Genomic DNA, 280,017 nt, shown 5'->3' with positions numbered 1-280,017 from the left:
TTAACCCCTTCCCGCCCGGCCTATAGCAGAATGACTGCCAGGCGGGGGTTTCATTGTGACATTGCGCAGCCCGGTGATCGAGGATGTGGTGTGTCGGGACGCTCCGCATCTCCAACCTCAGTAAAGAGCCAATGACGTAGGCTCTTTACCATGGGTCCAATCACAGCTGATCACAGTGTAAACAGCGCTGATAGTGTGTGAAGAGAGGAGCGCCGATAACTAGCTTTCCTCAGTGGGGGCATCTGCACTGATAATCAATGCAATGATTATCAGTGCAGCCACTTGCCTGCCAGTCTCCACCAGTGATGCCAATAAGTGCTGCCTTTCAGTGCCCATCAGTGAAGCTTGTCAGTGTCGCTTATCAGTGCCCATCCTTGCTCGATATCAATGCCCATAAATGCTGCCTATCAGTGCTGCATATTAGTGCTGCCTCATCAGTGCTGTCTTTTAGTGCCCATCTGTGAAGCTTGTCAGTGCCCATCATTGCCACCCATCAATGCCCAAAAATTCTGCCCATCATTGCCACCTATCAATGCCCAAAAATTCTGCCCATCAGTGCCCATCATTGCCACCTATCAATGCCCAAAAATGCTGCCCATCAGTGCTGCATATTAGTGCAGCATTATCAGCGCACATCAGTGAAGGAGAAAAATTACTTATCTACAAAATTTTATAACAGAAACTAAGAAAAATGTTTTTTTTTTTCAAAATTTTCAGTCTTTTTTCATTTATCAAAAAAAAAACAAAAAACAGTGGTGATTAAAGTGGAGTTCCACCCAGAAATTGAATTATGGAATTTCCGCGGATCAGATCCCCCCCTCCCTCTCTGGTGCCACATTTGACACCTTTCAGGGGGGAAAGGATACCTGTCAAATCCCAGTATCTGCTCTCACTTCTGTGGAAAGATTGCCACAATCTTGTGTGGTGAACAATGCAATGTCTGGACCTCTTCCCCCGTTGCCTTCTGGAAGACTCACAGAGGTCCCAGAAGACAGCAGGGACCATTCATAAAGCACAGCGCTACTCACGCATGGACAGTAGAAAACTGGCTGTGAAGCCACAAGGCTTCACTTCCTGTTTCCCTTAGTAAGGATGCTGGCGCCTGCACCCGAAGCCGAGGGGCGGGTCGGTTTTCGGTGCCAACATTGCGAGCTCCCTGGACAGGTAAGTGTCCTTATATTAAAAGTCTTTACATTTTTTTTTTACCCAGGCAGAACTCCACTTTAAATACCACCAAAAGAAAACTCTATCGGTCTCAAAAAATGTATAAAAAATTAGTTTGGGTATAGCATTGCATGACCGCGCAATTGTCATTCAAAGTGCGAAAGCGCTGAAAGCTGAAAATAGGCCTGGGCAGGAAGGGGTGAAAGTGCCCTGTAAGCAAGTGGTTAATCGGTTCCTGACCGGCGCACGCCGATGTACGTCAGCAGAATGGCACGGCTGGGCAAATGGGCGTACCTGTACGTCCATTTGAATTCCCCGCCATGCCATTGCGTGCGCGCCAGCCGGGAGCTTCATGAGTCGGGTCACGGGTCCCGCGGACTCGATTGCCACAGGGATACTCACGATCGCCTCACGGAGAGGAAGAACGGGGAGATGCTGATGTAAACAGGATCTCCCCGTTCTGCCTAGTGACAGTGTCACTGATCACAGCTCCCTGTCATCAGGAGCTGTGATCAGAGTAATGACACTGCTAGCCCATCCCCCTAAAGTTAGTAATCACTCCCCTAGGACATACTTAACCCCTACCCGCCTCTAGTGGTTAACCCCTTCACTGCCAGTGTCATTTACACAGTAATCAGTGCATTTTTAATCGCAGTGATCGCTGTATAAATGACAATGGTCCCAAAAATGGCCGACATGTCCGCCATAACGTCGCAGTCACAATAAAAATCGCTGATCGCCGCAATTACTAGTAAAAAATAAATTATTAACAAAAATGCCATAAAACTATCCCCTATTTAGTAAACGCTATGACTTTTGCGCAAACCAATCAATAAACGCTTATTGCAATTTTTTTTTACCAAAAATATGTAGAAGAATACGATCGGCCTAAACTGAGGAAAAAAAATGTTTTTTATATATTTTTGGGGGATATTTATTATAGTAAAATGTAAAAAATAATGTGTTTTTTTTTCAAAATTGTCGCTCTTATTTTGTTTATAGTGCAAAAAATAAAAATCGCAGAGGCAATCAAATACCACCAAAAGAAAGCTCTATTTGTGGGAAAAAAAGGACGTCAATTTTGTTTGGGAGCCACATCGCACGACCGCGCAATTGTCAGTTAAAGCGACGCAGTGCCGAATCGCAAAAAACGCTCTGGTCAGAAAGGGGGTAAAATCTTCCGGGGTTGAAGCGGTTAAGTAATTTTTTTTTTTTTTTTTATTATTATTATTAGTATATAGCTACATACTTTTGGAAATAGGTGTCCCTCATTCCCATTTTAAAAAGTTGAGAGGTATGAGGTTAAGGACAGTAAACTCCTTTCTGATAAACAAGCAGAAGTCTTTAATTATAGCAAACTGTGGACTTGGCATTTAACCACTCCAGTTTCAAAAGATTTTACCCCCTTCATGACCAGGCCATTTGCTATTGGGCACTTTGAAACACTGTACCCAAACTTTATATATTTTTTTTCACACAAATAGAGCTTTTCTTTTTCTTTCTTTTTCTCTCAATGGAGCCGAGTCACACAGCTCCGGGGCGGCTGAGGAGCGAATTGCACAGGAGTCCTGTGCTTCTTTTGGTCCATTTCAGGTCCGAATTCAGCCAAAAATTCAGAACAAAATTGGACCTGAAACAGCGAGCAGGGACGCACCGGACCCCTGCTGTGAGTTGCTCCGCACGGAGGTGTGAACCCAACCTGACAGAACTCAATGCAAGTCGTATTGCAGTCAAACCTAAAGTAGTGCAGGAACTCAAGTCGCTCCTATTAGAACTGTTCCATTGCCGCTAATGCCCCATTAGTGGCAACGGAGCCGTTCTAATAGGAGCGACCTTGAACTCTCAAGTCGCGGCAGTGTGAACCAGGGCTTAGTGTATATTGATTGGTTTGCATGAAAGTTATAGTGCCTACAAACTATGATATACAGTGCCTTGAAAAAGTATTCATACCCCTTGAATTTTATGTGATAGACCAACACAAAGTGGCACATAATTGTGAAGTGGAAGGAAAATTATAAATGGTTTTCAATTTTTTTTTACAAAAAAATATGTGAAAAAGTGTGGCGTGCATTTGTATTCAGCCCCCCTGAGTCAATACTTTGTAGAACCACCTTCCGCTGCAATTACAGCTGCAAGTGTTTTTGAGGATGTTTCTACCAGCTTTGCACATCTAGAGAGTGACATTTTTGCCCATTCTTCTTTGCAAAATAGCTCAAGCTCTGTCAGATTGGAGGGAGAGCATCTGTAAACAGCAATTGTCAAGTCTTGCCACAGATTTTCAATGGGATTTAGGTCTGGGCTTTGACTAGGCCATTCTAACACATGAATATGTTTTGATATAAACCATTCCATTGTAGCTCTGACAGTATGTTTAACCACTTCCGGACCAGCCGCCGCAGTTTTACTGAGGCAGGTTGGCTTGGCTGGGCAAATCGACGTTACATTACGTCGCTTTTCCTTTTGGCCACTAGGAGCACACGCCCAGAGCCGACGCGTGTGCTCGCGGGCACGATGACCTCCGGGCACCTGCAATCGCTCGTGACAGAGTGAGAACCAGGATCTGTGTGTGTAAACACACAAATCCCAGTTCTTTCAGGGGAGGAGAGAGAGATTGGTCTTCATACACCCCCTAGGGATCCTGGAAGGCAGCGCCGTCATATGACAGTGGCCCAGGATAACAGCTGCACCGTCCCGCCATCATATGACGGTGGGCGGGCAGCAAGTGGTTAAAGATTGCCCTGTATTTGGCTTCATCCATCTTCCCATCAACTCTGACCAGCTTCCCTGTCCCTGCTGAAGAAAAGCATTCCCACAACATGATGCTGCCACCACTATGTTTCATGGTGGGGATGGTGTGTTCAGGGTGATGTGCAGTGTTAGTTTTCTGCACACATAGTGTTTTGCTTTTTGGCCAAAAGTTAAATTTTGGTCTCATCTGACTAGAGCACCTTCTTCCACGTGTTTGCTGTGTCCCCCACATGGCTTCTCTCAAACTGCAAACGGGACTTGGCATAAAGGCCAGATTTTTGGCGTGTACGACTAATAGTTGTCCTGTGGACAGATTCTCCCACCTGAACTGTGGATCGCTGCGCCTCCTCCAGGGTTACCATGGGCCTCTTGGCTGCATTTCTGATTAATGCTCTCCTTTCCCAGCCTATCAGTTTATGTGGACGGCCATGTCTTGGTAGGTTTGCAGTTGTGCCATACTCTTTCCATTTTCGGATAATGGAGTGAACAGTGCTCCGTGAGATGTTAAAGCTTAAACTTCTTGACAACTTTATACCTGGTGTGTTCCTTGGCCTTTATGATGCTGTTTGTTTACTAAGGTTCTTTAACATACCTCTGAGGGCTTCACAGAACAGCTGTATTTATACTGAGATTAAATTACATACAGGTGGACTCTATTTACTAATAAGGTGACTTCTGAAGGCAATTGTTTCCACTAGATTTTAGTTAGGGGTACCAGTGTAAATGGGGCTGAATACAAATGCACGCCACACTTTTCAGATATTTGTAAAAAAATTTGAAAACCATTTATAATTTTTCTTCCACTTCACAATTATGTGCCACTTTGTGTTGGTCTATCACATAAAATCCCAATAAAAAACACATTTGCGTTTTTGGTTGCAACATGACAAAATGTGGAAAATTTCAAGGGCTATGAATACTTTTTAAAGACACTATTTAAAAAAAAAAAAAAAAAAAAAAAAAAAAAGATTGCAGTGTTGCTACTGTATTTATGCCAAACTAACTGTAAAAGTTAAAAAAAATCAACTACACATCCATAAAATGTGATGCCAGAATATGGGTCACTGTGAAAATTGTACTAATCCATGACACCACATACAGTCCAAAGGCATCTGTCAAACATGTAATTTAAAGTACTGGTCTTTTTCCTGTTGCCCTTAGGCTAAGTTCACATTTGCTGATTCTCTGAAAAGGGATCTGTAGTGGATCCCTTCTTCAGATTAGAGCGAAGCAGCTTCTGTCAGGCGTTGAGGAGGTGATCCTTCTGCTTCCTAAATGCCATTTTGTTTTTGTCGAATGGCAATTTTTAAAAGGACTAACGTGGGTTTAAGTTTGCCAGCATGTGAACAGCCACCTCCAGCTGTATGCTAGGCTTTGGGATGGAGCACCACCATTTGCTTACAAATATGTAGTCACTTTGTAGGTGTTTGCATTGTCCTGGTGCTCTAGGGCTTTCAAAAATGTGATAGGTAGTCAGGAAATTAGAGGCCTAATTTATGCTCCTTGAAAGCCCAAAGGTGAATTTTGGGCCCCTCCCTGTGGCTAAGCAGCTAAGCTGTGAACAATTCTCACACATGTGGTATCCCCATACTCAGGAGCAGTGGCGGCTGGTGTTTTTTTCTTTTGGGGGGCGGCAAACAGTCAGCCCCTGGTCAGTCGGCGGCGGCAACCCCCCCGGGGACAGTCGGGACATCAAAGCCCAGCACTTACCCCATCTAGGCAGCATGTCCAGCAGCTTTCTTCCTCCTCCTGTTTTGTGGCTCACAGAGGCTTCCGCCGTGCATCCCCCTCCTCCAATAGGATCGCCTGACCTTTCTCCCAATCGGAAAATGGGTAAAAATTCACCATGCCTTTTTTAAGTCCCTTGGGGTGTCTACTTTTCAAAAAAGGGGTCATTTGGGCCTCAAAGAAATGAAGGGTCTATAATTTTTATCATAGGTGTACGTTAAATAATAGAATATCAACCAAAAAGCCAGAAAAAAATACACACGATACAAATGTTATAAATTGAGTTGCAGTTCAGTTAGTAAAATAACTATTTGATTCCCAAGCAAAGTATTACTTAGTACTTGGTGGAAAAACCCTTGTTGGGAAGCACAGAGGTAAGACATTTCTTGTTGTTGGTTACCAGGTTTGCACACATCTCAGGAGGGATTTTAGTCCTCTCTTCTTTACAGATATTCTCTAAATTCTTAGGGTTTCTTGGCTGTTGCTTGGCAACTCAAAGTTTCAGCTCCCTCCATACATTTTCTATCAGATTAATGTCTAGAGACTGGCTAGGCCACTCCATTACCTTAATGTGCTTCTTCTTGAGCCACTCCTTAGTTGACTTAGCGGTATGTTGTGGGTCATTGTCATGCAGGAAGACGACCATCCACGACCTATCTTCAGTGCTCTGGCTGAAGTAAGAAGGTTCTCATCCAAAGATTTTACACTCCTGTGACCCAGAAAAGAAGTATGACCAAAAAAGCTTTGGCCATACTTTTCTTTTAACAAAGTATTTGATTTTCTATAAACACCATGTGCAGAGTTCTGTTTATCTTTCGGTTTTTATGTAGACAAAAATAGCCATCTATGGTGTCCTTTAACCACTTGCTGTCCGCCCGCCGTCATATGATGGCGGGACGGTGCAGCTGTTGTTCTGGGCCGCCGTCATATGACAGCGCAGCCTTCCAGGCAGCCCAGGGGGCGAGCGCGCCGCATCGCTCGGGTCCTGGTGCGCGTGCCCGGTGGCCGCAATGTCCGCCGGGCACCCGCGATTGCCCGGTAACCGAGCAGGACCGTGGATCTGTGTGTGTAAACACACAGATCCACGTCCTGTCAGATGGGAGGAGACCGATGGTGTGTTCCTTGTACATAGGAACACCGATCGGTCTCCTCCCCTTGTGAATCCCCTCCCCCCACAGTTAGAATCACTCCCTAGTAACACATTAACCCCTACAGCGCCCCCTTCTGGTTAACCCCTTCATTGCCAGTCACATTTATACAGTAATCAATGCATTTTTATAGCACGGATCGCTGTATAAATGTGAATGGTCCCAAAAATGTGTCAAAATTGTCCTATGTGTCTGCCGCAATATCGCAGTCACGCTAAAAATCGCAGATCGCCGCCATTACTAGTAAAAAAAAAAATAATAATAAAAATTTTATAAATCTATCCCCTTATTTTGTAGACGCTATAACTTTTGCGCAAACCAATAAATATACGCTTATTGCGATATTTTTTACCAAAAATATGTAGAAGAATACGTCATCAGCCTAAACTGAGGAAAAAATTTGTTTAAAAAAAAATTTGGATACTTATTATAGCAAAAAGTAAAAAATATTGTGTTTTTTTCAAACTTGTCACTCTTGTTTTGTTTATAGCACAAGAAATAAAAAAAGCAGGGGTGATCAAATACCACCAAAAGAAAGCTCTATTAGTGGGGAAAAAATGATAAAAATTTCATTTGGGTACAGTGTTGTATGACTGCGCAATTGTTATTCAAAGTGCGACAGCGCTGAAAGCTGAAAATTAGCTTGGGCCAGAAGGGGGTGAAAATGCCCTGTATGGAAGTAGTTAATTGTGTGGAGAATATAAACTGTGCAGAAAAGTATCTTCCCACAGGATCATACATTGAAAGTAATTTTTTTTTGTTGCCTGCTGTATTTCCAAATACACTACCAGACAAAAATATTTAGATTCTTCTACAACTAAAAACAATACAACCCCCCCCCTCCCTTTTTTTTGGTTATTAGTTGTATTACAGTGAAACATTTGACTATGTTGCCATGCTGGATGTAAATCCTGAGCACCTCCCCAGAGTAGTACACTGTCACTATGGCAACACTGGACTGCTCTGGTCACGAAAAGAAATTGAAAAAAAATGATACATTTTTGAAAGAAACTTTTTTTTTCACAATTCTCTTTTTTTTTTAACATATGGTCACCAGTGTCCCTGATCACCGCAACACCAGTCATATGACAACACTGTACTGCACTGGTGACAGTATGAGGAAGAAAAAAAAAATTGTGGAAAAAACAATTACAACTTCAAAAAACTCACAATGCCTCTTACTAAATACCTTGGACTGTCTACTTTCCAAAATAGGGTCATTAGGGAGTATTTGTACTGCCCTGGCATTGGGTCTCAAGAAATGAGATAGGCTGTCAGTACATCAGGATTGCTTTATATAGCATAGTTTGTAGACTAACTTTCCTATAGATTAAATACTGTATTTATCGGCGTATAACACGCACTTTTTTCCCCTTAAAATCAGGGGAAAATCGCGGGTGCGTGTTATACGCCGATCCCCTGCGATCCGGAGCTGTCAGATTTTCAAAATCGCCCACCGCGATTTGAAAATGGCGCCGCCGGCGCCGAAATACACAGTGCCGGTCCTCGGCTCTTCTCGCCCACTTTTGTCTTCACTCGAGCGCCGCCAGAACCTAGCCGAGTGTACTCGGCTAGGTTCGGATAGCTCCACTTGGGACTACGAGTGGAGCCGAAAGTAAATGAGCCGCCGAGAAGAGCCGAGGACCGGCTCTGTGTATTTCGGCGCCGGCGGCGCCATTTTCAAATCGCGGTCGGCGATTTTGAAAGACAGGATGGCAGGGATCACAGGATGCAAGGCTGCATTGGGGAAGGCTGCACTGACAAGGCTGCACTGGGGAAGGCAGCACTGACAAGGCTGCACTGGGGAAGGCTGCACTGACAAGGCTGCACTGACAAGGCTGCACTGACAAGGCTGCACTGACAAGGCTGCACTGACAAGGCTGCACTGAGAAGGCTGCAATGATGGGCATTTAAATGTAAGTTTTTTTTTCCTTCAACTTCCCTCCTAAAAGTTTTTTTTTCCTTAAAATTCTCTCCTAAATTGGTGTGCGTGTTATACGCCGGTGCGTGTTATACGCCGATAAATACGGTAATATACACTGATTTGGGTTATTTTTAACACAGAATTGTAGAAGAATACATTTTTGGCCTAAAGTTATGAAGAAAAGATATTTGCAAAATTTTTATAACAGAAACAAAGAAAAACACTTTAAAAAAAAAAAAATATTTTTTTTTTTATTTAGCAAGAAAGAATTAAATGTATTAAATTGTAAAAAATAAATTAAATTACCACCAAAAGGAAGTTCTACTTGTGTAAAAAAAATGTTATTTGGGTACAGTGTTGCATGACTGAGTAATTGCCATTCAAACTGTGACCGCGCTGAAAGCTAAAGATTGGCCTGGGTAGGAAGGGGATGAAAGTGTCAACAGTGTTCGTAAATTACTCTCAAGGCCTGAGCTCAAGTCACGAAAATCCTGGCCTTGCACAGCTGTAACCACTGCCCGTCTGCACTATATTTATAAATGTCCTAGAATGGGAAGGGTGATATCTCGGTCATCGCTGCAGCAATGATCAAGATAAAAATTTTTAGGGCTGGCGATTCCCTACAAGGTAAAAGTAATCATAGCAGCTAAGGAGCCGCTAAAATACTTTTACAGGTAAGAGAAGGGGGCCCCACCACATTTACTAGGCTCTCCAGTGTGATCGGGGCCTATCTGTGTCTGATTGCCTGTATTGGAGGCCAGAGAAGAGATTTGGGGTCTCTCAATAAAGAGGACCTGTCACAGCCCATGCTATTACAAGGGATGTTGTTCAATCCCTTGTAATAGCAATACATTTAAATTGATAGTAAACAATAACCTTGTAAAACAACCCATTCAGTTTAAAATAGAAATGAAAGTTAAAACATTTTGTATAGGATATAAAAATACATTATAAATACCTTTTTTCACTATAAGTGATCACATTCCCTCTGTTATCAGCTGCACAAGAGCTGGGGGGAGGAGAAGCAGCAGCACACCAAGCTTCACAGTGAAGGGCTGTGCAGGGGGGGATATCAGGACAAGTCTGATCATTGGAGGAGAGCACACTGAGTTCCCAGCATAGCTAGAGAGCTGACCACGGTGCGCTCTACTGCTTAGTGTGGTCAGTTTTTAATAGGAAAGCAGAGAGACTGGCAGGAACACCAGGGATGTCACAAAAAGGAAGCATACAAAGAGAACAATATACTTTATCATACAAGTACATTGTACCAGCAGGCGTATATCAGGAATACAAAGGTTTGGGGTAACAAATAAAAAAATTAACAGGAACAGCTTTAAGATTTTTGTACGTATGTGTGTGTGTGTGTATATAAATATATATATATATATATATATAAGAGAGTCAGGACTCTTGAGGTTAAAAGACTTAATATGAGGCCAAAATCATATTATTTTACATATGTTTCCATGAGCCAAGTTGAAGCCATTTTGTGCTGGTTCTTAGTTTCAACTTTCTAAGTTCATGGCTGATGAATAGACACTGTTACTAGAGGTTTTTTTCCTCTTAGAAGGACCCAGTGCACATTCTCCCAAGTTATAAATATTGAGAAGTCTAAAGGCCCGTACACACGATCAGACTTTTTGACAACAAACATGCAAATAAGCTGTTTTGGAGCAACATCCGACCGTGTGTACGCTCCATCGGACAAACTTTTTCTGTTTCCATCGGACTTTTGTTGGCTGTGCGAACGGACAACAAAACGGCAACAAAAGTCTGATGGAACAAAGTCCGATTGTGTGTACACAAAAGCATCGGACTTTTGTACAAACTACAGTACGCGGCCGCGAGAATGTTTCCAGCGCGAACCCATCGCGCTGGTTCTCGGCGACAGGGTACTGTACATCTCGCGCTGGCTGCAATAGGAAAAACACATTTTCCTACTGCGGCAATCGCAAGGGGGAATTCCCCTCTGGGGGCATGCCAGGCTCTTAGGTCTGGTATAGATTTTAAGGGGAACCCCTTACACCGAAAAAAACGGCGTAGGGGTCCCCCCAAAATCCATAGCAGACCCTTATCCAAGCACGCAGCCCGGCTCGTCAGGAAATGACCACGCCCCCTTATGACCTCACAGTCCCAGCATGCCCCGGGACTGTGATGTAATAGGGGGCGGAGTCACCGCCTATTTAAGTCATAGCAGAGCGCAAAGACAGCATTACAGCCGGAGAGAGCGTCATGTCAACATCTCTGGAAGAGAAGAGGGAAGAAGACGATCCAGATGTCCGGGCTCCTCTGCTAGCAAAAGAGCAGAAGATAGCAGAGGAGCCTGGCAGAAAGAAGAAGGCACCGGAGAAGAACAAGAGAGCGCGGAGACGACACTGGAGAGAGGGAGAAGACGCCAGAGAGACCCCCGAAGACGGAAGAAGACCCCAGAGCTGCCTAATAAATTAATTTTAAAACCTGTGGTGTGTTTTTTTTAATTGACACTTTTTTCCTAGGTGAATGGGTAGGGGTACGCTGTACCCCTACTCATTCACATAGGGTGGGGGGCCGGGATCTGGGGGCCCCCTTATTAAAGGAGGCTCCCAGATTCCGATAAGCCCCCCGCCCCCAGACCCCGACAACCAACAGCCAGGGTTGTCAGGAAGGGGCCCTTGTCCTCATCAACATGGGGACAAGGTGCTTTGGGGTGGGGGGGCCGCAGGGCATGGGCCTGGTACGGCCTGGTACGCTCGCTCGTCCCCACCCACTTTCCTGACCGGCCAGGCTGTGTGCTCGGACAGGGGTCTGGTATGGATTTGGGGGGACCCCCACTCCGTTTTTTTCGGCGTAGGGAGTTCCCCTTAAAATCCATACCAGACCTAAGGGCCTGGTATGCCCCTGGAGGGGAACCCATGCCGGTTTTTTATTTAAAATTTGGCGTGGAGTTCCCCCTCAAGATTCATACCAAACACAGTGCCTGGCATTGGCGGGGATCCAAGTCGGATCCCCGCACCAGTGTGAGCCCGGCTCGCAAGGTGTCAATCTCGCCAGTAAAAGTGGCGAGATTGACACAATATCAGATGACAATACAGAAGTTGACCAAAGGATGGTGGTAAAGAGCTGAAAACCCACATGATTTGGTGAAAGTTGGCTGGAAAAGTCCTGTCGTCTGCATGCAAGACAAACTTCTAACCAACGCCCTTTGTACAAAAATCCAAGGGAAAGTTTGTACAAAGTCCTATCGTGTGTATGGGGCTTTAGTCAAACAAAATAAGGGAACCATGAGCTTACAGACATATTTTTTTTTCTTCTCAGGACCGAGAAACGAAAATAGGGCTTATTCTAAAAGTTGTCTTATAGCCAAACCTTATTACTCATAACAAGTAATTGTATTAACGATAATTCTCATTATAGTATTATTACATTATATTGGAGTAATTAATTGAACAATGTCACATATTTTGGTTTGTGCAAATTATATATATATATATATATATATATATATATATATACATACATATACACATACACATATACATACATACACACACACACACACACACACACACACACACACACATACATACATACATACATATATATATATCTGCAGCATGACATAATTATATTCCAATTATAAGAGAAGTACACATCTTTGTATCAATGGTTGTATCTGTATCAATGGTTTTGTTATGATATATGTTTAAACATAAAAATCATTAGAGAATTATCTTTACAGTAAAAAAAAGTCTTGATTAAATTATCAATCTCTGTGCACAGTATAACATTTTGTCTGTGCATTTTCAAGTGTAAGCTTGAAATTCTATTAGCTTGAGAAGAAATCACACGTGTTGAATCAATACCTAGTTTGTTTTCATAGTCTGTAAAGCCACGGAAAGCTATTTACTAAGCCGTCAAAGTGTTGAGACATGGTATTTTTGTAACAAGAGCTTGTGGCAAAATTTCTCATCATTTGTATCGCCAATATATTTGAAGTTATAGTCTTTGTATCATCACCAATTATATTTGATATTATTTTGCACTGAATTTTTAGTTAATAAATATAGATATTTTAGCACACTGTTGTATTCCTTTGTCTTCAAACTAGCATAGATAAACAAATTTGAATTATTGGTTGATTTGTGGAAAAACGTGAAAATCTCCTCAACCATAGATTTTTGCATATTTCCATAAATATAATACTGTTAATATTTTCAGTACAAACATATAACTGTATATATATATATATATATATATATATATATATATATATATATATGTGTGTGTTACATCTGAGAAGATCCCCCACTAGCTGTCACAATCTAAAAAAAGACGCAGCCATGTTGGACACTGGCCGCGTCATTCATTCACAGTGTTCTGCGAATTGGAAAATTATAAGGTCGGACAGCCTTTGCTGCTGTCAGCTTGTAGTGCTCAATTAACTACCATGGCGCTGTTGAGCACTGTGGGTAATTCACTGAGCTTCCTGTCTCAAGTGTAACTGCTTGCTTGTATCAGAGGTAAGGGGAAACAGATACACAGACAGTCTGCAGGGCAATGGCATTACACCCAGTATCTGCTGGCCATTGGTAATGTCTACCTCTTTTAAGGCTCATCTTGCCCTTATGTTTATCTTTTTTAAATTTTTGTACTAATAAAAGTGGCACTGTTACCTTTTAACATATTTTATTTTTACGCTTTTACCCCATTTTTTTCTGCCTAAAAAGTCAAAGGGGTCATATCCTGCTGCACTTTCTGTGCACCAAACATGTATCTGCTGACCGTGGGTGCAATGCTTTACTGGTCCTCAACAGTGCTGGTGCATTCATAAGGGCGCACGGGTGCCGCCCCCTCTCTCCTGCCACCCCCCTCTAGCACCAATAGATTCATGCATTGCATGTATCTATCCATCTAAGACCGCCGCTGCCACCCCTTATTCATGCGCCCGGCCCCTTTCTGGGCACAGGGCGTCTGAATTACAGCGACAGGGGGTGGTTTTGAAGCACCTGATTAGAGCCATAGGCTCTAATAGGTGTCAAAAAAGGTGACCTGCGAGCGCCAGCATTCAGCTGTGTTAGAAAAGCGAATGAATATTCACTTTCCTAACACTAAACCGCCTCTCCGCCAATCAGGTGCTTGGATCTGTTACCCGTCACCTGATTGGCTGAAACGACAGGCTCTGTGATTGGATGCCAGGCGTCCAATCATAGCAGAGGACGGAAAGAGAGGACGGGAGAAGACATCGAGGAGCTGTACCACCAAGACAGGCAAGTGGAGATGGCGGGGAAGGGGGCACACTGGCAGCAGTTGATGGGGCACAGTGGCTGTATTTGATGGTACAGTGAGGCTGCAATTGATGTTTTTTTCAGAATTTTTCAGTTTGTTTGCTCCCCCCCAAAAATTTTGAGCACCTGCCGCCACTGGTCCCCAACAAAAAAAAAAAATGTATATATTTTATAATATATATATATATATATATATATATATATATATATATATATATATATATATATATATATATATATATATATATATATATATATATATATAAAAAATGCATATTTCTTTTTCTTTTACCTGCAAGAAAAATTTGCATTTATAATTTTGTTTTTGTAAAGGTGAACTTATCCTTTAAAGTGCCCCCGTTGCCAGCAGATTCACTTAGGTCCAGTTCATAAATTTGCTGTTTAAGTGCAGTACATATTCCATGGATTACTACTGAACTGTAACATATACAGTGGGGAAAATTATTTGGTTCCCTGTAGATTTTGTAAGTTTGCCCTCTAACAAAGAAATGAAGGGTCTGTGATTTTTATCATAGGTACAAATGTTATAAAGGGAGTTTCAGTTCGGTTGAGTAAAATAACTGTTTGTTTCCCAAGCAATACATGACTTCGTACTTGGCGGAGAAACCCTTGTTGGCAAGCACAGAGGTAAAACGTTTTTTGTAGTTGGTTACCAGGTTTTCACACATCGCAGGAGGGATTTTGGTCCACTCTTCATTACAGATCTTCTCTAAATCCTTAAGGTTTCTTGGCTGTCGCTTGGCAACTCAAAGTTTCAGCTACTACAAATACTTATTTTACTCACCAAACTGCAACTCAATTTATAACATTTGTATCATGTGTTTTTTCTGGATTTTGGCTTGATATTCTTGATCATTTAAAATACACCTATGATAAAGATTATACTGTAGATCCTTATTTTCTTTGTAAGTGGGCCAACTTTCAAAATCTGCAGTGGATCAAATAATTATTTTCACCACTGTATTTTGATGAATGCGCAACAAAACTGCAGCAAGCACACAACTAAATCACACTGGCATGAACAGGTTCTAAGAGGATACTCGCCTGCTTTTAGTATTGTTCCTTTACTGGCCACACCAGTAAAGTTTCGCTACCCTATCAACAGCAAGCCAAAATTTGCCGCATTTGAACCAGTGAGACAGAGCTGCTCTTATTATCCATCCAAAGTAGCTGCTAGTGATAAAATTGCCAATATATGACCCCTACATTTTTTTTTTTAGGTAGTATGCAAAATATGCTAGATCTGATGTAGAATACAGTAAAACCTTGGATTGCGAGCATAATTCGTTCTGGAAACATGCTTGTAATCCAAAGCACTTGTATATCAAAGCGAATTTCATCATAAGAAATAATGGAAACTCAGGTGATTCGTTCCACAACCATTTATTCATAAGTCCTTCAGTCTATAGTCCATATAAAAATATTGTAGCAATGTGATAGGTTGTGTAACCATAAAATGTCCATCCACAAATGGAAGCCTCCACAAGGCGATTAGAAGCAAAATCTAGCAGGAGCTACAGTGTATAAAAGAGAAGAGAGGCGCCTCCAAGTGTAGCAACATGATCACATTTAATGAAGGTACAACATTTAGCAACTCACATGGTTGATGATTAAAAGAGGCACAGCTAAGTATGGAGGCATCCGGGGTAAAGCTGTCCACACAGACCGTCCTCCGCACCACCGGTTCTCCCCGCTGTCAGTCTGCAATTGTGAACGGGGAGACTACGCTGCAGTAAAGCGATCTGAAAGCGAGGCTTAAAGCACTTGTGGAAGGGATGACGTTGATGGTGGTGCGGGGGATGGTCTATGTGGACAGCTTTACCCCGGATGCCTGCATACTTAGATGTGGTTCTTTTAAATCATCAAGCATGTGAGTTGCTAAATGTTGTACCTTCATTAAATGTAACCATATTGCTACACTTAGAGGCGCCTCTCTTCTCTTTTATACTCAGTTGTGACATGACACTGCTTGTATATCAAGACAGCACTTGGTTTATCAAGTCAAAATGTATTAAAAATTTTTGCTTGTCTTGCAAAATGCTCTCAAAACAAGTTACTCTCAATCCAAGGTTTTACTGTACAGTTTTTCTAGGCTAGTCAACCAAATTGGGTACAGAACAAACAGGAGCGACAAACCATTGTTTAAAGCAAAACTTCAGGTTTACTTGTATTTTAGTTTGTTTGGGCCAAGCTGGCACAAATGAACTATTCCTTTTACTAACTGTTGTGGCTGCTGTCAGCGTTGCATAAAATGTATGTAGCATCAGCTACATACAGTATACAGCACTGTGTTCCAGCAGCAGTACAGGGAACTACCATCTTCTGTTGGAACAAAATCACATCAAGCTGAGTGCTTCTCCGCCATTCACAAAAAGCCTTGTATTTTTATGAACAATTTTAAGGCTTCCTCTGGTTGGCCAAGGTGGAGAGGCGAAAGGATGACATGAGGCTTTCTGTGAATGGCCGAGAATCACATGCAGTGCTGACAACAGACTCAGATTAATTAGTAAAGGAAATAGTTTGGGCCAGATTGGCACAAAGAAACTATTTAAAAGTAAGAGTAAACCTGGAGATTCGCTTTAAGAGTCCAAAATATACATTTATTTCCCCATAGAAAAAAACAGGCGTTAATTTCCTTATAAAGTTAACATACTTTTCTGGATGTGTGGTGCTCCTGTTTCTTCTATATCCCTTGGTCTTAACTCTCTGGGCTGGACTGGGACTGAGGGGACCTAGCAAGGGAGTAGAATCTGGCCCGCCTATGCTCAGCGCTAGGTAGGTTAAAAAAAAACTATTAACCACTTCCGGACCAGCCGCCACAGTTGTACTGCAGCAGGCTGGCTCCCCTGGGCGAACCGACATGACTGTACGTTGGCCCTTCAAGACGCTGTAGGAGGCGTGCGCCCGCAGCGTGTGCCCAGAGCCGCTGACCACCGTCACCCGCGATCGCTCGTGACAGAGTGAGAACTGGGATCTGTGTGTGTAAACACACAAATCCGGTTCTCTCAGAGGAGAGGAGAGAGATTGTGTGTTCATACTAAGTATGAACACCAATCTCTCTCCTCCCCTAGTCAGTCCCATCCCCCCTACATTTAGAACACACCTAGTTAGTACAGTTAACCCCTTCCCTGCCAGTGACATTTATACAGTAATCGGTGCATTTTTATAGTACTGATCGCTGTATAATTGTCAATGGTCTCAAATGTGTCCAATTAGTCCGCCACAATATCCAAGTCCGTTAAAAATCGCAGATCACCGCCATTACAAGTAAAAAAATAATAATAATAAAAATGTCATAAATCTAACCCCTATTTTGTAGACGCTATAACTTTTGCGCAAACCAATCAATATATGCTTATTGCGATTTTTTACCAAAAACATGAAGAATACACATCAGCCTATACTGAAGAAAAAAATATTTTTTATTTTTAAAAATTGGGATATTTATTATAGCAAAAGTAAAAATTTTGTTTAGGTACAGCGTCGCACGACCGTGCAATTGTTAGTTAACCACTTCAGCCCCGGAAGAATTTACCCCCTTCCTGACCAAAGCACTTTTTGCGATTCGGCACTGCGTCGATTAAACTGACAATTGCGCAGTTCTGCAACATTGCACCCAAACAAAATTGACATCTTTTTTCCCACAAATAGAGCTTTCTTTTGGTGGTATTTGATTGCCTCTGCGGTTTTTATTTTTTGTGCTATAAACAAAAAAGAGCGACAATTTCGAAAAAAAACGCATTATTCTTTACTTTTTGCTATTAATATCCCCCAAAAAAATATATAAAAAAACTATTTTTTTCCTCGGTTTAGGCCGATATGTATTCTTCTACATATTTTTGGTAAAAAAAAAACAAAAAAAACCACACCACGCAATAAGCGTATATTGATTGGTTTGCACAAAAGTTATATCGTCTGCGATTTTTATCGTGACATTATGGCGATCACATCGGACAATTTTGACACATTTTTGGGACCATTGGCATTAATACAGCGATCTATGCTATAAAATTGCATTGATTACTGTAAAAATGTCACTGGCAGTGAAGGGGTTAACACTAGGGGGACGCTCGAGGGGTTAACCACGTTCCCTGGGAAGTGATTCTAACTGAAGGGGGAGGGGACTGACTGGAGGAAGTGACAGATCGTGGTTCCTAGCTAATAGGAACACACGATCTGGCATTCCTGTCAGAACAGAACAGGGAAGTGTGTGTTTACACACACTCGTCCCTGTTCTGTCTCTTCTGGTCATGATGGACGTAGCCGGTGGTCATCGCATCCGTCGGCCGCAAGCACCGGCACCGCCGCTGTGCAGCGGGAGCGCGCCTGTTATCCCGACCCCGTGATCCGACGTATAGCTGCGCAGGGGAGCCAACCTGCTGCAGTATAACTGCTTGGTTGGTAGGGAAGCGGTTAAACCAACTTAGTGCCATATCGCAAATAATGGCCTGGTCATTAAGCAGCCAAATCTTCCAGGGCTGCAGTGGTTAAGTAAATATCTCAAAATAAGGTGATTTGTCTTCAGTAGTTTTAGAACATTGATAAATATGTCAGACAAAAAGAAAAAAAAAAAGAAATCTATAGCTCAGTCTTTAGCCGTTCTGCTAAATCCTCTTGGTCAATGTGATCATCCTTTCCATACCACTGATGGTAAGATAAAAGAGCCACATTCTTGGCAGAGATGGCACTCATCTCCATGGCACTGGCTGCCCATTCAATGCCATTCAGGTAATAAATTGCACGGTGAAGTTTTATTGGTGGTATTTTCTCTGGTGGGTTGTATCTCGGATAAGCCAACCAAGTTTTCACTTTAACTGTATCGTAAGACTCAAACAGCTGATGCAACTGTTCATCAATTAGGACTTCTGGGGAGAAGATTTTCCAGACTCTGAGACCTGAATCTTTTGATGCATCAGATTCTGGTACTGGATTGACTGGTGACACGGCTGAAATACTGCGGATAAAAAGTTTGGGGTTTTCCGTTGTTAATATTTCTGATAGTGGAAACTGACATGGTTTGGCGTATCCAAAGAAGGAAGCATTGATCCGTCCATGAACAAATGTGGCCACTGTCTGTTGGTAAGGTTTGGAAAAAGTTTCGATTGGTGGGTCAAAGCCCACAAACTTGATGTTACCAAGATTCTTGTTGAGTGGTGTTGCGATGACTACAAGGTCATACAAGTCCAACCCAGGTCCTCTGTCCGTTATATAGCTTATTTCATACAGCGTCACTGTATTTCCTGCAATGACAAAAAAATAAAATAAATAATGATAGGATATTAATAAATTAAACGCAGTCATGCTTGTGATTCTGCTCACCTTAATTATAAGCCCTTTCATGGTTAATGGCACCAAAGATCAGAACATCAACATCACTGAAATGTTGCTCTCAATAGTGGCAAGGGAATCCCTCACAGCTTAATCTCACATGCGTCCATAAAGTCCACTCCAATACATATCAAAAGATCCTCAAAGCAAAAATATCACAGCTAGTGCTCTCTGTAAAAATCTTTATTACTCTTAAAAGACAAATGTACATACAAATAAAACATTTGTAAGCCGGCAAAATATTAGTGCTTCAAGATGGATGCGCTTAGTTAATGGTCAGGGTGGATCAGAACAAACAAGCCGCCGCTCAGAGGGTAAGGCCGTGTGTAACGATGTCACTCCATAACGCCACTCTGACACGCTGTATCCCTGGGAGGGGACTTCTTCAGGGGGTCCTCTGAAGAAGTCCCCTCCCAGGGACACAAAGCGCTAGAGCGGAGTTACGGAGTGTCATCACGCACAGCCGCACATGGCTTACCCTCTGAGCGGCGACTTGTTTGGTCTGTCCAATTCCGATCATTAACTAAGCTCATGCAGGTTTGAAGCACTATTTTGTTGGATTACAAGGATTTTATTTGTATGTACATTTGTGCTCATAAGTTTACATATTTATGATTTCTTGGCCATTTTTCAGAGAATATGAATGATGACACAAAAACATTTCTTTTACTCATGGTTAGTGTTTGGCTGAAGCCATTTATTATCAATCAACTGTGTTTACTCTTTTTAAATCATAATGACAAAAGAAACTAGCCAAATGACCCTGATCAAAAGTTGACATACCCTGGTGATTTTGGCCTGATAACATGCACACAAGTTGACACAAAGAGGTTTGAATGGCTTTTAATAGTAACCATCCTGACCTGTGATCTGTTTTCTTGTAATTAGTGTTTGTGTGTATAAAAGGTCAATGAGTTTCTTGACTCCTGACAGACCCTTGCATCTTTCATCCAGTGCTGAACTGACGTTTCTGGATTCTGAGTCATGGGGAAAGCAAAAGGATCTGCGGGAAAAGGTAGTGATACTGTACAAAACAGGGAAGGGATATAAAAAGATATCCAAGGAATTGAGAATCAGCAGTGTTCAAATTCTAATCAAGAGCTGGAAAATGAGGGGTACTGTTGAAACCAAACCACGGTCAGGTAGACCACCTAAGATTTCAGCCACAACTGCCAGGAAAATTGTTCGGGATGCAAAGAAAAACCCACAAATAACTTCAGGTGAAATACAGGACTCTCTGAAAACATGTGGTGTGGCTGTTTCAAGATGCACAATAAAGAAGCACTTGAAGAAAAATGGGTTGCACGGTCGAGTCACCAGAAGAAAGAAATTACTACGCAAATGCCACAAAGTATCCCATTTACAATGTGCCAAACAGCACAGAGACAAGCCTCAAACCTTCTGGCACAAAGTCATTTGGAGTCATGAGACCAAAACTGAGCTTTTTGGCCACAACCATAAACGCTACATTTGGAGAGGAGCCAACAAGGCCTATGAAGAAAGGTACACAATTCCTACTGTGAAACACAGAGGTGGATCGCTGATGTTTTGGGGATGTGTGAGCTACAAAGGCACAGGAAATTTGGTCAAAATGGATGGCAAGATGAATGCAGTATGTTAGCAAAAAATACTGGAGGAACATTTGCATTCATCAGCCAGGAAACTGCGCATGGGACATGACAATGATCCAAAACACAAGGCCAAGTTGACCTGTCATTGGCTAAAGCAGAATAAAGTGAAGGTTCTGGAGCGGCCATCTCAGTCTACTCACCTCAATATCATTTAGCCACTCTGGGGAGATCTCAAAACGTGCAGTTCATGCAAGACAGTCCAAGAATTTACAGAAACTGGAGGCTTTTTGCCAAGAGGAATGGGTAGCTTTACCATCTGAGAAGATAAAGTGCCTCATTCACAAATACCACAAAAGACCTCAAGCTGTCTGTCACGGAACGTCCCACACTCCGCTTGAGTGCTTCCGTCATATACCACTTCCTCCCAGTCTGTATACAGATATCAGATATTCCAACCTCTCTGAGCACAAAACAAGGCGACACTTGCTTGTTGCTAACATGAACTCACTTTATTCAGAACCAGAATACAGTCTTATATACAGGAGAAGATGAGGTTCCACCCTCCTGCTCATATTACTCCAACAATACAAACGTAACCTAATTAACATGAGCTAATTAACTAATCCTTTATACAGCCTAGGTGACTGAAACATGACCTTTTGCCCAGACTGAGTTAATTATCACAGGACATTTTCTCACAATAGCAGCAGCTCCAATAGGAGTCGTCCTGTCTCCTACATTGTATAGAGGGCAATGTGATCAGCTCATTCAATTAACATAAACACAGGTAGCTGGAGTTGATGACACCAGCATCTCCTCACAGTATGTGTCCCAACAGTATAATTCAGTCTTATCAGCAGGGGGCTGCTGGAGGAATCCCCCCTCCCTCTTCAGGGACACAAATCCCAAATGACCACAGCAAGGAGTCCTCAACAGAATCAAACAACATACAATATATACACAACTGAGTCCGATTAGTACAGTTCAGACTGGATTTCTAATTCACCTCACAAAGAGTATTGTTCCATTGAAAATCCAGGGCCCATAATCAAAAGGCAAGAGGCTTGCATTCAGTCCTCTCCAACAGCCTCTGTCCCGGCTAGGTCTGTCACAATGTCATTGATGTTAAAGTGGGCAATACACGGTATTAAGGACTGGGGTATGTAAACTTTTGATCAGGGTCATTTGGGCAGTTTCTGTTGTCATTATGATTTAAAAAGAGTAAACACAGTTGAATAAAAATAAATGGTTTCACCCAAATACTAACCACGAGTGAAAGAAACGTTTTTGTGTTATCATTCATATTCTCTGAAAAATGGCCAAGAAATCATAAATTTTGCCAGGGTATGTAAACTTATGTGCACAACTGTATGTATATTTGTGTGTATGACCCGACGCAACTTACCCTCTGATCAGAAACTTGTTTTTTCTGTCTCATCCCGATCATTAGGGAAGTCGACACTCATAATACTTAAAACAACTGAAATATGTAAGAGCGATATCAAGTAACCAACACTAAACTTGGCAATGCAGGGCAAAGTGACAGTGTCTCTGCAAAGGGAATTCCCAAACACCTACATACTTGCCTTGCCTACACTCTCCCACTGATTCTTCCTCCCCATGGCCAGCAAGAATACCTGACATTTCCAGGTATTGGGGAGTAGTGCCTGGTCCTAGCAGCCAATTGCTAGGCCCAAAAATGTCCACATTACTGAGTGACATCATCACTCCCTAAGTTCACCCGCATTGCCAATTTCAGCGCTGGCTGCATAGGAGAGAATGGCGAGGGAGTATATTGTAGGCAAGTATAAATAAGGAAGGCAGGGGATGCCCTTTGCAGAGACACTGTCCTTTTGCACTGCATGGGCAAGATGACAGCGTCTTTGGGTACAGTAAAAAAGAAAAAACTTAACTAAACTGATAAGTACTCTTAAAATTCAGTCTCGAACATAAATTAGCAGATTTGCTAATATTTACATTTTCCTGTATTTAGCCTAATGTGCACTGTCCAAGGAGGACTCTGTATTCTGGGGTTAGAGATGAGGTCACATGAAGTCTGATAGTTACTGCTACACAAAATGCCTGATCTCATACTGATAATATATGCACTTCACAAACCTAACACCAGGATAGGCTTACTTATTTTAGAAACAAAGTGCTTTATTATCCAATCCAGTCCAACGAGCTTTGGAAATTACAGTCAACAAAATGATTCTTATTTCTTGTTTTAAACATTTCCAGTTTTATTCTCTCTCAAAAGTACTATTATTACTGTATCACACAGTGGCGGCTGGCGGAATTTTTTTGGGAGCAGCAAACAACCACCCTCCCAGGCAGCCGGCGGCACTTAACCACTTATTGTTTAATACACTGACCTTTTTTTCCTATTCCAGCTTCTGCTGGCATCGCTCTCTCGGCTGCTAGAAAGGATTAGAAGCAGAATGCACTTGGTATCACGCCACCTGGGACAGGAGCTGGTGCTACAGAGGAAGCATTGGCTTATGCAGCTCCTGGTTTTGTGGCCAACTTACATCCTCTGCTGCCGGCGCCAGCTTGATACACTCTGATGCTCTGGGATGATGGCTTGGCAAGCCCAGATCGTGATCGACAGGTTGCGCTAAACTGGTTTGAGGTCGAGGGCCACATCACAAGGGGTCTGAGGGCCACAAGTGGCCCACGGGACAAAGGTTGAGCACCCCCCAGCTACAGAAACAGTTTTTTATTTTTTTGGATAAAAGTTTTACACGAAAAAATAAAAGCTGATCATTGTAAGCACCCCTGCCAGCGGTAAATGGTTTGTCCCTGTTAATACATTTGTAGAACAGTTTGTTATTTTGAAAAACAACAAACTTACTGGCCAAATCACCAGGTGAAAATAAGAGGAATAAAGCCTAACAAAAAGAAAACCACATCTAAGAAATGCTTAAGCATTTATATCAAAATGTTTGCTTTTGGGTTTAATATCACTTTAAGCTTGTTTTAGGCCATTCCCACACCTGATTTAAAGTATAAGTAAAAGGCAAAAAACTTTTTTTTTTTTTTTAGTTTTGGATGGAGTAGAGGGATTAAAACACCTGTCAGTTTGTATTTCTGTCTGTGCCCCTGTTAAGGAGAATCACCCTCTCTATTTGTCCTGTTTACCATTATCATTGAAAATAAAAGAAAATCTTCCAAATTTTGGGTTGTCCTGCTTTGGCTATGGGACAGGAAGTGAAGTTAAATCTCTCCAATGGGACACAGATGGCAAAAATAAACCTTACAGGCATTCTAACCCTCCCTTACTCTATCCAAAAGGAAAAAAAGTTATGCATATAGTTCTACTTTAAGCTTATAGAATTCATATTCACTTGTTAGTGGACCACAGACATTAGAAGGTTGTTGGACATGGGGACAGTTTTGTGTATTGTCACAGAGCATGCACAATTAGATCACCCGTGCATGTACAGTATGATGATTGCTATGCAGGTGAGTGGGAAAACAAATTTACCTCCAGCGCTCATCACCTCAGGGTTTCCCCTGGGAAATTGGCAACTACCTAAAAATCCAGCACAACTATTTGCTCTACCCTGAGATCAGTCAGCTAGAACGTGTCTATTAACATAGGTATTCTTTCCTTTCATGTGAGGAGGACAACATCAATCCTTTCTAGAGCTCCAGCACCATTTGTTGCAGAGGTTATATTACACAGGGTCTGGGCGCAACAACACAACAAAGCGGAGATCAGTCAAGGCGAATACAAGTGACTCTTGAAATGGAGTAGAGGTGTTCGTGTTTTCAAGAGACTTTGTCAATTTGCTCTGACGCGGTAAAGTTTGAGAACCTCTTTAATAATAAATTATTTCAACTGAATATTATTTGTGCTGGCTTATAATTATTGCAAGTGTATACTATATCACAAACTTAAATTTGGACATGTACTTGACACGTGTTATGTGCATGATCAAAGTAAATGAGAACCAGATTTTGCTCCCAAGCCAGTGATTAGGGTCACTGGGACAGAATTACACGTTTATAGCTTGTATGATCTCATGCCAGCTTTCTGTAACATGGATAATACTGAAGAATACAGCAGAAAAACAGATTTATCTGGAACCCGTGGATCTGAAGTCATGCCAGTCACACTCACCAGGCTTTGTAGAGCGAACTTTCTCCTGTACAGAAGTGACAGTGCCCTGAATTAGCTGGGCTTTTGCAGCATATAGGAGGCCATTACAAACCAGTTTATTCCCACCTGCCACTGCCCACAGTCCAGAGTCAGTTCCAGCAAGAGAAACAGCACCTGGGGGGGAGAAAAAAAAAAAAAGATGAACCATGAACAGTGACAGAAATTAACATTGGGCTAAACACAATCTAGTCTCATGGTTCAGACCTGTAGGCATCTTTACTAACAATGGATATGCACAGATATTGTCAGAAAGGTGGACATTTTAACCTGGAATTCAAAGATAACCAAAACAAAATAGTACCCCCTAGCCAATGATGTTGCCTCCTATAAAATTCTACCATTCTGTCTCCGATTCCAGACTTTATTATATTGACCTAGAATAAGCATGCAACAATCAATTAAACTGCTGGTGGTAAAAAAATTTTTTTTTTTTAAATCCCGCAAGGCAATGTCATAATGTGCTAGTGTGCATTGCATAGTAGCATATTATGAAAGACTTACCATAGAACAAGGCCTTTCAGTGCCACGATGACAGCGCTGAGATGGCTGACATCTTCCCCTGGTCTTCCTTCCAGGTTCGCATCCTCCGGCTACATGAATGGCTGGAGGCGCGATGAAGTCACTCCTGAGCATGTGCGCGGGAGCCACCATTTCCGGCACAGGGTCCGAAGGTCCAGCACTGTAAGCTGGACCTTCAGAGCGCATGCGCCGATGAGGTCATAGGCTGCATGCACTCTGAATAATCTCCTAAACTGTACAAGTTTAAGAGATATTCAGAGTAACTACAGGTAAGCTTTATTATAGGCTTGCCTGTAGGTACAAGTGGTGTAACAGAGTTTACTACCATTTTTATATCAGAATGAAAATGCATACTCATCATTCCAGGTCAAATTAGTTTATTCTGGGTGTAATCTTAGAAATGCAGGGAGCAGTACTTTATTAGCACTGTGCAACCAGCCAGTCTTTCACTTACTTCCAAGTAGTACAATAAGGCCTCGTTTACAATTGCTTCAAAATGTGACATTTGACACAATTTTTTAAAGCATTCTGAATGCCAAAGCACCTTGCACTACATGAAATGGTTACCTTACAGTCCTGTTCACACTGTTTGCTTCAAAAATTGTACCTCATGTCGCATTCTTTGTTAAACGGTCTCCAAAGCCTCCATATAAGTCTATGACCATGCTTGTTAACAGCACCTGAAGATTTTGAGGGGCTTTCATTCAGAGTTAGCTTTGCTTTGGGGATATTGCAGGTATGAGATATCCCAGGATGTAGTTGGAAACCAACAAGTGAACCAGAAAGACGTCAACAGTCACTTCTGGTTCATGTGTATATATTCTGTGAGTGTCTGGTGCAGGCGTCACATCTGACGTACAGTGTGGAGCAGCAAGAAGATGAGTGGGGTCTGGACTGGAGCAACTAGCAGATGGCACATGTGGTATGCAACAGGAGAATGTTATAGCGAAAGATGAGCAGGGAACAGAGAGAGAGGAGACTCAGCAGCAGAAGATCAGCAGAGCTGGGGGATAGGAGCAGGATAAACTAGCAGATGTTACATGCAGTGCGCAGCACTGGAGCAATATAGCAGAAGGTAGGTGAGGACTGGAGAGAGAGGAAGATCAAAACCAAAATGGAAAATAAGTACAGCGCTGCACTAAGCCAAAGGAAGGTAGAATAGCAGCTAACACACCTATAGACTCAAGGCAAAAAGTAACATCAGAAAAATAAAAGTGTAGCGCTATAATCCATACCCATGTGTATCACAATACATAAGTGCATATATAAGGTGAAATGCTGACAAAACATATATGACCATAAATATGGAAAATACTGTGTTAATCACAAGAGAAATTAAAAAATAATAAATGTACTTTGTTATCAAGTGTACCAGTGACTAGTACTGAGAAACCCGTGACGGTTCCATGAACCAAACACCTCGAACATAAAAAATAAAAACTCATAAAGCATATTTGCCGCATGTAGGCGTTCCTTGATCATCCGATCGAGGGCGAATACTGCTGTGCAAAATGTAAGCACATTGTTTCCCTGGAAGCCCAGGTTCTGAATCTGGGGAAGCAACTGTCAGCACTGAGAAGTCCCTCCATACTAAAGGAGAGCCAGGAACGTACACGGCAGGTGCCAGCAGGGGCCAGCACAGAGGCAGGTGGAGACAAAGAGGTGCTAGCACTAGCAAAGAGTAGATGGGTGACAGTCAGGAGGGGTAGAGGGAGAAGTGCCAGGGAGGCCGATCCAGGACTGGAGCATCCCAATAAGTACGCTACTTTGAGTGACATTGGGGAAACCAGTCAGGGACCAGCACTGCTGGAGCTGAGGGACTCTCCTAGCTGCCGGGGGAAGAACTCCTCCAGTGAGAGTGGGGGGGGCAGCAAAGGGAAAGGAAAGACAGATTCTGGTGGTAGGGGACTCAATTCTTAGAAGGACAGAGAGGGCAATCTGTAACCAAGACCTGAAGCGCCGAACAGTATGTTGTCTACCGGGCGCTTGGGTTCGGCACATCACGGATCTTGTGGACAGATTACTGGGAGGGGCTGGGGAAGACCCGGCTGTAATGGTGCACGTTGGCACCAATGACAAAGTCAGAGGCAGATGGAGTGTCCTAAAGAACGATTTTAGGGACTTAGGAGCTAAATTGAGGAAAAGGACATCCAAGGTAGTATTCTCAGGAATACTACCGGTACATCGAGCCACACCAGAAAGGAAGAGGGAGATTAGGGAAGTAAACAAGTGGCTGAAGAGCTGGTGTAGTAAGGAGGGGTTTGGGTTCCTGGAGGACTGGGACGACTTCTCAGTCGGTAACCGGTACTATAGAAGGGACGGACTGCACCTAAATGAGGAGGGTGCAGATCTGCTAGGAAGGAAGATGGCCAAAAAGTTAGAGGGGTTTTTAAACTAGGCGATGGGGGGGGAGGGTCCAGAGGCAGAGATAGCCAGCGCGGAAGATATTCCAGAGGGTAGTATTGGGGGCATTAGTGGTAGGTTAACCAAAGCACAAAAACACAAGGTGAGTATAGTAGCAAGTCCTAGTTGCAATCTTGAAACACCCAATACGAAGACAATATGCGACCGGTCTAAACTATGTGGCATGTTCACCAATGCCAGGAGCATGGCGGACAAGATGGGTGAACTAGAGATACTGTTGTACGAGGAGGATTTGGATTTTGTGGGAATTTCAGATACCTGGTTCAACAGCTCTCATGATTGGCTGGCAAACATTCAAGGGTATACCCTATACCGCAAGGATAGAGAGGGTAAAAAAGGGGGAGGGGTATGCCTATATATCAAGAATAATGTACAAGTGAATGTGAGAGATGACATCACTGAGGGAGCTAGAGAGGAGGTGGAATCCTTATGGGTAGAGCTCCAAAGGGATAAAGCTAAGGGGAAAATAATACTGGGAGTATGCTATAGGCCCCCTAACCTGAGGGAGGAAGTGGAGACGGATCTCCTATCACAAATTGGAGTAGCAGCAAGGATGGGAAGTGTTATCATAATGGGGGATTTTAATTATCCAGACATAGACTGAGCGGAGGGAACCGCGCATTCATTTAAGGCTCGCCAGTTCCTTAATGTCTTGCAGGACAATTTTATGGGTCAGATGGTAGATGCACCAACTAGAAATAAAACATTACTGGATCTACTGATTACCAACAATACAGACCTGATCACGGATGTGGAAATGCGGGGCAATTTAGGTAACAGCGATCACAGGTCAATTAGTTTCAGTATAAATCACACAAATAGGAAACATAAAGGGAATACAAAGACACTGAATTTCAAAAGAGCCAACTTCCCTAAACTACAAACCTTGCTAAAAGGCATAAACTGGGATAAAATATTAGGAACAAAGAATACGGAGGAGAGATGGGTTTGCTTTAAGAGCATATTAAATAAGGGCATTAGCCAATGTATCCCATTGGGTAATAAATTTAAAAGAGCGAACAAAAGTCCTGGATGGCTTATCTCCAATGTAAAAATGCATATAAAAGCAAAGGAGAAGGCCTTCAAAAAATACAAGGTTGAGGGATCATCCTCAGCATTCAGACTTTATAAAGAATGCAACAGGAAATGTAAAGGTACAATTAGGACAGCTAAGATAGAACATGAAAGACACATAGCGGAGGAGAGCAAAAAAAATCCCAAGAAATTCTTTAAGTATGTAAACAGTAAAAAAGGGAGGACAGACCATATTGGCCCCATAAAGAATGAGGAAGGACATCTGGTTACAAAGGATGGGGAGATGGCGAAGGTATTGAATTTATTCTTCTCCTCAGTCTTCACGAGTGAATTGGGGGGCTTCAGTAACCAAAACTGCAGTGTTTATCCTCATGACACAACACAGGAAGCACCTCCATGGTTAACAGAGGATGGAATTAAAATTAGACTTGAGAAACTTAACATTAATAAATCACCCGGACCAGATGGCTTGCATCCGAGGGTACTTAGGGAACTCAGTCAAGTGATTGCCAGACCGTTGTTCCTAATTTTTACAGATAGTCTACTGACTGGAATGGTACCAGCTGATTGGAGAAAAGCCAATGTAGCACCAATATTTAAAAAGGGCCCAAAATACATCCCTGGGAATTACAGACCAGTTAGCCTAACATCGATAGTATGTAAACTCTTGGAGGGGATGATAAGGGACTATATACAGGATTTTAGTAATACGAACGATATCATTAGCAGTAATCAGCATGGATTCATGAAGAATCGTTCTTGCCAAACCAATCTATTAACCTTCTATGAGGAGGTGAGTTGCCATCTAGATAAAGGAAGGCCTGTAGACGTGGTGTATCTGGATTTTGCAAAAGCATTTGACACAGTTCCCCATAAACGTTTACTGTACAAAATAAGGTCCGTTGGCATGGACCATAGGGTGAGTACATGGATTGAAAACTGGCTACAAGGGCGTGTTCAGAGGGTGGTGATAAATGGGGAGTACTCGGAATGGTCAGGGGTGGGTAGTGGGGTTCCCCAGGGTTCTGTGCTGGGACCAATCCTATTTAATTTGTTCATAAACGATCTGGAGGATGGGATAAACAGTTCAATCGCTGTTTTTGCAGACGATACTAAGCTAAGCAGGGCAATAACTTCTCCGCAGGACGTGGAAACCTTGCAAAAAGACCTGAACAAATTAATGGGGTGGGGGACTACATGGCAAATGAGGTTCAATGTAGAAAAATGTAAAATAATGCATTTGGGTGGCAAAAATATGAATGCAATCTATACACTGGGGGGAGAACCTCTGGGGGAATCTAGGATGGAAAAAGGACCTGGGGGTCCTAGTAGATGATAGGCTCAGCAATGGCAGGCAATGCCAAGCTGCTGCTAACAAAGCAAACAGAATATTGGCATGCATTAAAAGGGGGATCAACTCCAGAGATAAAACGATAATTCTCCCGCTCTACAAGACTCTGGTCCGGCCGCACCTAGAGTATGCGGTCCAGTTCTGGCACCAGTCCTCGGGAAGGATGTACTGGAAATGGAGCGAGTACAAAGAAGGGCAACAAAGCTAATAAAGGGTCTGGAGGATCTTAGTTATGAGGAAAGGTTGCGAGCACTGAACTTATTCTCTCTGGAGAACATACGCTTGAGAGGGGATATGATTTCAATTTACAAATACCGGACTGGTGACCCCACAATAGGGATAAAACTTTTTCGCAGAAGAGAGTTTACCAAGACTCGTGCCCACTCATTAAAATTAGAAGAAAAGAGGTTTAACCTTAAACTACGTAGAGGGTTCTTTACTGTAAGAGCGGCAAGGATGTGGAATTCCCTTCCACAGGCGGTGGTCTCAGCGGGAAGCATTGATAGCTTCAAGAAACTATTAGATAAGCACCTGAATGACCACAACATACAGGGATATACAATGCAATAGTGACACATAATCACACACATAGGTTGGACTTGATGGACTTGTGTCTTTTTTCAACCTCACCTACTATATGTAACTATAACAGTCCATATTGAATATGTGCAAAATTGTGAAAAAACGTCACCAAAGGTCTATGGGGGTAGTATATGATCGGTGATGGAAAAAATCTCCCAAGTTCACAAATGATTGGTTTCACCAAATCTGGCAAATGGGTAGACAGTAGGAGAACCACAAGTGTGCAAAGATTTTACATCAGTGCCGGGGCCATCACCAGGAATTGAAGAGGCTTACCGGATCTTAATGAACTGAAGTGGAATACGCCAAACAAGTCAGAAAGGCTTAAATGACCAACGATTCTGAGGAGTGCGTCTTGTCAGATGTCATCAGCATATGGTGGAGAGAGGAGTAACAGCACGGCTTCCTCACCCATGGACAATCCAGCATGAGCCTAACGTATAATTCAAATGCCATGCCAGGAGCAAGAAAAACTCACATAGCGTGATAACGTTTAAAACACCAATTTATTAAAATAATTAGAAAACAAACTCACATGTTGAAGATCGAAAATAGCTAAGATATCATATAGCGGCAATCGTGAGGGGTCCACCCGACATGTTTCAGCTAAGGAGCCGTCATCTGGGGTATGGACCACCCTCACCTCACCGCTCTATAAACAAAAGATGACCCCCACTGGGAGTGTTCTCATACCGGAAGTGAAAAAATGAAAGTCACTTCCGGTTCTAAGGGTCATAAGGTAACTGATTACTGTCTATTATAAACAGGAATTTCGAAGCAGGGATCATTGTACCACATGCCTCAAGAGTTAAAACTGTAAATTAAAAATTTTCAAAGAACTAAAAGTGTTCTAAACCTAATAAACTGCGCACCGGCTCGGTCCGTCTACCCAGAAACGTTCCGAGCACAAGCCAAGCCTCACTCTGGATAGCTAGGCAGCGCTTCCTGTATGGGCACAACAACGCCGTCGCGCTCCACCCATATAGTCCAGCATCATCTCCGGAGAGCGTCATGACGTCACTCCGCACTGCATGTGTGGCGTCAGTGCACACCAGACTGCTCCCCAAGCCTCACTATCATAATGGCAGCACTTCCCCTCCCATAAGGAGAATGAAGCGCCGCTGCGCTCCACAGGATAAAACCCAGCCTCAATCTGAGGCCGGCCACAACCTCCACAGTGTCAGCAGAGAAACTGGTACACTTGATAACAAAGTACATTTATTATTTTTTAATTTCTCTTGTGATTAACACAGTATTTTCCATATTTATGGTCATATATGTTTTGTCAGCATTTCACCTTATATATGCACTTATGTATTGTGATACACATGGGTATGGATTATAGCGCTACACTTTTATTTTTCTGAGAGAGGAAGATCAGCCAACAAGAGGATCAGTAGAGTTGGGGGTTACTACTGAGAGGGGAATAAGCAGAGCTGGGGGTACTACGGAGCAGGGGGATCTGCTGAACTGGGGTACTAATGAGCTGGGGATCTGCTGAGCGGGGGGCTATTGAATCGAGGTTCTACTGGGCCCCTTTAAAATCAACACACAGAGGGCATTTTGTTAGGACTTGTTCACACTTGACTAAATTTCTAACGCTTAACAAACGCTCCTATAAAGTTAGTATGGGCATTAGATTCGCTTGAATGAGCTTTAGTATGGTCCTTAGACTTGCGTTTTACGAGCGTTAATGACGAGTTAAAAATGCTCCCGTCCTATGGGCTGTTTTGAAGCGTTTGATGAGCATTAAGGCATGTTAAAACTGCTCCACAAATGCCTATTCCATTACCATTACTGTGAATAAACTAATCTTAACGCCCCGCAACTGCACCTGCCTGCCAGAGCGTTTGCGAAGAGTTACCACAGACTTAAATGGGACACGTTGAAAGGCTTCAAATGCCTCCTGACTTGAAACGAGGCTTCAATTTTGAAGTAATGCAACACTAACGCTTCATGTTTTGATAGTGTGAACAGCACAGTGTGCTGTCCATTGTATCATTTGCATAGTCATTTGAGGGGCATTTTTAAATACCTCTCAAAAGCCTGCTTTTAATGCCAGTGTGAACTTAGCCTTAAGCCTTCAAATAAACCATACTAAAGCGGTAGGCGCTTTAATGTGTTAAATTCGAAGCAAGTGTAAAGGAGCCCTAACATACACACAAACGGAAATTAATTTTGCTTAAAATGTTAACTATAAGAGTATTACAAAAACACAAATTTATTTAAGGAAATGGCACATGTTCCCGCTCTTGCAGCCCTTTTTTACAGCAGTACGGCCCACACGGCCACGTCATTCTTTCACAGAGTTCTGTGAATTAATCAACTACAAGTACTGACATCCATTGTGGATGTCGGCTTGTAATTCTTAACCTCCCTGGGGTTTTCCCTGAGTGTGGCTTGGGGTTAAATTTCAGTACCATTAGCGGTAACCCCGAGCCAGACAGGGCAGACAGCTTACAGTCTACAGGAGTGCTGCATTGCACAGATGCCACGTGCATCTGCTAATCGCTGGCACAATGCTTTCAAGGCTTCCAAAAAAAAAAAATATTTCTTTTTTAAAAAAAGTGAACTTATTCTTTACCAGAACAGACACCAGAGCTTGATTCGGCTGCTCAGCCTGCGCTTGTACTGAACACCCAAGTGCTTCCGTATGTGAGGGTAACCTGAAGGAAAAGAGTTTTTCTTTCTTATTGGGGCCAGCACCTCATTTACTCGCTTAGCACTTGCGCTTCTGCTGAGCATTAAGAGAGCCTGACACTCCCCTTTTCTGATAAGCCCCCATTCAGTGCTCGTCTCACCCCTCCCTGCTAGTCCCCGGGTGCGATGCTGGAGACAGGCAGGGAGGTGAATAGGAGATAAACAGCGCAATGTTAAAAATATTAAAAAGTTTAGGTCGCCAAAAATCCCCTTTCATTTTTAAAAGCCTCAGACATTCTTAAAAGCATCTCAGATTTAAATACGGTTTTGATTAAAATTATTTATTATTATTTTTATCAGGACAAGTAGATTGTCATAAGGAACAAGGAGATAAAGCGCTGTGTAAACTGTTGGCGCTATATAAATCCTGAATAATAATAATAATAATAATAATTGGGACCCTGATTTAGTCCCCTGGACAAGTATTTTTTCTTCTTTTTAATTCCCATACCCCTGCTAATCGATGATGTGCTGTGTCCCAGGGACACGGCTCACCACCAATCGCCGTGCTGCATGCTCCAGGCGTGCATGAGTGGTGTGACCGGTAGGGCGTCATATGACGGCCACCTGGAAGGAGGAGAGTCACGCCCGGCCTATAGCAGATTGATTAACTGGTTATAATAATTATAAGCTTTTAAAATGTATAATTATATACAGGGGTGTTGCTAGGTCTACAAAAGATCTGGGGCTAGAGCCCATAGCAGCGAAGTAAAGAAAGTCATACGCTTGGGCGGGCATACACGTGTGTGTGTGTGTGTGTGTAACATTATATATTATCTTTAAATCAGGGTACCCAAAGCTCCCCATCATTACATCAGGGTCCCCAGAAAGCTTCCCCTTACATCGGGGTCACCAGAGAGCTTGTCATGTTACCTGCCACAAGATACAGTTTGTTACATACAGAGAGACTAGTGTATATAGAAGACAGGCTAGTGTATACAGAGAGGCTGGGAATACAGAGAGGAGAGTGACTAGGTAAACAGAGAGGCTGGGAATACAGAAAAGGGAGAGGCTGGGTATACACACACACACACACACACACACACACACACACACACGGGAGAGGCTGGGCATACACACACACACACACACACACACACACACACACACACACACAGAGGGGAGAGGCTGGGCATACACACACACACACACACACACACACACACACACACACACACACACACACACACACACACACACACACACACACACACACACACACAGAGGGGAGAGGCTGGGCTTACACAGAGAGGGGAGAGGCTGGGCATACACAGAGAGGGGAGAGGCTGGGCATACACAGAGAGGGGAGAGGCTGGGCATACACAGAGAGGGGGAGGCTGGGCATACACAGAGAGGGGAGAGGCTGGGCATACACAGAGAGGGGAGAGGCTGGGCATACACGAGGCTGGGCATACACAGAGAGGGGAGAAGCTGGGCATACACAGAGAGGGGAGAAGCTGGGCATACACAGAGAGGGGAGAGGCTGGGCATACACAGAGAGGGGAGAGGCTGGGCATACACAGAGAATGGAAAGGCTGGGTATACAGAGAGGGGAGAGGCTGGGCATACAGAGAAGGGAGAGGCTGGGTATACAGAGAAGGGAGAGGCTGGGTATACAGAGAAGGGAGAGGCTGGGTATACAGAGAAGGGAGAGGCTGGGTATACAGAGAAGGGAGAGGCTGGTTATACAGAGAGGGGAGAGGCCGGGTATACAGAGAGGGGAGAGGCCGGGTATACAGAGAGGGGAGAGGCCGGGTATACAGAGTTTCCCCCCTCCCCATTGGTCTGCACTCACCTGCTCAGGAGCTCTGTGTGAGAAAGTTCCTCCCGACTCTATGATATGGGCAGAGCAAGGGAGGAGACTCACTCTCACATTGATCTCTCTTCCCTTCTGGCTATTAGTGAACCACAGTACTCAGAGAGAGTGCCACGGGTGTGCGGGAAGCGCTGTGTCAGACAGCCCGGGACAAGCTCACTGTAGGGCCGTCCCTGGACTCGGGACTATGGGCCCCAGATTTGGGGCTCCAGCCTCAATAGCCACCCCTTAGCGACGCCACTGATTATATATAAAATTGATCCAAAACCTTTCACCATATCAGTCAAGGGAAACATCTCTCTAGCATTGTACAGACAACAATCAGAAAAATCATTCAGCAGCATAGCAGATTCTCACCAACAAATCCATTGATCTTAACTCCTTGCCCGTAGTTGACTCTCATAGCTGGAACTACTATGTCATCAATAAACCTCTGCGTGAAGCCAGCTTTCTGCATCGCCTCATCTATGGTCATGTTCAGCTTTGATATGAAGTCATCCCCGCCCATAGCATGCAGTAAGGATTCTGTGGTGGAGAAAGAATAATCGAACGTCTGATAGCGGTAAATCCTGCCAACAAAAGCAAAATATAGTAAAGATGATGCTGTACCCAATCACATTGTACTTAAAGAGCTGAAGAAAAATAAGTTTGACAATTTTATCTTTAAGGGTAATAGGTCATGACAGAAACCTGTGGGACTGTCACTACTGACCCAGCCTTCTTAAAATGTCATGCTGGTTCTCTTGCTTCATTACAGCCACTTACCCAGAACAAAATATGCAGATGAGGACTTTTCACTTTTCTATGACTTCACTAACCTGCATACTTGTTCTGGGTCAATGACAAAGTACTGGATGAGAGCAGATGCTGACCGAGGATTTGCAAAGACTGCTGGGTGAACGGTGATGGCTTGGTGGTCACGTGATTCTGGGGCTCTCGGTCTGACAGCGGCTTGGCTGAATGGGCGGCGTGCAAGCCTCCCACCGTCCTCCCCAGACAGAGGAACAACTCCAGCAGCAGTGCATGATGGCAAAAAGCCAAGTACTGAACGATGAGATCCGGAAGATTAATTCCCCCAAAGTATCTCCCCCGAAGCACTGTGTGGCAAGGGAGGACCTCCCTGAATCAGGAACCAACTTGGCAGAGCAATGGTGGATGGGCGAGAGACATTCAATGAATATTCCGCTATACTCAAAATTTAGTTTCACTGCCAGTGAGAGAGACTGGCAGGAAGCCAAGGGCCAGGACCTGGAGGTTGGGGAGGGATTAACCATTGAAGGAGATTTCTAGAGGGGACGGCTCATGCTTCTTAGTCGGGACCTGTGTGGGGGAGAGCTCACACAGCCTATGAACTCACTGTTGTATGGCGAAGAGGGAAACCTTACATTTAAAACGTTAGTGGATCCATTCTGCACTCCAAACTTAAACATCAGAGGTGATCTAGCCTGCCCAGTATTGACATCAAATGGACACTTAGCTAATAGTAGTGGGGGAAAAAAAACAGGCATATCTCCGGGTGACAGCCCCCCTTTTTTTTGGGTGCAGGTGCTGTTCCGCCTCAAGTAGAAGAGGAGGCACCGGGCTAGAAAATATTCCGCCATGACAAGAAGGGGGGGGGGGGGGGGTAGTCAACACAGCAGGACAGTGCCAGTGCTACTACGCAGTCGCAGCGAACCGAAAAGGGGAGTCAGGCAGCGGCTAAATTGGAGAGGTTTGCACATACTTCGGGCCAGACCCCTCCAAAAGGAGGTCAGCAGAAGATGAAAAACACATTCTAAACCACAGTCTGGGGCTCCAGCTGCGAGAAAAAGCAAAGTGCATAGTCAAGTAGTAGCAACAATGAAAGCGAATAATGCAGGAGGGAAATCCGCAGAGGAGGAAGTTAAGGATACCCCAAAATCACCACCGGAGGCAGGTGCCTTAATAGAAGAAAAACCATCACTAAAGGAGGTCTTGCAGGCAATTAATTCTTGCAAGTTCTCTTTAAATGAGCTGTCTGACCAGCTTAAAACCATTAGGGAAGAGCTGTCCTTTGTTAGGCATGACCTGCAAACGTTTCGCGAAAGGAACACCGCATGCACCTGTTCCTGAAGTTACACTTTTGCAGGGAAATCCTTCCCATCACAAAGGAGAATTGATTTATGTAGAAGGTTTAGGAGGGCAAACCACACCAGCAGTTAGGACAAGGGTGAAATTGGCAATTGGCAAGGGACCAGGATTTTTGACAAATATTTTGGTAACAGAGTTACCCGAAAATATTCTTGGGATGGATGTACTTCAAGGTCAGTCAATTCAGACTGAAAAGGGGTACATTCACATTCGGGTATCCTGATAAAGCATATCCTGTTAGCGCGGTGAAGGCTGTGGTCAGAGGTTATGCAAAATGGACCCCTGTCTACATTCCTCCACCAGAGAAGCCAGTCTGTCTCAAGCAGTACGGACTTCCTGGAGGCCACAAAGAAATTGGGGAGACTATTCAAGAACTGTTGAGAGTAGGTATCCTTAGACCTGCTGTAAGTCCTTTCTCCTCTCCGGTGTTCCCAGTAAAGAAACCTGATGGGACATATAGAATGACTGTGGATTACAGAGGTCTAAACAAAATGGCACCTCCATTGAAGTCAACTGTACCAGATATGATCTCAATTGTTGAGAAAAATGCTAAAGAGGCAGGAGAATATCATGCTGTGATAGACCTGGCTAATGCTTTCTTTTCAATTTTGACAGACCCAGAGGGTCAAGACCAGTTTGCTATGGTGTGGGACAGCTGCCAGTACATTTTCACCGTACTTCCTGAAGACTATGTTTATTCTCCAATGATTTGTCATGAACTGATTGCCTGAGATTTAAGTACTCCGAGTTTGAAAGTCGCTGTGTTTCACTACATTGATGACATCATGATCTCTGGAACAAAAGAAGATGTAACTGATGCACTGCACCTGCTGATACAGCACATGGAGGACAGAGGGTGGGCTATCAACAAAGTCAAAGTCCAAGGACCTGCCACGGAAATGAAATTCCTGGGAATGATGTGGACTGGGCTGCAGAGGAAAATTCCAGAGACAGTTGTGCAAACTATCCAGGCGCTGTCGCCCTCTACTACGAAAGAGGAGGCACAAAAGTTCACTTGGAGCTTTGGGGTTCTGGAGATCGTTCATCCCACATCTCATGGGGTTCAGAGCAGCGGACCGCATTCCTGGCTGCTAAAGAAGCTATTTTGCAACATCAGGGATTAGAACCCGTGAGACAAGGAGTATCAGCTGGATATAGTGGAGCAGGATGGTACCATATCTTGTAGTCTGTGTCAGCCAAATGAAAAGAAAGGACTGAGAGCAATACCCATTGGATTTTGGTCCCAACAACTGACAGGGGCACAGAAGAGATACACACCCCTAGAGAAGTACCTGTTTGGGACCTACACAGCACTTCAACATGTAGAGACCATTACAGGAAAGGACACAGTCACCATACATAATGCATTGCCAATAGCAAGATGGGTGAGAGATAATGGACTGACCACTAGGGCAGCTGTAGTCCAGAACCAGACACTGATGAAATGGAAGTGGTACCATCAAGAAAGTGGGGGTATTGCAGCTGGGGATGTCAGAGACATTTCAAAACAGTTGGCAGGGCTTATTACTTTTACCAGCACCCAGCCAGAAGAAGAAATTCCTGTGCTGCAGTAATCCTCCATTCAAGAGGCTCCACCCTTTGAGTCTATGTCAGAAGACACGAAGAAGTCAACGTGGTTCACTGATGGTTCAGCCATAGTCGCCTCGTCTGTGCGTAAATTGACAGCAGCAGCCTACAACCCAAGTACAGACACAGTCCTGCAGGAGACCGGAATTGGAGCATCCAGTCAGTATGCAGAGTCGAAAGTTGTAGTGATGACTCTTCAGGAGGATCCTTCTTCCTATGTCCCTATCCACACTGACAGCTGGGCAGTTTTTAAAGAACTGACAACTTGGATGCCCACGTGGAAGTCCAATGAATGGATGATTCATAGAAAGGTGGTGTGGGGAGGCAAGGAAGTCTGGGATGACATCTGGAAGGAAGCTCACTCCCGCACCATAAAAGTGGGGCATGTTGATGCACATGTGCCCCTAGTCCCAGAATTTGAGAACTATAACAGAGTTGCAGATGAAATTGCCAAAGTGAAGGCAGTTGTGCCAACTGATCCTGTCTTGATGAATTTGGCTAACTGAGCCCACAAGAAATCTGGACATTTGGGGCAGAAAGCAAAATATGAATGGGCACAGCAGAGAGGATTGCCTATATCCATAGACATGATAAAGACTGTAATAGGGAACTGTACAGTGTGTGGAGAAGTGGGACAATGGCCATTGCAAAAGTAGTCCACCGGGTCGATTAAGAAGGGTGAGAGGCCTGCTCAGAACTGGCAGATTGACTTCATCTGTCCCCTGCTCCAGGGAAACAATGGACTGATATATTTTGCACTGCAGTGGACACCTATTCAGGACTTTTGCTTGTTCATCCTTGCAAACGTGCAGATCAAGTGGCAGCATTTCAACTGCTCCAGAAACTTGTCGTTGCTTATGGTTGTCCCAAACAAGTCCAAAGTGATAACAGCTCACACTTCACCGGATCAACAGTACAGCAGTGGACCAAAGATTCTGGAGTGTACTGGTTGTGCCACATCCCATACCATCCACAGGCAGCTGGTTTGATTGAAAGATACAACGAGCTATTGATGGATGAGATACGCAAAATTACACCCACACATACACTAAGGGGCTGGGATCGGGTCCTCACACAGGCAGTCATTTTGTTAAATTCTAGGCCAAACGCACACCATATGAGGAGGATGGTAGGGGCTGGGGCACAGATACTACAGCTGGAGAGCAGAGTTTAGTATTTATGTAAGGTTCCTGAAAGAACAGGACTTAACAGATACCATGTTACTGCTTCCTATGACATAGAAACCAAGAGTGACGTATCTGAAGCTAAAGCCTATATAGGAATGAGAGGGAATCTGGCAGGAAGGTTTGACGTTATATTTGCATTGGCAGATGAGCTTCAAGACAGTGGCTGGGACTCTTGTTAGTGTATACGTCTCAGCAAGAGTGGAAAGTGAGGCTACATAACAAACCTTCCAAAATAAACAGCAGTGATCATCTGGGAAATATCAGTATATTTCCTCTCCTCCCTATTGATGTTCTTTGGGAGGATTAAAAGTGGATATAGGCAGGTGGCAAAGTGTTGGTCAGAGATTCAGGCAATAAGCTAGTTAGAGGAGAGATTGTAGCTGAAGGGCCGGGGTCTACTGTTTATGTATTATTAGAAAGAACAGATAATCCGCTTTGTTTTCCACTCCACAGGCTGTCTCCGATTTGATCCATAGGAAGACCAGAGAAAAGTGGTTACATGATGGACAGAATGATGGAAGACTGCAAGAGCTGTGGAGAGCAAGGCCTTTGATGTATTACAAGCCTGGACTTGTTTCTAAAGAACTTTAGAATGAACTTTCTAATGAACTTTTAGCCAAAGACTGAAACACCTTCTCAGTGACAGAAATATGGGAGGGGTTGCATTTAAGGAAAATTTATGGTTTAGAATGAGTTGTTAGTAATGAAGTAATTTTCCTGTGTGTAGTCTGAGAGAAAAATCAAGGGCGGAATGTGTTGCGTTTGATATAAAATATACGATTTTTCTATAAGACTGTGATAAAAACTAGTCTAATTGCTATTCTGAGATCAGGTTTGTCTGAGGATGTTTCTCAAACAAATGCCTTGGTAACAATGGGAACTGTTGATAGTTGGAAGTTTGGTTGTTTTGTAACCAGTCAACAAACTGGTAAACAAAAGACCAAATAAAAAGGAATAGTAGAAACTGATAGTGGAGCCACTCAACATGGATTAACACTGAAAGATACTCGAATATTTAATCAGCGAACTAGAAGGTGTCTGATTTCCAGGAGCAACGGAGATCATGAACACAGTAACTGGAGCCAAGTAACTTTTAAGTGTATTTCTACTGTTACAGACCATAGGCTGTTTATTTGCTAGGCATTTTGTTTGTTATAGATCTGTCAGTCTTGTATTGTATTCCTAATATTGTAATAGTTTTTTTTTTTTTTTATGTACAGCATCTTTGTATAGTAAAAGCACATTTACACGCTGCAGAGGTCTCTGCCTCCTTGCTTATACCACAAAGTAACCTTGCTAGATAGACGCAAGCAAAACAGAGAGAGGGCACTGGAATGGAGCAATATCCCTCTGCTCCAGAAAATTATTAATGTAAAAACTTTGATATTGAGTATATACAAAGGGAGCCTGGGGGGGACAGAAGCCCCACCATGTAGGAGGAGATGGGAACAAGATGTGGGAAGTATAACTGAAGTACAGTGGAATAGAATCCTTTAACTTGCCCCAGTGGTCTCGCTCTCCCCCTCCCTAGAGGATGTCACATCTGTTTTTATTATATAGAGCAGGGATATGCAATTAGCGGACCTCCAGCTGTTGCAAAACTACAAGTCCCATCATGCCTCTGGCTCCGGGTGTCATGCTTGTGGCTGTCAGAGTCCTGCTATGCCTCATGGGACTTGTAGTTCTGCAACAGCTGGAGGTCCACTAATTGCATATCCCTGATATAGAGCTTATTATACCCCCAAAAGCTTTTCTTTGTTTGGCCGTAGACCGGACACCAGCTGCCCCAGGTGGGGGAAGCAGAGGGGGACCTAATCCATATATTCTGGAGGTGCCCAAAGTTGTTTTGCTAATGGAGGGAGGTACTGGGAATTATAGACCAGGTAATTGGGGGGGGGGGATACAAACCTGGATGTTAAGCTTTGCGTCCTGGGCTTGGTAGAGGGAGAGGGAAATCCTGGAACTGGTACTCAAGTTGCAATTTTTACATGCTTATTCTAGGCAAGGAAGCTGATAGCCCAGAGATGGCAATTGGTTCTACCTCCGACCAGTAAAGAATGGGAACGCGGTATGTATGGAGACAATCTTGAAGGAAAAATTGGTACGAGATTTGGAAACCCTGGTGGGATATAGGAGGATTACCCCCCAGAGGAGAATGAGGGATGAAAATGAGAGAGAGGATTTCTCTGTACAAAGACGGGGAAAGTAGAGATGGGGAAAAGGGTAGTGGTGCCAATACCTACATAGGGAGGATATAAGGATAATAAAGATAGGATGTGACAAAGAATTGGGAGAGTAGTGTAAATGAGAGGAAAGGGTGGTGGTCAGGGAGATGAGTTTGATGGGTGTGACTGTGGTGGTTAATTGGATGGAATGGGTGTGATGGGGGAGGAGTATGGAGTAACCGAATGAGGGCTGAATGGAAGATATTAGGGCTCTCAATGGAACACTTGAGAAACTCGTACGTTTTAAGTTAACCATTTTTATTCTTGTGATTTTCTTCTTCTTTCATTTATGTGGATTGGCGGGGGGAGGGGATTGGGCTGTTTGTATGGCAAGATGTTTAATGGAAAATGTTTCAATAAAGATTAAAATGACAAAGTACTAAAACTGATATTTCACCCAGTCAATTATTTGCCCGTTTTCAGAAGTACAGGTTGTGTCAGTCTGCCTCCCATGGGGCACCTGGGGAGCAAAGCTAGGTAAGTTGGGGGGGGGGGGGGCACACTAAAGTAAACCTGTGTATGATTAAAAAAAAAAAAAAAGTGCAGTGCTATACCTTTAAAGCCATGTGATAATGAGCATTAAAACCAAATCACTTCAGTTTTGTGTAAATAAAAAAATTTAAACATGATAATCATGTGTTTAAACCTATACTGTTTATGTTATTTCTGTGTTGTTAAAGGAGAAGTATGGGTATTTTTTTTTTTTTTTTTTTAGATTCATACTTCCCTAGGTAAGTCACAGCTCTCTGCTCTGCCCCCTCCTCGCTCACTGGAGCCCTGGACTGTGGAGGGGGCGGGAGTGGCCAGCTCAGGCTCTCAGTGGCTTGCTGAGAAGCTGAGCCAGGTGCCGGTCCAGGGATTTGAGCGGATTTCAGCCCGCTCTTTGCTGAAAATGGGTCACAGGAGTGCAGAGCGGACTGCACTCCTGTGATCCACAGGAGAAGTACAACCAACCGAGCTTTGGCTGTACTTCTCCTTTAAGCATATAATAAAGTCAAATTAAACAACAGTGTCCTCAGTCTCTGTACAGAAACATCCAATTGTGAAAACTGCAGCTTACTGCTTCCTTGAGCTCTGCAGAATATTACTCTTGTGCCCCATATGTTGGTTCATAACACTCCAGTGCAAGAATGTAAAAACCAACTTCACTCATGAGTGAAATATAAAATTGCCACTCCACATGCCCCACTATGTGCTGCAGTCACCCGATATCACGACCCCTTAAAATAATAAAGTGGTCTAATTGCGCATAGTGCTTTTCTCTAAATTCCAATCTTGTCCTTTGACACCTCAGATCCACTTGTATAAATCTCCTCTCCAAGTCACCATAAAAAGCACCAAAAAGGATCAGTGGATTGTGTAAAACCCTTTTATTAAATATTTCCAGCACACCACTCTACTCTATACTCATTCATGTTAATTAGCAAGCGCTGCTTTTTGCACTAAGGGACATCCTTCCATAATTTATATCACTTTTCAACCCGAGGGTTTGGAAAGAGCAGCTGCATTTAGTAGTTTTTTACTATTTTGCCCAAAATAATACATATACACACTCACTATCTCACAAAAGTGAGTACACCCCTCACATTTTTGTAAATATTGTATTCTTTTTATGTAACACAGCCATTAATGTCTAAACTGCTCGCAACAACAGTGAGTACACCCCTAAGTGAAAATGTCCAAATTGGGCCCAAAGTGTCAATATTTTGTGTGGCTACTAGGGGTGCGCATCTTCACTGGCCTCACGATTCGATTTGATTACGATTATCCTGTCCACGATTTGATTCGATTAGATTACACGATGCATCATGATAACTGCGCAGGGTTTTCATCCAAACAATTCAAGCAGTCAGGAGAACTCAATTTTTTAAATTTTATCTGTTCTAAAAAAAAAAAAAACTCTGCATGTAGCAAAGTGTAAATACAGCAGACAACTTAAAGAGAAGCTCCAGACTGCCCCCAAATGACTACAGGGGATGGTCAGACTGCAGACATGATACAGAAGAAGGTTAGAGTCTGCAGACGTACTACAGGAGATTGTTAGAGGCTGAAGCCATACTACAGGAGATGGTCAGAGACAGCAGACATGATACAAGAGAGGATCAGAGACTGCGGACATGATACAAGAGATGGACAGAGACTGTGGACAATGCCCCCATAACGTCTCCCAAAACGACAATGTATGCCATCTCATTAATTATGGTTTATGCATGTCTAAATGTCTTGGTTGTTGATTTACATCACAACTTAAGTATGATTTATGGTTTTGCTCATCACTGCCCCACACATGCAATGCATGGCTACATGTGTGGGGTCGGTGATAAGCAAAACCATAACTCATCCAAAAAAAAAAACGGTGACGGTATTTCTACGAGCCTTTCAGGACAGCACCTTGGAGAGAGCGCAGCTCCACCTCTTAGACAGGAAACACTGCGTGACAACGCCCCTTTAAAAAGCAGCTGCTTCCACCATGCCGTCAGTTGTTACCGAGAAATCCTCCGACATGCTGGAAAATATAATCTGACAATTACCAGGTCCTATAATTATACTTTACATATGATAACCAAGGGAGGGAAGTAGGCTGCTGTCCTGAAAGGCTCGTAGAAATACCGTCACCGGTAAGTCTAACTAAGGTTTTCTCCCTTCACCTTTCAGGACAGCACCTTGGAGAGGATAACCGAGAAACTTACTTCAGGGTGGGACTACTGCCTGCAAAACCTTCCTACCAAATGATTGGTCCGAGGCTGATAGTAGATCCAAGCGGTAGTGCCTTATGAAGGTTGAAAAACTGGACAATGTGGCAGCCTTGCAGATTTGCTCAGGAGATGCCCCGGCCCTTTCTGCCCATGATGCCGCCACTGCTTGAGTAGAATGAGGTAATACCCCTTCTGGAGGTTCCAGACCCAAAGATTTGTATGCCGCTTTAATGGCCTGCTTTAACCATCTTCCAAGGGTGCTCTTGGAAGCTTTACCTCCTTTGTGAGTACCTTCCATTAAAACAAAGAGTGAAGATGACTTTCTGATTTCCTTTGTTCTTTCCAGATATTTAAGCAGACACCTCCTGACATCAAGGGTATGAAAAGTTTCTTCTCCTGCTCCCGAAGGTAAAAGGACAAAAAGTAGGGAGAATGATTTCCTGTGTACGGTGAAAAACTGAAGCCACCTTTGGTAGAAATGCTGGATCCGTCCTTAAGACTACCCTATCCTGTAGACATCTCATAAAGGGCTCCTTAATTGAAAGGGCTGGTAACTCACTAATTCTACGTGCGGAAGTTACTACTACCAGTAAAATAGTCTTTAACGTCAAGAAACTTAATGATGCTTCTTCTATGGGTTTAAACGGTGCCTTAGTCCCTGAAGTACTAAAGATAAATCCCATTTGGGAAAACCAACAACAGGTCTAGGTCTTACTTTTGCCATTGCCCTAAAAAATCTGATTATTAAAAAGGTTCCCCTGACAGGGTTCTTTCCAAAAAAACTGATAAAGCAGCTACCTGCTTCTTGAGCGTACTTGCTGCTAACCCCTTCTCCAATCCCTCTTGAAGAAATTCCAAAACTGAAAAAGTGGTACGAAAATCAAAGTTTTTACTGGAACACCAAGAATTATAGATCTTCCAGACTTTAAAGTAAATGTCTCTTGTCACTTTTTTTCTACTTGCAAGAAGGGTAGAAATAATCTTCTCTGATAAACCCTTCTGTCTTAAGATTTGTTCTTCAGAAACCAAGCTGTTAGTTTGAGATAAGCTGGATCTGGATGGAGAATTTGGCCCAACTCAACAGGTCTGCCCTGATTGGTAATCTCCAAGCAGGTTTCACTGAGAGGTTCATCAAGGTTGAAAACCAGGGTCTTTTTGGCCAATAAGGAGCTATTAATATTAGCTCCGTGGACTCCAATCTGAATTTGGCTAACACCTTTGGTATCAGTTGAAACGGGGGAAAAGCGTAGGACAGATGGAAGTCCCACTTGTGAGCTAATGCATCTACTCCGAGAGCTTGATTCTGTCTCTGAAGAGAGAAGAAGACTGGTATTTTTCCTGTTTTGCAAAGAGGTCCACTTGGGGATAACCCCAACTCTTGGAAATTGTTTCGAATAATTCCTGATTGAGAGACCACTCTGCTTCCCTTATTTCTTTCCTGCTGAGATCTGCTAAAGGTGTTTTCCATCCCCTTCAGATGGACTGCTGATAGAGAGGCCACATTGTTCTCTGCCCATCTTAGGATCTGATGCGCTAGACCCATTAGGGTTTTGCTTTTTGTGCCCCCTTGTTTTGTTAAATATAATACTTTCGTCATATTGTCTGACAATATTTGGACATGTCGATTCACTAGAAATTCCCAGAGGGACAGGAGGCTTAGGTGAACAGCCTTCAACTCTCTCCAATTTGAAGATCTTCTCGCTTCTGGTTTGGTCCAAACTCCCTGAATCGTTTTTTCTTCCAGATGAGCTCCCCATCCCCATGCGCTGGCATCTGTAGTCAGCCTTCTGGTTACCGGAAAGACCCAAGGAAGTCCTTTTGAAATGTTTCCTAGGTTCCTCCACCACCAGAGCGATCTTTTTGCTCTTGCCCCTATGTTGAATTTCTTCTCCAGAGGTTCCTGGTATGACCAATTCATCAGAATATCCGATTGCAGAGTACGGGCATGCAACCTGGCCCACTGTACCGAAGGAATTGCCGCTGTCAACAGTCCCAGAGCGGACATGGCTTGTCTTACACAGATCTCTGCGTTGGATTGAAGTGTTTTCAGGGTCAACTGCATCTTCTCTATTTTCTCCTGGGGTAGAAAAATTCTCTGTTCTATCGAGTCTATTTTGTACCCCAGAAACCTTACCCTTTGAGATGGAATTAAGTTTGACTTCTGAAGATTGAGAAGCCATCCCAAACCTCTTAGATGTGTTTGAACTGTCTGTAGGTTGACCTCTACTTGACCCTTTGAGTCTGCAAACAGTAGCAGGTCGTCCAAATAGGGTACTATTGAAATCCCCTTCAGTCTCAGGGGCTCCAAAGATTCCGCCATCACTTTTCTGAATACCCTGGGAGAAGAGGAAAGACCGAAAGGCAGAGCCCGACACTGCAGGTGCCAAATCCCCCCCCCCCCAGATTGACTGCGAGACGCGGGAACCTTTGTGATGGGGGCGCTATTGGTATATGGAGATAGGCGTCTCTCAAATCGATGGAAGCCATATGACATTTGGGGGTTAGCAAGTTCCTCACTGAGAAAATCATATCCACTCTGAATTTTTTGTATTTTATGGATCGATTTAGAACCTTCAAATTGAGAATCAGGCGGAACTTTTCCGATGGCTTTTTGACCAGAAAAATGTGGGAGTAAAACCCCTTCCCCTCTTGATCTTTCGGAACCTGGGAAATGACCTTCTGTTGCATCAATTCCTGTAACAGAGACTTCATGGCCAGAGCCTTTTCCCGATCCTTTGGCAGGTTTGTGATGTAAAACCGATTTGGGGGGCTTTGTGAGAATTCCAATTGATAACCCTTTTTGATTAACCCCAGAACAAAAGGACTCTTTATTGTTTTTTCCCAAATTGGTAAGAAGTCCTGTAGTCTCCCCCCTACTAGATGATCATTGTTTTTTAGGGGTTTGTTCTGGTGTTCTAAAGAGTACCCCACCTCTACCTCTTCCTCTCTGAGAAGACCAGGGTCTCTTCTGTGTGTGGTCCTTTTCCTTATCGGCTTGTCGAAAAGGACGAAAATTTTTCCTCTGCTGTACCGTTTTCTTCTTCTGTGGGAAAGCTTTCTTCTTATCTGCTGTCCTGTCAAGGACAGTCTCCAGTTCTGGCCCAAACATCAGGTCTCCTGAAAAGGGAATTCTACACAGTTTTACTTTAGAAGCTGAATCCCCTGACCAGGTCTTTAACCAGAGTGCTCTTCTTGCTGAGTTAACAAGCGCAGAGGACCTGGCTGACATCCTGATAGATTCTGCAGAGGCATCTGCCATATATTTTACTGCCTTAAGCAGGGTAGGGAAGGACTCCAATAAGTCTTTTCTGGCGGTACCTGCAACTACATGATTTTTAAGTTGATCTAACCAACACTCCAGATTCCTAGCCACAACTGTAGCCGCCATTGCTGGCTTAAGATTAGCTAGAGATGAGTCCCAGGCTTTCTTCAGTAGCCCATCTGCCCTCTTATCCATAGCATCTTTGAGAATACCCATGTCCTCAAAAATCTAAATCAGTTTTCCTAGATACTTGAGAAAAAGCAGCGTCTATCTTTGTTTTTTTTATTCCACAACAGTTCCTCATTCTCCTCAAAAGGAAACCTCCTTTTGAGGGCTTTAGAAAAAAACTGTCCTTTCTCTGGATCCTTCCATTCCTTTTTAATAGTGTCTGTTAACACTTTATGCACAGGGAACACCCTGTGTTTAATTTCCTCCAGCCCCAGGTACATCTTATCATGCACGGACAGCTGAGCTTTTTCTTCCTGGATCTCCAGGGTAGTATAAATTGCCTTGAGTAATTCATCCACCTCCTCAAGTGAAAGCTTATATCTAGATGATCTTGACTCTTCTTCCACCTCCTCCTCCTCCGAATCAATGGTTGGGGGTGGAATGCTTTACCTTTCCTCCTCCGACTCACTTTCCACCTGTCTGGAAGTGGACTGAGGGAAACTGGAGTGAGAACTCTGTTCTTGGCTGGAACTCTGGCCGCTTTTCGCAAGGGAACGCACTGTCCCTAGGGCCTCTGCTAATTCCTTCCTCACAGAAGATAAGAGTTCATTGCACTCTTGTGAGGATTCTTCTTTTACTAAATCCACAATGCAGGATTTGCACAGTGGTTTGGGCCAAGAGTCCCTTAAAGGATTTTTGCATGAGGGGCACTTTCTCCCTGTTCTCTCTGATTTGGCAGTAGCTTTCTGAAACAGAGAAACAAGAAAAAGCCAGGTCCTTAGAACTAAGGCCTCAGAGAAAAGTAGTACCTCCAGCCAACACCCTAACTGCCCAGAGTCTCACTCCTTTGCTGAACTGCTAATGGAAACTGTTACCCCATAGCAGACAGCAGCAGGTTTTGAATAACCACATAAAAGATAAAACACCCAGTGATATAAAAAGGAAAGAGGTGCCACCGCACCTCTCCTACCTGGGCCTGGCCGGGAACCTGGGCGCCTGCATCCGCCATTGCTGCTGACGATTCCGCTGTCTCCATAGTGCAATCCGCAGCTGCTGCACTGTGTACTAGGCTCCATGTGCCAAACAAAAGGAAGTCCCGGCCAGAGGACCCGCCCCTTCCTCCTGCGTTCCAGCAGCAGGAACCAATCGCTGCTACGCCCCGCCGGAAGTCTCCTCCCACCGGAATTGGCGTCATCCTCTGTCCGGGATTCAGCGCCGCCATGCAGAGGCCTGGCATGGACGCTCTTACTGAGCACAACTGCGGCCCCCCGAACACCCTGGTTGGAAAAACTTCCGGCAGACCATTACTCCTGTGAGCCGGAGAAGGAAGGGGCACCGGAGCACCCCCCTCATGTGCGGGAAGGAGCTGGGCTGGTCTGAGTACCCAAACGTGGAGGTCCTGCCAAAACCCTCTCCTTGGAGGGAGCACAGCCCCTCTGGTTCCCCAAACAGTGCTTCCACCATGGCGGAGGAAACACTAAAACTGACGGCATGGTGGAAGCAGCTGCTTTTTAAAGGGGCGTTGTCACGCAGTGTTTCCTGTCTAAGAGGTGGAGCTGCGCTCTCTCCAAGGTGCTGTCCTGAAAGACGAAGGGAGAAAAAGTATCAATGAAGATGTGCTGTGAATCAATCACTAAGACAATAAGACATGCATGAACCATAATTAATGAAATGGCATGGTCACTTTAATGTTTATAGACAAAATATTTAATCCTAAATGTCAGCCGCTCACAGAATACCTCCTAAAGACACATAGGATAAATATGAGGCGCTCTAAACCTCTTAAATAACACAGTGTTTCTAACACAATAGTGGTGTGACCCTCTTATTGTGGTCTTTACACCCTCGTGAGGTCTAATATTGCTACCAACCTATAAATTTATAAACATATAACAATGACAATAAAGAAAATAAATATGTGACACTCAAGTGAAATAATGTGTGCAATTGCTTCACTCCATGCTGTGAAATTTCAAAACCTCACAATAAAGTCCATATATTCTAAATAAATCAGCTCAAAAAAGAACTGTTTGTGACAAAATATAATAGGTGACAAGATATAAATCAAGTGTCCCAAAGAAAATGTTTGCAATCTTTGCTGAGCACAATTGAGTGTCTCCGTGTGTCTTCCACCTCACCACCGTGTTCCGTGAATCACACCCTCCAGAAATGCACTCACCGATTTATATTGCCAGCATTCTCATGCAAGGCAGTAAGCGCTTATTTTACCACACTCCAGGTAAATGAATCATTCGATGTCCATGGTGATTGTTATTCAATAGATCCGCATGAAAGAAAATATAAAGTGCTCCAATAGTGTGAACCAGCAAACAAATTTTATTAAAACCACTGCAATCCTCTCAAAATACACTCACATTCTTAAAAGATTAAAACAGCAGAAACCGTGTGCAATTCACATCAATCTTCAAACTTTGTGGATAAACACCAATAACTAGCGGTCACGGCGGACCCGAGGTGTACTACTGCTGGGCTGCAATCTCACCCCTCCCTCGGTAATCCTCCGATCCTCTGTGCACTCGAATCTCCTATCCTCCTATGTGGCTGACAGCGCTATGCATCACGTATCACAGCCACGCCCCCGACATGTTTCGTCATAGGTAGACTTATTCATGGGATTCAATGTGATATAAGCAGCAGACCATGAGTTTGCATCCATCAGTCCTGGACTGGCAATCTGTCTGTGAGGAGGACAGAGGACAAGCACGGCCTGGCTCGCTCAGGTCTCTTTCCTACAGTCCTGCTGCCCACACAGCCAGTTGTAAGAGGAGTCGAGTGACGGTCTCCCCCCGTAACAGCCTGTGTGCAACAGTGAGCCGAGGAGGAAAGCTCTGGGGACCGGGACTCAGAACACGTGTCTGTCTCCTCTCTTGCCAGTGAAGTGACGCAAACGACATAGGGCGGCTGGGGATGGCGTCAGCGGGAGGCGGGAAAAGACGGCGCGGCTTACTTCGGCTCCGGACTCGGGGGCAGGGCGTGGCGCAGCACAGCACAAGGATGACAAAGCTGGTGGATGTTAGAGACCTTGCGCTCCTCCACCTTCTATTTAAGGATGCCCCACAGATGCTTAATAAGGTTTAGGTCTGGAGACATGCTTGGCTAGTCCACCACATTTACCCTCAGCTTCTTTAGCAAGGCTGTGGTCATCTTGGAGGTGTGTTTGGAGTCCTTATGTTGGAATACTGCCCTGCTCAGTTTCAGGGTCTTGGCAATCTTCTTATAGCCTAGGCCTTCTTTATGCAGAGCAGCAATTCTTTTTCTCAGATCCTCAGAGAGTTCTTTGCAATGAGGTGCCATGTTGAACTTCCAGTAACCAGTATGAGAGAGCGAGAGTGATACCACCAAATTTAACACACCTGCTCCCCATTCACACCTGAGACCTTGTAAGACTAACACGTCACACCAGGGGAGGGAAAATGGCTAATTGGGCCCAATTTGGACATTTTCACTTAGGGGTATAATCACTTTTGTTGCCAGCGGTTTAGACATTAATGGTTCACACTGTTATACAAGCTGTACACTCACTACTTTACATTGTAGCAAAGTGTAATTTCTTCAGTGTTGTCACACGAAAAGATATAATAAAATATTTACAAAAATGTAAGGGATGTACTCACTTTTGTGAGATACTGTATATACATAATATTTCGGCGCATATTATTTGCAGGTGTATAGTTAAGCCTACCTAAATCTATATGGAAGAGTAGAGCAGGAATATTCAATATTCCTACTGACTTCTGACACCAGATAACATTATTATTATTATACAAGATTTATATAGTGCCAACAGTTTATGAAGCACTTTAGGAAACAATTCATCTGCATGTAGATCTTGACACTAGCACAGCATAATTATTACCACGTACCTCATGAACTTATCCAAAATATCTTCCACCCACATGTACATTCGAAGGAAATTCAGTCCATAATTCCACAGCATTTTAATAATATTTATAAGGAACCATTCACTCTCTTGAAAAACAAACTCGTCCCCATTGTAAATTCCCAGAAGATCTCCAGAAGGTTTGCGTGGATTCAGACCTGTAACAAATGCAGAGTGTGAACAGACAACTGATACAGTCTGGTGACTGACAGAACAAGTTAAAAAGAGAGGCTGAGACCTGGATAACTCTGGTCTATAGAGGAATAGGCCTCATTCATAAGGGCACTGAGGCCTGTATACCATTTTATCCAGTGTCTCTAGACCCCAGGTTCTGCATGCAGGCAGCCCATTCAAGTCTATTAGAACGCAACACCTGCATGGACACAGTCACTCATTCCAATCCCACCAGCTTACAGTTGTTGGTGAGTGGCCCCAAAAAGCAGACAGTGTGCGTTCAGGGCCACTCACCCGTCTGTCACCTTAGAACAAGAGGCATTCTCTGTGCAGCCACTGTATCCTGAGACTTGGATTGGCTGCCTGTATGCAGCACCTGTAGTCTAAAAGGGATGAAAAAATAAAAAATAAATAAATAATAATGGCCACCCACCGTATACAGGCCTCAGCACCTATGTGAACGAGGTCATAGACAGAGCTGTGCAGCAAAATGGCCAGGAGGCTGAAATCTGTTTTTAGATTGTTATGCTACACATCCCCTGAACACTGTAATGCTGGCTATAGACTGTTCTTTTTTCATTCCTTCCTTTCATCCCCCCCCACATCCATACAAAAGAAAGTGATGGGGGAATTCCCCCCCCCCAGGACATTGTATTCTGACAGTGGTACCCGAAGCTATCAGAATATCCGCAGCTTCAGATCGATGGAAGTTTTCCAACATATCCCCTCAAAAGAAGTCGATTAAGCAATCAAATTCTGTGCCTACACACCTCAAAATTCAGCAGTCCCAACTGAACCAGACAAATTTCAATCGGTGTATGACCAGCTTAATTTTCAGACTTGGATGAATAAAGATGGGCAAAAAACCCTGCCACACATTCATTCTGCAGATTAGTCTTTGAAAAACCCTCCACTTGAAGACAAGTCTCACTCTATTGTGTTTTGTGCCACATTTGTGGGGGCACAGCAGCCTATTCGTTTGAATGGACTGCTGTACCCGCGAGAAACTGTCTCTGCACCTTTGATAAAATGCAGCTGCACGCAAAACCTCATGGAGCTTTTGCACCCGAAAATGTGCTGCTAAGAATTAATGACACCCCCGCACATCTGCAAAGGGGGAGCATCTGAGAGAAGCTCTCCGAATATGATCAAATTGCAGATCATGTTTTCTTGACCTATCAAATCAAAGAACTTATCCTTTAATTATGATTAAAATAATCTGGATAACATGCAGTAATTAAATAGCTGTACACTAGACTTACCCAGATCTTTAACAAAAGCTTTCATATGGAGATTCAAGGGGTGTATCACTGTCCCCCCAGCCTCATACTGGTTCCCTTCCATCTCGATCGTAGCCAGTCGGCCACCCACATCACCCTTCTCGAATACATCAATGTGGACATCTTTCCCAAACTTCTGACGTAAGAAATAGGCTGCCGATGTTCCTCCAATTCCGGCTCCAACAACCGCTACGAAACATACGAAAATAATTATTTTGCGTAAAAAAAGTTAACTTCACACACACATTCACTTGGAGGGGGGGGTCTAGTTATAACAAAATAAAATTAAATTTAAAAAAAAAAAGTTTATTTTATTTCCTACGATTATCAGCTCCATCTAGTGGCTATAATGCAGCAATTTCCTTAACCACTTCAATAACAGGCACTTATACACCTTCCTGCCCAAGCCAATTTTCACCTTTCAGCGCTGTCGCAATTTGAATGACAATTGTGCGGTCATGCTACACTGTACCCAAACAAATTTTTTACCATTTTGTTCCCACAAATAGAGATTTCTTTTGGTGGTATTTGATCACCTCTGCGATTTTTATTTTTTGCGCAACAAATAAAAAAAAAGACCATAAATTTTGAAAAAAAAAAAAGTTTTTCTTTGTTTGTTAATTTTTTTTTTAAACAAGTACGTTTTCTCCTTCAATGACAGGCACTGATATGGCTGCACTGATGGGCACCGATGAGGTGGCACTGATGGACGGCACTGGTATGTGGCACTGATGGGCACTCATAGGCGGCACGGATGGGCACTCATAGGTGGCACTGCTGGACATCACTGAATTTTTTTGTTTTCATAATGCTGCCAGTCAGTGCCCATTTGTGGGCACTGATTGGGCATATGTTGGCACATGTGGATGGCCATGGGGGATGTACCTGGCCATCCACATATTATGTGCTTCCCTGGTGGTCTGAAGTGGGCATCCAAGCGGGGGCTGCGCTGATAAACAATCAGCACAGAACCCCCGTCAGGAAAGCCGCCGATCGGCTCTCCTCTACTCGCGTCTGACAGATGCGAGTGAGGGAAAAGCCGATCACCGCCTCTTCCTATTTACATCGTGATCAGCCGTGATTGGACACAGCTGATTACGTGGTAAAGAGCCTCCGCCGGAGGCACTTTACTGAGATCGGTGCAGCGGTGTGTCAGACTGACACACCGCACCACCGATCGCCGCAATGCGCGCCCCCACGGGCACACGATGGATATATCCTGCAGGGCGTCATATGATGGGCGTCATTCTGCTATAGGCCGGGCGGGAAGTGGTTAAAAGGCCAAGTTCACTTTTTTCCTAAATTCCTGCCCCCTTATGTACCAATAATGTACCAATAATGCATGAATGAACAGCTCTACCTTTTTTCTACAAATGCTTACCTCACTCTCTTCATAGCTGTTTACAAACACTGCTTAATTACTTCTGCCTTACTTCCTGGACAGACTTTATGACATGACACAGGAAGGAGATGGCGAGCTGAGGGTAGATGATGCAGGGTGCATGCTAATGAGATCAGCTGGTCAACTCCTTCCTGTCTGTCACGTACCTTAGAGGAGACTGAAATGATGAGGTCGGCCTCTCTTGTATCTCCAGCCCAGACCCCACTGGGAGTGAAACGGAGGGCACTGAGGGACAGGAGGAACACGAGTGCCTGCCGATGTAGATTGGGGGACTTGCAGCAGGAGATACGATTCCAAGGCAGCAAGAGAACCATCAAATCAGGAACAGCATCCATGCACAGTAGTTCAACTGAGGTTAAGGAAGCACTCCACTTGCACTGCGGGCTGGGAGGTCTGGCTGGTCAGAGCCCTCAGCAGACTTGCAGCAAGAAACATTCAGCGGTGTGCAGAACTGCAGCAGCAGACACTTAAACGGGGCGGTAAGCCGGAATCAGAGACAGAAGCATGGTCATAGAATTAGCCAGGGTCATTAACAGGTGGGCAACGAGGTACCAAATCAGAAGCAGAGCCAAAGTCAGGAACAAGCCGGGTCAGGAACTAGTGACAAGACAGAAGCAGGATCCGAGATCAGGTCAATAGTAAGCTGGGTCAGCAACCAAGGGAACACACTGGAGGCACACAGGGAACAGCTAAAGACCTGTCAGCATTAGAGCAGAAGCATCCTTAACCGCTTCAGCTTAGGAAGATTTTACCCCCTTCCTGACCAGAGCAATTTTTGCGATTCGGTACTGCGTTGCTTTAACTGACAATTGCGCGGTCGTGCGATGTGGCTCTCAAACAAAATTGACGTCCTTTTTTCCCACAAATAGAGCTTTCTTTTGGTGGTATTTGATCACCTCTGCGATTTTTATTTTTTGCGCTATAAACAAAATAAGAGCGACAATTTTGAAAAAACACATTATTTTTTACATTTTGCTATAATAAATATCCCCCAAAAATATATAAAAAAAATTTTTCCCTCAGTTTAGGCTTCTACATATTTTTGGTAAAAAAAAAAAAAATTGATTGGTTTGCGCAAAAGTTATAGCATTTTCAAAATAGGGGATAGTTTTATGGCATTTTTATTAATAATTTTTTTTTTTTTTTACTAGTAATGGCGGCGATCAGCGATTTTTATTGTGACTGCGACGTTATGGCGGACATTTTTGACACATTTTTGGGACCATTGTCAGTTATACAGCGATCAGTGCAATAAAAAATGCACTGATTACTGTGTAAATGACACTGGCAGTGAAGGGGTTAACCACTAGGGGGCAGGGAGGGGTTAAGTCAGTACTAGGGAGTGATTACTAACTGTAGGGGGGATGGGCTGTGTGTGTCACTACGCTGATCACTGCTCCCGATTACAGGGGGCAGTGATCAGTGAAACTTGTCACTAGGCAGAACGGGGAGATGCTGTTTACATCAGCATCTCCCCGTTCGTCCTCTCCGTGAGGCGATCGTGGGTCCTCTCCATGGCGATCGAGTCTGCGGGACCCACGACCCGACTCACGGAGCTCCCGGCCGGCACGCACGCAATGGCATGGCGGGGAATTCAAATGGACGTACCTGTAAGTCCATTTGCCCAGCCGTGCCATTCTGCCGATGTACATCGGCGTGCGCCGGTTGGGAAGGGGTTAAATAGTCCGTCTGGCACCAACATACAATGTGCGTTCGTCCATTCACGTGACGCGTATGACTGATAGCTGTTCTGCGGAGATTCATGCTACTTTCGTCAATTTTCAGGTGCGACCTGCATAGACATCTGTGCATAAAATCGTACAGATGTCAGCCAAGTCCCACCTGAAGTAGCACTGACAAGCAGCTTTGAAGTTGTGCATATTCAAAGCCGCATTCAGTGTGAATCTTGACTTACAACCACTTAAAATTTTGCAATCAGGAAAATGCTGCATTATGGCCACTAGATGTCACTAACAATTATAAGATATAAACAGAAAATGACATTTCACACATACAGTAAGGCCTCATGTAGAATTCTGCTGGTAAACTGATGTTTAGGAGCATTTGGAGTTTTTTGAACTGCCCCTGAGCCCTCCTCTATGTTATCAGTACATGTACGCAGGGTTGTTTATAGTCGTTTCGAGGCAGTTGAGTTTACAGGCATTTTAAGCGCCAAAGACTTCTAAACGCGGCTAAACACAGTAATTCATATTTAGCCGCGTTTAGTTTACAGGCATTTTTAACCACTTCCCGCCTGGCCTATAGCAGAATGACGGCCGGGAAGTGGTTCAGTCATCCTGACTGGGCGTCATATGAGGTCCAACAGGATAAGCCGCAATTGGTGGTGCGGCGTGTCAGTCTGACACACTGCATCACCGATCTCGGTAAAGAGCACCTGACGGAGGCTCTTTACCACGTGATCAGCCGTGTCCAATCATGCCTGATCACGATGTAAACAGGAAGAGCCGTTTATCAGCTTTTCCTCACTCGCGTCTGACACACGTGAGTAGAGCCAATTGGCGGCTCTCCTGACAGGGGGGGGTCTGTGCTGATTGTTTATCAGCGCAGCACCCCCAACCCGCGGATGCCCGCCCAGGACCACCAGGATGCTGCCAGGACCACCAGGAATGGCCACCACACAGAAAATCCAGGTATACCACCCTAGACCACCAGGGATATGCCAATCCGTGCCCAGGCAGCTGCCAATCAGTGCCCATTAAAAATGCCTGCCAGTACCACCAGAGATGGCTATCAGTGCAATCTATCAGTGCCAGCCATCAGTGCCCAGCAGTGCTGCCTATCAGTGCCACCCATAAGTACCCATCAGTGCCCATCAGTGTCGCCTATCAGTGCCCATCAGTCCCCACCAGTGCCCATCAGTGCTGCCTATCAATGCCCATTAGTGCCGCATATCAGTGCCACCCATTGGTGCCACCTTATCAGTGCAACTTATCAGTGCCCATCGGTGAAGGAGAAAACTTACTTTTTTACAAAATTTTATAACAGAAACAAAGAAAAACTTTTTTTTTTTTTTTTCAAAATTTTTGTTCTATTTGTGGGAACAAAATGATAAAAATGTTGTTTAGGTACAGTGTAGCATGACCGTGCAATTGTCATTTAAAAAGTGACAGAGCTGAAAATTGGCCTGGGCAGGAAGGGGGATAGGTGCCTCGTAATGAAGCTTTTTTTTTTTTTTTTTAAATGCTTCTAGATGCTTCTTCATGTAAACGCGGCAAAACAGGCGTTTTAAACGTGGGTTACTATCTGTCAAGTTAACTCGTTCAGGAGAGGTTGTAAAAACGTCCCGTGTAAATGAAGCCTAATAGACACATTACAGGGATCACTCGCAACTGCTGTGAAAATTAAACACCTGCACAGCATTTTTTTTTAAATAGACCTCTTAGGCTTCATTTACACGGGACGTTTTTACAACCTCTCCTGAACGATTTAACTTGACAGATAGTAACCCACGTTTAAAACATCCGTTTTGCCGTGTTTTCATGCCGCATTTAAAAGAGTTTTAAAAAAAAAAAAAAACAAATTTTTTTAAAGTACAGGCTTACCTTTAACACCAGAACACTAAGCTAAAAGTGCTGCTTTAAACAGCCCATTCTAAATGAACGGGCTCAGGTGTACCTCAATGAATGCAAATCTGGGGTAGGCTGAGTTTTATAGATCAATAAACATCTTTTTAAGCTTCACTTCGAAATAAACCTGTGGTGAGAGCAATATAGAGTCTGCTCCTGTTTTACCCGTCTAGTGACATTGCCTGCCTGTCACTAGTCCACATAAGCTGAAGCTGCCTGTTGATACAGTAGCCAACACATTACCCAAGAATACAGATGAGGCATTCTGATTTCTTTCATCTGCTACATTCTTATTCATTCCTTCAGAAGGGGGATGTGATCTGTGCCTGAACTAGCATTTTGTGAAGGAGGCCAGCAATGGCGGCCTACTGGATTTATGACTGGTGAGCTTTACGGCTGAATTGGGAAATCACTGTAGATGTGCGGGTAATGCCACACTGCTCTGAGGACAGGGACTGGGCAGACTAGTCATTATATGGGGTGTTTTATAGTGTACCCCGTACGGGGGGCGTATTTACCTGCATGGAGATACACAGGTGTTCCATGAATCCCCATACTGACAGGCTCAATGTCCGGTCTCCACCTCCTCCACCCCAGTTCTGGTGACTGGCCTGGTGTTCCCTGACGATCAAGGGACACTTTGTTTATAGTCATAGAAAAGCTATTTGGGCCACACGAGCACCCCTTAAATGATGGTACCTCATGCAAGCCACAAATGGCCCTCCAAGGTACACCACTGCCTTTTCCTACCATTATTGCCTCAAGCCTCGGGCCCGGTCCCTACCCCCTCCAGCCCAGGTCACCACCCCCTCCAGCCCAGGTCACCACCCCCTCCAGCCCAGGTCACCACCCCCTCCAGCCCAGGTCACCACCTCCTCCAGCCCCGGTCACCACCCCCTCCAGCCCCGGTCCCCACCCCCTCCAGCCCCGGTCACCACCCCCTCCAGCCCCGGTCACCACCCCCTCCAGCCCCGGTCACCACCCCCTCCAGCCCAGGTCACCACCCCCTCCAGCCCAGGTCACCACCCCCTCCAGCCCAGGTCACCACCTCCTCCAGCCCCGGTCACCACCCCCTCCAGCCCAGGTCACCACCCCCTCCAGCCCAGGTCACCACCCCCTCCAGCCCAGGTCACCACCCCCTCCAGCCCAGGTCACCACCCCCTCCAGCCCAGGTCACCACCTCCTCCAGCCCAGGTCACCACCCCCTCCAGCCCAGGTCACCACCTCCTCCAGCCCAGGTCACCACCTCCTCCAGCCCAGGTCACCACCTCCTCCAGCCCAGGTCACCACCTCCTCCAGCCCAGGTCACCACCTCCTCCAGCCCAGGTCACCACCCCCTCCAGCCCAGGTCACCACCCCCTCCAGCCCAGGTCACCACCTCCTCCAGCCCAGGTCACCACCTCCTCCAGCCCCGGTCCCCACCCCCTCCAGCCCCGGTCCCCACCCCCTCCAGCCCAGGTCCCCACCCCCTCCAGCCCAGGCCCCCACCCCCTCCAGCCCAGGTCCCCACCTCCTCCAGCCCAGGTCCCCACCCCCTCCCAGCCCAGGTCCCCACCCCCTCCAGCCCTGGTCCCCACCCCCTCCAGCCCAGGTCACCACCTCCTCCAGCCCAGGTCACCACCTCCTCCAGCCCCGGTCCCCACCCCCTCCAGCCCCGGTCACCACCCCCTCCAGCCCCGGTCCCCACCCCCTCCAGCCCCGGTCCCCACCCCCTCCAGCCCAGGTCCCCACCCCCTCCAGCCCAGGTCCCCACCTCCTCCAGCCCAGGTCCCCACCTTCTCCCAGCCCAGGTCCCCAACCCCTCCAGCCCTGGTCCCCACCCCCTCCAGCCCAGGTCCCCACCTCCTCCAGCCCAGGTCCCCACCCCCTCCAGCCCAGGTCCCCACCCCCTCCAGCCCAGGTCCCCACCTCCTCCAGCCCAGGTGCCCACCTCCTCCACACCCGATCCCTACCTCCTCCACCCCCTCTAGCCCCGGTCCCTACCTCCTCCACCCCCAGTCCCTACACCCTCCAGCCCAGGTTTTCTGACTAGCTCCTCTACCCCGGGTCCAATCTATTGTACACACCATAGACTCTCTCCCTGTCATTTCCCTCTACATGTCTCCACACATAGTCCCGGTTCTCACCTATCCTGCTCGGAGGGTACAGGAGCTGCTGAGTCGCTGCAACCCTCAGGCTGCACAGTATGAGTCCGGTCAGCATGGAGCGGACGGCGGCGGAGAGATACATGCTGCGTCTCGGGTCACTTCCTAGGTGCTCTGCGCATGCACCGAATGCTCTCTCCCTCCTACGTGTAGATAGAGGCTGTTGTGTGTATGGGGAAGTATACTTCTCATATACAATGACCGGACACTGTCCTGGGATTTGCAATAAGAGCCGAACGCAAACAAATTCAGGAGAGATCTGTGGGGGGAGGAGTCCTATAAGAGACCTTTGTACCGGTTATCTAATCCCATACTGCATGAGATAGGGCTGCGGGCCAAGGTGAGGGGGTCATCTAACAAGGGAGCAACACTGAACTCCGGGCCTGGATGATTCTTCCTCAAAGGGGAGCTAAAGGCAAACATAGTTTTCCTTTTTATTTTAACCCCTTCCTGCCTAAGGGTAAAACCAGTCTTAATGCCTGCGCACTACTTTGACAGGTGTTAGTAAAACCGTACATGCCATAGCAACTGCTTTGTGGATTATACCGTGTTTTTATTTTTTTAGGACAAATTGGGTTTTCATTTGGTGGTAAATGGTTATGGTTATCCCCTGTTATTTTTCTTTTATTATTATCAAAGGAAACTGGCCCAACATAGTAAAGAAAAGCATTTTTTCTTTACTAATTCGCTGTATATTTCCTTCTACTACTATAACCTAAGACCAAAGAACACCCCAAAATAAATTCTCCTGCTCCCGATGATCACAGTGATACCACGTATGTGTATGTTATTATTATTATACAGGATTTATATAGCGCCAGCAGTTTGCGCAGCGCTTTACAACATGGGGGAAGACAGTACACTTACAATACAAATCAATACAGGAGGGATCAGAGGGCCCTACTCATTAGGGCTTAGTTGTTGCTTGTATCTGTAGTACAGCCCAGACAACAATAGTGCACATTTTTATCCTACCTAAAACGGACTGATACTGATTTAAAAAATAAAAATCTTGCCCAAAATAGACTGACCCTGACCTTAACTTATATAACTAGCCCATGAGGTCCAGCGCTCTCTTCCAGGCACCCAATTTTTTGTAGGACCTCTGATCTTCTGCACCACTTTCAGGAGCCAGCTTTTTCTTTCTTAGACCCCTTTCACACTGGGGTGGTTTGCAGGCGCTATTGCGCTAAAAATAGCACCTGCAAAACGACCCGAAACAGCCGCTGCTGTGGCTACAGTGTGAAAGTGAAGTGCAGAGGCACTTTGCGGTGGTTTTTAACCCTTTCTCGGCCACTAGTGGGGGGTAAAACCGCCCCACTAGCGGCCGAATTCCACCACTAAAATGACAGTAAAGCGCTGCTAAAAATAGCTGTGCTTTACCGCCGACGCACCTCCCTCCCCAGTGTGAAAGGGGCCTTGTTACAGCCAGCCTCCTACTGCACGGGTGCATGATCACAGATTGCAGGGCGACTGGTCCTGTAGCTTCCTGGGATGTATGCTGTGTAGGCCAGGAGACTGCAGATGGGCCGAGGCTGTGTCATCCTTGCAGGGCTGCTGTTAGAAATCACGGGGCCCCATACAGCCTACCTGACAGACCCCCCCACCCTGTCCGCAAGTGACTGAGGACATAGATTTATCAGTCCCTTTCTCTGCAGCCTCAGCAGCACAGATGAATATATAGGAAGCGCTCTGAGGCTTCCTGCTCATTCACAAACTGAAGCATAATAAACACAGTTTACTATGCTTCAGTGATGAATGGACACAGGAGGGATTGGTACAGATTGCTTACTGTGTTCATTAAGGAAAGGAAGGGACCAGTAAATTAAATATTTTCCATCCCCCCCCCCCCCGCTCCTTATCCTGAAACATCCCCCTGTGTGCCCGCAGATATTGCCAGCAGCAGAGGAGGGAAGCCAGAAGTGCTGCGGGAGGAAGGGGCACACAGATGGAAGGGACGCATTTGCTAGGAGTAATCTCCCTGCAGTGCAGCTAGAGGGAGAAAAAGGAGGACAAGCTGGCAGAGCTTCAGAGGGAGACAGAAGAGGATTGGTGTCTGCAATAAGACAGTACAGCCAGCCCTCCTGCGCAGCAGGTGCCACCCCCCCAGCCAACTGATGGTGCCCGGGCCCAGTACAGGAGGGTTGGCTGTACTGTCTTATCAGCGGCCCTGCATCCTCACCTGGGCATGGAATGAAGACGTGGGAAATAATACCATGGACTCACTCACTTAAAAAAAAAATGCAATTTAGTAAAAAGCTGTGGGTTGGAAGGGAGAAAATGATGCTGAGTGCTCTCCCCTTGTCTGTTCACAAAACACCTTGAAGGGAATTTACTAAGACAGACAGAATCTAGAGCAACTGTGCATAGCAACTAATCAGCTTCTAGCTTTCATTTTCAAAGCTTATAGTAGACCTATAGGCAAAGCTTTTTTCATTTTGGATAAAGCAAGGGAGGGTTATAACCCCTGTCAGATATTTTTTCTCCATCTGTGTCCCATTACAGATATTTCACTTCACTTTCCTACTTTCGCTTTCAGTGGATAATGGTAAATAGAACAAATAGAGAGGGTGAATCGCCGTCTGACACATCCGATGACTGATCTTTGTACCAGACCGCTGTCGGTACCATGTGATTGTTGTGACCAATCACAGCAGAACACATGACAATTGTAAACAATAGATGGCTTCCTTTCATGCCATCCATTGTGTACAATTGTATTGCCAGCTGTGATTGGTTACAGTGTTCACATGGCACAGACAGGGCCAATCACAGCCCATCTGTACCATGTGATTAGCTGTGGCTGTTTGTATAAACAATCATAATGTGTAAAACAAAAATTCTGATTACTTCCCCAGAGTAGTACAATGTTACTGTGGTAACACCGTATAACAAAAAAATTGGAAGAAATATTAAAAAAAAAAAAAAAATTCTACATACTGTCCAGTCAGTGTCCTGACCACCGCCACACCCATTATACGATAATGCTGTACTGCACTGGTGACAGTATGTAAAAAAAAATGTCAAAACATGACGCGCCAAACCTCTTACTAAATACCTTGGACTTTCTAGGGGTCATTTGGGGGATATTTGTACTGTCCTGGTGTTTTTAGGCCTTAATAAATTAGATTGGCCATCAGTACAACAGGATTGATCGATTTTCAGATATATACCATAGTTTGTGGAGCGAAAGATCGAGCCAGCAACTCCAAAATCCATATAAATTCCTTTATTGCTTACATCAGGGGTGCCCAACCGCACTATTCATCGCAGGCTGGAAAAAATGATCCTCTCATCATGCTCAGGGGCAAAACTCCCAGCCATTTTAATCTGTCAATTTCATGCTCCATATTGGCCTTTGTGTGCAAATATGACATGAAGATGTCTGAGTTTCTTGCATTACAATTTTTTTTAGAATCTGATTTTCCCCAGTTTGCCTGTATACAGTATTTCACAAATGTGAGTACACCCCTCACATTTTTGTAAATATTTTATTATATCTTTTCATGTGACAACACTGAAGAAATGACACTTTGCTACAATGTAAAGTAGTGAGTGTACAGCTTGTATAACAGTGTAAATTTGCTGTCCCCTCAAAATAACTCAACACACAGTCATTAATGTCTAAACCGCTGGCAACAAAAGTGAGTACACCCCTAAGTGAAAATGTCCAAATTGGGCCCAAAGTGTCAATATTTTGTGTGGCCGCCATTATTTTCCAGTACTGCCTTAACCCTCTTAGGCATGGAATTCACCAGAGCTTCACAGGTTGTCACTGGAGTCCTCTTCTACTCCTCCATGACAACATCACGGAGCTGGTGAATGTTAGAGACCTTGCGCTCCTCCACCTTCCGTTTGAGTATGCCCCACTACCAGGGCTGGGCCCAGCCCTTACTTCTCTGAGCTGGCCGCTCAGCTGTCGGCTAATTGCCAGCTCCTATCTCTCCACAGTGACTCGCCTGTTGATCCTGCTTGTCGGTCCTGCCTACTTAAGCCATCCAGTCCAGATGATCTCTGCCTTCGCCTTGGTCACATCTCTAGAGACGCTCTCCTGTGTTCCTGTTAAAGACTTGCTTGACTGACATACCTTCTGGCTCCCTGATGTTTTGGCTTGCCTGACTATCTGTTGCAGTTCCTGAACTCTGGCTATGTTTTGACTACGTTTACTCTGTTTACCTTTTTTTTTATTATTATTAAACAAGTGTGATTTAACTGTACTTCTGTCTCAGTCTGATTCATGGGTTCTGACACCCACGGATGGTCAATAGGGTTTAGGTCTGGAGACATGCTTGGCCAGTCCATCACCTTTACCCTCAGCTTCTTTAACAAGGCAGTGGTCATCTTGGAGGTGTGTTTGGGGTTGTTATCATGTTGGAATACTGCCCTGCGGCCCAGTCTCTGAAGGGAGGGGATCATGCTCTGCTTCAGTATGTCACAGTACATGTTGGCATTCATGGCACTCAATGAACTGTAGCTCCCCAGTGTTGGCAGCACTCATGCAGCCCCAGACCATGACACTTCCACCACCATGCTTGACTGTAATATACAAAACATGGAGGAAACTGGGATTTTGAAGGTGCAAAAGGTGACACAAAATGTATGTAAAAAAATTTCACATTTTATTTAGAAAAGTTGATAAAAACATATTTGTAAAAAGAGTTTACATTTAATGTACTGATTAGGGTTGTCCCGATACCACTTTTTCAGGACCGAGTACAAGTACCGATACTTTTTTTCAAGTACTCGCCGATACCGAATACCGATACTTTTTTTTAATGTCACGTGACAGTGGTTTTTTTTATTTTTTTTTTAACAGTGCTTTTTTTTTTTTTTTTTTTTTGGGGGGGGGGGGGGGGTGAACGGTGTATGTGTGTGTGTGTGTTTTGTTTTGTTTTTTTTTTTTAATTTACAATTTTTATTTTTTACAATAATTTTTTTTTTATTCTTTATTGCAATATGTGTTTTTTTTGTTTTTGTTTTTTTTTTAATCAGCCCTGTTGGGGGGCTTTGGTGAGATATCAGGGGTCTTAACAGACCTCTGATATCTCCCCCTTGAGACAGAGAAAGAGACAGAGGATAGAGATTCCCCAGTCCCTTTCTCTGCAGCCTCAGCTGCACTGAGAATGAATGGAGAGAAGACAGCGGCTCCTCTCCATTCATAAACTGACACATAGTAATCACAAGAGATTACAATGTTTCAGTTATGTGAATGGACAGAGTCAGCTGACTCTGTCTATTCACAAAGGAAGGAGGAGGAGGACGGCGGAACGGAGGGGGAGAACGGAGGGGGACAGAGAAGGAGGGGGGAACGGAGGGGACAGCGGAGAGGCACAGAGGAGGAAAGAGGAACGGAGGGGACAGCGGAGGGGGACAGAAAAGGAGAGAAGAACGGAGGGGGACAGCGGAGAGGCACAGAGGAAAGGAGGGGGCATGGAGGATAATGCAGTGACAGTCAGCGGTGAGCGATCACCGCTGTGTCACTAAAGCAGCTGAAAGCCCCTGGGGGAGAAGCTTGTATCTCCCCCATGCGCCGATCACAGCTGACTTTTAGGTATCAGGGAAGCATCGGGAGCATTTGCCCGAGTACAAGTACTTGGGCAAATGCTCGGTATCGGTGCCGATACCGATACTAGTATCGGTATCGGGACAACCCTAGTACTGATACAACCCTAAATAGTGCAACCGAAGGATTTATTTCTCAACATGTTTCACCACATGCCGTGGCTTCTTCAGGAGGGTAATATCTGTCAGGCACTGAGAAAAACATTACAAAAATTACACAATGAACAATAATGGGACAATCAAGAAATCAATATAAGTACAGAGGAAAAGTAATACCACATATCCAATCTACCAATACAATACTTCAGCCAAAATGGGATTTATTTACCTGTATGCAGGTCTTTGAAAAAATGTAATAGTGAATTGAATATAAACTCTAGTAGTTAAACTACTTAAGTCAGGAAGCAAACCCAGCCGGAGGATCCTCTGATGACCACAGAGAGTAAGTCAGATCGCGTTTTTAACTGATGGAGGAGGTCCTAGAATGTGGATGGAGAGAAGAAAAACATTTTTTTGTCATTGTTGCAATCTTTAATTTGAATCTCTTAAATCTTTGTTTCTTATTTATTTATTTTTTATTTTTATTTTTTATCAAAAAAAAAAAGGGGGAATCTGTACCTGTAATAAAGGACTCGCTTTAAACCAAAAGTCAAAGCTACTTTGCTGCATTAGTTCATGTTTTTTCCCAAGGCAGAGCCCCAAAAAGGGGAAAAAGACAGCAAGAAACCTAAAAACAACAGCAAAATTTGAAATCAGTCAGAAGACCCTAAACCAAAGTAAGGGTTTCTCAATGATTAACCTAGGATTTCCTCAAAATGGCATAAAATACCTGGGTCAGATGGTGTGTGAAGAAAATAACATCCTCCTCCTCTCAGGCTGGATCTCTATTGAACCACCACCAGAGTGCTTAAATACCCTCCCCCTCTCCAAATTTGGCGCCAAAAAACGGCGGCAAAACCTAGGGGAGGGGCGGACACTGCATGGGCGTCTGCCCATAGGCAGTAAAACCGGAAGTGACACTTCTGGCTGAATCAGGAAGAGAAATACATCAATCAAATCAGTATAGTCAATGGTGCTGGGCACACCGGAAGTGACACTAGGTGGCGCACCGGAAGTGACAAGACAACACCTCTAGGACTGTCAGCAGTGATGTGAATGACCAAAGAGGCCAAAAAAACATCAAAAATGATATGTATAAAAAACCATTGATAAAGGATGAAGTGTAACCAGAAAGGATGAGAAAATAACTGAAGTCATTTGTGTGGACAAGGTCCACACAAAGGTTAGGGAAAGAGGCAATTGGCGCCAGCCAGTGGAAACAAAATTACCACTGGAAATGGCGTCCTGGGCGTCCTTATGGTCATCTGATCCTTGTAGGTGCTTCCTTAGTTCTAAAACATAATTAAAATTCTAGGATTCTTAGGGAGAGAGAAAAAAACATTTTTTTTTCTCCCCCTCTTCTATTTCTGTTTATATTCTGTTTATATTCAAAAATTGTTGATAAATAAAATCTACATAAATTATTGAAAAATCCCAATTGCTGTAAATTTTTCAACCATGTTTTGATTTGGCGTTGATTTATCGACGACATTTTTGTGGTGTGGACTGGTTCTAAGGAGGAACTTCTTCTCTTTTTGGACAAACTTAAGGCCAATTCATATAATCTTAAATTCACTATGACTTACGATCAAAATATGATCAATTTCTTGGATATTTCTATCTAACTCAATTAAGACGGCACACTTGATTCCTCCCTGTTTAGGAAGTCCTCAGCAGGGAATACCATCTTACATGCGGCCAGCTCCCACCCTAAGTCTTTGGTGGTGAGCATTCCTTATAGTCAATATCTACAAATAAGGAGGAACTGCAGCCGTGACCAGGACTTTGAAAAGGAAGCATGGGCCTTGCAGTTACGCCTTTTGGATAGGGGCTACAGTCGCTCCACTTATAAAAAGGCATATCATAGGGCCAAATCACATAATCAAACTGAATTAATTCATTTGTTAAAACCCCAAAAATCGGACCAGCAGGTACGGCTGATAACAACATACTCTAAACAACATAAAAAAGTCCGTGAAATCATCCAGAAATATTGGCCTTTATTATCCAATGACAAAGTAATTTCCAAATATGTCAAACCCATCCCTTCCATTACCTATAGAAGGTCTAGGTCTTTAAAGGATCAATTGGTCCATAGCCACTTAACACAGAGATCTGGGAGAGATATTCGGAAAGGCAATGCCCCGTGTGGCAGGTGCGATTTCTGCAGTTACATTCTAGATTCAGAAGAGATAATTCTCCAAGATGGGACTTTGTATCAACTCAATTATTTCCCAATTTATTTCCCAACTGTCAATCCATTGGGGTGGTCTACTATATGAGGTGCACTTGTAAGGCCTTTTATATAGGGAAAACTAAGAGACCCTTCTTTCACAGGATTAGGGACCATGTGTCCCTCGTCCAAAAGAAAAAGATGGAAACACCCATTAATCGACACATGGGTTTATACCATTCATTTGATTTAACAAAGATGACATTTTTTGCCCTGGAATTCCTACCCACTCATGAGAGGGGGGGAAATGTGGACAGAATCCTTTTGCAGAAGGAGACGAGGTGGATCCACTCCTTGGCTGCCACCTCGCCTGCTGGGCTCAATGAATCAATAAGCTTCAAGCCTTTCCTCTAGGGATTTTGTATGGCCATTGTTTCAGTTGCTCCTTTGGTCATTTTTGGCTTCTATTGTTATTTGATATGTGTTGGGTTCCTTTATCAGGCTTTTATGTACACCCTATCTGAACTGCCTCCACTTTATTTCTGGCCATTGGGATTTTTCGATTATTTATGTAGATTTTATTTATCAATAATTTTTGAATATATAAACAGAAATAGAAGAGGGGGAGAAAAATAAAATTAAAAAAAAAAATTCTCTCTCCCTAAGAATCCTAGAATTTGAATTATGTTTTAGAACTAAGGAAGCACCTACAAGGATCAGATGACCATACGGACGCCCAGGGCACCATTTCCAGTGGTAATTTTGTTTCCACTGGCTGGCGCCAATTGCGTCTTTCCCTAACCTTTGTGTGGATCTTGTCCACACAAATGGCTGCAGTTATTTTCTCATCTTTTCCGGTTACATTTCTTCCTTTATCAATTTTTTTTATACATATCATTTTTGATGTTTTTTTGGCCTCTTTGGTCATTTACATCACTACTGACAGTCCTAGAGGTGTTGTCTTGTCACTTCTGGTGCACCACCTAGTGTCACTTCCGGTGTGCCCAGCACCATTGACTATACTGATTTGATTGATGTATTTCTCTTCCTGATTCAGCCAGAAGTGTCACTTCCGGTTTTACTGCCTATGGGCAGACGCTCGTGCAACATCCGCCCCTCCCCTAGGTTTTGGTGCCGTTTTTTGGCACCAAATTTGGAGAGGGGGAGGGTATTTAAGCACTCTGGTGGTGGTTCAATAGAGATCCAGCCTGAGAGGAGGAGGATGTTATTTTCTTCACACACCATCTGACCCAGGTATTTTATGCCATTTTGAGGAAATCCTAGGTTAATCATTGAGGAACCCTTACTTTGGTTTAGGGTCTTCTGACTGATTTCAAATTTTGTTTTTAGGTTTCATGCTGTCTTTTTCCCCTTTTTGGGGCTCTGCCTTGGGAAAAACATGAACTAATGCAGCAAAGTAGCTTTGACTTTTGGTTTAAAGCGAGTCCTTTATTACAGGTACAGTATCCCTTTTTTTTTTTTGATAAAAAATAAATAAATAAGAAACAAAGAATTAAGAGATTCAAATTAAAGATTGCAACAATGAAAAAAAAAATGTCCTCTCTCCATCCACATTCTAGGACCTCTTCCATCAGTTAAAAACGCGATCTTACTCTCTGTGGTCATCAGATGATCCTCCGGCTGGGTTTGCTTCCTGACTTAAGTAGTTTAATTACTAGAGTTTATATTCAATTCACTATTCAATTTTTTGAAAGACCTGTATACAGTTAAATAAATCCCATTTTGGCTGAAGTATTGTATTGGCAGATTGGATATGTCGTATTACTTTTGCTCTGTACTTATATTGATTTCTTGATTGTCCCATTATTGTTCATTGTGTAATTTTTGTATTGTTTTTCTCAGTGCCTGACAGATATTACTCTCCTGAAGAAGCCACGGCATGTGGTGAAACATTTTGAGAAATAAATCTTTTGGTTGCACTATTTAAGATTGTATCAGTACATTGAATGTAAACTCTTTTTACAAATATGTTTTTATCAACTTTTCTAAATAAAATGTGAAATTTTTTTACATAAATTTTGTGTCACCTTTTGCACCTTCAAAATCCCAGTTTCCTCCATGTTTTGTATATCGTATACTTCAGGGATGTGGTGCCAATACTTATATTGGATGTGAGGCAATTATTTACATTTTCTCCTTCATGCTTGACTGTAGGCAAGACACACTTGTCTTTGTACTCCTCACCTGGTTTCCACCACACACGCTTGACACCATTTGAACCAAATAAGTTTATCTTGGTCTCATCAGACCACAGGACATGGTTCCAGTAATCCATGTCCTTAGTCTGCTTGTCTTTGCCAAACTGTTTGTGGGCTTTCTTGTGCATCATCTTTAGAAGAGACTTGCTTCTGGGATGACAGCCATGCAGATTAATCTGATGCAGTGTGCAGCGTATGGTCTGAGCACTGACAGGCTGACCCCCCACCCCTTCAACCTCTACAGCAATGCCGGCAGCACCCATACTGTATGTTTGTCTATTTCCCAAAGACAACCTCTGGATATGATGCTGAGCACATGCACTCAACTTCTTTGGTCGATCCATGGCGAGGCCTGTTCTGCGTGAAACCTGTCCTGTTAAACCGCTGTATGGTCTTAGCCACAGTGCTGCAGCTCAGTTTCAGGGTCTTGGCAGTCTTCTTATAGCCTAGGCCATCTTTATGTAGAGCAACAATTCTTTTTTTCAGATCCTCAGATATTTCTTTGCCATGAGGTGCCATGTTGAACTTTTAGTGACCAGTATGAGAAGGTGAGAGCTATAACACCAAATTTAACACACCTGCTCCCCATTCACACCAGAGACCTTGTAAGACTAACGAGTCACATGACACCGGGGAGGGAAAATGGCTAATTGGGCCCAATTTGGACATTTTCACTTATAGGTGTACTCACTTTTGTTACCAGAGGTTTAGACATTAATGGCTGTGTGTTGAGTTATTTTGAGGGGTCAGCAAATTTACACTGTTATACAAGCTTTACACTCACTACTTTACATTGTAGCAAAGTGTAATTTCTTCAGTGTTTTCACATGAAAAGATATACTAAAATATTTACAAAAATGTGAGGGGTGTACTCACTATTGTGAGATACTGTAACTGTGACAGGGACTGTAAGCTGGCCGTACACTATGAATTTCAGCCCCTTTCTGGGGAAGCAACCAAGATGAGCTCAGTGGTGCATGACATCCCTCATCTGAGAAATAGAAGAAGCCGAATACCATCGACCAAAAAACAGCTGCATCCGATCAGATGCAGGCTCTGTTTTAGTATTTTCACAGTTGTGGGGGGGGGGAGTCAAAATACATTGAGCTCAGCGTGAGATTTGTCCATCTGTGCATGAGATTCATCCATCTGTGTTGTATAGATATGAACAAAAAAAACAAACTTACTATTTGGCCAACTATAAGCTGGCCATATGCTGATCGAAACTCAGCAAGTTCAGCAGGGACCAATGTGTGGCGGTCTCCGGTCAGCAGAATTGATTGTTTAATTGACATGCGTTAAAGGGACAAAAAAAAAACTTTTCTCGATCAGCGACTTTTGTCGATCAGCGACTACAATTAATCCTCAGCAACTGCTGATCAGTGTATTCTGTTAGAACACAATTTCTCGACAGGGTGGATTCCTTCATCCACCTCGCTTATGTTCTGTTTTTTCCTTCAGGCCATTGGCTGAACAATAAGGCTGCTTTAACACTGAAAGCGACGGGTGTTATAGGTAAACGTCGCTCGTTTTAGCTGCGCTTTACCGCTGTTTAAGCGGTGCTTTTGGGGTGCTATCGGGGCGCTTTTAACTCCAAAGAAGGCGTTAAAAACTCCCGTTTTGCAGCGCTTTTCAGTCACTTCTGAAGCGCTGCCCATTCATTGCAATGGGCAGGGGCATTTTGGGAGCGCTGTATACAGCACTGCCACACTGCCCCAAAGATGCTGCTTACAGGACTTTTTCTAATGACCCGCAAGCACACCGCCTGGGTGTGAAAGCACCCATTGCAATAAATGGAAGGCAGTTTTCAGGCACTTTACAGGCGGTATTTCTAGTGTTAAAACTTCTGAAAACTTCAAACTTCAATGACTCTGTCCTGTTGCCATGGTAACGGATTAAATGACTTACAGAGACACCCCTTCTAAGGCTTCAAAGAGAACTAAAAAGAATAATAAACTGACGAGCGGGACAACCTTGTGGACCATACCTCTACCTTTCAACCCTTTTTCTTCTTTCTCTTTCCTTTTCTCCACCTTACGATTAAAGCTCATTATCAGAATTTATTTGACCTATATACACTCTACTTGTAAACAATATGTATAGTAGGTATAAATCATTTAAATACCTACAAAAGTAACTAAGGAAATGATATATATCTTTAATTTAGGTTTACGTGAACCCAATGTTTAATATTTGAAATTTCATGATATTTACCTATATAAACCCTACTGTAAAACAATGAGCTTACTTTATAGATCCTTGTAAACTTACTTTATGTATCTTTATAAGATTGTATACTCAATAAACTTCTTTTGACAAGGAAAACTTCTGAAAACTGCCTCATTGTGAAAGGGGTCTAAAAGATGAACCGTCTATGACCAGCTTTAGACTCTATGGCAGTGATGGCGAACCTTAGCACCCCAGTAGTTTTGGAACTACATTTCCCATGATGCTCAACTACACTGCAGCGTGCATGAGCATCATGGGAAATGTAGTTCCAAAACATCTGGAGTGCCAGGGTTCGCCATCACTGCTCTATGGGATTGATTTACTAAAACTGGAGTGCAAAATCTGGTGCAGCTGTGCATGGTAGTCAATCAGCTTCTAACGTTAGCTTGTTCAATTAAGCTTTCACACAAAAACCTGGAAGCTGATTGGTTTTTATGCAGAGCTGCAGCAGGTTTTGTACTCTCCAGTTTTAGTAAACCAACCTTATAGGTTCTTCAGGGTCAGAAACTGATGGGAAACGATCTATGTACTCTGTATAAAGCCATCTAAAACTGGGTTTCTCAACCAGGATTCCATGGAACCAAAGGGTTCCTCCAGAGGTTGCTAGGGGTTCCTTGAACATTGAGCAATTTCTGCCTCTCAGATAAGTTCCCACTGACACAATTGATCTTTTTAGCTATCTGTAAGGGGGTAATTCTACCCAATGACCACAAGTGTAGGGAGCATTCTTCACACAGAACATCACACTAATGTATCATGAGTTGTAGATGTAGTCATTTTTAGCAGGGGTTCCCTGAGCCTGGAAAGTTATTTCAGGGGTTCCTCTATTTTGAAAAGGCTGAGAAATTCTGATTTAAGCATAAAAAGTATGTGGTTAGAACCAAAATGCAAAACTCTGGGTAGTAGTATAAAAAAAGAGAGAAGCTGAAACCTTTCTCATGTTAATGAATGCATTTACATTTAAACAAAACTGGCCTTTTCAGGGGATCAGAACAGTATTCTATTGTGGAATGTATAAAGCTCCTTGCCAAGGGCAAGGTAACCCCACAGGAGTCTTACAAAGACCATTAATTAAAAATGGAGCCTTTATGCAAAAAAGAATTGAAAACCTGCTATGGGAATGTACATCAGATACCTTCTATTACCTGCAATTACCTATCAGTGTTATCTGTTATCTCAGTATTGAACCCTTACTGAACCAGTTCATCAAGGAACAATGGCAAAAATGCCCCTTACATTGGTGGTCACTTGTCAGTAGGGAAAATGCAACCACCACACAAGTTGCAATCTGATTGTACTATCTCCTTTAGCTCTACCAACAATTATTTAGGGCATGGGACTGCCTGGTTGGATATAGATTGATTGGATAGATTTGGTAGGTCCTCATATTACATTGAATTATTGTATGATCAGATTGTACAGTATATGGTGACCCTTACAGTGCTGGTCAGAAAGCCACCTTCTCCCACAACTAAAGAGATAATTGATGTTGTGCTGCTGGTTTTGCCAAGTGACATCAGTGCTGGAACTATGCTGGTACCATTAAATGGGAGGTCAATCAGCCACAGCTCAAGCAACCCTTAGCAATCCCTGGAGGAACCCTGAATGAGAATGGATGCCTTATACAGTTGGTTGTATACCTCCATTATTAACTGGTTCCCACCCAGCCTATAGACTAAAGACGGCCGGGCGTGACCGCTCTAGATCCGAGTGGACGTCATAGGATGTCCTCCCCAGAACACTCTTCATGTGGGCCATGCTGCAGCACGATCTGTCACCCACTGTGTCCACTGGACACAGCTAATGACAGATCATTGTACCGTGCCACTGCTGGTACCATGTGATCGCTGTGACCAATCACAGCAGATCACATGACAATTGTACACAATGGATGGATTCCATTCATGCCATTCATTGTGTACTATTGTGTTGCTCACTGTGATTGGGCACAGTGATGACATGGTACAGACAGGGCCAATCACAGCCCATCTGTGCCATGTGATTAGCTGTGGCCAATCACAGCTAATCACAACAATACTGTACACATTGAATGAACCGGTTTCATTTAGAAAAAATTGTTACTTTTAACAGTGAATAATATTGTTATAAGCTATTATAATGTGTAAAAAAAATCCTGATCACCTCCTCAGTACAGTGTAATGCTGGCCATACACTATACGAAAAATCGGCTGAACCCATTTTCGAAAAACGAGCGTTCGACCATGAATGTAAACGATCATGCCATCATGTAATGACCCATAAATCGTTCAGTGGACATAAATAAATAATTTTTTTGTTCATTTTTTTACATATACCTAGTGCAGACAGTTCGGACGGGAAACACAACCTTGCAATTTATCGTATGTTCGGCAGAAATTTTCCAAACTTGCCGTTCGTTTTTTTTCCACAAAAACGTCACAAACGATTATCGATTTGTGCCCATTAACTTGCCGAAAAGCGAACGAAGTGTCTATATGAACGATTTTTCGGCCGATTTTATAGTGTATGGCCAGCATTAGTATGATAAAACTGTATTGTTCTGGTCACAGTATGTAAAGAAAAAAATTGTCAAACATAAAAAAAGAAAAAAAATGTAATAAAGTTGAAATTTGTTTTTTTTTTTGTTTACATACTGTCACCAGTCAGTGTCCCTGATCACCGCCACACTAGTTATATGATGACACTGTACTGCACGGGTGAGAGTATGTAAAAAACAAAAATAGTGGGAAAAAATGTTATTTCTTAATTGTCCAAAAACGTGTGACAAGAAATTACAAGTTCAGAAAACTTGTCATGCCTCATACTAAATACCTTTAGACTTTTTTCAAAAAGGGGTCATTTGGGGGGTATTTGTACTGTCCTGGCATTTTTGGACCTCAAGAAATTAGACGGCAAAACATGAGAGATGATAGACTCTTCCCTACAGGAAACACAATCAAATCACAGCTGTTTAGAAGGCCTCACCTTACCCCTTGTCCCTCAGTATTGATTGTGTTTCTCCCACAGCGAAACGTTTGTTCTTTTCTCTGACCAGAAGACTAAAAAGAGTCAGATGGTACACCTGTAAGCCAGGTGTAGGCATGCTGGTGAGGGCTACACTTACCTGCTGCCTCAGAGCTTCTCACAGGTGTCCCCCAAAACGGCATTTGTGCAGGCACTCTGGGCGTTTCAATCCCCCACTGTTGCATGCCGCTCAGCAGCTCGGGTCTCCTCCTGGTCTTCCCCTGGTGTAGCGAAGTCTTTTGCCAAACTCCAATCGATCTAAGCACCAAGGGGAGGACTCGCTCCAAGCCTCACTCTCAGGCTGAAACTTCCTGTCACAGCAGAAAGAGGTGGAGCAAGCCCATACGTGACCCAAGAAGTGGGTTTAAAGCGTGGAGGAGACGCTGGACCCACGTGGCTGCGGAGACTGAAGCATTCCTGCTCACAGCAGGGCTCAGTGAGCTGTAAAGAGCTAAAAGTCTGTCTGATAATTAAATATGTGATATGCTCCATGCTCAGGATGATAACGGGTTGCGGCCCCCCCTATTAAGTTCCGGCAGGAACTTATGGTAAGTAGAGTTATAAAGTGGAGTGATTGGCGCTACCCTATTCAGCAAGATAAATACCCAAGAGAGAGGTAAGTAGGTGCCCTGTTTACAAAAGAAACAAGGGGTACTTAAATAAATAATATAGTGTGTGCCTCTCCTGTGAGAACTAAGTGTGTATATGTGTGCCCTCCGGTGATAGTTGTAACCGTACTCACACACAGTAGTGGAACAAATATCAGTGCATAAAAGACAATTGCAACAAATAGTATGAGTGATTGATCAAAAAGTGTTATACACACAAATATTATTAAGAAATAGTAAATGTATAGATGTGTCCATTAGGTCACATGGACATGGGCATAAAATTGTCTTTTATGCACTGATATTTGTTCCACTACTCTGTGTGAGTATGGTTACAAATATCACCGGCGGGCACACATATACACACTTAGTTCTCACAGGAGAGGCACACACTATAATATTTATTTAAGTACCCCTTGTTTCTTTTGTAAACATGGCACCTACTTACCTCTCTCTTGGGTATTTATCTTGCTGAATAGGGTAGCGCCATACACCCCACTTCATACCTCTACTTAAAAGTCTGTCTGAGCCCACCTCATGGACAAGGAGGATGGAAAGACAACTTGGTGGCTGCAGGCAAGAGCAAGCCGAGACCGGATAAGTGCCATTTTCTTACCTACGTGGGGACTTTTGACACCAGATTAGATGATCCCTGGTAATCCCGCATGCCTTCTCCTTTGGGGAAAAGGGGCCAGCCATGATACAGGGGGCAGGAAGAGTGAATATGGCTTGTTCCCTCTTTTCTTGCAGATTCCCCAGGCAGAGCATGGGAGGTCTCTGACAAACCACCTTCCTCATCCGCTAGCACCAGTGCCAGTAAAACGTAGGGTAACTGCGGGGAAATATTGTCAAAATCCCACACCAAGCCATTTTGTTATAGGTGTATTAACAAACTGGCTGGGAAAGATGCCTCAGGATTAATAAAAGTTTTTCTCAAGTCTGTAAAAGAGGAAATGTTGGCCACTATACAATCTTTCCACACCTCTACTCACACACTCCTAGTAGTAGGTTCAGAGGAACCCACCCCTAAAGAGGGTCCCTTATTACAGGAGAGTTTACTATCCAAACCAGGACCAAGTATCTCTTTTGAAAAATCCAAAAGGATAGAAGATAGGAGAACCGTTACCGACACCCAACACAACTGACTCTTACCGTCAGTGTATAGGACATACACATTGAGCAATTGGTTGAAAAAGCCAAATTCACAACTTGTATTAATCGAACGGTCCACCAATAGAATCCTCTCTCATAGATCCACCAGAGACAGATAGCTGTTTCTTAACAATCTCAGCTGGGAGATGGACTCCATAGGAATAACTGGAACAGCTATCTGTCTCTAGTGGATCTATGAGAGAGGATTCTATTGGTGGACCGTTCGATTAATACAAGTTGTGAATTTGGCTTTTTCAACCATTTGCTCAATGTGTATATCCTATACACTGACGGTAAGAGTCCGTTGTGTTGGGTGTCGGTGACGGTTCTCCTATCTTCTATCCTTTTGGATTTTTCAAGATGGACTGCAATTTTTTGTGTCATTAATTACACTTATATACTTTTTATCATTTATTAGCGCTACACTTTTATTTATATTTTTTGTTATTGTATCCAACAATATTGTGTTAGCTGCTTCTGATTTTTTTCTTATTTAAGCGCAGCAGATTCTCTCTTTCAACTATCTCTTTACCTTTCTCTCAGGGGCTTCCCCCCCGGCTCAGCCCAGGGAAGAGGATGAAATAGAGGAAGCAGAGAGCCAGGCGAACTCTGAGCTCTGAGATATCAAATTAAGCAGTCACCTCTTCAGCTTAGAGGACTTGGAGGGACTCCTCCAGGCTATCTATGCCACTGAAGAAATCCCTGAACCAGTTAAGGAAACCTCTGCACAGGATAAGATGTGCAGGGGTTTGGTTAAAAGCCAGGCTAGGGTATTTCCCCTACACCAGTCTCTAAAAGACGTGGTTTTTCAGGAGTGGAAATTTCCTGAAAGGAGTTTGATCAGCTCTAAAACCTGGAAGAGAAGGTTCCCCTTCAAGGAGGAGGAAGCGGATTTTTTTTTAAAGGTCCCCAAGTTGGACGCTGCCCTCTCCCAGGTGACAGAAAAGTCTGACCTCTCCTTTGAGGAGTCTGGGAACATCCGGGATGCAATGGACCGAAAGTCAGAGTCCCTGCTGAAAAAAGCCTGGGAGGCCAATTCCTTGGCTATGGCCCCTGCTTTAGCAGCAACCTGCATTGCCAGAAATGCAGACTTATGGATAGAGAAGCTTAATAGACACTTCTCCCAAGGAAATAAGTCTCAGGATTTCCCAGATTCCCTTTCAGTGATAGGGAAGGCTGTTGCATTCCTGGCTGCCTGGGAAGGTGATCTTACCTCTAAGGCCAAACTGTGTGGCTTTCCCTTTCGAAGGATCTTTGTTGTTTGGCTCAGGCCTTGATGATGTTTTGTCTAGGTCCTCAGAAAAAGGGAAGAAATTTCCTGTCAAACCGAAACAGGAAAAGTACAAGAATTTTTTTCGAGGCCCCCGAGACAAAATCAACAAAGGTCCAAGAAGGAACCCAGCAGAAGGTGGGGTTATGGTAGAGGCAGGCAAAAAGGTAATTTTCTCTTTTCCTCTCCAGGCAAAACACAAAAGATCTCAAGTGACGCCAGAATCAGGGTAGGGGGCAAACTGTCTCATTTTATTCCTCAGTGGGAGGAGATTTCAGACAGTCCTTACATCATCAGTCTGCTCAGGGAAGGCTACCGCCTAGAATTCTCATCAAAGCCCCCACCTATGATCATGTTAACGCATCTTCCTAAGGATGCATTAAAAAAGAAAGCCCTATTAGACGGGATTCAGGAACTAGTAGAACAACAGGTGGTAGTTCCGGTCCCAAAAAGCCAGTTTTACCAAGGCTTTTACTTTACTTTATTTTTGTTTTACCCAAGCCTTCAGGGAAGTATCGCCTTATTATAAATCTCAGGAACTTAAACAAATTCCTAGAATACAAAAGGTTTTCCATGGAGAGTATTTCGTGCGGAAAAACCTACTGTAGGATGTCTTTATGACCACCCTGGAACACAGGGATGCCTATCTACATGTTCCTATTTTCCCAGAACACCATCTCTTTCCTGAGATTTGCGGTTGTAACCCAGGAAGGAGTTTTCCACTGGCAGTTCAAGGCACTTCCTTTTGGGCTAGCGGCAAGTCCAAGAATTTTCACAAAGATCTTCTCCATCTCCGGGGGATAGCAGCGATACCCTACCTGGATGACTTGCTCATTTCCATCAGCTGCTCATGTGGAAACAGATGCCCAGAAGGTGATCTCTGTCCTGAAAAGACTGGGCTGGCTGGTAAACTTGGAAAAATCCTCCCTGGAACCAGCTCAGGTCCAGACCTACCTGGGTTTCTGGGTAGACTCTCAGGTTTTCCCTACTAAGGGAAAAGGTGAAAAAGGTTGTATCAGTCGTCAAAAGGCTGATAGGAACCCCTGTGTGCTCCAGGAGGGAGATCCTGAGGGTCCTGGGTCTCATGTCAGCCAGCATTCCAGCAGTAGTCTGGGCACAACTGCACTCAAGGGATCTGCAATCCTTCCATCTTTCCTCTTGGGACAAAAAGAACGAATCCCTAGAGAAAAATCTAATCATTACTCCTCAGGTAAAATCCTCCCTGGGGTGGTGGTCAGTCCCAGGCAATTTGGAAAAAGGCAGATGCTGGGGTCAGTGGGATCCACTAAAGGTCACCACATACGCAAGTGCCTGGGGATGGGGAGCTCACCTAGGGAAAGCCAAAGCTCAGGGCTCCTGGCAGAGGGAAGTAGCCAGATCCTCTTCCAATCTCAGGGAACTTAGAGTGGTGGTCGAAGCCCTAAAAGCCTTTGAAAAGACGGTCACAGGAAAAGAAGTCCTGGTCTGTTCAGACAATGCTACAACCGTAACTTATCTAAACCATCAGGGGGGAACCAGATTGCAAACCCTTCTAGCCTTAGTGAAGGAGATCCTGACCTGGGCCAAGCACAGGGTAGTCAGCAGTCCACATAAGGGGCACAGACAACCAGGAAGCAGTCTTCCTCAGTCGCCAACATGTCAGACAGGGAGAATTGGAACTGAACCTGAAAGTGTTTTGAGTACTAGTTTGGCTGCCCAGAGATAGACCTCTTTGCCAATCAAAAGAACAGGAAGGTAAAGAAGTTCTTTTCTCTCTCTCAGGAAAGATAGTCAGAGGGCTTTGATACTCTAGCACAAAACTGGACCTTCCGGTTGGCTTACGCCTTCCCCCCTCTGGCACTGATTCCGCGAGTCATTCAGAAACTCATATATAATATCATTTATATATGCACTTTAATTATTGGTTGATTTGTGAACACCATTAGATTTTGCAGCATCTCTTCATTCTTACTTTTTAGTAGTGCAGAGGTCCTTGTTTTGTGTTACATTCAGAAACTCAGCCAGGTTTCAGGCCGTGTCCTCCTAGTGGCCCCATGGTGGCTAAGAAGGGCTTGGTTTGTGATCTTGAAGGCACTTTCAGTAGCGCCTCCCTGGAAGCTCCTGGACATTCCGGACCTTCTTTTGCAGGGTCCAGTGCTGCACCCCAGACCGGGATTCTTTCATCTGGCAGCCTAGTTAGTGAGCGCCAGATCCTTTCAGAGCAAAGGTTGCTCAGACAGAGTGAAAGACACTCTCCTCTTAAGCAGGAAGCCGGTGACAAGAAAAATTTACTTTAAGGTTTGGAAAGTTTTTTGTTCTTGGTGTAAACAAAAACAAATAGTTTCCACTTCTATTAAAGAAAAATAATTTTCCCCATGGGGCTTTAAAACAGCAATGCACATAATAAAAGGAAGTTCTTAATAGATGTATAAAAAGTTTTATCCAATATCATGGTTTGAAGTACAGTATAGAGAATCATCTGGTACAGTAACACACATCTTATTCCCCAGTGCAGTAACAAACACATATTAATACACATAATTAGGTTACATAATGTTACATAAATAGCAAGCCCCGACGCGTTTCGACCTGTATATGGTCTCTTCAGGGGGACAGTTGTATCTAAAAAAGAATTAAATTAATTAAATTCAAATAGATAAATATATATATTATTGTGCATCACTTGGATTAAACCAAGATAATGAGTCTTTACCGCTAAATGGTGGAATGGGTGTTCTCTAGTCCAGGATATGTGCTGAGGGCCAATGGAAACACCGGAGGGCTCGGGGGGCCACCCTCACTCTCCCAGGAGAGCCAGCCTCAAGGGGCTTACAAGGAGCCACACTTAGCGCGCCCCCCGGGAGGGGGGGGGGAAGGGGAGATGAGGGGGAGGAGCCCACACCTGCAACAGAAACCCAAGAATAGCCATGTATTAATTAGAGGAAGTTTGATAATTAACTTGGTAATGTACTGAGTGTTTCCAATTTGTCTATGTGGAGACTGGCGTTGGATAGGATTTTTACTATGTAAATGTTAATTCCATTCCATAAATGTAATCGATAAGATTAAATGATCGTGTGATCCAACAATGCAGTGGTATGGTAGGTCTATTATACTATTGTAATGGATAGGTAAATAAGAAAGATCTTTCTTATTACCTATCCATTACAATAGTATAATAGACCTACCATACCACTGCATTGTTGGATCACACGATCATTTAATCTTATCGATTACATTTATGGAATGGAATTAACATTTACATAGTAAAAATCCTATCCAACGCCAGTCTCCACATAGACAAATTGGAAACACTCAGTACATTACCAAGTTAATTATCAAACTTCCTCTAATTAATACATGGCTATTCTTGGGTTTCTGTTGCAGGTGTGGGCTCCTCCCCCTCATCTCCCCCCCCCCCCTCCCGGGGGGCGCACTAAGTGTGGCTCCTTGTAAGCCCCTTGAGGCTGGCTCTCCTGGGAGAGTGAGGGTGGCCCCCCGAGCCCTCCGGTGTTTCCATTGGCCCTCAGCACATATCCTGGACTAGAGAACACCCATTCCACCATTTAGCGGTAAAGACTCATTATCTTGGTTTAATCCAAGTGATGCACAATAATATATATATTTATCTATTTGAATTTAATTTATGTAATTCTTTTTTAGATACAACTGTCCCCCTGAAGAGACCATATACAGGTCGAAACGCGTCGGGGCTTGCTATTTATGTAACATTATGTAACCTAATTATGTGTATTAATATGTGTTTGTTACTGCACTGGGGAATAAGATGTGTGTTACTGTACCAGATGATTCTCTATACTGTACTTCAAACCATGATATTGGATAAAACTTTTTATACATCTATTAAGAACTTCCTTTTATTATGTGCATTGCTGTTTTAAAGCCCCATGGGGAAAATTATTTTTCTTTAATTCAATTCCGGGGTGCGCAGCCTTTCTTATCTCTTTTATGTGTGTCTTCCTTTTTTCATAGTTTCCACTTCTATTTCAGTAATCCTGGAATTTCTCCAGGATGGGGTAGAGAATGGTGTGGCTGCCAACACTCTTCGAGTACAAGTGGCAGCTCTTTCGTTTTTTTGCTTGACGCTAGAGTAGCGAAGGAACCTTTAATTAAAAGATTTTTGGTAGTCAGTGATAGGGCTACCCCTGTCAAGAAGGATAGGTTTCCACCTTGGGACCTAATGAGGGTTCTAGAGGCATTATCTAGTCACCCTTTGAACCTTTAGAAGAAGTTTCATTTACGTTTTTGACCATAAAACTAACCTTTCTCCTAGCAATTACTACTGCTAGGAGGGTAGGGGACTTACAGGGTCTTTCCATTAAAGAACCCTTTTTGCTGATCCTACCAGATAGAATCATCCTAAAGCCAGATCCATTATATCTGCCTAAGGTGTCTTCAGCCTTCCATAGGACTCAGGTAATAACCTTACCATCTTTTTGCGAGAACCCTAAGAATGAAGGGGAAAATAAATGTAATTGTTTAGATTTTAGGAGATGCCTCCTTACTTATCTACAGAGGGTAAAATAATTTAGGAGAGCTAATCATCTTTAATCCTCTTCTCTGGACCTAGAAAGGGACTCCAAGCCTCAAAATCTTAAGTCTCTAGGTGGATAAGGCAAGCCATTACTATAGCTTATGAAAGCTCAGGCATACCTGCACCAGAAAAGTTAAAAGCACACTCAACTTGACCCCTAGCAACCTCCTGGGCCGAAAAATCGGGAGCCTCCTGGGAGCAAATTCATAGCGCAGCCACCTGGTCCAGTCAAGACACCTTCCTGAAGCACTACCGAGTGGAAGTCCTATCGCAGCAAGACCTAGCCTTCAGTCGAAAAGTGTTACAGGCAATGGTCCCACCCTAAGGTAGGCCTGTGGATTTCTTTATTATCCTCTCATATGTTGCCGTCCTGGAAGGTGAGGTGAGAAAACCGACGGTTTACAAAACCTTCCAGGACAGCAGACCTACTTCCCGCCCTGTTATGGGTTGAGGGGTATGTACACAATAGGTGGTAAGTGCCTAAATGTTGGAATAACCCTTGTGAATTGGTTGGGAGTATTACTTTACTACTGAGAGACAAGGGGTAAGGTGGGGCCTTATAAACAGCTGTGATTTGATTGTGTTTCCTGAAGGAAGGAACCTATCATCTCTCATGTGTTGCCATCATGGAAGGTTATGTAGAAACACCGTTATCGGTAAGTAACCGTCGTTTTTTTCTTAATTGTCCAAAAACTTGTGACAAGAAATTACAAGTTCAAAAAACTTGTCATGCCTCATACTAAATACCTCAGACTGTCTACTTTCAAAAAGGGGTCATTTGGGGGGTACTTGTACTGTCCTGGCATTTTTGGACCTCAAGAAATTAGAATTAGATTAGCCATCAGTACATCAGGATTGATCAATATTCAGATACATGTACCATAGTTTGTGGACTCTATAACTTTCCTGCAGACTAAATAATATGCACTGATTTGGGTTATTTTTACCAAAGAAATGTAGCAGAATACATTTTGTTTATTTAGCAAAAGATAAAAAACCCAGTGGTGATTAAATACCACCAAAAGAAAGCTCTATTTGTGTCAACAAAATGATAACAATTTTTTTTGGTAGTGTTGATTGACCACACAATTGTTATTCAAAGTGTGACAGTGCTGAAAGCAGAAAATTAGCCTGGGCAGGAAGGGGGTGAAAGTGCCCAGTATTGAAGTGGTTAATCTTTCAGTCTAAGGCTCCATTCACACTAACGCGTTTTTTTGATGCATTTTGCATTTTGCAGAAATGCATGGGAATTTTTTAACATGGGTTCCTATGGAACATGTTCACATCAATGCATTTTTGTGCCTCCGCGTTTTTGGAAAGGGTCAGGAACTTTTTTCATGCAAAATGCAGCATTTTGCATGTAATAGAATTCAATGGACGAGCATCAAAAACGCAAGTACAGCGTTTTTACAGCGTTTTGCGTTTTTGGCATTTTTTTTTACACTGTATACAGTATTAAAAACTGTAAAAAAAAAAAAAACGCAAAACGCGGCAAAAAAGCGGTAAAAACGCTGCTCAAAAACACGGCATGCACCGCAAAAAACACTGAAATGCTCAAAAGCAACATGCATAGGTGTGAATCCAGCCTAAGGCTGAATTCACACTTATGCATTTTTAGTGCTTTTTGCATTTTGCAGATTTGCACTACAGAACGTGTTCCATAGGAAACCATGGACTGTAGGGCAAATCTGCAAAATGCAATAAGCGCTAAAAATGCATAGGTGTGAATCCAGTCTTACACTAACAAAATTTAAGGTCTTAAGGACTGGTTTACAGTCCATGGTTGCAGTTTACATATTCCAGGTGCATTTTGCGTTTTTCAATACACGTTTTTGATCCACTGAAATTTAGGGTTGTCCCAATACCACTTTTTTAAGACCGAGTACAAGTACTGATACTTTTTTTGCAAGTACTCACTGATACCGATTACCGATACTTTTTTAATGTCATGTAACAGTGTCGCTAGTATGCGGCACTGTTGAGGCGTGGACTGTCAGTAGTTTTTTATTTATTTATTTATTTTTATTTATTACAATGTTTATTTTTTAAATTTTTTTATTTTATTCCAATCTGTTGGGGGGTAGGGGGGCCCCTGACATCTCCCCTTTGAGACATGGAAAGAGACTGAGGCCCGGTTCTCATTGATGCGAGTTCATGACGAATGCGATGCGTCAAAAACACTTTAAATTCGCATGTCATCCCTAAAGTCATTGTTTTCAATGACGGTCGTTCACATACATGCGTTGCGATTCCTCTACGAATGCGATGCGATTAAAAAAAAGGGTCTTGTGCGAGTTTACTGTGTTGCGTTGCAAATTTAGTCTCCATAGACATCAATGTAAATCGTTCTTGAATCGCATTGATGGTTCACATATATGCAAATTCCACCACACTACTCTCCACAAAAACCAGGAAGTACACAGGAAGTTAACACCTTTTTTTTTTTTTTTTTACATTATGATTCTATTGGCTAGAATATCAATCGCAGCTATGTCCAACTCCTGAAATTCGTGGTAAAATCACGTTAAATTCACACCTCACAAAGGACAAAAAAAAGGACAAAATCACAGCGCATCAGTGTGAACCGGGCCTGAGGATAGAGATTTCCCAGTCCCTTTCACAGCGGCTCCTCTCCATTCATAAATGGAGGCATCGTAAACACAGTTTAGATAGTGATCACTGACGGGGGGGGGGGGGGGGGGGGGGGTTGGGGGGGGGGTAGAAGGAACATATGGAGGAGGTACCAGAGGGGCACACGGAGGGGGAATGGAGGAGGATGGGGGGGACCGGAGGAGCACATTGGAGGACACAGAAGGGAGCCGGAGGAGTATACAGGGGACCCCTGTGAGGCTTTCATTAAAAGCACGGAGGGGAGAGGAGGAGAAGCGGCTTTAATGAAAGCCACATAGGGAGATCGGTGATTATACAATCCCCTGCCGCTGCACCGATCATACCTGAGGCTCGGTTCACACCTATGCATGTTGCTTTTAAACGTTTCTGCAGTGTTTTTTGTGATGCTTGCCACGTTTTTGAACAGCGTTTTTACAGCGTTTTTTGCGGCGTTTTTGCCACGTTTTGCGTTTTTTTTTTTTAGACTGTATACAGTCTAAAAAAAAAAAAACCCCAAAAACGCAAAACGCAGCAAAAACGCTGCAAAAACGCTGCACTTTCGTTTTTGATGCTGGTCCATCGAATTCTATTAGGCTCGATTCACACCTATGCATGTTGCTTTTGAGCATTTTTTGAGTTTTTTTTGTGATGCTTGCCACGTTTTTGAGCAGAGTTTTTGTAGTGTTTTTACAGCGTTTTTGCCGCGTTTTGCGTTTTTTTTTTACAGTTTTTTTAGACTGTATACAGTCTAAAAAAAAAAAAAAAAAGAAAAACGCCAAAAACGCAAAACGCATCAAAAACGCTGTAAAAACACTGTAAAAACGCTGCAAAAAACGCTGCACTTGCGTTTTTGATGCTGGTCCATTGAATTCTATTACATGCAAAACTCTGCATTTTGCATGAAAAAAAGTCCCTGACCCTTTCGAAAAATGCAGAGGTACAAAAAGGCATTGATGTGAACATGTTCCATAGGAACCCATGTTAAAAAATTCCCATGCATTTCTGCAAAATGCAAAATGCATCAAAAAACGCGCTAGTGTGAATGGAGCTTGAGTGTCCAGGTATCGGAGTAGGCATCAGGAGCATTTGCAGGAGTACAAGTACTCCTGCAAATACTCGGTATCGGGACAACCTTACTAAAGTCTATTGAACCAAAAAACTGAAAAAAGTCCCTGGCCCTTTCCATAAAATGCATAGATGTGTTTCAACATGCTAGTTCAAATTAAAAAAAAGAATCACATAGGCTCGATTCACACCTATGCATGTTGCTTTTGAGCGTTTTTGGAGGTTATTTTTTCATGCTTGGCACGTTTTTGAGCAGCGTTTTTGTAGCGTTTTTGCGGCGTTTTTGCCGCGTTTTTGCCGCGATTTGCGTTTTGCGTTTTTTTTTTTTTTTTCTTTTTTTTTTACAGTCTTAAAAAAAAATTACAAAAAAAAAAAATAAAAAAATAAATAAAAAAAAACGGCAAACACGCACCAAAAACGCACCAAAAACGCATCAGAAACGCTGCAAAAACGGTGCACTTGCGTTTTTGATGCTTGTCCATTGAAATCCATTACATGCAAAACGCTGCTTTTTGCATGAAAAAAAGTCCCCGACCCTTTCCAAAAACGCAGAGATACAAAAAAGCATTGATGTGAACATGTTCCATAGGAACCCATGTTAAAAAATTCCCATGCATTTCTGCAAAATGCAAAATGCATCAAAAAACGCGCTAGTGTGAATGGAGCCTTAGGCTCCATGCACACTGGCTTAAAAATTGCTGCTACTACAGGAGTTTTGTGTTCTGCCTGTAGAAGCAGCTCAATCTTCTCCTATGTGTCCATGCACATTAGCATGATTACAGCCATATTTTGAGCTCAACGTTTAGAGGCAGGAAAAAAAAAAACCTTCTGGTTTGCGTTTCTGATTGGAGCTTTTTGGCAGAAAAAAACCGCAAAACTCTCCTAAACTCGTCTAAACCATGTACAAAAAATGTTCTATATGTGCATTTTTTTTTTTCTGCCAAGGGAACTTGTTTTTTTTTTAAGCCCAGTGTGCATTGAGCCTTACTGGATTTCCTTTAAAACGTACTGTATACCACTAGAGTGAGCAGAAGTATATTCTCCTTTCTGTTATTTTAAGGAAGTATCAGTATCTTTTACATTATTATAGTATTACACGTAGTACTTTGTCCCATCTCCCTAGATGTATGGTAACAATAGCTGCAATGTCAGACATGACAACCCCCCTTGTTGCATGGCGCCCAACACCACAACTAGCATGGTGCTTGTCTCAGGTAAGTCCAGCCATAGACAAGTCGAAAACCATACGGCGCATACGATTATGCCATCATTTGTTTTGTTTTTAGAAAAAGAATCCAGCATGTAGAATTGGGCAATTTCAATTGTGGCACGAAAACTGCATGTCGCAGCTGGCACACTACTGACGCGAAAAAAAAATGATCTGACATTTGACTAGAATTTGTCATTCAGTTTTCGACTTGTCTATGGCCTGCTTAAAGTGGTTGTAAAGCCTAGACATTTTTTACCTTAATGCATTTAAGGTAAAAAATATTTAGGTGTCAGCATCCCCCCTAACCCCCCCCCCCTTTTACTTACCCGAGCTCTCATTTGATCCAGCACAGTGCACGTCTGCAGCTCTTCTCTCTTCTCACTTCCGGGTCTCGCTGGCTTTGCTGGGGCCCCGAAAAGGGGCCCTGCTATTACAGAGTACCTAAGGGAGATGGGACAACATGAACTTTGTCTTAGCATTTTGCTAAACTTCTCAGTAGCTGTACTTCCTGGGTCTAGAAGATGGGGGTTGACCCTTGCAAGCTTTTCCCCAAAAATATTAACTGTTAGTGAAAAGAAAAAGTATGATGTACAGAACTTTGCTAGCTGTCAGCTTAACCACCCTGGAAGATTTTACCCCCTTAATGACCAGTGCATTTTTGCGATTCGGCACTGCGTCGATTTAACTGACAATTGTGCGGTCGTGCGACGTTGAACCTAAACAAAATTGACAAACTTTTTTCCCACAAATAAAGCTTTCTTTTGGTGGTATTTGATCACCTCTGTGGTTTTTATTTTTTGCGCTATAAACCAATAAAGACTGACAATTTTGAGAAAATATATATTTTTTACATTTTGCTATAATAAATATCCCCCAAAAATATGTAATTCCCCAAAAATATATATAAAAAAAACTAATTTCTTTCTCAGTTTAGGCCAATATGTATTGTTCTACATATTTTTGGTATAAAAAATCGCAATAAGTGTAAATTGATTGGTTTGCGCAAAAGTTATAGCTTCTACAAAATAGGGGATAGATTAATGGCATTTCTATTGTATATATTTTTTTATTAGTAATGGCGGTGATCTGCGATTTTTATCGGGACTGCAACATTGCGACAGACAGATTGAACACTTTTGACACTAATTTGGGACCATTGACCTTTATACAGCGATCGGAGCTAAAAATAGCCGCTGATTACTGTGTACATGTCACTGGCAGGGAAGGGGTTAAACACTAGGGGGTGATCAAGGGGTTAAATCTGTTCCCTCAGCGTGTTCTAACTGTAGGGGGGATGGGCTACCTAGTTCATGACAGAGATCACTGCTCCCGATGACAGGGAGCAGTAGATCCCTGTCATGTCTGGGCAGAACAGGGAAATTCCCCGTTCTGCCTCTCCTCGTCACGATCGCTGGCCTCCGGCAGACATCAAGACCGCGGGCACGCTCCCGTGGCGCGCACGCCGCCAGCGGCATGCCAGCTAGCCCGGGATTACGAAGGGTCGTACAGGTACACCCTTTTGCGCACCCGTGCCATTCTGCTGATGTACATCGGTGTGCGGTGGTCGGGAAGCGGTAAAAGGGTTAGTTCACATTTTCAGAAAAAAAGAAAAGGTGGACACCCTAGATCAGGGTTTCTCAACCAGGGTTCCATGGAAGTCTAGGGTTCCTCCAGAGGTTTCTAGGGGTTCCTTGAGCTATGTGCAATATTTGCCTCTTAGATGAGTTCCCACTGACACCATTGATCTTTTTAGTTATCTGTAAGAGAGGATTCTTCCTTATGACCACAAGAGTAAGGAGCATTCTTCCTTCTGACCATCACACTAATGTATCATGAGTTGTAGACACAGTCATTTTTAGAAGAAACCAGGAGGCAACACAGCTTAGGATGGGGGGCGGGAGGAGGAGCTGGCAAAATTAGCTTTTTATGTTAAACCGCAGGTGATTGGTTGCTAGGACACAGGGTGGTCCTAAGCAACCAATCACCAGCTTACTAATATGAAAAGTCACTCTGCAAATTTCCACCCTCTGTCTAGAACTTTGCTGCCTCCTGGTCTCCGTTGTGGAAACAGGTAGGATACTATGCTATAAGGGGGGGGGGACAGAGGTTTCTGCTATAGGGCAAGGGGGGGCAAAAGACACCACTGTGTGTGGGGCGGGGGGAGGTGATGTGAAGGGGAAGAGGACACTGTTATGGGCAGGGTCACCCCCATAGCAGTGTCCTCTGCCACCCTTTACATCCCCCCCCCCTAACCCTGCATTCTGAGCCTAACATACCCCTGATCCCTGCATTGTGAGTGCAACGCACTCCTGATCCCTGCATTCTGACTGCAATGCACTCCTGAACCCTGCATTCTGAGCGCAACGCACTCCTGAACTCTGCATTCTGAGCGCAACGGACTCCTGAACCCTGCATTTTGAGCTCAACACACTCCTGAACCCTTCATTCTGAGTGTAATGCACTCTTGATCCCTGCATTCTGAGCGCAACGCACTCCTGAACCCAGAATTCTGAGCGCAACGCACTCCTGAAGCCTGCATTTTGAGCGCAACACACTGGTGAACTCTGCATTCTCTGCATAACACACTCCTAAACTCTGAATTCTCTTGTAATACTTATTTTTGTTCTGAGTAAAAATATTTCATCAAAAAAAAAAAAATAAAAGGTCGGTCTTACTGTCTTTTTTTTTTTTGGGGGGGGGGGGGGGGGCAGTGTGCCCGGTGATCTTTGACTTCACCATTTTTGTTCAAGTAGATCTCAATCTTTTGAAGGTTGCCTACCCCTGCCATAGATTGTAGAATTTCACACAAACCAATTATTATACACATATTGGGATTTTTTTTTTACCAAAGACATCTAGCAAAATTGATTTTATTGGATATTTTACAACAGAAAATAGAAAATATGTATATATTTTTCACAATTTTCATTAATCATAATACTTTCATTATTTATGATCAAATACTGCTATTATTCATAATAATTTCATTATTTTTTTATCAAATACCACCAAAAGAAAGCTCTATTTGTCTGAAAAAAAAGATAAAACATTTCATTTGTGTACAGTGTTGCATGACCGCGCAATTGCCAGTTAAAGTAGCACAGGGCTGAATAGCAAAAAATGCAGGGGTCAAGATTGTTTAAGACACAAAGTGAAGGGGTCAGGAGTAAGTAACACAAGAGTTCCAGGGTCAGGATTAAGGGTCGGTTCACGCCATGAATTGCACGGGAACATGCTGTGTGTTCTTTGTGCGATTCACACGCAATCTGGGTGCAGTGCGATTTTAGCTCATTCATTTGAGTAGGCTGAAATCATGCCGCAGCAGAGCAAAAGTAGCGCATGCACTACTTTATGAAATGCACAACAACCAGATCACATGGTACTACTGTACCATGTGATCTGGTGCAGGCAAACGCACTGCGTTTGAGACATGCATTTAGAGTGTCATTAAAGTGATTGTAAATTCTCTTTTTTTTCCCTATAAAAAAAAAAAATAAACATGTTATACTTACTTGCTGTGTTGCAGTGGATTTGCACAGAGCAGCCCAGCCCTCCTCTTCTCTGGTCCCTCTTTGCTGCACCTGCCCCTCCCTCCTGTTCAGTGCCCCCACAGCATGCAGCTGTCCATTCAGACACAGAGCCCTGGCCCCGCCCCCTCTCTACCCTGATTGGATTGCTGACTTTGACAGCAGCGGGAGCCAATGGTGCCACTGCTGTGTCTCAGCCAATCAGGAAGGAGAATCTCGGACTGCTGAGACACTCGTGGACATTGCTGGACAGAGAGGGACCTCAGGTAGGTATTAGGGGGGCTGAGCGGGGCTGCTTCAAGCGGAAGGCTGTTTATCTTAATGCATAGAATGCATTAAGATAAAAAACCTTCTGCCTTTACAACCCCTTTAACACTAACACCCGGTGCAGGTCACAACTGCAGTTAATGGGGTGAATGTGTTTGAATGTGGTGGGGGAAATGTGCATGCAGGTTTCCCGCTCCATGTTCTGGTGTACTGGCACTCAGTAAAGCCCAACATTCAGGGGACAGGATTAACCGCTTGCCGACCAATGCACGCCAATGTACGTCAGCAGAATGGCACTGGCAGACAAAAGGGCGTACAGGTACGTCCCCTTTAAGAAGCGGTGTTGCGTGCGAGTGCGCGCCCGCCGCAGTCTCCGTGACCATGACCGCGGGTCCCGTGGCCTCGATGTCCGCGATCGTGTCACGGAGAGGAAGAACGGGGAGATGCTTATGTAAACAAAGCATTCCCCATTCTGCCTAGTGATAGAACAGTGATCTACTGCTCTCTGTGATCGAGAGCAGTGATACTGTGTGTTCAAGCCCAGCCCCCTCACAGTTAGAATCACTCCCTAGGACACACTTAACCCCTTCACTGTCCCCTAGTGGTTAACCCCTTTACTGCCAGTGTCATTTACACAGTAAACAATGCATTTTTAATTGCACTGATCACTGTATAAATGACAATGGTCCTAAAAATGTGTCAAAAATGTCCGATGTGTCCACCATAATGTTGCAGTCCCGATAAAAATTGCAGATCGCCGCCATTACTAATAAAAAAAATATAAAAATAAAAATGCCATAAAATTATCCACTATTTTGTAGACGTTATAAATTTTGCGCAAACCAATCAATATACGCTTATTGTGATTTTTTTTTAACAAAAATATGTAGAAGAATACATAATGGCCTAAACTGAGGAAAAAAATGTTTTTATATATATTTTTGGGGGATATTTATTATAGCGAAAAGTAAAAAATACTGCGTTTTTTTCAAGCACAAAAAATAAAAACCGCAGAGGCGATCAAATACCACCAAAAGAAAGCTCTATTTGTGGGAAAAAAAGAGGTCAATTTTGTTTGGGTACAGCGTTGCACGACCGCGCAATTGTCAGTTAAAGCAACGCAGTGCCGAATCGCAAAAAAAATGCTCTGGTCTTTGGGCAGCCAAATGGTCCGGGGCTGAAGTGGTTAACATGCAGAATTTAGGGGTTGGGATTAGGCAATGCACAGAATTCAGGGGTCAGGATTAAGTAACACAGAGGGGGTTATTTACTAAAGGCAAATCCACTTTGAACTATAAGTGCACTGAAAGTGCACTTGGAAGTGCAGTCGCTGTAGATCTAAGACCCCTTTCACACCGGGGCGCTTTGCAGGCGCTACAGCGCTAAAAATAGCGCTTGCAAAGCGCCCTGAAAGAGCCGCTGCTGTGTCTCCAATGTGAAAGCCCCGAGGGATTTGCCTTTAGAGAGAGAGACACAGAGAGAGTCTGAGGGAGAGAGAGAAAGAGAAAAAGAGAGAGAGAGAGATACAAAGAGAGACAGAGAAAAAGAGAGAGAGAGAGATACAAAGAGAGAGAGAGACAGAGAGAGAGACACAAAGCGAGAGAGAGAAAAAAAGAGACGGATAGAGAGAGAGAGAGAGAGTCTGAGAGAGAGTCTGAGAGAGACAGAGAGAGGAGTCTGAGAGAGAGAGAGAGAGTCTGAGAGAGAGTCTGAGAGAGACAGAGAGAGTCTGAGAGAGACAGAGAGAGTCTGAGAGAGAGAGAGTCTGAGAGAGACAGAGAGAGGAGTCTGAGAGAGAGAGAGAGAGAGAGAGTCTGAGAGAGAGTCTGAGAGAGACAGAGAGAGGAGTCTGAGAGAGAGAGAGAGAGTCTGAGAGAGAGTCTGAGAGAGACAGAGAGAGGAGTCTGAGAGAGAGAGAGAGAGTCTGAGAGAGAGTCTGAGAGAGACAGAGAGAGGAGTCTGAGAGAGACAGAGAGAGTCTGAGAGAGACAGAGAGAGTCTGAGAGAGAGAGAGTCTGAGAGAGACAGAGAGAGTCTGAGAGAGAGAGAGAGTCTGAGAGAGACAGAGAGAGTCTGAGAGAGTCTGAGAGAGACAGAGAGAGTCTGAGAGAGAGAGAGTCTGAGAGAGACAGAGAGAGTCTGAGAGAGACAGAGAGAGAGAGAGTCTGAGAGAGACAGAGAGAGAGAGAGTCTGAGAGAGACAGAGAGAGAGTCTGAGAGAGACAGAGAGAGAGAGTCTGAGAGAGACAGAGAGAGTCTGAGAGAAAGAGAGTCTGAGAGAGTCTGAGAGAGAGAGAGTCTGAGAGAAAGAGAGTCTGAGAGAGAGAGAGAGAGAGAGAGAGAGAGAGAGAGAGAGAGAGAGAGAGAGAGAGAGAGAGAGAGAGAGAGAGAGAGAGAGAGAGAGAGAGAGAGAGAGAGAGACTATCACTGAGTTAAGGGAAGAAAATATGTCATGTTATAAAGAGTGATGTATACATGTGGGCGGGGATAGTGTAATTGTAGAGAGCTCAGAAGCGGCAGTACCCACACGCGCCGCTGGTGTAGTGGTATCATGCAAGATTCCCATTCTTGCGACCCGGGTTCGATTCCCGGGCGGCGCACTTCTTTTCTTACTACATTTATATTCCTAATATCTCCTTTCACTCCAATGCATTGAATGTTTTTTTTCTTTAAATCTTTATTTTTGCCAAGAACATGACATGTTGATTATTCTCAGGCATTCGCTTTACACATATCGCACGGTCTATCAATTTCACAAATTCACAGACAGGCATTTGCCAAGGCAGGCGGTTTCCGGGGTCCTTGCGCCGCGTCTGCGCAGTTGGTCGTGGTGGCCATCTTGTGGTGACGGGCTCGCATTGTTCCAGGCCGGGGAGGTTGGAGCCGGGTCTCAGAGCTTCTATCCGAGAAGAAAGAACAACAAAGAGCGGATCTTCTACCGTCACCGGGGCGGCCTGACCTTCATCTACACCGACTCGGTTTCCCGCCGGGTCCCTTAGGACGGAGAGGGGCCCGGAATCATGGAGGACGAGCTGCCCAGGACGCTGTGAGTGTTGGCGGCCCGGCTGTGGTCGGGGATGGTGTGTGTGGAGGTGATCTGTGTGGAGGGATCTGAGGGGATATAAAGGGAAGATTAGTAAGACTGGACCTGGAGCGGCTGTACCTGGCAACCAATCGGCATCTAGCTTTCATTTTCAAAGCTTAACTCAGCTAGCTGAAGCTAGAAGCCGATTGGCCACTGTACACTGCTGCTCCACACTTAGTAAATTCCCCCCATTGTGTTATATTGGGACATCATTTCGTAGGCCTCATCTTCTTCATACTGGCAGACTGTGCCCCTGACTGGAGATCCATCATCGCCAGTGTAAGTAAGGGGCTTTGTGATTGGTCACATTTCTTCACCAATAAAGGGGAGCCCTCCCCACATGTTGGGATAATCAGAGAAATACATTGTGGTGTGAGGGCCAGAAACAAGAAGATCTTACACCGCCTATTATTAATATTTTTAGTCATACTTCACCACTTGAAGACCTGCCCTTTTCTGACCCTTTTTGTTAACAAACAAAAATCTGTAATCTGTATTAGAAAATTACTTAGAAACCCCAAACATTTAGCAGAGGCTCCAGAGAATTAAATGGCGGGTGTTGCAATTTTTATATGTCACATGGCATTTGCTCAGTGGTTTTATTTTTTTTAATGCAAATTTTTGAGAAAACATTTTAATGAATACAAACACGATATAATGCCCTATATTTTTTTTTGTTAAAATATAAGAAAGGGTCTTGCTTCAAGTAAACAGATACCAATTACCAGTTTAGTTAGGGCCAGTTTGCAACACATGCAGTCCAGCGCGTTTTATTTTTTTTTCTGTATCAAAAATGCATGGATAGTAGGTTGTATGGTATAGTTCACACCAGTGTACTCCGTTTCAGCACGTTCCAGAAAAAAAAGTAGATAATGCGGCATTTTTCTGCACTGTACTGAAATACAGTAAAATGCACCGAAAACCCAGCTATAACACACATGACCTTATTTAGGCCCGGTTCACACTAGTGCCATGCATCTATCAGACCCCAGATGTCTTCTCTGCCATTACATACATCTGATCCCACCAAGATCGGTGTGATCAGATCCTTTACCATTTTTTGAAGTGGTTGTTAACTCTCAGGAAAAAAAAAACTGTAAAGGAAAGGCATAATGAGCTAGTATGCACCGCATACTAGCTCATTATGAATTACTTGCCTTAGTACGAAGCGTTGGCATCGCATCCTGGTCACTGCCAAGGGAGCTGACATTTTCCCTTTGGCGTTTCTATTGGGTTCGCGGCTCCGGCGCTGTTAGTGACCGGAGCCGCGATGATGTCACTCCCGCCCATGCATATCGGAATCCTCCATTCTGGCAGCATCTGCCGGACCTTTGGAGCGCATTCGCCACTAACGCCTGTGGCTGCATGCAAGGTGAATATCTCCTAAACCATACAACCGTAGGGGTAAACAGCCACTTTAAATGGTGCTGTTTACATCCGGTTCTCCACGATCTCTATGGTAAGCCGGCAGAGCCGCTGGCTTTCATTCCAGGCTCGGCCACTGGGATGGTAGAGCTTAAATAGGCAGCAGCGGTAAGGGGGGGGGGGGGGGCAGTTTGACCATCCAACAGCTAATTAGCCACTAGGATGACTTTTACATAAAAGCTAGCTGCGGGCAGAAAGACAATACTGGGGTGATGCCAGCATCATCCTGGTACAAACACTTAAAGCCAAGTGGTGTACATGATTTGACGTTAAGTGGTTAGCGACACTATACTGACTCATTTTTAGCAATTTTTTTTTTTTCCATTTATTTTGCGGCATCATTCATCTGAGTGGGCCTTCCTCAGCTTCATAAACGAGCTAAAGTAGGTCATGTACCATATTTTGGCACTGAGCCAAACATGTTTTGCGCCACATGTTTTTGTGCCTGGAAAACATGCAACTGCTACCCACGTTTGGGAAATGTCCCTATTTCTGCTAGACCCACGTGTGGGCGGGGCCTCACAGGTCTTGCAGAGGAGGCAAATCAAAACGGCATTGTTTGTATTGTCCAGGTTTTGATGAAGCTTTAGCTTTTAGCAAAACATTGGCAATAAAAATGCTAATGATTTGCCTCTGCTGCAAGACCTGTGAGTCTCTCTCTATACTAGTTTTGGATTTGTATGGATTTCTCTGTTGGTGAGCACCTGTGCATGGTGCGGTGGCTACCTTTTTGTAATATATATAGCTGCAACTAATGATTATTTTCATAATCGATTAGTTGGCCAATTATTGTTTTGGTTAATAACCTTAAAAACGTGTGTATAATTTAGTTATTATGTAAAGTTTTTTTAAAAAAAGGCAATTTTATTCTTAAATATCTCTATATGCAGTGGTAAATATAAATAACCAACTATATGGTTAGGGAGCAAAATGTTTAATCCACTCTGAGAATAACAGACAGAAGAGATATATACTATTAGAGGTTGAATCTAGTAAATATCATCGGACTCCGATCAAATTTTTTGATTTAAAAGAAGAAAAAAAAAAGACTGTTTTGCAGATTTTTAAACAGAACGGTAATGTATTATATGCTGGCCATACAAAAACAATGTCTTTCTTCAAAAAAGAAAAAATTCATTTTAACCACTTCCCGCCTGGGCCTATAGCAGATTGACGGCCGGGCGGTGGTTCAGTTATCCTGACTGGGCGTCATATGACATCCAGCAGGATAACATGCCGCCGCGTGCCCGTGGGGGCGCGCAACGCGGCGATCGGTGGAGCGGTGTGTCAGTCTGACACACCGCTCCACCGATCTTGGTAAAGAGCCTCCGGTGGAGGCTCTTTACCACGTGATCAGCCGTGTCCAATCACGATGTCAATAGGAAGAGCCGTTGATCGGCCTTTTCTCACTCGCATCTGACAGACGCGAGTAGAGGAGAGCCAATCGGCGGCTCTCCTGACAGGGGGGGGTCTGTGCTGATTGTTTATCAGTGCAGCCCCCCCCTCCGATGCTCACACTAGACCACCAGGGAAGGGGGCAACATGTGGATTGCCAGGTATGTACCCCATGGCCATCCACATGTACCCAATGTGCCCAATCTGTGCCAATCAGTGCCCACAAATGGGCACTGATTGGCACCATTATATTTCAGTGATGCCCAGCAGTGTCATCAGTGCCACCCATAAGTACCCATCAATGCCACCTATGAGTGCCTATCAGTGCAGCCATATAAGTGCCTGTCATTGAAGAAGAAAACATACTTATTTACAAAAAATTTTAACAGAAACAAAGAAAAACTTTTTTTTTTTTTTCAAAATTTTCGGTATTTTTTTATTTGTTGCACAAAAAATAAAAACCCCAGAGGTGATCAAATACCACCAAAAGAAAGCTCTATTTGTGGGAACAATATGATAAAAAATTTGTTTGCGTACAGTGCAGCATGACCGCGCAATTGTCATTCAGAAAGCTGAAAATTGGCTTGGGCAGGAAGGTGTCTAAGTGCCTGGTATTGATGTGGTTAGAACATTCGATTTTCTAATCATTAGTGGGGTCAAATCGACGTTCGTTTTCAACCACAGTGTCAGGAAAATTTTGAAATAATGGAAAACTTCTTGGTCAAAGGAATTTTCAGACAGTGTATGTGGTTTTTGTTCAGAAATTACATTTGTTTTAAAACAGAATGTTAAAAGCAAGTGAAATTTTCAAACAACATTCTTTCATTCAGCGAATGTACAAAGATTTTTCGTCTGAATATTCTCGTCCGAAAATTGATCGGTGTGGCCAGCATAAGGCTCGGTACACACCTATGCAGTTTGCTTTTGATCTGTTTCTGCAGTGCTTTTTGCTGTGCGTTTTGATTTTTTGCGCACATGACTTTGCTGCAATTTGCGTGTTTGCATTTTTTATGCCTTTTTTTTGGCCAATTTGTTGTTGGGCAGATTAAAAAAAAACACACAAATTGCTGCAAAAAACGCATTACATGCTTTTCTGCAGCTTCTCCATTGAAGTATATTGAACCAAAAAAAGCACCGTTTGGCGTTGAAAAAAGTCCTTGACCCTTTCCAAATACGCAGCAGCTGAAAAAAGCATAGATGTGAATGTTAAATGAACTATAGTGCGTTTCTGCAAAAAGCACCAAAAAACACATGAAACATGTGAACCACAGGCCTAAGATGTTTAGTAACATAAGGGGTTAAAAAAAAAGATTAGCCCTTTATAATACAAAAATAGCAAATAATCGCTACTGTAAGGGGTTCATTTTTTTACTGTGCAACAGTGAAAGTAATATTTACAGTAGCGATTACTTGGTCTCTTTGTACTCTAAAGGGCTCATTTTAGTTTTATTTAACCCCAATATGTTACTGGCTGATTAATCGGTTATGAAAATAGTAATCTATTAATTTCATAATCGATTAGTTGTTTTGGCTATATATATATATATATATATATATATATATATATATATAATATATATATATATATATATATATATATATATAATATATTTCACCAACAGTTTGTCTTCCTGTATCTTTCTTTAGCCCTTTAACTGGGTCTTAACAATGAAATGCAAGGTGGGCTTCCCAGTCACATGATCACTAATTGGCTGTCATATTGGTCACATGATAGCCTATCCTGTGGGCTCCCAATTATAAACAGAAGCCGAAACCGATCTATGAATGCTCAGTTACTGTGCTGGAAGCGAACACACAGCATATGAACCTCCGTCCCCATGACCACATACATTATATTACCAAAAGTACTGGGACATCTGCCTTTAGATGAACTTTAATGGCATCCCAGTCTAAAGCCTCGTGCACATGATCAGATTTTCGGCAGGGAATTGTGTGATGACAGACAATTGTTAATTCGACTGTTAGTATGCTCCGTCAGACAATTTTTGTCCAACTTTCTGCCCACTAATGTTGGATGGCAGGCTAGTAAATTTTCGGAGGACAACGGTCTGTTGTCAGATTTTCCTATCGTCTGTACACAAGACCGTCACACAAAAGTTGAACGTTTAAACAGGCATGCTCAATCAATGCTCACCAAACATAACATTAGCAGAAGGTGCCCAAAGGGTGGCGTTCAAGAGCTGACATTCCTCATAGTACGTCACTACGTTCGTCTTTGTTGGCTGACAATTGTGTACCATTTGTATGCAAGACAAGTTCCTGGCACACGCCCTTCGGACAAAAGTCTGACGCTTTGCTGGCCAACAATCTGATCGTGTGTACCAGGCTTTAGTCTGTAGGGTTCAATATTGAGTTGGGCCATTCTTTGCAGCTATAACGGCTTTAACTTTTCTGGGAAGGCTGTCCACAATGTTTAGGAGGGTGTCTATGGGAATGTTTGACCATTCTTCCAGAAGTACATTTATGAGGTCAGGCACTGATGTTGGACGAGAAGGCCTGGCTCGCAGTCTCTGCTCTAATTCATCCCAAAGGTATTCTGTCGGGTTGAGGTGCAGGTCAGTCAAGTTCCTCCACCCCAAACTCTCTCATCAATGTCTTTATGGACCTTGCTTTGTGCACTGGTGTGCAGTTATGTTGGAACAGGAAGGGACCATCCCCAAATTGTTCCCACAAAGTTGGGAGCATGAAATCATCCAAAATGTCTTGGTATGCTGACGCCTTAAGAGTTCCCTTCAGTGGAACTAAGGGGCCAAGCCCAACCCCTGAAAAACAACCCCACACCATAATCCCCCCTCCACCAAATGATTTAGACCAGTGCACAGAGCAAGGTCCATAAAGACATGGATGAGTGAGTTTAAGGCTGGATTCACACCTATGCATTTTTAGTGCTTTTTGCATTTTGCAGATTTGCACTACAGAACGTGTTCCATAGGAAACCATGATAAATGAACTGTAGTGCAAATCTGCAAAATGCAAAAAGCACTAAAAATGCATAGGTGTGAATCCAGCCTAAAAGAGAAGTATGGCCAAAGATTTTTTGCTGTACTCCTTTTGTGGGTCACAGGAATACATTTACTTTTGTACTCCTGTGACCAGCCTGGTGCTTTAGTGAGCACTGGAGGGGCAGAAAGCAGTGACTTGCAGTCCTATAATAAGGCTTACCTGTAGGTAAAAGTGGTGTGTAAGAGTTTACAACCACTTCAAACCAATTCCCAAGCTCAAAAGTTTCACCGTTTTCTGTAAGGGGCTGATTAGTGTGCACAGGACGTTTGCCCAGGGTGCCCTTTAGATTCTCCGTATTGTACCAAGCTGTACATTTTAAATCTGTTCAAATCTCTGAGGAAGTTCCAGGGTACCTCAGATTTCAAATAATTGGACCAAGTCCAGAAGACATTTTTTCAGCTTAAATTTGGGCGTGACCTATAGGGATTGATTTACTAAAGGCAAATAGACTATTCATTTTGCATGGGAATTTTTATTTTATCTCCGTGAATCTGGTGAAAAATCGCTTTACTTAAGAATACCCAATCATGTGTAAGGAAATTAAAAAACAGTATTTTGGCAGCAGAGTATCACTTTATTCACTATGCTAAGTAAAAATTCCCTTGCAAAGTAAACAGCCTATTTGCCTTTAGTAAATCAACACCACAGTGTTTTGTTTTCTCTATGAGAAATAACACCTGATAATTTATAGAGTACCAAATAAAACGAGGGAATCACTTGGAAAATCTTAGAAAACAATACAGAACACCTATAAAAATAATAATTACAAACATCTCCCTATTACAATAAAGGTGTTAAAATGTCTTCTACGTCATCTAAAATCATCTGATGTCCCCATAGGGGACTCTGACAGGTCCATCTCTGCACAGTGAGCGGAGACGTACTTGTCATCCGCCTGCTCAGCGGGGATCAATGGAGCGATCCCCGCAGAGCCCATCAAAACAGATCCTCCCTGTGTAAAAGAGGCCTAAACCAGAAGGTCCCCTCCCCCCCCCCCCTTTTTTTTTTTTTTTTTTTTTTTTTTTTTGATTCTTTTCTTGCGCTTCATAAAACTATTTTGTTTATATGTTTTCACAATTTCTATGTATGATTTGATCATCTTTATTGGAATGGAGAACTCCTTCGAGAAGTGTTTTGCTATATCTTTTGGCTTTACATATTTTTTGGTCATATGTATTCCCTGGCAAACAGATCATCTTTTTTTATTTGAGACCATTGGCTACTCGCAGAGTGTAATAATAATTTCCATGACTGTTGGCTCTGTTTTTTGCAGACAATTTTGTGCGCTAACAATAGGCATTTTCCAGCATGGACAATGGCCAACATAATAGTTTGTTTCTGCTCTCTGTAAATAGAAATTGTTTATTTAGAGTGATTTAGTAATTTAATAAAAGCCATTGTAACGGCTGCATTCTTTGACAATTGCATTCCTTTTAAGGCGCAAATAGACATTAATGACTCCCAGTGTAGTCTCCTGATTTCAGAATTTTATTGTCTGGACCACGTAAGGATCTATTGTGTATGTGCTACCTGCAGATATTGCCAGTTGATTATTTTGGGGCATAGCACTAGACAGGTTGACTCAAGACTATTCTCTTCCCTTGGTAAGCTGACTCCAAAGGTGTCTACGGTGTGCCGCTTTCACCCCTCTCCATAGGCCCTAACAACGCTGCTCATGAAAGTTAGTCATTCTGGTTACATATGTGTTGTTAATAAAATACTAACTTTTGTATTGTGCAACACTGGTCAGTGAGGATAAAGTTTGATTTGTTGCTGTAGTCGTATGTATGGTTTAAATCCATTTATTGTAATTATCTTCTATGCTATTTCTTTATGTCTAAACCACTTGTGTTCAACACAAGGCCCACGGGCTGGAAGCGGCCCACCAGGCCTTGCCATGTGGTCCTCGCACCCAGTTGTGCAGCCAAATTGTGGCGGAATTCTATTTCACTTCACTGGCTGTCGCCCTCTGCTCCATCTTCCTGCTGTTACTTGTAAACCCACAAGCCTTCTGGGTTTACAAGGGACAGCTTTGTTTCAGGAACTAACAGATCCCTGCACTCATGGCGGGGACAGATATCCAGAATCTGAGCAAGAGAATGATCTCCCTGCAAAGGCGAGGCAGAGAGGCCTACATAGGGAGGTACTAGAGCCGGGTCAGGTAGGGGAGAGCGATCTGAGGAAGCTTTGGGGGGGTTGGGGTTCCAAACTGTACATGGTGCACCCCTAAATCGTGCACTCTGTACGTGGCGAGCTGCAGATACAACCGGCCCTTCGAGGGCAACCATACTGCTGATGTGGCCTGCAATGAAATTGCGTTTGACACCCCTGCTCTAGACTTTGATGGGCTGTAGTAGTTACAAAATTAAATTACTCATGGTAGCATGGGTACAATCCCTGGGGACTGAAAGTCCAATCGAGTATAGAGGACATAAACAAGGCATCCACAAGGCTTGCTGATTTCATAAATATTAGGTTGGTGTGCTTTATGTCCTGGCAGACTTGCGCAATATTTCCAGTAGAATGCATGTAATTGACAGGGCCGGTAAAGTATAGTTTTGTTTTTTGTATTTTTTTTTTTTTTTTTTGTACCATCTGTGAGAGATTTGCTAATGCCTCGCTATTTACACGTTCACCATGTTGTCATAGCATTAAAGGATTTGTAAAGTCTCATGGTTTTTCACCTTTAATACATTCTTTGCTACAGCTGCCCCCAGAGCCCCCCCCCCTTTTCTAACCTGAACCCATCCATTCCAGCAACAAGCCCAGCAGCTGCAGCTGTTGTCTCTGTCCTTATTGGATAGATAGCAGCAGGAGCCATTAGCTCCCACTACTGTCAATCAAATCCAGTGACACAAGAGCGGGGCTGAGTCTAGCTGCCTGTGTCAATGGGAGCGCGCCTGTAGGGTGCCCCCATGGAAAGCGTTTTTTCCTGGGGGCACCCAAGAAGAAGAGGAGCCAGGAGCGCCAACGGGGCACCTCAAGAGGGGGAATTGGCCGTTCTGTGCAAAACTCTTGCACAGAACAGGTAAGTATAACATGTTTGTTGTTTTTTATTAAAAAAAAAAAAAAAATGCGAACCTTTACAACTGATTATTCACACATTATTATTATTATTATTATTATTATTATTATTATTACACATCTCATTCAGTCACCTCTATGCATGGGAAGAAATGTTTCCAGACAAAGATGGTGCGCTATTCTTCTTCTTATTTGCTTTTACAGCAGTATGTTTTCCTCATAACCTCCGTTGTGAAAAATTAAAGGAATATAACCCATCCTATTCTAGCATAGCATTGGTGATATTGGCTTGTAAATAGTAGCATGTATGATAAAGTATATATGTGTGTATATATATATATATATTTTATTTATATTATAAAAAAAAATAAAGGCCATGCACAAAAAAACTGTTTCCTGCATCCACACAAGTGATGCAGGAATTTCCCTGTTATTGTATTCTGATGGCGCTGCAGTGGCTGATCGAATGCTGGTTTTCTAGCAGCTCGATCTGTTTGTACCCAGCTTCCCTGTATTTTACTGTTTCTCTGCAGGGAAAACAATGGGATGCAGTAATTTTACTCTGTAACATATATCAGCTCTATTTCATATTTTTGCTGCAAGCACACACATGCACTGGATCAGCCTGCAGAAGATGGCCTTCACTGTAAAGCAGGTGCACAGTTCAGGTTGCTCTGTGTGGTTTGTAAACCTTAGCACAGTGTGATGCTTTCCCATGGCAAAAAAAATAAAATAATTTTAATCTATCTACTGCAGATGCCCTAGACATTGTATTGGGGGTTATATACATGCCTTTTTTTGCTGTAGGCTGGCGAGACATTGCAGGTTCTTCCGCATGTTCTCTAGGTGGTCCTTCTTCTAGAACAGCACGGCACTCCTGTAATGACGTGTGAGCGCTGTGTTGCCCGGGAGCCCTGTGAACCCAGGCTGGCATGTTGATGCTCCCATTAGATCATGTCTATAAAGGCTTAGGTTCACAGATAGTTGGCTGAATGACCCTGGGTATCCCTCAACCTAGAGAAGCAATGAAACTTGATGGGGAAGCAGTAGGTTTTTTTGGGTGACCATGCTGAATGGATGTAAGTATTACAGCCAGAGCTGCTTTTTTTTTTTTTTTTTTTTCCATTTCAGCAACTGAATTGTTTTAAACACGTGGATTTGATCTTTAGGTCACGTTCACACTATATGAAGGTGCCTGCGTTAATCTGCACCAGATTAATACAGGTTACTGCAAGAGCACATGGAAAACAGTTTTCTTTGTGCCCCATTCACACCACAATGCAGTTGTGGAATACATTGTGGAAAAATTCATGCGCACTGCATTTTTCGCAGTGTGGGTCACCACAATGCAACATGCTGGTGTGTGAAAATTGGATGAAGTAACGCTTCAATAAAAGTAAAAAAAAACAAACAAAAGGCAAACGGTACATTGGGGCTAATTTAATTGGAGAGTGCAAAGTTGGGGGCAGCTGTGCATGGTAGCCAATGTGCTTCTATTGTCGGCTTGTTCAATTCAACTTTGACAACAATTCTGGAAGCTGATTGGTTTCTATGCAGAGCTGCACCAGATTTTACACTCTCCAGTTTTGGTAAAATAACCCCATTGTGTTGTAAAATGCAATGCATCACTCATTACTGCTTTTACATAGAGGATAACAGTCGCACACTACAACTGATCAATTTAGCTTGTGACTGCTGTATATCCTTAAAGTGGTTCTAAAGGTAGAAGGTTTTTTTTTTTATCTTAATGCATTAAGATAAAAAACCCTTCGGTGCAGCAGCCCCGCTAATACTTACCTGAGCCCCACCTCAATCCAGCGATGTTGCACGAATGCATCGGCTGTCCGGGACTCTCCCTCCTGATTGGCTGAGACACAGCAACGGGCACCATTCAAAGTCAGTGAGCCAATGAGGAGAGAGCGGGGAAAGGGTCGAGCCACAGCTTCCATCTTTGAATGGACAATCGACAGGAGGGAGGGGCCAGGAGCACCAGCGAGGAACCGAGAAGAGAAAGATCTGGGCTGCTCTGTGCAAAACCAACTGCACAGGGAAGGTAAGTATAACATGTTTGTTATTTTTAAACAAAAACAAAACGAGACTTTAACCACTTCAGCCTCGGAAGGATTTACCCCTCTAATGAACAGGCAATTTTTTGCGATACGGCACTGCGTTGCTTTACCTGACACTTGGGCGGACATGCAGTGCTGTATCCAAACAAAATTGTTGTGTCGTCCCCCCCCCCCCCAATAGAGCTTTCTTGTGGTGCTATTTGATCACCTCTGCGGTTTTTATTTTTTGCACTATAAACAAAAAAAGACTGACAATTTTGAATAAATAATATTTTTTACTTTCTGCTATAAAACATTCCCAATAAAAAAAAAAAATTAAAGTCAAATTTCTTCATGAGTTTAAGTCAATATGTATTCTGCTACATATTTTTGGTAAAAAAAAAAATCCCAATAAGCGTATATAGATTGGTTTGCGCTAAAGATATCGTTGCTGCAAACTTTGGGATAGATTTATGGCGTTTTAATTTTTTTTTTACTAGTAATGGCGGTGATCAGCGTTTGGTTTTTTTTTGTTTTTTTTTTATTATTATTATTATTTTCGGGACTGCGACATTGCGGCGGACAAATTGGACACGAAGTGACACTTTTTGGGGACCAGTGACGCCAATACAGCGATCAGTGCAAAAAAAATAAATCAAAAAATGCACTGATCACTGTATAAATGACACTGGCAGGGAAGGGGTTAACCATCAAAGGGTTAAGTATGTCCCTGGGAGGTTCTTTCTAACTGTGTGGGGGACGGATAAACTGGAGGAAAGGAGAGATCCAGGTTCCAGCTTGGCTGAAACACAAGATCTCTCTTGCTCCCTGACAGATCAGCAGTTTGCTGCTCTGTCTCTCCACTGAACAGTCGGAAGATCGCGCTCGCTGGACCTGCTGATTGGCTTTCGCTGTGTCCATTCACAGTGGGAGCGGCACTCTGGAGACGCGCGCACCCCCCCCCCCCCACACCACGTGCACAAAATCACGTACAGGTATGTATGTATGTATGTGTGTATATATATAATACACACACACACACACACACACACACACACACACACACACACACACACACACACACACACACACACACACACACACACAGTGGAATCTCAGATTACGATCATAATCCGTTCCAGGAGTATGCTCGTAATCCAGAGTACTCACATATCAAAGCGAGTTTTCCCATTGAAGTCAATGGAAACGAAAATAATTTGTTCCGCATTGACTTCAATGGGATGCAATACCGCATGCGGCCAGAGGCGGGGGTCGCCGGAGAGCCTCGGAAACGGCCGAAAACCCCCAAGAACATTTCGGCTGACCTCGGCAAACCTCAGAAAGATATCCTACCCGTGATTTGCCGAGGTCAGCCGTGCTGTACTTGGGCCTTTCCGTGCATTTCCGAACGACACAGATTGGCGATGTTCGGCTCTGCTTGGCTCCGGCGCCCCCCCCCCCCCCCACCTCAGGCCAAAAGCAGTACTGCACACCACTTTGGCCTGAATCGTGCTCGTTTTGCAAGACAACACTCGCAAACTGAGTTATGATTTTTAAAAATACAGTGCTCGTATTGCGAAACGCTCGTTAACCTTGTTACTCGCAATCCGAGGTTCCACTGTGTGTGTGTGTGTGTATATATATATATATATTATAGTGTGGGCTCTCCGGAAGCAGTTAATGATCATTGCTGTAACTATTTTTACTTTTGTTTGTTTTCTTATATCTTTTTTGAGCCCAATGCTGTTATTACCTTACTATGTGTTGTCCTGATTTATATCGGTTTTGTCTAAACAGTGTTTCTGTATGGCACTGAAGCAGCGTTATTACATTCTAGTGCATTGAGCCTGGCAGTTATTAATGTGAATATATCAGCAACTCCTGTGCCCTTCTCAAGTGTGAACTTGTAGTAATCTGTTGTATTTATCACACACAAACTTGCAAAATCATAGTATTTCTACATAGGAAGCTCAATTGTGCAATCACGTTGGTAAATCAAAATAAGCATTTTGGAAAGCAGGCATCATTTCCTTTTCAAGAAGAAGAATCTGAACTTTTTTTTTTTTTTCAAAATGTTTTTTGTCCTTTTATGTATCCGAAGTTCATAATAAATCCTCTCTTTTTTAGAAATGGTAAAGTGCAGCGATCATCTTCATTTGAGTAAGGCCCCTTTCACACGGGGCTGTCCGTTTTTGGGGATCGCTCCGTTGATCCCCCTCTGAGCCGGCGGATGACAAGTCCGTCTCTGCTCACTGTGCATGGACGGACCTGTCAGATCTCCGCTGTCCTCTATGGAGGATCGGATGAAAAAGGATCGCCTGTCCGTTTTCATCCGATCCGCCAGACGGATAGAAAATAGGGTTTCCATCCATCTGGATTTAGCGGATCGGATGTCAGCGGACATGTCACCGCTGACATCCATCGCTCCATAGAGATGCATGGTTTGTCTGTTCAGGTCCACCTGAAAAACTGACAGGTGGACCTGAACGGGCATGTGTAAAAGGGGCCTAAGAAATGGATATTTTATTTCATGGGGATATTGGGAGCATTTCTCTCCTTCTCCCTCTCTCCTCTGCAATAGATCTCAAGAGAAGGGTAATAGTTGATTAGTGCATTAACTCCTTCAGATCCGCGCTATAGTCAAATGACGTCTACAGTGCAGATCTACTTTGCCGGGAGGCCGTCAATAGACGTCCTCCCCTTTGCACGCTCCCTGCGCGCCCCCTGTGATCACAGATCGGAGTAAGGGGTCCCTTACCACGTGATCAGCTGTCAGCCAATGACAGCTGATCATGTGATGTAAACAGAAGATCGGTAATCGTTTTTTTTTTTTTTATTCTCCTCGCGCTGATAGCATGAGTAGAATTACCTGTTTGCAACATTTAATAAAATCTAAAACGGTTTTGTATCTTTTTTGTATCTTTGTACCTAAAGAACGCAGAGGTGGTCAAATACCAGCAAAAGAAAGCTCTATTTGTGGTAAATAAATAATACAAATTTTATTTGGGTACAGTGTTGTATGACCGCGCAATTGTCGTTCAAAGAGTGACAGCGCTAAAAGCTGAAAATTGGTCAGGACAGGAGGGGGTTTAGGTGCCCAGTAAGCAAGTGATTGATATTAAAAATGTGTTAAAGAAATACTGAGCTAAGGGATATCTGTAGACTGCCATTTCTGAGGGTCTCATAATGAAAGTGAACGTTTCCTAAATGCCATGCTGATCCAGTGGCTTTAGTTCTTTCTGAATGACTGATCCAATCAGGAAAAAATCAAGTAGCTGTATATTTTTCATATTATAGGGTTGCTTTAAAATACTCTGGACAAACATCTAAATGTAAATTTGAAATGTGTAAATGTTAACCGATTTACATACCAAAGAATCTGTAAATCTGTAGAGCCAGTCTTGTGACACATTTTTCACAATGCACAGTTAGTCAAGGGACACATGAAGTTCCTAAAATGATCCTCTTTCAGTCTAGCAATGCAGTTTTTCTTTTGTCACCCTCCTTTCCTTTGGACAATAATTCCTCATCACGTTTTCTGAAAAGCAGGCATAATGATACTCAAGCAGGAAGTAACAAAGTAATCTGATTTGAAAGGTGTTTGTATAACAACAATGGTTGACCAAAATGACTAATCTGTTGACAAGTGAAACAGCCTCGTGTACACTGATGCTGGTAAACTGACGTTCAGAGGCACTAAATGCAACTGTCTAAAAACGACATTAAACGAACCTGTGTACATGTACAGTACCTGACCGCGAGATTGTGTTTCCAGCGCGATACCATCGCGCTGGTTCTCGGCGACAGGGTACTGTGAATGTCGCGCTGGCTCGCTCATCGGGAAAGGAAAACTTTGTTTTCCTTCCGCGATGAGTGACAGGCAGTGCTGACAGCTGTCTGGTATGAATCCTGAGGCGGGAACACCGCGCCAAATTTTAAATGAAAAAACCGGCGTGGGTTCCCCCCTCGGAGGCATACCAGGCCCTTAGGTCTGGCATGGATTGTAAGGGGAACCCCCTATGCCGAAAAATCGGCGTGGGGGTCCCCCCCCAAATCCATACCAGACCCTTATCCGAGCATGCAGCCCGGCCGGCCAGGAAAGGGGGTGGGGACGAGCGAGCGCCCCCCCCCCTCCTGAGCCGTACCAGGCCGCATGCCCTCAACATGGGGGGGTGGGTGCCTTGGGGGAGGGGGGCGCCCTGCCGCCCCCCCACCCCAAAGCACCTTGTCCCCATGTTGATGAGGACAAGGGCCTCTTCCCGACAACCCTGGCCGTTGGTTGTCGGGGTCTGCGGGCGGGGGGCTTATCGGAATCCGGGAGCCCCCCTTAATAAGGGGGCCCCCAGATCCCGGCCCCCCACCCTGTGTGAATGAGTTTGGGGTACATGGTACCCCTACCCATTCACCTAGGGAAAAGTGTCAATATAAAAAACACACAGTACACAGGTTTTAAGAGTAATTTATTAGTCAGCTCCGGGGGTCTTCTTCCGACTTCAGGGGGTCCCCTTCCGACTTCTCCCGGTGTTCGGCCTCTTCTCCCGGGCCCCACCGCTATCTTCTTCCAGCTCTATTGCCAGCGAGGGGCCCGGTCTGCTGCCGCTGTCTTGTCGCCGCTGTCTCGCCGCCGCTGTCTCGCCGCCGCTGTCTTGCCGCTTCTTCTCTTCTTTTCTTCTTCCCCGATGTTGACACGACGCTCTCTCCGACTCGAATGCTGTGTGCGAGCTGCGGAGCCATTTATATAGGCGGTAACCCCGCCCCCTTACGACGTCATGGTCCCAGCATGCGCAGGGACTCTGGCGTCATAAGGGGGCGTGACGCCAGAGTCCCTGCGCATGCTGGGACCATGACGTCGTAAGGGGGCGGGGTTACCGCCTATATAAATGGCTCCGCAGCTCGCACACAGCATTCGAGTCGCAGAGAGCGTCGTGTCAACATCGGGGAAGAAGAAAAGAAGAGAAGAAGCGGCAAGACAGCGGCGGCGAGACAGCGGCGACAAGACAGCGGCAGCAGACCGGGCCCCTCGCTGGCATTAGAGCTGGAAGAAGATATCGGTGGGGCCCGGGAGAAGAGGCCGAACACCGGGAGAAGTCGGAAGGGGACCCCCCGAAGTCGGAAGAAGACCCCCGGAGCTGACTAATAAATTACTCTTAAAACCTGTGTACTGTGTGTTTTTTATATTGACACTTTTCCCTAGGTGAATGGGTAGGGGTACCATGTACCCCAAACTCATTCACACAGGGTGGGGGGCCGGGATCTGGGGGCCCCCTTATTAAGGGGGGCTCCCGGATTCCGATAAGCCCCCCGCCCGCAGACCCCGACAACCAACGGCCAGGGTTGTCGGGAAGAGGCCCTTGTCCTCATCAACATGGGGACAAGGTGCTTTGGGGTGGGGGGGCCGCAGGGCGCCCCCCTCCCCCAAGGCACCCACCCCCCCATGTTGAGGGCATGCGGCCTGGTACGGCTCAGGAGGGGGGGGGGGCCGCTCGCTCGTCCCCACCCCCTTTCCTGGCCGGCCGGGCTGCATGCTCGGATAAGGGTCTGGTATGGATTTGGGGGGGGACCCCCACGCCGATTTTTCGGCATAGGGGGTTCCCCTTACAATCCATGCCAGACCTAAGGGCCTGGTATGCCTCCGAGGGGGGAACCCACGCCGGTTTTTTCATTTAAAATTTGGCGCGGTGTTCCCGCCTCAGGATTCATACCAGACAGCTGTCAGCACTGCCTGTCACTCATCGCGGAAGGAAAACAAAGTTTTCCTTTCCCGATGAGCGAGCCATCTCGGCGCTGGCCCCTGCGACGGGGCTCGTAGGTGTCAAATCTCGCCGAGAAGTGCGGCGAGATTGACACAATATCGCGGTCACCTACTGTACACACAAGATAACATTGGATGATTTCACCCGATACCGCGGCTATAGCCACGCTGTACGAGCGGGTTTAACCCTTTTTCGGCCGCCAGCGGGGGTTAAAACCGCACCGCTAGCGGCCATATACAGCCGCAAAAATGAAGGTAAAACAGCGCTAAAAATAGCGCTGTTTTACCGCCGACGCCCCCACCGCCCCAGTGTGAAAGGGGCCTTAACGTCTGTGTTTTTTGAAATGTGCATTTAGGCCAGCCCTACACGATTGGAACCATTAATGGGCAGGCTGGGTGTACCAAGTTGATCGATCAACTTGGTTACAACCAGCCTGCCGGAGTCTCTTGCGATTTTGTTGCTAGCGGCTGCTGTAGCCACTAGTGATAATCACTGTCTTCTCTCGGTGGGGGGAAGTTAATCTGTCCCCGCATGAGCCAACAATTGCTTGGCAGGGGGGATTCCCCTGTCAGCACTGTCTGTGTTTATGGTGGAATTGTGCACATTTCTTCTTATGGTTGCAGGAAAGAAATTTGTACCGTGTATGGTAGCACTGCACGATTAATCGTTAAAAAAATGAAAAAAAATCTCCCCACATGATCTTAATCCAGCATTTTCCACAATTCATGTAACAAGTGCAGAGCAATTCCCTGCTCACAGCTGTCAAATAAAAAGAAAAAAGCAGCTGACAATGTTTATCTCTCTTTAGCCCTGAAAGAGAGATAAAAAGAAATATTGTATCTTTCTGTTCACTTACAGATCAAAGGGATGAACTTTAGGCAAGAATCGTGATCTTTAGACCCCTTTCACACTGAGGCGTCGGCAGTAAAGCGCCGCTATTTTTAGCGGCACTTTACCGTAGTTTTTGCAGAGGTTTTCAGCTGCTAGCGGGACACTTTTAAAAGTGTTAAAACGACCTGCAAAGTACCACTGCCCATCCATTTCAATGAGCAGCTCCAAAGATGCTGCTTGCAGGAGTTTTTTTAACGTCCTGCCAGTGCATCGCCTCAGTGTGAAAGCACTCGGGCTTTCACACTGAGACTACAGGGGAGCCGTTTTTCAGGCGCTATCTTTAGCCCAAAAGCGCCGGAAAAACTCCTGTGTGAAAGGGGTCTTATTCTAAGCAAAAAAAAAATTGTGATTCTCATTTTATCCAGAATCGTGCAGCTCTACTCAGGGTGGATTTGATTTAAATCCCTATTAAAAAGGGTTTGATTTAAATCCAACTCAATTTAAATCATTTTTAAAGAGCAACTGTCATCTCTGACCCACTGCTGACTCACCACCGGTCCCATTCACTTTAATGGGAAGGCTGCTAATGCGGCAATGACACAACAAGGTGAGGGATGTGGCGGCAGCAGGTGAATGGATGTCCGCTAACAGGCGCTGGATCTGAAATGAAAGGAGGTGCTCTTTAAATATAAGGACTTATTCTTGCTGGTAGTTAGGAAACATTCATTTTGTTTGCAAATATTAAAGATTCTATTTAGAATATCAAGCTGTCAGGTTAGTAAAACAGCGATATCTGAACCGATTCAATCATACGGTTTGTAGTGTACATAGGTTTGCTAAACAATGGGATAAAAGAATATTCCTGAACTTTGTTTGATCTCATGGTTACTGTGAAATTGTGTCAACGTATCAATGCAGTACATGTTATCTCGCTTGCAGAGCTTGGATTCATTGAATAAGTTTACCAAAAATATTAATTTTGCGGAATATACAGCCTCATGCTACATAACTAAGCTCCATTTCATGCTGAATAAATTATTAATGTATTTTAAATAGGAAAGATTTTTTTTTTATTTTACTCCAAAAGCATCTTATTAAAATACATTTTATAAAAATCAAAAAACTGATATTATATTTTTCTTAAATTATTGATTTTTATCCACCATGGCCCTAGTGTATGGCTTGCCTAGAGTTGTACTTTTTATAAAATTCCAACTCGGAAGGGCCTATAGTTATGGTCTGAGCACTGCGGCAGACATCACAAGGTATGAGTGGGCATGTTTATGTCAAAGGATTTATGTAGGCAATTTACCAAGTCTAGTGACAACAGGTTTTCTTGAAAGTAGATCTAAAGGCAAGTCGTTTTTCATGGAATGGAAGGCTGTAACCCCTGTCAGTTTGTTTGTTTTTTTTTTTTTTTTTATTTATTTTACTAGTTGTGTCCCATTGGGGAGATTTCTGTTCCATAGCCAAAATAGGAATTCAGAGGAAATCCCTCTAAAGTGAGGGAACCCCTGGTTGTCACCAGAACTGGTGTCCCCATTGAAAAATTTATTTTCTTCCGTTCTTTTTTTTTTTTTTTTTTTTTTTTTTTTTGTGTGACAACTCAAAATTTGGGATCTTCTTCTCGGTGAGAAGTCACCAGAACAAATGTAGAGATTGAATATTCTTAAAGGGGACACAGCCACAAGCAAAAAAACCTGACAGGCGCCTGTCCACTTTAGAACTAAAGGTAAAAAAAATCAATGGCTGCAGTTCCACTTTCAGCCCTGGTTCACACTGATGCAAATTCGGATACATTCCAGAATGAATGGAATTGCATGAAAAGTGAATTAATGATTTTCTACAAAGGTCGTGCACATATATGCAGTGGAAATGCGATGCTATTTTCTTTATCGTACATCATGGGACACAGAGCCATAGCAATTACTGTATGGGTTATATGGCACCTTCAGGTGATGGACACTGGCACACCCTAGACAGGAAGTTTAACTCCCTATATAACCCCTCCTCTTACCGGGAGTACCTCAGTTTTTTTGCCAGTGTCTTTGGTGTTGGTCACGAGTAAAGATGTGCTGTGCTGACCTCCGCTGGAATATTCCTTGCTGGGGCAAGCCATGCAACCGGATCCAATCAAAGTGTCTTTTCCAGACCAAATTGAATGGTACCCGGCCTCGTGTCCGAAGAAACAAGGTTTTACCTGTAATGCTTGTCTTTTTAGAGAGCTGGACCCCGGGATCCAGTATTTGGTTTTTTTCAGCCATATTCCTGGCTGGGTGCTTTTACAGGCCCAGGGCTGTGGATCCCCCGATAAAAAGGGGGCCCCAGTCCCTGAAGGTTTTCTAACGGAGCCCGCCGTGAGTGGTGAAGATTGGGTCTGTTACCACGGAACCCTGCAGCTGGATAAGGTAAGGGAGATTCCTAAGGAATTTTTCTAATTCTTATGGGTTTTTTCTCTAAGTAAATGTTGTCATGCCTATAGTCAGCACCGTTGGCTGTCAAGAGCACATACCTGATTCCATGCTTGTCAGTCTTGCTCTGTGTATTGACCTGTGCGCTTCCTCCGGCCCAGGCTCCAGGTAAAGTCGTGGGAAAGGGCTTTTTTTTTCTCCTAGGAATGTTTCCCCCACCTGGATAGCTTTACTCCAGGAAGAGGGAGCATGGCGTCGGACGACGGTATGCCGCACCGCTCCCGCCGCCATTACAGCGGTCCCCATTCAGCGGCTTTCCTCTACCCCAGCCCTCCTCCATGCGGTCCGGTCAGGATCGGAGCCCGATCGCACGGGAAAAATATCTATTTTGAAGTAGATGGGGTGGATGGTCGGAGGAAGGGGAGGGGTTTAGCGGCGTTGGCATGCTTCAGCTTACACAACGCGGGCTGTATAGATATAAAATGCACCTTTTTTCAGGTGCATACAGCTAAAGGAGGGACACAGAGCGGACGGGTGGCATGTGAGTGTGGGTGACACAGGCATTCCCAGGCACATTTACTTAAGAATCAGGCTGAGCTTAATAGCAGCGGTAGTTTCTGGACTATTGCTCAGCAGTGGGTGCATTTTTTTTTTTTTTTCTTTTGGTAGTACCTCTGCGTTTGTGCTCGGCGCTATGACCAGCGGAGGTAGCACAAATGCCACAAAAACCAAGGACACAAAGGGGTCGCCCTCAGGTCCTAAGGAGACCCTCCCTCTGCAACACCATCCTGATCTAAGAAGGCTGGTCAGAGTGAGACATCGGGGTCATCAGGGGCCTGTCTATATAACTGAGCAGGTTTTTTCCTCAGCTATGAGTGGTTTAGAGGAAAGATTAGTGGCTTTAATCGCATCTTCAGAGTGGAAGAAAACGCTTTAGGTCCCCTTCTACCACTCAGGATCCTCAAACAGAGAAACTGTGGGAGGGGGAAGATGAATCCCCCTCATGGGACCGTGAAGAGGTTGATGGTTCCTCTTCCGAGGGATCAAGTGGGGAAGGACCTTCTTCAGCTTCACATGCTGAGAAGTTGCTGGTGCATTCTCTTACTGAAATGGTCCGCTCCACATTTAAGCTACCCTTAATGGAGTCAGTTCACAGCCTTGCGTGCCTTTCCTGTCCATTCATTACTAGAAAAGATTAAGTATTCTGAGTGGAATCACCCAGATAAGCACTTTTTTCCTCCCAAAAAGTTTTTAACACTTTATCCTATAGAGGAAAAATTTACTAAGATGTGGAGTATGCCAGCAATTGACGCTGCAATATCCTCTGTGAATAAAAGTTTGACTTGTCCAGTTGACAATGCACAAATGCTTAGGGATCCAGCTGATAAAAAATTGGAATTCCTGCTAAACATTTTCTCCTTGGCAGGTTCAGTGGCTCAACCTGCAGTAGCGGCAATTGGGGTATGTCAGTCCTTGAGAGACCATTTGAAACAGGTAGTCGGTGTTCCCTGAACAGCAGGCCTAGGAATTAGCTGAGCGGCCAGCGGCTTTGTGATTTGCAATTGACGCAATCAGAGATTCTATTCTTCAGACCTATCGCCTTATGCTTGGGTTGGTACATATGCGTAGAATCTTATGGTTGAAAAGTTGGTCAGCCAAAGTGCCATGCAAAAAGCTCCTGGCTGGTTTGGGGAGTATTTGGACAAATCCAAAAAAAATCAAGTGGGAAAAGTACTCTTTTGCCAGTTAAGAAAAAGAGTAAACGTCCCTCATTTAAATGGGCTCTTTCTCCAGTGCCGGGGGCCTCAGCCTCCAGGCAGTCGCAACGGCCTCCACCATCAGGTTCAAGAGGCCTCAGGGTCAACCCCAGGGACGAAAGAAGTCCTGGGGGAGGAAACCTGCAAGACAGAATGCTAAAGCCTCTTTATGAAGGTGCGCACCCGCTCGCTCGAATGGGGTGAAGACTTCTGCAGTTCTCAAAGGTCTGGCAGGAAGAATTTCGGGACAGATGGGTGGTCTCCACAATAGCTCTAGGTTACAAACTAGAGTTCCGAGAATTCCTGTCTCCTCCTTTCCTCAGGTCAAATGTCCCCAAAGATCCAGAGAAAAAGAAGGCTCTCTTTCTAGCGTTATACCGACTTTTGTTGCAAAAAGTGATCATAGTGGTCCCTGTGGAAGAAGCGTCTGTCCAAGGGAAATGGCCCAGAACCGAAAGGACCTTGCCCATCAACATTCTAGAGATTTGGGCAGCGTGTCTAGCCCTAAGGGCCTGGACATTCAGGTTGCAGAATTCTCCTGTCAGGATTCAATCCAACAATGCCACAGCAGTGGCTTATATCAATCACCAAGGGGGCACCGGAAGTCAGGCAGCCCAGGGAGAAGTAAACCATATCCTAACCTGGGCAGAAAAACATATGCTGTGCATATCAGCAATCTTCATTCCAGGGGTAGAGAACTGGCAGGCAGACTATTTAAGTAGCCAGCAGTTGTTCCCGGGGAATGATCCCTTCACCCCATCTTTCTGGCTATAGGCCAAAGATGGGGGATCCCGGATGTAGATCTGATTGCATCCAGGTTCAACAACAAAGTCGACAACTTTGTGTCAAGAACAAGGTATCCACTCGCATGCGGAACAGATGTGTTGATGACCCCATGAGATCAGTTCTCACTGATTTATGCATTCCCTCCTATTCTGCTGCTACCTCGACTTCTTTGCAGGATCAAGCGGGAAAGGAAGTTGGTAGTTCTTGTGGCCCAGAAGATCTTGGTATGCAGAAATAGTGAAGATGGCACTAAGAACCCCATGGACCCTACCACCACGTCCAGACCTGCTATCGCAGGGACCAGTGTTCCATCCTACTTTACAAACGCTAAATTTAACGGTTTGGCTATTGAAACCCACATTCTGAAGAATCATGGGCTTTCAGGCTCAGTGATATCTACTTTGATTAATGCAAGGAAGCCAGCTTCCAGAGTCATTTATTATATGCCTTCCAGACTGTTTCCTGGTGTGAATCCAGGGGTTGGCATCCTAGAAAGTATGTCATAGGTTGCCTTTCTGCAGATGCGGTTAGAGATGAAACTGGCCTTAAGTTCTATCAAGGGCCAAGTCTCGGCCTTATCGGTATTGTTTCAACGTCCGCTTGCTTCGCATTCTGTGGTCCAAAGCTTTATACAGGGGGTAACACGGCTTAATCCACCGGTTAGAGCTCCCCTTAACCCTCGGGACTTGAATTTATTTCTATCGGCGTTACAGAAACAGCCTTCTGAGCCGATACAACATATTCCTTTAGTCCTTTTGACAAGGAAGCTAGTTTTTCTGGTAGCCATTTCTTCTGCAAGAAGGGTATTAGAGTTGGCGGCTCTTTCTTGTAAAGAGCCATATTTAATCATTCACAAGGATAGAGTAGTATTGTGTCCTCATCCTAGCTTTCTGCCTAAGGTGGTTTCAGGTTTTCACCTAAATCAGGATATTGTTAATAATGATACCTTCATTTTTTCCAGAACCCTGTTCTAAGGAAGAAAAGTCACTACATTCTTTGGATGTAGTGAGAGCAGTCAAAATCTATTTGAAGGCGACTGCTCAGGTTTGCAAAACAGATGTTTTGTTTGTGTTGCCTGTAGGTCCTAGGAAAGGACAGGCAGCGTTGAAATCCAGTAAGTAAGTAATTCTTCAAGCTTATGGTTTGAAGAGGAAAGTTCCACCTTTTCAAATCGAAGCGCACTCCACCAGGGCTGTTAGTACTTCGTGGGCAGTGCATCACCAAGCCTCCATGGCTCAAATATGCAAGCCCGCAACTTGTTCTTCAGTCCATACATTCACCAGATTCTATCAGGTGGATGTAAGAAGGCATGAGGATATCGCCTTTGGGAGCAGTGTACTGCAGGCAACAGTATAAGTCCTCCGGTCTGATTGCACCCTACTTTTGTTTGTGTCCCCTCCACTCAGGTGGCATTGCTCTGGGATGGTGTGTCCAGTGATGTACGATAAAGAAAATAGGATTTTTTTATAACCGCTTACCTGTGAAATACTTTTCTTGGAGTACATCACGTGACACAGAGGTCCCTCCCCTCTTTCTGGTTACACATGTATTGCTTTGCTACAAAACTGAGGTACACCCAGTAAGGGGAGGGGTTATATGGGGAATTGAACTTCCTGTTTAGGGTGTGCCAGTGTCCATCACCTGAAGGTGCCATTTAACCCAGACAGTAATTATTATGGCTCTGTGTCCCGTGATGTACTCCAAGAAAAGGATTTTACACATAAGCTGTTATAAAAAATCCTATTTTTAAAAAGGGTCCTATGTGATACGATTTAGAGCTACAGAGACTTAATTGAAAATCGCTTATCTGTTCAAAGATAAGGTAGTTCCAGTGCATTTTCTGCAATTTACTGCTGTGTTCTTGACCTGCTTGCCAGAGGAGAGAGAGGGGGAAAAAATTGCATGAAAAATGCATTGGAATTCCATCTAAAACGCATCAAATCGCACTGGATGTGCCCCTGTAAATTGCTTCAAATCGTAAACCTAGACTAATAGTGTTATTTGTAATATTAATGCCATTTGTCAACTGAAGGTATTTACATAAAGCAGGGATAATGGTATCTGTACTAACCTTGAAAACATGGAGTGCATAAAGACACTGGTTTTATATTGGAGGTATGAAATAAATGGAGAAAGCAGAAGCCAAACACTCCAGACTAGTGGCCAGCAGGAAACCAGGAGCTTTTCTGGTCGAAAATGTTCTCTTTCTCCATTTTCTTGAACTGCTGGGTAAATACAGGCAATGTTTGTTCATAGTTGGTGCCTGTGAGACCTGAATGATTTTCTTCTTTAAATACATTTTTTTAAAACATGTTTATCAGAATTTTTCTTTTATTTTTGAAATGGCTTTTCCCCTAAATTAAGTTGCTCTAATGTCCTAATGGACCAATTATAGCTTTTGAAAAATGTTCAGACGCAGCGTGTCCCTCCATCTTTCAACGGTTTCCTCCTTTAGTATGGAACAGAACGCTCTGCTAAACTAGGAACTGAGTGTCCTGAGATGACCTAATGTGAGCAGCTGTATTATGTAAAGACCAAAAGCTAAAGTTGTATCTGCTATCTTTTACCTTCCCTGGTCCCTCCTCAGCAATTAAAAAAACAAAAACAAAAAAAAACAAAACTTTCTGTTACCATTGTATCCCTTATTTTAGAATCCGTGATATTATCAGTGGGTCTCTGCTTCTCTGTGATCAGGGGTTGGCAGGGTGGTGTGCATAGCTTTGTGAGCACATCACAGCACCCTACCTGAGTACCTTTGTCACAAGCAGTACCTCAGAGGCAAGCAGGAGGTTGCCTCTTGGGAGGAGGAGTTCTGTTATAAAATCCCTTGAGTGGATGTCAGTCTGGAGGAGTGGACATTGTAGACGTGCTTCATTTCCATGCCGGCCACCCTAGGTAACACCCATGTGTGATGCAAAATCTCCAGGATTTAAATAACCAACTGAAATCCAGTGAATTAAAGTGGCAGGTCAGGGACAGGAAGACTGAGGAGGAAAGGATAGATAATGCTGGATGGCAGTCAGTCAGGCTGTGTCTGATTTGCTGCAGTTTCTGATGCACACAATGAGAAGCTCACAGTATGCTGCCAAATTAGAATAGGCAACTTCAGTACAGAGAGGGGGTGTGTGTGTGTATTTATGTATGTGCTCATAAGTTTACATACCCTGGCAGAATTTATGATTTCTTGGTCATTTTTTTTCAGAGAATATGAATGATAACACAAAAACTTTTCTTTCACTCATGGTTAGTGTTTGGCTGAAGCCATTTATTATCAATCAACTTAATTTACTCATTTTAAATCATAATGGCAACAGAAACTACCCAAATGACCCTGATCAAAAGTTTACATACCTCAGTTCTTAATACCGTGTATTGCCCCCTTTAACATCAATGACAGCTTGAAGTCTTTTGTGGTATTTGTGGATGAGGCTCTTTATCTTCTCAGATGGTAAAGCTGTCCATTCCTCTTGGCAGTAGTGAAGTAGTGCAGACTACAGTCGTGTGTGCTAAGCACCGGCCATCCAGGATTCTTCTAGGCTCCCCAGCGGACCTTAGCCGACTGATCGGGTTCCCCAGCAGCCCCTAGCAACATCAGGAACGGTAGCGGCTCACCTCGGCTCCCACCCTCCATCACGCCAGCTGCTACCGCCGCCTCGGCTCCCCAGCGGATTCTCAGCCATCCGACCGGCTCCCCCAGCAGCCCCTAGCACCATCCAGTAACGTAGCGGATCAACCCAGCCCCCCCTCCATCGCGCCGGCCGCTACCGCCGCCTCTGGACGCTTCTCCAGCCCTCCAGGCCAGGACTCACCGTGGCTCCGGCCTAGCACGCCGTCCTAGCCCGGCCTGGTTGCCTTCCTCCCTTGCTCACCCCTGCCCCCACCCGATCAGCAGCCCCCCCCCTCTCCTCACCCTAGCCTCCAGCGCAGCGCGACCGTTGTCGCATCAGGGATCATCACCTCAGGATAGACCGTGGCTCGGGCCTAGTCCGATGGCCATCTTGGGACACCCAGACGCAGCGGCAGCACTCCCAGCTACCCTGAGCGCTCCTCGCACTCCACAGAAGGACCCACTGGGACCCCGGTCCTCCTCACCCCCTCCCAGACCTCTATCCTTCAGTGCTCCTCCACAGCATTGATCCCACCACGGCTCGGGCCTAGTCCGGCGGCCATCTTGGTACTCCCAGTTGCGCCGTAGCTCCCTACCGGCCACCCGGAGCCCTTCCTGACTCCACAGCAGTACTCCACAGGGACCCACTAGCCCCTACCCACCGGGCACCGCCGCAGCCGCCGTCTAGTCACCTCGTGCCTAGCCGCTAGACTCGGGGGACAGACCGCGGCTACGGCCTAGCTCCGGCCCAGCTCACCTCTCTCTCTACGTGAGCAGCGTGCCATCCATACCCCTAACAACGCCTCCGACACACCGGACCTCACCGCAGAGCACGGGGTGATACCGAGAGCAGGACAATCCTCAGCTCAGGCCTTGCACCGGCGTTCATCTTGATCCTTCCAGACGTGGCGCAATACCAGTAAGTACCAGCCTAGGTCTACCCTAGTGCCCGCTCTTGGCCCGTCATCCACCCCCCTCCCCTCTCTCTTCACCGACCAACCCGGGTCAGGTAAGTTCGTGGGGCCCTCCAGCAGTTGATCCAGGGACCTCGGTCCAATCGCCTCGCGGGTCAGGAAGGAATTTTTCCCTCTGCTGTAGCAATTAACTAGCTCAGCTGGGGGTTTTTCGCCTTCCTCTGGATCAACAGGAGAGCGGTAGGCCCGCGTGGCCCCCCTCCACCACCACAGTCTCATTCGCACCATCATCTACGCCACCCTGAAGCAGCGGCATTCTTCAGACCATCATCTTCTCAGCAACAGAAGCAGCGGCACCCTTCAGGACCACCAATTCCTAAACAACCTCACCATCGCCATTTCAGTATCATCACTGAATCATCCTACCATCAGCAATTTTCTCGCCATGTGCAACTTCAAGTACTCAGCGGACGCTCTCCACAAGCTAAGAAATGCCACCTCAACATTAACAACTTACGTTCATAAAATACTACAGAAAGAACAACTTCTAAGGACCAACCTACATCAAATATATGAAGACAACAATTCAACCACAACAATTAGCATGCGCACTGATCAACACCAGATCTGCAGTCAAGCACAGATTGGAGGTACACGACTTCATCACCCAAAACAACATAGATTGCCTCTTCATTACGGAAAGTTGGCTAACACCCGACTGCAACGCCATCCTAACCGAATTAGTACCTGAGAACTACAGGATCCTAATGGAACACAGAACAGGAAAAAAAGGAGGAGGCTTAGCAGTGATCTTCAAATCTCACCTCGCGCTCACCAAACCAACTGTACAGAATTCAGTGCCTTTCATGGAGACACTCACCCTACATCTTCAAACAACAACCCAAGACACTATCCACATACTTCTATGTTACAGACCACCAGGACCGAAGACCAATCTCCTTACACCCCTCTCAGAATTCATGTCAACGCACACCCTGAAAGCCAAAAACTTTTTGGCACTTAGAGATTTCAACCTCTGGGCAAACTCCACCCAAGACCCTATCGCCACCACCTGCATTAACCAACTGAAAGAATTAGGTCTTCAGCAACTGATAAATGCTCCTACACATGGTTCAGGACACATTCTGGACCTCATCTTTAAACAAAATATGGACGTCAACATATTCGACAAACTACCGCTACCATGGACGGATCACCACGCTATCAAATTTGAAATCGTCACCAACACCACTCTCCAAAAACGGAAACAGGCAAACAGAACACGCTGGACAAGATCTCAGAAGAAACTACACTCCGAATTCTTCAAAACCACATTATCAAACAAAATAGCAATGCTAAACTTAAACCACTCAACGGAACAAACACTCAACTCCTTAAACAAGGCATTACTACAAACAGCGGACTCAGGGGCTCCAAAACGTAGAACACACGACCGCAAAATAAACTCTGGATGGTTTAATGGCACTCTTACTTTACTAAAGCAGGAACGCAGAAGAGCTGAAAGAGCCTGGAGAAGAAACTCCACAAAGGAAAACCACACAAACTACAAAGCACTCACGGATAAATATCACAAAGCAATCTTCAAAGCAAAAAAGGAACACTTCTCAAACACCATCTCAACAGCCCTAAACCGCCCTCGGGAACTCTTCAAAATAGTCACTAAGACTATGAACCCTACCTGCCTAGAGCCCCCAGGAAAACGAAACCCAAGAATACTGCAATGAGTTGTCGATTTTGTCGATAAAAATAATCTGATAACATCCAGAAATCGATTAAACAGAAAAAAACAACCAACCTCAACCAACTAAAGCAAAAAGAAAAAAATCGACACGATCATCACACAAGCACCGAATTTTTCGCTGATCCCAATCACCACTGACAACACCAAAAACATCATCAGAAGCCTCAGAGACAGCACATCACCAAACTACATAATTCCCACAAAACTCCTGAAAGAATGTTCCGACATCTTGGCTCCTACTATAACACACCTCATAAACCAGTCATTCAAAGAAAGGACTGTCCCAACTGTCCTCAAACATGGCATCGTCAAACCCCTCTTAAAGAAACCCAACCTCGACCCTAACCATCGCAGACCGATAACAAGCCTCAACACCATCTCCAAGATTATGGAGAAAGCAGTAGTACAACAGCTACAACACCACCTGGACACACACAATCTCCTGGATCCTCTGCAATCAGGCTTCCGCCCAGGCCATGGAACAGAAACGGCACTCCTCAAAATATGGGACGACGCCCTCGAAGCAGCTGATGATGGAGAATCATGTCTCCTGGTACTGTTGGACCTCAGTGCAGCGTTCGATACAGTGTACCACAATACTCTACTCATCCGCCTCAGAGAAGTAGCAGGAGTCACAGGTTCAGATCTACAATGGTTTGCATCCTTCTTAGGGAATCACTCTCAGACAGTGAAACTAGGAGAATTCTACTCTGAAACCCGCGCAATCTCTTGTGGAGTCCCTCAAGGTTCACCCTTGTCACCAGCGCTCTTCAACATCTACATCCGCCCACTCCTCAAAATCATCAGAAAATCGGACCTCTGCTTCCACTCATACGCTGATGATACCCAACTCTACCTCCGCATCACCGGAGAAAAAGACCACCTTCAGCAACTAGAAAAATGCCTCACTCTGATAGACGACTGGATGACTACTAGCTCTCTCAAACTCAACGGATCAAAAACAGAGCTTCTTCTCCTACACGGTAACCAAAATTCCAAAACTAAGACCCGATGGACACCGCCCACCATCTTTGGACAGACCATCTCGCCAAGCACCAAAGCCAAGAGTCTCGGAGTCATTTTTGACTCAGAAATGTCAATGGATGCACAAATAGGATCAGTAGTCAGCGGATCTCACCATCTCCTCCGCCTGCTACGTAGACTCATCCCATTCGTGCCAGAAGAGGACAAAGCAGCAGTAGTTGGAACAATCATCAATTCAAGACTCGACTACGCAAACTCCCTCTACATAGGACTACCCCAATATCAGCTTGCGCACTTACAACTCATCCAAAACACGGCGGCAAGACTGTTAACAGGAAAAAAACCCTGGGATCCATCTCCCCTTCCCTGAGGAGCCTACATTGGCTAACCGTAAAGAATCGGATCACTTTCAAGACCCTCTGCCTCACCCACAAATGTATACACGGAAACGCTCCTCAACCTATGCAAGAAAATAAAACGCTACACACCCAATCGCAGTCTTTGATCTTCTAACCAGAACCTCCTCCTTATTCCAAAAACCCGCTACAAAACAAAGGGAGAACGAAGATTCGCAGTCCAAGGACCACGGCTATGGAACGCCCTACCTACTCTCATTCGCATGGAAGAAAACCATAAGGCCTTCAGAAAGAAACTCAAGACCTACCTCTTCTAAGAAGCTTGACAACACAGGACGGATCCAGCGCCTTGAGACGATTCGGTTCGCAACTGCAGCGCTATACAAATCATTCATTCATATTCATCATTGTCATGATGGAATGTCCAAGTACATCCCATGCGCAGCTTCCTGGCTGATGAATGCATTCATCTTGCCAACAGTTAAAAATGGAAAAAAAAAAAAAATTTATATATATATATATATATATATATATATATATATATATATATATATATATATATATATATATATATATATATATATATATAATATATATATATATATATATATAAAATATAATTTTTTTTTTTTTTTCAAATTTATTTTAATAAAATGCTTTTTGAGTAAAAATCTAAAGATAGTTTTCTATTTAAGATACATTATTTACTTTATTCAGCATGGAATAGAGCTTCGTTATGTAGCATGAGGCTGTATATTTTGCAATTTTACATTTTTAGTAAACTCATGAATGCAAGCTGAGATAACATGCACTGCATTGATGCATTCACACAATTTTGCAGTAATAATGAGATAAAACAAAGTTCAGGAATATTCCTTTATCCCATTGTTTTGCAAATCTATGTACACTACAAACTATGATTAAATCGGTTCTAATATTGCTGTTTTACTAACCTGGCAGATTATTATTCTAAATAGGAAACCTTCATTTTGTTTGCAAAATACTAAAGATTCTAACTACCAGCAAGAATAAGTCCTTATGTGTAAAGAGCACCTGTCATTTCAGATCCATCATGGCAGCGCCTGTTAGCGGGCATTCACTCACCTGCTGCCGACACGTCCCTCACCTTGTTGTGTCATTGCTGCATCACCAGCCGTCCCATTAAAGTGAATGGGACTGTCGGTGAGTCAACAGCGGGTCAGAGGAGGAGCCGCTGCAGGGCAGAGATAAGATGACAGTTGCGCTTAAAAAATTATGATTTATTTATTTTTTATGATTCAAGCCTTTTTACTAGCGATTTATATCGTGATTTAAATCAAATCCACCCTCCCACTGCAGCGATTTCAGACATCGCATGTGATGTGTACTGGTGTGCACATCACATGCAATATCTGTGCGATGCGGATTCAGCCTTACAGATTGTATGTATGGCTGAATTTACATCGCATTCGGACGAAAAACGTACAGGACACTTTTTTGGTCCACGCCTGAATCTGATTGCATGGGTGTTCACACCAATGTGATCTGATTCCTGTCCGAATTCACAGTTGGCACTGCGATATGCGAACCGATCTGGGGGTGTCATTAACTTTCTATTGACGCCTGCAGCAGTTCGCATAGGGCAGCGATGTGGGTACCCGTACTGTATTCGCACGGGTTCTGGCATCGCAGCAGTGTGAACTCTGCCTGTAGCATATATTTTTTTGGCTACCAGTATTTTAAATGTAGTACTATTTGTAGAGATGCACAGAAATTTCAGCCCCCAAAACATTTCAGCCGAAAATTGTGTTATCGGCATTGGGCCAATAAGAGAAACCGGTGCCGATAATGGCACCGAAAACGCACTGCGAATTTGCAGCGATTTTACCACAAGTTTGGCCTGTGTGTTTGTTTTTTTGTTTTTTTTTTTTTTTAAAACCATGATTTCAGTTCACACTGCAGTGATGCGGGAACCCTGTGAATTATTTAGTACGGGTTCCTGCATCGTATGTCTCCTGCCGGTGGTTCACATTGCCCTATGCGAACCGCTGGGAGTGTCAATGCAAAGTTAATGACACCCTCAGATCGTATCGCAGTGCGAACTGTCAAACGGACAGGAATCGGATCGCATGGGGATGAACACTCCGTGCGATCCGATTTTGGTGCAGACCAAAAAAAGTCCTGCATGTGTTTGGTCCGAATGCAATGCAAGTTTAGTCATACAATCTGGCTAGATTTGCACAGTGGGAACTGGCCCTTAGTGCTTATGGTGTGTGTTTCATACATCATGTGACTCAAAAACCTCATCAAAAACGTAACATGGGTGCGTCAATGATGTGTTCTTGCTGCGTTTTCAATGCATTTGAAATGGGAGATACTTTTTTTTTTTTTTAACTAACCAAAAATGCACAAAGCTGGATTTTTAACACCACAATAGAAACCCAACAGAGCAGTGTGCAGACATAGATAACATTTAAAGAGATATGTTTTTCTTGAGCTTTGCTTGCGCTAAAAGGGCCAATAATGGCCGACCATAAATTCTTATTCATTCACTTGGGTTCATACTCTTGCGATGCGGGAACCCACACTAGAATCACGCTGGTTCCCGCATCGCATCTCCCATGCAGGCAATTCACACTGCCCTCTGCTAACTGCTGCGGGTGTCAATACGAAGTTAATGACGCCCCCAGAATGGTTCACATATCACAGTGCGAACTGTGTAGTCGGACAGGATACGGATCCCATGCGATCCGATTCCAGTGCGGGAAGAAAAAAATCTCTGCGGCTGCTTTTTTTTTTTTTTTGCGAATCCAATGTGAGTTCAGTCATAAAAACTGTATGGCTGAACTCGCAATGTCTGTGTTTGCATGTTTGCATATGTGTGAACCCAGGCTTAAATTGATGATATTAATTAAAAAGTCAACTATAATACTATAATATAAATATTTTTTTTTAAATGTCCTTTTCAGTTTTCGGCCAAGTGCATCCTGCATTCTGGGTTTTGGCACCAAAATTCCTATTCGGTGCACCTGTATTTGTCAATGTCTACTTTTGTGTACCCGTGTTGACTTGTTCTTTATGCTTTTTGTATTGTAGGTATGTGGGTAACCTGTCTCGAGATGTCACAGAAGCACTGATCCTTCAGGTGTTCAGCCAGATCGGTCCTTGCAAAAGCTGCAAGATGATTATGGATGTAAGTTTTTTTAGTTTATCGCAGGCCTGGGTATTTCTTCACAAACTCTGAGGCAGTTTCTAAAGGATAGGAAGCAACAACAATGTGACTCATGTGCTTCTCCTCTCCTAATACCCTCAGTTTCCATGTATAACGTTCTTGTCATCCCCTTTGAAGCTGTAATCGGCATCTCTGGTGGCATGCTTGATTACTGCTTTTTCCTTCAGCATGGCTCCTATGCACAGATGTAATTCCCAAGAAGGCGACCAATGCACAGTGCAAAAGCAAAACCTGGCTTCTGTGCTTTGTCATGTGACCTATGGTCAGCAATCTGTCACATGACACCATGCAGAGATAGCCAAATCCCATTTTCAAGCAATGTGCACCAGTCACTCGTCTGGCATGTGTGCCTGCACGAGAATGATTACTGGTTTATCTGGCTGCTGTAGCACGTAGTATAGTCATAAGTAAACCCTGTATGGAGGAAGACTGCGTAGCTGACCTGGAGCCCAAAAGTAGTGACATTAATAAGCAGGACAAAGGGGACTTTTCTGAATTCATAATTGATAGGACAAGTGGGATTTTTCCAGCCCTGCCTTGGTTTAAAAGGTATGCTTTGCAGTGGCGAGATGTCATTAGATTTATATTGTTTCAGTAATACCATGCAACCATTTTAAACTTGGATTCATCTAATGAATCAGGGAAAATGCCATAAACTATACCCCCCCCCCCCCCCCTTTTTTTTTCACACATACAGTGATTGCATGTCCAAAAAAAAAAAAAGTGCTATACAGTCGGTGAAATACAAGTAAAATATAACCAAAGACACCTGGGACTGTACAGCATGTTCCACGTCCCAGGAGAGATCAAAGATGTACACCCACCCCATCTGTAATACATCAATATAACCTAAAAATAAGCTCCACACGTTTCACCTTACAATGTAAATATGTGATACTTCACACATACGCAGATAAAGAGCCAGGGCAAGTGACAAACAATTCACTTCAGTTCAGCACAGAGGACTGAAATCACAACTTAAGCAGCAGCCGATCGGAAACAGTGGGGGTTCAATCCATCCTTCCCATACGCTATTGAATTTTCAAAGTGCCCCTCTGCTGGCCTAGGTTGTCTTATAGAAAGAAAGTGCCATATTCACTAAAGCATTCCAGGCCACCACGGATTCTTTCAACAAAGGATAATATGTTTAATGACATAATACAACAATAACATAACAAGTGCGTATAGCTCTAGTGGGAGCCAGCCCATCTACTAAGCTTAAAAGATATGTTCTAACAAAAGTTCTGAGGGGAATGGTGGTGACTGAATACACTGAAGGACATTCGTCCAATATACTTGTATGTGCGGGCATTCCCAAAAGATATGCATATAGTTTGCTTCAGGAAAGGAGCAATGCCAGCAGGAAAAGGGGCTATTCCTGAACATTTTGGCCAGTTTAGCTGGAGTTAGGTACACTGTGTAAAATTGTATAATATATTAAGCAAACTCTCTCGGAGGCCAATCTGCTAAAGGGGGCTTTCCACACATCCTCCGAATCTCCATCATCCATATCAGTACCGTACTGTGGCTGTCCAAATTGTTCTGCAGGTTTGCAGCATTTTGGTTGTTTCTGAGAAGAGGTATTTATAAATGGTAGTCAGGGGTTTAGAAAGATCATCTTCCCTTAACAAGGATTCCAAGTCAGATGGGCAGGAGGAGACCTGGACAGGGCCAATTTGAGAGTGGTAGGCACACCATAGTTGTAAAAGGAATTAGACATTTGATTGGGAGTATGAGGCTGTAATATCATCAACAGACTGTAGCATGTCATTATGAGTAATATCACCTAGCTTCCTGATCCCATATTTAGTCCACACTACGGGATCCTCGTAGACCTAAAAATGGGAGAGGTTTGAATTGTTCGATAAAGGGTTATATGGTGACATAGGAAACCGCCCTCCTAACTCTGACCCATGGGTCACCCGCCAGGCCCCTAGGACCGATCTCATGGAACTAGTTTGGGTGTGAGGGGATTGGGGACCTCTGTGTACTAAATAGGTCAACACTTCATAACCCGCTACTGCTGCTTCTAGGACTACAGTAGCATCGTCTAAAAGCCAGCCCCCCCCCTCCCTCCAGGGTTGTTGTAGGACGTTAAGGTGGATCCTACAATTAGAGCCCTGCCAAAGAAACTCCGTAGGCAATCTATGAAAGGACTTGAAAACAGTTTTGGGAATCCACACGGGAGTTTCGGGTAATATATAGACATAGTAGTAAAAACTTAATTTCAACTACATTTATTTTCCTGATCAAAGAGAGGGGTATATTTCTCCAGGCATTTAAGCTTAAAAAGGTCAATAAGGGGGTCTCCTTAAGGTGAATGAAAATCAGACAACACTATAGAAATCTCAGGGTCCTGCAGGAACAGCAACACATCATCCGCATAAAGGGCAGTTCGTTCTTCAAGGCTACCCACCCAGATACCACTGAGGTACGTAATGCAAGAGCAATGGGCTCCACCATGAGGGCAAACAACCCAGGGGGCAATGAGCAACCCTGCCTGATGCCCCAGCTCACTGGAAAGAACTCAATTTACTGCCTGTTTTAATAACAGCCACCTCCTTGACGCTCATACATTTTAAATGAATCCTTTTGAGCCACCTCAAATCCCATGGGCACCTGTCCCCACCCATTAACACCCAGTCCACTGAATCAAATGCTTTTTCAAGGTCCAAAAAGACCAGTACATGATTGTTAGGGTGGTCTAAGTGCAATTCAGTATGAGTGAAAACACTTCGCAAATTGAGGTTGGTGCCTTTTATTGGGCAGCATCTCCAATTTTCTAAACAAGTTACAGCATGATAAAATGGTTTTGGGCCTATGGACTGCTCCTCTATTTAGGCCTACCAGAACAAGAGTGGATTATCATGGTTAGAAAGGCCATTCATACCTTGTTTGTAAAACTTTCCAATGTTTGCAAAGTGGAGATGGATAGTAGTAGAATTATTAATTCCTTAGGTAATAGGTTTCTTTTCATTGGTCTATTAAGGTGTTTGATGTTGTTTTGTGTTAGACCCCTTTCACACTGGGGCGCTAAAAATAGCGCCTGCAAAGCACCCTGAAAGAGCTGCTGCTGTGTCTCCAATGTGAAAGCTCCGAGGGCTTTCACACTGGAGCGGTGCACTGGCAGGATGGTAAAAAAAAGTCCTGCTAGTAGCATCTTTGGGGCGCTGAAGGAGGAATCAATGGGGCAGCGCGGCTATACCGCCGGCAAAGCGCTGCTACAGCAGCATTTTGCGGTGGTTTTAACCTTTCTCAGCCGCTAGCAGGGGGGTAAAACCGCCCCCGCTAGTGGCCAAATACCACCGCTAAAACGACGGTAAAGCGGCACTAAAAATAGCGCCGTTTTACCGCTGACGCCTCCCCCGCCCCAGTGTGAAAGGGGCCTAACAGTTTCTGCCTTTTTTTTTTTTTTTTTTTTTTTAATTATTTTCTTCAACGTGTACCTGCTTCTTCTCTTTTTTTTTTTTTTTTTTTTTTTTTTTTTTTTGAGCAGACCGCTGGAAATGATCCCTACTGCTTTGTGGAGTTTTATGAACACCGCCATGCCGCTGCCTCCTTAGCTGCTATGAATGGGCGAAAGATAATGGGCAAGGTATGTCTTTTCAAATTAAGAGTGGCATTTCATTCTCATTGAGGGTTGCACTACAAGTGCACTTGGAAGTGCAGTCGCTGAGGGGGACATGCAAGGAAAATAAAAAAACAGTATTTTTGCTTGCACGTGATTGGATGACAAAATCAGCAGAGCTTCCCCTCATTTCAGCTCTCCCCCCTCAGATCTACAGCTATTGCACTTCCAAGTGCACTTGTAGTGCAGAGTGGATGTGCCTTTAGTAAATCAACCCCAGTGTGTCGCAAAAAAAAAAAAATCACTGTATTGGATCAATTTCGTCAGAAAGGTGGCTAAAATGAAGCTTCGTTTACTTAGAGAAAAACAAAGTGCTCTCCAATTTTAGTGATTTTAGCATGTTTAACCACTAAGCTATCGCCCACCATCATATGACGGCGGGACGAGGTAGCTCTTGTTCTGGGCGGACATATGACGTGATCGCCCTCCCGAGCCACTAGGGGGTGCGAACGCGTTCCCACTGCGTCGCTCGGGACCCGGTGCGTGTGCCCGGCGGCCGCGATTGCCGGGTAACAGAGCAGGACCGTGGATCTGTGTATGTAAATACAGATCAACGTCCTGTCAGAGAGGAGAGGAGACCGATGGTGTGTCCCTTGTACATAGGGACACTGATCGGTCACCTCCCCCAGTCAGTCTCTCCCCCCCCCCCCCCCCCCCCAGTTAGAATCACCTCCCTAGGACACACATTAACCCCTCGATCGCCTCCTAGTGTTAACCCCTTCCCTGCCAGTCACATTTACACAGTAATCAATGCATTTTTATAGCACGGATTGCTGTATAAATTTGAATGGTCCCAAAAAAATGTGTCAAAAGTGTCCGATATGTCCGCCGCAATATCGTAGTCACAATAAAAATCGCAGATTGCGGCCATTACTAGTAAAAAATAAATAAATAAAAATGCTATAAATCTATCCCCTATTTTGTAGACGCTATAACTTTTGCGCAAACCAATCAATATACGCTTATCGCGATTTTTTTTTTTTTTTTTACCAAAAATATGTAGAAGAATACATATCTGCCTAAACTGAGGAAAAAATTTGTTTAAAAAAAAATTGGATATTTATTATAGCAAAAAGTAAAAAAATATTGTGTTTTTTTCAAAATTGTCCTGCTTCTTTTGTTTATAGCGCAATAAATAAAAACCACAGATGTGATCAAATACCACCAAAAGAAAGCTCTATTTGTGGGGAAAAAATTATACAAATGTCATTAGGGTGCAGTGTAACGTGACCGCGCAATTGTCATTCAAAGTGCTACAGCGCTGAAAACTGAAAAATGGCTTGGGCAGGAAGGGGGTGAAAGTGCCTGGTATTGAGGTGGTTAAAGTATCTAAACTAAAAGCTTTTTTAATGGCTAGTGAAGAGGAATTATGACACCTGTCAGGTTTTTGTTGCTGTCTGTGTCCCCCAATAGGGAGATTCACGCTCTCTGTTTGTCCTTCTTCTTTTTTTTTTAACCATTATCACTGACAGCAAAAGTAAAAGAAAATCCCACATTTTGGGTTGTCACCAGAACCGGAATGGAGGGAAAATCTTCCAGTGGAAACACTAGTTCTGGTGAAAACCTGGGATTTCTCTCACTTCAAACAGTTTTTCCTCACTTCCTGTTTTGGCTATGACCCACATAGTGAAGGAAATTCTCCCTAATCTGACACCGATGGCAAAAAACCATCAGGAGTTATAACCTTCTCTCACTGTATCAAAAAAGGAAAAGTTTTGCTTTTAGTTCTACTTTAACCACTTCAGCCCCAGAAGGTTTTACCCCCTTTTTGACCAGAGCACTTTTTACAATTTGGCACTGCGCTGCTTTAACTGGTAATTGCGCGGTCATCCAATGCTGCACCCCATCTAAATTTGTGTCCTTTTTTTCCACAAATAGAGCTTTCTTTTGGTGTTATTTGAGCACCTCTGTGGTTTTTATTTTTTGCGCTATAAACAAAAAAGAGCGGCAATTTTGTAAAAATATTTTTTACTTTTTGCTATGATAAATATCAGAAAAAATGTTTATAAATATGCACTGATTATTGTGTAAATGTCACTGGCAGGGAAGGGGTTTAACACTAGGGGACGATCAAGGGGTTGTTGCTACTTACTAGGAACAAGCGATATGTCTTCTCATCCCTGTGCAGGCTCTCATGCACGTGATCGGCGGCCACACGCATTGGGTTCCCCACCGTGCAGCAGGCGCGCCTCCGGCGACTCTTAAAGGGAACCCCGTAGAAAGACGTGAGCCAGTCGGGAACCGGTTTTAAAGGGTTTGTAAACCCTCACCTTTTTTTTTTTTTTTTTTTTTTTAAATAACACATATGCCATACTTGCCTCCTCTGTGCAGTTTGTTTTGCACAGTGTGGCCCGAAACATAATCTTCTGGGGTCCCCCGGAGGCTCTCGCGGCTCCTCCTCTCATCGATAAACCCCCTGGGAGAAGTGCTCTCCTGGGGGGTTACCTTGTGGGCACGCTCCTGAGTCTAGCATTTGCGTCTATAGACACAGAATGCCAGACTCGGCTGCACCCACGTTATTGGATTTGATTGACAGCAGCGGGAGCCAATGGCTGCACATAGGATGCATTAAGGTGAAAAAACACGAGGGTTTACAACCACTTTAATAGCAATTTCACACGTGTTCCTATTCGGTAGGAGAAGTGACTGGTATTTGCACCAACAGAAGTGCTATGCTATGGTCTGCTTGCTATAATCGCATGAACAAATCTCTGTTTTATATTAGAAAAATAGTAGCAAAAAAACAGTAATCAAATTGCATGAGGACATTTTAATTTCTGGTCCGTATTTAAAAATTCAAAAAGTGGCTTGATATTTAGGAAAAATGTTTTCTGTAGATTGTCCTCACTGCTCCCTATCCCCTAACAATTCATCATAAAAAAAAAAAAAAAAAAAAAAAAACAAAAAAAAAAAATCCCAGACCACGATGCACTATTTTCTCAACTAAAGCCTTGCAATGTCCTTTTCGAATATCAGAAACTGACAGGTTGCATGTGCACAGGGTGGCGGCATATCCTAAAATACACTAAGCACTCTAAAGAATGCTGCAAGATTCTGACTATCCTGAACAAGTTAGAATACCAGCTTGAGTGTTTGTTTTTTTTTTGTTTTTAATGTATACTTTGTAGGTGGGGCACTGAGTGGGCATCTTTGTCATTTTATTTCCACTTTAAATGACTGAGTGGTTTGTGTAGCAGTTCTTAAAATATGGTAATATAAATATATATAGCAAGTTTTCCTGTAAGACAAACTTGTAATGGTATTTCAAGTAGGTCTGCACTTGTATACTAAACACACGCAGTTCAATTTACATTGCCCCTTCTATTTCTGTATAAGGCTGATGGAACTGTAATTATTTTTATTTAAAAAAAACTAAGTACTTTTTTCCTAATCGCTATATCCAGCTGTCACATGACCCAGATTTTTCCCAGCCAGATTAAAAAAAATCTCAAACTGGTTTAAAATGTATACAAATATATATTTGAAATGTAACCTTCATTTTGTGGAAATACCATGATGTGGGCAGATTTCTGCCACTCAGACTGTCACGCTGCTCCAACATGTGTCTTAGAATAGGAGGGGGGTGAAGCCTCCATTAATCTACATGTACTATCCCACCCCCTATTGTGTTTAGCTGCTTAGTGGGCATGGAGGAGGAGGCAGTTTGCTGTCATTTATCACTGAGTGTATGCCCACTTGTGTGACTCTATAGTCACATGGGCTGCTCAGATGTGATGGGAAGGAAAAACTCAGCATAGAAAATCACTGTAGACTGAGCATGTGCAGAGTTGCCACCACAGCTGCAAAATCCCTAACTGAATTAGGGACTTGGACAGAAGGCAGCGGGATCAACCAGGTTTTTTTGCAGAATACAGAAAACAAATCTTTTTATCGTGTGTGTTTTTTTTTTTTTTTTTTTTTTTTATGATGTGGGTTTACGAATTTAAATTATAGGCATGTGTAGGCAGCAGTACATAGTAGTATCCGATTTGTTCAAGGAGCCCCTAAACTCAAGGCATCAACTTCATCATGTTAGTCAGCTTTTTGGGCTGCATTAGATCTAACCCTGCTATTGGCCAGTGAGGATGCCCTTAAAAATTCCATTGTTGGGTCCAGTAGTAAGGTGCTGGAGGAGTGGACCCAAACTGCTGAAGTTGGTATTAGCATTATAGAGCACAAACAGCAGGTCAAGGACACTTTAATGCAAGCCGCTCAATTTTTTTGAATAGCTTTTATCAGCTAAAAAGCTGTTCTCAGAGTTGCAAGATTTGTAGAACTCATTTCAAGGTTTGTGTACCAATGGTGTGTGTTTTATTTTTTTTTGGATTTACAGGAAGTTAAGGTTAACTGGGCCACCACTCCTAGCAGCCAAAAGAAAGATGCGAACAGTAAGTTTACCACACATTGTACTAGTTGATCATTAACTTGTAATGGATAAATGCATATTACAATAAAACCACTATACATATTTTGACAGTTTTTAGATTTGGTGTTTCTCATCCTGTGATTATCATACATACCTCAAGCAGTATCAATCTGCCTTTTAACTACTTCCTTTCCGCGTTGGTCAATCTAAGTATATATTAAACAATACCCTTGTTTCTTTAGATTGTGGGGTGAGATGTTAATACTTGATAAAGAAAAGTAAGATGGTTGAGAAACACTGCGTTAGATAACTTGTATTATTGTGTTTATGCTAATATTTTAAGAACAAATCTAATCTTTGTCATCAGGTAGTTCCGTTGTCAACACACTGCGTTCTCAAGGTAATTGTGTCTTTTTATGGATAAAAATTAAATCTCTCACGGGTGACCAGCGACAGTCAGGCTGTTCCTATCCACTCCTTTCTTCTGCCATTACCCTCTCAAGCTGCCCTTTTCTGTTACTTTGGCAGTCTTAAGATTATTGAGTTTAACCAGTGAACCTAGCCATTCCTTAAACCATAGCTAACCTTCTGTATCCCATATTAACATTGGTGTCGCTGGATATACCACTTCTATGGAGATGGTTCTGCTACAAAACGCAGTGGTGGAGCTACAGTTAGATGTTTAGATATCACAAGACAGTAGCAAAGCAAAGAAAGCCTTGTTGATTTATAGGTTTATAATTACTCCTAACATTCTACATGGAGCTAAAACCTATATTTTTTTTATTTATTTTTTCTTCACTAAATGCCTTCTTCAAGGAGACTGCTCATGATTCTTAACTACCTCAATACCAGACACATTCACCCCCTTCCTCCCAAGGCCGATATTTACCTTTCACGCTGTCACACTTTGAATGACAGTCTTGCAGCGCTGTACCAAAATGAAATTTTTATCAGTTTTTTTGAGACAGAGCTTTCTTTTGGTGGCATTTAATTACCACTCGATTTATTTTTTTTTTTTTAGCTAAACAAACAGAAATTTTGAACATTTATTTTTTTTATTGAAAATCGATCAGTCCTAATGTATTGACAGCCCCTAAAATGCCAGGACGGTACAAATAAGCCCAAAATTACCTATTTCTGGAAAGTAGACAGTCCAAGGTATTTAGTAAGAGACATTCTGAGTTTTTTTGAAGTTGTAATTTATTTTTCATTTTTTTAAAGCATTTATGACCAGAACAGTACAGTGTTACCATAGCGACGTTGTACTACTCTGGGGAGGTGATCAGGATTTTTTCATTTTTTTTACACACTATGATTGCTGATAACAATGATGATCACTGTTATAAGCAACCATTTTTATAAATGGCATTCATTCATCCAGTGTATACTATTGTGAAGCTGTGATTGGCCACAGCTATCCCATGGTACAGATGCACTGTGATTGACCCTGTGTGTACCATGTGATCACTGTGACCAATCGGAGATGGACACAATAGTACACACTGGTTATGAATGAAAGCCATTCATTTATGTACAACAGTCATGTTATCAGCTGTGATTGGTCACAGTGATTACATGGTACTGGCAGCAGCCCGGTACAATGATTTGTCATCCGCTGTATCCAGTGGACATAGTAGGTGACAGGTCATGCCACAGTGCAGCCCCTTGGGCGTCCGCAAGGTGCGATCCTGGGAGGATGTCATATGATGTCCACCCTGGATGGGAGCGCTACTGCTCGACCATCATTCTACTACAGGCCAGACGGGAACTGGTTAAACATTAATGTTTGTTGACTTCAAGAAGAAAACATTTTTATGCATTAATGTACACGTCTCTTGGGTACATTTCCACGAGAATGCACTTTTATGGAGGGCCTTTCGCTTTCTGGCATATGCTGCTTTGAAATCAACTGTAAAAAATAATACTTATTGTAGAATACACCACTGTTCAAAAAGAGTAAATGTTAGAAAATGACTCATTGTAGTATGCAGTACCATGATTCCTTGCTGATAATTGGGTTAAGTACCTCTGTTTAGTTTTGCTTATCACCACCTTGGCTCTCTAACCAGGACTGCCTGCTTCAGGAAAAATTCCAAGGTTGCTGCATGTGAACCCTCCTAGACTAAACCAGCAGTAAATCTAGTATATATGAGATAAGATACAATTACTTATTTTTAAGTGGCTGGAGTTTCACATTAAACAACTTGGGCTTCTGCAGACAGACCTGTAGGTTGGAGTATAAATGACAGCAAAGATGGAACATAAAAGTAGAACAAAAGGCATGGTGGCTTTTTTTTTTTTTTTTTTTTTTGTATAGTTAGGGTTGTAAGCCCCATATGTCTCCCATTGAGGAGATTTTCCTTCCCTTTCTGTCCCATAGCCAAAACAGGAAATGAGTGGAACCCCTCCAAAGCGAGGGAATCCTTGGTTGTCACCAGAACTAGTGTCCCCATTCCCCCTCTATTCCTGTTCTGTTCAGATGACAACCCAAAATGTGGATTTTTTTTTTTTTTTTCACTTTAGGTGAAAGCGGTCACCAGGGGGTGAGAGGGTGAGACTTGTCAAATGATTTGACAGATCAAAATCACATTACAAGTCCCACCCTATTTCTGGCTATGGAACCATTCAAATCAGTGCGACACTGCTTTTAAAAAGGTTCCTGCACTTTTTTGGGCCATTTCATGAGCGACTTGCATTGACATTGGTGCATTAAGCCGCACAGATGTGGGCAGCCAGCACATGAAATCGCACTGACTGAAAGCTTTGAAAATTGGTTTCAAAGCCACATTTGGTGTGAGCTGGAGCTAAATCTCCCTAGCAGGGACAGTAGGAGAAATAACCTAAAAGGGTTGTAATCCCTCTCCACTTTATCCAACTAAAAAAAATGTTGCCTTCTAGTTATACTTTAAATGAAAGAGAAAACTGGGGAATATGTGATTCTCTGTGCAAGTCCTTTTAACTGTGGCTTAGAGTAGGAGAATCGATGTGTTTTGTCCTCCATTTTGCTGAAGATTTGGTCAAAACATATCACTTTGTTAAAGGGTTGTTTTGCTGCAACTAATCATGTACTGTATGCATAGTGGTGTATGTTAGGAAAAGATAAGTCTCATCTTATGTGAAACTTGGTGTATTCCAGAAAGGGAAGGCCCTCTAAATATCATAATTTTCTGTTATATTCAAATTGAACATCATGTCTTAATCCATATCAGTGATGAAAAAGAAAAAGGGGCAATATTTTTCATGGTGACTGATCACATTCTAACTCTTTGCCATAGGCAATATCCATATTTTTCTGCTTGTTCTTTAAAAATTTGATACCTAGTAAACAAAGGAAAGATCCTTGCCGATCCGGGCAGATATTCTCCTTTAAGAAGGCATTTTATTGTATACATAGAGTAGAGTATATTGATCTATCATTGTCTAAAACTCCCATAAACTTTATTTTTTTTTTCTTTGTGGCAATATCTGCCATATAATGAGCATGGCTGTGCCTATATTCTTTCTCCAGAAAACAAATACCAATTGTGCGTGTGTCTACAAAAAAAGTAGATATATATTTTCACTTTATTGGGGCATATTTTATGTACATCGTTTTATTAAAAAATATATAGTTTTAAATAAATTCAGTAGTTGAATAGAGTAACCAATGATACTATAATATACATGGGCAATACATAGCATTGAGCAATGGGTCTAATCTGGGGGGGGCTTTAATTTTAACATCTTGTATCTAATTGCTGCTTTTTCTTTTTCTAATAATGGAGCAATATATTGAGTTGAGTAATCTGTAATATGTGACATTTAAAAATATGAAAATGTTGTTTTCCCCTTTCACCCTGTTCCCATCTCCTTCTCCCAACAAGATCATTTCCATGTTTTTGTTGGTGATTTGAGCCCCGAGATAACAACTGATGACATTAAAGCTGCCTTTGGACCTTTTGGAAGAATATCGTAAGTAGAAAGAAAAGACGGAGCCAATCTTTTCCTGTGTAACTTCAATGTCCTTTTAGATTCTTGCTGCGTTCTCCAATCCTCATTCAAAATAATTTCACTATTGAATTTTTCTTTTTTCTTTTTTTATTACTGTTAACTGGTTTTTAATATTTAATTTCTCAAAATTTACAGCTGGCCACAGACCAAAAAGGGGGTTAACGCATTGACCTGAGAATTCAGTTAACAGGCCACGTATGCCCTTTTTTTTAATTCCTATTTTTTTTAAATATATATATCATTTTTCCTATTTTCCGTTTTTATTATTTTTATTTCCATTTAAGTAATTGAAATTGTGTTTGCAATGACCAGGAACAAATTGCATGGTTTAACTTTTTCACAGCTGGCGTGGTCTGCACCATTGTTGCAGGTCTCTTCTGCACTGAAAGAGTTCAAAATAAATGAATGGATAAAACACACAAGAGAGCCACTAATTTTAAAGGTGTACAACTATTCCAAGGTTAAATGACTCAATTTTCAGTCGCTTGCTTTAGCCCATGCTTGATGTGGAAGTAGCCATGTTGTGAGTGGGATCAGCTGTAGTTTGTGTTAATGTGTTTTAAGTTGTTATAATCAATTAATTTGCATGTACACCTTATTAATTGCCATTCCCCTCCACCCCTTTTTAAAATAGAAGTTTTTTCTTAGCTCTTTATGACCGATGTAAAGGGACTGCTTTAAACTTTTTGATTTGCTGATGCTTTCTACTTTGGCCTTTTTAAAAGGGACAAAGGAGTGATATGGGGTCACAGTGTGGTCTGTTGTGATTTGCTTCCCTTATTTGTATTTGCTTTTAGGAATGCGATTCCATAGGTAAATGGGTCTTTTTTTTTTGATTGCAGAGATGCACGAGTGGTAAAGGACATGACAACTGGAAAATCAAAAGGCTATGGTTTTGTGTCGTTTTTCAACAAATGGGTATGTTTAGTTCCTGCTTGTACTGAAGTTTGCAACCTTACATGTTACCTGATATCCGTTTCACCTTGTGCACGTGTTTTGTCAGTTGCTGGGGGATTTCCAACTTAAATGTGTCATTTCTCTCTGTGAAAAGCATTTTTTTTTTGTTTTTTTTGTTTTTTTTTTTTTTAATACCTAGAGTGTGAAAATACCTTTTAGGGCTCTTTCACAGTGGAGTGGCAGTGCTTCTCGCCCTCAGTAAAGTGGTCCATGATGGAGCTGGCAGACATTCAGGAAGCAGTCCTGCTGCATCCTAAATAGTCGTTTTTGGGGGTTCTTTTTGTTTTTTTGTTTTTTTTATCCCAAGAGGGATTTTGTATCAAGATATACCACACTGCAACCGAAAGCCAATTGTTTGCCTTATGGTTGCAGTACTCTCTCTTTCACCTCAGTGGGTGAGTTTGATAGGCGGTGCTGCCTGTCAACTCTGCTGGCTGAGTTAAAATTGCCACGGCATTTGTACAGCTCTTTTCATCTGTAATTTTAGAATTTAGGTGGACATCCAGGGGAAAGCTAAAACTGCAGCTCAACCACCTGTTTTTACCACCCAACCCCCCCCACAATTGCCCATGAGCCCTTACTGTGAAAGTTGCTGGTAATTTTAAAGCTATTGGAGCAGCACAGATTTTTCAAGGCCCTTTAAATCCATTGGTGCCGATTCAAAATCCTGATCTGTTTACCCCATGCAGAATCATGTTTCAGAAAGAGACATTTGGCCCATCCACTATGTGTGTTTATTTTTATTTATTTTTTTGTTTTTTGTTGAGCAAGGTCCACGTAATATAACCAGGCCTCATCCACTATAATAGCAGTATAATGTCAGTTTGATAGTATAACAAAAACACTTAATAAATACTGCCTTGTGCTTAGTTTTTGCCCACAGCATCTAGAAAAGGTGACAGTCCTCCTTCTGGCAAAATCCTGGGGAATGCCAAATAACTCTGCACTGTGCTATAGCGTTATCTTTTAGAATTTGGTAAGCTGGCCATTCCCTAGGATCTCTACAGAAGGAAGATGATCTCACCAATTGAAATACCCAGTTGAAATACAGAATCTGGGGGTAAGGTAAGTATTTTAACCACTTCCCTACCAGTCACAATATATATATATATATACCGTGTTTATCGGCGTATAACACGCGCCGACGTATAACACGCGCCCCAAGTTTAGGAGAGAATTTTAAGGAAAAAAACTTTTAGGAGGGAAGTTTAAGGAAAAAAAACGTACATTTAAATGCCCATCAATGCAGCCTCATCAGTGTTCATCTGCAGCCTTGTTAGTGTCATTGCAGCCTTTTCAGTGTCAGTGCAGCTTTGCCCCAGTGCAGCCTTGTCAGTGCAGCTTTGCCCCAGTGTCCATGCTTGATCGCCGCCGACATACACAGTACAGATCGCCGCCAACAGTAGTTTGTGTTTTAAATATGGCACCGTGGAGTTCGGAGGGACTCAGCGCCGGCCGAACTGAACGAAGACATAGTCGATAGTCGATACACATAGTCGAGTGTATTCGGCTCTTTCCGGCGCTGCTCACAGTCCCGCCCTATGATGGACATAACACAGGTCCAATGGCGGGACTGGGTGTGACTGAGCGGCGCCGGAAAGAGCTGAATACACTCGACTGTGTATCTTGGCTCTGTGATTTTGGCGGCGCTCGTTCAGCTCCGCCGAGTCCCTCCGAACTCCGCAGCGCCATATTTAAAACTACTCGCTATGTGAATGTCGGCGGCAATAGCTCACAATTAGCGGGGATCGGCCTATAACACGCACCCACGATTTTAAGGGGAAAAAAGTGCGTGTTATACGCCGATAAATACGGTATATATATGTTGCAGTAGGGAAGCAGTTATATTAGGATCATGGTTGAGGCTACAACAATGATCCCGGTGTCATTTTTTTTTTTTTATTTAAAGCTGGCGATTCTCTTTCATATAAAAATATTCCCGATCGGCTGGGCAGCTGCTGGAATACTTTTACAGGTGTCGTAAGGGGGTCCCACCCCCCTCCCTCTGCCATTACCGGGCTCTCCCGAGTGATGGGGAAGCCTTGGAGCAATGCGACAGGCGGCATCCCTGTCCGGCCTCATAGTGAGAGGATCTTAAGCTGTTCCTCCCACCGTGTGATGTAAGAACTGGCAAACGTTGACTACTTAGTCACTTCCGGTTCCGGCTCTTTGTTTACTGGCTGCATATCAGCCAGTGAAGCAGCCGAACAGACCGATCTGTGTCTGTTCGGCTGCATTGGAGCACGAAGGAAAGAGTACTCTCCATAAAGAGTACCTCTCATTGCTATTGCTGTCAAAAGGTGATATTTACAGTCCTTTTGACAGCTATAAAGGTGATCGCTTTTTTTTTTTTTTTTTTTTACACTGTAAAATTGATAAGACAAATGTTAAAGCGCCCCCTGTCACCCTGTGCTCACATGCAGTGGCAAATGCACACGGCGGTCCAGCACGTGTATGTAAACGGTGATTGCACCACATATTTTTTTCCCCCAAAATATTGTAACAACCGCCATTTTATTTTCTATGTGTGTGTATGTATATATATATATATATATATATATATATATATATATATATGTATGTATATATATATAGTTTTGGTGTTCTAAGTAATTTTCTAGTAAAGCAAAAAATAGATTTTTACATGTATGTGAGGAGTGTCAGAATTGGCCCAGTATTGAGGTGGTTAAGTTGTTTTGTGTTTGTTTTTGTTCTTTTCTCCAGAACAGGTGTAAGTGGGCATGGCACCTCTGTCCATAACTAATGTATTTTAAGAATTCTAAAGAATTTGAGCAGTACTTTAGTCTTTATTGTCTTGCCTTGTGTTTTCAGGATGCAGAAAGTGCTATTGCACAGATGGGAGGACAGTGGCTTGGTGGTCGTCAAATCAGGACAAATTGGGCCACGAGAAAACCTCCAGCCCCAAAAAGCACCTATGAATGTGAGTAGCATCTCAACAGCATATCTTTACCAGCCATCTAAAAGTACAGTTGTAACTTATTTGGGTCAGGTATCTGTTATTAAAATTGAGTTTTATATGTCTGGCACTGAGATGCAAAATAGTGTAAACAGTTTCTTTTCCCATTTTTTTAAGTGACATAGGATCAGTAGTTATTCTGATACTATTGGGTTATACTGGCCTCATAACTAGACATGGGGCAGAACTAGGTAAAGTTGTAATGATATTTTTCTTTATTCTGAGTAAGAGACACTAGTTGATTTTTATTAAACTGGAGAGTGCAAAATCTGGTGTAGCTTTGCATGGCAGCCAATCGGCGTGTAACTTCAGTTTGTTCTATTAAGCTTGGGCCACAAAACCTGGAAGCTGATTGGTTTCTGTGCAGAGCTGCACCAGATTTTACACTCTCCAGTTTAATTAAATCAATACTACAATGTCCGGGACTTCATGCTAAAGTTCAGTTCACTGACTCTGCCCCAATTCATGTTGTCCATCCATTTGTGCTTTTGATTAAGCTGGTGGCATTTGTTACACTACAAGGATCAGCTGGATAGGGGAAGATCTTTTTTTTATCTGAATATATATGGACTTAGCTTTAAAGTGTTTGTTAAGCCACTAACTGATCATTCTATCATCTCCTCTGTCACATAAAAAGCTGTGTCCTAGTGCCTGTGCTTTAGAAAACATTTTTTTTTTATATATCTGTTTTAACAGTGTCTTCCAGCAATCGCATGACTCCAGGCTCTCAGCTCCCTCGTCTGATAGCTCCAGCAGGCAGGGCCAAGATTCCCTTGCTGACGTCGGCCAAGGAAGTGAGGAGTAGAGAGCCAGGAGTCATGTGATCGCTGGAAAACACTACCTGTTAAAACAGGTAGAAATTGGCTTTTTTTTTTTTTTTTTTTTTTAAAAGCACAGGCAGTAGGACACAGGTTTTTATGTGACAGAGGGGATAATATAATGATCAGTTACTTTTGAAGTGGTGGGGAGAGGAGCAGAGCAGCATTAGTGAGAGCTGACGGGCAGGTAGGGGATGGGGGAGGAGGACAGAGGAGACACAGGGAGAGCTGCAGATAGCGTGTGATGGAGGCACGTACTCTGACCACGGTTTCTGGGCTCAGCAGCCCTGATATATCATAGTCAGTGTACAGAAGTGAGGGTAGAAACTGGCAGGATCAGCTGGGTATTTCAGGTGATACAGGGGGCACTGTGCTGTATAACCTGCTTTAAGGGAACATGATCAATTTTATTTATTTTTTGTTTTTGGATTAACAGACACTTTAAGAGAAGCTTTACATTTGGCACATTGAGCACTGTCTTACTTGTTTGTTTTTTTGTATGTATATTTTTTTTATCTATCCATCTATCCATCTTCACTGGCACCATTACACAAAATTGTAAGGCTTTAGGTTTGGGTATATCAAACTTTGTTTGCCAGCAGCCACACGTGTTACCATAGCGCAGATTCATTACAATACGTTTATTAGTTTACCACCCTGGTTCACCATGGCTGGTTTTAATGCTGTGGCTATTGAAGCCCAGGTCTAAAGAGATGGGGGTCTCTCTGAGCCAGTAACTCCCATGCTAGTCAATCTACCTCAGGTCTATCATCACAAATAGAACTTTGCCTGGTGCAGGGAAAGAAAGTTTAACAGGAAATACAATCTGGTTTACATCAACATTTGGCCTTGAGTACCATCACAGGATAAATCTGACAGAGGCTTCTTATTACGTGATCAGCTGTGACCAATCGCAGCTGATCATCGCGTGAACCAGGAAGTGCCAATAAACGGCATTCCTGGGTTCGCACTGACTGGGAGTGCAGATTGGCGGCTGTCCCTGTCAGAGGGGTGGTCTGTGCTGATAATCAGCACATTGATTTATCAGCACAGCCCCATCAGATGTGCCACCACAGCAGCCAAAAAGGTGCCCATTAGCTGCCAGTCAGTGCCCCCTCAGGATCGCCCGTCAGTGCCCAATAAAAAGCCAATTAATGCCCATCACATTGACAATCAGTGCCCTACAGTTACACCTGTCAGAACCTCATCAGTACCTCATCATCAGTGCTGCCTGTCGGTGCCCATCGCAGCCGCCTATCAGTGCCCATCAGTGAAGGAGAAAACAAAATTTTATAACCGAATAACGGTAATTTTTAGTTTAGCAAAAAATAAACCCCCCAGTGGTTATTAAATACCACCAAAAGAAAGCTCTATTTGTGGGAAGAATATGATAAAAATTTAGTTTAGGTACAGTGTTTCATGACCGTGCAATTGTCATTCAAAGTGTGACAGTGCTGAAAATTGTCCTGGGCAGGAAGGGGCGAAAGTACCTGGTATTGAAGTGGTTAACATGCAAGTGCTTTACCAGCCCATGGCTTTGCTGGTATTTTTCCCCATGTTTGGGTGACCCTGGAAGTCTCACAAAATCCTGATCTTTGCCCTGGATTTAAAGCTATATTTAGGACAAACTGGTGATGTGTTGACATTACCTTTTTGTGATCAATTCTATTTATGGTGTTTCTGTCGGGGGGGGGGGGGGGTTTATTATAATTTGTATGTAATGTAGTTAGATCTTTTCTCTATAAGCCTTCCTAAATATACTTTCTCTTCAGCCAATACGAAACAGTTGTCTTATGATGAGGTGGTGAACCAGTCAAGTCCCAGCAACTGCACTGTGTATTGTGGTGGTGTTACATCCGGGTTAACAGGTAAGCGTTTTGCTTTTCCGAGCTGTTATATCCTGCCCTAGGGGGATGACTTTCTTTTAATTTTGTGCCTATGGTTCTTCTACAGAACAACTTATGCGTCAGACTTTTTCCCCATTTGGTCAAATAATGGAGGTCCGCGTTTTCCCAGATAAAGGGTACTCTTTTGTACGGTAAGTCATTAGGTTGCTAAGTCAATTAACTGCACAGGGAACTGGGTCCACTCCTTTCTTTTGTGTATGTTGTCTTTGTAGTGTGCTCCTTTCTTTAAAATTAACCAATACTCCTCAGTTTTAGTTCTTAACCAAGTGTCCTGCCTAACGTTAGGAAGTCCAGTATAGCTTTTATTGCATTTTGAGTAGCTACAAACCCTGCTATACTCTCCTTTTGCCAAGTAGGGCCTGATATTTCTGGACTTAAAGCTGAACTTCAGTCATTTTTTTTCATCTTTCCATCTATCTATCATCTTCTGCCCTTGTTTTAACTTTGGATAGAAAAGAATTTTTTTTTTCTGCCAGTAAATACCTTATACAGCCCACTTCATGTTTCTTGTCTAGTAAAACGCCTAGGCTTATGATGACATGCACAGCTCACTCTCCTGAGAGTTTGCCAGGGAAGTGAGATGAGTCATAAGAGGGCCAATGAGAGCTGTAGAGCTGGAGGTCTGTAAATCCAGGAAGTGAACAGGCAGCATCTTCAGCTGCCCACTGTTAAAATGATTGTAGCCAGACTCAGAGGCAGATTTCTGTATCATATTTGGCAAGTACAGAATCACAGTATATATAAAATGATCTGCAAAGTGGTTGGGTTGAAGCTTCAGAATGGCAAAGATGTTTTTATTACAAATTTTGGGAGCAGACTGCAGTTCCTCTTTAATGAATTAGGCTTTACCAAGTCCATCTCTCTGTGTGAAGAAAGTGCTCCTACTGATCACTGAGGTAGTCTGATTGGACACTAGACCTGACAGGGTTTAGTCGTAAAGTCCGATCCCAAGGAATCTATAAAGGTGAAGGGAACAGCCTCTTCTGGCTAGTGAAGGAAATAGCATGTATCTTATGGTATCTGCTCTTAGGGAGGAATTTGTTTTAAAAAGTATAGTTCAGCTTCACTATAAAGTGTACTCTACCTTTCTTTAGGAGAAATGTGGGAGCTGCCATTACTTACCTCTTTTTCTGAAAATTATAGTTGCCTGGCTCTTACGAGGACCTACAGTCTTTAGTAGTTTCTAAATCACTGACTAGGAGCAAAGTATGCCAAGTCCTTGTCCTTATCTTCATACTTCTGGGTTAGGGACTGTGAGGTTAACAATAACCACTTCATTTCTGGAAACCTTTCCTGTTTAAATGGGTAAGCTTTTTATCTGTAGAGTATTAACTATATTCTAGTGCTTGATAGCAAAGCCCCATCTGCTCAAAATAGGCTTTAAAAATTACATTCTGGCATTTTTTGTTAAATCTGGCCCTGGCACTCAAATCACTTGGAGGGGTTTCATAAATGAAAAGGGTACATCATGTGCTCCACCTGTCCATAATAAAGCTTTTTGTTGGACTTTATTGACATGATCTTGCAACTTTGGGCCTGGAAAGCATATATAACTGTTCTCCTTATTAACGTATCTATATTAACCCATGAAAACACAAAGTGGCCCTTGTTTTGTGATGGCCTAGACGTGGGAATGTGGGGCTGTGGAAAAGTATAATACTGTGAATATTATTTGATGATGGTTATGTATCTTTACAGGTTTAATTCTCATGAAAGTGCAGCTCATGCTATAGTTAGTGTGAATGGAACTACTATTGAAGGTCATGTAGTAAAGTGCTACTGGGGCAAGGAGACTCCAGATATGCTGAATCCAGTACAACAAGTAAGTGCATTTTACATATTTTGCAGGAAGTTTGTTACTAAGCCAGTAACTAAACAAAGAGAAATGAAATAGCAGTTGATCTTGTGGGTACAGATTGATGACCATAGGAATTCACTAGGAAAATTTCAAGCAAGTAGGACGTTCTACGAGTGGCGAAGGGTTCCCCTTCACTACAGATCAGTGTGTTTCAGTGTTTTGGAGGGCTAAAGTGTAGCTCCAGGTGATTTTGCTTTTTCAAAGACTGACTGTGTTTCTGCAGTATCCATAATGGTAGATATCGCTATGGGGGGGGGGGGGGGGGGTGCCACAAGTAAAACAGATCATTCCACCTGCTGAAGGTGTTTGGCCCATTTACACAACTATGTAAAGGGTTCAGAACAGGTATAAGTACCATACAGGTTCAGATGAAACCTTTTTGGCTTTGGCTAGGGTAGCCAATTTCCACTGCTTTAATCGGTATGAGTGACCATGCAGAAAGTGAATGGAAGATCCGCAACAGTAATGTGGGAAGAAGTTCTAACCATTTCTCACGCTGCTAAAAAATAATTTATAGAGAAATTTCAATTCCTGTCCTGGAAGTGAGGGCATACTGTATTTCTCTCAATTTTGGGGTTTCCTTTCACTGTTGGTAAACGGGACCAAACAGAGGGTGAATATACCTAAAGGGGGAACAAAAAAATTGACTTTAGTTATATTTTACTCCTTCTTAAAGCGTAGTTCCAGCTTGAGTGAAAAAAATTTCAAGTCAGGAGCTACAAATACTGTAGCTCCTGGACTTTTAATAGAAGTACACTTGCCTGTCCAGGGAGCCTGCGATGCCTGAAGCCGATCCGTCCATCAGCTCCGGGTGCAGGCACCAACATCCTTACTAAGAGAAACAGGAAGTGAATCCTTGCAGCTTCACAGCCTGTTTCCTACTGCGCGAGTCGCATGGCGCTTTCTCGTCTTCTGTTCTTGTCGTCTTCTGGTGGACACGCAGGTCACAGAAGGCGACAGTGGGAAGGAGGAGGGCACAAGAAAAACCGCGGAAGTGACGTATAAAAGTATGAAAAAAAAATCCAAAAAATGAGGCAGGGGTGGGGAGTACATATGTTTTCAAAGGAGTTCAATTTTTGCCTGGAACTCCGTTTTTATTATACTAAGAGTCACTTTCAGATCAAGTAAGATCTACTTTTTTTTTTTTTTCCGCCTATGACTATTGTGCTTGCAGTCCTATGAGTAGTTATGTTTGAAATATGTTCATTCCTGAATCGGAGGACAGCATTTAATAGTTTTCCTTAAAGTTTAGGATGTTAGCATTTTCTACTTGATGCAAATAAAGCAAAAAAAGTGTTTTTCCAAGGTGCCGTCATTATTTGACCTTTCATTTGACGATTGTCACAGCCCCCCTTTTTTTTTTTTCCCCCTCTTTCTTTCCCTCACTCAGCAAAGCCAAATTAGCTTTCCGCCAACATATGGACAATGGGGACAGTGGTATGGAGGAGCTCAGCAAATAGGCCAGTATATGCCCAATGGTTGGCAGGTGCCTGCGTATGGAGTGTACGGTCAAGCTTGGAATCAACAGGGCTTTAGGTAAGGATTTAATGTATTTCACTGTTCTTCAGAAAAAAAATACAATCGCCTAGGTGCACAAAAGTGACCAAGACCAGAGTCAGTAACTTTATTTCATTTTATAACTGAAAAAAGTAGAGACTAAACTCAATTTACAGTCTAAGGTGATGTTTATCAGTATTTTTTAAGTATTTACCTCTTTAAATGCTCCTCCAATGTGGATCCCCTATTCTTGAATACCCTTCCACGTGGAAAATGTATTGCTTGCTAAATCTCTGCTGATGTGATGAATTTACTTTATCATGCGTAAGTATTTCCTTGGTAAAGGAACCACTGATTGAGAACCTGTGGTCTAAGCAAGGCTATCCAGGCTGCAAAGCATAATTAAAGTACTATAATTTCCTAGTAAGATACCGGTGGTATGCGTTCACAAGGTGGTTAATAAAAGTTCTCTGCTGTTAATTCTTATAGTGTTAAAAAAATAAATTAAAAATACTAACCAGACAAAGGGTATGTACTAAAAGCATTAGCATCAGGAGGGCCTGTCTGTCACAGCTATTCAAAGAATGTAAGATTTGAAAGACAGCTTAAGTGGAGAACTCGAGGATCATTTCTTGAGGTTTGAATTCTGTTTTTATGTGCTTGTAAGTTGCAAATCCCTTTTAGTAGGAGTAGAGGCATTTAAAAAAAAAATACAGCTTGAATCATTAATTTCCGTATGCCTAGACTTTGCATTTCACATAGGCTTTCACTATTGCATACAATACATGCCTGTTTTCATAATTTGTAGGCATGAGGACCTTACCATGGGGAAAATAATTATTTGATCCCCTGCAGACTTTGTGAGTTTGCCCACTTACAAAGAAACAATGGGTCTATAATTTTTATCATGGGTGTATTTTAAATGATAGAGACAGAATATCAACCAAAAATCCAGCAAAAAAAACCTAAAACAAATGCCGTAAATTAAGTTGCAGTTCAGTGAGTAAAATAAGTATTTGATCCCCAAGCATGACTTAGTACTTGGTGGAGAAACCCTTGTTGGTAAACGCAGAGTTAAGACTTTTCTTGTAGTTAGTGACCAGGTTTGCACACATCTCGGGGGATTTTGGTCCACTGTTCTTTACAGAAGGTTTCTAGGCTGACATCTTGGCAACTCGACATTTCAGCTCCCTCCATAAATTTTCTATAAGATTAAGGTCTGGAGACTGACTAGGCCACTCATGACCTTTAATGTGCTTCTTCTCGAACCACTCCTTTTAGCCTTGGCGGTATGTTTTGGGTTATTGTCATGCTGAAAGACCCATCCACGACCCATCTTCAGTGTTTAGTCAGGATTTTTCTTCCTCCAAACACTGAATCGAGTTAATGCCAAAGAGCTCAATTTTGGTCTCATCTGAGCACAGCACTTTCTCCCAATCCCCCTCTGAATCATTTAGATGTTCATTGGCATGACTGTACATGTGCCTTCTTGAGGAGGGGACTCTGAGTGTTTGGAGGAAGAACACCATCCCTACAGTCAAGCACAGAGGTGGAAACGTTATACTTTGGGGCTGTTTATCTGCTAAAGTAACAGATTGACTTTGCCACATTGAGGGGCCAGTGGATGAGGCCATGTATTGTAAAATCTTGGATGAGAACCTTCTTCCCTCAGCCAGAATACTGAAGATGGGTCGTGGATGGGTCTTCCAGCATGACAATGATCCAAAACATACCACCAAAGCAACAAAGGAGTGGCTATAGAAAATTTATGGAGGGAGCTGAAACATCGAGTTGCCAAGCGACAGCCAAGAAACCTTAAGGATTTAGAGAAGATCTGTAATGAAGAGAGAACCAAAATCTCTCCTGAGATGAGTGCAAACCTGGTAACCAACTACAAGAAACGTCTTACCTCTGTGCTTGCCAACAATGGTTTCTCCACCAAGTGCTAAGTCATGTTTTGCTTGGGGATCAAATACTTATTTTACTCACTGAACTGCAACTCAATTTATAACATTTGTATCGTGTGTTTTTCTGGATTTTTTGGTTGATATTCTGTCTATCATTTAAAATACACCTATGATAAAAATTATAGACCCTTCATTTCTTTGTAAGTGGGCAAACTTACAAAATCTGCAGGGTATCAAATTTCCCCCACTGTATGTGTGAATGGCCCATTGCTTGGCATATCTTACCCCTGTGTTCCAGGTGCTAAAATTACTTGTTGACTAACCTCGCATTGGACCAGTAGGGGAGGAGTCTTACACTTACTGATAAGCAGGTAAATGTGCAATGCTGAACAGCTTTAGTGCTTGTCCATATGGGTTTCAGATTCAAAAAATAAAACATGCATCTGATTGCTTTCAGAGAAGAATTGAGATGAGTTTAACTTATGTTCATATTGCATTACTATTGCCTTGGATGGGGGGGGGGGGAGAAAAAGTGGTTGTAACTCCACTATTACTTTGTGACTTATCCTGTTTTATAAAGATGGGAAATGTGGCAAAAGAATCAATAAATGTGAACACATCTAAGTGATTTTGTTCACACATTGCCTTAGCCTAGGTTCACACATGAGCAGGTCGGGAACATGTCACGCACATTCCTAACCTGCAGGCAAAATGTGCTACTTTTTAGCAGACGCGTGGGGGGTGCAATTTGTTCTTAATGGCACCCCCACTCATCTGGAAAACACAACTTGTTTTCACTTGTGTGAAACCACATTGATTGGTGCTGCAGCACCATGAGGTTCCATTCGCCTGCATTTTAAAAAAGGGTTGGGGCCTTTTTTTTAATGCGTTTCTTGTAGGTACAGCAGCCCTTTTCAAATTTTGTGTAAAAGTATACTTGTCTTTAATTGCTAGGCTCCTTGGCTAAAGTAAAAGCTCTCCACCCCCTTCGCAAATCCATACTTAATTTTAGGCCGGGTTCACAGCATGGGGTCCGGTGCATCCCCTTGTTCATCGGTTCAGGTGGAATTCAGGTCTGAATTTTTGCTTGAATTTGCACCTGAACCAGACCCAAAGATGCACAAGACCCTTCTGCAATCCGGACTGCGGTCGCCCCGGACTTGTGTGAACCGGCTCTATTGAGAGACGGTTCACACTCGCCTGTAATGCAAATTGGATGTAAGAAACCCGCATATATGTGAGCCCAGCCTTATGCTTCAGTCCTTTGCTCTCTTCCCTCTCCCGGCAACAAAAATTACAGCAGGCCTGCATGCTGGCTTCTCATAGTTTTGTATAGATTAGTCATCCAATACAGTTGATGTAACTATGGACATCGGTGATTAGCGTTTTGTGGCCAAAAGATGAGGGACAGGAGAGATCCAGCCATGGTGTTCAGGTAAGTTTAGAAAATGAGTGCTGGTTTCATTTTAACCGATTAACTAAAAGGTACTTTTCTTCAAAAGTGCTGCACAAACATCCATGTACACTGCTAGCCCTTACTGAACTCCCTGTACATATGCTAGGTTTGTACTGGTGGACCTGTAACACATGTCCGTACACCTTAGTACCAGGGTTGAGAGCTGCAACATTAAAGGAAACCTGGGTGAAACACACAGGCTGTCAGATCAGTTTTTAAAAATGTAAATTGCCTGGCTGGCTATGGCTTCAATGCAATCTGATTAAGTAAGTTCAGTTCTCACTATATTTGTAGCAAGTTAATTATTTGGAAACCTACTAGAAGCCGTACAATCAGACAACTGGCATTTTCTGTTTGGTACAGCAGTGGCTAACCCTATATCTCCTGCTCGCTCGTGAAGGGTTTACTTTAATTCATGTTCAAACCTGAAATCTGGTCACAAAAGCTTCTATTTAAATTCTATTCCAGAATAGCCACAAAATATATAAACCCATTTTGTGTACCAAATTTTTTTGGAAACCCAGTTATCACCTTGTAAGTAATGGTAGCATCACTGTGCTACACATAGGCTGTGCAGGAAGGAAAACTGGGAGGACCCTAAAGGTACACCCTCTACAGGCTGCAGAAAATTACAGGGTTGGTTGTTTAGGTACAAGGCAAATCATCCTTCACAAGGATACAGATTAGCAGTGACTGATCTTAAAGCAGGGTTCCACTCAAATTTTTAACTTAATCTTACCCCCTTCAGTTAATTGCATAGATGTTCAAATGCCGCACGAAATTTTTTTTTTATCTCTGTAATTACCTTTATATTGTACTTTTATTGCGGCACTTCCTGTCTCTCCTCCCATGGGAGTAGGCGTGTTTATTGCCTTTCCCCGGCGCCGCACTGTCTCCTGGGAGCTTAGTGTAAGGCTTCCCAATATTCAGTGCGGGAACAATGATCATGCTTGTGAACAAGCTGTGAATGAACAGCATTCACTGCATCCAGGAAATCAATGCTTGTGGGCTTCACATGCCCACAAGCAAGATGGAAACAGCCAGCATCACATTTTTAAAGTTATTCTTCAGTACGAAAACAGACAGAGGCGGAAATATTACACCCAAACTGTGAGTATTATTTTGGGATTAGCAGTGTGTCTCAATGACCTAAAAAAAAAAAAAAAAAAATTGGTCGCCGGACTCCCACTTTAATGCAATCTGTTCCTGCACAGCTTCGTACTGGATTGCATGGGTCTGAAAAGAATACACAAAGCACACCAAGATTCAAGTAAGAATACACATGCCTCTCGTATTTAGGCAATAGATATTGAGCCCTAACTTGGCATAACACATGCTGCTTTCTCTGACCATACTGTATGTAAATGTCTTAAACTGGTTTTAAAGGCTGAAGGTGAAAAACCTTCAGTATGCAGCCCCCCCCCGCACCCCCCAATACTTAACAAGCAATGTCTACGAGAGCAGCTGATCTCCTGTGTCTTTGCTGCCTCATTGGCTGAGAAACAGCAGTGAAAGCCATTGGCTCCCATTGCTGTCAGCCTCAGCCAGTGAGGAGGGAGTGGGGCTGTGCCTCGTCCTGTGTGTCTTGTGGACACAGAGCAGGCATGCACAAGTGCCTCATAACAAGCGGCTTGCTATGGGGGCACTTGGATAAGTGGAGGAGCCAGGAGCACCAACGGGTGACCCGAGAAGAGGAGGATCAGGGCTGCTCTGTGCATAACCGGTACACACAGCAGGTAAGTATGACCATATTATTTTTATTGTTTTTTTTTTTTTTTAAACTACCTTGAGCCCTAGTTCACACCGAATGCAGCTTTGAAATCACGCTACTTCAGCACAATTTCATGTGTGGCTTGCTGACATCTGTGTGATTTCATGCACACATGTCCGTGCAAGTTGCACATGAAATTGCCAAAAATAGTGCAGGAACATTTTTTAAATTGGTGCCATTTGGAGTTACACCTATTTGGATAGTTTCATAAGCACAAATAGGGTGCGACTTGTGCAATTTTTGAACTGTCAAATCGCATGACAAGACACAGGTGTGAACGGGGGCCTAATATCACTTTAATTTCTGTACAATATGGAAAGTAGTTTTACAGCAGCTGCACAGATTCCATCAACCTTCTCCTTTTTTTTTTTTTCAGTCAAACACCTTCGTCTGCAGCAGCAGCGGCAGCATGGGTGGGACCAAATTATGGTGTTCAACCTCAACCTGGACAGAATGGAACTCTGATCACAAACCAAACAGGCTATCGTATGGCTGGATACCAAACGCAATGAGAGGAAGGACTCCCAACACACACCAGCTGTCTGTTGCTGGCCCATTTGTTTACTTTGATACCATTCTATAATCATGTCCGTGCAGATGTCAGATACAGTATATTTATTAAAATACAACAAAAAGTAACCATTTTTTTAATCATGACATGTTCACCAACTTGGTTAAAAACAAACTACAAAAATAACTAGAGATGCTGGATGTTTGCCAATTTTTGCCTTCCTTTTTTTTTTTTTTTTTTTTCATTTTAATTTTTTATATTATATGTAACTGTTACTTAACCTGGTCTCTCTTGAAGAGGGCAGCCAAGCCTTGTCAGATCATCTTTGGCAGAAAAAGGGTTAAGTTCATTTGAAATAATAAAAAACAATGCAGGGATCACTGCCATTTTGGGCAGAAAATTGCACAAAAATGTCTATTTTCTTTCTTTTTTTTTCCTTTTTTTTTTTTTTTCCTTTTTTTTTTTTTCCACTGAAGTAGCGTGCAGTTTTAGATTGCATTCCTAGTATGAATTGAGATGTATTATAAAGTTTAATTGTACAATATTTGTGAAGTTGTGTTTTGTGAAGGTTAGTTTTGTTTCCTTCCTTGAAACCTTCAGTGTGGAAAAAAAGTTTTCCTATTCAGATTGTACGCACTGTTTAAAATTCTTTATGGCCCATTTTGTTGGTTTACATAAATTTTGTATCTAGACCATTTTAATTTTTTTTTTGCCTTAAATTTGACCTTTTGGAGGGCTGAAGACTATCACTGTCGGCTCCCCTTCAATGAACAAAGGGTTGAAGTTTTTCATCATATAAACTAATGTGACATGATCTGAGCCTGTACACGAGAACCTGTTTGATTTTTTTTCCCTCCTCCTATGAGAAGGTGCCTAGGAAAAAAGAATCCCCACTGGATTTGTTTCTCAAGGATTTTTATCTTCTGTGATCAAAACAGTTATGTGGAAACAGGAATGAGAACTGCTATATTCCTGTGTAACTAAATGATTTAGAAATGTGATAAATTCTTAATGAACTAGCCTGATGTGTTTTTGTTTCTGGTTTAAACTGCTGTAAAAATGTGCAAAGCATCCTCCATATTTAAGAATTAAAGGGACTGACCACCATGTGCACCAACATTGGACTGAGGTAAATGTCACGATAAGTCAAAAAAATGCAAAGCGGTGGTGTGAAGGGGGCTAGAGGTGACCAACCAGGGCCCTTTTTGTTGGCAATGGAACTGAAGCACATGCATTTCATAAATTAGTGTAAATAGTTAACAAGAGGGCTCAAGTGAGCAAATACAAGTAAACTGCTCAGTATCACACATTTTTTGTTAAAATAAAAAATTTACTATATAAATCAGTGGAGGACACAGGAACAGTCTCCCACAAAGAAAGAATACTGTGTGCTGCTAGGTTTGTACAGTATACAGAGCAGAAAGGGCGCACAGCCCTAACTAGTGGCTATAACATTGCATATGCAGTACCAGCTCAGTTTAGCTTGGTGTTAAAGCGTTTGGATGTCTTTAACTTTAGTGAGTCAAGACCATTTGCATGAAGATTATCCTATCAAGCAAATGCTGGCAGAGACATACCAGACCACCTGCTCTTGAATATTCACTCCAGCAGCCCACAGTTTGCAGCCAATGCCAGACTGGACCTAGATTATACAGGATGTATATTATGCAAACAGTTTGCACAGTGCTTTACAAAATGAAGGCAGACCGTACAATTACAATACAACTTAATACAAGAGGAAGCAGAGGGCTCTGCTCAGAGTATACAAGCTGAAAGGGAGGGTAAAGTGATACAGAAGGTGATTTGGGGGGGGGGGGGGGGGGGTGTTGGGGTGAGCAGAAGGATACAATTAAAAGTAGTTGTTGGATGGAGGCAGGATAGGCTTACCTAAAGGTGGGTAGAGTGGGAGATAGTTGGACAGATTGGGTAAAGAAGTTCCAAAGGATGCGAGAGGCTCTGGAGAAGTCCTGTAGGGGAGCATGGGAGGAAGTGATTAGGGATCTAGAGAGCAGGAGGTTTTAGCAGGAGCAAAGAGGCCAGTTTGTTTGGTATTTTGACACAAGGTTAGTGATATAGCTGGGGGCAGTTGTGGATGGCTATGGAAGTTGTTAGTATTTTAAATTTTATTGGGTGAGTGGAAGCATTGGAGGGATTGGCAGAGATGGGTAGCAGACACCCAGGGCCAGATTAACATAGGGGCTATTGGAGCTGCAGCCACACTGCCATACACTTCACACACCTCTCCTACATTTATTAACCGTTGTCATATACTGCGTATTCCTCTCCTGTATGTACTAACTGCTGTCATACACTGCTCCTGTATATACTGGTCACCATTACACCCTAATCACTCCTCTTCTATACATACTACCCTATACACTCCTTTCCTACATATGCCCTCGTATAGTCCGTAATTCTTTCCTACACATACTGTCTTACCCTTAGTATTTAAGGGAATGTCCCACACACAAAGTACATACATGTACTTGTTGAATGGGTGGGAAAAAGGGTTTCACTGAAACTTTTTTAAAATGTTGGCAACTATGTTCTGTGTGACACACACACAGATTCTGTTGCTGGAACTGTGAGTTGCCAGGCTGATCTGGGGGGAGAAAATTGGGCTGAGATATTGTACAGGGATTCCTCTATCCACCTAATTTGTGTGGATGGAGTAATCTATGTCTATGGCCAGCTTAACAAAGCCCTACGCTATATTGTACATTACACGCTCCTGCACGATATCAGGGGTAGGCAACCTTCAAGAGGTGGAGATCTACCCGAACAACATGGGAGAAGTCAAAGATAACCGATCACACTGTTGCCTCGTCACACCTGATGTAAACCTCTTCCTATACTACCGTGTTGCAATTACGTGTTTAAATCCGGTGGTGAGGCAGCAATATATCTCCTACCAAACGCAGTCGGATCGATTTTCATAGGAGCAGCAGTGCCTGCTGTATTTGTGAATGAGCCCTTGCATTACGCAGCGGCACACTTGGGGCTCATTCACACATAAAGTTGGGGGGTGGTAACACCCTGCAAATGAGTTTGCCACCCTCAAACCCTACCCCCCTTTAGCTGCTGAGGCAGCAGCCAAAGGTGTACTCATGCTGCAGCAGGAATTAAACTCACTGTTGCTTTTGGTGGGTGCTACTGCCTCCCAATCGTGACCCATTCAAATAAATGGGGCCACTCTGCAAATGCCCAACAACTACATGCTTCTGTGGGGTCCAAGGGGTTAAAGAAGGTGGTGAGAGAGCAACACAATGCTGCCCACTTTAACCCCTTGTTTGCTGTACTGCACAAAGTTGCTGGGCACATGCAAAGTGGCCCCATTCACTTAAATGTGTCATGCTTGGCAATTGCTACAACCGTCAACCATGACAGGGCATATAATTCCAGCTGTGATGTGTATACCCCTGGCCACTGCAGCTAAAGGTGCGATTTTATCGGGGGTGATACACATCTTAACTATGGGGTTTTACCACCCCCCAAACTGCAATTGTAAATGCACCCTATTCTGAGCCCCATAAGGGTGCTTTCACACTAATGTGCTGTGGTTTACCTACTTTCCTGGGTTAGCTGCGCTTTGCCATAGACTTACATTATATCCTGCAGTTATGATGCACTTTCTGAAAGCGCATCAAAACTCCTGTTTCTTGTTCGTACATCATGGGACACAGAGCTCTATTCATTACATCATGGGTTAGATAGCCACCTTCAGGTGTTGGACACTGGCAACCCTAATTGTAAGGAGAGTTCCTCCCCTATATAACCCCTCCCATATGGAGAGAACCTTAGTTTTTTTTCGCCAGTGTCTAAGGTGTTTGGTCACGATGCAAGATGTGCTTAGAAGAAAGCTTTGTTTGATGGTCCCTGCGGGGTTCTAGGAGCTTCACAACCGGATCCGAACCTCAAGCCAATTGCTATTGCCTAAGATGGATGGTACCCGGGCCTCGTGGAAGAAGAAACAAGGTTTTGCCTGTAATGTCTCTCTCTGAGGACTGGGATCCAGTACTTATGTGCACATATTAAAAATGCGAAAAGTTTTCTGGCAGTCGTCTACAGGTCCAGGTAAGAGGCTTCTGTAAGTAGGAACCCAAAACCTTGAAGGTTGGCACAACACTACCCGCCGTGATGGGTGAAGGTTGGGTCTGGCTGTTCTCAGCAGTATCCTGCGGCGGGATATGGTAAGTGAAGCAATCCTAGATAAACACCTTAAGGATTAGCTTCTTTGAGTTGTTGCATGTCTTACCTGTTTTCCGCCACTAGAGGGAGTAAGAGGCATACCTGGTATTACACACTTCCAGGAAATACAGCTCTGTCAGTCGCTCACTTCCTCCGCTGCAGGCACTGCCACTTAAATGATAAAGGGGATCCCACGCAGTCTTGGGGCCCCTGAGTAGCCTCCCGGTCTTCTCTTTTGCCCCCCGGCCGCCGCCATATTGGTCCTACGTGAGCATAGGGGGCACGGCGAAAACGGTGGGGAAGGAGGGGGGGGGGGCGTGGTTGCGAGCGGCGTGCTTGATGATTCACTGCTCAAGCGTGAGGCACTTGTTTTAAAGACCCCAGGTCGCCAATGGTCTGTAAGCGGCAGGACACAGAGCTGGGGCACGTAAGCATCTCATGTGGATCAGATACAGGCACACCTAGACACCTACTCAGCATCAGGTTGTTCAAGTCTAAGCAAACATTACTATTGTAAGCTAGGCACAACAGTGTATGCGATTGTTTTTAGTACCTCTGCTTTGTTCGCTTGGGACCATGTCTCCCCGCAAAAGGTTTCAGGGACAGGTAAAAAGAGCACCAAGAAATTACCGTCAGGGTCAAGGGACTCTAGAGGTGCCTGCTGGGTAACATCCCCCCCCTGAAAGGCTGGATGCAGCCATGCAGGGTGAGTCATCGCCGCTGTCAGGCATTGCAGCCCTTCCCAATATTGCAGCCCCTGCATATGTTACTGAAGATGCTATGGAGGCAGCACAGGGTGGTTTAGAACAAAGTATTACTGTCTTTATCACAGCATCCTTAGCAGAAAATGGGGTAGGTCTCCCTCTGCTCTGGGTTCCCTATCAGACGATCAGCAGTCTGATGATACAACACTGTCGGGGGACAAGGATCACGAGCAGTCGGACGAATCAGGGGATGAGGAGAAGCTCTTTTCTACCTCTCAGGCTACAGGTACAATATTATACAGAGGTGGTGCGTACCACATACAATTTGCCCTGTACTGAACCAGGTGTGTCCCCTGTTTCGTCCTTGGGACCTCGGAAGTCTCCACAGGCGACTTTTTCCTTTCCCATCCATCCATTAATGGAAAAACTGCTGTATGATGGTTGGGCTCACCCAGATAAATCATTTTCCTCCTAGGAAATTCTCCCTGCTCTACCCCAAGGAGGAAAATATTACCAAAAAATGTAGTGAGCCAGCAATAGATGTGGCTATTTCTTGTGTGAATAAAAGCCTAACTTGTCCTGTGGACAATGTTCATGTGTTTAAAGATCCAACTGACAAAAAGCTGGAATCATTACTTAAAACCTCTTTTGCCGTGGCTGGCGCTGTGGTCCAACCTGCGGTTGAAATAGTTGGTATGTGCCAATATTTGAAGGAGCAGGGGAAGCAGGTAGTTAATTTTCTTCCTGTTGAGCAAGTTCAAGACTATGCAGCTCTTCCAAGGGCCTTATGTTTTGCAATAGATGCTAATATGGATTCTGTCCAGCAAGCATCTCACCTTACACTCCTGCTGGTACACATGCGTAGGTCCCTTTGGCTTAAACATTGGGCAGCTGAAGCCTCATGCAAAAGATATCTAATTGGGTTCCCGTTTCATGGGGAACGCTTGTTTGGGGATGATCTGGATAAATATATCCAGAAGATTTCTGGTGGCAAGGCCACCTTATTGCCAATTAACCACTTGCCGACCGCCTCACGACAATGTACGTCGGCAGAATAACACGGGCAGGCAGAATCTTGTATCTGTACGTGATCTGCCTCCCACGGGCGGGGGGTCCGATCGGTGCCCGAGGCGGTCGGCGTTTGTCCCCCGGCGATCGGAGGTGAGGGGGAGGCCATCCATTCGTGGCCCCCCCCCTCCCGATCGCTCCCAGCCAATGGGATCATTCCCCTGCCTCTGTATAGTACACAGAGGCAGAGGAAGTGATGTCATCTCTCCTCGGCTCGGTATTTTCCGTTCCGGCACCGAGGAGAGAAGACTGCAATGTGAGTGCACCAACACAACACATCACAGTAGAACATGCCAAGAACACAATACACCCCCCCAATCACCCCTCCCCGTCACACTGACACCAAGCAGTTTGTTTTTTTTCTGATTACTGCATTGGTGTCAGTTTGTGACAGTGTGGTAGGGCAGTTAGTGTTAGCCCCCTTTAGGTCTAGGATACCCCCTAACCCCCCCCTAATAAAGTTTTAACCCCTTGATCACCCCCCGTCGCCAGTGTCGCTAAGCGATCATTTTTCTGATCGCTGTATTAGTGTCACTGGTGACGCTAGTTAGGGAGGTAATTATTTAGGTTCGCCGTCAGCATTTTATAGCGTCAGGGACCCCCATATACTACCTAATAAATGTTTTAACCCCTTGATTGCCCCCTAGTTAACCCTTTCACCACTGATCACTGTATAACCGTTATGGGTGACGCTGGTTAGTTTGTTTATTTTTTATAGTGTCAGGGCACCCGCCGTTTATTACCGAATAAAGGTTTAGCCCCCTGATTGCCCGGCGGTGATATGCGTTGCCCCAGGCAGCGTCAGATTAGCGCCAGTACCGCTAACACCCACGCACGCAGCATACGCCTCCCTTAGTGGTATAGTATCTGAACGGATCAATATCTGATCAGATCTATACTAGCGTCCCCAGCAATTTAGGGTTCCCAAAAACGCAGTGTTAGCGGGATCAGCCCAGATACCTGCTAGCACCTGCGTTTTGCCCCTCTGCCTAGCCCAGCCCAGCCCAGCCCACCCAAGTGCAGTATCGATCGATCACTGTCACTTACAAAACACTAACTGCATAACTGCAGCGTTCGCAGAGTCAGGCCTGATCCCTGCGATCGCTAACAGTTTTTTTTGGTAGCGTTTTGGTGAACTGCCAAGCACCAGCCCCAGGCAGCATCAGGTTAGTGCCAGTACCGCTAACACCCACGCATGCACCGTACACCTCCCTTAGTGGTATAGTATCTGAACGGATCAATATCTGATCCAATCAGATCTATACTAGTGTCCCCAGCAGTTTAGGGTTCCCAAAAACGCAGTGTTAGCGGGATCAGCCCAGATACCTGCTAGCACCTGCGTTTTGCCCCTCTGCCTAGCCCAGCCCAGCCCACCCAAGTGCAGTATCGATCGATCACTGTCACTTACAAAACACTAAACACATAACTGCAGCGTTCGCAGAGTCAGGCCTGATCCCTGCGATCGCTAACAGTTTTTTTGGTAGCGTTTTGGTGAACTGGCAAGCACCAGCGGCCTAGTACACCCCGGTCTTAGTCAAACCAGCACTGCAGTAACACTTGGTGACGTGGTGAGTCCCATAAGTGCAGTTCAAGCTGGTGAGGTGGCAAGCACAAGTAGTGTCCCGCTGCCACCAAAAAGACAAACACAGGCCCGTTGTGCCCATAATGCCCTTCCTGCTGCATTTGCCAATCCTAATTGGGAACCCACCACTTCTGCAGCGCCCGTACTTCCCCCATTCACATCCCCAACCAAATGCAGTCGGCTGCATGAGAGGCATTTTCTTTATGTCCTCCCGAGTAACCCTACCTAACGAACCCCCACAAAAAAGATGTGTCTGCAGCAAGCACTGATATAGGCGTGACACCTGCTATTATTGTCCCTCCTGTCCTAACAATCCTGGTCTTTGCATTGGTGAATGTTTTGAACGCTACCATTCACTAGTTGAGTATTAGCGTAGGGTACAGCATTGCACAGACTAGACACACTTTCACAGGGTCTCCCAAGATGCCATCGCATTTTGAGAGATCCGATTCTGGAACTGGTTACAGTTATAAAAGTTAGTTACAAAAAACTAAAAAAATAATATATAAAAAAAAAAAAAAATAGTTGTCGTTTTATTGTTCTCTCTCTCTATTCTCTCTCTATTGTTCTGCTCTTTTTTACTGTATTCTATTCTGCAATGTTTTATTGTTGTTATGTTTTATCATGTTTGCTTTTCAGGTATGCAATTTTTTATACTTTACAGTTTACTGTGTTTTATTGTTAACCATTTTTTTGTCTTCAGGTACGCAATTCACGACTTTGAGTGGTTATACCACAATGATGCCTGCAGGTTTAAATATCATCTTGGTATCATTCTTTTCAGCCAGCGGTCGGCTTTCATGTAAAAGCAATCCTAGTGGCTAATTAGCCTCTAGACTGCTTTGCCTCCCCCCCCCCCGTCTTCCGTGTTTTTCTCTGGCTCTCCTGTCTCAACAGGGAACCTTAGAATGCAGCCGGTGATTCAGCCAGCTGACCATAGAGCTGATCAGAGACCAGAGTGGCTCCAAACATCTCTATGGCCTAAGAAACCGGAAGCTACGAGCATTTCATGACTTAGATTTCACCGGATGTAAACAGCGCCATTGGGAAAGCATTTTATCACACCGATCTTGGTGTGGTCAGATGCTTTGAGGGCAGAGGAGAGATCTAGGTTTAAAAATTAGATAAAAAAGCAAAAAAAATAATAAAGAAAAAAAAAAAAAAAAAAAGCACCCCTGTCCCCCCCTGCTCTCGCGCTAAGGCGAACGCAAGCATCGGTCTGGCGTCAAATATAAGCAACAATTGCACTATGCATGTGAGGTATCACCCCGAAGGTCAGATCGAGGGCAGTAATTGTAGCAGTAGACCTCCTCTGTAAATCTAAGGTGGTAACCTGTAAAGGCTTTTAAAAATGTATTTATTTTGTTGCTACTGCACGTTTGTGCGCAATTTTAAAGCATGTCATGTTTGGTATCCATGTACTCGGCCTAAGATCATCTTTTTTGTTTCATCAAACATTTGGGCAATATAGTGTGTTTTAGTGCATTAAAATTTAAAAAAAGTGTGTTTTTTTCCCCCAAAAAAATGCGTTTGAAAAATCGCTGCGCAAATACTATGTGAAAAAAAAAAAATGAAACACCCACCATTTTAATCTGTAGGGCATTTGCTTTAAAAAAATATATAATAATGTTTGGGGGTTCAAAGTAATTTTCTTGCAAAAAAAAATAATTTTTTCATGTAAACAAAAAGTGTCAGAAAGGGCTTTGTCTTCAAGTGGTTAGAAGAGTGGGTGATGTGTGACATATGATTCTAAATGTTGTGCATAAAATGCCAGGACAGTTCAAAACCCCCCCAAATGACCCCATTTTGGAAAGTAGACACCCCAAGCTATTTGCTGAGAGGCATGTCGAGTCCATGGAATATTTTATATTGTGACACAAGTTGCGGGAAAGAGACAATTTTTTTTTTTTTTGCACAAAGCTGTCACTAAGTGATATATTGCTCAAGCATGCCATGGGAATATGTGAAATTACACCCCAAAATACATTCTGTTGCTTCTCCTGAGTACGGGGATACCACATGTGTGAGACTTTTTGCTTTTAGCCGCGTACGGGACCCCAAAAACCAAGCACCACCTTCAGGCTTTCTAAGGGTGTAAATTTTTGATTTCACTCTTCACTGCCTATCACAGGTGGCACAAAACCCCCCAAATGACCATATTTTGGAAAGTAGACACCCCAAGCTATTTGCTGAGAGATATAGTGAGTATTTTGCAGACCTCACTTTTTGTCACAAAGTTTTGAAAATTGAAAAAAGAAAAAAAAAAAAAAGTTTTTTCTTGTCTTTCTTCATTTTCAAAAACAAATGAGAGCTGCAAAATGCTCACCATGCCTCTCAGCAAATCGCTTGGGGTGTCTACTTTCCAAAATGGGGTCATTTGGGGGGGGTTTGTGCCACCTGGGCATTCCATGGCCTCCGAAACTGTGATAGGCAGCAAAGAGTGAAATAAAAAATTTACACCCTTAGAAATCCTGAAGGCGGTGATTGGTTTTCGTGGGCCCCGTACACGGCTAGGCTCCCAAAAAGTCCCACACATGTGGTATCCCCGTACTCAGGAGAAGCAGCTGAATGTATTTTGGGGTGCAATTCCACATATGCCCATGGCCTGTGTGAGCAATATATCATTTAGTGTCAACTTTTTGTAATTTTTTTTTTTTGTCATTATTCAATCACTTGGGACTTTAAAAAAATTAATATTCAATGGGCTCAACATGCCTCTCAGCAATTTCCTTGGGGTGTCTACTTTCCAAAATGGGGTCATTTGGGGGGGGGGGTTGTACTGCCCTGCCATTTTAGCACCTCAAGAAATGACATAGGCAGTCATAAATTAAAGGCTGTGTAAATTCCAGAAAATGTACCCTAGCTTGTAGACACTATAACTTTTGCGCAAACCAATAAATATATGCTTATTGACATTTTTTTTACCAAAGATGTGGCCAAATACATTTTGGCCTAAATGTATGACTAAAATTGAGTTTATTGGATTTTTTTTATAACAAAAAGTAGACATTTTTTTTCAAAATTTTCAGTCTTTTTCCGTTTATAGCACAAAAAATAAAAACCGCAGAGGTGATCAAATACCATCAAAAGAAAGCTCTATTTTTGGGAAGAAAAGGACGCAAATTTTGTTTGGGTACAGCATTGCATGACTGCGCAATTGTCAGTTAAAGCGACGCAGTGCCAAATTGTAAAAAGTGCTCTGGTCAGGAAGGGGGTAAATCATTCCGGGGCTGAAGTGGTTAAAAAGAAAGAGAAACGTCCTTCTTTTTAAATGCTCTCTTTCCCCAGCCCCAATTTCCTCGGCCTCTAGGCAGTGGCAACAGCCTTCCCTTGGGGTCAAAGATCTGGTAAGCAGAATCCCAAAGCCTCCTTGTGAAGGGGCGCCTCCACTCGGCCGAGTGGGGGGGAAGGCTTTGGTGTTTTGCGGGTGTTTGGCAGAAAGATTCAAGACAAATGGGTATCCTCCACGGTATCCCGTCTTCTTTGGTCAGGTGTTCCCAAGCATCCAGAAAAAGGAGACCCTTGTTTCTGGCTTTGGATCGCATGTTGTCTCAAGGGGTGATCTTCCTAATAATTCTCTTTGTAAAACTGTATTTTATGAGGACTGAAATCTATTAGTAGTCAGGGAAGTGCTTTCCCTTTCCGGGGGAATATATTGAAAAGTGGTCTTCCACCAGTCATGCACCTCAACAAACACACCACTAAGCAGGTTTATGGTGTTCTACCTTTAAGGATCCTACTGATTTTCACTTGAACTCCATTCTAGGGTGTTTGAGCTGTCTGGTATAGCTATCCATCCCATATTGACAGTGACTCAAATTTGTGCATCCAGAGTGAATTAATTCTTACAATATAGACCATTCAATATCCAGAACAGAACACTGTAGCCTGGAGCTTTTGGAAAGTATATCTAAAGTTTTGTATTTCAGCTGTGACAGCTTGTTGGGGGGACAGGGTTATCTTCATCCTGCATGTGGAGCTCATAAATCCCCGGGACCAGGCAGAGACTGCGGTCATGTGAAAAGTCTAACATTAAGGCTGGGTTTACATATGAGCACGGAGCAGTTCACAGCAGGAGTCCGGTGCGTCCTCGTTCACCGTTTCAGGTCAGATTTCAGCCCGAATTTTTGCCTGAAACGGACCAAAAGACGCACAGAGCCGCTGCGGAGATGTGTGAACCGGCTCCATAGAGAGACGGTCACAATCTCCTGCTGTGCAAATTGGGTGCATTCAATTCGCACTAGTGTAAACCCAGCCTTAGCCAGTTCCCTGACTTAGAGATGAGCCATAACACTGTGCAGTAATAAATGTGCAAAGTGCTGTTCTGTGTTACTACAAACTGTAACTTGAAATATGTTGCATTAGGAGGGACACTGCTTAGCCGTGCCCTCTCCACCAGTCGTGTGTACTTCTGACCAGGCCATAGATCTCTGAAACGTGGGTTTGGTTCTAGTTGCTACGTGAAACTGACCGCTAGTGATGGAAACCAGAACATGGACTCCCTCTCTACTGGAGGACCTGTCGCCTTTACCAGATACCATGCTGTCACCTACCTGGTTATTCAGCCTGATGTGAAGTGTAAGGGCCTCTCTTACAGCTCCAGTGCCACTAAAAGTGGAACAGTGGCCGCAAGAGCACAGCGAGGTAGGAGTTCCTGTAATTAGTTCAATAGTCTGCGCTGGTGGTAGCCAACACACCACTAGTTGGAAGCAAGGAGACCATGTAGGCTGGCAGGTGAAGAGCTGACTGGCGACAAATGGCGGATGCTTGGGGGAGAGCAGAAGCTAGATGAGAGTGTACTGGACTGGAGGAGCTGTAGCAGGCTGTAGGTTCAGACAAGCCAGGCCGGTAACAAACAGATTAGGCATAAGCAGCAGGCAGGAGAATAGTCAGGTCACAGACCAGGGTCAACAACAGTGAAGCAGGCATGAGCAGAAGCAAAGGCCAGGGACAAGCCAAGATCAGGTCGGGTAGTAAACAAACATGGTCAGAGGCAAGCCGGGTCAGGATCAGTGGTCAGGCACTAAAGCACATGGAATGCTGTAGACCAAATAGCAATAAGCCAGTGCTACAGCCCTGTTTAAATAGCTAGTTTGGAGCCAGTATAGGTGACAGGTGTGTAGATCTGTGCACATCTGCCCAGTTTGGTTGCTAGCCTTCTCATGCGCACACGTATGCGCCTGGGAACATTGTCCGCACTATGGGCAAGCCTTCCCTGACACACCTAACGACTGGTTACTTTGTGTCTTGATCTAGTGCTTGGTTACTCATAGCAATTACACTGCTTTGCCGAGCAGACCTTCTGTAGCAGCTGAACTTCATACCCCTTATGTGCTTTGCAGACCCTGGTTCTTTTGATACGCCAGAGCCAATATGCACCCCTTTAAATAACTTCAGACCAGGCTCAGAATGGTTAATGCAACTTAAAGTCCTTTAGCAATACAGTTCAGTGTGAACAGAGTCAATTTCCTGATCCTAACTACAACCGAATGGCTGCCCAGGCATATCTCTGTAAGGTAGTAGTCAGTCTTTGCATTTCCCATGCTTGGATGTTCTCCAGGAACCCCAGCAGTCCTCCTTCACAGCATGTACGGCTCAGAGTGGGCAAGCATAAGGACAAACGGACCCCTGAACCCAGCCTTCTCTCATATTAATATCAATCGTGAGTAGGCTGGACCCAAAACAGCTTGGGAACTGAGCACACACACTTAACTCTTCCCCCCCTCAGCCTAGGGCAGCCATAACTAACAAGAACACCTGTAGGCAACCTGCCTATACTTGCCCTCCCCTTTTCGCAAGCCATCCCAGCTGCGACAAACCTTAATAGCATCACATGGCAACCATAAAACAGAAGATCATTAAAAACAGGGAACAGTAAAACAGCAACAATTTAGCGAACAGCAATATGACCACTCTACACATAATAGTCAGGTACTGAAACCTGTTTTCCCGAGACCGGGTGCATGTCCATTATCTGGTGGATGACTGGATAGGCGTAGCCTGGTTTGCACAGCTCTATCTGGTCCATGTAGATGTGTCACTGTAAGGGCTTACCTAGATTGGAGTCCATGGCACAGAGGTATACGCTCACCCTTGCAAATAAACACAGCCCACGGTAACAAAGAGATAAGCTACCTGGGCTGTGAATCTGTGTGTGGGGGCTTGACAGGAATTTGCCAAAGGATAGTCGAAGTAAAGCCATAGTCAGGGATTCCAGAAGTCAGAATAAACGATAGGCAGAGCCAGGGTCAGAAGCCGGCGTCAGTCTTGGAACACTGTTTCAGGAACACAGGCACCTTAGGCAAAACAGGAGACAATGAACTGACAAAGCCCTCAGAGTGAGGCAGTGTTTTATACCCAGCTGATTGGATAAACTGCCTCAGCTGAACCAGGAGTGACAGGTACAATCAGAGTATCGCCCTCAGTACTTCAAGCAGAACTAGGCATAGCTGGAAAGCAGGCTGAATAGAGAACTGAGGTGTGGCTCAAGGTAAATCAAAAGCAGCAACAAACGGAAGGTTATGGGTTCAATACCACCTTGAGCCACTTGGGGTGCGACCACGCCTGGCCGTCTGCAAGGCACGGTAGGGACCGTGACAGTCACCAGATGTTCCAGTACAATTGGTGGAAACGGGCCTCAATATATTCATTTTGGAACCGGAACTCTCGGAGGTGTTCCAGCACCAGAAGTCTCTCCCACATGGCCTAAGTGTATATTTTTGGTAGTTCCTCATGTACGGGAAGGTATAGCCATACTTCTTAAGAAGATAGGTGTCAAAGTACCATTGTAATCTTTACAGCCTTGTAATCTTTCTTCCAGGTGAGACTGACCTTTACGGTCCCCAGGGTGGCGAGTCACAGCTAGTAATTTATCACTGAGTGACCTAGGAGCAGGTTGTGCTGGAGCCTCTTCCAGAACCATAGACAGAGAGATGACAATCTCTGGGGAGGACGGTCATTCCTCCTTGCTGCTGTCAAATATTAAGGTGCTCTAGGACAGTGGTTCTCAACCCTGTCCTCAAGTACCCCCAACAGGCCATGTTTTGGTATTTTTTTTTAGATAAACTAGCTGTCTAAAATGCCAAGCCATTGACTCTGGTTTAAAGCACCTGTGCAAGATAAAGGAAAACCTGCAAACATGGCCTGTTGAGGGTACTTGAGGACGGGGTGGAGAACCACTGCTCTAGGACACCCTGATAAACCCTCTGGACGGGTGGCCAAAGGTTGCGGCAGCTCCTGTGGTCTCAGGGAGATGGCTGCTGATGAAGTGCACTGTAGTAGGGATAGAGGCTCTGCAGGTTCAGGGACAAGTGAATCCATAAGACTGGTAGTGTCTGGGATCTCCTCCGAGGGCATCGCCACTACTATGGGTCCCAACAATGCGGTGACCGGCAAGTAGGTGGAATACTGAGAGCAGGCAATCACAGATCCATCATCCTGGACATTCAGTTCTCCTGTAGCAGGTGGATCGGTTGGCAACTCAACCCCGGAATCCTTGGGGAGGCCAACCCAGGTAAGTCTTGACTGGTAATGATGCGCTCTGATACAGGTGGGCTTTTGTCCTCGGAGGCGGCAGACAGAACAGAAGCAGCAGGGATCGCTCGTGGCATGGGCAGTCCATCTTCACCGAAAAAAGAAGGTTCCTTAGACCCCTCCATTTTTTGAAAGGCAGGGTTCCACAGCTGTGGCATCTCGCCCAAGTAGCAAAGTTTATTGACCATCTCTGGCAACTCGAGCAGATTACCCAGAACTAATCTAGAACTTTCACATGATGATGGGCTATACCTGCAATGGGCTTTCTAGACAAGGCCTTTATCCAGAACGGGAACATGCTTCTTCCATGGTAACACTTCACGGGACATGGCAATGGCATAGTGAAGCAAACCATGTGGAGTTCTGGCGGGCTTCCAGGTATTAGAATTCCAACCAGTCTGGCAACAGTGCCTTACACAGAAGCCAATTCAAAGCACAGCACGCCAGTCATGTTCCAGGTCTCTGGGAAAGCCTGGACAAGTTCTAGCTAACTGACAGCCATGGTCTCTTTAGTCGTGGTGTTCAGGTGCATGAGGTGGGTGTATCCTGCCGACTACGCCAAGTTGTGAAACATCTAACATTAAAGCAGTTCCCTGAGATGAGCCATAACTAAACTAAAAATAGTGCCTGTAACGAGCCTCTCTTCTCACTCCAGTGTGAAAGCCCAAGTGCTTTCACACTGGAGCGGTACGCTAGCAGGACGCCAGAAGAAGTTCTGCAAGCCGCATCTTTGCAGCCTCGCTCCTAAAGCGCCCCTGCTCATTGAAATCAATGGGCAGCGCCGCCAGCTCCTTTTAAAGTCCAGACTGCACACCTTCTGTAAGTTGTAGCTGCTCTTTGGCAGCAGCCCCTCTGTCCTCTCTTCTGTTCTGTTTAACAGATGCAGTACTTAACTTTTCACCTTGTACTCCAAGTACATGTACTCCCTGTACTCCATGAACTCTTGAGCCTTGCACCCTGTACTTTGTGAGTTTTTGAACCCTGCCCCCTGTACGTAGTGCCATTTTGAGCCTTGCGCCCTGTATACAGCACACTTCTGTACCCTGCCCATAGCATGATCCTGAGTCCTGCTCCCTGTAGGTAGCATGCGATCCTGACTCCTGCACCCTGTAGGTAGCACACAATCCTGAGTCCTGCACCCTGTAAGTAGCATGTGATCCTGAGTCCTGCACCCTGTAGGTAGCACGCAATCCTGAGTCCTGCACCCTTTAGGTAGCACGTGTTCCTGAGTTCTGCACCCTGTAAGTAGCACACGATCCTGAGACCTGCACCCTGTAGGTAGCACGCAATCCTGAGTCCTGCACCCTTTAGGTAGCACGTGTTCGTGAGTTCTGCACCCTGTAAGTAGCACACGATCCTGAGACCTGCACCCTGTAGATAGCACGCAATCCTGAGTCCTGCACCCTGTAGGTGACACGCAATTTGGCCGCACCTACCCTTTTATGCAGTGTGCTCCCCCTGTGGGGGGGTTGTGGTGGGGGCATGGTTAAGCCTTGGATGACACCATCAAGTGCACTGTGGCAGGCTAGGCAGAAAAGCCTGATGTGCTAGCCTTCCAAGTGTCTACTGCTCTGTTCTGCTCATGCTATCACTCTGCAGCAGCAGGACAGAGCACTGTGGCAGGCTTAGGGGAAAGCCACTCCAATGCGGTGGTGCGGTGAAACGGGGGTAAAACGAGGGAGTCGGAGTCCGGGGGTGAAGTTGGTACGCAGAGCAGCCATGCACAAGTCGGACAGCGAAGCAGTGGGCTCCGGGACTCCAGCTTAGATCCGCGGGGCCATGGGACTTACTTCAAATTGCGGGACAGTCCTGCAGAATCCGGGATGGGTGGGAGGTATGTTGGAACGGGAAATTCGCATTATGGATGTGCAGCCGACAAATCTGCAGCAAATGCGTGATGCAATCATGTCAATATGGACCAAAATCTCAGAGGAATGTTTCCAGCACCTTGCAGAATCTATGCCACAAATAATTAAGGGTTAGTTTACACTTGCTTGCTTCAAAACAAGGCTTCGAATAGGCTTTGTTAAAGCTCTTTGATTGCCAGTCAAAGCTGCTGTCACTAAATAAAATGGTTAGCTTACAGTCCTGTTTACACCTTCTTTTGCTTGGTGCTTCAATGAGGCTTCGGTGGGGCAAACGTACTCACAAGGTATGTAAGTATAGATAGAAATGAGGCAGAGCTGCACACACGGAGGTTGTCACTGATGGTGGCGTTGTGGTTGGCAGGGCCGGTGCTACCACTAGGCAAACTAGGCAGCCGCCTAGGGCGCCCTGCTGCCTAGGGTACCGGCCACTGGTGTTCCTACTCTCTCTCTGCAGCAAGCAACTAAGTTTCAGCATCAGCAGGCAGCCGCCGCTCAGTTCTCACATAGTGTCAGAGGTGCAGCGGCGGCAGGGGGCTGTGTCTGTGTCCCAACTCCCAAATGCATGGAAGCAAGCAAACATTCATTGATGGGCACTGGTAGGCTGCATTGATGGGCGCTGTTAGGCTGCATTTGATGGACGCTGGTGAGGCTGCATTTGATGGGCGCTGGTGAGGCTTCATTTGATGGATGCTGGTGAGGCTGCATTTGATGGGCGCTGGTAGTCTGTATTGATGGGCGCTGGTGAGGCTGCATTGATGGGCGCTGGTGAGGCTGCATTGATGGGCGCTGGTAGGCTGTATTGATGGGCGCTGTTAGGCTGCATTTGATGGACGCTGGTGAGGCTGCATTTGGTGGGCGCTGGTGAGGCTGCATTTGGTGGGTGCTGGTGAGGCTGCATTTGATGGGCGCTGGCGAGGATGCATTTAATGGGCGCTGATGAGGCTGCATTTAATGGGCACTGGTGAGGCTGCATTGATGGTCGCTGGTAGGTTGCATTGATTGGCGCTGGTAAGGCTGCATTTGATGGGCGCTGGTGAGGCTGCATTTGATGGGCGCTGGTAGGCTGAATTGATGGGCGCTGGTGAGGCTGCATTGATGGGCGCTGGTGAGGCTGCATTGATGGGCGCTGGTGAGGCTGCATTGATGGGCGCTGGTAGGCTGCATTTGATGGGCGCTTGTAGGCTGCATTGATGGGCGCTGGTGAGGCTGCATTTGATGAGCGCTGGTCTAGGCTGCATTGATGAGTGCTGGTGAGGCTGCATTTGATGGGCGGTAGTGAGGTTGCATTTGATGGGCGCTGGTGAGGCTGCATTTGATGGGCGCTGGGGAGGCTGCATTTGATGGGCGCTGGTGAGGCTGAATTTGATGAGCGCTGATGAGGCTGCATTTGATGAGCACTGGTAAGGCTGTATTGATGGGTGCTGGTAGGCTGCATTTGATGGGTGCTGGCGAGGCTGCATTGATGGGCGCTGGTGAGGCTGCATTGATGGGCACTGGTGAGGCTGCATTGATGAGCGCTAGGGGGGCTGCATTCATGGACGCTGGTGAGGCTGCATTGATGGGCACTGGCAGGCTGCATTTGATGGGCACTGGTGAGGCTGCATTTGATGAGCGCTGATGAGGCTGCATTTGATGAGCGCTGGTAAGGCTGTATTGATGGGTGCTGGTAGGCTGCATTTGATGGGTAGCTTACAGTCCTGTTTACACCTTCTTTTGCTTGGTGCTTCAATGAGGCTTCGGTGGGGCAAACGTACTCACAAGGTATGTAAGTGTAGATAGAAATGAGGCGGAGCTGCACACACGGAGGTTGTCACTGATGGCGGCGTTGTGGTTGGCAGGGCCGTTGCTACCACTAGGCAAATTAGGCAGCCGCCTAGGGCGCCCTGCTGCCTAGGGCACCAGCCACTGGTGTTCCTACTCTCTCTCTGCAGCAAGCAACTAAGTTTCAGCATCAGAAGGCAGCTGCCGCTCAGTTCGCACATAGTGTCAGAGGTGCAGTGGCGGCAGGGGGCTGTGTCTGTGTCCCAACTCCCAAATGCATGGAAGCAAGCAAACATTCATTGATGGGCACTGGTGAGGCTGCATTGGATGGACGCTGGTGAGGCTGCATTTGATGGGCGCTGGTGAGGCTGCATTTGATGGGCACTGGTGAGGCTTCATTTGATGGATGCTGGTGAGGCTGCATTTGATAGGCGCTGGTAGTCTGTATTGATGGGCGCTAGTGAGGCTGCATTGATGGACACTGGTAGGCTGTATTGATGGGCGCTGTTAGGCTGCATTTGATGGACGCTGGTGAGGCTGCATTTGATGGACGCTGGTGAGGCTGCATTTGATGGGCGCTGGTAGGCTGCATTGATGGGTGCTGGTGAGGCTGCATTGATGGGTGCTGGTAGGCTGCATTTGATGGGCGTTGGTAGGCTGCATTGATGGGCGCTGGTGAGGCTGCATTTGATGAGCGCTGGTCTAGGCTGCATTGATGAGCGCTGGTGAGGCTGCATTTGATGGGCGGTGGTGAGGTTGCATTTGATGGGCGCTGGTGAGGCTGCATTGATGGGCACTGGCAGGCTGCATTTGATGGATGCTGGTGAGGCTGCATTGATGGGCGCTGGTGAGGCTGCATTGATGGGCCCTGGCAGGCTGCATTTGATGGGCGCTGGTGAGGCTGCATTTGATGGGCGCTGGTGAGGCTGCATTTGATGAGCGCTGATGAGGCTGCATTTGATGAGCGCTGGTAAGGCTGTATTGATGGGTGCTGGTAGGCTGCATTTGATGGGTGCTGGCGAGGCTGCATTGATGGTACTGGCGAGGCTGCATTGATGGTACTGGCGAGGCTGCATTGATGGGCGCTGGTGAGGCTGCATTTGATGAGTGCTGGTGAGGCTGCATTTGATGAGCGCTGGTAAGGCTGTATTGATGGGTGCTGGGAGGCTGCATTTGATGAGCGCTGGTAAGGCTGTATTGATGGGCGCTGGTGAGGCTGCATTTGATGGGCGCTGGTGAGGCTGCATTTGATGGGCGCTGGTGAGGCTGCATTTGATGAGCGCTGGTGAGGCTGCATTGATGGGCGCTGGTGAGGCTGCATTGATGGTCGCTGGTGAGGCTGCATTGATGGTCGCTGGTGAGGCTGCATTGGTGGGCGCTGGTAGGCTGCATTGATGGGTGCTGGTAGGCTGCATTTGATGAGCGCTGGTAAGGCTGTATTGATGGGTGCTGGGAGGCTGCATTGATGGTCGCTGGTGAGGTTGCATTGATGGGCGCTGGTGAGGCTGCATTTGATGAGTGCTGGTGAGGCTGCATTTGATGAGTGCTGGTAAGGCTGTATTGATGGGTGCTGGTAGGCTGCATTTGATGGGCGCTGGTGAGGCTGAATTTGATGGGCGCTGGTGAGGCTGCATTTGATGAGCGCTGGTGAGGCTGCATTGCTGGGCGCTGGTGAGGCTGCATTGATGGGCGCTGGTGAGGTTGCATTGGTGGGCGCTGGTAGGCTGCATTGATGGGTGCTGGTAGGCTGCATTTGATGAGCGCTGGTAAGGCTGTATTGATGGGTCCTGGTAGGCTGCATTTGATGGGTGCTTCATTAAAAAGGTGGGGTTTACATGGGATGGGAAAAGGGGGTGGAGTCAGGGGTGGAGCCGGGGAGGGGGGCAGCAAAATGAGGCTTCGCCTAGGGCAGTGATGGTGAACCTTGGCACCCCAGATGTTTTGGAACTACATTTCCCATGATGCTCGACTACACTGCAGAAATACATGAGCATCATGGGAAATGTAGTTCCAAAACATCTGGGATGCCAAGGTTCGCCATCACTGGCCTAGGGTGTCAAAAATCCTTGCACCAGCTCTGGTGTTTGGAGGATAGTTGTTGGAGCCGCTTGGCTTTGTGTTTACCCAGCTGGTACATGAGTAGACTGTGTATAGTATTTCATATTTCAACAAACGGTACCATAGTTAACGCACCACGCTGATGTGCCTCATTCATCTCAAACCCAAATAATTCACAAATGCATGTTTTTTCTTTTTTAATATGGCTTCATTTATATGTTTTAGGTCTTGTGTGGAGGAAATACTGTGTTGATAAAGTGACACATTTATTGCACCTAGAACAGGGCAGGCAGGCAGGACCAGGCAGTGATGAGGAGACCCGCTCCGCACACCATACAGATGCGCAGTGCCGCCCCGGGGCATGCCGGGACATCTCATTCTACCTCTGCAGTCCACACAGCACAGCAAGCGCCCCGGGTCGGATAAAACTACATTTCCCGGCGGCCCCGGGTGACGTCACGCGTCATGTGATCCGGCCCGCTCAATCGCTCCCTTTGTTACAGCGCTCACAGCGTTTGTAAGGCGCTCCGGAGGAGGGTGTGAGGCAAGGGCCCGGCTGTGGAGTTGGGGGCCCCGAGCGGTAATCCCGCTATAGGTAAGGGAAGAGGGAGGGGCTTTGAAGCGAGTGCAGGGGAGGGTGAGGAGCCGGCTGCATAGCGGCGGCATTGTAACGGGTGATGGCCACGTCCCCGGTGCAGTGAGAGAGTACCGGAAGTGACGTCACTGAGTGCTTAGCTGTGCTGGAGAGAGCCGAGTGCGGGGAGATAGAATAGACGGCAGGAGGATGGGGAGGCACAGTGATGAGGAGAGGGGATGCGAATGTACGGGCTCAGCTCCCGAAGAGGCTTCATTAGCAAACAGTACCAGTAACAGAGTGCAGGGACAGCCAATCATAATTCTCCTTACTGTTAGCTGCTCCTAAAAGATGGATTGTGATTGGTTGCTGAGTGTCTTATGGAATATGTCCTGTAGGGTTCATGATGAGGTCTGACCCCAGTCCATGCTTGGGCAATGCTGGTCCTGGGGGGGGTGAATTGTAAAGGATAGATCCTCGTTCACACCAACAGACCAGCTAAACAGGAGAAATGAACTACAAACCTTTATATCTCCCACGTCTCTTACTCCTGAGTTGTGATGTTTCTGCTTCAACCACTGGCCTACTGGGGCAGATTTTTCATTTTTTTTGCCCACATGGTAAAATCTGCATTTTTTTTTTCTTTTGCTAGAAATTACTGTTAACTCCCCAAAATAATATATTTTCTGAAAACAGTTCCCCCTGCTTAATCTGGAGAAAGCCTTTTCCCAGATCCTGATGGGTTTTACTTCCTCTTTTTATTCCCCTGCAAAGTAAAGGCATAATGGGTTAGTATTCATCGCATACTAGCCCATTATGTGGCACTTAGCTGCAAACGAAGCCCATGTTGTCCTCGCTGGTGGCTGCATCCATCTTCACCCCTCTTCCTTCTGAGGCCATGGACTTTGGCTCTGTGACTGGCCAGAGTCATGTGATGTCACTCCCGTGAAGGAGCCATCAGTCACGACACAGAGGGCCATTTCTTCACCGCGCATGCCCCGATGACGGCACAAGCGTATATGGTAAATATCTCCTAAACTGTGCAGGTATAGGTGCTATTTCCAGTACCTACAGGTAAGCCTTATTATAGGCTTACCACAAATGGTGTAAATAGGTTTACAACCACTTTAAAGGGGAACTAAAGCCACCACAAGGGCACATTACCCACTTCAATACTGGACACTTTCACCCCCTTCTTGCCCAGGCCAATTTTCAGCTTTCAGCACTGTCACATTTTGAATGACAATTACTCAGTCATGCAACACCGTAACCATATGGAAATGTTTATAATTTTTTTTTTTTTTTTTAGACCGAGCTTTCTTTTGGTGGTATTTAACCACTTCAATACTGGGCACTTTCACCCCCTTCCTGCCTAGGCCTATTTTAAGCTTTGAGCGCTGTCAAGCTTTGAATGAAAATTGCGCGGTCATGCAACACTGTACCCATATGAAATGTTATCTTTTGTTTCACATTAATGGAGCTTGCTTTTTTTAACCACTTCCCGACCGCCAGCCGTCATATGACGTCCTTGACTGTGTGTCGGTATATCTGAATGATGCCTGCAGCTACAGGCATCATTCAGATATTTCTTTTTCAGCCGGCTGTTCTCTATACCATAAGAATGATCATAGCTGCTTGTCAGCCACTTAATCGTTCTTACGGGTGGTTAGAAGGGACGTCCCGCTGCCTTCCGGTGCTTCTACCGACACGCCGCTGCCATCAGTGAGTCGGAGAACGGATCCTCCGGCCCTGGATGTTCACCATAGAAATTTTCGGTGGACCAGATGGTCGCCGGAGTCTCGATCGTTCGGAGGCCGGGCGCGATGTTATGACGTCACGCCCAGACTCTGCATTCAAACAAACAGCTGGGAAGCCGAGATTTTCTTCCCTTTTTTTTTTTTTTTTTTTTTTTTTTTTTTTTTTTTTTCAGCTGTCCCAGCCTAGTGGTGAGATGTGGGATCTTATTGACCCCATATCTAACTTTAAAGAGAACAGACCATGCCATATTCCTATTACAAAGGGATGTTTACATTCCTTGTAATAGGAATAAAAGTGATCAAAATGTTTTTGTTTTTTTAAGTGTCAAACTAAAAAATGTAAAGTAAAATTAACAATAAAAAAAATTGAAAGTGCCCCTGTCCCTGTGTGCTCGCACGCAGAAGCAAACGCATACTTAATTCCCGCCCACATATGAAAACGGTGCTCAAACCACACATGTGAGGTGTTGCCGCGAACGTCAGAGCGAGAGCAATAATTCTAGCACTAGACTTCCTATGGGGATTTTTAAGTACCGAAGTTTGGCGCCATTCCACAAGCGTGTGCAGTTTTGAAGCATGCCATGTTAGGTACCTATTTACTCGGCATAACTTCATCTTTCCCATTATGCCAAAAAAATTGGGCTAACTGTACTGTTTTTTGGGGGTTTTTTTAAGCATTTTTCGAAAAAAACGCATTTGAAAAATTGCTGCGCAAATACTGTGTGAGATAAAAAGTTGACCACCATTGTATTCTTTAGGGTCTCTGCTAAAAAAAAACATATATAATGTTTGGGGGTTCTATGTAATTTTCTAGCAATAAAATGATGATTTTTACATGTAGGAGAGAAATCTCAGAATTGGCCTGGTTGGCAAGTGGTTAATCACCACTGGGTTATTTATTTTTGCTAAACAAAAGAAAAAAGGCAGAAAATTTAGAGGGAAAAAAAAACAAAATATTTTTCATAGATTGGTAAAAATGTTTGCAAACAGGTCATTTTTCTTCTTCACTGATGAGGCTGCACTGATGAGGAGGCCCTGACAGGCGGCACTGATTGGCAGCACTGTTGGGACTGCACAGATGATCAGGACTCTGATAATCAGTGTCAATGTCCCTTAAACAAAAGCTGGTTATGGTCTCTCTCCTTCTCTTGTCACACTATCAGCATGAGGGAAGAAAGGCTGATAACTGGCTTGTGTTGACATCCGTGATCAGCTGTCGTTGGACACTGCTGATCATGTGGTAAAGGGCCACTGTGATTGGCCCTTTACCCCGATCTGTGATCAGCTCTGAAGGAAAAGCGCAATCACGGGAGGACGTCAATAAACGCCCTCCCGGCAAAGTAAGCCCCCGTGCTGTAGCTGTCATTCAGCTATAGTGTGGGCGGGAAGGGGTTAATCACCAATGAGTTTTTTTTTATTTTTTGCTAAATAAACACAGACCAAAAATTTTGAAATAATAAATGTTTTCTTTGTTTCTATTATAAAATTGCAAATGTTTAATTTTCCTTCTTCACTTTTGAGTGCTGGTGAAGCTGCACTGTTGGGTGCTGATAAGCTACACAGCAGCCACTTGTAGAAGGGTAAAACAAAATGTTTTAGTATATAAGGGCTCATTTAGGGCTAGTTTACACTTGCTTCAAAACAAGGCTTCGGACACGCTTTGTTAAAACTCTCTGAACGCCACTCAAAACTCCTGTCACTAAATAAAATGGTTAGCTTACAGTCCTTTTTACAAATGCTTTTGCTTGGTGCTTCGATGAGGCTTCAATGGGGCTTCAAGTGAGCTTTGCCATAGACTTCTATGGAGGCTTTGAAGACGCTTTGAAGCACCACTGAAGCTACATGGGGTATAATTTTTAAACCCAAGCCGAACCAAAGCAAAAGCAGGTGTAAACAGGACTGTAAGCTATTTTATTAGTGACAGGGGCTTTAGAGAACTTTAAAAAAGCCTGTCCGAAGCCCTGTTGAAGCCGAAGCAAGTGTAAACTAGCCCTAAAAGTGTTGCACTAAACTTTTGATATTCATATAATTTTTGCAAAATATGGGATTGTGAACAGTGTCAGCTGCTGAAAATGTATATATATGCATGTGTGGATACACATGTAGGTATATACCCCCCTTGTTGATGTACTGGTGGAATCCAAGTGATAGCTCACAAGACCCTTATTTTTTTTAAATGTTTTAGTATGCGGCTAGTGTGTACCATCCCTTAGGCAGCTTCAGAGTCTGTTTACACCATAATTGCACAGTAACACATTCCCCTGCATTCATTTGAATGGGCTGCAAATCACACCGGGACGTGGAAAAAGTAGTGCATGCACTACTTTCACCACTTCAATACTGGGCACTTATACACCTTCCTGCCCAGATCAATTTTCAGCTTTCAGCGCTGTCGCAGTTTGAATGACAATTGCGCGGTCATGCTACACTGTACTCAAACTAAATTTTTATCCTTTTGTTCCCACAAATAGAGCTTTCTTTTGGTGGTATTTGATCATCTCTGGGGTTTTTATTTTTTGCATAATCAAATAAAAAAAAGACCGAAAATTTTGAGAAAAAATAAAAGTTTTGCTTTTGTTTCTGTTAAAAAAAATTTGTAAATAAGTAAGTTTTCTCTTTCACTGATGGGCATTGATGAGGTGGCACCAATGAGCAGGCACTGACGGGCTTGGACGATGGGCACTGGTAGGCGGCACTGATGGGTGGCACTGATATGCAGCACTGATGGGCATTGATAGGCGGCACTGATGGGCACTGATAGGCGACACTGATGGGCACTGATAGGCGACACTGATGGGCACTGATAGGCGACACTGATGGGCACTGATAGGCGACACTGATGGGCACTGATAGGCGACACTGATGGGCACTGATAGGCGACACTGATGGGCATCGATATGAGGCACTGATGGGCATCGATATGAGGCACTGATGGGCATCGATATGAGGCACTGATGGGCATCGATATGAGGCACTGATAGGCATCCCTGGTGGCACTGACAGTGGTAGGCATTGGAGTGGGCACTAATTGGCAGCTGCCTGGGCATTGATTGGTATTTCCCTGGGGGTCTAGGGGGCATACCTGGTGGTCCAGTGTGGTGGCCACCCTGGTGGTCCTGGGCAGGATCCGAGGGGGGGGGTTGTGCTGATAAACAATCAGCACAGACCCCCCCTGTCAGGAGAGCAGTGGATCGGCTCTCCTCTACTCGCGTCTGTCAGACGCGAGTGAGGAAAAGCCGATCACCAGCTCTTCCTATTGACATCGTGATCAGCCGTGCTTGGACACGGCTGATCATGTGGTAAAGAGTCTCCGTCAGAGACTTTTTATCTAGATCGGAGTTGCGGTGTGTCAGACTGACACACCGCAACAACGATCGCCGTGATGCGCGCAGCGGCTCAATGTCCTGATCACGTCATATGACGTGCGGTCAGGATATTGAAACCACTTTGCCGTCGTCATTTTGCTATATGGCCGGCGGCAGGTGGTTAATATATGCACTCTATCAAATCGCATGGTACTGCACTCCCAAGCAATTTTGTTCCCCCAAACACACTGCATTTGCGATCTGCAATTGGGGTGCTATTAACAATACATTGGCACCTGCATGCAGATCACAAGAGTAGCACATTCGAATGTGGTGTGGGAAATGTGCTTTAACACCCCACCTTCTGGTGTATACCAGCCCTCAAACATCTTTTGATTACAAAAATTATTTAGGGCTCATTCACACCAGGCTACACGCTAAAACTCTGCAGATTGGTGTCTGTTTATAGGGGTAGTACATTACATTGAAACAATGCACCACACTGTTTACAGTTTTTTAAAAGCTTTATTGAAGTGCCACAAAATGACAATGACAAGCGTGTTGTAATATCGTGAGTTATGCTGTGTAAAAATGCAGCCATGCTGCTTTTTTTAGGCAATGTACCACACATTGAGCTGTGAACAGGGCACATAGGGCACATCATTGGGAAATAATTGTTTTCTAACAGTAAGCCTGCTTTGATCTGTGCAGTTCAGTATACATGGTGTAAATGAGCCTGATCACTTGTCTAGAGTAATACAATGTTACTATGGTAATAGTAAATTGAGGTGATCAGCAAAAGTGTTTAGTGAACTGAATATATAGAAATTAGAAAAGGGCCAATTCTGACACTTTTCTCATATATGTAAATATTATTTTTTTTGCTAAAAAATTACCTAGAACTTTAGCAGAGACCCTAGAGAATAAAGTGGTGCTCGTTGCAAATTTTGAACGCAGTTTCTTTGGAAAAAATACACTCTAATGTTATAAAAAAAATCAACATAGTATATAGCCAATTTTTTTTTGTAAAATATTAAAGATGAGAGGAGTGTGTAAATGGATTCCCAACGTGTCATTCTTTACCCACTTGCCGGCCCGCTGCCGTCATTATACAGCGGAAGGTCTGCACGATCCCGCGAATTGCAGTTGGTGAATGTGAGCACCTTTTTCTCTTTTTTTTTTTTTTTTTTTTTTTTTAACAGAAACTTTTTTATTTGTCTCCAGAAGGAGGAAGATTTACGTATACAAATATAAAAACATAAAATACAAACGAGAAAAAAAACAAAGTGCTGCTACATGATTAATGGATACAGTCGTGAATAGTTTTGATTCATAAGAATACAGTTATAATGCAAAGTTATGTATGGTTCGTAGTACATATGCAATATTACATAGGAGCGTATATGTCAGCACCTTTAAGGGCGATAGCGGACGCGCCTGCTGCACAGCGAGGGACCCAATGCGTGTGGCCGGCAGGCACGAGAACTAGAACGTGTGTACACACACACACACACACACACACACACACACACACACACACACACACACACACACACACACACACACACACACACACACACCCCGTTCTGACAGGAGAGGAGAAACAGATCGTCTGTTCCAACTAAGTAGGAACAGCGATCTGTCTCCTCCCCCCAGTGAGTCACATCCCCATACAGTTAGAAACACTCCCTAGGACGCATTTAACCCTTTGATCACCACTAGTGTTAACCCCTTCCCTGCCAGTGACATTTATACAGTAATCAGTGGCTATTTTTAGCTTTGATCCCTGTATAAATGTCAGTGGTCCCAAAAAAGTGTCCAATCTGTCTGCCGCAATGTCGCAGTCCCGCTAAAAATCTCGCTGATCGGCGCCATTACTAGTAAAAAAAATTATAATAAAAATGCCATAAATCTATCCCATATTTTGTAGACGCTATAACTTAGAAGAATATATATCGGCCTAAACTGATGAAGATATTTGCCAATACCTTTTGATTAAGAAATTTGTTTTATTTAATTTTTTTTTATTTTTATGTATTATAACAAAAAGTAAAATATATATATATTTCTTTCAAAATTGTCGCTATTTTTTTGTTTATAGCGCAAAAAATAAAAACCGCAGAGGTGATCAAATGCCACCAAAAGGAAGCTCAATTTGTGGGAAAAAAAGGATGTCAATTTTGTTTGGGTACAACGCCGCACGACCGCGCAATTGTCAGTTAAAGCGACGCAGTGCTGTATCGCAAAAAATGGACTAGTCATTAAAGGGGAAATTCTTTCGATCCTTAAGTGGTTAAATTGTGCGCACTTGTGGTATAGTGGCAAACTATGGTACTTAAAAATCTCCATTGGCGACGTTTTAAAGATATCTGCAAGTTACCAGTTTAAAGTTACAGAAGAGATCTAGTGCTAGAATTATTACCCTTACACATGTGTGGTTTGAAAGCAGTTTACATATGTGGGCATGAACTACATATGCTATGTTCACCTCTGCATGCAAGCATGGGGGGGTGGGGGGGTGGAGGCACTTTAAATTTTATATATAATATATATATTAATCTTTTTTTTTTTATCACTTTTATTCCTATCACAGGGAATGTAAACCATCCCTTTATGGAGAAATGTGGGGTCAATAAGTAAGACCCCACATTTCTCCTTTACAATGTAAAGCATTAGATCAAAAACTAGTACTTTAAAATAAAATGTCCGGAACCAGAAATTCTTTATGGTCCTCCTAGACCATAAAGATGAGCGGAGGCCATCTTTCCTCTGCTCATCTTTGTTACCAGCCACTGCAACCGCCGGATCAGTTCTTGGGGCTACCGATCATCCAGATAAGTCCGAGAACCACCAGGAAGCAGCTTCTAAAAGTGATTGAGCAGTAAATCCACCGCTCGGACCAGTTCTATCGGTTAGAGAATCGCAGGCTGAAAAAAAAAAAAAAAACAATACTGGGGTTGTGGCATAATGCTGCAGCCATAACCCCGGTATTCCACTTCCGACTGCGGCTGTCTCTTGTCTATGGCCCAGTCGGAAAGTGGATAATAATGATTCATTATGCAGTAATAAATTGGTTCTTTAGCAGCTCCATACAGTCTTGTAGAAAAGATACAGCCACTGTTTCCACCAGTCATTTATAACAAGAGGTCACGGATTATTTCTGCTCTAGGTATCAATCAGCCACACGAGGTGCTGAAATCGGCTGCTCTAACTTAAAGTGTTACTAAACCCAGGATCCTGCATTCATTATATCTGGTCTCCCACAGTACACAGAACATGGAATTGCAATTATTGTAGTAAATATAAACTGCTAAATACCTTTTCTCATCAGCAGTATATAGAAGTCTTGTGACTTCTATCAGTGTCTGGTTAAAGCTTGCAAGAAGAATTTTAATTCTCCCCTGAATGTCTTATGAGGCTGCAGGACCCCTGACCCTCTGGACAGTGCTGATTGGCCCTGTGCTGATCACATGCAAAAAAAACCTTTAACAATACACACCAAACCGAGCATGTGCAGTGTGTCCCTAATGCTCTGTTCTATCAGCAGATAGATTGGGGACTGTGGAAGAAGGGGAGAATCAGAGAAGACAGGATCAAACAGCCTTTTTACACAATGCAGAGGATTAACACCTTATGTTCTACAGTGAGTATTACTAGTATGCTTTACTGCATATGCAGAATGATTTTACTGTTGTGGGTTTAGTAACACTTTAAAAAGGTTCATCAGTCTGTAGAAAAAAAAAAAAAGTAAGTCAGCAGCTACTGTGTACTGTAGCTGCTGAATTTAAAGTAGAACTATAGGCAAAACCTTTTATTTATTTAATTTTTTTTTTTTACATTTTGGATAGGGCAAAGGAGAATCATAAACCCTGTGAGATTTTTTTTTTTCTTTCGCGTTCTGTGTCCCATTGGGGAAATTTCCCTTCACTTCCTGTCCCATAGCCAAACAGAAAGTGAGAAGAAATCCCTGCAGATTAGGGGAATTCCTTGGGGTCACCAGAACTTTGTCCCCGTTGGAACATTTGCCCTCTATTACTTTTCTGGGGACAACCCAAAATTTGTGATTTTTCCTTTATTTTTAATGATAACGGTAAACAGGACAAATGTCTAATGTGGGAAGCAGGTTGTGACTCCTTGCAGCTTCACCCTGTGCATGTGTGAGTCTTGCTGCACTTTGTGACTGGTCCTGCAGCTTCTTGCAACCTGTGATGTGTCCCAAGTGGTTGCAAGCGGGGAGGAATTACAACTTCCTAGGCCTTGGCAATTCCAACGGAAGTTGGAGCAGGTACCTGACAAAACTAGATACCCGCTCATTCCCCAAAAGATTAACTTCCAAAATTGTTAGAAGAGGGGGGAGGATTCTTTAAAGTGGAACTTCAGGTAGTGGTCTTCTTTTTTTTTTTTTTCTTTTTTTTTTTTTTTTTTAATCCAAACTTTTTTTTTATTGACAAGGAAAAAAAAAGTGCTTGTACATTGTAGAATTGAAAGGTATAGATAACAACCATCAACACTTCCAATGAACATGAGATATATACACAAAGCATCACATCATATGTAAAGCATATCCAAGATTTTATGAAAAAACAAAAACAGTAAAAAAGAAAAAAAAAGTAAAACAAAACAAAGCAGCCCGAGTTTATTGAGGGACGATTACTCAGAAGTCTTCTTTGTCTACTCTCGGATGTACAGCAGCGAAATTCCCAAACTCGGGCCATAGCCATAATATCTCTAGGCGGTCTCATAATTGTAATAACCTATCCATCACTAATTGTGGTGGGGCAAGACTTGGGTTATCAAGCCAACTTTGCCAAATGGGATTACATTTTTTTTTTAACCGCTTTTCGATGGCGATAAGCCAACTGTTCTCTAAGTAGAAGGGAATTAACGTAGGCGATCCAATAGGCCCTAGAGGGCACAGCGGGAGCCAACCTAAATCAGTCGATCAGCTTTCTAGCTAGGTACAATAACCTGAACACCATAATATAAATACATTTCAACATCAGTTACACCCAGCAAGCACACCAGCGGATCAAGAGGTATAGGTATTTGGGCTAGATCAGAAATCACCTGCAGCCGCCCCATATTTGGCAAGTTTTGGGCAGTGCCATATCATGTGTACCCTGACCATCAAACTCTTTGGACTTAAGGGAGAATCCCTTCGTCCCCAATCATATAGCCCATTGGGGGTGTGACAGGCTCTGTGTAAGATAAATAATTGTGAGAGTTTATGTGCAGCTGACACCGACACAGCAGGGAGCGCTTCTGGGGCCATATCCCATTGATCCCCATCTATGGCTTTGTTATCGGGGACCCAATGAGCTCTACTTTTTAACAGTGTGTGATCTTGAATAGAAGACAACATACAGAGTAGGCCCTCAATATCAGACCCTTACGAGTGGTAGCTTGCAAAATTTCCCGCAGTAGCGAGGAGCTAGATATAGCTAACGAGACCACTTGTGTCTGCGTCTGTATTGCATGTCGGAGTTGAAAATATTGATGAAATTGTTTATGTTGTAGGGAGAACTCCGCACACAGCTGATCAAATGCCTTCAGAGTACTACCATTATACGGTTGGTGAAAGAACCAGATCCCATGCTGGCTCCATAAGGAGAATCTCTGTAATTTACACAATTCAGGATAGTTAGGATTATTCCACAAGAGAGTAAACTCCATAGGACCTGTGATAGACAATGTCTCCCTGGCTGCCCACCAGACTCCCTTAAGCAAACCCGCATTTGGAGAGGAAGATGGAATACCCAGGAGGTCCATCTCTAATTGGGAATCGGCTGTCAAGGTGGGGGTTTGGATAAAGACACCAGTTGAGCTATAGGGTCTGAATCTTCCCCAAGTCCCCAGCCAGCAAACTTGGAGTTGAAAAGCCGTGAAGTTCCACTTTAGGCTGGGTTCACACCTCCGATGAATGCGGCTTGCAGCAGGTGTCTGGTGCATCCCTGTTCTCCGTTTCAGGGCTGAATTTATGCCTGTATTCGGCCCTGAAACAGAGCCAAAGACGCACAGGACTCCTGTGCAAACTGCTACGCAGCCGCAACGGAGATATGTGGACCGGCTATACAGAGAGCCGGTCACAATCTCCTGTCATGCGAATTGAATGCGGGGAAACCAGCATCCAATTCACATAGGTGTGAACCCAGCCTGAAAGTGGCTCTCAAGGCAAAAAACCATAATGCATTCTCTGCATTAAGGTAGAAAAAATTTCAATAAAATAAACTGTACTAAAGATATCTGCTTCCTTCCAATTTAGAATCAATATTGGTGTTTAGTCTTTTCATGGAGGATGCATATTAAAGTGAGACAAGTTTAATATTTTTTTTTTCATTATTATTTTAGGCCATAAGCCATCATGGAGCCCAGTACTACCAAGCCAAAAGTTCCAGACTTCCTTTCCAACTTGGGAAAACCCACACTGCGAGGTGTACGCAAGTGCCCACACTGTGGTACCTACAACGGAACCCGGGGCCTCAGCTGCAAGAATAAGAGCTGTGGCACTGTATTCCGCTGCCGAGATGTCAAACAACCAACTAAGGATGCCGTGAAGCTGCTCACTGGTTCTGACATGCAGATCTTCTCAGTCAAACAGAGGGACAAAGGACCTGACCACAGATGTCTGGTGGTATTAGGAATTTCTGAGACCACCATCCAGACAGCTGAAGGCACAATAATCACTCATATTAGCTCAGGACGATGTTTTGCCCCCGGGTGTCTTAAAGCTGCAGCCCGAGGGGTGGTAGAGAATCAGTGCCAGCACATTAAGATGGCCTTGAACTGCCAAGTTGAAGCAGAGGCGCTCCAGTTGAAAAGTTCAGTCTTAAATGCCATGCAGATCCCAGCAGAAATCAAGCAAGACATATGGGAACTTGCTAGTGAGTGCTTGGGACCAATGGTTCAGAAGGTGACCAAATCCATCTTTGTAGTGCGTTGTAAAATCACTCAGCAGAACAGTCTTGGTTACCTCCATGTATACCTGACACGGAGAGATGGCCTTCAGAAAGGAGTGGGGCACCTTTTCCAGTGTTCCTGTGAGTCTAAAGCACTGGCATCTAAAACTGAGATTCAGGACAAATGTGTGCATTACTACACCTGCCTGGCTGCTTTCGCCAGTGACGACATCCTCTCTGAACAGTTCACAGAACATTTCTATGTCATGTCTGAAGGTAAGAAATGCAGTCCTGTAACTAGTGTGACATGGGAGCCAGGTGTAAAGCTTATTTATGGGAAGATGCTAAAAAAACAGTAATTTATTGAATATAGTGAAATGCTATTGGATCCTGTTTTCTTTTTTTTTGGTTTATTCATTACTAAACATTACACACAATGCAAATCCATCCAGTAGCGTTGCACCGATACCCTTTGCGGCACGATTTGAGCCCATACAAAATGAATGGGCTCAAATCGGCCTACACTAAATCACCTGCAATTTGAACAGGAATGCGGTCCGATTCCTGTCTGAATCACATGCGGTTTCCCCCACCGCTCCTGTGAACCCAGACTTGTCATAGTGACTTCAACCTGGGTTCATACAGGAGCAGTGGGGGGAAAACTGCATGTGATTCGGACAGGAATCGCACCGCATTCCTTTTCCAATCACATTAGATTCTTTGCAGTGCAATTTTCATTCATTTTTTAGGGGCTCAAATGGCACCACAAAGGTATTGGTTTCAGGTATTAGAGCATTTGCATGAGTTTCAGCACCAATACCGGTATCGGTGTAAATCTACCATCCAGCAATGAACACTGCTGTCAAGAATTAGAAAGAGCAGTTGATTTGTAGGGGCAACAGAAGGCATGTGTTATTACATGTTGCATCGACGTGTTTTAATCATGTTGTATTTAAAGGGCTATGGTATGTAATAATCTCTTGCTGCTGAGAGATTTAATCACTACCAGTCACTGCAATAGGCTAGACCTACAAAGGACATTTTTAGTAGGTTAAACTCTTGCCATCTACGTAATGCATATTTTGAGGATGGGCTTTATCTCGCTCACGTGCTGCACATTTGGGCGGCAGAGCTTTCTGTGCTGAAAATCCAAAAGACTCTGTTATCCACCCAGCCCCAGTGTCCCTATAAGGGTTAAATAAGCTTTCTAAAATCACTAGATTTTCTAAAATCACTAGCAACTAAGGCTACTTTCACACTGAGGCACTTTACAGGCGCTACAGTGCCTGTACAGCGCCGCTCCAGTGTGAAAGCCCGAGGGCTTTCACACTGGAGCGGTGCGTTTGCAGGACGGTCAAAAATGTCCTGCAAGCCGCATCTTTGCAGTGCTGTAGGAGTGGTGTATTCACCGCTCCTAAAGCGCCCCTTCCCATTGAAAACAATGGTGCAGCGCAGCAAACCCGCTGGCAAAGTGCCGCTGCAGCGGCACTTTGCGGGCGGTTTAACCCTTTTTCGGCTGCTAGCGGGGGTTAAAACTGCCCCGCTAGCAGCCGAATAGCAGCATTAAAATGACGGTAAAGCGGCGCTATATATAGCGCCGCTTCACCGCCGACCCCCGCCCACCGCGGTGTGAAAGTAGCCTAAATGTTAGGAGTAGCAATTGATGGCTAAACAGCCCTATTTATACGTGATTGATTTCATCTACAAGATTCTACTCCTGTAGCTCACTCCATAGGGAGCTATTTGTTCCATATAGTTAGTGCATTATTGCTACTTGTAGAGAACAGTTGCTAATGATTTACATGTATATACAACTGCAAAAAATCTGTTTAGCTTTAGGTTAAAGAGGTGACTGCGCTCAGGGGGGCTGTAACACTGTGAGCACACTCTCACTATTAAGAAATTAAAATCACTTGTTTAGCTCTGATCTAACTTTTAAGAGACCTCATTTCTGTTGACATGGATGGCAAAAGGTACATTTCACCATTTAAAAAAAACAAAAAAAAACATCAGTGGAAAAGTTTTGACTATCCTGTACTGTTATGCGTTGGTGTGTGTGTGGACTGGGTTGAAAACAGAATTGACCCATGTTTGCCCTGTAGTGGAAGATGCAGCAAAATACTTTACAGCTGAGTGTGACCACAAAGGCAACCAGCAGAGAGAACCTACAATTCTTGCCAGCAAAATCACGTGTGTTTTCGGTGCCATTAGCGGCACCTTTTTCTTTATCAGCAAAATACCGATAACCACATTTTCTGCCAATATGTTTCGGCTGCCAAAATTTCGGTGCTTCTCTAGTGCTTTGACAACAAAACAAGTAATTTCAAGCTTGAGGCTCACTTTTGACCCTTTTCATAGTGGTTTATAATCTATTAAATGCAAGAAGTTAATATTGATATTACATTGACATGTTTGTTAAAATTGCACAGGCCTAAAAGAGATAACAGTGTTAGAAACAGACAGCAAGATGGAGACTGTGGAAACCGTGGTGCAGATACATGAAGAATCCTCACCATTGCTAAAACCCAAGAAACTAAGAAGGGATGACTCCCCAGGTGATAGTTCTATGTATTTATTTAAGTTATAAAAACTGGAATTGCTAAACTTTTTTTCCGAACATGCTTGTTTCCTGGCTGGCATGCCGTCCCTCTTCTTGGCATGCTTCTTCTGGGTCAAAGATTTGGTCGGTGCCGCAGCCAGTAAGCAAGTATGATAACCAGACCACTAGCATTTTCAAACAGGAGGTCAGCTGTGGCAGGCCATGAATCTATTGTGACACACTTACTTCAAGCTTGTCTCTGACTTTGGGGTCAATTCACAAAAGAATATTGCACGAGATATTTGAGTCATGTGAGACATTTAAGCCAAATGTCTCATGCGATATGAAAATTGTATTTTTACTATGGGTTTACGCAGTATTTACAGCAAAAATAAGAAACACTGTAAATGCCACATAAACCTGTCTAAAAGTCAGTTCACAAAAAAAAAGTAAACAAAAACATTTGGCAAATGAGTTGTGACCTAGACTCTAGCTCTGCAGTATTTTAATGAATGCTAGCTGGTTTTTAAAGAGCTGGCACCTGCCACGTCCTTAACAACCAGTGACTCCTCTGTCAGTGGGGGTTCTCTGCTGACAGCAAAATGTAAAGAGGCAAAAATGTATTGAAAACGATGTGCAGTTAACACCCCCCCCCTCCAATCCATACCATGCCCTTCCTGTCTGGTATGGAGTTTTGGGGGGGGGGGGGGGTCTCATACGGAAAGAAAAAAAGGCGATCGGTCCCCCTCACAAGCATGCAGGCCAGAAAAGGGGGAGGGGAGAAGGAGCATACTTAATTGCTGGCCTTATTAAAGTATGTTGAAGTTTGTTTTTTTTTCTGTATTTATCCATGATGACGTGGACTTTTGAGGGATGACATTTGTGCTGTTACCTTAAAAAGTTTCAGGTTCTGCTGTCTGTTGTCTTTGACCTCCATTTGCTAGGATGGCATCCTTTTACTTTCTCTTGACAAATAAAGTTCTAAATTATTTTTTCTCACTGCTATACCCTGAAAGCATTGTTCTTAATGTGTTCTCTATTCGTCATGTGTTTAAGGTACAAACTCTCTGGTACAAGAGGCTACCCTTAACAGTGGGAAGAAGAATACAGCAAAGAAAACACCAGTCAATTCGGCAGCGAAGAGACCAGGTACACAACACTTTTGGGTGCGGAATTTTCATCAAGAGAGATGAAATGAAATGCAGCTGGCAAAATTTCCCCTTCCCGCCGACCGTACGCAGATGTGCGTACTCGGCTTTCGGGGGTTATACCGGGATGATGCCCGCAGCTGCAGACATCATCCCGGTACTGTTGTTTCGAGCCGGCAATCAGCTATCCGTATATAACAACCGATGCGGCTAAAAGCCGCTCGGCTGTTATACCGGAGGAGCAGGAGGGGGCTCCCGCCGCTCTTACCGGGCCTTCCATGCGATCGGGGGGCCCGGTGTCCAATCGGCTGCCTCCGGCGGCTGGGGGCGGGCTGGAACGAAGCCATGAATGGCTTCGTTCCAGCCTTCTAATTGTAAACGTGGAAGCAACGTCATGACGTCACTTCCCGTTTACTCGGCTGCCAATGGCGCAGAATTAAAAAAAAATATACAGTGTTCAGAATCGCCTTTTTCGGCGATCTGAATACTTTGAAGTGCAGAGGAGGGATCGGGGGTCTTTTAGACCCCCGATCCCTCCATAAAGAGTGCCTCTCACCACCTATTACTGTCACAAGGGATGTTTACATTCCTTGTAACAGCAATAAAAGTAAAAAAAAAAAACATTTTTTTTTAAACACAATTTATAAGTATAAAAAAAAAATTTAAGAAAAAAAAATTTTTTTTTTTAAAGCGCCCCCGTGCCTGCGAGCTCGCGCAGCGAAGAAAACGCATACGGAAGTTGCGTCCGCATATGTAAACGGTGTTCAAATCACACATGTGAGGTATCGCCGCGATCATCAGAGCGAGAGCAATAATTCTAGCCCTAGACCGCCTCTGTAACTCTAACCTGGTAACCGTAAACAAAAAAATTTAAAGCATCGCCTATGGAAATTCATAGCTACCGTAGTTTGTCGCCATTCCACGAGTGCGTGCAATTATAAAGCTTGACATGTTTGGTATCTATTTACTCGGCATAACATCATCTTTCACATTATACAAAAAAATTGGGGTAACTTTACTGTTTGGATTTTTTAAAATTCATGAAAGTGTCCCTTTTCCAAAAATTTGCGTTTAAAACACCGCTGCCTAAATACCGTGTGATATAAAAAAAAAGGCTTAGTCATGAAAGGGATAAAACCTGACAGTTTTTCTAACCGTCCCTTGCTCTATCCAAAATGGAAAAAAAAAAGTTTTGCCTATAGTTCTACTTTAAAGTGGATGTAAACCCTCACATATACCCAGTGAAGTGAACAGCCTCAGATGATACACAGGGTTGAAAAAAATACTCCTACATGTATATGTATAATATTCCTACATGTATACGTTTACATGTATATCTGCTGTCTTCAGATTTATATACTGATTAGAAAGTTCACATCTTGTTAGATATTTAATTTCCTCATTCAGCAGTAGTAGTGTAGTGTTGGATTACACTGGTAGACAGCTGATTGGAGGAAAGGCACACACCCCCTCCAGATAGGCAGAGACTTGCAGAGTTGTCCTGTGAGTAGAGCAGTTTTCTGCTAATCAAATTATAGCACCCACCCTGACACAAATTTCAGCCTGGTTTTATCACAATTGTTGTAGAACTTGTCAGAAGTTATCAGGCTGATAACAGAAGAACGGAGCAGGAGAAAGCCACAGGACTTAGTGCTTTGGAGAGATATAAGAAAACACTGCAGATATATGTGCCCAGCTCTTATTTCATTAATCTTGTTTACATCCACTTTAGGTTAAAGCATAACTATGCTGCTGTGGGCTCCCTCAGTCTTTTTCTAGTTCTGTTTGCTGCCAGTGTTTTTTTTATTGGTCGACCACAGGTGACCTACAGTAACTCCCACGCATGCACGCAGAAGTGACTGTGTCCTACACTGAACTACCCATACATGGAAGTCTGTATACAGAGTGCACTTGGTTTCCCAAAGCACTGTTTTTCTAGAAAAATGGCACATTAGAAGGTGAAATACAAAATGGCAGTTTAAATCTCTCTCTTAGTATAGATTGACTTCAAAGGAACTCCTAATAGGTGTGCATGCTCTGGGTCATTCAAAGCATTAAAGTCATTTAATGAGCACAACAGTCAGGCAAATGGATTTTCATAAGGAGCATGTGCCATAAATGAGCATCTAAAGTAACTGCAGAGCATTTAGATGTACCCATATAGTACAACTGCTGCTGTCTCCTGGGTACAGTGATATAGATTACTGATGGTTTCATGGGAATTCTAATTGGAACTGCAAAATCTGGCACCACCATGCCTTGTCTTACTGCAAAATAGTCAAAAATGTTGATGGGACTTTTAGTCCACATGTGAAGATTTGTAAAACCAACAATGTTTATAATCTTAATTCTTGTTATTAACATTTAAAATATCTTGATTTTTAAACCTTCCATTTTAAAGCAGCCACAAGGCTATTACTGATATATTATATTAAAGCAGTAGTAAACCGCATGAGATTTTAAAATTTTTTTTGTAAGAAAATTGCATTTCATTATGGAATACTTACTTTAGAACTAAGCTTTCCAAGGGCGCACTCTACCGCTGAAGGCGCTTCCATCTTCACCTGGTCTTTCTTCCATGCATGCGTGTGGGAGTCGCAGACCGTGGCATGCAGCTCTGAAGGGACAGCACGGGTATGCCGTCCCTTCAGAGCGCATGCGCTGGGGACATAACCGGCTGCATGCAGTGTGAATATCTCCTAAACCGTGCTTGTTTATTATAGGCTTACCTGTAGGTACAAGTAAAAAAAAAAAAAAAAAAAGACTTCCACTTTAACCATAGAACTGATTTTACTGAATATATATGATATACATATACCTTAATTATGGCTTCACAGTCTGCCCTCATTATCCTCGCCCCCTTCAGTATTTCTATTTTTCATTAAACAGTTTGCATTACAAACATTTCCAGTTATCGTTTATGCATGGACAGCATATAAGACAGCAGACCGGTAATGATCTATAGAAACACTGAAGGGTAAAGCCTAGTACACACTACTATTTTTTTTTTGTTTTTTTTTTCCCACTCAACCCATCAGCTATTGTGTCTTTCGGTCATGCCGCTTCAACAGAAGATTTTATTGTGCACATTGTTGGTTTTATAAATCTTCATGGGCACCTTTAAAAGTCCCATCAGCATTTTTTGACTTCATGTGAAGTCTGTTGTATGGTTTCTCTTTCAATGACATCAATACTGGGCATGTTGGCCAGTGTTAGGCATTATTTTTGCTTTTATATTTAACGAAAATCTTGTGATGCATATGTGCTGTCTATTTTTTTTTTTTTTTTTTTTCTCAGCCTCTAACCAGCTGATGGATGAGGGCCAAGTGTCCCTGACCTTCACAGACTGGCTGTCCAGTGTGACTGAACGAATTCACCAGACTATGCATTATCAGTTTGATGGTGAGTACACATAGACTGTAATGGATGCTGCTAGTAACTGTATATACTACTAAACAAAATACTTAAACGGGTAGCATTGTAATATAATCTTTCAGTGGGTGGGATTGACACATCTGTTGTGTTTAACCATTTATGGACATTGCACATTCTACAAATGCAAAAAAAGGACTTAATTGAAGTACACAGGGTGTGTGTATTATGCTCTGTCCTTCTGCCCCACTACTGCTCTTCCCCCTTTAATTGCTGGCAGTTCTTGACAGCCGGTAGTTGTTGTGTAAACACAACAGTTCTAAGTGCCAGTTCACACTGAGGCAGCTTCAAAGTCGCCCGATCCCTGAAGCTGCCCCGTGCAGCGTGACTTCAGCGCAGTCAATGCAGATCACTTTGAAGTCCCCCCAAAAGGTACCGGAACCTTTTTCTAAGTTGGAGCGACTTGAGTCGCTCCGATTAGAACAGTTCCAATGCACTGCATGGAGCGTGACTTGTCAGGAGGCTAAGTCACCTGACAGGTCGCCTCAGCGTGAACCGAGCCTAATAGCTGTTACATAGTTACATAGTAGGTGAGGTTAAAAAAAGACACAAGTCCATCAAGTCCAACCTATGTGTGTGATTATGTGTCAGTATTTCATTACATATCCCTGTATGTTGCGGTCATTCAGGTGATTATCTAATAGTTTCTTGAAGCTTTCAATGCTCCCCGCTGAGACCACCGCCTGTGGAAGGGAATTCCACATCCTTGCCGCTCTTACAGTAAAGAACCCTCTACGTAGTGTAAAGTTAAACCTCTTTTCTTCTAATTGTAATGAGTGGCCACGAGTCTTCTTAAACTCTTCTGCGAAAAAGTTTTATCCCTATTGTGGGGTCACCAGTACAGTATTTGTAAATTTAAATCATATCCCCTCTCAAGCATCTCTTCTCCAGAGAGAATAAGTTTAGTGCTCGCAACCTTTCCTCATAACCAAGATCCTCCAGACCCTTTATTAGCTTTGTTGCCCTTCTTTGTACTCGCTCCATTTCCAGTACATCCCTCCTGAGGACTGGTGCCCAGAACTGGACAGCATACTCCAGGTGCGGCCGGACCAGAGTCTTGTAGAGCGGGAGAATTATCGTTTTATCTCTGGAGTTGATCCCCCTTTTAATGCATGCCAATATTCTGTTTGCTTTATTAGCAGCAGCTTGGCATTGCATGCCATTGCTGAGCCTATCATCTACTAGGACCCCCAGGTCCTTTTCCATCCTAGATTCCCCCAGAGGTTCTCCCCCCAGTGTATAGATTGCATTCATATTTTTGCCACCCAAATGCATTATTTTACATTTTTCTACATTGAACCTCATTTGCCATGTAGTCGCCCACCCCATTAATTTGTTCAGGTCTTTTTGCAAGGTTTCCACATCCTGCGGAGAAGTTATCGCCCTGCTTAGCTTAGTATCGTCTGCAAATACAGAGATTGAACTGTTTATCCCATCCTCCAGGTCGTTTATAAACAAATTAAATAGGATTGGTCCCAGCACAGAACCCTAGGGAACCCCACTACCCACCCCTGACCATTCTGAGTACTCCCCATTTATCACCACCCTCTGAACACGCCCTTGTAGCCAGTTTTCAATCCATGTACTCACCCTATGGTCCATGCCAACGGACCTTATTTTGTACAGTAAACGTTTATGGGGAACTGTGTCAAATGCTTTTGCAAAATCCAGATACACCACGTCTACGGGCCTTCCTTTATCTAGATGGCAACTCACCTCCTCATAGAAGGTTAATAGATTGGTTTGGCAAGAACGATTCTTCATGAATCCATGCTGATTACTGCTAATGATATCATTCTTATTACTAAAATCTTGTATATAGTCCCTTATCATCCCCTCCAAGAGTTTACATACTATTGATGTTAGGCTAACTGGTCTGTAATTCCCAGGGATGTTTTTGGGGCCCTTTTTAAATATTGGTGCTACATTGGCTTTTCTCCAATCAGCTGGTACCATTCCAGTCAATAGACTGTAAAAATTAGGAACAACGGTCTGGCAATCACCTGACTGAGTTCCCTAAGTACCCTCGGATGCAAGCCATCTGGTCCCGGTGATTTATTAATGTTAAGTTTCTCAAGTCTAATTTTAATTCCGTCCTCTGTTAACCATCTAGGTGCTTCCTGTGTTGTGTCATGAGGATAAACACTGCAGTTTTGGTTACTGAAGCCCCCCGATTCCCTCGTGAATACTGAGGAGAAGAATAAATTCAATACCTTTGCCATCTCCCCATCCTTTGTAACCAGATGTCCTTCCTCATTCTTTATGGGGCCAATATGGTCTGTCCTCCCTTTTTTACTGTTTACATACTTAAAGAATTTCTTGGGATTTTTTTTTGCTCTCCTCCGCTGTGTGTCTTTCATGTTCTATCTTAGCCGTCCTAATTGCACCCTTACATTTCTTATTGCATTCTTTATAAAGTCTGAATGCTGAGGATGATCCCTCCACCTTGTATTTTTTTGAAGGCCTTCTCCTTTGCTTTTATATGCATTTTTACATTGGAGTTAAGCCATCCAGGATTTTTGTTCGCTCTTTTAAATTTATTACCCAATGGGATACATTGGCTAATGCCCTTATTTAATATGCTCTTAAAGCAAACCCATCTCTCCTCCGTATTCTTTGTTCCTAATATTTTATCCCACTTTATGCCTTTTAGCAAGGTTTGTAGTTTAGGGAAGTTGGCTCTTTTGAAATTCAGTGTCTTTGTGTTCCCTTCATGTTTCTTATTTGTGTCATTTATACTGAAACTAATTGACCTGTGATCGCTGTTACCTAAATTGCCCCGTATTTCCACATCTGTGATCAGGTCTGTATTGTTGGTAATCAGTAGATCCAGTAATGTTTTATTTCTAGTTGGTGCGTCTACCATCTGACCCATAAAATTGTCCTGCAAGACATTAAGGAACTGGCGAGCCTTAAACGAATGTGCGGTTCCCTCCGCCCAGTCTATGTCTGGATAATTAAAATCCCCCATTATGATAACACTTCCCATCCTTGCTCCTAATCCAATTTGTGATAGGAGATCCGTCTCCACTTCCTCCCTCAGGTTAGGGGGCCTATAGCATACTCCCAGTATTATTTTCCCCTTAGCTTCATCCCTTTGGAGCTCTACCCATAAGGATTCCACCTCCTCACTAGCTCCCTCAGTGATGTCATCTCTCACATTCACTTGTACATTATTCTTGATATATAGGCATACCCCTCCCCCTTTTTTACCCTCTCTATCCTTGCGGTATAGGGTATACCCTTGAATGTTTGCCAGCCAATCATGAGAGCTGTTGAACCAGGTCTCTGAAATTCCCACAAAATCCAAATCCTCCTTGTACAACAGTATCTCTAGTTCACCCATCTTGTCCGCCATGCTCCTGGCATTGGTGAACATGCCACATAGTTTAGACCGGTCGCATATTGTCCTCGTATTGGGTGTTTCAAGATTGCAACTAGGACTTGCTACTATACTCACCTTGTGTTTTTGTGCTTTGGTTAACCTACCACTAATGCCCCCAATACTACCCTCTGGAATATCTTCCGCGCTGGCTATCACTGTCTCTGGACCCTCCCCCCCATCGCCTAGTTTAAAAACCCCTCTAACTTTTTGGCCATCTTCATTCCCAGCAGATCTGCACCCTCCTCATTTAGGTGCAGTCCGTCCCTTCTATAGTACCGGTTACCGACTGAGAAGTCGGCCCAATCCTCCAGGAACCCAAACCCCTCCTTACTACACCAGCTCTTCAGCCTCTTGTTTACTTCCCTAATCTCCCTCTGCCTTTCTGGTGTGGCTCGATGTACCGGTAGTATTCCTGAGAACACTACCTTGGAGGTCCTTTTCCTCAATTTAGCACCTAAGTCCCTAAAATCGTTCTTTAGGACACTCCATCTGCCTCTGACTTTGTCATTGGTGCCAACGTGCACCATGACAGCCGGGTCTTCCCCAGCCCCTCCCAGTAATCTGTCCACAAGATCCGTGATGTGCCGAACCCGAGCGCCCGGTAGACAACATACTGTTCGACGCTTCAGGTCTTGGTTACAGATTGCCCTCTCTGTCCTTCTAAGAATTGAGTCCCCTACCACCAGAATCTGTCTTTCCTTTCCCTTTGCTGCCCCCCCACTCTCACTGGAGGAGTTCTTCCCCTGGCAGCTAGGAGAGTCCCTCATCTCCAGCAGTGCTGGTCCCTGACTGGTTTCACCAATGTCACTCAATGGAGCGTACTTATTGGGATGCTCCAGTCCTGGATCGGCCTCTCTGGCACTTCCCCCTCTACCCCTCCTGACTGTCACCCATCTACTCTTTGCTAGTGCCTGCACCTCTTTGTCTCCACCCGCCTCTGTGCTGGCCCCTGCCGGCACCTGCCGTATACGTTCCTGGCTCACCTTTAGTATGGAGGGACTTCTCAGTGCTGACAGTTGCTTCCCCAGATTCAGAACCTGGGCTTCCAGGGAAACAGTGTGCTTACATTTTGCACAGCAGTACTCGCCCTCGATCGGATGATCAAGGAACGCATACATGCGGCAAGATGTACAAAGAGTCGCCTCTCCACACCCGCCGGGCATCGTACCTATTAAATTTAGTGAGGATTTGGGGATTTTACCCTGTCCAAATTACCTAACAGCTAGCTTCCTGGCACTAATACTCAAGACAATACACAGGTACTCACAGACCTACGTGCAATCGCAGAACAGTCGCAGACCTACGTGCACTCGCAATACTCAAGTATACAGTACACAATACACAAGTACCAACGATCCACACACACTACTCAGACAACACTCACATACTCACACTACACAGGTACTATGACCCCTGTTATAACCTCCAGTTTTAAACTCTGGTTTTTAACTCCCACTTACACCGAGTTCCACAGCCTCAGACTGAGCACGCTCAGACTGAGTCCTACACCCAGTTAAATAGGCACCTGTGAGCAATTAACCACCCCCCTTAATTGATAGACTGATGGAACCAGAGAAAAAAAAAAAAAAAAAAGCTATTTAAAAAGTGACAGCAAAAGGCAAATGAAAAACTAAAAGGAAAAGCCCCAAAAATGCAACCCAGCAAAAAAACAGCAATAAAACAGCAATCAAACAGCAATCAAACGGCAAGCAAACAAACGGCAAGCAAACAAACGGCAAGCAAACAAACGGCAAGCAAACAAACGGCAAGCAAACAAACGGCAAGCAAACAAACGGCAAGCAAACAAACGGCAAGCAAACAAACGGCAAGCAAACAAACGGCAAGCAAACAAACGGCAAGCAATCAAAAAGCAAACAAACAGCAAGCAAACAAACAGCAAGCAAACAAACAGCAAGACTTGTACACCCTAACTCTGGTTTTTAACTCCCACTTATACCAGCTCCACTTACACAAAGTTCCACAGCCTCAGACTGAGCACTGTTGTAAAAAGAAAAAAAAATATGGACCTTCTGACAGTGTTTATAAACTAATATCTGCTTGGTTCATCAGGTATGTGTAATGCCTACTTACTTGTGTCAAGCTGGACCAATGTAAGTATATGATGCACATAATTCCTGGAGTTAAGCTTTAAGCTTTAAAAAAAAAAAAAAATGTTCCTTTTGAAGTGTATTTATAGTCAGTCAGTGTAAATTATATATTCATTTCCTTGTTGTAATTTCAATAATTCTTAGCTTGAAGTTTTGTATACGTACTTTGTGAAGATCCCCATACATTTTCACTTCCATATATTCTGTGACACATATTCATTATGCCCTGTGAGTAGGCATTCACGGTACCATGGGATAGAGAAAACTGGAGGACCAGATGCAAAGTATGCAGGGAGTCCAGGAAATTGGCCAGCAGACAGACAGCACAACATGAAAGGGGATTTGGTCTGGTATGGATTTTAAAGGGTAAACCCCACGCCAAAAAAAAACAGCATGGGGGTCTCCCCCCCAAAATCCATAACAGACCCTTATCCAGGCACCCCCCAAACCATACCATACCAGGCCACTTGCCCTCCACATATGAGGTGGTTGGTGCTTTGGGGACAAGGGCCTCTTCCCGACAACCGTGGGTGGTGGTTGTGGGGGTCTGTGGGCAGGGGGCTTATCGGAATCTGAAATCCCAGCCCCCCACCCTATGTGAATGAGTAGGGGTACAGTGTACCCCTACTCATTCACCCAAAAAAGTGTAAAAAATAAATAAAACCAGTACACAGGTTTTTTGACAAAGTCCTTTTTATTAAAGTAGCTACAACGTGTCTTCTTCCTCCGGTTCTTTTTGCTCTGCTGATGTCTTCTTCCTCTGGTTCTGATCGCAGCCATTTTTACTGGCACTTTTCCGCTTCTACAGGCTTTCACGGGCAGAAGAAAAAGTGCCTGTTTTTACGGGCTACTTGTAAATCTACGGGCGGTTGGCAACGCTGCTTGGTGCCGAGGTGTTAAAGTGGTAGTAAACTGCGGCATTTAAAGAAAAAAAAAAATCCCTTGCAAGGTAGTTGCATAATGTGCTAGTATGCATTGCATACTAGCACACTATGAACTACTTACCTTAGAACAAAGCCCTCCAGTGGTGCACTGTCACTGCTGACAGGGTTTTCATCTTCACCCTGTCTTCCTTCTGGGTTCACAGGCTCCAACAGCTTTATGTCACTGGCAGCAGTGACGTCAATGGCTGCCAAAAGAGCGAATATCTCCTAAACGGTGCACGTTTTGGAGATACTCATTTTAAAAGCGGACTTTGCTACTGCTTTAATTGAAATGCTGCTGTATAATAAGCCTGACCTCTGCCTCCCCCATGTCAATGGAGAGACAGACAAAAGTCATCTCTGTACAAATACTCCGAAACTCATTTGTCATTTGTGACCTTCTCTGGTTCAAGCACATGAAGGACATTAAACGTCAGTTAGCCAACCTAAATAGTGATGCTGATAAAACAGCACAGCTCCAACAATGTGCTCCAGGTATTCTGCAGATACGGGGCAATATGTACATTCAAAAGATGATGAAGGTCCTCTCTAACCAAGTAATACATATTTATTTTTGAATGTTGTTATAATTTGATTTGTGGTCTTTTGTTAGACCAGCATTTATAAGCTTTATTCAGCTTATATGGGGGGGTATTATGTCAGTATGTATATTGTTATTTGCTGAAGACCTCAGCTTGTGTATGCATCAAATGCTCTTATTTTATTTGTTGGAAGGTTCATGTTTCAGGAGGGGTGCTGCCACACATTTTTGCAGATATGCTTTTATGTGGAAGTCTACTGTACATACAGATACATATGTTGTATTTATCTGCTGTAAATAAAGTAACAAATATTACATGAATATTTCCAAAACCATTGGTTGTTGAGTTCTGCATGTGGAGAGGCTTAAAATGGACACACAATGAAACATGAATCCTTTTTGCTAAATAATTCTGTTGGTTTCTTACTTGATAAATATGCCACTGTCGCATAGTAATTCCCCTTCGTATAAGTATAACGTTGTGTCACACCAAGTTATGCTTTATTCAGAGATGGAGTTTAATAGTGTTACACTCTCTGCAGGTAAACCAGAGCCTCTAGTATTTCACATTCCTCAGTCTTTCTTTGATGCGCTCTCACAGAGACTGTCCATGGGCAATGCGAGGATGCGGCTCCCCAATTGCACTACAGGTACATTTTATTATATCTGCTTACAGGTGTACTTCTAATTGAGGCATAATGTAGCATTCTCTAAGACTGGCTATATACTTGGCAGTTAATTTCTCTACTTTTAGTTCTCTTTAACCATTTTTCCACTAGAGACTTTTTTTTTTTTTTTTTTTTATTCCCCCTTTTTTTGCACAAGTTAAAATGAACATCTTAGGCCTGAAGTTTTGCTTAAACCCCCAGAGATCCTGTCCCATTATATTGGCTGTTTATCAAACCCATATTTTCTGTGAAAAAATACACTTAAATAAACTGTTTACCTTATTAAAAACAATTAAGCCATACATTTGCAAAGGTAAAATCTTTTAACCCTTTTGCTGTCATATAAGTACTATTTACTACATTCTCCTGGCTGCTATATTGATTACATACAGCTGTTTGCTTTCTAGTAGAAGTGATTCAGGCTTATTTGTCCCTCCTGGGTGCCTGCGACCATCATGGGCTATTGCCAAGCATGCTGGAGTGAGAGCAATAATTCCCGGGTTATCAGTTACTGTTAACTCTAAACTGGTGGGCTATAAAGGTCTTTAAGGCCCTTTTCACACGATCGGACCGTTCAGGTCCGCCTGTCAGTTTTGACGGCGGACCTGAACGGGCGCTCCATGTTGGCCTATGGTGCGACGGATGTCAGCGGAAACATGTCCGCTGACATCCGACCCCGTCCCATCCTCTAAAAGCAGACGGATTGCCCTACGTCCAAATCCGTCACTATCGGATCGGGTGAGATCTGACGAAAACGGACATGCTGTCCGTTTTCATCTGATCCCTCCATAGGCAGCAGCGGCGCCTGACAAGCCCCTCCCCGCTCAGTGAGCAGAGAGGGACCTGTCATCTGCCGGCTCAGCGGAGATCAACGGAGAGATCTCCCGCTGAGCCGACGGACCGAGGCGGGCTCCGTGGAAGCGGAGTCCGCCTCGTGTGAATGAGGCCTAAAACATCGCCTATGGATAATTGGAGGCATCTTTCCTTTTTACAGGCATGCAATTTGGAGATACACAGTATCTCACAAAAGTGAGTACACCCCTCCACATTTTTGTAAATATTTTATTATATCTTTTCATGTGACAACACTGAAGACACTTTGCTACATTGTAAAGTAATGAGTGTGCAGCTTGTATAAGGCCGGTTTCACACTGGGACGGTGGGTGCGTCAGCGGTAAAACGCCACTATTTTTAGTGGCGCTTTACCGTCATTTTAGCAGCGTTATTTGGCCGCTAGCGGGGCGGTTTTACCCCCGTTACCGGACGAAAAAGGGTTAAAACCGCCCGCAAAGCGCCACTGCAGTGGCGCTATGCCGGCGGTATAACCGTGCTGCCCCATTGATTTCAATGGCCAGGAGCAGTGTATACACCGCTCCTTCACCGCTCCAAAGATGCTGCTAGCAGGACCTTTTTCAGCATCCTGCTAGCGCACCGCTCCAGTGTGAAAGCCTTCGGTGCTTTCATATTGGAGAGACAGCAGCAGCGGCTGTTTCAGGTCTGTTTGCAGGCGCTATTTTTAGCGCAATAGCGCTTGCAAAACGACCCATTGTCTAACAGTGTAAATTTGCTGTCCCCTCAAAATAACTCAACACACAGCCGTTAACATCTAAATTGCTGGCAACAAAAGTGAGTACACCCCTAAGTGAAAATATCCAAATGGGCCCAAAGTGTCAATATTATGTGTGACCACTATTATTTTCCAGCACTGCCTTAACCCTCTTGGGCATGGACTTCACCAGAGCTTCACAGGTTGCCACTGCCGTCCTCTTCCACCCATCCATGACGACATCACGGAGCTGGTGGATGTTAGAGACCTTGCACTCCTCCACCTTCCATTTGAGGATGTCCCACAAATGCTCAATGGGGTTTAGGTCTGGAGACATGCTTGGCCAGTCAATCACCTTTACCCTCAGCTTCTTTAGCAAGGCAGTGGTCATCTTGGAGGTGTATTTAGGGTCACTATCATGTTGGAATACTGCCCTGTGGCCCAGTCTCCGAAGTCTCCAGTCTCTAAAGGGAGGAAATCATGCTCTGTATATCACGGTACATGTTGGCATTCTTGGTTCCCTCCGTGAACTGTGTCTCCCCAGTGCCAGCAGCACTCATGCAGCCCCAGACCATGACACTCCCACCACAATGCTTGACTGTAGGCAAGACACGCTTGTCATTGTACTCTTCACCTGGTTGCCGCCACACACGCTTGACACCATCTGAACCAAATAAGTTTATCTTGGTCTCATCAGACCACTGGACATGGTTCCAGTAATCCATGTCCTTAGTCTGCTTGTCTTCAGCAAACTGTTTGTGGGCTTTCTTGTGCATCACCTTTTAGAAGAGGCTTTCTTCTGGGAGGACAACCATGCAGACCAATTTGATGCAGTGTGCGGCATATAGTCTGAGCACTGACAGGCTGACCCCCCCCCACCCCTTCAACCTCTGCAACAATGCTGGCAGCACTCATGTCTATTTCCCAAAGGCAACCTGTGGATATGACGTTGTGCACGTGCCTGTTCTGAGTGGAACCTGTCCGGTTAAACCACTGTATGGTCTTGGCTACCCTGCTGCAGCTCATTTTCAGGGTCTTGGTAATCTCCTTATAGCCTAGGCCATATTTATGTAGGCCAACAATTCTTTTTTTTCAGATCCTCAGAGAGTTCTTTGCCATGAGGTGCCATGTTGAACTTCCAGTGACCAGTATGAGAGCGTGAGAGCGATTACCCCAAATTTAACACACCTGCTCCCCATTCACACCTGAGACCTTGTAACACTAACGAGTCACATGACATTGGGAGCGAGAATGGCTAATTGGGCCCAATTTGGACATTTTCATTTAGGGGTGTACTCACTTTTTGTTGCCAGCGGTTTAGACATTACTGGCTGTATGTTGAGTTATTTTGAGGAGACAGCAAATTTACACTGTTATACAAGCTGTACACTCACTACTTTACATTGTAGCAAAGTGTCATTTCTTCAGTGTTGTCACATGAAATGATAGAATAAAATATTTACAAAAAATGTGAAAGGTGTACTCACTTTTGTGAGATACTGTATAGAGTTTGTGTGCACTAAAATTCATTGTTCTAATTGAATGGACAAGTCCATGTTAAGGCAGAGATTTTAGAGGATTTTGTATTTTACAGCTTTTGTGAGGAAAGATGCCCTTCCGCTTGGGACTTTCTCCAAATACACCTGGCACATAACCAACATTTTACATGTAAAGCAGATCTTTGACACCCCAGAGGTAAGTGTCCACCTATAATACTGGTGCTAAGGATAAGGATGTCTAATGCATGGAGATGGCGGTATCAATAATCTTACAAACCTCTTTCTCCTTGCATATGTTTATTTCAGAAATTCCCCTTGTACCTGTATGAGCTGTTTGCTCATTTTTGTGTGATGTTTATCTGTGTGTGAACGTGAGCGAGAGAATTCAAGATTTGTATTTGTTTCTCCTTTTACTCCTATTAGAGGAGTATAGATCTATTATATAGATGTATACTGCAGAATGTTAACTATAGGTTGACAACCACTCGGTGCCAGGCGTCAAAGCAAGTGTTGTCATGTGTGGCATCGCTATTACACCATATTGAGTGAAACATATGTGATTGTGAAACTTCAGTTATTCGCCTAAATACAGGTGGACAATGGTGATCCCTCAATTACATGTGGCTGGGCCCACACTGAAAACTAGTGAAAGAAGACAGATTAACCCTTTGTTCACTAAACAGTGCCACAAGCCTTCTCTGTAACACAGACAGGAATATGTAGGCATCCTTTGTTCTCCTTTTTAAAAATGCTAGTAGCCTGGTTGGGATTAGCTTCATTACCTCTGAGTCACTGACCCAAAACCTAAGATGGCTGAAAGTACTGACACAAAAGCATCAGAATGGCAGACAAGCAACCAGCAAGAGATATAATGACCGGTTTCCTTTAAATTTGAACTGAGCAAACCGCTAAATACACAGATTTAAATGCATACAGTATACAAGCGCAATTTTGCTTGCCAAATCATTTGTTTCTGTGCATCCTGTTCTGAGTTTTACACAGCACAGCTGTAATGTTCTGGGTACTGTTTTGCCAAAAAACTGCAGACATACTGGTAGTAGAAGGGGTTATTCTGGTCTGGCCTACAATTTTTTTTGTTTTTTGTTTTTTTTTTTTTGTTTACCAGTGTCTGTAAAACTTGACAGTACCATACTTGCTGTATTATCCATCAATTGACTCAAAAGAGTTTTACGACGAGTACAAAAATCCTACTTTAATGGCATATTAAATAATACAGAGCTGCATCATTGTGTCTCTTTATATTTCCCTGGAGTTCAGCTTTATTTATGCATGTGCCTTTGATAATTGAAAGTATATTTTATATTATAGACATTATACTAGTCTAATATTTAATATTCCTATAAAAAAAGCATAGTTTGCTGGATAAATACTGGATTTTTTTCTTAAAGCAGTGTTCCACTCGTTTTTAAGGTTATTAACCACTTCAGCCCCGGAAGGATTTGCCCCCTTCCTGACCAGGCCATTTTTTGTTATACAGCACTGCGTCACTTTAACTGACAATTGTGCAGTCGTGCAGCGTTGTACCCAAATAAAATTTATGTCCTTTTTTCCCCACAAATAGAGCTTTCTTTTGGTGGTATTTGATCACCTCTGCGGTTTTTATTTTTTGCGCTATAAATAAAAAAAAGAGCGACAATTTTGAAAAAAAAACACAATATTTTGTACTTTTTGCTATAATAAATATCCAAAAAATAAAAAACAAATTTCTTCATCAGTTTGGGACAATATGTATTCTTCTACATATTTTTTTGGTAAAAAAATCGCAATAAGCGTATTTTGATTGGCCTGCGCAAAAGTGATATCATCTTCAAAATAGGGGATTGATTTATGGCATTTTTATTATTATTTTTTTTTACTAGTAATGGCGGTGATCTGCGATTTTTATCGAGATTGTAGCGGATACATCGGACACTTTTGACACTTTTTTGGGACCAATATAAATATTACTGGGAGAGAAGGGGTTAACACTAGGGGGCGATAAAGGGGTTAACTGTGTTCCCTATGTGTGTTTCTAACTGGGGGGGGGGGGGGGGTGTGGCTGATTAGAGGAGGAGACAGATTGTTGTTCCTACTTAGTAGGAACACATGATCTGTCTCCTCTCCCCTGACAGAACCGGGATTTGTGTGTTTACACACACAGATCCCGGTTCTCGCTCTGTCACGAGTGATTGCAGGTGCCCCGACGGTCATCACGCCCGCCAGGCGCATTGACTCAGGGGACATGCTGCAGGCGTGTGCCTGCTACAGCATCTTAACGAGCCGCTGTACAGCTACAACAGCTCGCGCCGCAGTATAACTGCAGCGGCTGGTCAGGAAGGGGTTAAAAGTCAGCAAGTGTCTATTTTAATAAATAGACACTTACCTGTGCCGCAGTCCAGTGATGCGGCCACCCGAAGCCTTGCTCCTCTCCCTCTCCTCTCCGTGGTACCGGCATTGCAAGTGTGGGCACCCAGCTGTGACGGCTTGCGGCTTCATATCTGGTAGCGCACTGCAAGTGCATGAATTGGGCTGTGCCTATTCAGTGGCCGGGCAATCTTCTGGGACCTGTGACGTGTCCCAGAAGATTGCAGGGAGGGAAGGGGAGAGAGAGGAGTCTCCTATGCGGCGAAAGGAGGAAGTAGGAGCTGGGTAGCTGTCAAAACTAGCTATCCGCTCCCCCCCAAAAAGAAATTGCATGCCAGATGTGGCATGTAAGGGGGCGAAGAGTGCTTAAAGCGGAAGTTCAACTTTTGGGTGGAACTCTGCTTTAAATACAGACATCCTCCCAATAAAAATTAAAAAATATTATAAATCTGAAAGCAGGGAAACCTCAAAACCTAATTCTGATCATTAAAAGCTGATGATAGACAGCAGTGCTTCAGATTGTGAACATGGTGAGGCACATTTCTAATAAAAGAAGCAATTTCTGCTCTTTGAATTTTGTCCTATAAAGAAGATCCAGTTTCTATACATACTCCACACAACCAGAAAGGGTATATATTACTTCCCATCTGTCAGAATGTGCTGATCTAAATCTACAGTGTTCAATATAAGAGAAGCACGTGTCATAACCAGGATAATCTTTCCCTATGCTTGTTCTATCTCTAAATATATATATATAATTTTTCTTTTTATTTACTCCACAGATGCCACTAGAAATCACCAGAAGTTTTGTCCAGAACAGAGATGGAACGTACGATCTGTTCCGATGCCCCAAAGTCGAAGTGGAAAATATTGCAGAAACCTATGGGCGATTGGAGAAGCAGCCTATTCGACCACTGGAACTGAAAACCTTCCTGAAAGTCGGTCAGTATGCTGTTATAAACATCACAATGTAAACATCCCTTGTGACAGTAATAGGCAGTGACAGGTACTCTTTATGGAGGGATCTGGGGTCTAAACGATCTCAAACCCCTCCTCTGTACTTAAAAGTACTGTATTCAAAACGCCAAAATCTGCATTTTAGAATACCTTGGATATTTTAAAATCGGCGCCGTTGGCATCTCCTCCTGCTGCTTGTGACAACGGCCGAGTGTCTCATTGGCTGCATTGGTTGTTATCACTTGAAAGCTGACTGCCAGCTCTAAAAAACAGTACTGGGGTGATGCCTCTGGCTGCATGCATCACCCCGATACAACCACTTCAACAAAATTATGTACAGGTACGTGATTTTGCGTGAAGTGGTTAAAGGTGGAAAAAGTTCTGAAATTATTTATCTTTGTCTAATTTTTTTACATCACAGAAAATTGACATTTTTACAGCGGTGTGCAGACTTTTTATATCCACTGTATGTGATAAGGTCTCCCATACATTATCTCTTGAAGTAAAAACGGGACCTACGCTTGTCTTTTATCAACCATTTTTTCACTGCTGGACTCTGAGATATGAGATGCCAGTGCATGACATGCCATGCCTGCATCTGTCAGAATGTGCATTGTCAATTTGTAGATGAAGTCACCTTTTCATTGCTTTTTCTTTTTAGGTAACACTTCCCCAGACCAGAAGGAGCCGACTCCATTCACCATCGAGTGGATCCCAGACATCCTGCCTCTTTCCAAAATTGGCGAGCTTCGCATCAAGTTTGAATATGGCCACCATCGAAATGGACCCTTGCCCGATATCCACGCACCTCAGTCCCACACTTTGGAACACACACTAGAGATCACACCACTAACCACCATCACCTTTGACTAATTCTCAATGTCGTGTCTTACAAAGACAGCAGTGAACTGAATTCAAAGTACCCAGGCAAACAGCAACTTGTTAATCCAATCATGTAACTACTAGAGGATGGCTATGTTTTATGAGAGATAAACTTTTGGATTGCGATGTCTCTTGTGAAGCAATTTTTTTATTTTATTTTTTCTCTTGCTGCTATGTTATACTGTATTTTTATTTGTGTCAATTTATGTAAGGAAAGTGTCTCTGTCCTATCCAGGCAGCCGTCTCATATTTAAAAAACAGCTATGGATGTTAATGTGGACAATTTGGATGCTTTGAACTGTGTCTTTCCTCAGCTGTTGTAAAACATTTGAAAGACGTGAAAGAGAGTAAGCACATTTCTCTGCATTGAACAATGTTTTTATTTTTTTTATTTACATGGCTGGCCCTCCATTTCTCCAATGGTACTACGTCTACATTGACTGCAGTGGGTGATTCTTATTGGACTTTATTAAGCAATTAGTTTGGGACCATTTCATTGAGACTGAGAATGATTGGTCAATATCATTTTATCACGAGACATGGCTGCTTTACGCCATGTGATCCTTTTTGTATATAATTATTAATTATGCCTTCTTAGTCTCTCTAACCTGCCACCCCCCTATCCTTTAAAAAAATAATGCTTTTATCATATCTTGTAAGTAACTGTAGTTTATCCTGTTCATAGAATGGCTGTAACCGTTAGCTTAATTGGATAAAAGTTAGTATCGCCCTTGTGAAGGTTCTGAACATCTTTAATCTTATAAATGTGTCATGAGGGAACCACGAACAAAGCTCTGCATCAAGTAGGTACCGTTAAAGTGTATGTCAGGGCAAAATAAAAACAAAAACATATTCTGTATATCTCTGCCATACATGCTTGTTTCCCTATGTTTTATCCCTAAAAATGCTACAAGTACACCTGCCAGAAATCCAATGTGCTCCTATCTTCCTGTTTTGAGTAGACAACACAGTGCACATTCTGCTCTGGAATAACAAGCAGTGTTTCTAACCCTGCTAGAGAACTCCACCTATTCCCCAACCCTTTTGTCCCATTTCACATCCCTGCTTTGATTTTTTTGCTATAAAGCGGATGCCAAACTCAATTTCATTGCCGGCTGCATCAGCATTATGGATGCCTTCAAAGGGCCAGGTGTAGCTTTAAGACTAGATGGCAAAAGCACAACCCCCCCTTTATACATCAGATGTCAAGATTACCTCTTCTGCCGACTGCTGAGCCAAGGTGTGGGTGGAGACCACATGAAATGGTCTGGTGGTCCTTGTGTCTGACACATGTGCCATTAATACTTTCCTGCTACCTGCTCACATGCTGTGTGTAGGGAAAGGGCTCTTGGAAGATGTAGTTCTGGGGGTGATTCTACATCAGTGGCATTCTTACAAGCCTGGTTCTTATGTCACAGGGAGTAATACAAGCAACAGGAACAAGAAAAAAAACCTAGGGGAATTGAGGTTTGACTGTAAGTTTAGGTCAGCCCTATACAAATCCTTCAACAAAGCTCTGGGTTTCCCAATCACAATATTGCTCTCTGTATATGATGAAGATTATTTACATTTATTTTCTCATAGTTTTCACAGTATCTTCTAGTACTTTTATTACGTGTCATCTACCATCTACTTTGACCTTGTGTTTGACTCTCCTAGTCTGTAGAGCCAGTCATCTTCTTTATGGTCTCATTTATTGCTCAAGTTCTGTGTGAGCCCTCCTCCCTATGTCTAGTCTAGCTTTAGAGGGCAGAAAGAAGGGCGGCTGGTACTTGGAACAAGAAAAATTCTGCCTTTTAGACAGTTTGATAAATGAGGACTAATTATTTTTCCAATGACCTGCATCAGCATGGATGAGCCCTTCCCAATACCCTCTGAAAGGGTCACTGCTTCAACCTCATTCTACAAAGCAATTCAGGAGGGATTGCTTCTTCCAATCACACAGTCACTTCACATGTCATAATATAGAAATTCAATTGGTGCACATAACAAACAGATCTCAAAAGGGGATAACCACTTAAGCCCCGGACCATTTGGCTAGCCAAAGACCAGAGCGCTTTTTGCGATTCGGCACTGCGTCGCTTTAACTGAAAATTGCGCAGACGTGTGACGTGGCTCCCAAACAAAATTGACGTCCTTCCCACAAATAGAGCTTTCTTTTGGTGGTATTTGATCACCTCTGCGGGTTTTTATCTTTTGCGCTATAAACAAAAAAAGAGCGACAATTTTGAAAAAAAAAGCAATATTTTCTACTTTTTACTATAATAAATATCCCCAAAAAATATATAAAAAAGCATTTTTTTTTCCTCAGTTTAAGCCGATACGTATTCTACATATTTTTGGTAAAAAAAAATCGCAATAAGCGTTTGGTTTTTGCAAAAGTTATAGCGTCTACAAAATAGGGGATAGTTTTATGGCATTTTTATTAATAATTTTTTTCTTTTACTAGTAATGGCGGCGATCAGTGATTTTTATCGTGACTGTGACATTATGGCAGACAGATTGGACACTTTTGCCGCTATTTTGAGACCATTCACATTTATACAGCGATCAGTGCGATTAAAAATGCAGTGATTACTGTGTAAATGTGACTGGCAGTGAAGGGGTTTACCACTAGGTGGCGCTGTAGGGGTTAAGTGTGTCCTAGGGAGTGATTCTAACTGTGAGGGGGGATGGGCTATATGTGACACAACACTGATCACCACTCCCGATTACAGGGAGCTGTGATCAGTGTCATTAGGCAGAATGGGGAAATGCTTGTTTACATCAGCATTTCCCCGTTCTTCCTCACCGTGAGACGATCGTGAGTATCCCCACGGACATCGAGTCCGTGGGACCCGTGATCACACTCACGAAGCTCCCGCCAGGCGCGCGCCCGCAAGCCGCCTCTTAAAGGGCAACGTACAGGTATATCTGCGTGAGGCGGTCGGGAAGCAGTTAAACAGTGAAAATGTTTGTCTGTTATCTGTCCAGTTTGTAAGAAAAGAGGTTTGAATGGCACCCGGGGCATTTAAGATACTTTGGTTTTATAAAAAGGCAATATAACATGATTACCATACAAGCTGTTCCTTATAGTAAAATTTACCTTTCCATTTCAGTCTTCATGTATCCTTTTCCTGTAATTGGCAAAAAAAAGTCAAATATAGCGGAGCAACTGACTACATTTTGTAGGTGAGGTTTCTCAGAATTCTCTTGTCTGGTTAATTTCCTGTCTAAACCATTCGCAGACCCTAAAATCAAATTGCATGCAGCGTGTTGGGTGTCAGTTGTGACTTGAAGATTCTGGCACTGGTAGACATTCTGTTATTTCTCATATGTGAGACATGACTGCCAGCAGGGACATGCGGTGAGGTCAGTGGCTGGTGAGGCACTGGCTAATATCAGAGCTAGATACACACAGGTTACATACGCCACGATCGGTAGAGCGAGATCAATAATTCTAGCACTAGATCTCCTCTAACTCTAAACATGTAATCTGTAAAAAAAAAATTAAAGCGTCACCTATAGAGATTTTTAAGTACTGAAGTTTGTCTCCATTCCACGAGTGTGCGCAATTTTAAAGCGGAGTATGTTAGGTATCTATTTACTTGGTGTAACATCATCTTTCACATTATACAAAAAAATTGGGTTATCGATGGTGGGTTCTTTGTTTTTATATATATTTATGAAATGTGTTTTGTTTTTAAAAAAACGCGTTTGAAAAACTGCTGCGCGAATACCGTGTAACATAAAAAGTTGCAACGACCGCCATTTTGTTCCCTAGGGTGTCTGCTAAAACAATATATATATATAATGTTTGGGGGGTTCTGAGTAATTTTCTAGCAAAAAAAATTATGATTATTACATGTAGGAGAGAAGTGTCAGAATTGGCCTGGGTGGCAAGGGGTTAATTACCATAAGTAATATACAAATAATTATTTATTATATATTGTTTTTTTAAGGTCATTTACTATATTTTCAAAATCTGTACTCAGGCAGGTGGCTTAACGGACAAATTACTGAAGTTTGAATTTATAACTATAACATAAAGCATATTAATATAATTTAGCTTGATTATAACAGTACGTTTTCAACAGCAGCAGATTCTCATTCTCCCTCTTAACTGTGTGAGAAAAACATGGGATTGTGGGTAAATCTACCCATAAACCTATGTTTTTTTCCTTGTAGTTAAGAGGGCTGGACTGGAAGGAAGCATGTGTCTAAAAGACACATGCTACCGTCTATGACACTGCAGTGAGAGGCGTGCCTCCACTGTAGCATTTTTATTGGACAGCTGGGGCTAATGGTACTTTACCATTGGTCCAAGAAACCAAGCTGTCCATTGAGCTCAGTGCTTCTCACAAGAAGTGAGGAGAGGCACTGTGAGCTCAACATCTCAGTCTGCTGCAAACAGAGTGTGCCAGTTTGTATTTAAACTGGCCGCTCTGTATGTAGCTTCTGCGCAAGGAGCCCCATATCTAAATTTGGGTCCTCTGTGACCTCAGGTCACCAAGCTACGACCCTCGAAGCTCATTTTTTTTTTTAAATGTTCATGGCAGGGGAGGCCCTGCCTCCCCTGACTGCATGTCCCTGACTGCCAGGTAGAGCCAGATTATCCACATGGAGCCTTGTCGGGAGCCTAGGGCTGGTGGATGTCCAGGAGGTCCAGATACAATCTTCACACTTCTGTAGTAAGCCAGGGGATCGTATAATTAGCCAGGACTGTGACTTTGCCTGTCATTTGACAAAGAAGGATGCAGTTGTGGCCTGTTGAGTAATCGCCATACTGGTAAAGAAAATGTGAATCAGGCGACTACACTGCCTGTTTCAATACTTATTACTGTTCATTAAAAGAGGTGGGATAAACAAAGCTGCTACCTTGCCTAAAGCTGGCAATACACTAATATAATTTTATTAAAAATGTGTTTGTTTTTCATATGAACGTTCGTTTTAAAAATCTACTAGCATAGCATTTTCATAAGGATAACAGTCTTCATACTTCAGCTTTCCTTTCATTTCAGCATGCCAGCTGTAAGTAGCTGAGGTGATTAGAAAAGGTTGCTGTAAATGAGTACTTTGATATAATGCAGGGGTGCTCAACCTTTTGAGGAGCTAGGGCCACTTTAGCGACTTGTTAACAGGTCGCGGCCAACAATGAGCCGAGCGGACAGATGACAGGCATATGCAGAGAAGAGACAGACACAGCCCACTCCTACTCTATGGGCCCTTCAATTCAATCTGGACAGACCCCCTTCTGTTTTTTTTTAAGTGGATTGGATTGGAGATTGGCGTGTGTAAAAGGACACATGTACATGTACATCTGCCGCTCTATAGAGATGAATAGAGGGTCCAATTAAGTCCACCTGAAAAACAGACAGGCGGACCCGATTGTGTGAAAGGGGCCTAAGGCTGGTTTCACACTGATGCACTGCGGTTTACCTGCACCTCAACTGACCTCAATCGTCACTTCTTCCTCAGGATTCCTGCAGGTATTGCTGGCTGCTGCTGTCCCCCAGGTGGATATGGCTGGTGGCTGCTGCTGGCTGTCCTCCAGGGCTGGTACTGCTGGTGGGTATTGCTGGCTGGTTCCCAACCCACCATCCCCGAGCATCAGTGTGACAAGAGCCAGTGCTGGAGGAAGCATGTGGCTGCAGTAGAGAGCAGAGCCGATGCTTCCTGTATCGCTCCTGTCACAGGCAGAGGACATTTAGTATCACTCCACCTGTGACAGGAGCCGGCGCTGTACAGGAAGCATCGGCTCTGCTTCTTCTAGTGCCGGTTCTGTTCTTCACACTGATGCTCGGGGATGGCGGGTCGGGAACCTGCGATCTAGGCTTGCTGACCCTCCATCCCAGAGCAGGAGGTGGCAGGCCACATCTGGGGGGGCCACGGGCCAGCGATTGGGCACCCCTGATATAAGGGATGAAAGTCCTGAATATTTGTATAAAGCTCTGGGACTGATTGTATGTTTATGCAAAATCTTCAGTTAAGCATTGATTATGAAAAATGTAATCAGTTGCCAGGTGTTGTGCACAGTATCCACAATCCTAAATAGACTTAGGCTACTTTCACACTGAGGCGTTTTTCGGGCACTTTAGCGCTAAAAATAGCGCCTGTAAAGCACCTGAAAACTACCTCACCTGCAGCCGCAGTGTAAAAGCCTGAGTGCTTTCACACTGGGGTGGTGCGCTTGCAGGACGAGAAAAAAATCCTGCAAGCAACATCTTTGGCAGTGCAGGAGCTCTTAAACCGTCCCTGCCCATTGAAATCAATAGGCACTGCTGCAGAAGCGCCTGCAAAGCGCTTTGGTAGCAGCGTTTTGCGAGCGCTTTTAACTGGGAGGGTGCAAAGCGCCGCTAAAACTAGCAACGTTTTACCTCTACTGCCCCCACCGCCTGTACACACAATGAAATTATTAGACGAATGACCGGCTGTTTTTATTTTTGCATGCTAGTCTCTATTGAAAATGAGGAGGTTACTAAAGTTATAAAAATTCTCATATGACAGAATATAAATTCAGTGATGTAATGTATTGTTTTGTATTTTCGGATGAAAGCTGTACTGATTAAACAGAAATCGTACAAGAACATTTTTCGTGCTTGTCCCATTGGATAGTTTTGCATGACCTGCTCTCGAAAGCTGTGTACTAACGATCAGATTATTGTACGATTGCTTTAAAAGGTGGTGATCTTCCTTCCAGTGCCGCAGAGCCCCGGGAGGAAGTGGGAGCTGGATGCCACTAAAAAGAGGTTATCCGCTCCCTCCATCCAAAAAAATTACATGCCAAATATGGCATGTCAGGGGGTCACCTGCACTTAAAGTGGAAGTTCCATTTTTGGCTGGAACTCCACTTTAAGTACTAGGGGTAGTTTTTTATTTCTGTCTTTAAAGCAGACCACCTGCCCCAACCCCATTTCCCCTTCCCCCAGCAATGCTGATTAAATGGTTTGGAAGAATAAACTTTATTCAAGTTATGCAAAATATTGGGATAACACAAATACAGGGGTGGAAGGCAGACTCGTCTACTAGAAAGGCACACATACAGCGGGGACGGAAAGTATTCAGACCCCCTTAAATTTTTCACTCTTTGTTATATTGCAGCCATTTGCTAAAATCATTTAAGTTCATTTTTTTTCCTCATTCATGTACACACAGCACCCCATATTGACAGAAAAACACAGAATTGTTGACATTTTTGCAGATTTATTAAAAAAGAAAAACTGAAATATCACATGGTCCTACGTATTCAGACCCTTTGCTCAGTATTTAGTAGAAGCACCCTGTTGATCTAATACAGCCATGAGTCTTTTTGGGAAAGATGCAACAAGTTTTTCACACCTGGATTTGGGGATCCTCTGCCATTCCTCCTTGCAGATCCTCTCCAGTTTCAGGTTGGATGATAAACGTTGGTGGACAGCCATTTTTAGGTCTCTCCAGAGATGTTCAGTTGGGTTTAAGTCAGGGCTCTGGCTGGGCCATTCAAGAACAGTCACGGAGTTGTTGTGAAGCCACTCCTTTGTTATTTTAGCTGTGTGCTTAGGGTCATTGTCTTGTTGGAAGGTAAACCTTCGGCCCAATCTGAGGTCCTGAGCACTCTGGAGAAGGTTTTCGTCCAGGATATCCCTGTACTTGATCGCATTCATCTTTCCCTCGATTATAACCGTCCTGTCCCTGCAGCTGAAAAAAACCCCCACAGCATGATGCTGCCACCACCATGCTTCACTGTTAAGACTGTATTGGACCAAAAAGTTCTATCTTGGTCTCATCAGACCAGAGAATCTTATTTCTCACCATTTTGGAGTCCTTCAGGTGTTTTTTTAGCAAACTCCATGTGGGCTTTCATGTGTCTTGCACTGAGGAGAGGCTTCCGTCGGGCCACGCTGCCATAAAGCCCCGACTGGTGGAGGGCTGCAGTGATGGTTGACTTTCTACAACTTTCTGCCATCTCCCGACTGCATCTCTGGAGCTCAGCCACAGTGATCTTTGGGTTCTTCTTTACCTCTCTCACCATTCTCTTCTCCCCCGATAGCTCAGTTTGGCCAGACGGCCAGCTCTAGGAAGGGTTCTGGTCGTCCCCAAACATCTTCCATTTAAGGATTATGGAGGCCACTGTGCTCTTAGGAATCTTAAGTGCAGAAGAATTTTTTTTGTAACCTTGGCCAGATCTGTGCCTTGCCACAATTCTGTCTCTGAGCTCTTCAGGCAGTTCCTTTGACCTCATGATTCTCATTTGCTCTGACATGCACTGTGAGCTGCAAGGTCTTATATAGACAGGTGTGTGGCTTTCCTAATCAAGTCCAATCAGTATAATCAAACACAGCTGGACTCAAATGAAGGTGTAGAACCATCCCAAGGATGATCAGAAGAAATGGACAGCACCTGAGTTAAATATATCAGTGTCACAGCAAAGGGTCTGAATACTTAGGACCATGTGATATTTCAGTTTTTCTTTTTTAATAAATCTGCAAAAATTTCAACAATTCTGTGTTTTTCTGTCAATATAGGGTGCTGTGTGTACATTAATGAGGAAAAAAACTTAAATGATTTTAGCAAATGGCTGCAATATAACAAAGAGTGAAAAATTTAAGGGGGTCTGAATACTTTCCGTCCCCACTGTACATTCACAAAAGAATTTGATACATGATACAGAATGTCTTCATAGTGTGTATGTATACTGCTGTGCAAATGTTTTAGGCATGTGTGAAAAAAATGGGTAAATTGTAGAATGCTTTTAGAAATAGAAGTTTTAATAGTTTGTTTATTAACTAACAAAATGGAAAGTAAATGAACAGGAGAAAATCAAATCGATATTTGGTGTGACCACCCTTTGCCTTCAAAACAGCATCAATTCTTCTACAAACACTTGCACAGTTTTTGAAGGAACTCGGCAGGTAGGTTTTCCAAACATCCAGCATTTCTTGTTCTTCTATACACTGAAGATAGTTCTTAATGACATTGGCTGTATGTTTGAGGTTGTTGTCCTGCTGCAGAATAAATTTGGAACCAATCATACACCTCCCTGTTGGTATGGCATGATGGATTAGTATCTGCCTGCAATTTTCAGCATTTAGGACACCATTGATTCTGACCAAATCTCCAACTCCATTTGCAGAAATGAAGCCACAAACTTGCAAGAAACCTCCACCATGCTTCACTGTTGCCTGCAGACACTCAATATTGTACCGCTCTCCAGCCCTTTGGCAACCAAACTGCCACCTGTTACAGCCAAATATTTCAAATTTGGATTTGTAAGTCCAGAGCACCTTCTGCCATGTTTCTGCACCCAGGTTCTTATGTTTTCATGCATATTTGAGTCGCTTAGCCTTGTCTTCATGTTCGAGGTATGTTTCCTGCACGAATACCACTTCTGGCTAGACTTCTCTGAATGGTAGATGGGTGTACACGGGTCCCACTGGTTTCCGCCAGTTCTGTGCTGATGGCACTGCTGGACATCTTCTGATGTCAAAGAAAGTAAGCATGGCGTGTCTTTCATCTGCTGCATTAAAGTATAACTAAAGGCAAAACTTTTTTTTTAGTTTTGAAAAGAGTGGAAAGGCATTAGATCTGTCAGTTTTTTTGCTGCCTGTGTCCCTGTTCAGGAGATTTTCCCTCTATATTTGTCCTATTTACCATTGTCATTAAAAGGGGAAGTAAAAGAAAATCACACATTTTGGATTGTCCCCGGAAAAGTAATAGAGGGGAAATCTTCCAATGGGGACAATAGTTCTGGTAACCTGTGGGCCCCCAAGAAATTCCCTTCATTTGAAGGGATTTCCGCAATGGGACAAAGATGGTGAAAAAAAATCTGATAGGTTATAACCCTCCTTTGCTCTATCCAAAACGAAAAAAGGTTTTGCTTATAGTTCTACTTTAGGTTTCTTTGGTCGACCCCTGTGTCTATGGTCTTCAACGTTGCCCGTTTCTTTGTGCTTCTTCAAAAGAGCTTGAACAGCACATCTTGAAACCCCAGTCTGCTTTGAAATCTTGTTGCTGTGCTCAGTCTTGCCATGGTGTATAACCTGTGACATGAAACTGTCTTCCACAACCTCACTAGCAACCTTGGTAGCAGAGTTGGCTGTTCCTTACCCAGTTTTTAAGTGATGTTTTTTTTTGGCTTTACATTCACTGTATATAGCTGATTGCTAATGAGCGGGCTGGGAAGCCGGCCGCCGCATCCTTGACAACCGATGAGTCATCAGCTGTCTCCGCTGACAGCTGAATGTAGAAAAAAAAAATAAAAAATTTGCCGGCTAATAAAAAATTACTAAACCCCTTCAGTCTGGATTTAGAGACACCACAATGCCAACATTTTTTTTAAAACAGCGTGGGGTTCCCCCCAAAATCCATACCAGACCCTTATCTGAGCATGCAGTCTAGCAGGTCAGGAAAGGGAGGGGATGAGGGGATGAGCGAGCGCCCATTCACCAAAAAAAAGTAGTGTAGTGTGACAAGAGAGTTTTTTGACAAGTCCTTTATTAATAATGTCTTCTTCTTCCCCCGGTCTTCCCCCATTTCTTCCTCCAGTCTTCATCTTCCCTAACTTCTTCCTTCGGTCTTCTTCTTTCCCTGGTCTTCTTCTTCTTCCTACGGTCTTCTTCATCTGGTGTTCTTCCTCCTTCTCCGACCCGTTAAAAATAAAAAAAACACCCTCCTCCGAACTGTCCACTCAGATGTAGGACATTTTTTATATATAACTTTGGAGCGCGCTCATTGGATGGCATCATCCGGAGACCCCGCCCCCTTATGACATCACAGACCCATCATGCCCCGGGCGGTGATGTCACAAGGGGCGGGATCTCAGAATGACATCACCTACCCCATAGTTATTGTTAGGTACCTGGTAGTAGAGCCTGACTTGTAGGAGAAGGCCTCTCATACAACGCTGGTTCAGGAGCCACTGGAATGGGGACAGTGGTCTCGTGAGTACAGTGAGGTAGGAGTGCCTGGTGAGGTAGAAGTCTCTGGTGCTGGAGCAGGGTAGAGATCCCTCCAGGGATGGCTGGACTGCAGGTGAAGGTGGTCAGCGGAGAACAGCAGGCTGAAGCACTGGAAGATGCAGGTGCAGGGATCACTGGAGCTGGAGCTGAAGGTGCAACAGCACACGGAGCTAACGGCAGGCACAAGCAGGGTCAGACAGTCCGGGTTGGCAGGCAATCAAGGCAGGTGACAACGGCAGGCAAAAGGCAGAGTCGGTAAGCAAGCAGAGGTCGGCAACGGGTACTGGCAGAGACAGAAGCAGGGTCAGGCAAGCCGGGTCGGATTGGAGAGAGAGAGGGATGGTCAGACAAGCCGGGTCAGTATCGTAGACAGACCAATCAGGTGCGGGTAACAAGTTCACAGAAGCTGAAGGCGAAACAGCAGCGTGCCGGTGCAGGAGGAAGACATTTATGCGCTCATTGGCACCAATCAACGTTAACGCGCATGTGCGCGCGCACACACCAGTCGCGCACGCGCCCGAGGGATGCGCTGACGCACAGCAATAGCTGGGGATTGCTGCATAGTCTGAACAGGGGCGTGCCGGTGCATGCGCGCATGCATATGTCCCGGTCTGGTGCTGACAGATCCCTGACAGTTAAATAAGAAATGTCCAACATCGAATTTGACAGATCGGCGGGACCCAGCGGCAGAGGAGGCTAAGTGGGAGCAACAGCGGAGGAAGAAGATTGTCCAGAGAAAGAAGAAGATCTGAGAAAGAAGAATGAAGACCGGGGGAAGAAGACATTTTTAATAAAGGACTTGTCAAAACTGTCTCTTGTCTTTTGTCACACTACACTACTTTTTTGGTGAATAGGTAGGGGTACAATTTACCTCATACTCATTCACATGGGAGGGAGGAATCTTCCGGATTCTGATAAGCCCCTCACCTGCAGACCCCCACAAACAATGGCCAGGGTTGTGGGGAAGAGGCCCTTATCCACATCAACATGGGAACAAGGTGCTTTGGTGCAGGGGGGCTCTGCTGTTGAGGGCAGGCGGCCTGGTATGATATGGTTCAGGAGGGGGGGCGCTCACTCCCCCCCCCTTTCCTTATCTGCTGGGCTACATGCTCCGATAAGGGTCTGGTATAGATTTTGGGGCGGGGGACCCCACGCCATTTTTTAAAAGATTTTGGCATGGGGGTGTCCTCTCCAAATCCATGCCAGCTGACAGCTGATAACTCATCGGTTGTGGCGGCTGGCATTCCGGCCCGCTTCTTAGCAACCGGCTATATACAGTGAATGTAGAAAAAAAAAAAACCCACAAAAGCAAAACGAAAATCGCAGTAAAAACACGGTTAAAAAAATGTGGAAAGCACTGCAATCGGAATTTCCGACAACCAAACCGTGGATTTATTTCCGACAGATGTTGGCTCAAACTTGTTTTGCATACACACGGTCGCACAAATGTTGTCGGAAATTCCGATCGGCAAGAATGCGCTGCCATACAACACGTACAACGGCACTAGAAAAGGAAGTTCAATAGCCAGTGCGCCACCCTTTGGGCTCCTTCTGCTAATGTCGTGTTAGTAGAAGGTTGGTGAGAGACGATTCGCGCTTTTCAGCCTTGTGCTTTTCAGTTCATTACTGCTCTTCAGTTTGTGCTTGTGGGTTTGTATCTGTTTTTCAATGCATGTAATCTGTTTGCATCTGTTTTTTCAGTGCGTTCTTATCTGCTCGTTTCTGATTTTCAGCTCCCTCTTCTCAGGCCTTTCTAATTTCCAGTGCGTTCTATTAGTTCGTTCTGACCAGCCGACCATTTTGAAGCCATGTTGCAGTTGCATACTCGTCATAGAGTTCGTGCTATGCAGGGGTTTGGTGTTGGGGTTCTTACTTTGACCCAAGCTCAGTCCATGAACAGGGGGAGGAGGAGTTCATGGACCAAGAATTGGTTACTCCAGCGTGACCAATTCTCGCACATGCCTTTGTTGCGGGAGATCCAGGAGAATAATCCTGATGATTTCAGGAATTATCTCCGAATGACGGACCCCGTTTTTCACCGTCTGTTGACTTTACTGTCCCCCTATATTACCAAGCAGGACACCTCCATGCGGCAAGCCATCACTTCGGAAAAAAGGCTAGTCACCACCTTGCGGTACTTGGCGACGGAGAGAAGTCTGCAGGACATCAAGTTCTCGACAGGCATCTCCCCCCAGGCTCTGGGGATCATTATTCCAGAGACCTGTTCTGCCATCATACAAGTCCTGCAGAAGGACTATATTAAGGTAAGTTTTATCCTTTAACATCACATTATATGTATTTAATGTTTGCTAATGTATTGGATTTATTTCATCATTCCCTAATTACCATGATTGTAATATGCTGTGAATGTCCTCATGCATGCTGGAGGCTTTTAATGCTCATTTTTTGTCCTTCATGCATATTTGCCTAACCTCCCCAGCATGCTATGCTGGGCCCATACACACCTAGCCTAGTCACTTAACAATGTATTTTGTCAGGTCCATTGTAGTGCTTTACCTTAAACACCCCCTAAAATGTGCACAATTTTTTTTATTTGCCCTTAAATTCATGCATAGTGCAAGAGGCTTTTTTTGGGGGGGGCACAAACTCATTTGGAACCCTCCCTCCCATCCGCTAAGTCAGCAGATACCAATCCTCTATCTGCTGACTTTGTCAAACCCATACACACTATACCTACCTCTTTTGTGGTCAGATTTATGGATGAATTCACCAAAGCATGTAGTGCAAGGGCCTTCCTGAATACTTTCAAATGGTACTGTTTAAAGTTTTGTTCTCCTATTATCTTGATAGGTACTTGCAGAATGTAAAAATGTGCTTCAATTTAGACAGTGTGTATTCATATTTTTGTATTAAGACACTTCTTAACTGTCCAGTGGGCTACCAATAGTGTAAGTAAGGAGGGGCTGGCCAAAGTAACACTCATTATTATGTATGCATTCAGCTCTCAATGAAGTGGAGAGGGTTACCTGTCCAAAACATCCCCCCCCCCCTAAAATTTTTACAATGGGCCATCAGAGGGGGTGAGGAATCTGATAAGTCGACCTTATACTTTTGTCTTTAAATACTCCTTAAAATAAATGTTATACTGATGTTGGCCAAGAATGTTTGTGTCTAATCTGCTTGCAATGTTATGTGCAAAAAATATTTTTCTTGTTTGACTCCACAGTTTCCTTCAACCCCACAGGAATGGCAGACTGTGGCATCCCACTTTGCCCAGCGGTGGGACTTTTCCAACTGCGGAGGGGCAATCGATGGGAAACACGTCCATATTGTCCCACCCCCCAACTCGGGGTCATACTATTATAATTACAAGGGGTTTAATAGTATTGTGATGTTGGCGGTGGTGTCGGCGACATGCGAGTTTTTGTATGTGGACGTGGGGAAGAATGGCCGGAAGTTGGATGGTGGAGTCATCGCCCAGACGGAGTTTTACAGGTGGCTCCAGAATGGTGGCTTGGGCTTATCACCTGCGGAGGACAACGTGGCTGGTCTTCCGTTCACGTTTGTCGCTGATGAAGCATTTGGGCTAGGAGAACATCTGATGAGGCCATTTCCCATGAGGACCCTCACCCCGGACCAGAGGGTTTTTAACTATGGGCTATTCCTGATGCCAATCCACATGGCGGGATATAAACTCAACCATATAGTCCTTGCCTGCTGCATTATGCACAATTTTCTAAGGAAAAATGCTACTAACTATGTGGCCTCAGTTGGGCCTGAGGCCGGTTTTCCAGATCAACAAACCCTGACGGCACTTGAAGCTTGCCGTCCTGGCTTGCCCCCCCCAAAGCACCTGCGAAGTCAGACAAAAATATCTGGAGTACTTTGCAGGTAGGGGGGCCATTGATATTCCAGCAAATGTTTGAGAAACATTTTTAAAATACATGTTTATTTTAAACTTAAATAATATTTCATTTGATTTACTGCTTGTGTTTCTTTTAGCTGTCTCCTAGGTTCTCCAATGGGCTTTTCTTTTTGGCCATTTTCTTAAATAGTGCAAACATAATTTATTTGATACATGAGGTGACAATCTCTTCTTCAGCTAACTATTTTGTTGTGGGTCTGCTACACACACACATTGTTTTTGTTGTTAATGTATGTAATGCATAAATGTTCAAAAATAATCATCCTTTTCAGCACCATGAATTTATTGTTTTGAGTGCCTAAAATGGCCTGATTGGGGCCAATTTTAGAGCACTGTGTGGGTTATTTACTAAAAGCAAATACACTTTGTACTACAAGTGCACTGAAACTGCACTTGTAGTGAAAAGTGGATTTGCCTTTAGTAAACTTGCCATTTTAAACGCCATTTTAAACTGTACAACAGTAAAGAAAAGCGAATGGAGCAGCACGAAAGTAATAATAATAATAGGACCACACAACAAAATACTTACTTTTTTGCAGCACTCTCTTGATTCTTCTGTACTGATCGTGCTCCCTTAATTTGAGGTCTGACCCTCGTTTCCTCAGTTGATCCTTGTATCGTCGTACCCCAAAATTCTTCTGCAGACTTTTCACAACTTTAGTCATGATTTTGGCCTTTCTCACATTTGGGTTGCTGTACGGTCCATAGCTCCCATCATAGTCGGCCCTCTTCAAGATGTCCACCATCTCCACCATATCACCAAAGGACATTTTTGAGGCCTTACATCTCCTGGAACGTGACAATTGGGGCTCAGGGCTTTCGTCGTTGCTGCTCTCCTCTGCATGCACCTGCTCTGTCTCCACCATGTGCTCTCCCACTGCGCCGAAAGAGAAGGGGCGGGGAATATACTAGAAAGAGGGTCAGGGGCGGGCGGAGTTTCACACATGCACAGTGTATATAAAGCATAACACGCTGCTTTGCACTTAAGATCTGTTAGCGGAGGACGGAGTAGTGTAAGCGCCGATCGTGCTAACGGAGGTACAATTTTAACTTGGGGCATCAGTGGCCTATACTGCTTATAGATTGAGGCCTATATTGGGACAAGATTAGGAGAGTTTAGCCTGAAATTAGGGTTTGTCTTGTGTGGTGTCTTGCAGAGAAAATGGATAGATTCAACAATCATTCCTCCCTAGCTTCATTGATAAATACAGGGAGCTGCTCTGTCTGTGGCAGGTGAAACACCCTTTTTATAATAATAAAATAAAGAGGAAGGCAGCGCTGGATCAATTGCTGGAATTGGTGAAGCTGGTGATTCCCACGGCAACCATCCCCTATTTGAAGTGCAAAATTGGTGGCCTGAGGAGCACATATAATAGGGAGCGCAAAAAGGTCCAGGATTCCATGAGATCAGGAGAAGCAGCATATGACGTTTATGTCCCCAGGCTGTGGTACTACGACAGACTGCGGTTTGTCAGACCAGAGTGAAATCAGGCTATCACTCTCAACCCTTCCTTCCACTCTTCCTTCTACCTCAGATGAGGCTTCAGAAGTCCAACTTGGGCCTTCCACCCAGGAAGATGTGGAGGAGTCCAGCTTGAGCCAGGTATAGCATTGTTCAACATATTTCTTGCCAAAAATGAATGATGTTAACTAGATGTTATTATTGATCACTAATTTCTGAATTAACAAAGTGGTTTACATATCAATAGACAGTAGTAGCCAAAAATTATTGAGACAAGAATGACAAATGCTGGGGTCAGAAGGATAGTCTTTTCTATTTGTTAACATTCAATTTGCAACAGTCATGAGCTCTAAATTGTGTGTGATTGATGACCAAAAAGCTAAAATTATGTCCCATTTTCATACACAGGAAAGTCTCAGCCAGGAGGAGGGCATGGAAAGTCTCAGCCAGGAGGTGGCCGTGGAAAATGGAAGCCAGGGGGTGGCCGTAGAAAGTGGCAGCCAGGAGGTGGCCGTGGCCAGTAGTCTGACCAAATTACAGGTTCCTCCCCTCTGCCTTCCAACAAAAAGGCCCAGGAACGGGAGTAACGTGGAGGAGTCATCGCTTTCTTTAATTCGGCAGGGTCCTGCGGCCCTCAGAACCACCTCCAATCTTCAAGAGGCCTATGCCTGCATGGCAGCCAACAAATTGCAGGAAATGGAGGTGGGCCAACGCCTCATTTGTGAGGAAGTCATGTATCAGGCCCTAAATAAGGTGGTGATGGGCGAACTCACAAAAGAAAGTCACGTATGGGAGTTGGACCATACTCCTCCTCCACCTTCTGCCACAACTCCAACGCCACAGCCTGGAAGGAAGCATGGAAGGAAGACAAGAGAGTGATGGCCTGGGTTCGGTCTGGTCTGGCAAAAGACGCAGGCTGCTGTAAGACCACAGCCTTAGGACATACATGTCATCTGCTGCTGCTCCCGATCTCTCCCGAACTATTTTAGTTTCACAAATACTTGGCTATGTGCTTCAGTTCAAAAAGGACAGTTTGTTTGTGAGTAGGCAGGTACATTTCAAAAATACAATGTCAAATTAACAAGGAACACCAACACCAACCAATCTCCTTGAGGTTAAAAAATATAAGATAATAATGGTGTTGTGGTAACTTGACACACAAAACGACAGAAAATATTATGGAGATCACTAGAAAAAAAACATTAAAAAAAAAAAATAAATAATAAATAAGGAGATCTTGATAAATAAAAAAAGGAGATCACTATAAAAAAAAAAATAGAAACATTGTTCTGGAGATCTGGCGAAAAAAAATTAAAAAAAAAGATGAAAAGATTATTCAAGAGATCACGAGAAATAATAAAGAAATCAGTTTGTCAGAACTGTGTGTTATCAGCAGCAAAAGAACTTCATTATTCTAGCATTCTAAAGAAGAAGAGAATACGCTGCATTAAAAGATTAAAAACTTTGCAGCATGACGAACGCTAGTTTTACCAGACCGAGCGCTTCCGTCTCGTACTTGATTTAGAGCATGCGTGGAATTTCATGTGAATTGTCTACACACACTTGGAAGTTACGACAACAGATTTTGTTGTCGGAAAATTTGAGATCCAGCTCTCAAACATCTGTTGTTGGAAATTCTGAAACAAAATGTCCGATGGAGACTACACACGGTCGGAACTTCCAAGAACAGGCTCACATCGAACATTTGTGGTCGGAAATTCCGATCATGTGTACGCGGCATAAGAATTGATGTTGGTTGGAAGGCAAAGGGTAGTCACACCAAATATTGATTTGATTTAGATTTTATTTCTGTTGGCTCAGTTTGCATTTCAGAAATTGATAAAAAATAAATAAAATGAAGATATATATTTTTCAAAGCATTTTTACTTTACAGCACTTCTTCACGCCTGCCAAAGCTTTTACACAGTAATATATATATATATATATATATATATATATATATATATATACACTCACTGGCCACTTTAGTAGGTACTCCTTGCTAGTACCAGGTTGGACCCCCTTTTGCCTTCAGAACTGCCTTCTTCGTGGCATAGATTCAATAAGGTGTTGGAAACATTCCTCAGAGATTTTGGTTCAAATTGACATGATAGCATCACACAGTTGCTGTAGATTTTTCTGGTTGCACATCCATGATGCGAATCTCCTTTTCCACCACATCCCAAAAGTGCTCTATTGGATTGAGATCTGGTGACTGTGGAGGCCATTGGAATACAGTGACCTCATTGTCATGTTCAAGAAACCAGTTTGAGATGATTTGAGCTTTGTGACATGGTGCATTATCCTGCTTGATGTAACCATGAAGGGATGGACATGGTCAGCAATAATACTCAGACAGGCCATGGCGTTCAAAATGATGCTCAGTTGTTACCAGCCTGAACCATTGATACAAGGCAGGATGGATCCATGCTTTCATGTTGTTAACGCCAAATTCTGACCCTACCATCTGAATGTCACAGCTGAAATCGAGACTCATCAGACCAGGCAACATTTTTCCAATCTTCTATTGTCCGATTTTGGTGATCCTCTGTGAATTGTAGCCTCAGTTTCCTGTTCTTAGCTGACAGGGGTGGCATCCAGTGTCGTCTCCTGCTGCTGTAGTCCATCTGCTTCAAGTTTCGATGTGTTGTGCATTCAGAGATGGTATTCTGCATACTTTGGTTATAACGCGTGGTTATTTGAGTTACTGTCTGCCAATTCACTTCTGAAATCAACAAGGCATTTTCGTCCACACAACTTCCGCTCACTGGATATTTTCTCTTTTTCAGACCATTCTGTGTAAACCCTAGAGATGGTTTTACGTGAAAATTCCAGTAGATCAGCAGTTTTTGAAATACAAAGACAAGCCTGTCTGGCACCAAACAACCATGCCACATTCAAAGTCACTTAAATCTCCTTTCTTTCCCACTGTAAAGCTCAGTTTGAACTTCAGCAAGTTGTCTTGACCACGTCTAGATGCCTAAATGCATCGAGTTGCTGCCATGTGATTGGCTGATTAGCAATTTGTGTTACCAAGCAATTGAAAAGGTGTACCTAATAAAGTGACCGGTGAGTGTGTGTGTGTGTGTGTATATACAGTATCTCACAAAAGTGAGTACACCCCTTACATTTTTGTAAATATTTTATTATATCTTTTCATGTGACAACACTGAAGAAATAACACTTTGCTACAATGTAAAGTAGTGAGTGTACAGCTTGTATAACAGTGTAAATTTGCTGTCCCCTCAAAATAATTCAACACACAGCCATTAATGTAGAAAAATTGGGAAAATTGGCGCTGCCCTATTTTACCGCAGTGTTTAAATTACAAAAAAGGAATAAAAATAAAAGTAAAAAATGAACACACTAAAGATAATCATGCAATTCCTATGCAATAAACCAATATGAAGATAAGTACCACATACATGCATAAAGGCCTCTTTTTTTCCATCATGGGACTGGGGTACACAGATCTGGACTGAACATCATCTGTATGGGGGATAGGAACATTCCTTCTTAACTACAATAAGGCCTATGTGAATAGGCCCTCATCCAATTAGACCTATCCTCACTTAATAATAATAGGGCCATACTAATAGCCATTTTCTAGTAACCTGTTTTTACTAAATGTTGTTTATAAATGGGAAAAGAATTGCAATGTGTAGTGTACATTAACATGGTTTAATATCTCCATAAATGACTTATGACAGGAGTATTATGATGTGTAAATGTAAACTGTATAATGTGTAACGGATACAATGTATTAGGAACCACATCTTGTTTTTCTTTGACATATAGACCAGCGGCTCTGTTAATTCCACACCCCCGAGCGGCCTTATCGTAATGAGGGGAGGTTCCACGGAGTCCGCAGGCCTATATCAATGTGTGAAGCGTGAAGCGTCGACACCGTCTTTGAAAACGTCCTATGACGAAACGCGTAAGGCGGAGTCACGCTCACACGTCATGCACAGAAGCTCCGGCTGGAACGCAAGTTGGGACGCATATTCGAACTAGCTTCCTGGTCTCATCTCTGTCCATAGCCGTGCTGCTAATGGGTCTATTGTTTTAGAAATCTATATATTTTTAATAAACTGGACATACTTCACTACGGAAGCCCCCTGTTTCCTTCTTTGTGTGTGGAGGAAAAAACAGATTGGTGGTGGGGAGTTGCGGAGGAGCCCAGCCCTGGAACGCCTGGTGGGAATTTTGAATCGGATTGCTGGTGTGATCCCACGGAGGAGCGAAGCACAAATGGGACATTCACAGAGACATCTGTCCCAAGACACCCACTCTATGCCCAATACCCCTGCAGGGGTGACTGCTTCTGGTGAGTGGGGGAACACGGGGGTAGCACTTGGAGTCACCAGTTTGTATGAGCACGGAAGTCACGTTTTTTTGTCTTTGGTATCCTCTGGATTGCATATGGCAGGATCCCGGTTTCTATAGAACTCCTGCTTTTTCACAGAGACTTTTGTTTTGCCTGTCTGTTTTTCACAGATACTTTTGTTTTGCCTGTCTGTTTTTCACAGAGACTTTGTCTTTTGGCACATACAGCTTATAAGAGATTACTAGCAATCACTTAATTGTACACATATATGGTCTGGATTGTTTGTACAGATCTTGTTCATACATCGCATGAATCTAAGTGTGACTTAACATATGATAACACGGGGTCTCAGGAATTCATTGTTCACTTTATTAGAAATAATATATGGGATTTAATACACACGCTGTTGATACACTATAAGTAAAACATTTTTTTACCACTGTTGCTTGCCCCATAGGGGTGATACACTGTCACAAACTTAAGGTTTTTTATAATTAGTGTGTACACTATAAGCTTTATTCACTGTTACGCATGTGTATGGCATTTATCTTCACATTTGTGTAGTGCACAGGAATTGCACGATTACCTTTAGTGCGTTCATTTTTTATTTTTATATAAAACCCAGGGTCTTTTTTTAATCAGTGTGCATACTGTAAGCTCAACTCACCTTTATGCATATATGTGGTACTTATCTTCATATTGGTTTATTGCATAGGAATTGCACGATTATCTTTAGTGTGTTCATTTTTTACTTACTTATTTTTATTCCTTTTTTGTAATTTAAACACTGCGGTAAAATAGGGCAGCGCCAATTTTCCCCATTTTTCTACATATAAGGTTATAGCTCCCAGTGGGAATTAATTAGGGGGAGGCTGCAGCTCTCTTTTTTCCTGAGCACGGACTTTTAACCTATCATTTACACAGCCATTAATGTCTAAACTGCTGGCAACAAAAGTGAGTATACCCCTAAGTGAAAAATATGGTTTAGGTCCGGAGACATGCATGGCCAGTCCATCACCTTTACCCTCAGCTTCTTAAGCAAGGCAGTGGTCGTCTTGGAGGTGTGTTTGGGGTCGTTATCATGTTGGAATACTGCCCTGCGACCCAGTCTCCGAAGGGAGGGGATCATGCTCTGCTTCAGTATGTCACAGTACATGTTGGCATTCATGGTTCCCTCAATGAACTGTAGCTCCCCAGTGCCGGCAGCACTCATGCAGCCCCAGACCATGACACCCCCGCCACCATGCTTGACTGTAGGCAAGACACACTTGTCTTTGTACTCCTCAACTGGTTGCCGCCACACACACTTGACACCATCTGAACCAAATAAGTTTATCTTGGTCTCATCAGACCACAGGACATGGTTCCAGTAATCCATGTCTTTAGTCTGCTTGTCTTCAGCAAACTGTTTGCGGGCTTTCTTGTGCATCATCTTTAGAAGAGGCTTCCTTCTGGAACGACAGCCATTCAGACCAATTTGATGCAGTGTGTGGCGTATGGTCTGAGCACTGACAGGCTGACCCCCCACCCCTTCAACCTCTCCAGCAATGCTGACAGCACTCATGCCTCTATTTCCCAAAGATAACCTCTGCATATGACGCTGAGCACGTGCACTCAACTTCCTTTGTCGACTATGGTGAGGCCTGTTCTGAGTGGAACCTGTCCTGTTAAACCGCTGTATGGTCTTGGCTACCGTGCTGCAGCTCAGTTTCAGGGTCTTGGCAATCTTCTTATAGCCTAGGCCATCTTTATGTAGAGCAACAATTCTTTTTTTCAGATCCTCAGAGAGTTCTTTGCCATGAGGTGCCATGTTGAACTTCAAGTGACCAGTATGAGAGAGTGAGAGCGATAACACCAAATTTAACACACCTGCTCCCCATTCACACCTGAGACCTTGTAACACTAACGAGTAACATGACACCGGGAAGGGAAAATGGCTAATTGGACCCAATTTGAACATTTGCACTTAGGGGTGTACTCACTTTTTTTTTACCAGTGGTTTAGACATTAATTAATTAATATAGTGTTGAGTTATTTTGAGGGGACAGCAAATTTACACTGTTATACAAGCTGTACACTCACTACTTTACATTGTAGCAAAGTGTCATTTCTTCACTGTCACATTAAAAGATATAATAAAATATTTACAAAAATGTGAGGGGTGTACTCACTTTTGTGAGATACTTATATATACACACACACACTCACCAGCCACTTTATTAGGTACACCTTGCTAGTACCAGGTTGGGCCCCCTTTTGACTTCAGAACTGCCTTAATTCTTTGTGGCATAGATTCAACAAGATGTTGGAAATTCCTCTGAAAGTTTGATCCATATTGACATGATAGCATCACGCAGTTGCTGCAGATTTGTCGGCTGTGGAGGCCATTGGAGTACAGTGAACTCATCGTCATGTTCAAGAAACCAGTGGTGAGATGATTTGATCTTTGTGACATGGTGCATTATCCTGCTGGAAGGAGCCATCAGAAGATGGGTACACTGTTGTCATAAAGGGATGGACATGGTCAGCAACAATACTCAGGTAGGCCGTGGCATTTAACCACTTGCCGACCAGCTGCCGCAGTTTTACTGCGACAGAATGGCACGGCTGGTGAAGCGACATTATGTTACATTGCTTTGCCATGTGGCCATTAGGGGCACGTGTAACCACACAGATCCCGGTTCTCTGAGGGGAGAAGAGACTGATCGTGTGTTCATACAGAGTATGAACAGTGATCTGTCATCTCCCCTAGACAGTACCATCCCCCCTTCAGTTAGAACACAGAGAGGGAACACAGTTAACCCCTTGATCGCCCCCTAGTGTTAACCCCTTCCCCGCCAGTGACATTTTTACAGTAATCAGTGCATTTTTATAGCACTGATCGCTGTATAAATGCCAATGGTCCCAAAAATGTGTCAAAAGTGTCCGATGTGTCTGACATAATGTCACAGTCCTGATAAAAATCACAGCTCGCCGCCATTAATAGTAAAAAATACTAATAATAAAAAAATCTATCCCCTATTTTGTAGACGCTCTAACTTTTGCGCAAACCAATCAATATACGCTTATTGTGATTTTTATTAACAAAAATATGTAGAAGAATATAAATTGGCCTAAACTGAGAAAAAAATTGCTTTTTTTAAAAAAAAATGGGGATATTTATTATAGCAAAAAGTACAAAATATTGTGTTTTTTTCAAAATTGTCATTTTTTTGTTTGTTTATAGCGCAAAAAATAAAAACTGCAGAGATGATCAAATATCACCAAAAGAAAGCTCTATTTGTTGGAAAAAAAGGACGTCAATTTTGTTTGGGCGCAGAGTCACACGACCGTGCACTTGTCACTTAAAGCGACAATGTGCCGAATCGCAAAAAAGGGCCTGGTCATTCAGCAGCCAAATCTTCCGGGGCTGAAGCAGTTAAATGATGCTCAATTGGTACTAAGGGGCCCAAAGTGCGCCAAGAAAATATCCCCCACACCATTACACCACCATCAGCATGAACCATTGATACAAGGCAGGATGAGTCCATGCTTTCATGTTGTTTACACCAAATTCTGACCCTACCATCTGAATGTCGCAGCTGAAATAGAGACTGATCAGACAGGTAACGTTTTTCCAGTCTTCTATTGTCCAATTTTGGTGAGCCTGTGCGAATTGTAGCCTCAGTTTCCTTTTCCTGCTGACAGAAATAGCACCCGGTGTGGTCTCCTGCTGCTGTAGCCCATCTGCTTTAACTGCCTCAATACAGGGCACTTACACCCCCTTCCTGCCAAGACCAATTTTCAGCTTTCAGCGCTCTCACGCTTTGAATGACAATTGTACCCATATGAAATTTGCGCCCTTTTTTTCACACAAATAGAGCTTTCTTTTGGTGGAATTTAATCACTAGTGGGATTTTTATTTTTTTATAAATAATAAAAGACCATAAACTTTGTGAAAAAAATGCCTTTTTTTTGTTTCTGTCAAAATTTTTTTGCAAATTAGTAATTTTTCTTCATAAATTTTGGCCAAAATTTATACTGCTACATATATTTGCTAAAAATAACCCAAATTAGTATATATTATTTGGTCTTTGTGAAAGTTGATTTTACAAACTATGGTGCCAATCACTGAAAATTGATCACACCTGATGTACTGAAGGTCTATCTCATTTCTTGAGACACTAAGTGCCGGTTCACACTTGGACCACTTGTCAGGCGACTTAGCCGCCTGACAAGTAGCGTCCCGTACTGTACAATGGAACTGTTCTAATCGGAGCGACGCAAGGCTTCAAAATAGGGTGGACTCCGGTCGCAGAGCATGCGACATGAGCCCACCCACCTGGTGTGAGGAACACTGATCCTCAATCCGGGCAGTCAGAAGCAGGTGTGAGACCCGTTTTCCGATTGGCCGAAAAGAGAAGACTCTCGGTTGATCACCGAGGAGGAGTGAGGAATTTTCCAGCAGCTGCCACTGGTTTGATGTGTTGTGCATTCAGAGATGGTATTTCTGCATACCTTGGTTGTAAGGAGTGGTTATTTGAGTTACTGTTGCCTTTCTATAATCTCGAAGCAGTCTGCCCATTCTCCTCTGACCTCTGACATCAACAAGGTAATTTCCTCCACACAACTGCCGATGCGGAAAGTATGCTGCAAATATCCCTGCCACAAGCAACACAAAAAAAAAAGAGCGTAAAGCTACTTTCACACTGGGGCGGGCGGGCGGGCGGGCATCGGTGGTAAAGCGGTGCTATTTTTAGCACCGCTTTACTGTTGTTTTAGCTGCGCTATTCGGCCGCTAGTGGGGCGGTTTTAACCCCCGCTAGTGGCCGAAAAAGGGTTAAAACTGCCCGAAAAGCGCCGCTGCAGCAGTGCTTTGCCTGCAGTTTGCCTGCTTTGCCTGCAGGCGCTGCCCCACTGTTTTCAATGGGCAGGGGCGCTTTAGGGGCAGTGTGTACAGCGCTGCAAAGATGTGGCTTGCAGGACTTTTTTTACCGTCCTGCAAGCACACCCGAGGGCTTTCACACTGGAGAGACAGGAGAGGCTCATTACAGGCGCTATGCAGGTGCTATTTTTAGCGCTGTAGCGCATGTAAAGCATCTCAGTGTGAAAGTAGCCTAAGAGTTGATGGATGGATGAAAAAAGGTCAGGTGCACATACTTTTCATTTCAATCTCATTGGCTCCTTTAGTACCAGGGGCCAGATGCCCTACCACCGCAAAAAGCATGCAGATATTTTCAAAGGCCTTCTTTTCCCATAATGATAGAGTGTAAAGAGCTCATTGATGAAGGATGGCAGAGACCTTATCAGAAGACGCATTTACAGTAACAGGTTCTTTAAGCTTTATCCAAATAAGATGGCTGATGTATATTTATGCACTGCGCTTCTAGGGGTGGATGCTGCCCTCTAGCGCAGTGTTTCTCAACTCCAGCCCATTATTTCATTATTTTGCACAGGTGATTTGATCAGTTTCACTGCCTTACCACAGCCGTTTCATCTTAGGGAAATCCTGAAAACATGACCCGTTGGAGCGCCTTGAGGACTGGAGTTGAGAAACACTGCTCTCGCATCTGGTGAATCAAGTGTCTTTGCCTTTTTATATAGATGGGGTCCAGTAGATTTTTATTCTGCATCAAACACATTGGTGTAATGGTTGGCACTTTCACCTAGCAGCTAATAGGGTCACTGGTTCGAATCCTGACCATGACACCATCTGCCTGGAGTTTGCATGTTCTCCCTGCGTCTGCGTGGGTTTCCTCCCACATGCCAAAGACATGCTGGTAGGTTAATTGGATCTTGTCCAAATTGGCCCTAGTATATGTGCGAATGTGTGTCCTAAGCGTGTTGAGATCCTACAGGGTAAATGACTGTGCTATATCAAGATGCAACTCAACTCAAGAACGCATGGACAGTGTTTAACTTGTATTCCAATTACCTAGTTCACACCAGTGCAGCGCATTCTAGTGCAGTCAACAAAAGTAGAATATGTTACATTGTTTCTGTATGGAACACTACTGGAAAGTGGTAGAATGCATCAGAAACACTCAAGCAGGAACACATCTGGAACGCAGAAATTGTGGTGATCTGGCCATCAGGCTTCTAGAGACAGTGACAGGTTTTGTCTGTCAACCAGCAATAGCGATAACTTTGATATATAAATTGTTTAGAAATGGCATCGAATTCAAGACTGGAAACTGCAAGATTTGGTACAGTTTCTGGAGGAGTTGAACTTGGCAACTGACTTTTGGTGGATGCTTAGACCTAGTACAAGCGCTGGCGCACTCAGTCACTGTTGTGAGAGCATTGTGGTTATGCCACTAGAGGGCAGGGGGAACTTCTACGCAAGCCTTCAACATTTCCTATAATGGGATGTTATTGTTTGGCCAAACGCTCAGATCTCTACCTTATCTTCCATAGGCTGCAGATGGGTGGAAAGGCCAGTGACCAGATGCTTCTTGCAGGCGACAATCTATAGGAAATCCTTGTTCCCTCTGTGGGACTTAGGCTTGGATTTGAGAGCACCCTTTTCTCCAATGGTTTCATTTCCATTGGAGTACCTCACAGTAAAACTAGTTCTTACAGCAACTACTTCAGACAGAAGGATGTTGAAGATTGCAACACTTTCCTGCAAGGGCCCTTTGGTATCTTTTTTTATTTTTATCTTTTTACCAGAACTAGGGATACTACATCTATCTCCAAAGTGCCATTTTAAAGTGGTATCCAGTTTCCAACAAAACTGGGAAGTAGTCCCAGTTTTCACTCGTGAGTCACTGAGTGCACAGCAGGAAGACTTCAGTTCCTTACACTTGGTCAAAAGAGGAAAGTGGACAATCTTTTCATTTAGCCATCAGGTCCTCAAGAGTCATCCAGTGTTGGGTTACCAGGGTGATTAGATTGGCATGCAGGAAATAGGCCTTTTTGCTCTGAAACAGTTGCAAGCTTATTTGACTAGAGGGGTGGCAGCCTTTGGGGGCAGTTATGCCAGGATTACTTGGAAGATTATCTAAGATGGCTAGCTTGAAGTTCTTGTGAGGCCTTCATTTAACCTTAAAAACTAGATGTGCAGTCAGAAAGTTTGGGACAAGAGAGATCAATTCTTTTTGGCTTTAGCAGCTTTTCTTCGATTGTCAGTGTCTCTTTTCATTTGTTCTCTCCCACCCATTTATTCAGCTATGGTATATCCCATTGTGTGCTGACGTGAGGTAGGCCAGGAAACCAAAATCGTTATCAGATACTTACAGTCATTTTTCTTTCCTGGCCTATCCTCATGTCAGCACAGGACTCCCTCCCTAGTGGCCTGTCGCAGGCTAGGTTATCGAACACTTCAGTTGGGGGAGGGGCTGTCTTTTATTTAGCTAGGAAGAGGAGGTCCTGTGGGCTCCAGAGGAGATGTTAACCCAATGTGTGCTGACATGAGGTTAGGCCTGGAAAGGAAAATTACGTTAAGTATCTGATAACAATTTTCCGCTATTTTTGATAATGAGGATGGAAGGTAGAATGTGATAGTACCGTTGTCATCAGTGGTGGTTATGAAGGGAGAGAAGCATCCTCACCCCCAACAGAGACAGTTGGGGAGTCATAGAAGAAGAAGAGGGGTGGGGGGAAGCTCAGTTGGAGTGGGTCTGAAGTTTAAACTTGCTTTAGTCGGTTTTAGTAAGAGTAGAAGCAGGAGGATAGGGAAAGAGCAGAGGTAGAGAATACAATCAGGTGTTAGTATATCTATAATGTAGTCTAGCTGCCAGTCCTTCCATTTTCATGGTGAGATTTAGTTCAGCGGTCCAGTCTTCTATACTGATGTGGACCTCCAGTGTGGAGGGATCAGTGTACTACTGGCTGAGAGGAAAAAATCTCAGTAGACCCTTAAGAGGGCCATATAATGAATGGAAAGGAGGGCAATCTCTAGAGCATCAGGGCATACTGGTCAAAGATGAATCGCCTGCAGGTTCTTCAGATTTTAAGCATGGTGCCCTCAGCATTAATACATCTTTAGCACTGTGGAAGGGCACTGATACCACAGACAGGGAATCTTATCTGATGTTTTGAATGCCTAATGTGTTTTTCTTTAGAAGACCCTTATTACCTCCCCAGCAGTTTGGTTGGAGCACATTTCTGTCCTCACTCCACTGACATATTTGCAGTGCACCCTGCTTAGTAACACATGGTCTCTTCATAATCCTCCCTGTCAGACCCAGCTGTGTGCATGTGTATTACGGGCTCCATTCATTTCAATGAAAAGTCTGTACCCCAGCTGTGTACTCTTCTTCCAGATCAGGTCTGAGGTCAGCATACCAACCATGCAGCCAATATGATCAGAAGCAGGTCAGCAGTATTGGCCTCCATATTTCCCTCAGTACAGGTTTCAGTTCATGCACTGCCTTGTAATGTTGTATAACAGAATTACCAAGAGTAATGCACCAAGGAAGTCCACTTGCTCACAGATGGCTTATTAAGATTGATTACCACATTACATATAATTGAATTTGCGATTCTAATAACAGACTCAGAGAGGGCTAGAGAAATGTCATATCTAGATGTATTTATTTTTTATTTATTTATTTAAAGTACTTCAGACTATATCTTGTCATTAGAAAGCATCACTTCACCAAGTGTACAGAACCACCCGGTTTACACAGAGTATTAATACTATGATAGCTAGCTAATAGTTTAGGTGCCCCTTATTACTATTGAATTTGGTATAACATTGTACTTACAGTATAGAGGAAAATACACCTCTTAAAATAATTGTTAGGCTTCATGTACACATAGCCTACTTTGACTGCCGGCTGCGGGAAAACGCAAAACACAGCAAAATGTGGTGCCATTTTGCTGTGGTCCTACCTTGGTTTGCATATTCCTGCAGCCGGCGGCCAAAACGTTCCAATCCTGAACGCGATTCTTCTGCATTCAGGAGAGGAAGGTTGAGGGAGGTTGAAGCTCTCCTAACCGAAGCAGCTCCTAAACTCTGGTAAAAGCCTAAGTGTACATTGAAACATAGGCTTTTATGGAGTTGCGTTAAGAGCTTTTGGTGTTTTTTTTGCCAAAGCTCCTAAACTCAAGTTTAGGAGCTGTAGTGTGCATAAAGCCTAAGGCTGTAACTATTTGGCCAATAATTTTCCACCCAGCTCCTTTGATTTTTCATTTGAATTTTTTTTCCAACCGTGTGGTGCCGACAGGGCTACCCACAACTCGGATTTTGGCTGATTCAGCGGGTATTGGCTGGAATTTGAGCCGTGTGTGGCCAGTTTAAATGCATTCCAAGAACTACTTTTCTGAATAAATTGTACTTTTTTTGCTTTTGGCTTTTAGGAAGATTTTTGTGGTCAGCACTATGATGGTGCCTGAAGCTGGCTTATGACTTTTGGAATACCTTGTGGACAGTATGAGACAGAAAGCACAGGAATTTATAACTGGACCATACTGGAGTCCAGAGACTTTTCAGGAGACAAATATGGATGTTGCCATTACTGACTTCTCCTTCTGATAATGTTAAGCTGGCAATGCATGGCTCAGTTGTTTTCATTTAGTGACCCGATTCCTAAATCCACACATTAGAGGTGGATGGAGCAATCCATTTTATTTTGAGAGAGGGACTCCCCTGATTGGCTGCATGCCCTGATGGAAACAAGATTTTTCGAACAAGCTGGTTCATGAGAAGTTGGGCAATATATCCTGCTGAACCAGTTAAATATTGATCTGTGTATGGCCAGCTTTACTTGCCTGGCTCTTATGTGGCTCCTCTTGCTTAAGTACAAATTAGTCACTGACCTGGAGCAAGTATGCTTCCTGATCTGCATACTGTTTCTGGGTACGTTAGCCAGGCAATTAGCATTTACAGAAGGATGTCAGCATTGGCAATACCTATATTTATGGCAATTTAACATTAAAGTGGATGTAAACCCGAAAAAAAAATGTTTTTTTTTTTATTTTTTATATCATACTGTAGAGTATAAGATTTCCTATCATTTGAGCCCAGTCTTGCCACACAGAGTTAATCCATCTCTGAGCAATCCTCTTTTATTGTTCAGTGAGACAATTCTTGACAAACTGAGAAAAACTTTGTCAAATCCTCCCCCTTGCTGTGAGTGACGGCCTAAGACACAGGCATGATTTTTTAATTCCCTCCCCCACTCCTTTCTTCAGCAGCTCTGCAAGGATTGGCTGTTCCACACCTCAGCATGATTTGGCATGCTGAAGTCATGTGGTTACTTTCCTGTCTTTTCACTGGATGTTAGAGATCATAGCAGAAGTTCAGTGTTAGAAATACACAGGAGAAAATGCATATTAAGAAGGGGAGTGGAGAGGTGGGCGGGGAGTCTACTGACATCACGACTCCACCCACCGAGCTCCAGACAACAGACCCACCCACAGAATCTGCAGGTTTTCTGGTCTAATAACAGACAGAGGGGAGACCTTTGACAGGTAAAGGTACATGCAGGAGGCATGTATATCCTTATAGATAACCCCTATGGCAGTAGTTTAGAAAGGATGACATTGGGTTTACATCCACTTTAAAAGCTAAGTTCACCTTTACAGAAAAAAAAATAAATGCACATATTTTTCCTGACAAAATGTGCATTATTTATCTTTTCCTGCAGGAGCTTGGAAAGCATTGCACCTACAATCAGTAGATCACAGGTGCAATTTGGGCTCCTGCAGACATGACCTCTAGCTTTCAGCCTGTACCTCTCTATGGGCTTTGGATTTGTAAGCCGGAGAACATATCAATGGACTACAAGAGAGCTTATCAGTGCCCCCGCAGCCCATTGAAACTACAAGTCTGTCTGCTGCGATGGAAGATGGTACTAACATATTAAAGTGTAACTAAACCTTAAAAATCTGATAAGTCCAGCAGAATACCTATTGATCTTGTCAGTAATTCAGAACTGCACTGTTACACTTCTGTGTTGTCTCAAAGAGTGTAATCAGCCCTCCCAGCCTTACAAACTAATAAGCCTCTATACTGTGGAGATGGGGGCAACAGGAGGGAATCAGTAGTTTAGAAAAAAAAACTGAGCAGGGCTGACACCATTTAGCTCACAAAAATTCTGTAAGCTGTCAGCCCACAATTAGAAATTGTGAGCCGAGTGTATTTCTGGCAGATTAATGGGTATTTTTCTGTACTCGCAAGACCTTTTAAGTGATAAAACATGGAAAATTTGCCTGTTTTGCAAAGATGTACTGCATATTTTTTTTCCAGACGTAAACTTTAAATCTACCATTTGAAAGTGTTTTGGTATACAGAGTTTTGATAAGTGCAAGTGGAACTTCCTCTTTTGGGTGATAATATTTGCCTGGAAATGAGCTTTAACCGCTTTCTGCCTGACCACAGTACATTTACTGCGGCCGGGCGGCACGATCTCGAATATGTACATCATTCTGCCTCTTCCCAGTTAGCGGCGAGCAGTGCACCGCTCCCTCGACCTATGTGTCTACCACATGTTATGCGATAACATGATTACAATGTCAACAAAGCTGGTATGAATGAATTTAATTCATAACAGCTGTGTTTCCTATAGTGATGCTGTGATTGGCTCACAGCTATCACGTGGTACCTGGGCCAATGACAGCACCATGTACCATGTGATAGCTGTAGGCCAATCACAGCTGTTATGAATGTAACCTATTCATAAAAGTTCAAAACATTGCTGTTACAGTAATTATCACTGTAACAGCATTTAAAGTATATTTAAAAAAAAAAGAATCCCTGATCACCCCCCACAGAGTAGGTACAGTGTCACTGTTCGAATGAAAATTTTGTAAAAAAAAAAAAAAAGAAATCAACTTTTAACAAAAAAATGTTTTAAAAAAGTAATAATTTTTTATTTTTTTTTATTTTTAACATACCATCACCAATTAGTATCCCTGATCAGGGCGACATCAGTCAGATGATGACGCTGTACTGCACTGGTGACACTATGTAGAAAAAAAATGTGAAAAAAAAAACAAATTTTAATAGCAATTTCAAAAAACTCGCCATGCCTCTTACTAAATACCTCAGACTGTCTACTTTCCAAAAAGGGATTTAGGATGTATTTGTACTGTCCTTGCATTTTAAGTACCTCAGGAAATTAGGCCATCAGTACATCAGGATTGATGTATATACCATAGTTTGTAGACTCTATAACTTTCACACAAATCAATTAATCTACACTTTTTTTCTACCAAAGGCATGTAGCAGAATACATTTTGGTCTAAACTTATGAAGAAATTAGATTTTTATTGGATATGTTTTATAACAAAGTAAAAAAAAAATAGTTTTTTTTTCAACATTTTTGATTTTTCATTTATATAGATAAAAAATAAACCCAGTGGTGATCAAATACCACCAAAAGAAAGCTCTATTTGTGTGAAAAAATTATATAAATTTTATTTGGGTATAGTTGCATGATTGTGCATTTGCCAGTTAAAGTAGTGCAGTGCCGAATAGCAAAAAATAGCCTGGTCATGAAGGGGGTAATACCTTTTGGAGGTCATTCGGAAGCAGTTTACAGCTTTTTGTGTTTTTGGTTTGTTTTGTTTGTTTTTTTTTTTGGTAACTAGCTTGCAAAAGTACTATGGTACTTTTTGTATTGTAAGGCCCCTTTCACACATGCGGATCTATTTTCACGGACCTGTCAGATCTCCGCTCTCATCTATGGGGAGATCGGATGAAAACGGACGCCAGACGGATGGAAAATAGGGTTTCCATCAGTCTGGATTTAGCGGAGCGGATCAGATCGGGTGTCAGCGGACATGCCACCGCTGACATCCGTCGCTTCATACAGGAGCATGGGGCGTCCCTTCAGGTCCGCCTGCAAAAACTGACAGGCGGACCAGAACGGTCCACATGTGTGAAAGGGGCCTTATGCTGTTCAGTGAATTATCATGCCCATGTGCACTTGTACTTATGCTAGACATAAATCACTCTAAACGATTGCCTTTTTTCTTCTTGTATTTATGCAGATAGACACTCAAGATCTTCAGCTGCCATTAAGTGAGTCTGGGATTCTGATGTGTTCCTACATTTTATAGGATAAGTTCACCTTTTGGAACATGTTATTATTCCTGTAACCAAATTCTCAATAGACCATGAGGGTGCTGATGAGCGCACTCCTAGTCTATACACAAGTCCTCCAGCTTTCTAACAGAAAGCCCTTCTGGAGTTATGAGCACAGAAAGCTGAAGGATTTGTCTAAAGGAGCCTGACATTGCACTAGTGATCCACTGATCACAGGTACACTGCTTTGAAGACACCTGAGGGAAAATGATAAATGCACATTTTTTTTTCTGCACAAATATGTGCATTTACTATTCCTATCTTGAGGTGAGAAGCTGTTTCTCCATGGATACAATACAGCGAGTGAGTGTTGTCACCCTGGGACAGGACAGTCCTTTACTGGCAGGATCACCAGGTGAGGAAAGAAGGAAAAAAATAAAGATTAAAGCCTTGTACACACGATCGGATTGTTGGCAGACAAAGCGCCAGACTTCTGTCTGAAGGGCGTGTGCCGTGAACTTGTCTTGCATACAAACGGTACACAATTGTCGGCCAACAAACACGAACGTAGTGACGTACTATGTGGAATTTTAGCTCTTGAGCACCACCCTTTGGACACCTTCTGCTAATGTTGTGTTTGGTGAGCATTGATTCTGAGCATGTGTGTTTGTACTTTGGACTTTTGTGTGACGGACTTGTGTACACACGATAGGAAAATCTGACAACAGACCGCCGAAAATTTACTAGCCCGCCTTCCAACATTTGCTGGCGGAAAGTTGGCCAACAATTGTCTGATGGAGCGTACTAACGGTCGGATTTTAGGCAGTCTGTCATCACACAATTCCCTGCCAAAAATCTGATCGTGTGTACGAGGCTTAAGGCCTCATGCACACTGGACATTTTTGGACGTTTTTTACAGCTGCTGTTTTTGGTTTCAAATTTTTTTCTTTTTCTACATTCAATAAACTCTCCAGCATGTTATCCTATATGTCCATGCACACATAGGCTGTTATCAACTGTTTTTGGCTGGAGCAATTTTTGGATGTAAAAAAACCCCAAAACTAGTGGGTTCTGAGAGCAGTTTTTCAGCTGTAAAAACGCTCTAACGCTGAAAAATGCAGATAAACGCTCAAAAACACGGCTCACCAGCATTTTTTAATGTTCTTGATCCCATTGAAAAAAAAAACACTGAAACGCGAACACTAAAAAATGCTATTGTAAAAACACTGAAAAATGTTAAACTCACTGCAAAGCTACTGGAGTTTTTATAACGTTATTATAACGTCCAGTGTGCATGAGGCCTTAAAGTAGAACCAAAGGCAACACTTTTTTTGGATAGGGTAAGGGAAGGGGTACGAGAAAATCCCTCTAAAGTGAGGGAATCGCTGGTTGTCATCTGGATGGTAACCAGGGCTAATAGAGAGGGTGAATCTCCCTAACAAGGGCACAAACAGTAATAAAAACCAGACAGGTGTTTTAATTCCTCTCCATTCTATCTAAAACTAAATAAAAAAATATTTTCCTTTCGTTATACTTTAAAAGAAAACCAATGCAGCCACCACATCTAAGGACTGGTAACCTCTAATATATTACATTCTTGTTCTTGGGTTTAGATATACTTTAAGGAAAGGACGGACAAACATATTCTTTATTAGGCGTTTATTAAGCCTGAAGCTTGGATGTAGTTTGTAAGTACATTGTTTCCTTGTTACACCTTCACTGAATATGACAATATGAAATATTATGGCTTATTATTTAACCTTTTCTGGCTAATGCTAGTCTAATTGCATAAAAGTCCAAAATAAATAAATGGAATAAAAAAATATCAGTATGACAGAAGTGTGGGTGGCAAAATATTATAGCTAACTCAGTTCTTGGAGGCGGCTTTATCTGAGGAGGCATCTGCTGATTTTGGTGGCTTAGGCTGGACAGGGGAACCCCCCTTTCCCCCGTCAGCTGCATCTTTTTTCTCTTCTTTGTGGATGGAGATTGTACTTGAGGGGTACATCCTGCCACCAGAATAGGAACCAGAAGAGTATGAGTAGCCCATTCCAAACATGCCACCACCTCCCACTGTAGTTAGACGTGTCTCTTCCCCTTCCAGGAGTTTCCTGATGACAAAGGAAAAAAAATAGTTAACACAGAAGCACTATCTGCAGCAAATATGGCTTACATGCTGCCAAAAGCCATCAAACCACGACAAATCATTTCTTGTTTCTTAGTTGATGTCATGATGCAACCTCAGTTGGTTTTGGGGATTACAAAATAAGTCAGGGGCATGGCAATCAGCATGTCAATATGGCAGGGCCCCCCTTTGCTTGAGGTTCTCTAGCTTATGTGGGTACTTACCTAATTTTTTCAGATGAAATTATATGGTAAAGCTACACTGGTCGTTTAACAGGAACCATACTCAATTTAAAAAAAATAATCATCCTGTCTGAGAGCAGACCTCAAAATATGCCTGCTATTATCTGTATATAGTCAGAAAAGCATCTTCTGTGCCTCTGTCTAATTTAACTTCACTTAGTGAAGTTAAGCCATTATCAGGCCCCATTTACAAACTGCCACCTGACTGTCCAGTAAGAGTGCTTTTATTGGCCACTGAGGCAGTCTCATTGGACAGTGGAAGGACAGGGCTTAGCCAAAAAGTCTCAGAAAGTCAGGCCTCTGTATGCTGTACAAAAATTCTTAATTTCAGATATTTTTGATACATGCAAACCAGTATGTGTGTGTCACATTCATTTGGAATCAGATGTCCTCTTATTATGGTCCTGTTGGGGGTGTGATCTCTCTTACTGTTCCCAGTCCATCATAAGGCATGACTCTCAACTCCCTCCTCCACACAGTGGATCTGATAATGGTTTTCCTAGTGCAACAATGTCACTAGCACATAGTGAACTGATGGTATAAATAATGGTTCAGTCTACAAAATGGCTGCCTCCATCATTTGCAGGTGACAGGTAAATCTATCCATTCAAATTTTCAGTTTTACAAAGCAAAATTGTATCCTATGATAGTTTTCTATTCACTGCCTTAGTACTATATATTCATTACCTGTATGCTGCTATTTCAATGTCCAGAGCCATCTTGACATTAAGAAGGTCCTGGTATTCCCTCAGGTGACGAGCCATTTCCCCTTTGGTGGTTCTTAGAGCATTGTCAAGCTGGTTGATGGTTTCCTACAGACAAAACATTACAATAGTGTGTCAGTACGTTCAGAAAGTCTTCAGAGGTGGTGCAGAACCCAACAAGGTTTGCACAGAAAAAGCATACTGCTATCCTTTCAGCATATTTTTTTCTTATTAATACAGCTTGTTGATGTTAGCTGTGTCTTGCTAGCCACATGAGCTTGTGGTACGACAGAGTACAACACGGGTGTTGTCATGGGAAATATTGCATATAACTGAGAACCAAAGGTCTAAAAAATGTACTTAAGGGGTTAATCTGGTATTTAGTTTTTGGTAGATGTTGGAGAGTTAATCCAACTGACTATTCCATTTATCTCTCAGGAATTCATTTAGTAAGATCTCTGTGCTTGAAATACTGGGTCTTCACTCTTGCTCTAGCCATTATGAAGGGTCCTACTCTTCCTGTTGGAATTGGTATTCATTTCATACTCTTAAGAATGTAACAAGAGCAGCTGGAATATCTAAAGTTGGATAGAAACCTCCAACATTTCCAGGTTTATAGAAACAGACAGGAGTCAGGATTTTTGCAGTGAGATCCAAATGTTGGAGTATCGGAGGCAAAAAATAAAAGCAAAAAAAGCCAGAGCTGAGTGGGCCCAACAGGCACCAACCATAAAAACACTTTAAGGTGTATTGTCTCTTTTAAAAAGATAAACATCAAACATTATAAAGCATGTAATAATTGCTTCAGTAACTTACTAGGATTACTAGTATTTAGTATTTTCTTGCTAACTGGCTCCCAGCTGGTTATCCCTGTCATTTGACAGTGATCAAATGGCAAAGCAATACCAAGACCAAGATATTTTACACTGTTCATGAGCACTCTGTGTCCTTTTTAAAAATTGTAATAAAGATGAATGTATTCCAATGGGTTAGTACCCTGGACCATGGGATGAAATTGTTTCATTTAACAAGTGTTCCTGTTTATGAAATAAACAAACATATTGTGGGGTATGAAAAGACAGATGTTACCTGCATTTGGGCAATTTCTTCATTGTTCCTGTCCTCGGTTTCCTGCAGTTGCCTCTCTAATGACTCATTAGCACTGCGCAGAGCATCGTTTTCCAGAGTCCGGGCTTGTAGCTGTCTCCGATACTCATTGATCTCTTCCTTGGCCTGTCGGATGTTATCATTGTTTCGAGCTGCCTCCTGGGTGACATTGGTAATCTTGGTCTGGTACCAGTCCTCAGCCGTCTGCTGGTTGCGAGTGGACAGGACCTCATACTGCATGCGGATTTCTTTCAGGGCAGCTGTGAGATCTGGTTTATTGACCACATCCATCTCCACAGTGATCTGAACAAAGAAAAGCAAAATTGTCAAGTATGACACTGACTGTAGATATTGCAAAGTAAAATTACTCATATTTTCATGGGCAGATTAATAAGTGCAGTGCTGCTTGTTTGGTAACATTTCCTATGAGCAACATACAACTTATTTACCATATATGCAGATTTCTGCAAGTTGTGAGAACCCATACAATTTATACATCACAATTTTCTAGATCCAGAATGGCATTATTCACTGTACTTCAGACAAATATGAAGTACATTTTCTAGGCAAACCAAAAATTTGTACTTTGCTTGCCTGAATTTTCCTATGGAGACCTGTCATGCTGAGAGCATCTGTTCATAATCCCTACTAGTGGTTTCACTGATTATCACCTTTTCTCTTTGTGATATTTTCTTGATTTAAAATGTTCCTTGAAGAATAACTTGTATTGCTGAAAGCATAGCATGAGGGTATGAGGCTATATGCAACTAAATATGATATATGATGAATCACATGCAGTGAATGTGGGGTAGGAGACAAAGTCTATGTCAGTGAAGCCAAATTAGACAGGCGCTAGATGGTGCAAATTTCTTTCCTGCAAACATAATTCCCCCATTAACACGGACAGTGCTGAGGGGAATCCCTCCTGCCGAGACATTGTGTTCTCACGGCAAAGGGCAGCCGTCCCCGCCGGGAGAAGACAGTGCTTATTGCTAGTGGCTATGGCAGCCGAAAGAAAATCCAGCAGGCTGGTTGTGGCTAAGTTGATCAACTTGGTGCATTCAGCCTGCCCACACATGGTTCGAATCTTAGCTAGTTCCTGCTGAACCGGCTGAGATTCGAGTTGTCTATGGCCGGCTTTAGTGGCTTAACAGCAACGTGTGGTTCCTGCAACAGACCAATTTAACCCTGTCTAGCAGATCACGTTAAAACAAGGGATTTAGTTTGCACACATTAAAAATTATATGCGCAGGTTGCAGAGGCCATGTTATGGCACCCCCGGTACATATGCTGTGTGTTGCAGACTGGCTGGTAAGGTAGCTGGGAATTTTTGTATGTTGTTTTTTGACATGCATCGCCCTTCCACGTGTTTCTTGCTGAAAAGGCCAGTTATAGGTTGGGGTAGTAAGTTGCCATTTGTTTGTACAATAGATGAGACTAGGCCAGGGATTTATAAACATTGACAACTCCGTATCCACATCAAATCTAAGCGGTGGGGAGTTGCCACTCCAAGCCAGCAAAGGCTATAAATTACAATGCAATAGACAGGAAGATACTGAACCCTGCTGCGTGATGACTGTCAGCAGTTACATTAGGAATACCTGTGCTGGGAAAAATACCAGTTCTGCCCTTCTGAAGATGTTTCCTGGTTGTCATTCCGATCCTCAGAATTCATACTGTTTGAATAACTGTCCTGAAACAAGCAGATCAGAGTGAGGTCAGAACTTCTGATCTGCATGTTTGTTCCTGGTGACTCTGAAAGTATTGAAGACCTTGGATCAGCAGGACAGCCAGGCAACAAGCATTCTCAGATGGAAGTCAGCACGTTTCCTTAAAGAACCACATGTTGCCGTTAAGCCATTAATTGGGCCTCACTGGCTGGTAAGTGAGCTGGGAATTTTGGTTTGTTTTTTTACATGCGTCATCCTTCCATGTGCTCCTTGGTGCAATGGCCAGTTATAGGTTGGGGTGGTTGTCATTTGTCCTGTGATCCATAGGAGAGGTCCAGCCAAACAAGCTCAGGCTGGACTTCTCCTTTAAGGAATGCAGTGGTGTCACCTCTCCACCCACAGTCCCAGACACAAATCATCAACTCTGCTCATTCTGCATTCTCAGCATGTTTCCATTCCTGTTAATACATGTGTATGTAGCAGAGCCTGGCTCCTGTATTTTCCCTCCCTCTTTCAGTCTGAGTGCTGCTTTGCATTGGATGACAGGAAGCTATAGGACTGAATCAGGTGCCAATGCTAGCTGTATGTAAACATAAACTATACTACCAAAAGTATTGGGATGCCTGCCTTTACACGCACGTGAACTTTAATGGCATCCCAGTCTTTGTAGAATTTAATATCAAGTTGGCCCCCCCCCTTTGCAGCTATAACAAGTTCAACTCTTCTGGGAAGGCTGTCCACAAGGTTTAGGAGTGTGTCTATGGGAATCTCCTGGGAGCAATTCTGTTTAATTTATTCGTAAAGGATCTGGAGGATGGGATAAACAGCTCAATCTCAGTACTTGCGGATGATACAAAGCTAAGCAGGGAAATAACTTCTGTGCAGGATGTGGAAACCTTACAAGAAGACCTAAATAAAATAATGGAGTGGGCAACTACATGGCAAATGAGGTTTATTGTTAAAAAATGTAAAGTAATGCATTTGGGTGCTAAAAATATGAATGCAAATTACTCACTAGGGGGTGAACCTCTGGGGGAATCCAGGATGGAAAATGATCTGGGGGTCCTAGTAGATGACAAGCTGAGCAATGGCATGCAATGGCAAGCTGCTGCAAGCAAGGCCAACAGAATATTAGCATGCATTAAAAAGGGGATTTACTCCAGAGATAAATTGATAATTCCCCCACTCTACAAGTCTCTGGTACGGCTGCATTTGGAGTATGCTGTCCAGTTCTGGGCACTAGTCCTCAGGAAGGATGTGCTGGAACTGGAGAGAGTCCAGAAAAGGGCAACAAAGCTAATAAAGGGACTGGAGGATCTTAGCTATGGGGAAAGACTACAAGCATTGAACTTATTCTCTCTGGAGAGGAGATGCTTGAGAGGAGATATGATAGTGATGTACAAATACCTTACTGGTGACCCTAGCATAGGGAAAAAACTTTTCAGTGGGAGGGAGTTTAAAAAGACATGCAGCCATTCACTGAAATTGGAAGAGAAGCGGTTTAACCTTAAACTGCGTAGAGGGTTCTTTACTGTCGGAGCGGTAAGGATGTGGACGAGAAGGCCTGGCTCGCAGTCTCCACTCTAATTCATCCCAAAGGTGTTCTATCGGGTTGAGGTTAGGACTGCACTAGTCATTTGGTGGAGAGGTGGGGGATTATGGTGTGGGGTTGTTTTTTTCTTTCAGGGGTTGGGCTTGGCCCCTTAGTTACAGTGAAGGGATCTCTTAAGGCATCAGCATACCAAGACATTTTGGACAATTTCATGCTCCCAACGTTGTGGGAACAGTTTGGGGATGGACTCTTACTGTTCCAACATGACTGCACACCAGTGCACAAAGCAAGGTCCATAAAGACATGAATGAGCGAGTTTGGGGTGGAGGAACTTGACTGATCTGCACAGAATCCTGACCTCAACCCGATAGAACCCCTTTGGGATGAATTAGAGTGGAGACTCCGAGCCAGGCCTTTTCATCCAACATAAGTGCCTGACCTCACAAATGTGCTTCTGGAAGAATAGTCAAACATTCCCATAGACACACTCCTAAACCTTGTGGACAGCCTTCCCAGAAAAGTTGAAGCAGTTATTTCTGCAAAGAGTGGGCCAACTCAATATTGAACCCTATGGACTAAGGGCTCCTTCACATATTGATGTCCGTTTTCATGGACTCCGCCTGCTCAGCAGGGATCGATCTGTTGATCCCCACTGAGCTGGCGGATGACAGGTCCGTCTCTGCTTACTGTGCAGAGATGGACCTATCAGAGCCCTGCTGTACTCTATGGGGGATTGGATGAAAATAGACCTGCTTGTCCATTTTCATCTGATCTGTTCCCCCAGACGGATGGAAAATAGGGTTTCCATCCGTCTGGATTTAGTGGTGCGGAGGTCAGCGGACATGTCAACGCTGATATCAGTCGCTCCATAGAGATGCATGGAGCGTCTGTTCAGACGAACCTGACTGGTCCGCATATGTGTAAGGACCCTAAGACCGGGATGCCTTCGCGTGCGTGTAAAGGCAGGCGTCCCAATACTTTTAGTAATATAGTGTACATTTGATTATTTTTAAAGGAATATACAACTGCATTAAATTCAGTTTAATTATACCTAATACCCAATACCTGTCTCTTACAGGAACAATGGACTTTCCTTACGTTAAGGTGGAAGGCTTCCTTATTGGACAAATATCTGCATGCTTAGTGCTGGTGACCTGATCAATACTACATATAGATATGAATACATTATACTAGATTTAGAAAAAAAAATCACTTATGAGTAATGACCTAAAGAACATGAATCTGGCAGAAAGAAAATCCATCACATTGTCCTAGCTTGACCTTCATCAGACTTAGCAAGGAAGGTGTTAACCCAGGAACAGCTGACAGTAAATCCCAGAGGTGTCCCGGGGTATTGTGGGTAAGACAAGTGCTTTAAAAGAACAGCTGGACTCAGGGGATTGAGGGAATAAAATACGGCCTGGACGCTGCGATCTTTAGAAATCTTATTATGATTCATCTCCCAGAGGAAGCGTTTTTATCTGCAGAGCGATCTCAGCAACACAACAGTGCGCAAAGCCAGAAAGAATTTATAGTGTTAATGAAACCTAAGAATGGAAGTAATATTCAGATACAACTTTCACTCTTAATTTCCATATACTGCTGCACCTAATGATCGGCCTCGGATGAATAGAAGAGATGGCGAAGAAAAAAATACAATCAGGAATTGGGAAGTGCATGAGAATAACAGATGGCTAATCCAGAGATCAAAAATGGTCTTGGGATTCTATAATGCATATATAGGTCAGATCTGTCTGTCATGTAATGGTGCTGAATGCGAGTTCTGAGCAGAAAAGATGAACATATTTGGCTTCACTGCAAATGGTGTCACTGTCCATACAGCCCACGACTGAGGATCGTGACTTCCTTCATATTAAGAATTGCAAGTACATAGCTCCCAACTGTCCCCGTATTTGGAGGGACTGTCCCTGATTTGGAGCAATGTCCCTCTGTCCCTCATTCCTCCTCATTTGTCCCTCATTTTGGTCTGATCTATATAGATGTTTATAAAATGCACTTTTTATCTATCAAAAAGTGTTTTCCAGCAAGGTCCATAAAGACATGGATGAGCAAGTTTGGGGTGGAGGAACTTGACTGGCCTGCACAGAGTCCTGACCTCAACCCGATAGAACACCTTTGGGATGAATTAGAACGTAGACTGCGAGCCAGGCCTTCTCGTCCAACATCAGTGCCTGACCTCACAAATGCGCTTCTGGAAGAATGGTCATACATTCCCATAGACACACTCCTAAACCTTGTGGACATCCTTCCCAGAAGAGTTGAAGCTGTTATAGCTGCCAGACTAAGACTGGGATGCCATTAAAGTTCATGTGCGTGTAAAGGCAGGCGTCCCAATACTTTTGACAATATAGTTTACATATACATGTAGTATTTCATATACTACCTGCTATGTATCTGAGGCACCGAAAATAATACATTTTACCTTTTCCTGTTGGCTTTCTACCTGTTATATTTTAGATTTGTGCTCCTAAACTGCAAGCGAGGTTTGTCTGATCACTAACATATCTATATATCTATCTACAAGTTGTTTACTTGTTTATTGTCTTCAAGTGGAGTTAAAGCGGAGGTCTGCCCACCGCTGCAAAAATTAAAAGCCAGCAGCTGCACATACTGTAGCTGCTGACTTTTAATAATCGGACACTTACCTGTCCTGGAGTCCAGCGATGTCGGCACCGCAGCTGATGTTTCCATCGGCTGTCAGGTGCATGCCGCCTCCATTGCGAGTAAGGGAATCTGGCAGTGTAGCCTTACGGCTTCACTCCGGGAGCCCTACTGCGCATGCACAAGGCACCACTCCTCTCTCCTACCGGCCCAGCGGCCGGGGACACGGTGACGTTAATACCCGCGGCTGAGGCTCCCGGAAGTGGGGACAGCATACCTGTGAAAGACGGGTATCCCCCCCCTCCCCGAAAGGTGCCAAACGTGGCACCAGAGGGGGGAAGGAGTACAATGAGTTCTATTTTTGGGTGGAGCGCTGCTTTAATGCAAGTGGTATTAAACCCATAACCAAAAATGTTATTTATTGCAGCTTACCAATCACTAGATGTGGTGGCTGCATTAGATTTCTTTTCTTTGACTTTTTCCCATGAATAAATAAAAGCTGATAATTTTAAGCACCCCTGTATATATACGTTGCGGTTTGCAAGTGGTTTACTGGGGTTATTGTTGAGGCTATCAGCCATAACCCCGGTATTTTTTTTTTTTCAGCTGGTGGCTGGCTCTTTTGTGAAAGTGGTCTGAGCGCTCATTTGAACTTTCGCCGAAGTTTCTTGGGCTTACCATTTTTACTGGCGCGCCCGAAATGGTGCACCTGGCTGGTCACAGAGGCGATAAAAGACTAGATCATCTTTGATTGCCTCTATGGCCTTGGAGGACCAGAGCGATGTCATGACGTCACTTCCAGTCCAGGGTGGAAGCAAACTATTTTTTTTTTTTAAAGCAAAAGATTAAATTTAATTTTTTTGGTTTACCCCAGATCTCTTCATAAAGAGGACCTGTCATCCTTATTTATATTACAAGATATGTTTACATTCCTTGTAATAGGAATAAAAGTGATCAAAAAAAAAAAAGAAAATAAGAAAAAAAAAATGTAAAGCCCCCCATCCCTGTGTTCGCACACAGAAGTGAACGCATATGTAAATGGTGTTCACACCACTCATGTGAGGTATCACTGCGAGCGAGAGCAATAATTCTAGCGCTAGACCTCTTCTGTAACTCTAAACAAGTAACATGTAAACATTTTGCCTATGGAGATTTTTGAGTACCGTAATTTGTCGCAATTCCACGAGTGTGTGCAATTTTAAAGGGTGACATGTTCGGTATCTATTTACTCAGCGTAACATCATCTTTCATTTTCTACAAAAAATTGGGGTATATATAGTGTTTTTTTTGTTTGTTTTTTAGTCATTTAAGTGTATTTTTTCCCAAAAAATTGTGTTTGAAAAACCGCTGCGCAAATACCATGCGACATAAAAAATTGCAACGATCACCATTTTATTCCCTACGGTGTCAGCTAAAAGATTTTTTATAATGTTTAAGGGTTATAAGTAATTTTCTAGCAAAAAAAATGATTTAAAATTGTAAACAAAAAATGCCAGAAAAGGCTTGGTCTTTAAGTGGATAAATAAAAGCTGATCACTTTAACCCCTTTGCGTTGGCGTCTCCCGGCCCTTTAAGAGGTTTCTGATGCTCTAAATCAGGGCGAGGTTTATAATCATGTGATTGGCTGTCATGGCGATCACATGATCAGAAAACTCCCGATCGCAGGAAGTGATCGGGAGATTTCTGTTAGCCGCTGGTAACTGTGGTGGGAGTGTGCGGGGCACGCGCTCTCGGCACATCTGTGTCAGCTAATTGGTAAGCAAATATGAGGACGCATATTTGCGCCTAGGGGTTAAGCACCCATCCATGGTAAATGGTTTGACTTGCTGGTTGGATGACCAGATGAAAATAGAAGAACGCCTGAAATGAAAAAAAAATACAGCCATCACATCTAAGAATTGGTAAGTTGCAAAATAAAAAAAAATTTTGCTTTTGGGTTTAATGCTGATTTAAGTAATTACTGGGGACCAGGATTTCCTTCACACAACTAGTTTCATTTGAAGGACAACACAGCTTGTTCTTGTCTCTGGAATCAATAACAATCCATAAAGCCTTTAAGAGCACCCAAGGAACCAATCGATCGTTGAGTGGAGAAAAGGTTTTCATACCAATTGCATCTTATTTCAGAAACAAAAAAGGTTTACATTCTTTTTTTCTTTTTAGTGCTAGTTCACACAAGATGCAGTCTAGTGCGTATTTTTCTGCAGGAAAACTGCATGCACAGTGTTTTCCATGTATTCCTATGGCCCTAGTTCACACCAGTGCAGTCTGTTCCAGTCAGTTTCTGGTGCAGAAATGCTGCATTTTTTCTGCACAGAGCTGTACTGGAACACAGAAAAACGTATCTGAAATGCAACGGAACTGCGGGTGGTGTTAACTGTAAGCAAAAACTCACCCGGAACGTATGTGGAGTGCATTATTGTGGTGTGAACTGGCCCCTAATCTGAAAGAAGATGAATAATCTCATTCAGAGAGATGATGGTCATATCACTTTCTGGGTGTGGGTTAACATACAAACTGGCTATCAATATATCAACAGGAAAGAATCTATAAGGTCAATAAACCGTTAAAATGTAATTTAACTTATATTAGTTTTTAAAGAAATGGCTTGGTTTGCTTACAGACCATGAATGGTGGGTGCCCAGCCATGCATGTCTAATTCGGGGGAGAAGGGGGGACTGGGAACACTTGCAATTAGCCAGAAAAAAACATCTCCGTGAATGCTCAGCAAGACAATGTCTGGTAAAGGTCCCCAACATTGCCCCGTCTGACCATAACTGTCCAGATTTTGCAAACATCCTCTTATATCTGTAGGTGCCTTTGCACTTTCTATACACTTAGGAAGGTGATTGTTCATATAGTAATGATTCAACCAATCTCAGGATAAGCAGCCTACAAAGTGCTCCTCCTATACTGTAAAAGGCTCTTCCAGTCATACATATTTATGGCAATAGAGAGGGGAAGGCAGAGCCAGACCATCCACAAATCAACCCAGACTGAGGCCTGGTGGATGCCAAGGGGGCCCAGCTACAAACTTTTGGCTCCTGCAGTAAACAAGGGGGATGGCACAACTGATCAAAGCTGTACACATGGGCCATCCCAGTACAGACAATGCAAATTCAGCGGACTATCCGTGCTTGTTGCAATCATTATAAGTGCATACAGAAGATGTGGATGGGTGTTGGCTACTAGTGTTGCTACTTTGCATAGGTCCACATTTGGCCTAATCTATATTATGGGGAGCAATGGCTATCTAAACCATACAACTGCTTGTTTCCCCTAAAGCCAGCAAAGCAGCCCACCTACAAGCATCCACCACCGTCCCCTGATCCCAGACGGAGAAATTGTCATCTCAAGTCTATTGTTGCCGATATATAAAACCTGTATAATAATGTCCAAAGACATGCTGGTAGGTTAATTGGATCCTGTCTAAATTGTCCCTAGTATATGAATGTGAGTTAGGGAACTTAGATTGTAAGCTCCTTGAGGGTAGGGACTGATGTGAATGTACAATGTATATGTAAAGTGCTGCGTAAATTGACGGCGCTATATAAGTACCTGAAATAAATAAATAAATAAATAAATAATGATAATAATATTAGCTAAGCAATAGAAATAACTGGATACAACTGACTGATACCTGCACATTAGTTAAAAGGTTTTACAACTCGGACACTATTTCCTACACTTAAATTAGGCCTACTATTAAAAAAAAATGGGGAAAAAAGGATTGTTTTTCTAATGAACATTTCTAACTTTAGGCATCTGGCTGTGCCATGATCTGCTTTGACTGTATATAAAATGCACATTGTAGTTTTCCTATAGAAGCCCTTTAGTGTCTTTGCTATGTAAAGATCTGTGAGCCACCCATATTCATTACGTTCTACTGTGCCACAAGTTTAAATTCCAACATATGTATATGTTGTTTTCTCTACAGTAGATTTAAATCCAAGACTTTGTTTTCATTATGGAAAGAGTAGGAATGGTGTAAATGGCCATTTATGTCCCATTGGAGAGATCCCTCCTCATTTCCTGAGCTGTAGGAAATCTATCCAAAGCAAGGAGAAATTGCTTCTTTATGTAGATTTCCTATCTAATCCTATTTTGGTGACAGCTCAAAAATGTAGATCTTCACAACAGTATGGATGCAGATACAAATTCAGACAGCAAACTGAGAGGGGTTCTAACCCTTCCTCGCTCTGACTTTCCATACACATTAAATTCTTGTTTGACTGGAATGCATTCATGAAATTTCCCTGCACACTGGAAAATCTCAGCATCTAATCTCTATGATTTTTGTCCTATCACTATCAATACACCCCATTTTAAATAACTGATCAACACATCCATATCTGCAGTGGACTCCTAACTTGCAGGACCACCGTCATCTTTACATGTAACTTGTCATGGTATACCTACTTCACTACTCATAGTAACACATTCCATAAAGGCATTTCCTCCTGGCATCATGGCCATGACTGGTAATCTTTGATCAATGTGGTTTCATATTTTATTCTATGCTTGAAAGGAATCACTGCAAGGTAAGTTTATGCAAGTAGTATCACAAAGAGATAATTGGATTCTATACCAGTTATCTATGAAGTTAAATCTATCCAGTGCCATGATGTCACCATCCTAAAAAATTAAAAGGCATTGCAGGTGTCCAGCAATGGTAGCTACCATCTAAGTCTGAACACAGAAGTATTTTGCTGTGTAATAGGTTTCCTTTGGGAGGCAAATAAAACCAACATACATGCTGGCTTTTAGGAAAGAAATATAACCAACATTTTGGTTACACCAGAATATGTTTCAAGACTTCATGGGACCAGCAGACATTGTTCAAGATATAAAATTCTAAATCTGATTTTCATTAAGGGATAAGTGTAGTTTTAACTTATTTTTGGAAAAATATTAATGATAAAGGGTAAGCATATAGCTGCTGTAACATGAAAAAACAACCAGACTTATGGAGCCCTTAATGACCCCACAACAGCTCCCGAACCTATGAAGCCTGGAGCCCTAAATAACCCCATAGAAGCTCTCAGACCTATGAAGCCTGGAGCCCCCAATGATCCCATAGACCATATCTTTGGCATATTCACCCAAAGATCTAACATCTACGGAGCACTGGATGATGATCACTTAGCAGTTAGCACCTGAGATTCTTTCTAACTCATGCAGTCCTTCTCTCCTGAAGATTATCTCAATGTATGTATGCTACAAAATTACATCCTTTGGTGCATACTGTATTGTGACAGTTTATCCCCATTTTTTTCCAGCACACATTTAATTAAGGTTCAATTGTTGGATCACCAAGATTTCCAAATATGTGTACTGAACGCTCACAAGTACGGCAAACAGGGCCAGAACAAGGGGTGGCAGGAGGGGGGTTTTTCCTGGGCACTGTGGTATCATGTGGGGGGGGGGCGCACTGCAAGGACATTGGAGGAGAGGGAATTTGTGTTGGAAGGGGGAATTTGGGGGGCAGCAGGGGGTATTGTTCTAGGAGGGAAACTTGGGGAAGGGGGGGTGCTAAGAGTGGTGATTTAGGGGGATTTGTCTTGGGAGGAGGGATGGGGAGGAGGGGAAGAAGATTTGTGGTAAGAGGGGGGAATTTGTGCCTGGGAGAGGGAGATGTATACTCAGAAGGGAAATTTTATGGGTAGAGGATTTATGTTAAGAGGGGTGATTTATTGGGGGGGGGGGGGGGCATTTGTGTTGGGGGGATTTGGGGGAGGAGGGGGATTTCAGCAGGGGACAGATTTGTACTGGGAGGAGGGGGAATTTTTCCTTAGGGGTTAAGCATGCAGATTAACGCTCATTTATTGTTGGGGGATATTTGCTGACGCATAATGCTCATACATCTTGGGGGGGGGGGGGGGGGTTGGCATTTTGGCATATTCGCCCTGGGCTCTAGATCACTTTGTCCCGGTACTGACTGCAAAAGCCTATTTTCAGTTCTTGCTTAATTGCTGCTGTAGATGATTTCTAAAACCTCCTCCATCAATCACATTGATGCCCTGGTCAATGTCTTTCAAGTGCCATTTTTCCATAATCCGCAGCACCTGATAGGTCTGCATCTACAACTATTATATTGATCGCATAATACAGCAGCATACATCTGACCACACTGCTATTGGTGCTTATTGGCTGACAGATGCAATAGGGCGCATCTGTAGGATCACACCTCCCATACCTGACCAGTACTCATAATGGGGATGCTGGAATCTCCTGCAGGTTGTAGAAGTGCCAATTGAGCATGGGCTCAGCTGTCCTTGGGGTGTGCAGGAAGAAGGGGGAAAGGCAGGAACACCAGCAGAACAGCTCCTCTGTAGTGTATAGAGCAAAGTTAACCCATGACACAAGGTTATTTTGTCTATCCCTGGTAATAATTCCATTGCAATAAATTCAACTGAAGACCCCTTGTCCCCTTGTGGACAACTATGAAACTATCTAAATTCTCCTTTATCCCACCTTACTGAGAGAAATTTCTAGAAGGAATACTGCCAGTGATTACTTAGCAGTATTTTTCTTGCTCCCTGTCCAATAGTCCAATCGATAGACATTGCAGTCAGCCTCTCCCAGTGGGTTACTCTCAGCTTTATCCAGCAATGGAATTCAATAAAATCTCACAAACCTAAGCCAGCGTTAACTGCCTTTACCAATGGAAGTATGGCTAGTAGATCTCACCAAGGCAATGCAAAACCTACCTACTGCAACAAGGAGGTGGTGGGAAAATATGCAGTATACCAGTAAATGTTATTAAGATCGTCTTAACACTTTGATATGCAACTAATTCTACTTCTGTCAATGAAAAGTTCACATTGCATTCTCATTTCCTACCATATTTAATAGCTGTACACATGTACAATATGCTCCAGGGTATCTGCAGAGATATTATATAACTATGTGGGGTGGTGCCTATGTGTCTCTAGAAGACTTCCCTTTTGTGGCTGTTTTAGAGTGCCACTCCCCACTAATGTTCAGCATATGTGGGTAACCCTTTTTAGGGCTGTAAGAGCAAATGACATGCAGAATTAAAGAACCATTACCCCCCTGGGTGCTTGGACTGGTATATCGACAGTTTTTATTATTATTATTTTTAGGAGATGATTTGAACCATGTAAATGAAAGCTGAATGTTGTTAGCACCTCTTGTTAGCACCCCTCTTGTTAGCACCACAATGTTGTAGCTTGCCCCAAACCTTGTTACTGTCACTTTTTTGTCACTGGACAACTTGGTCTACTTGTAAATTTGCAGAAAAATATACACAGAGATGTTAATTAAGAAAAAAAAGTAATTTATATGCTAATTTTTATCATTAAATGTATTAACCACATGCAGTTTGTATACAATATTCTAATGCTAGCGGACATATTGGTTCATATTTCGCATATGTGCAATAAAAACAAACATGTCATTCTATATTTACTCAATTGCGTCTTTAAGTTTATCTTACAGTAAGTTCAGTAGAACCTTCTTAAAAGGGAAGGCATCTTCATTTTGGTCAATTCCTCATTTTAGGGTAGTGAGTGGAGCATGCAAAGTATTCCTTATTTGCTCCTGGGGCAAATGGAACACCCGCTGGTCTACAGTACAGATACAGACTAATATTAAACTGTCATTTATTACAAGCTGAATAAAAATGTTTCAGGACTTGTTGAACATTATTGGTGTAATGTATGGAAACCATGGCTTCTATGGAGCAAGGGTTTTTGACCAATGTGGCTTTTTTTCCCTTTTAGCCCAACTCAGCATAACCTGTTTAGTTTTACCATGTTCTGCATACAGATACAAGTATAGAGTATTAGCTCTTTTTCTATTATCTGCCTATCTATCCCACCTCCACCTAATAAACTGTACTTTTTTAAAAATATTAATAAAAAAAAAAATAAATAAATAAAAGCCGAAGTTGGTAAAATCTGAAGAGATATTATATGACATATGAGGGTGCCTATGTGTCCCTAGAAGACATGTTCAACATATGTAGGTAACCCCTTCAAGACTATAGAAACAAATAATATGCAGCATGAAAGCCCAACTCCAGGAAATCTGAAAATTAGGAGTGAGGATGTGCCCCCAAAGCAAGAGTTTTTTGGTCTAGGGGAGAGTAAAATAATTTTACTAACGCAATCATCCACTCCCTGGTAGACGGTGCCCCCATATTCCAGCAGTGGACTGTATTTTGGAGTGGACCCTGCATCAGTCTTGATGACATCAGGACCTTAGACCACATAAGAATGGAAGAAAAGATGCCGTGGGAACCCATCTAGCATTATGGAGGATCTGGTTGGTAAATCTTCTTTTCCATGTCCCCTAGACCTAAAGGAGCAGTTAACCCCTGCAGTATAGCGGTGCAGCCCCACTGCAGAATTTTCAAGTTTCCTAGAGTCCAACATTAAAAAGTCCAGATAATATTAATGTAACATGCAGAAAAATAAAGGTTTAAAGCAGAGGCACAACTAAGGGTCACCATACACCTTACAAAAATGAATATGACTGTACAATCTCCATACAATCAACTTTATATTTACCAAAACATGTTATATGAGGACAAACCCAAACTATCCAATCAATCTGTATGCAATCAGTTAGGCTCTTGCAGCACACAGGTATTGGTAGATATAAAAGAGATTGTACAATTAGACTGCAACCTGTGTGTTGAGCTTAAACCACTTGAATCACTCAGAAGGAGTGCCCTCTTATGGATCTTCATCACACAGATGCTGATGCTCTCCCCTCCTCCCATCCCTGCAGGAGCCACCGCCCTTCCTGGCACCTCCTGCCCTTCCCCAAGGACCCACCTGCGCCTCTGTCACAGCACTCTGAAGCTCGGCCACTTCTTCTTCATGGACCTTCCTCAAGAAAGCCAACTCATCCAGGAGGGACTCCACTTTCTTCTCCAGCTGCAGGCGGTCCAGGGTGGCTTGGTCCACATCCTTCCTGAAGTCCTTCATGGCCTCCTCTGCTTCTTGCCTCTTGGTTGTCTCCTGTGCCAGCTTCTCCTGCAGCTGATGGGCAAGGTTCTCCAGCTGCTGGCAGTCCAGCTGAGCCTGATCCTTCTCATTGAGTTGTTCCTCCAGCCTGGATCTCAGCTCCCTGATCTCCTGCTCAAAGACCTGGCTGAGCCTGGACGGTTCTGACTGCTTCTGCCTCAGCAAGGTCACCTCTGCCTCCAGCAACTTGTTCTGCTGCTCCAGGTGGTGGACCTTCTCAATGTAGGTGACAAAGCGGTCATTGAGACCCTGCAGCTGTTCCTTCTCATTAGTCCTGACGATCTTCAGCTCGTTGCTGAGGGCGGTGGATTGGGACAAGTCGAAGTGATCTTGAGGGATGGAGGACAGGTGGCTGGCTGGGGACCTGCTGCTGATCTTCCTATAAGAAGAGATGCTGCTGGAATAGGTGTCTCTTGGCTTGTAGGTCTGGGGGGACCTGGAGCTAGATGTATACAGGTAGCTGGAGGACCTGGGAGAATCTCCAAAGATCTTCTTGTAGGATGAAGGGTAGAAATCCCTGGAAGTCATGGCTGGACCTTGCAGGTGGTTGTGGGATGCTGCTGGTGATGGCTGAACTTACTGCACCGTCCTGCTTCCCCTCTGCACACAATGCACACTGCAGACACCCACCATCACTTTATATACACCCCCTGCTCTGCTTGACATCAGGACACGCCCCCCTCTCCAGACACACTCTCTGCAGCCCCATCAGCATCCACCTATCCCATCCCATACAAAGGGATCCATCATGTCATCCTGGGGCTCTGCAGGCACCAGGACACAGGAAACGCCCTGGACACACAGTGCCAATACTTCTCTGAATCGAACAACATGCATGGGCAAAACAAACAAAGCTACATTAATAGTCTGCTCTAATATAAGCAAGATGTTACATTCTTTTATTTATACATTGTATTTATTTATTAATAACACAAAGCCTCTCCCCAGAAAAATACAGATCTGCAGAAAAAGTGACAGCACACACCCTCTTTTTAACTCTGTCACTGCTGAACCAGCACATGCTCATTCTGGACATGTCTGGTTTATTCACTGCAACCAAGAAAAAAAAAAGTTGTAGCAATGTTTTTATACAGATATGTGTTCAATAGTGTATTTTCTACTATGTTGTTGATGGTTGAAAGTGCACATCACAAGATTTCTGTATGATGCATTATGTTTTTAAATTTAGCTGTGTAGACAGATAATAGAAAGGATGAAAGATGGTAAATGGAGAGATAGACAAAAGGATAGATAAGGATAAGGATAGATAAGTAAATAGATAGATAAATGATAGATAAATGATAGATAGATAGATAGATAGATAGATAGATAGATAGATAGATAGATAGATAGATAGATAGATAGATAGATAGATAGATAGATAGATAGATGCTAGAGATAAACAGGCATATAGATAATAGGGGGTGGAAGGTAAGATAAATAGATAAATAATAGGGGAAGGAGGGCAATGTAGATAGATAGATAGATAGATAGATAGATAGATAGATAGATAGATAGATAGATAGATAGATAGATAGATAGATAGTAAATAGATAGGTAAATGATAAATAGATAGATAGATAGATAATAGGGGATGGATGGTAAGATAAATAGATAAATAATAGGAGAAGGAGCACAATGTAGATAGATAATGGGGGATCGAGGATAGATAGATAGATAGATAGATAGATAGATAGATAGATAGATAGATAGATAGATAGATAGATAGATAATAGGAGAAGGAGGGCAATGTAGATAGATAGATAATGGGGGATCGAGGATAAGATAGATAGATAGATAGATAGATAGATAGATAGATAGATAGATAGATAGATGAATTTAGAAATATTAAATATAAGTTCTGGCCATTTTAGTACATTATACATATGGATCACAATGCATTTATTTGGAAAGCTCCTTTCTTGCAGATTATTTGGAAATAGAAGTACATTCAGTGGCGGATTATGGCGGAGTTTATTCTTCCATGTGAGAAGTCAGCCCATGCTGGTAGTTCAGCAAATTTTGCTGGTACTGCAGGAGGATGTGAAGGGTGTGGAAGGCAGAGGGTTGGTCTTTCCAATCTGCAGTCCTATAGAGGAGGACTGACCTCTGCTGCACTAAGTGAATGAGCCTGCACTACACTGTGCACATGGGACTGATGACAAGAGAGAGAAGTGCTCTGCACAGTCATACTTAAAACATGGAGCAAATGCCTATAACGTATATCAGGGGTCTGGGAAATTACTGCGCTAAACCAATCATGTGCAAAGTTGCTAACACTAAAACGAAGTCAAAAAATATGTGAAAACACAGTGTAGAGATAGAAAACCATCAAAGAAACAGCATAGTGCGATGCATTAAAAATAAAAAAAGGACACAGAAAATAATAATGATATATATACTGTGAAAATGATATAAATACAGGCCAGTGACTATGAACTAGTGTAAACGTGAATTCACCACTGTAGTGAGCTAATTAAAACAAGTGTCCATAGGTATAAAGGGCTCAGGATCCACGCTTGAGGTGACACTTGTAAAAATGGAAACAAGTGCCTGGCCGTTGAAATGCCAGGGATAGTGTGTCCTTCACCAAAGAAATGGGATATGTACTCTTAGTGGACGGAATGGACTCACATGCCAGCGGCAGTGAGTCAATTGCGCTTGTATTGGCCACAACCTGGGAGTCCAGAAAAAATTAGCTGCACACCAACATCCGTCCAACAGGTTTATTGAAAGACTGCCACCAGGACTAAAACAACAGACCAAGAGGTGACAACGTTTCACACATGCATTGTGCTTCTTCAAAACCCCGGAGAGAGCCAAGGGCATATTCCTTGGTCACGGGCGACCATCTAAACAATATTTGACTCCTTTTGTTATATAACAAGAGGGTCAACTCCATCCAGTGAGTGGGGACCTTTACTTCACACATGGTGATTTGGTGACACCAAGTGATTGTTGCTGTTGCAGACACAGCACGGCACAATTTTATATGCTATAAGGACTTTCCACTGAACGCTATTACACCTTGTTAGGACTGAGTACTTTTATCACTTGGACTTTAATTTTTTTTTTTTTTTTTTTTTTAGTTTAGAGTCGTATGGTGAATTAATTTTCACATGCAAGCATTGTTCAACTTATTTAGTTTGGGACAGCAGCTGCACCATATTTGCACATGTGGCGCGAGTGTATTTTTTAAACTCACAATACTATAGACTAGATAATATTTAATAAAACTTATTAGTTATTTTTTAATGAGAAATATCAAATGCTTTATAGACATGACACTATCAATCTTATGGGCGTTACTGAAAATGGCTTTGCATGCCCAATATGATATCTGTGCCTTAGGTTGCTGACCCCTTATGTAAAATATACATATTTAAAAAAAGATCCTGATGGTAAATTATATCTATTATTCCGCATATTTGTAATGATTTAAAAACATGGCTCCAGGGCTATATTTGGGAATTGCACTGCTGCAGACATGAAGATGCCCTTTCATTCACGCCTAATCCTATTCTTATAAGTAAAAATTCTAAATGAACTCTTTGCACACTGCTATGCATTCTTTTTTACAAACTTTGCACAAAAACAGGGATTTTTAGTTTGCATACATTGCAATACATGTTTAAGCTGGACAACTGTATCAAAGTAATTCCTCTCTGGTCAGTCGCTACTCTACTCTGCAAAATGCAAATGCTCCAGTGGATATAGTGCCAATATGGGGCAGATAGGAGAGCTACTGGTTCAGATCTGTATGATGGGTTATATATGCAACGTGTATGTATAAAGCTATTGGGATTTGAGCAAAGGTATATCTTATTTCTATTTTTATAAGTAACCCTGTTTCATGATTTAGAGTAAATGCAGTTTACTTTCAGGTACATTTAGCTGGTGTTGATATAAGTTTGAGAAGTTTCTAAGTTCCATATTGGTTCCTTCAAAGGCGCTTATGACTTCTTTCTGAGCTGCATCTGGCTGCTTTAGCAATCACAGTGACTTGGGGAGAGAAGCTGTTCTGATGCAGTGGCAACCAGTGGTACTTTTTTTGGGAGGGGCGGCAAACAGTTCCACCCCCCCCCCCACCCCGGTCGGTCGGGTCCTGAGCACTTACCCCTATCTTTGGGATTCACCAGCACCTTCCCCTGCTCTCCATGGGCATCATGGTGGTTTCTGTTTCCTCCCTCCTCCTTAGCAGCCAAATGGGACTCTTCCTTTTTGGCCAATTGGAAAACGGGTCTCAGACCCACTTCTGATTGGCCGGATTGAGGATCAGTGTTTCAATAGCAAATATTCATTCGCTGTTGTAACACCTGGGTGGGCTTGTAGTGCGATGCTCTGCGCCACGAGCCCACCCTATTTTGAAGCCTATTAAAGCCTCTGGCTCTAATCAGGTGCTTCAAAAAACAGCCCCTCCGCTGTAATAAAGCCCGACATCCTGAAAGGGGCTAAACGCTTGAATAGGGGGTGACGGCCGTGGATAGAGGGGGCTGTGGATAGAGGGGGCCTGTGGATAGAGGGGGCGGCGCCCAGGTGGCCCTAATGGACAGGCTGCCACTGTTCCAATGCTAACAAATGCCTGTGTACACAAATGCTTAGGCCCCTTTCACGCGTGCGGACCTTATGTCTGTATTTCAACCATCCGTTTTCGGGTGAAATAAGGACATACATGCATCCCTACGGGATAGCGGGTGTCAGCGAATGAACACCTGCTAACACCCGATATCATCCGGCCCCGCTATTGTCCGATTCTACAGACGGAAGAAAATCCTATTTTTCTCTCCGTCTGCAGAGTGGATCCGATGAATACGGACAGACGGTCCGTGTTCATCCGATCCCCCATAGGGAAGAGTGGAGATCTGACAGGGCGGTCCCTGCACAGTGTGCAGGGACCGCCCTGTCATTCGCTGGCTCAGCGGGGATCAACGGAGCAATCCCCGCTGAGCAAGCGGATGTTCACGGGTCGGATCAACACGGATCCGCACGTGTGAAAGGTGCCTAATACTGCACATTCAATGCCAGGAAAAGCAACAGGCTTCCTTTAGCCCTTGTTTATAATGAACACTGCTTTGAAATCGTACAAGTTCATCTGAACTCGCACGTTTTACAAGCCGCATTTCAGTCCGATTTCGAGGGCAACTTGAAAGATATCTGTGCGGGTTCATGCACAGATGTCTATTGAAATCACCCATGAAGTCGCCAAAAGTAGTGCAGGATCTATTTTTGGAAATTAGTGCGGTGCCGCAAAGTCGAAGTCACACCGATTGGGACGCTCCTATTTCCGGCAATAGGCTCCGATTTGACATGCAATTTGACCTGTCAAATCACGCCAATGTGAGCGGGGGCTTAATGTGCCCCTCACTACCTGCACATACTTACTTTCCCTTCATTTACTCACTGGAGTTAGGAAAAAAAAGTTCTGTGTAAACTCTAGGGGCCATGGATTTTGACATATATACAGTATGTGTTGTAATTTCATTTTAACTTTGTTAATCTACTGTATATTCCAACATTTTTAGGGGTGGCAAAGGTGCGAGTGAGTGGGGGAGGTTTGTTTACCGTACCCCCCAAAATATTGAGTACCGCCACTGCATACAAGAATTTCCAGTTTGTACTAAATGGATAGGTTGCCTTCTGGAAATGTTGAATGAAAGTCAAGTATTCATATAATACAAAGCTTCACCTGTAAAAAAAAATTGAGTACAAAATGTGAGGTGTTACCACTGGCAGCCAATCATTAGTCATTTGAGTGTAGAAAATGGGAAAATATAGTCAACAGACTTGATGTTCTGGTCATCATCTCAAAGTCAAATCCTGTTTTATTCTCTCCCTGAAGCCCATAACACTTAAACAAAATCACGTTATAGACATTTTTTTCTGCAGTCTTCTGGGCATTGGTGGGTGACACAAAATTGATGTGTTAGCTCCATGCTGTCAACCAAGGTCTGTGTGATGATGCACACCCAGGAAGTGACAGTACATGACAGTCTAGGCTCACAGAATGTGTCTTAAACAAGAAAGATAAGTGGTGCTGTATCAGAGAGTGTTGGAGGATACAGCACTGGAGGGAAGGTGGGTATTACAGCAAGTGTTACTTTTTTATTTTTTATTTTACATGCTGGGTCCTTGATATTTTTTAAACATGCATGTAGGCAGCAGGTTGAAATATGCTGGTGTTAGCAAGTGAGACAGGCTGCCCAGGCTGGGAAGGGGTTAAACCACTTTCCTGGTCTTTCTGGGCTTTGCATCTCCTCTGTGCTGTATATAAAAGGGGGAAGGGCTCTGCACACAGGGAGCTGCTGCATGGGAAGAAGACATAGACAAGCCACTGCATGTAATCTCCAGCTCTTCTTGGGATTTCTCTGCTTGGTCGGATCATCCTAGCTGTCTGTGCATAGATTGAAGGCACCAGGACTTTGTGGAATAGCCAAGCCTTGGACAATGCCATAATAGAATCTCACCTCTCAGAGGTATGCCTGGGCAGCCACGCTACTATAGCTATAGTAGCTATAGTCAGGGGAAAGACATTGTTCATGTTGAACTGAATGCCTCAACTTGCTCAGTAAAGCAGTGGTTCTCAACCCTGTCCTTGAGTACCCCCAACAGACCATGTTTTGGGAATTACTCTTAGATAATATGGCTGTCCAAAATACCAAGCCATCAACTCTGATTTAAAGCACCTGTGCAAGATAAAAGACAATCTGCAAACATAGCCTGTTGGGGGTACTTGAGGACAGGGTTGAGAACCACTGCAGTAAAGCACATTAACTGGTATGAGCCTGGTCTGAAGAGGTGCATGAAGTAATACTGTTACAAAAGGGTTAATTCAGCAAGACAAGAAGAGTAGTGTAGTTGCTAGGAATAACCGAGTACAAGTTCAAGGCACAAAGCAACCAGTCACTAGGAGTGGTACCTGGTAAGGTGACAGGTCCTCCGGTAGCGAGGGGGTCATTGGCTCCCTCCATAGTGGTCAGCATCCAACAGCAACCGGATCCGAACCCACATTACAGACATCATTGGCCTAGTCATGAGGTACGGAAAGTGAAGGGTTACAAAGTGCATGCATGAGGTCTGCGCATTGTGTTCGTCAGGATCCCATTCTGTTACTGGGAGTGAGGTGGAAATACGGGGCAATTTAGGAAACAGCGATCACAGGTCAATTGGCTTCAGTATAAATTACACAAATAGGAAACATAAGGGGAATACAAAAACACTGAATTTCAAAAGAGCCAACTTCCCTAAACTACGAACCTTGTTAGAAGGCATGAATTGGGATAAAATCTTAGGAACAAAGCATGTTAAATAAGGGCATTAGCCAATGCATCCCATTGGGTAATAAATTTAAAAGAGTGAACAATGTAAAAATGCATATAAAAGCAAAGGAGAAGGCCTTCAAAAAATACATGGTTGAGGGACCATCTCATTCAGACTTTATAAAGAATTTAACAAGAAATGTAAGGGTGAAATCAGGGCGGCTAAGATAGAACACGAAAGACACATAGCGGAGGAGAGCAAAAAAATGCCAAGAAATTCTTTAAGTATGTAAACGGTAAAAAAGGGAGGACAGACTATATTGGCCCCATAAAGAATGAGGAAAGACATCTGGTTACAAAGTATGGGGAGATGGCAAAGGTATTGAATTTATTTTTCTCCTCAGTCTTCGCAAGGGAATTGGGGGGCTTCAGTAACCAAAACTGCAGTGTTTATCCTTATGAAACATCACAGGAAGCACCTCCATGGTTAACAGAGGACAGAATTAAAATTAGACTTGGGAAACTTAACATTAATAAATCACCGCGACCAGATGGATTCCGTCTGAGGGTACTTAGGGAACTCAGTCAAGTAATTGCCAGACCATTGTTCCTAATTTTTACTGACAGTCTACTGACTGGAATGGTACCAGGTGATTGGAGAAGAGCCAATGTAGCACCAATATTTAAAAAGGGCCCAAAATACATCCCTGGGAATTACAGACCAGTTAGCCTAACATCAATAGTATGCAAGCTCTTGGAGGGGACGATAAGGGACTATATACAAGATTTTAGTAACGAGAATGGTATCATTAGCAGTAATCAGCATGGATTCACGAAGAATCGTTCTTGCCAAACCAATCTATTAACCTTCTATGAGGAGGTGAGTTGCCATCCAGAAAAAGGAAGGCCTGTAGACGTAGTGTATCTGGATTTTGCAAAAGCATTTGACACAGTTCCCCATAAACGTTTACTGTACAAAATAAGGTCCATTGGCATGGACCATAGGGTGAGTACATAGATTGAAAACTGGCTACAAGGGCGAGTTCAGAGGGTGGTGATAAATGGGGAGTACTCGGAATGGTCAGAGGGGGGTAGTGGGGCCCCCCAGGTTTCAGCGCTGGGACCAATCCTATTTATTTTGTTCATAAATGACCCGGAGGATGGGGTAAACAGTTCAATCTCTGTATTTGCAGAGGATACTAAGCTAAGCAGCGCAATAACTTCTCCGCAGGATGTGGAAACCTTGCAAAAAGATCTGAACAAATTAATGGGGTGGGCAACTACATGGCAAATGAGGTTTAATGTAGAAACATGTAGAAAATGTAGAAAAATGTAAAATAATGCATTTTGGTGGCAAAAAAATGAATGCAATCTATACTCTGGGGGAGAACATCTGGGGGAATCTAGGATAGAAAAGGACCTGGGGGTCCTTGTAGATGACAGGCTCAGAAATGGCATGCAATGCCAAACTGCTGCTAACAAAGCAAACAGAATATTTGCATGCATTAAAAAGGGGATCAACTCCAGACATAAAACGATAATTCTCCCGCTCTACAAGACTCTGGTCCGGCCGCACCTAGAGTTCTGGCAACAGTCCTCAGGAAGGATGTACTGGAAATGGAGCGAGTACAAAGAAGGGCAACTAAGCTAATAAAGGGTCTGGAGGATATTAGTTATGAGGAAAGGTTGCGAGCACTGAACTTATTCTCTCTGGAGAAGAGAAGCTTGAGAGGGGATATGATTTCAATATATAAACTACTGTTGACCCCACAATAGGGATAAAACTTTTTTGCGGAAGGGAGTTTAACAAGACACGTAAACTACGTAGAGGGTTCTTTACTGTAAGAGCAGCAAGGATGTGGAATTCCCTTTCCCAAGGCAGTGGTCTCAGCGGGGAGCATCGATAGTTTGAAAAAACGATTAGATAAGCACCTGAACGAACACAACATACAGGTATATACAATGTAATACTGATATATAATCACACACATAGGTTGGACTTGATGGACTTGTGTTTTTTCTCAACCTCACCTACTATGTAACTATATGTACCTATGAGGTAACAGAGGTACGCTGGACTGCTGGAGTGGGCACAGGCTCAGCGCGACCCTCCTAATGCAACATGTATCAGTTACAGTGTGTAGTGACATGGGACAGGTTGCTTTTAAGAGGAACTCTGCACTTTTTTAGTGCACACAGTGAAGGCTCACCTCTAAGTCGGGAAACTGCCTTAACGTTCGATTTTTCACATGACAGCAGTCTCTGTCCTGGGCATTGATGAGTGCTCTGTGCGAAGGGTACCCCCACGTGTATGGGCACAGATGACCCCGCCCACAAACTTGGCATAGTCAGCAGGATATGCCCACCTCATGCACCACCACTAAAGAGACCATTGCTGTAGTTAGCTAGTTTTCTAGGAACTTGTTCAGGCTTGCCCAGAGACTTGGTATGTGACTGCTGTGTTGTGCTTCGGATTGGCTCCTGTGCCTGGCACTGTCACCAGATTGGCTGTAATGCCGATAAGAAGCGTATATAACATCTGAAACACAGAAACGTCCCAGACTTCTATTTGGTATGCTACGCATCTGCATTGCTATGTCAAGAGAGGTACTGCCCTGGAAGAGACCTATTGCAGTGCTGGACACAGGCCTTGTGTACTGGATGATCGCAGTATTTGCCCACTGCAGGGTACAAGACAGAGAGGAGCTATGAGTCATCTGCCCGAAGATACATTGACTTCACCCCTTGGGCAACACGCTCCGGTTGCAGGTCGCTGCTGTACTACCACTTGGAAGGAACGGAGGAGCCGACCCATCTCAGCAGGGATGGCCTGCCAATCCCCCAGATACTTTCTGTTCCTTCCAGCCTATCCAATACTGGAAAGGTCCTGCCTCGTTAAGCACCCCCGAGGAGATAGGGGTCAAGAAGCTGACCGAACCACCTGCAACAGGAGAACTGTCCGTCTGGCATGATTATCAAATGACCACCTGTTCTCAGCACTCTGCAAGTCCTCCTGTTGCTGCTCTGCTGGCACCAACAGTGGCAATAATGCCTACCGTGCCCCTCCAGAATGTCACCAGAACCAAAGTCATGCCTGATCCTTTCAAACAGTGGGCCTCAGTGTCTGACAGGAATGCATCTCTGTGGTCCATGTCAGTCAAATTCTTCTTTTCACATTCTTCCCTGTACATATAAAACTAAAAGGAATTATTTGAGTGGTGTCCATGAACACCTCAGGAACAATCCATTTCAATGTTTTTAGGGCTCATCCACACTGCAGTACTGTACATTTTGCAGTCCCTTGTCTGCCTTTTGCACTTGAGCTTGAAAAAGGAGCGCGCCTGTCATTTACATCGTCAGAGCGCACGCCCGGAAACGTGTTGCGGTTATTTCCAGTGATGTCACACACCAGCCGCTGCAGTCCACGTGCGTTCCAGCCTTCCATCCTAGTCCAGTACACACACCGAGCCAGTGTTCGGCTCTCACTGGAGACCAACAGAAGATACAGCGGAACACTGCACTGCACATACTGCAGCTGCCAGCGTGCATTAAGACTCACCCCTGCAGGTTATCCCTGTTGTGCCTGTTTGTATATACTCAAATGTGAGTGTTTGTATACCTTGTTTATTAAATGCTATACAGTTTTACATTTAGAAGGTGCCTCTGCTTCTGTCTTTCCCTACATGTCCCTGGAGTGTGCTTCTACTTCCTAGAAGAGGCTTGCCCTAAGTTTTGGATTGTCCATCTCCACTGCATGAATATCATCTTCCGAATTGCTATACATTACTTTTTCTCCTCTCCCCATCTCCATCCATTGCCCATTCACAAACTTATGGTTCCAGTATCGGTGATCACAATCTCCTACTATTTAACTAAACTTGCGCCAGTATCATCCCACTGGGACACTATGTTGTCTATTGCTTTTTATGACTTATTCCAGGGGCCTTTCTCCCATTTCACTTGGACAGTGGTCAAGCAGAACAATGAATCCAAAGCCTTATGAGTGTTTTGTGGGCAAAAAAACAAAACACATACTCAATATAAAACACCTATTCAATACATTTCTGCAGTGTTGTAAGCATACCCAGCTTTTCTCAGTGGACTACTAAACATCTCTGCTTTATGCAGGACTGTCTTTAAGGCAGGGCAAAAAGGGCAGCTGCACTGGGCCCTGTCATTGTTGTGGGGCCCAAAGCAGCTGCCTCATACTTGCCAACTATCCTGGTTTAAATTCCCTTGTCCCTTGAAGTTTCAGTCCTGTGCTGTGTCCTGATATCTCAGTGTGAAGTGCTGCTACTAATGCTGGCAAGCGCTGCCCTATTGTTGTGTACAAATGACTCACCTGCAGACCCGGTGTTTTCATGTAAATAACCAGCATTGATATGTAAATAGTGGCGACATTCATATGTAAATAGCCGCGGACCAGCAGCATTGATATTTAAGTAAAGGTGGCATTCATATGTATATCATGCCCCCCTGAGGTCATATCCACCATCACCTATACTGAATGCTGCCCACTGGTGAGATAAAGGGGCATGCTTGAAAGTCCTGCCTGCAACTGTGGTCATTAAGCCTAACATCAGCCTGCTCTGTTCTGCAAAGGTAAGCAAATTGGTGGGGGGTAGGGTAGTGTGGGGTGTGCAGAGAGAGGCAGAGAAGGAATTACAGTTTGGAGTGCACAGGTGAGCAAGGAGGGGATGTATGGAGATAAGGAAGGTGGGTGCAAAGATGAGCAAAGGAGGCAGGTAGAGTTAAAGAGGTGGAGGGTTGGAGTGGATAGGATAGGGGAGGTTTGGGGTGCAGAGGTTAGCAGAAGTTTTAGGATGCAAAGGTGTACAGAAAGAGCGGATAAAGATGTAGGTAGTGTGTAGGGCAGCCTATTCATTTCAATGAGCTGCTCTATGAGCTAGAAATAGGGAAGAAAATCCCTAACGCTTTTTCAAAATCATGCGGTGCCAAGGCACATGTCAACAGATGTGTGAGGGTGTCATTAACAATTAATGGCACTGCTGTGTATCTGCTATATGGCAGCAAATTTGTAACTGTGATGTCAGAAAAGCGATTTTGCATGTGTTCCCAACACACACAAATGTGAACTCAGGCTAAATGTCTCATTTACATTGGTGGTCAGTGTAAATCTTCTCATTACATTGGGGCTTGGTGTAGAATCCTTTCATTCACACTAGTGGCCAGTGTGAAAGCCCCCCTTACATTGGTGGTTAGTAAATCCCTCCTTACACTGGTCGTTACTGTAAAAGCTTCTATTACATTAGTGGTCAGTGTAAACCCTATTTTATTGGTGGCCAGTGTTGAAACCCCTCTTTATATTAGTAGTCAGTAAAAAAATCAGCATTCCCATTGATCACACCCTTCCGTCTACCCAGCACTGCCACTGATCCTAGGAGTTCTAGGATCTCTAGGAGTTTTCTGTCTATTGATGGGTCCGCTCACCTCCCCAGTCCATGGTGTGCAGGCAGTGAGGAGATGATGTGTTATAACCTCTAGCGACCAGTGAGCAGTAATGATGTGCAGTAACCTCTAGCAACCAATCAGTGAGCAGTATTGATGTACAGTAATCTCTAGCAACCAATCAACAAGCAGAACTCATGTGTTGTAACCTCTAGCAATTAAACAGTGAGCCATAATGTGTGCTGTAACCTCTAGCAACCTGTCAGTAAGCAATAATGATATGCTTTAACCTCTGGTAACCAATAGCTGTCTGAAGTAATTCAGTAAACTGATTTTGAGTTTTGATTCTAGCTGCTATTTACTGTATGTATCAGAGCAAGTGGAGAGTGAAATTACATGGGGGGGTTGGATTGAATGTGTCCTCAATCCAAAGCACTGTGCCATGACTCCAGTGCGCATGTACAGGAGTAATGTCGTCACGGACAGTTTGGCCATTCAAATGGTCAGAGTCTGCAAACCTGGAAGGAAGACCGGGCGAAGATGATAGCCCTGTCAGCATGCCACTGGAAGGATCCATTTTACAGGCAAGTCTCATATTGTGCTAGTATGCAATGCATTCTAGCTCATTATGCCATTAACTTGCAGGGGGTCTAGATTTTTTTTGGGGGGGGACTTAGCTAGCGCTTTAAAGAAACAAAACAAGGGGGGTGTGCATATATTGCAGACATGCACTGGATTTTTTTTTTCTCGCCCAAACATATACAGTATCTCACAAAAGTGAGTACACCCCTCACATTTTTTGTAAACATTTTATTCTATCTTTTCATGTGACAACACTGAAGAAATGACACTTTGCTACAATGTAAAGTAGTGAGTGTACAGCTTGTATAACATTGTAAATTTGCCTTCCCCTCAAAATAACTCAACACACAGCCATTAATGTCTAAACCACTGGCAACAAAAGTGAGTACACCCCTAAGTGAAAATGTCCACATTGGGCCCAAAGTGTTAATATTTTGTGTGGCCACCATTATTTTCCAGCACTGCCTTAACCCTCTTGGGCATGGAGTTCACCAGAGCTTCACACCATCTGAACCAAATAAGTTTACCTTGGTCTCATCAGACCACAGGATATGGTTCCAGTAATCCATGCCCTTAGTCTGCTGGTCTTCAGCAAACTGTTTGTAGGTTTTCTTGTGCATCATCTTTAGAAGAGGCTTTCTTCTGGGACGACAGCCATGCAGACCAATTTGATGTAGTGTGTGGTGTATGGTTTGAGCACTGACAGGCTGACCCCTTCAGCCTCTGCAGCAATGCTTCCGGCACTGGGGAGCTACAGTTCATTTCTCCTAGTTTCTGTAGTAAATTTTGTAAATAAGTAATTTTTCTCCTTCACTGATGTGCGCTGATGAGGCGGCACTGATAGGCTGCACTTATGGGCACTGATTAGTTGGCACTGATGAGAAGGCACTAATATGCCGCACTTATGGGCACTGATATGTGGCACTGATGGGTACTGATAGGCGGCACTGATGGGTGGCACTGGTGGGCACTGATAGGTGGCACTGATAGGCTACACGGATAGGTGGCACTGATGGGTGGCACTGAGCATTGATGGGCAGCACTAATAGGTGGCACTGATAGCCAGCACTGACTGGCATCACTAATGGGCACTGATTGCTGGCGCTTTATTGTAATCAGGGCACTGATGATCAGTGCCCTGATTACCTGTCTCGATGTCCCTTGCAATGAGATGCCGCTGATCAGCTCTCCTCGCCACACACTCTGTCAGTGTGAGGCGAGGAGAGCAGATTACCGGCATTTCCTTTTTTACATGTGACCAGCTGTGATTGGACATAGCCAATCACACGGTTAATAAGCCACGGCGGTGGCTCTTTACAGAGATTGGGGTTGTGCCGCGTCCTAGCAACACGGGGCCACAATCGCCACGCTGCACGCCCCTGCGGGTGTGAGGTTATATGACGTCCACCCAGAACGAGAGCCGCACCGTCCCTCCGTCATTTGACGATGGGCAGGCAGCAAGCATTTAAAGTATAACTAAAGGCAACACTTTTTTTTAGTTTTGTATAGAGTGGATATGGTTTAGAACCTCTGTCGGTTTTTATTTTTGTCTGTACCCCCATTAAGGAGATTCACCCTCTCTATTTGTCCTGTTTACTACTATCATTGAAAGTAAAAGAAAACCCTCACATTTTGGGTTGTCCCCAGAAAAGTAATAGAGGAGAAGTCTTCCAATGGGTACACTAGGTCTGGCGACCTGGGTGTCCCCAAGGAATTCCCTTAATTTTTAGAGATTTCCTCTCACTTTCTGTTTGACTATGGGACAGGAAGTGAATGTAAATCTCCGTAATGGGACACAGATGGCGCAACACTTACTCCATCCAAAATGGAAAAAAAAAAAAGTTTTGCTTATAGTTCTACTTTAAGAATGAGCCTGGAAGCCAGATGAATTTGCATTTTCCAAGAAGCATAACAAATGTCATATTTCATATTTTGGGGATCCTTATATGACCTGACTCATCAGTTGTACAGCCTTGGACCTAAGGCTCGGTTCACACCAATGCGTTTTTTCATGCTTTTTGCAGAAATGCAGGACATGTTTTTTAACATGGGTTCCTATGGAATCACATCCATGCATTTTTGTGCCTCTGCGTTTTTGGAAAGGGTCAGGGACTTTTCTTAAAGCAAAATTCTGCTTCTTTTGCTTTTTAGGTTCAATAGACT

General features: G+C 43.6%; 4 protein-coding genes and 1 non-coding gene across 13 annotated transcripts; 3 read left to right on the top strand and 2 right to left on the bottom strand.

Moving 5' to 3' along the window:
- Positions 1-15,364: 15,364 nt before the first annotated feature.
- PCYOX1 (prenylcysteine oxidase 1) lies at positions 15,365-61,439 on the bottom strand. Of its 2 annotated transcripts, none has more exons than XM_073622000.1 (6): positions 61,193-61,439; positions 54,060-54,266; positions 52,607-52,781; positions 35,846-36,057; positions 25,023-25,175; positions 15,365-19,237 (listed from the first exon to the last, which is right to left on the bottom strand). In XM_073622000.1, exons 1-6 carry the CDS (start codon positions 61,293-61,295, stop codon positions 18,576-18,578), a joined length of 1,512 nt encoding a protein of 503 aa, XP_073478101.1. In that variant the 5' UTR covers positions 61,296-61,439; the 3' UTR covers positions 15,365-18,575. The 2 variants fall into 2 exon arrangements, with proteins under 2 accessions (XP_073478101.1, XP_073478099.1); XM_073621998.1 differs by lacking the exon at positions 61,193-61,439 and adding an exon at positions 59,585-59,729.
- Positions 61,440-95,267: 33,828 nt separating this feature from the next.
- TRNAG-CCC (transfer RNA glycine (anticodon CCC)) lies at positions 95,268-95,338 on the top strand. The gene has a single exon. It is a non-coding gene; the product is annotated as a tRNA-Gly (tRNA).
- Positions 95,339-95,540: 202 nt separating this feature from the next.
- TIA1 (TIA1 cytotoxic granule associated RNA binding protein) lies at positions 95,541-157,776 on the top strand. 4 transcript variants are annotated; one of them, XM_073621995.1, is made up of 13 exons: positions 95,546-95,784; positions 128,976-129,072; positions 132,608-132,706; positions 137,073-137,127; positions 137,473-137,505; positions 140,972-141,059; positions 141,941-142,016; positions 144,888-144,996; positions 147,623-147,718; positions 147,804-147,888; positions 149,456-149,579; positions 151,006-151,151; positions 156,623-157,776. In XM_073621995.1, exons 1-13 carry the CDS (start codon positions 95,759-95,761, stop codon positions 156,756-156,758), a joined length of 1,170 nt encoding a protein of 389 aa, XP_073478096.1. In that variant the 5' UTR covers positions 95,546-95,758; the 3' UTR covers positions 156,759-157,776. The 4 variants fall into 4 exon arrangements, 3 of the variants coding, with proteins under 3 accessions (XP_073478097.1, XP_073478096.1, XP_073478098.1); XM_073621996.1 differs by lacking the exon at positions 137,473-137,505 and having other exon boundaries at positions 95,544-95,784; XR_012242994.1 differs by lacking the exons at positions 147,623-147,718; positions 147,804-147,888; positions 149,456-149,579; positions 151,006-151,151; positions 156,623-157,776 and adding an exon at positions 141,234-141,293 and having other exon boundaries at positions 95,541-95,784.
- A 20,183-nt stretch (positions 157,777-177,959) lies between these two features.
- Positions 177,960-212,902, top strand: LG03H2orf42 (linkage group 03 C2orf42 homolog). 5 transcript variants are annotated; one of them, XM_073621991.1, is made up of 10 exons: positions 177,967-178,114; positions 186,700-186,798; positions 189,504-190,327; positions 192,481-192,606; positions 193,647-193,739; positions 197,036-197,140; positions 204,670-204,777; positions 207,936-208,036; positions 210,987-211,146; positions 211,823-212,902. In XM_073621991.1, exons 3-10 carry the CDS (start codon positions 189,517-189,519, stop codon positions 212,032-212,034), a joined length of 1,716 nt encoding a protein of 571 aa, XP_073478092.1. In that variant the 5' UTR covers positions 177,967-178,114; positions 186,700-186,798; positions 189,504-189,516; the 3' UTR covers positions 212,035-212,902. The 5 variants fall into 5 exon arrangements, with proteins under 5 accessions (XP_073478091.1, XP_073478092.1, XP_073478093.1 ...); XM_073621992.1 differs by having other exon boundaries at positions 177,981-178,114; positions 186,703-186,798; XM_073621993.1 differs by lacking the exon at positions 177,967-178,114 and adding an exon at positions 178,129-179,115.
- Positions 212,903-247,233: 34,331 nt separating this feature from the next.
- LOC141132963 (low molecular weight neuronal intermediate filament-like) lies at positions 247,234-265,281 on the bottom strand. The gene is made up of 4 exons (XM_073621989.1): positions 264,416-265,281; positions 249,750-250,070; positions 248,644-248,768; positions 247,234-247,700 (listed from the first exon to the last, which is right to left on the bottom strand). The coding sequence occupies exons 1-4, from the start codon at positions 265,133-265,135 to the stop codon at positions 247,457-247,459; spliced, it is 1,410 nt and encodes a 469-aa protein (XP_073478090.1). The 5' UTR covers positions 265,136-265,281; the 3' UTR covers positions 247,234-247,456.
- Between the last annotated feature and the right edge of the window lie 14,736 nt (positions 265,282-280,017).

The sequence above is a fragment of the Aquarana catesbeiana genome, linkage group LG03 (assembly GCF_042186555.1).
Source record: "Aquarana catesbeiana isolate 2022-GZ linkage group LG03, ASM4218655v1, whole genome shotgun sequence".
Lineage (NCBI taxonomy): Eukaryota > Metazoa > Chordata > Amphibia > Anura > Ranidae > Aquarana > Aquarana catesbeiana.
Note: the sequence above shows the minus strand (reverse complement) of the source record. Positions and strands in the feature narration are given on the sequence as shown.

What these genes read in the sequence shown, in the direction of transcription:
- LG03H2orf42 (XM_073621990.1), top strand. Translation starts at nt 189,517, where the DNA reads ATGGAGCCCAGTACTACCAAGCCAAAAGTTCCAGACTTCCTTTCCAAC. An exon ending in AGATCTTTGACACCCCAGAG is followed by an intron (nt 208,037 to 210,986) that starts GTAAGTGTCCAC and finishes TTTACTCCACAG; the next exon opens with ATGCCACTAGAAATCACCAG. An exon ending in GAAAACCTTCCTGAAAGTCG is followed by an intron (nt 211,147 to 211,822) that starts GTCAGTATGCTG and finishes TTTTCTTTTTAG; the next exon opens with GTAACACTTCCCCAGACCAG.
- PCYOX1 (XM_073621998.1), bottom strand. Translation starts at nt 59,720, where the DNA reads ATGACTATAAACAAAGTGTCCCTTGATCGTCAGGGAACACCAGGCCAG. An exon ending in ATTTTGGATAAGTTCATGAG is followed by an intron (nt 36,058 to 52,606) that starts GTACGTGGTAAT and finishes TTTTGTTGGCAG; the next exon opens with GATTTACCGCTATCAGACGT. An exon ending in AGTTCGCTCTACAAAGCCTG is followed by an intron (nt 19,238 to 25,022) that starts GTGAGTGTGACT and finishes TTGTCATTGCAG; the next exon opens with GAAATACAGTGACGCTGTAT.
- LOC141132963 (XM_073621989.1), bottom strand. Translation starts at nt 265,135, where the DNA reads ATGACTTCCAGGGATTTCTACCCTTCATCCTACAAGAAGATCTTTGGA. An exon ending in AAGAAATTGCCCAAATGCAG is followed by an intron (nt 248,769 to 249,749) that starts GTAACATCTGTC and finishes TTTTGTCTGTAG; the next exon opens with GAAACCATCAACCAGCTTGA. An exon ending in ATTGAAATAGCAGCATACAG is followed by an intron (nt 247,701 to 248,643) that starts GTAATGAATATA and finishes CTTTGTCATCAG; the next exon opens with GAAACTCCTGGAAGGGGAAG.
- TIA1 (XM_073621995.1), top strand. Translation starts at nt 95,759, where the DNA reads ATGGAGGACGAGCTGCCCAGGACGCT. An exon ending in GACGAGCTGCCCAGGACGCT is followed by an intron (nt 95,785 to 128,975) that starts GTGAGTGTTGGC and finishes TTTGTATTGTAG; the next exon opens with GTATGTGGGTAACCTGTCTC. An exon ending in TGGAATCAACAGGGCTTTAG is followed by an intron (nt 151,152 to 156,622) that starts GTAAGGATTTAA and finishes TTTTTTTTTCAG; the next exon opens with TCAAACACCTTCGTCTGCAG.